A 288358-nucleotide genomic window follows, 5' to 3' on the forward strand; every position below is an offset into this window, starting at 1 on the left:
TCACTTCCTTTTCAGGTTGAGGTTGATGCTTCCGAGATTGGAGCGGGGGCGGTTTTGTCACAGAGAAGTTCCAATGGCTCGGTGATGAAGCCATGTGCGTTCTTTTCTAGAAAATTCTCGCCCGCCGAGCGCAATTATGATGTGGGTAATTGGGAGCTTTTGGCCATGAAGTGGGCATTTGAGGAGTGGCATCATTGGCTTGAGGGTGCTAGACATCGTGTGGTGGTCTTGACTGATCACAAAAATCTGATTTACCTTGAGTCTGCCAGGCGTCTGAATCCTAGACAGGCTCGTTGGTCGTTGTTTTTTTCTCGTTTCGATTTTGTGGTTTCATACCTGCCAGGTTCAAAGAATGTGAAGGCAGATGCTCTTTCCAGGAGTTTTGTGCCTGACTCTCCTGGAGACTCTGGGCCTACTGGTATCCTTAGGGATGGGGTAATATTGTCCGCCGTCTCCTCAGACTTGCGACGTGCATTGCAGGAGTTTCAGGCGGATAAACCTGATCGTTGTCCACCAGAAAGACTGTTTGTTCCGGATGATTGGACCAGTAGAGTCATCTCCGAGGTCCATTCTTCTGTGTTGGCTGGTCATCCTGGAATATTTGGTACTAGAGACTTGGTGGCCAGGTCTTTTTGGTGGCCTTCCTTGTCAAGGGATGTGCGCACCTTTGTGCAGTCTTGTGAAGTGTGTGCTCGGGCTAAGCCTTGCTGTTCTCGGGCCAGTGGGTTGTTGTTATCCTTGCCTATCCCGAAGAGGCCTTGGACGCACATTTCCATGGATTTTATTTCAGATCTCCCTGTCTCACAGAAAATGTCCGTTATCTGGGTTGTGTGTGACCGCTTTTCTAAGATGGTTCATTTGGTACCCTTGCCTAAGTTGCCTTCCTCTTCTGAGTTGGTCCCTTTATTTTTTCAGAACGTGGTTCGTTTGCATGGGATTCCGGAGAATATCGTTTCTGACAGGGGATCCCAGTTTGTGTCTAGATTTTGGCGGACGTTTTGTGCTAAGATGGGCATTGATTTGTCTTTCTCGTCTGCATTCCATCCTCAGACGAATGGCCAGACGGAGCGAACTAATCAGACCTTGGAAACTTATTTAAGGTGTTTTGTTTCTGCTGATCAAGATGACTGGGTTGCCTTTTTGCCACTGGCCGAATTTGCCCTTAATAATCGGGCTAGTTCTGCTACTTTGGTCTCCCCTTTCTTTTGTAATTCAGGGTTTCATCCTCGTTTTTCCTCTGGTCAGGTGGAGCCTTCGGATTGTCCTGGAGTGGACGTGGTGGTGGACAGGCTACATCAGATTTGGAATCAGGTGGTGGACAATTTGAAGTTGTCTCAGGAGAAGACTCAGCAGTTTGCTAATCGCCGTCGCCGCGTGGGTCCCCGACTTCTTGTTGGGGACTTGGTGTGGTTGTCTTCTCGTTTTGTCCCTATGAAGGTCTCTTCTCCTAAGTTCAAGCCTCGGTTCATCGGTCCTTATAAGATCTTGGAGATTCTTAACCCTGTATCTTTTCGTTTGGATCTCCCAGCATCGTTTGCTATTCATAATGTGTTCCATCGGTCGTTATTGCGGAGGTATGAGGTGCCCGTTGTTCCTTCGGTTGAGCCTCCTGCTCCGGTGCTGGTGGAGGGAGAATTGGAGTATGTTGTTGAGAAGATCTTGGATTCTCATGTTTCCAGACGTAAACTCCAGTATTTGGTTAAGTGGAAGGGTTATGGTCAGGAGGATAATTCCTGGGTGGTCGCCTCTGATGTTCATGCGACTGATTTGGTCCGCGCCTTCCATAGAGCTCATCCTGATCGCCCTGGGGGTTCTCGTGAGGGTTCGGTGACCCCTCCTCAAGGGGGGGGTACTGTTGTGGATTCTGTTTTTGGGCTCCCTCTGGTGGTTACGGCTGGTACTGGGTGACTTTGGTGGGTTGCGGTCTCTGCTTTCCACCTGTCCATCAGAGGCTGGGTGTTTCCTATTTAACCTGGCTTTTCTGTCATTCCCTTGCCGGCTATCAATGTACTCAGATGTGCTCAGTTTGGTTCCTGACTACCTGCTCCCAGATCTCTCAGGATAAGCTAAGTTCTGTTTTTTAGTTGTTTGGTTTTTTGTCCAGCTTGCTAATTATGACTCTATGCTAGCTGGTAGCTCTAGTGGGCTGAGGTTCTCCCCATGTGCCATGAGTTGGCACATGGGTTCTTGTAATCTCAGGATGGTTTTTGATTAGGGTTTTTTGCTGACCGCTCAGACCCCTTTTGTATCATTCTGCTTTCTAGTTATAGCGGGCCTCATTTTGCTAAATCTATTTTCATCTCTATGTGCGTGCCTTCCTCTCATTTCACCGTCAATACATGTGGGGGGCAACTATACCTTTTGGGGTTCATTCCTCTGGAGGCAAGCTAGGTCTTTATTTCCTCTGCAGTGCTAGTTAGCTCTTAGGCTGGCGCGTGGCGTCTAGAATCAACGTAGGCACGCTCCCTGGCTATTTCTAGTTGTGTTTGTCAGGAGTAGGGCAGCGGTCAGCCCAGGTTCCATCACCCTAGAGCTCGTCCGTTATTTATGTTATTTTGCTTGTCCAGTGCGATCCCCAGCCATTGGGATCCATGACACTTCTCGTTATGTTCCTATGAAGGTTTCTTCTCCTAAGTTTAAGCCTCGTTTCATTGGTCCTTATAAGATTTCTGAAATTCTCAACCCTGTGTCATTTCGTTTGGTCCTTCCAGCTTCTTTTGCCATCCATAATGTGTTCCATAGGTCGTTGTTGCGGAGGTACGTGGCGCCTATGGTTCCCTCCGTTGATCCTCCTGCTCCGGTGTTGGTTGAGGGGGAGTTGGAGTATGTGGTGGAAAAAATTTTGGATTCTCGTATTTCGAGACGGAAGCTTCAGTACCTGGTTAAGTGGAAGGGCTATGGTAAGGAGGATAATTCCTGGGTTGTTGCCTCCGATGTCCACGCTGCCGATTTAGTTCGTGCCTTTCATTTGGCTCATCCTGATCGGCCTGGGGGCCCTGGTGAGGGTTCGGTGACCCCTCCTCAAGGGGGGGTACTGTTGTGAATTCCGTTCTCGGACTCCCTCCTGTGGTCATGAATGGTACTTTGGTTAGTTCTGCTCTTGGACTCCCTCTGGTGGCTTTGAGCGGAACTGCTGGTCACTGAGGTTGGCTTTGTCAGCTGCTCTCGTTTATTGCATGCTGGCTTCCCTATTTAACTCCACTCAGATCGTTACTTCATGCCAGCTGTCAATGTTTCAGTATTGGTTCAGATCTCTCTTGGACTTCTCTGAGGACCTGTCTACTCCAGCAGAAGCTAAGTCTTTGCTAGTGCATTTGTTGTTACTGCTTCCTGAATATAGTTCTTAGTACTGCTAATTTCTTGTCCAGCTTGCTATCATGATATTCCCTTGCTAGCTGGAAGCTCTGGGGGTGCAGAGTGGCACCTCCACACCGTGAGTCGGTGTGGGGAGTCTTTTTGCTTACTCTGCGTGATTTTTTGTAGTCTTTTGTGCTGACCGCATAGTTCCCTTTTCTATCCTCTGACTATTTAGTGAAGTCTAGGCCTCCTTTGCTAAAACCTGTTTCATTCCTGTGTTTGTGACTTTCCTCTTAACTCACAGTCAATATATGTGGGGGGCTGCCTTTACCTTTGGGGAATTTCTCTGAGGCAAGGTTAGGCTTCTATTTCTATCTTTAGGGGTAGTTAGCTCTTAGGCTGTGAAGAGGCGTCTAGGGAGAGTTAGGTATGCTCCACGGCTATTTCTAGTGTGTGTTATAGGAGTAGGGTTTGCGGTCAGCAGAGTTCCCACTTCCAAGAGCTTGTTCCGATTTTGAGTTTACCCATCAGGTCATTCCGGGTGCTCCTAACCACCAGGTCCATAACAGGAGTCCGAGAAATGGAATTCACAACAGGGTAGACCTCATATACTAGGGTTGATGGTATATTGTTGGATCATCATATCGTTGGGTGGATGTCATATTGTTAGGTAGTCATCATCTTGTTGGGTGGACCTCATGTAGTTGGGTTGATGGTATATTGTTAGGTAGTCATCCTATATTGTTGTCATCATGTAATTGAGTAAATGTTGTGTTGTTCATATTGTTAGGTTTGTCTGGTTGATTTTATTATTATTAGTTAGTCAACATCTTGTTAGGTAGACCTCATATTGTTTGGTGCATGACAACTTTTTGAGTGGATGACTTACTGTTTTGTGGTGATCTTGTGGTTGGGTGAATGATATATTTTAAAGGGAACATAATAACATCAGGTGACCGATGTTATTGAATGAATGTTGTATTTTTGTGTATACTTCATAAAATGGTAACTGGCATATTGTTATTGGCATAAGGCCCTCATATAATAGGGTTCATATCATATTGTTTCGTCATCATTGTATTGTTGGGTGGCCATCACATTGTTAGGTAGTCATCATCTTGTTGGGTGGCCCTCATGAAGTTGGGTTGATGGCATATTGTTAAGTAATTATCATATTATTATGTGGACCTCAGATAGCTTAGAGGATGATATATTGTTGGGATGGCATATTGTTGGGTGGTCATCATATAATTGAGTGAATGGCATGTTGTTCATGTGGTTAGGTTTGTGTGGTGGATGCCATATTGTTAGGTAGTCATCATCTTGTTGGGTGGACCTCATATACTGTAGTTGGCAGGATGACATATTGTTGGGTGGAGGACATATTGTTGTGTAACCATCATGTAGTTGAGTGAATGGCAGGTTTTTAGGTGAACATCATATTCTTAGGTAGGCAGTCATAATATTGGTTAAATCATATAGCATTGTGTCTACTTCATATAGTTGGATAAACAGTACACTGATTGGCATCCATGCGATGAACCTTACTCTTAAGCAGTCGTAATATTATTGGGTGGATGTCATATAGTCAGTGAATGGCATTTTATTAGGTAGACATCATATTGTGGGATGTTGTATAGTTGGGTTATTGAAATATTGTTGGATATTCATCACATTGTTGGGTGGATGCTATATAGATCGGTAGATGACACATTGTTAGGTTAGGTAGGCATTACATGTTTTGATGGACAGAATATAGTTGGTGGGTGGTATATTACTAAGTGAACATCAAATGTTAAAGTGGTCATCATATTGTGGGGCCATCATCTTGTTGGGTAAAAATTGTGTGCAGGCCATATAGGCAAGTAAATGGTACGTAGTTAGGTTCACCAAATGGACAGCATACTGTTAGGTAGTCATCACATTGTTGGATGGGTGTCATATAGTTAAGGGCAACTTGTAAAATAGACGTATTGTAGGCTGGAAGTCATATAATTAGGTAAATTGTATCATTGTGAGGACCTCATATAGTTGAATTATTTATTAATAGGTTCATCAGATGGATGGCCTAGATTACCATCATACTTTTAGGTGACTGGTATATTGCTAAGTGTACTTGGAGCAAATTAATATCTTGGGTGGAAACCATTTTGTTGTTTGGATGGCATATTGGTAGATATTGGTATGTATTGTTTAGAGAATGTACTAGTATACAGTGGACATCACATATTTGGGAGCATGATTAGATTGTTAGATGCAAATATCATAGAATTTAGTGCATGTTGGCTGGATGGCATATTCTTTGATTTATCAAGTCGGTGGCATATTGCTTGGTAAATGTCATATTGTTAGACGGCATCATATAGTTGACTGCACGGTCTATTGTTATGTTGATACAACCCCTGGCAAAAATTATGGAATCTCCGGCCTTGGAGGATGTTCATGCAGTTGTTTAATTTTGTAGAAAAAAGCAGATCACAGACCTGGCACATAGCTAAAGTCATTTCAAATGGCAACTTTCTGGCTTTATGAAACACTAAAAGAAAACTAAATAGCAAAGCCACTAGAGACTCAAGGTCTACAAAAATTCAATTTTCAACAGCAGAAAAAAAGGCAGCAACACTTACCTGCCCAGATCTTGCAACAAATGCACTGCAGTGCATTTGTTCCAAGATCTGGGCAGGTAAGTGTTGCTGCCTTTTTTTTCTGCTGTTGAAAATTGAATTTTTGCAGACCTTGAGTCTCTAGAGGCTTTGCTATTTAGTTTAGTGTAGGACTTGTAAGCGTGGGGACCCTTGGCGTGGGTTACGAGCTTGCGTATTTTGGCCAAAATATCAACCAATACCTCACTATTTTTGTATATTTTTTGCACTATATTTTTCGGGGTGCAGCCAAGCCCAAACACATTTGGTCTCGCATGAGGGGTGTTCACACTGGGATGCATTGAGAGTGTGCTGGCCAGCCCGCCTAATCAAAAAGTAGAGGCGTGACTAATAGGCTGTGAACCAGACACTATGCAGTACTATTGTGTGAACAACACCCTATGTGGGCCTTTATTGTGCAATTGTATACTGGGCAGTCACCCCTCCAGGAGTGGGTATGTGGTGAGTGGCTGTTGATCTGGTATTTTGCTCCTGTGTTGCTAACATCTTGCTTTATGGGCTGGCTGCACCCTGCAGTGCATTTGTTCCAAGATCTGGGCAGGTAAGTGTTGCTGCCTTTTTTTTCTGCTGTTGAAAACACTAAAAGAAATCAAGAACAAAAAATGTGGTAGTTAGTAATGGTTACTTTTTTTTAACCAAGCATAGGGGAAGAATTATGGAATCACTCAATTCTGAGGAAAAAATTATGGAATCACCCTGTAAATTTTTATACCCAAAAATAACACCTGCATCAAATTAGATCTGCTCGTTAGTCTGCATCTAAATAGGAGTAATCACACCTTGGAGAGCTGTTGCACCAAGTGGACTGACATGAATCATGGCTCCAACACGAGAGATGTCAATTGAAACAAAGGAGAGGATTATCAAACTCTTAAAAGAGGGTAAATCATCATGCATTGTTACAAAAGATGTTGGTGGTTCACAGTCAGCGGTGTCTAAAATCTGAACCAAATACAAATAACATGGGAAGGTTGTTAAAGGCAAACATACTGGTAGACCAAGGAAGACATCAAAGCATCAAGACCGGAAACTTAAAGCAACATGTCTCCAAAACAGGAAATGCACAACAAAGCAAATGAGGAACGAATGGGTGGAAACTGGAGTCAATGTCTGTGACCGAACTGTAAGAAACCGCCTAAAGGAAAGGGGATTTACATACAGAAAAGCTAAATGAAAGCCATCATTAACACCTAAACAGAAAAAAACAAGGTTACAATAGGCTTAGGAAAAGCAATCGTGGACTGTGGATGACTGGATGAAAGTCATATTCAGTGAATCGCGAATCTGCATTGGGCAAGGTGATGATGCTGGAACTTTTGTTTGGTGCCGTTCCAATGAGATTTATAAAGATGACTTCCTGAAGAGAACATGCAGATTTCCACAGTCATTGATGATATGGGGCCGTATGTCAGGTAAAGGCACTGGGGAGATGGCTGTCATTACATCTTCAATAAATGCACAAGTTTATGTTGATATTTTGGACACTTTTCTTATCCCATCAATAGAAAGGATGTTTGGGGATGATGAAATCATTTTTAAAGATGATAATGCATCCTGCCATAGAGCAAAAACTGTGCAAACATTCCTTGAAAAAAGACACAAAAGGTCAATGTCATGGCCTGCAAATAGTCCGGATCTCAATCCAATTGAAAATCTTTGGTGGAAGTTGAAGAAAATGGTCCATGACAAGGCTCCAACCGGCAAAGCTGATCTGGCAACAGCAATCAGAGAAAGTTGGCGCCAGATTGATGAAGAGTCCTGTGTGACCCTCATTAAGTCCAGGCCTCAGAGACTGCAAGCTGCTATAACAGCCAGAGGTGGTGCAACAAAATACTAGTGATGTGTTGGGAGTGTTTTTTGTTTGTTTGTTTTTCATGATTCCATAATTATTTCTTCAGAATTCAGTGATTCCATAATTTTTCCCCTCTGCTTGGTTAAATAAATAACCATTACTGACTACAACATTTTTTGTTCTTGATTTCTTTTACAGTAGTGCTGTTTAAAGCCAGAAAGTTGCCATTTGAAATGACTTTAGTTTTGTGCCATGTCTGTGATCAGCTTTTTTTCTCCAAAATTAAAAAACTGCATGAACATCCTCCAAGGCCGGTGATTCCATAATTTTTGCCAGGGGTTGTATATCTGTGTAAATGTTGTATTATTGAGAGAAAGTCATAAAGTTGGGTGGATGGCATATTATTGGATGCAGTTAGGTAGATGTAATAGTTTTGCATGGAAGCTATGTAGTTGAATCGAATATCATAAGGTGCCGTTTGGTGAATGTCATTAAGTTGGGTGTTAGGCGTCATTGCGTAGGCGTCATAGATTTGTCTTGTATATCATTAGGTGAACATCATATTGTTAGGTAGAGGTCAGATCGCTGGTTGTGAGGATGTCATATAGTTGAGCAAAAGTTATATTGATGCTACCATCAGGTAGATGCAATATTGGTAGGTAGACTCCATATCCTTGGGAGGACATACTATACTTTGGTGAATATAGACTAGAAGACTCAAAGACGAGTTGTTTCTTCAACATGAAAATTCTCCTTCTCTCTTGTCAACGTTAACTATTCATGGAATATCAGCATGTCCCATGTGATGCCATTAAGGGCTCATAGACTGTGCCAATGACCGTGAATGGTGGACATCATCCAAGATTTATGTCCATCATACGTAGATTACCTGCATCTGTATTTCAGATTTGTGGATCTGCTGTTTCCAACCGTATGGCTGTTTCTTGCATAATTTCCCGCATTTGCCCACCATAATCTGACCATGCCTAAGGGTTAACGTGAAGCAGAGATGACACATGGATGCAGAGTGTGAAACGAGTTGTAGGGAATGGATAAGACAAAACTAAAGTTGCCTTATGCTTATTGTTCATCTTCTTTCCCCGCCACCCTCCCTCCAGCGGCCGCTGATTTTGACGCTTCTGATGAAGTGACTTCTCAGTTTGCAAAGCTGTGAAAGGTAATCATGACTTGAGGATGTCACAGTAGAAACGACTGCAGCCTTTCACCCTAACAAGCCAAAAGCTCCATCGTCCCTTGACAAATACCCATATGAGCGCAATGACAACCACGCAACTATGAGACTGAAAATCAAAATCTACTTAGAGGGAAATCGTTAAATAGATAACATAAAAATAGATATCTAGATAATAATATAAAATTTATAAAGAAGATACAAAATCTATACTGTATAGGTAGATAAAAACTCTTAAAAATGGAGACAAAACTCCATAGGCAGATGCTGAAAAATCAGATTTTAATGGAATTGTTATATGCAGAAGGTTTTGGCGATAATCTTGGGGTCTTGGCACTTACTTACAGAGATAGATAGATGTCTTGGCACTTGCTTACATAGTTGGATAGATTGGTTAATGGAATTTTGTACATTAGACATAGAAATAGACAGATACTACAAAGGCAGATGTTAGGTTCACCTAGTGAGGTTGATTCTCTAATCTTCAGGTGTGGGTGGGCACACGGACCTTGGGCATTTGTGTAGCAGGCAGGAAGACAACTTGGAATACTAGAGACCACAGAAGGATAAGTGCAGGAGGATGCAGGAAAGTTAGAAGCAACAAAGGCAAAGGTAGGGTCACAAGGCAGATGTAGACCAGGAGCTGATGGAGGAGCACAGCCATAAAACAGATGCAGGACTACGAGTTTTAATACCAAGACAAGGCCTAGGCAGATGATGTCATGGAGGCACACCGGGCTACTTATAAAACCTGATGAGGAGCACAACCAAGGGCAGTGATCACAGGGGAAGGTGTTAGGTGGTGAAGCCCTGCTGAGCTGAGGCAGGTGCGTAACAATAATAATAGATATGAGATAGCTAAGTTAGATAAAAGATAGATTAATTGGTTGGACATGGAACATTAAATAAGACATAGACAGTCTTCTAGATAGATAAATAGATGACGGACAATGTTGGGTACAGAGAACATGAGCCATCGTGTCGTTCCACATTCCTCTGCACCGCCTCTTCTGAACATCTTGCCAGAAAGCTGTAATTCCCCTTTACTTAATCTATTTATGTTCTTTTTTTCCCTATTATTGAGAAACAACATGTTTCCTTTGTCACCAGGCACCGGCAGCATATCTATCAGGAAGCCTGAAGGAATCTTCGTAGCGCTCATTAGATCCACTGCTTTATTGTTGCCGTCGACTCGTAAAGTATTACATCAATAAATCATACAGAAGTTATCCTGCAACCAGAAGGAGGAAAGAAGAAAAAAGCCGGAACGTGTGCAAAATGGGGTCGAATTCTGACCTGTGATTAAACAGATACAACCTTAAACAATACTTCGCCATGGGGAATAATAGTTTGGAAAATATTTTTCCTAAATTCCAAAAATGATTTTTTTTTCGTTTTGTAATTTGTTTTTTTAATTCGATTCACACATTTCTTAGTTATGATAAAAAGCTACGAACGCCTCCGGATATTTTTTTTTCTCAAATTATTCTAATTTATCTGTATTGAAAAATAAAGCAAATTTGCAAATAGGTTGAATTACAAAAGTTGTTGCAGTTTTGATTTTACAAACACTTCGAAATTTTTCAGTACAGATTTATGAATCCATAACGGACTACTAGGACCCCAGTGGCTGTAGACAAAAAACAGTAGAAAAATGTTTATTGGTGTTACTAATGTCAACTATTACAGGTATTGTGAAACTTGAGATGAGGAAATCACTTTGAGGCCAGAAACTGCCAACTACAGCACTGGATGCAAAATTTGAATAGATCATGGGTATGTATGTGACCCTTTCGGACTGGACATTTTACAGCCCCGTTCTTAGGTTGGTGAGGGTCCTAGAAGTCACAACTTTTCCCCCATGTGGCAGATAAGGGTTCACTTTTATTGCTTGAGATAGCCATTTAATTCAACACAAGACACAAGAAGAAAACTGACATTTGAAAACCAAAAAGTCCATTTTTAGAAATTGAAATTTTTTTTTTAACGGAAATGATATAACATTCATCTTGTTTCTCCATGTCACATTTTTGTCTTATCTCTCATATGTAGAAAACAACATATTTAAATATAGAAATGATTGGATTGTTAGAATGTAAAAAAAAACATGAAAACAAAAACTAATTCAATTAAAAAATTGTTCATGAAAAAAATTCAAAACAAGGGGGCAAATGGCAAAAAATCCAAGAAAAAAATAAATAATTTTGAATCGTTAGTCTGCCGTCCCCTGCAGTAGTTCTCCATATAGATAGTCAACGTTCCCTTAAGGATTTTAACAATTAGTGTCATCCTCCAGTGAGCACACTTCTTGAAGAAGTCTATTTCGTGATGTGTCCTGATGAGTTATGACCCATTCTCTCGAATTCTTTAGCTCCAGGGTAGAAGATCCTAACGGCAGGTCATCTCATTTGTTGACCATATGTGATGGCAGGTGAAAAAAAATAGTTAAGAAACTTCCATCTTCAAAAATTGCAAACTGGGACAAACAATTTGAGGTTAGGTTAACACCCGAGGCCATGTTACTCTTCAGCTGTGCTCCAAAAAAACCCAAAGATAATTCTCTTTATTGCACGGAAATTACATCTATTTTCTCATTGGATGTGGAGATAATATAATTACATTAATTTTTTCAGTACTTCAATGAGCATAGTAGATTTAAAATGGTCAGTTTGACTAAAGCTGGCCATACACAGGAGAATACCATTGCAAAAAAATGTGGCCGATCTGACCATTAACATGGCCAAATAAAGTAAGTGGAGACCACTGTGATCAAAAATTGGCCGATTGAGCCTGTCATTTTCTGCTGTTGACTTTACCATTAATTTACAAACAATGGTAAATCAAAATAGTTCAAATCGGCCATTTTGGGGTAGACTTTTGCATTATGTGTGTGGGCGGTTTTAGTTCTCTTCCTATCCTAAAAGTGTTTGTTTGCCTACTCAACTTTGCCTTTCCTGTGCGCCACATTCCTGCAACAAGATGCCTACTCAACTCTGTTTTTCTTCTATGCTGCCTGCACAACTATCTCTGCTGCACTTAGTGCTTCCAGCTCTGCTGATCCAACTGGTAGATTACTTATCCAGCCATACTGGTCCTCACGGCCATTTTGGGGTAGACTTTTGCACTGTGTGTATTGGTGATTTTAGTGCCGTGACTTTTTATTTTTTTAACACATCAGTTGAGTCTTGTTTTCTGATCAGCCTGTAGGGCTTATCGATGTATTAGGCACTGTAGTTTTGTAGTTTCCTTTAGTTTTTGTAGTAGTGCTTTTTAAGGGACATTGATTGGGTTTAGTTGCAAATTGAGAAATGAATCTTGAAAGCTGCAATTGGTTTACTGCTAGGGGCAGAGCCTAATGAATCTCTCCGTGTTTCATCCTTCTTCCTCAAAAAAAGATATGGACTATACTTAGATTGCAGCCTCTAGACTTAGTACTAAGTGGAAGCGAGTGTGCAGAAGGAACTGTACAGTAGGTGTTAATCAGCTTTCTAATCATCCGAGGCTGGCTCAGGTGACTGTTTACTGCCTGAGTATTCAGGTAGTAGTGCACACTACTACCTCATGTTTTCCACGAGTCAAGTCACACTTTCCACTTAAATCCTCTACAGCCAGGTGCCTGTTTATCTATTCAGGAATACTATCCAGCATCCAGCTGCTATTTTCAACTCAGCTGTGCTGTTCCTAGTTCTATCCACACCCTAAACTCTGATGCATTAGGTACCCTGGCAGCCTACTCAGCTCTGCTATTTAAAGATGCTGTCTGAATCCTGAGCTCAGCTGCATTAACATACCAGCTAGACTACTCATCTCTGCTACTCCAAAGCATTGCTAGCACCCTCTACTCTTTTGTACATGGCAACCTACTCACCTCTGCTATTCTAAGGTGTTGTGTGACTTATTGCCTGCTCAATTCTGCTCTTTTTAAATGCTCATACAAAGTGTCTGATTACCTACTCATCTCTGCTGTTCCTGTGTGCTACCTTTATTCCAGTATATCTACTCAACTCTATTTTTTTGTAAATGATACCTACACATTTGTCTATGTTGCATCTAGTACTTACAGTTTATGTATTGTGGTGTATTCCATATCTAGCTACAGTGGTCTTCACTGAGGCAAGTGCTGTCTTGTTACCCTTGCTTGCTGCATCAATGCCTCCTGTCCGTGCTGCTCTCTCATCGTATGCTTAGAGAATTCATAATAGTAGGCAGGAACAGATGGAAAGTCAATGGAAGTCCAAGTGAAGTCAACAGGAGAGAAATCAGAGGAGCATAGTCAGAAACAGAAATGAGGAATGGTCAGAGTCATTACCAGACCATCAGGCACCAGAAAAGAATCTAAATCTTTTTATCGATAACTCAGTGGATGATCTGCTTGGGTAATTATCAGCTCCCCATGATATGATCACAGTATGCTCACGGTCCCTATCACTGCCATCTTGGCACTCCAGCGAAGCTCAGATGCCAGTTGAGCTTCAATGAAGATTTTCATCATATGCCGCAATAAACTAAAATTAAAAAAGTTACCGGTCTCAAAAATTCGAGGCACCAAACAAACTTTTTCTTTTATTAAAAGTTTAGATTTTTTTTTACCCTTAAATAAAAAAAATACAAAAACACAAGTTTGGTATCGCCATAATTGAACTGACCTGGAAAATCATGATGCAGGGTCATTTTTCTTGCACATTGAATGTGTAAAAACTGAACCAAAAAAACAGTGTCGGAATTGTGATTTTTTACCATGTTTCAGAAAGTGAGGAATAACAATTGGAGAGATCACACAGAACCCACTGCTGCCACCAGTTTGTCATAGATAACACGGGGAGATCACACAGATCTCACCGCTAGCACCAGTTTGTCAGGAAACGCAACTCTGCTGCCTCTAATCGTCAGGAGTGGACAATTATATAATTGACTGGAAAGTGATGAACGAGGCTGCCGTTGCTTCCGCTTATAGGGCTGGTTACTGGGGAAATCACAGTTAGCATTTGGTATATACATCTCCGATTCCAACGCATGGAATATATACAGTATATACCCGATACGATCACTGCCGACTTTAAAATAACAAAAGTAACTACTAGCTGCTACCACCAATGGTTTATACAGGCCGATTGGAAGCCCATTACAGGTATTGTATGGTTTCAGGGGTGCGGTTTACAGAACAAGAAGAACACAGCTATTAAATGTTAGATATTTAATTCGGAAAGGTAGGCAGTGTTTCTAAAAGATATAAAAAGACAAACAAAAGGGAATAAGACAAAACAGTATATTCAATTACATGGAATAAAAATGAAATGAAATGAAATGAAAAATGAAATGAATGAAAAAGAAAATGATGAAACCTTATGTCACGGAAATGGCTCAGAGCTTAATATAGGGAGGTACTCCTTAGGAAAAATGGACAGAACGCACAGCAAGCTGCTACTTCCAGGACTGACAAAACACAAAAATATCAATTCTGCTTTTTATTAGATCAAGGTTGCTCCCACATATCTCCCCTTGATGAGCTCATGTGGGGAATGATTGTGGGATGTGCTAGGTGATTTTGAATTTTATAAGAACCATAACTTTCAGGATATCTTCACCTCTGGAGGTCCAATGTGGTAGATATTGTCATGTTTCCTATCACGATTTTACCTTTCTATAGAGATGAGACATGGCATGGATAGCATCACCCATCGGACCAATATTAAGTTGGAGGGGTTCAAATGGCCTTATGGCGATGTGACTGAATGCATTATGTTCGTACATTCGCTACGATGCTGAAAACATATCTCTCACAAATATCAAATTGATGCAAACCTCAATATTCATCACTGACCACTGGTCTGCGATCAGTGCTTTGAACAGAGGAAGCTCTTGCCTTGGAAATGTACTTCTCCACCTCTGAATATAAGTATCCCTGACTTAGTGTCTGGCTCTCAGAGTACATCTCCTGTTGTAATTACCTGGTCACTGCAGAAGGTCCCTACTTCAATGGAAGTTGAAGTGTCAGCTCTTTCTCACTTCCCCAGTCATAATAAAACTCAAATCTTCAACGTGAGGGTGATATGTTCCATCTCCAGATACGTCTGTATGTCTGTATAATTATTCCCCTTTGACACAGAACATTATGGTGCCATTCAAAAATAAAACACAAGTCAGACAAAAACAAAAAAAATGGCAGCAGTGGGAAGGAGTTAAAAAAGGCCGTCAGGGCATTCAACCCTACTGCCTAATTTTCCAGCAAAACTAATTATGCTAATGTACTAAGCAAGAGTAGTGATCGTGCCCTTTAAGAGTCAATGGCAGACGCCCCATGGGTTCTCGCCTCAGACAATACGAGCTCACATCACGTGAACCTTTACGTCTATTAATTATTTCCTGCTCTTTTCTAGTTTTAATTCTCTTCATCTCGGTAGGAAATTCTTCAAACAATTCTTCATTAACTTTCCTCCCACCCGAGAGATTAAGTATAGAAATAATTTTTTTTTTTTCTTAAATATGTATATTTTTGGCCCGCGATTATAGCGCTGCCATGAAAGGGTCAAAACGATGTATTTTTGACATTTTTTTTCCATCTTAATATACTCTTTGAAATAGTAGCTCACCTGCGGCTCTCCGGTAAGGTGAGTCATTGACTTCTGGCGCGCGGCCTTTTTGTGCGCAGGATGCAGAGGTGTGCGCCCGCGGGGGCTAATGTTCCCATGAATCACAAAATAAACATTTATTAGAAATTGCCACCTCCACAACATATTAATTACACAGAAATACAATTTCTCTTTGGAATTGTGCTCGTACCAATGTGTCTATACCCCAGGTCCAGGATTTACAGAGGAACAAAAGGAAGTCCTCTACTAATTTTTTTTATTTTTTTCAACGTAGCGGAAGATGAAGCTTTTTAATCAATTCCTTGATTTTTTTCCCAATTAAAATGTATCCATTATTAATGCCGGATGTGATTTACTGCCGGTGGATAAGGAATATGGAGGGCTTCTATTTTTATTTTTCTATGTCTTAATATTTTGAAAATTTCAATTTTTATTGCAAAAATTTAGATTCGAAAAAATCTACAAAATTTGTGTTGTCTTCTTTTATTAAAAATTATTGACCAGAAGTAATTGAAGTATTTGCTTGGCAAACAGTAGAGATGGAATTTTGGGAATTTTGAGAATTTTGACTAGTTTCAAGAAGGTTTAACCCCTTCACATATGGCTTTTTTTGTTGTTTTTGTGCTCTCTTTTAAAAAAATGTTTTTTGTTTTTATTACTGCTGGATGAAAGTTTTGAACTACACCATTAATTGTACTATATAATGCAGTGAAAATTGTAGGTAAAATGGTGAAGAAGAAAAAAAACAGCAATTTTGCAATTTTTTTTTTAATTTTATGTAATTTTATATTATATGTTTATATAATATATATATATATAATATAGATGTATATTTTATTTTAGATTTATTTTTAGCGCTTGAGAGCCATGCAAACGATTTGTGTCTCCTTTACATATTTTAATTTGTATTTTCTTAATTTATTTTTATTTTTCCATCTATTAACCTCTGTGAGGATCTGTTCATTTTTTTCTCAGGCTGAGCTGACTTTTTGTATTGGTACAATTTTGGAGTTTATATGATGTTTTAATGGATTTTTATTGCATTATTTGCAGGAGGTGCAGCAACGAAAAAAATAGCAATTCTGTAATTTTTATTTTTGGGGGGGCTTTTTTATGGCAGCCCCAGGATGTGGGGCTATGGAGACAGTCAAAGACTAAGGGCTTATGCAGATGTCTCAGCATGGACCTCAATGTACGAACTGTCCGCGGGTTTTCCAACTCGAGCTCAACTGCTTATAGGGCCAAGTTTCACAGATGTCTGCCTGAGCCCTAAAGGGAAGGAGATGTGGAGACAATTTTATGATGACTTTAAATGGAGTAATACGGGGGTGTAACCATAGGGCGTAGAGGAAGAAATTGAGCCAATTGGTCCCAGTAGACTGCTCCATATGGAGTTCCAAGTATTATCAATGGCACATTCTTACAGATTCGCATTGCGGTAACTGGGCTTTAAGCAAAACCTCTAGAGTAGTTGATTATTTCTTTTGAAGATTGGTGGAAAAGTTTAGACACCAGGTTAAAAATGTCTGGCCAATCAATTTTTTTTAAAGGCTCAGAAAGAAATAAGAAAAATGTCCTCTGATCCATTGGCGCATCCATTTCAATGTTCTCTAGATCTTCTTTGTGCTATGATTCATGGTCTTTCTCGACAAGCAGGATCAGTCAATCACCGGATTAGGCAGGTAAACAGCGTAGAAGGTGGCTGAGAGTGGAAAGTTCCTAGTAACATAGTAATATTGTTAGCAAGGCTGAAAAAAGACATTTGTCCATCCAGTTCAGCCTATATTCCATCAGAATAAATCCCCAGATCTACGTCCTTCTAAAGAACCTAATAACTGTAAGATACAATATTGTTACGTAAGCTCCAGGAAGACATCCAGGCATCTCTTGAACCCCTCGACTGAGTTCGCCATCACCACCTCCTCAGGCAAGCAATTCCAGATTCTCACTGCCCTAACAGTAAAGAATCCTCTTCTATGTTGGTGGAAAAACCTTCTCTCCTCCAGACGCAGAGAATGCCCCCTTGTGCCTGTCACCTTCCTTATTATAAACAGATCCTCGGAGAGATATTTGTATTGTCCCCTTATATACTTATACATGGTTATTAGATCGCCCCTCAGTCATTTTTTTTCTAGACTAAATAATCCTAATTTTGCTAATCTCTCTGGGTATTGTAGTTCCCCATCACCTTTATTAATTTTGTTGCCCTGTGTGCCTAACCTAAGGAAGTACAGACCAGAGGTGAAGAGGAGCAGAAGTAGTGGGAGGTGAGTATTGCTGATCATTTTTTATCCATTTGATCCATTGGCATGCCCATTTCAATGTTCCCTAGATCTTCTCTGGTCTCTGATTCATGGTCCTTCTCGACAAGCAGGATCAGTCAATCACTGGATTAGGCGGGTCATCAGTGTAGACGGTGGCTGATAGTGGTCAGTTCCTGTCCTGTGTACCTAAGGAAGTAGAGACCAGAGGTGAAGAGGAGCAGAAGCGGTGGGAGGTAAATATTGCTTCTTCTGATCATTTTTTATTTCCCTTAGAACCTTGAAAAAATGTTTGACCAGCCAGAGCACTCTTTTAACATAGTTGTGAAGAGCAGGATAGGCTACGAGATGAGTCCGAAGGGGAAAGTGGAGAGCATTTAAGCAGATGAAAGCAGACTTGAAGGTGTATTCTAGATTATCAATTTTCTACTTCATAGGCAACCCCACCAGTCCAAGACTGGTCTCATTTTGGCTCTTACCCGCTTCCTACTGTTCTTCCTGCTCATGTCCTTGATAAAATGCAAATGGCTAATAACTGGCTACTGCGGTTTCTTGTCCCAAGCAATAAGAAGAAAGTCAGAAAATCTGGCCCACAAAAATATGGTTGAAATTGTGATCAAGACTAGCAAAGGACCTGGCGTGACAAGAGGGAACCCAACACATAGAAATCTTACAGCTAGAAAAACTCCCTTTGAAGACCTTGAAGGTCTGGGGCCTGTAGGGATTTATCAAACCAGGAACTATGAGACTTCCATGCTTCCATCATATAAGTGTAAATTCCATGCTTGGTCACGTGTCCAATTGTTGGATTCACCCTTTAAGAAAAGTCATGCATGTATACATTAGATATAAATAGGGTCTGACAGTAGAGTATATGATACCGTCCTGGTAATCATCTCTTGTAATGTACTCTGGAAATTAAGATGATGGTTTTGACATTTCTTTCTTGAAATAGAGAAGTTGTCCTCTATATTCCGGGAAATCAGCCCTTCAGACCTCGTGTGTTGGGTCTGTAGGACACCACTGTAGATATTTCATCTTGGATTTCATGACTCCATCTGTCACATGTTTGACATTTTGTTTTATTTTCACATCCTGATTTACATGTTTATTATGTAAGGAATTTACACAATGTATTATTACTGATGATGACTTTGCAGCACCACAGTCTTGTATATAATGTATACTGAACATGGTGATGCTCCTTCAACTGTCTCACTGTGCAGGTGACGTGCCAGCCGCATCTCAGCATGCAACCTGGACCTTTCTCTTTTATCAGAACTCCAGCACTTGCCTCTTAACTCATTTATCCTTGGTCCTCCAAATGGCTATCTGTTGCTACCTGACATCTCTTTTTGCAGAGCTGCTATTAGTTTCTCCGGTTGGAGCTCATTATTTCTGTAACTTTTTGATCCTCCCTTGCTGGTCATCGTCAGAAGGTATTGATACAGTTGTGCCTAGCAGCCAAGGCAAGAGTGCATTTCACCACTCTTAAATAGTTTATTACACATATTGTGGTAACAAGGGACAACATTGGAATGGTGGGGTCACTCAATTTAGCACATGGCCTCTTAGGATTACGGTTAGCACATTGCCCCTGTAGACCAAAGAGTGTATGAGGGGCTGCATAGACAGCCTTTTCTGCAAGTACAATGTATACTCACATACATATGCCCCCAGCAGTATAATAATAATCAGTCATTAAATCCCTTGCTCTCTGTCATCTCTGTCAGAGTCTACACAGCAAAGCTGACAAATGAAAGGCAGAAAGCAGGAAGTGTCAAACTACTGTGCTTGAACAAGTAACCCACAAGAAAAAGTCAGGCCCCCAGCTGTATAATAAAGTAATAATCTGTTATTTAATCCCTCATCCTTTGCTGATTCCATCCCGGTCTACATAGCAGACAAATGAAAGGCAGAAATCAGCAACTGTCAACTTAGTGTCAGCTTTAGTGGTCAATGTGAGAAATCCAGAGCTCTAGTAGTATAATAAAGTTGTAATCTGATATTCAGTCCCTCGTGCTCTGCTAATTCTGTCCCAGTCCACACAGCAAAGCTAACAAATGAAAGGCAGAAAGCAGCAACTGTCAACCTACTGTCTGATTTTATAGTAAAAGTGAAAAATCCAGGTCTCCAATAGTATAATAGAGCTGTATTCTGTCAATATTTCCCTCGTCTTCTGTTGACTCTGTCCCAGACTACACAGCAAAGCTGGCAGGAAGCAAAGAACAGGAACTTTCAGCTGCATATTGTGTCTGTAATGGTACCTGTGCAGACAACTGAAACCTGTCAAAATGTATTTAAGAGATTCGTGACATAAAAAATCACCAAAAAAGTTAAAGATACATAGTATTTTTATTAGGAAATAAATTGTTGAAATTAGATTTTCCAAATTTGCTCGAATTTGGACTTGAATTTCGATTCACAACAAATTGACTAAACTCGAATTGAATTGCTGGTAAAAGACATATATTATGTTCTGAGGACTCTCCGGATATCAGAACATGAAAAACCCATGGGTTAAAAAATATACACCTCTCAACCCTCACCTGTCTGGTTGCTGTAGCTCCTGCCTGTTCCTCTACTGGCTCGCTTCTTCCCTCCGGCTCCAGGTTTCTCTTCCATCTTTAGTCTACTCCAGTCTTCGACACCTATGTTGCTCACTAGATCTCATGTAACCAGATGTCATCAAAGCTTAAAAAGCATGGCAGATGAAGATGAAGGAGAAGACTAAGTTGTAGGCAAGGAGCGAGCCAGTAGGAGACCGGGCGGGAGCTGTGCACCATCACAGGTGAAGGGTGATTTGAGTATAATGTTTTTATTATTTAACCTCATCCATGCCCTAAATATAAAAAAGCAAAATAGCGAACAGCAAATTCCTATTTTACATCAGAGCAAAGTAAATTGCAAAATATTTGGTTTCTGGTGCCTGGAATCGACTCACTCATCTCTATTGAAAACCCAATTTATGCAATTTTCTTTTGACACGTTCCCTTTAATGTGGACTCCCGGCAATGATTGAACATGAGTAACAGAGGCGAAGAGTTTCTGTAATTACAAGATCTGAACTGAGAAGCACAAAGCCCCAGATATATGTCCTGATTACATAAAGAGATTATGGGGATCAAGGAGAAGCAGCCACCAGGACAGGGCTGAGCTCATCCGGACGCTCAAGGATCCCAAGGCGCTCTCATCACTTTATTGCTTCCCACAAATTTATATCTGCGGTCGGATTTGGAGGGAGAACATTTCTTACATTGCCTGAGCCCCGATGACATTGATAAATCTTTATGGCATCTGATATTGTACTGAACATCTTGTTAGGGGAAGCAGAACGTTATCTCTGGCTTCAGATTTGCGTATGGCAAGTCCCTAAAAAAGAACTCAGGTTTCCAAGACAAAATGACCAGCTTAAGTGACACCGGGCAGACTTGTCGGAGAAGCTTGGTGGCAGGTTAGTACAATTGATGACAGGGATAGGCAAAGCTAAGGTTCAGTCTTACCAATTCTTTTTTCTCTACTCTTGTCTAACCAAGAAGGTATGGACTTTGCCGGTAGGACTTCCAGTTTGCAGGCCACCCGGGTAATGACTAACAGACAGTCAGACAGCAAATGACTGGTCTGTGAAAATCGGACAGTCAGGACTAGAAATCAGTTTCTGGAGACTTTAGTTGGGTTCATGTCAGAGGTTGGTAAGTAGAGGAACTGGATGAAGAAGAGTTAAGACAATGTTGGGTCAATCGTAGGAAATGACAAGAACAAATGCCAGTAAACTCACCACCAAGACTGATCACTAAAAGTGAAAATCCCACCAGTGCTCGCTCTACGTTGGTCACTAACCACAGAGTAGCCACAACAGTTGACCATTAGCAGATCCGTTGCCATGACAATGTGCTACTTTTAAGGCCGGAGTAGGAGATATGTTTATCACAGGGCAGATAAGGAGTTACTAGAGTGGCCATCCACTGGAGAGGACATCACATCTAAACACATCACAGAAAGGAATCAGCCATAATTACCAATACACTAGCAAGATAATGAGGACCTGTGATGCCGGTTGCAAGCTTGTGTATTTTGGAAAAAATATTAATTAATTTTTCATCTCTGTAGGATACAGCCATACTCTGTAGAATTGGTGTAAAAAAATTTGTCTGCCCAGCAGCCCAATACATAATACTATGGACGTTAGCAATAGCGAACTTCTCAACTGTGAAAGTTTGTAAAAAGAAACATGTACTTTTATACTGTATGCACCCACACAGAAACATTGCTCCAAGTAAGGCTAATTGTGTTCCCACACAATACAATACCCTTTTATGGCCCCACAGTGGCCTTCATATAAAATATAATGCCCATACAGTGCCTCTTACACTGTACGATGCCTTCACAGTGCCCCCATACATAATGATGCCCCCAGGAGAGACACTCTTAAAGTATGATTCCCTCACAGTTCATTCCTCCCACACAGTATTTTTCCACCGTACAATCTTCCTCACACAATATGGCTCTCACCCCCAGTAAATTCCCTACACACACAGTATGATATCACCACATTACTTTCCATCCCGACAAAGTATGGTGCCTCACGAGACATTCCTCACACACAGTCTGCATGGTATGTTTCTGTCGGGGTCGTAATGACAATAAATCCTCATTCACCAGTCATTCCAAATTAAACTATAAGCATGTAGTACCGGGTAAGAATGAGTCAGACAGGTAGCTGGTTCAATCTCAGTGCATGCTCGTGCATCCACACACATGTGTGTAACGGTCACAGCAACTGAACTTTATTTTCCAAATACACGGTACTAAAAAGGAATGCAATAGGCGGGGTTTAAGCAGTATACGTCTAGTGCTCAGTCCTTCTGATTCGTCGGACGTCTCCTGGTGGATTCCTCCTCTTCTTTCTATTTCCAAGTTTCGATTTCAGAAGAAATGAAACTTTAACCTTTCAGATTCTAAACTGAAGTGAAGAATGAACACTGGCAGCCATCTTTAATACAGTTACATTTGCATTAGCAAGTGAAAACTTATTGTTTCACAGAATAAAATATATAAAAGTACAAAAGGTATATAAGAAAATATATTTTCACCTTGACAATCCCCCCTAAACACTAAGTTTTTCCCTTACAGAAAGATCCTTTGAGACTGTCCATGTGATGGGAAAAGGGGAGGTGGATTTCTTCATCCAGACGCCTCAGAAACTCTCCCCTAGCGAGAGGCCTCCAGGCAGCTGAACCCTTCACTAACCTCACATGGAGTTCTCCCACTGTCCCTAAACTAAATCTCTTAGCATCATCTGAGAATGGGAGGTTTTGTCTACTCTCTTGAGGGGGAATATACTTAGGGATCTCCCCTGGATCAGTACCATTGTACTCTGGTGGATCTATTTCTTGATTGAGGAAGGCGCCAGTCGGAGTTGCTTTGGCAATAACCTTTTTATACAAGGGAATAACACAACAGAGAATTATCGATCCAACTATAAGGAGGGCAATTAGTACCAAACAAACTTATTGAAGGAATCCCTTGATCCCACCTAACCAACTGGAGAAGAAAGATGTGTCTGCTCCAGCATACATGACACGTCGTCTTATTGTCCTAATTTGTTCAACTTCTTTAGAAACCTTCAGGTCTTTCAGATCTACATTTCGCCATTCAGGTCTGGCTGTCTATATTTCATCTCGTAAGTCTTTGGTCATACCGTCAATGAATGTATTTACCAATACTCTAACATCAAGTGGGTTTATGGGACTGTACTCCATGTCTTCCCATTTCAGCTGTAACCGTCCAAAGTATAGCTCTACACTCTCTCCTTTGTCACATCTGTAGAAAATCTTAATTTGCGTCCTAGCACGTCACCTGTTTTTGTGCTCACTAACTACCTCGGCCTGCCTAGGTGCACTTATACGTCCATCATATGATCATTATTTGTCTGTAGAATGAGAAAGGTTGGTTCTCAGGGTCAGCCAATTGTTTTGCGTAGCTAGCTAGTCAGAGGGCCTCCAGGGATAATACTCCTGTATCTGTCTTACCCTACCTGATGTGGTTGGTTCTCTGGTGGTGGGGAGTGACATGACATGCTGATCTACAGCTCTTTCCCAAAAGGATTACTGTCAGCCTACTCCTAAAAGTTAATGTCCCCACTATCCGCCAACCACAATCCTGTGTCAGCTTCTTATGTCACTACATGTGATCTTGTCTGGACAGGATTCAGTGTAATTCTCTTAGGTCGGGTTGCAGCACTGGTCATACAAGTGTTAGGGCCCAAGTCCTCAACTATATCCTGAAAGGCATCACAGCTATAATTAACAAATCTTTGTTCTCTGCAATATATATATTATTGATCCATTCAACATTTTTATTAATCTGCACCTATGGGATTATAGAAACAATGCCGGCATAAATCTGGTTCTGGGCTTTAAACTGGTCAGGCACCCCCTTGGCACTCCAATGGCATCAATATATACCAGTGGATCTTCTTCATAACTCATGTGGAGCTGATCGAGACTTCTCCTCTTTCTGGTAGGTTCATCAGGTATCTTTGGATCCCAAGGTAAAATCTTGAACTGCATAGCTAGTTTAACAAGGGTGCATTGACCTGTCCAGGCATTAGGCAACCTAGGACGGAGCTTACCATTTCCACATAACCAATAAATGTCATACATACATTGTGTATCTTTGATTAGCAAATCAGTATCTAGAGGACTGTTCTCCTTGCAGAAACCTGTCTCGAAGATCCCTACTGGTGCAATTGTCAGCTAATACTGTTACTTCTCCTGGGACCTTTAGTTTAGGTTTCTCATGAATTAGTGGGACGTAGTCTGGGCAATCAGTGGGCTTCAAACCTTTCAACAGATTCATGACACAGGCAGTGGTGTTGTCATCAGGAAAAAGCAATGCATGTGCGTATAGGTGTGTATTCACAGCAGCACAAGCAATACATCCTACAGAGATATTCTGGACTCTTACATTGTATCTCACTCATTCTAACCATAGGTTTTTCCTTGGAGCTGTTTGTGTTTCTATGGAGAAAACTTCTTGCCAACTGAGACCTGGAATGGGTATCACTTCATTAACTACATTTTGCAAACCCTCACCTGGGCTTGTTTTAGGTGTACTGGTAACAGGGGCCTTGGTTGGTCTGAAACTAATATCCTGGAGCTGTATATGGCCTAAATTCCCATAGGGTCCAGCACTAAATACATAATTATAATGCCTTCCCAATACGAACGTCTGCAGATCAGCAGATTGGGGGTTTTCAAGATTCAGGAGGAGGGGGTGACAGTTTCTTCCCCATTTACAGCCTCTAGGTGGTTGCGGAAGGGCTGTTAGATGCCTTCTCCCACGAAGACTCCTACCCGTCCCATCCTTAGGGAACATGGCTTCGCTAGGTTTATATCCCCAATGATCTCCCGTATTCCAGGCAGCATCTGACCAATAATAACGGTTATCGTTGTCATTTCTGGTAACACACATATAAAACTGGATGATTCCCTCTACCACCCATTCAGTCTCGAGGCACTTGACTACATCACAGAAATCAAATCGCCAGATATTCACCAGGGCTGTCAGGTTTACCCAGAGTATAGTGGGACCTTAGTATTTTCATTTACATTAGGGGCCGAAGAGGTAGGGGCGAGGATGGCCCCCAGTCCCAAGGTCAAAAACAACAGCAACATTTCCCTTCAGTCACTACTGTGACTAAACACTGGTTCGGTCTCTTTTACAATATGAGGCGTGGATCCAAGTGCTCTTTCCTTCAAGTTTTACTGCAGTGGGGGTGACCAGAATCACCGTGTGAAGTCCTTCAAATCTCGGCTGGAGACAATCTCTGCGCACAAACTTTTTCACATACACCAGGTCTCCTGGCACAAAGGGATGGTGTCCAGGAACCTTGTCTGGGTCTGGAAGAGAACTGAAGACAGTTAAATGCACTTTGGCAAGGTGTCCATGTAAGGCCTGCATATAGCTAGTCAAATCCTGGTACTTGGGTTGCAACTGTTGTGGAAAGAAACATTCAAGATTGGGGCCCCTGCCAAACAGAATCTCATACGGTGACAGTCCTGTCTTCCTGTTTGGGGTATATCTTACTGAAAACAAAACTAGAGGAAGGCATTCTGTCCATGGTTTACCAGTCTCTGCCATTGCCTTCTGGATTTTAAACTTAAGAGTTCCATTTAGTCTCTCCACTCTTCCACTACTCTGTGGATGGAGTATGCAATGCTTGACTTACCCCCAGTGCTGCCATTACCTCTGACATGATCTCTCCAGTAAAATGGGAACTCCGATCGCTTTCAATGACTTCAGGAACTCCATACCTGCATATGATCTCAGCCATCAGTTTCTTCGCCGTTGTCTTAGCCATAGCTTTGGCAACTGGGTAGGCTTCTGGCCAACCTGAAAATAAATCAATGCAGACCAACACATACTCATACGTCCCTACCCTGGGTAACTGAATATAATCATTCTGCAGTCTCTGGAATTGGTTAAAGGGGCCGGGGAGTGTGCTTGGATGGGGTTTTCACTGTCCTACCCTGATTATGTGTGGCACATATCATGCAGCTCTGCACCTGCCTTTCTGCGCAGGTGGAAAACCCCGGGGGCAATCCATTGTTTCTGTAGGGTGTCACACATGGCCATCTTCGAGTGGTGCACATTCCCGTGCAGAACCTGTGCCATCATTGGGTACAGTACCTGTGGTAGGCAGACCTTTTCACCCCTCCCCCATAGTCCAGTGACGGTATCAGAGCAAGCCCCTATCTTTTACCACCTATTTTTCTCCTCCTTACTTGCCTGTTCTTGTAACCGGGCTAAGATGTCTTTCAACACAAGTGGAGATGGTGGGGTGTCTAGGTGATGTACTTGAGAGGCTACAGGAGTGCTTGCTGCTTTCTTGGCAGCCTGGTCTGCCAATGCGTTACCCTTTGTCCATCCATCAGTGCCTTTGGTATGTGCCTTTACCTTTATGATGCCTGCTTGGGTGGGAAACTGTAGTGCATTCATAAGTTGCTGGACTGCCTCAGCATGTTTAAAGGGGTGGCCATTTGCTGTCAGGAAAGCCCTGGCTCTCCAGATAGGCCCATAACCGTGTGCAATGCCAAAAGCATACCTAGAATCAGTGTAGATATTTACAGTCTTACCTTCTGCTAGTTTGCACGCTTCTGTAAGCGCCTTGAGCTCTGCTTCTTGTGCAGACATATGAGCTGGCATTGACTCTGCCTTGATTACCTCATGTTCTGAGACCACAGCATATCTGGTACAGAAGCGTCCTTGGTCATCTTGGTGACGGGATCCATCTACAAAAAGCTCAAAATCAGCATTAGAATAGGCACACTAGAGACCAGCTGTTTCCTGAGACATCAATTCTAGACAATCATGTGGTTTGGAAACCTAATCTTGTTCCTCTGGATCCATTCTAGAAAGAAAAAGAGTGTCCTTGCTCATGTCACCTACTCCTCCCCCCTTTGGATCCATAGGAACTAGGAGAAGAGTAGCGGGGTTCAGGACAGTGCACCTTTTCAAAATCACATTAGTAGGCATGAGAATAGCACACTGAAGTCGCAGCTGTCCAGCCATGGACATGTGGCTAGATTGTACCTGGTTAAATATACTATATATATCGTGTGGGGTATGGACCATCAGTGGGTAATTCAAAACAATCTCTGAAGATTTGTGTAGCAACAGCTGGACAGACAACACAGCCCAAACACATAAGGGACTTCCTCTTGCCACCGTATCCAGGCGGCCACTGTAATAAGCAACAGGTCTCTGTTTGTCTCCATAAAACTGAATCAGCACACCCGTAGCATGTCCTGCATAGGTGAGCTCTGTCTGCAAGGCAGTCTGCAATACTGTACAGCAGTGCTCGGGTGTCTTGTAATCATATACGGGGCCTGCAGTGTGTAACACTATATCACAGGGCAAATTCCCTCTTTGGGTGGACATAGCGTCTCCTGGATACAAGGGGCCATAAGCGGCAAGGTAGGCCTGACACTCTTGGGCTATGGCTGGGCTTCCCTTTTCTAGCTATCTGTTGAGCCAAACAACCTCTATGTGACAGGGTAGAGTTAGCTGGGTTCACTATGGCTCCTATCTGGTGGGTAATTATGTCCCCATACCCTACTGAGAAAAGAACCTGGGATTCCTGAGGTGTGATGTAGTAGCGTGAATGACAGGGGAACCAAACTTCAGATTCCTGGAAAGTCTGGCCTTGTAAGTGTGAAGGTTTCACGGGAAGAGGAGATGTAGGAGCCTTTCCGGGCTGGGGGGTCTGCCATTTACACCGATTAAAACAAACTCTTAATCTGAAAATTGACATAACGAAGCTAGGGAGGGACCATATTATCCAACAGGGAGCCCCCCTGTTGATCTTCAATTTGCTATATATATATGCAGGTAAATCTTTTACCAATCTTTCAATTACTTACAAGTTTTTCCTCTAAGACTAAGCACAGGTCTATTTCACTTCCAATTTCATACAGTACTTATTGCTTTAAACATAAATCTCTCAGCGTGTACTAAACCAAGGACAGAGAAAACTTAGAATGCAATACATGGCCCCCCTTCCCTCTAGCCCACAGCACCGAGGGGAGAAATTTCAAGCAGGTCGCGCAGGGATTCACTCACCCCCTCCCATCTAGTAACACGGAGATAAGAAAAATCACTGCATTCCACAGCGCACAAGGGAGAATACAAAAGCCCAGCTCTTTGCCCCCCTTTCTCTAAGTTCGTAGCACAGATGAGGAAAGAGGAGAAATCTCACAGTGGTCCGCTCCCTCCTCCCCTACACTACACAACACTGATACAAGGCTCCGTATCTTCTACACAGTCACAAATTGCAGCAGTTTTCAGACTTAATTTCTACAAAACTTTCCTATGATCCTCCGTGGTCTGGGCGGAGCCCCAAGGATGGCCCGTACACGCACACGCGGCAGGTCTCCACCCAGGTTGGATTCTGCACAACACAAACAGGACACACCTACGCTTCTGGAAAGCTCGTCCCGCCACCATTACAGGGCGGTGGCTGGGACTGCATTTTCATCATCAGTGGCACGGCGGCCATTTTACAATCTGTAAAATCACAGTTCAAAGGCATTTTATAACCAAACACGGGTTCTACATTGTCTGATCCTCCCTCTCCATCAACCTATTTTCATCCTTCATTCTTCAAGCTTTGCGCAACTCGCAGATGAGCTTGCGCTTGTTCTAACAATCCTTTATCTTTCAACATGCCCCTTTTATTTCCTATGAGATTGGGCCACATAGCCGGCTGCAATCTCCCTGACGAGGGCAATCCTACATACTTATACAATCTCTCAACATTCTTGACTACCTTCTTTCCCTCCCGTGACTCTACTATTGCCTTGACTTCCACAGCATCCTCATCTAACTTGTGGGGCACGGACTTCTTTTGCTTTAAGAGACGCAACATGACTCACAGAATACTATGTCCTCCTGCAGTAGGCCACTGGCAGCGATCTTCAACACTGGTGTTCTAAAAACAAGGAGCCTCTCGCTCAACGTATAAGAAAAAGAGCCTCGCGCTCAATATTTCCTGTCCCCTAACCTGAACAACAGTGATTAACAGACTATCCTGCCACGATATTCCAAACCGTTGGGAGGCGGTCTCCTAGTGAGAGCCCTCCACAGAAATACAGGTGGTCCCCCTCCGGGACGTCTTAAATTACCTAGTTGGTACAATATCACAGAGGCTGCGTCTCCTATCCCTTCCTCTAAGCCGCCCCACAATCTACAACTAGCTCAATCTTTCACTCCACTTCACTACTAGACAATAGTCACGGGTAGGGTGGTTAAACGGAGTACAATGACCGGTGGAGGAGGTGTGGTGTACATGAGGATGTGCAGGATGCGACGTCTCCCAGTTGCTGGTTCAGAGCATGGCACAGGATCGCGCTCGGTCTCACCACTCGACCGGTCAGCTCTCGGACCCAAGGAGACCACAGACAAACCAATAACGGCTGAGACACTAGCAAGTGTGACATATACAGTGTACATGATCGCCACTTACCGTGTGCGGAGGGTGATCAGTCCTCGAGGTCAGCCACTACGGGTGTCATCCACGAACATCCAGGCATGGGTCCAGAGGGTCTCGGATCACTGTCCACGCCCCCCGTTGGGCTCCAAATTGTCGGGGTCGTAACGACAATATACCCTCATTCACCAGTCATTCCAAATTAAACTATAAGCATGTGGTACCGGGTAAGAATGAGTCAGACAGGTAGCTGGTTCAATCTCAGTGCATGCTCGTGCATCCACACACGTGTGTGTAACGGTCACAGCAACTGAACTTTATTTTCCAAATACACGGTACTAAAAAGGAATGCAATAGGCGGGGTTTAAGCAGTATACGTCTAGTGCTCAGTCCTTCTGATTCGTCGGACGTCTCCTGGTGGATTCCTCCTCTTCTTTCTATTTCCAAGTTTCGATTTCAGAAGAAATGAAACTTTAACCTTTCAGATTCTAAACTGAAGTGAAGAATGAACACTGGCAGCCATCTTTAATACAGTTACATTTGCATTAGCAAGGGAAAACTTATTGTTTCACAGAATAAAATATATAAAAGTACAAAAGGTATATAAGAAAATATATTTTCACCTTGACAATCCCCCCTAAACACTAAGTTTTTCCCTTACAGAAAGATCCTTTGAGACTGTCCATGTGATGGGAAAAGGGGAGGTGGATTTCTTCATCCAGACGCCTCAGAAACTCTCCCCTAGCGAGAGGCCTCCAGGCAGCTGAACCCTTCACTAACCTCACATGGAGTTCTCCCACTGTCCCTAAACTAAATCTCTTAGCATCATCTGAGAATGGGAGGTTTTGTCTACTCTCTTGAGGGGGAATATACTTAGGGATCTCCCCTGGATCAGTACCATTGTACTCTGGTGGATCTATTTCTTGATTGAGGAAGGCGCCAGTCGGAGTTGCTTTGGCAATAACCTTTTTATACAAGGGAATAACACAACAGAGAATTATCGATCCAACTATAAGGAGGGCAATTAGTACCAAACAAACTTATTGAAGGAATCCCTTGATCCCACCTAACCAACTGGAGAAGAAAGATGTGTCTGCTCCAGCATACATGACATGTCGTCTTATTGTCCTAATTTGTTCAACTTCTTTAGAAACCTTCAGGTCTTTCAGATCTACATTTCGCCATTCAGGTCTGGCTGTCTATATTTCATCTCGTAAGTCTTTGGTCATACCGTCAATGAATGTATTTACCAATACTCTAACATCAAGTGGGTTTATGGGACTGTACTCCATGTCTTCCCATTTCAGCTGTAACCGTCCAAAGTATAGCTCTACACTCTCTCCTTTGTCACATCTGTAGAAAATCTTAATTTGCGTCCTAGCACGTCACCTGTTTTTGTGCTCACTAACTACCTCGGCCTGCCTAGGTGCACTTATACGTCCATCATATGATCATTATTTGTCTGTAGAATGAGAAAGGTTGGTTCTCAGGGTCAGCCAATTGTTTTGCATAGCTAGCTAGTCAGTGGGCCTCCAGGGATAATACTCCTTTATCTGTCTTACCCTACCTGATGTGGTTGGTTCTCTGGTGGTGGGGAGTGACATGACATGCTGATCTACAGCTCTTTCCCAAAAGGATTACTGTCAGCCTACTCCTAAAAGTTAATGTCCCCACTATCCGCCAACCACAATCCTGTGTCAGCTTCTTATGTCACTACATGTGATCTTGTCTGGACAGGATTCAGTGTAATTCTCTTAGGTCGGGTTGCAGCACTGGTCATACAAGTGTTAGGGCCCAAGTCCTCAACTATATCCTGAAAGGCATCACAGCTATAATTAACAAATCTTTGTTCTCTGTAATATATATATTATTGATCCATTCAAAATTTTTATTAATCTGCACCTATGGGATTATAGAAACAATGCCGGCATAAATCTGGTTCTGGGCTTTAAACTGGTCAGGCACCCCCTTGGCACTCCAATGGCATCAATATATACCAGTGGATCTTCTTCATAACTCATGTGGAGCTGATCGAGACTTCTCCTCTTTCTGGTAGGTTCATCAGGTATCTTTGGATCCCAAGGTAAAATCTTGAACTGCATAGCTAGTTTAACAAGGGTGCATTGACCTGTCCAGGCATTAGGCAACCTAGGACGGAGCTTACCATTTCCACATAACCAATAAATGTCATACATACATTGTGTATGTTTGATTAGCAAATCAGTATCTAGAGGACTGTTCTCCTTGCAGAAACCTGTCTCGAAGATCCCTACTGGTGCAATTGTCAGCTAATACTGTTACTTCTCCTGGGACCTTTAGTTTAGGTTTCTCATGAATTAGTGGGACGTAGTCTGGGCAATCAGTGGGCTTCAAACCTTTCAACAGATTCATGACACAGGCAGTGGTGTTGTCATCAGGAAAAAGCAATGCATGTGCGTATAGGTGTGTATTCACAGCAGCACAAGCAATACATCCTACAGAGATATTCTGGACTCTTACATTGTATCTCACTCATTCTAACCATAGGTTTTTCCTTGGAGCTGTTTGTGTTTCTATGGAGAAAACTTCTTGCCAACTGAGACCTGGAATGGGTATCACTTCATTAACTACATTTTGCAAACCCTCACCTGGGCTTGTTTTAGGTGTACTGGTAACAGGGGCCTTGGTTGGTCTGAAACTAATATCCTGGAGCTGTATATGGCCTAAATTCCCATAGGGTCCAGCACTAAATACATAATTATAATGCCTTCCCAATACGAACGTCTGCAGATCAGCAGATTGGGGGTTTTCAAGATTCAGGAGGAGGGGGTGACAGTTTCTTCCCCATTTACAGCCTCTAGGTGGTTGCGGAAGGGCTGTTAGATGCCTTCTCCCACGAAGACTCCTACCCGTCCCATCCTTAGGGAACATGGCTTCGCTAGGTTTATATCCCCAATGATCTCCCGTATTCCAGGCAGCATCTGACCAATAATAACGGTTATCGTTGTCATTTCTGGTAACACACATATAAAACTGGATGATTCCCTCTACCACCCATTCAGTCTCGAGGCACTTGACTACATCACAGAAATCAAATCGCCAGATATTCACCAGGGCTGTCAGGTTTACCCAGAGTATAGTGGGACCTTAGTATTTTCATTTACATTAGGGGCCGAAGAGGTAGGGGCGAGGATGGCCCCCAGTCCCAAGGTCAAAAACAACAGCAACATTTCCCTTCAGTCACTACTGTGACTAAACACTGGTTCGGTCTCTTTTACAATATGAGGCGTGGATCCAAGTGCTCTTTCCTTCAAGTTTTACTGCAGTGGGGGTGACCAGAATCACCGTGTGAAGTCCTTCAAATCTCGGCTGGAGACAATCTCTGCACACAAACTTTTTCACATACACCAGGTCTCCTGGCACAAAGGGATGGTGTCCAGGAACCTTGTCTGGGTCTGGAAGAGAACTGAAGACAGTTAAATGCACTTTGGCAAGGTGTCCATGTAAGGCCTGCATATAGCTAGTCAAATCCTGGTACTTGGGTTGCAACTGTTGTGGAAAGAAACATTCAAGATTGGGGCCCCTGCCAAACAGAATCTCATACGGTGACAGTCCTGTCTTCCTGTTTGGGGTATATCTTACTGAAAACAAAACTAGAGGAAGGCATTCTGTCCATGGTTTACCAGTCTCTGCCATTGCCTTCTGGATTTTAAGCTTAAGAATTCCATTTAGTCTCTCCACTTTTCCACTACTCTGTGGATGGAGTATGCAATGCTTGACTTACCCCCAGTGCTGCCATTACCTCTGACATGATCTCTCCAGTAAAATGGGAACTCCGATCGCTTTCAATGACTTCAGGAACTCCATACCTGCATATGATCTCAGCCATCAGTTTCTTCGCCGTTGTCTTAGCCATAGCTTTGGCAACTGGGTAGGCTTCTGGCCAACCTGAAAATAAATCAATGCAGACCAACACATACTCATACGTCCCTACCCTGGGTAACTGAATATAATCATTCTGCAGTCTCTGGAATTGGTTAAAGGGGCCGGGGAGTGTGCTTGGATGGGGTTTTCACTGTCCTACCCTGATTATGTGTGGCACATATCATGCAGCTCTGTACCTGCCTTTCTGCGCAGGTGGAAAACCCCGGGGGCAATCCATTGTTTCTGTAGGGTGTCACACATGGCCATCTTCGAGTGGTGCACATTCCCGTGCAGAACCTGTGCCATCATTGGGTACAGTACCTGTGGTAGGCAGACCTTTTCACCCCTCCCCCATAGTCCAGTGACGGTATCAGAGCAAGCCCCTATCTTTTACCACCTATCTTTCTCCTCCTTACTTGCCTGTTCTTGTAACCGGGCTAAGATGTCTTTCAACACAAGTGGAGATGGTGGGGTGTCTAGGTGATGTACTTGAGAGGCTACAGGAGTGCTTGCTGCTTTCTTGGCAGCCTGGTCTGCCAATGCGTTACCCTTTGTCCATCCATCAGTGCCTTTGGTATGTGCCTTTACCTTTATGATGCCTGCTTGGGTGGGAAACTGTAGTGCATTCATAAGTTGCTGGACTGCCTCAGCATGTTTAAAGGGGTGGCCATTTGCTGTCAGGAAAGCCCTGGCTCTCCAGATAGGCCCATAACCGTGTGCAATGCCAAAAGCATACCTAGAATCAGTGTAGATATTTACAGTCTTACCTTCTGCTAGTTTGCACGCTTCTGTAAGCACCTTGAGCTCTGCTTCTTGTGCAGACATATGAGCTGGCATTGACTCTGCCTTGATTACCTCATGTTCTGAGACCACAGCATATCTAGTACAGAAGCGTCCTTGGTCATCTTGGTGATGGGATCCATCTACAAAAAGCTCAAAATCAGCATTAGAATAGGCACACTAGAGACCAGCCGTTTCCTGAGACATCAATTCTAGACAATCATGTGGTTTGGAAACCTAATCTTGTTCCTCTGGATCCATTCTAGAAAGAAAAAGAGTGTCCTTGCTCATGTCACCTACTCCTCCCCCCTTTGGATCCATAGGAACTAGGAGAAGAGTAGCGGGGTTCAGGACAGTGCACCTTTTCAAAATCACATTAGTAGGCATGAGAATAGCACACTGAAGTCGCAGCTGTCCAGCCATGGACATGTGGCTAGATTGTACCTGGTTAAATATACTATATACATCGTGTGGGGTATGGACCATCAGTGGGTAATTCAAAACAATCTCTGAAGATTTGTGTAGCAACAGCTGGACAGACAACACAGCCCAAACACATAAGGGACTTCCTCTTGCCACCGTATCCAGGCGGCCACTGTAATAAGCAACAGGTCTCTGTTTGTCTCCATAAAACTGAATCAGCACACCCGTAGCATGTCCTGCATAGGTGAGCTCTGTCTGCAAGGCAGTCTGCAATACTGTACAGCAGTGCTCGGGTGTCTTGTAATCATATACGGGGCCTGCAGTGTGTAACACTATATCACAGGGCAAATTCCCTCTTTGGGTGGACATAGCGTCTCCTGGATACAAGGGGCCATAAGCGGCAAGGTAGGCCTGACACTCTTGGGCTATGGCTGGGCTTCCCTTTTCTAGCTATCTGTTGAGCCAAACAACCTCTATGTGACAGGGTAGAGTTAGCTGGGTTCACTATGGCTCCTATCTGGTGGGTAATTATGTCCCCATACCCTACTGAGAAAAGAACCTGGGATTCCTGAGGTGTGATGTAGTAGCGTGAATGACAGGGGAACCAAACTTCAGATTCCTGGAAAGTCTGGCCTTGTAAGTGTGAAGGTTTCACGGGAAGAGGAGATGTAGGAGCCTTTCCGGGCTGGGGGGTCTGCCATTTACACCGATTAAAACAAACTCTTAATCTGAAAATTGACATAACGAAGCTAGGGAGGGACCATATTATCCAACAGGAAGCCCCCCTGTTGATCTTCAATTTGCTATATATATATGCAGGTAAATCTTTTACCAATCTTTCAATTACTTACAAGTTTTTCCTCTAAGACTAAGCACAGGTCTATTTCACTTCCAATTTCATACAGTACTTATTGCTTTAAACATAAATCTCTCAGCGTGTACTAAACCAAGGACAGAGAAAACTTAGAATGCAATACATGGCCCCCCTTCCCTCTAGCCCACAGCACCGAGGGGAGAAATTTCAAGCAGGTCGCGCAGGGATTCACTCACCCCCTCCCATCTAGTAACACGGAGATAAGAAAAATCACTGCATTCCACAGCGCACAAGGGAGAATACAAAAGCCCAGCTCTTTGCCCCCCTTTCTCTAAGTTCGTAGCACAGATGAGGAAAGAGGAGAAATCTCACAGTGGTCCGCTCCCTCCTCCCCTACACTACACAACACTGATACAAGGCTCCGTATCTTCTACACAGTCACAAATTGCAGCAGTTTTCAGACTTAATTTCTACAAAACTTTCCTATGATCCTCCGTGGTCTGGGCGGAGCCCCAAGGATGGCCCGTACACGCACACGCGGCAGGTCTCCACCCAGGTTGGATTCTGCACAACACAAACAGGACACACCTACGCTTCTGGAAAGCTCGTCCCGCCACCATTACAGGGCGGTGGCTGGGACTGCATTTTCATCATCAGTGGCACGGCGGCCATTTTACAATCTGTAAAATCACAGTTCAAAGGCATTTTATAACCAAACATGGGTTCTACATTGTCTGATCCTCCCTCTCCATCAACCTATTTTCATCCTTCATTCTTCAAGCTTTGCGCAACTCGCAGATGAGCTTGCGCTTGTTCTAACAATCCTTTATCTTTCAACATGCCCCTTTTATTTCCTATGAGATTGGGCCACATAGCCGGCTGCAATCTCCCTGACGAGGGCAATCCTACATACTTATACAATCTCTCAACATTCTTGACTACCTTCTTTCCCTCCCGTGACTCTACTATTGCCTTGACTTCCACAGCATCCTCATCTAACTTGTGGGGCACGGACTTCTTTTGCTTTAAGAGACGCAACATGACTCACAGAATACTATGTCCTCCTGCAGTAGGCCACTGGCAGCGATCTTCAACACTGGTGTTCTAAAAACACGGAGCCTCTCGCTCAACGTATAAGAAAAAGAGCCTCGCGCTCAATATTTCCTGTCCCCTAACCTGAACAACAGTGATTAACAGACTATCCTGCCACGATATTCCAAACCGTTGGGAGGCGGTCTCCTAGTGAGAGCCCTCCACAGAAATACAGGTGGTCCCCCTCCGGGACGTCTTAAATTACCTAGTTGGTACAATATCACAGAGGCTGCGTCTCCTATCCCTTCCTCTAAGCCGCCCCACAATCTACAACTAGCTCAATCTTTCACTCCACTTCACTACTAGACAATAGTCATGGGTAGGGTGGTTAAACGGAGTACAATGACCGGTGGAGGAGGTGTGGTGTACATGAGGATGTGCAGGATGCGACGTCTCCCAGTTGCTGGTTCAGAGCATGGCACAGGATCGCACTCGGTCTCACCACTCGACCGGTCACCTCTCGGACCCAAGGAGACCACAGACAAACCAATAACGGGTGAGACACTAGCAAGTGTGACATATACAGTGTACATGATCGCCACTTACCGTGTGCGGAGGGTGATCAGTCCTCGAGGTCAGCCACTACGGGTGTCATCCACGGACATCCAGGCATGGGTCCAGAGGGTCTCGGATCGCTGTCCACGCCCCCCGTTGGGCTCCAAATTGTCAGGGTCGTAACGACAATATACCCTCATTCACCAGTCATTCCAAATTAAACTATAAGCATGTGGTACCGGGTAAGAATGAGTCAGACAGGTAGCTGGTTCAATCTCAGTGCATGCTCGTGCATCCACACACGTGTGTGTAACGGTCACAGCAACTGAACTTTATTTTCCAAATACACGGTACTAAAAAGGAATGCAATAGGCGGGGTTTAAGCAGTATACGTCTAGTGCTCAGTCCTTCTGATTCGTCGGACGTCTCCTGGTGGATTCCTCCTCTTCTTTCTATTTCCAAGTTTCGATTTCAGAAGAAATGAAACTTTAACCTTTCAGATTCTAAACTGAAGTGAAGAATGAACACTGGCAGCCATCTTTAATACAGTTACATTTGCATTAGCAAGGGAAAACTTATTGTTTCACAGACAGTATAAAATATATAAAAGTACAAAAGGTATATAAGAAAATATATTTTCACCTTGACATTTCCACCATACAATCTTCCTCGCACAGTACTATCTTCCTCACACAGTATGGTTCCCACTCTTCAGTAAATTCCCTACACACAGTATGATATCACCACATTCCCTCACACACAGTATGATATCCCCACAGTACATTCCTCACATACACAGTATGATGCCCCCTCAGTACAATCCCCCTCACACACAGTATTATGTCCCCACAGTACAATCCCCCTCACACACAGTATGATATCACCACATTCCCTCACACACAGTATGATATCCCCACAGTACAATCCTCACATACACAGTATGATGCCCCCTCAGTACAATCCCCCTCACACACAGTATGATGTTCCCTCAGTACAATCCTCCTCACATGATATGATGTCCCCACAGTACAATCCCCCTCACACACAGTATGATGTCCCCACAGTACAATCCGCCTCACACACAGTATGATATCCCCACAGTACATTCCTCACACAGTATGATGTCCCCTCAGGACGTTCCTCACACACACAGTATGATGTCTTCACAGTACATTCCTCACACACACAGTACGCTGTTCTCACAGGACATTCCTCACATACACAGTATGATGTCCACTCAGTACAATCCCCCTCACACACAGAATGATGCCACCACAGTACATTCCTCCACACAAAGTATGGTTTCAATGACCAGTACATTCCCCCACAAACAGTATGATTTCCTCACAGTACATTCTCTCTAAACAGTTTCATGACCCCACTTCACATTCTTCCACACACACCCCTTTAAAGAGTATAATGTCCACACATCATTCCCCCAGACATAATATGATGTCCCCACAGTACATTCTCCCACACAGTATGATATCCCCACAGTACAATCCTCACACACAGTATGTTAGGGGCTGAGTAAGATCCAAAACTTCGTGGCCCATAAGAACAGGTACAGTCATATCTGGTTGCCCAATCTGAAGTCAGTATGGATTGTGTGGACTGATGGTGGGAATGGTTGACGTAGTGGGTACCCTTGAGAGTCAGGACCAAAGAGGAAAGTGGTGTCGGTGGAAAGCATGATAGAACAGTCCTGTCGAGAGACACTGCTAGGTAGTAAATCTAGAGAGAGAACTCAACGATCAGCTGTGATTTGTAGAGAATAGGGTTGAGCGAAACGGATTGGACAAATTCAAAAATCGCCAACTTTTGGCAAAGTCGGGTCTCATGAAACCCGACCCGATCCTAGTGTGGGATCGGCCATGCGGTCGGCGATCTTCGCGCCAAAGTCGCGTTTCGTATGAGGCATTCAGCACCATTTCTTAGCCAATGAAGGAGGACGCAGAGTGTGGGCAGCTTGATGACATAGGTCTCGGTCCCCACCATCTTAGAGAAGGGCATGACAGTGATTGGCTTGCTTTCTGCGGCGTCACAGGGGCTATAAAGGGGCGTGCACGCCGACCGCCATCTTACTTCTGCCGATCTCAGCATAGGGAGAGGTTGCTGCAGCTTCGTCAGAAGAAGGGATATAGTTAGGGAGAGAAGATTAACCCCCAAACCGCTTGTGCTGTAGCGATTTCCACTGTCCAACACCACCTTTTTTAGCAGGGACAGTGGAGGCTATTTGTGCTTCAGCTCTGTAGCTTATTAGGCTGCCTTATAAGGCTCCCTGATAGCTGCATTGCTGTTTGCCCGCTGCTGTGCAAACCAACTGCTTTTTTAAAAGCAAAAATCCTGTTGCTCCATTCTGCACAGTTATCTTGTTTATTTGTCCACACTTTTGTGTGCAGCAGTCCTTTTTGTTCCTGCCATACTTATCCTGAGATCATTGTAGGGAGATTGAAATTGTACTACAGTCCTTGGATTTTTTCAGATATCTTCCAGCCACTTTCTGCCACTTACATTGTGTTGTGTTACACACTGGGCCTGAGTTGTGGTGCTGTCTCCCCCCCAAAAAAGTGAGATTCAAATTGTCACAAAGTGGATATACGTCAGTTCTGTTAGTTTGTCGTATATCAGCCAGCCACGTTCTGCCACTTACATAGTGTTGTAAAATACACTGGGCCTGAGTTTGGGTTCAGTCTCCCCCTCAAAAAAGTGAGATTCAAATTCTCACAAAGTGGATATACCTCAGTCCTCTTAGTTTGTCGTGTATCAGCCATCCACTTGCTGCCACTCACATTGCGTTGTAAAATACACTAGGCCTGAGTTTGGGTTCAGTCTCCCCCCAAAAAAAGTGAGATTCAAATTCTCACAAAGTGGATATACTAGAGTCCTGTTAGTTTGTGGTATATCAGCCAGCCACTTTCTGCCACATACATTGTGTAGTGTAATACACTGGGCCTGAGTTTTGGTGCAGTCTTCCCCCCAAAAAAGGGAGATTTAAATTGCCACTAAGTGGATCTACGTCAGTTCTGTTAGTTTGTCGTATATCTTCCAGCCATGTTCTGCCACTTACATTGTGTAGTGTAATACACTGGGCCTGAGTTTTGGTGCAGTCTCCCCCCAAAAAAAGGGAGATTTAAATTGCCACTAAGTGGATCTACGTCAGTTCTGTTAGTTTGTCGTATATCTTCCAGCCATGTTCTGCCACTTACATTGTGTAGTGTAATACACTGGGCCTGAGTTTTGGTGCAGTCTCCCCCCCAAAAAAGGGAGATTTAAATTGCCACTAAGTGGATCTACGTCAGTTCTGTTAGTTTGTCGTATATCTTCCAGCCATGTTCTGCCACTTACATTGTGTAGTGTAATACACTGGGCCTGAGTTTTGGTGCAGTCTCCCCCCAAAAAAAGGGAGATTTAAATTGCCACTAAGTGGATCTACGTCAGTTCTGTTAGTTTGTCGTATATCTTCCAGCCACGTTCTGTCACTTACATTGTGTTGTGTTATACACTGGGCCTGAGTTTTGGTGCAGTCTTCCCCCCCAAAAAAGGGAGATTTAAATTCTCAACAAGTTTATATACACCTTCTACCTTGTTTACAGTACCATATAACGGTTGTTATTTTGGTTACATTTTCCCAAAAATGAGGAAGTCTGGTGGAAGAGGCCGTGGGCGATCGTTGCCAGCTGGTAATGATGGTGATGGTGGTGATGGTGGTGGAGCATCTGGTGGTAGTGGGAAAAGCAAAATAGCACCTAAGTCTCGAGATGTTGAGCCAGCATCATCGTCTGGCTACACAAGGCCTCGAAGGCTCCCTTATCTGGGAGTAGGTAAACCGCTTTTAAAGCCGGAGCAGCAGGAAAAAGTTTTGTCTTTCCTTGCTGACTCAGCCTCTAGCTCTTTCGCCTCCTCTTCCGAAAGTTCGACACATAAAAGCAGCGAGTCGTCAGTGGATGCTCCCGGTCAGGAACAAGTCGCTTCCTTGTGTCCTTCACCCAAACCAAAAGTGAAGGAAGCGGCAGGCGACACTACAGTTTACTCCATGGAGCTCTTTACACATACCGTGCCTGGGTTAGAAAGGGAAATTGTTAACAGCCCATTACAAGATGAATCGGACATGGAGTGCACAGATGCACAGCCACAGCTAGATTATTATGCTGTTCCATTGACTCAGATCACTACATTGCCCTTCCAGTGTACTTAGCCAGAATCTGACCCTGATTAGACTATGGTGCCCCGTCCCGAACGCTATAGCACCTTACACGGTGACACAGAGGAAGGTGCACATGACATTGAAGAGGAGGTGATAGATGACCCAGTTGTTGACCCAGATTGGCAGCCATTGGGGGAAGAGGGTGCCGCTGCCAGTAGCTCAGAAGCGGAGGAGGATGATCCGCAGCAGCCATCTACATCGCAACAGCTGTCATCTGGCAGGCCCATATCAGGCCAAACACGTTCGTCAAAAACAAAAACAGTTTTAGGACAGCGTGGCCATCCGGTGAAAGTAGCACAGCGTGCAATGCCTGAAAATGTTATCCATAGTAGGAAGAGTGCAGTGTGGCAATTTTTTAACCAAGATCCGAATGATCAGTCAAAAGTTATCTGTGAGAAATGCTCAAAAACCTTTAGCAGAGGGAAGAATCTCCATAATTTAAATACAACGTGCATGCATAGACATTTAACCAGCATGCACTTGCAAGCCTGGACTAACTACCAAACGTCCCATACCGTTGGTGCACCCGCTCAGAATGAAGGTAGTCAGCAACGCTATATTGCTTCCCTCACTGTAAGCCCACCGGCTAGGACACCACCAGCAGCAAATGCGGAGGTATCGTCGCAAGGCCAAAGCAGTCAGGGAATCACAAGGTTCTTGCTAGGAAACACTGTATGTAGGCCAACATCAAGAATACCATCACCAACCCTTTCTCAATCTGCCATGTCCACCAACACCCCCGCTAGTTCCACCATATGCAGCTCTCCAGTCCAGCTCACCCTACAAGAGACTCTCGTTAGGAAAAGGAAGTACTCATCCTCTCATCCGCGTACACAGGGTTTGAACGCCCACATTGCTAGACTAATCTCGTTAGAGATGATGCCCTATCGGTTGGTTGAAAGCGAAGCTTTCAAAGCCCTGATGGCCTACGCAGTACCACGCTATGACCTACCCAGTTGACACTTCTTTGCGAGAAAAGCCATCCCAGCCCTCCACCAGCATGTCAAAGACCGCATTGTCCATGCACTGAGGCAATCAGTCAGTAGAAAGGTGCACCTCACAACAGATGCATGGACCAGTAGGCATGGCCAGGGACGTTACGTGTCCATCATGGTGCACTGGGTTAATGTGGTGGATGCAGGGTCCACAGGGGACAGCCATAGTGGGACAGTTCTGCCTAGCCCATGGTCTAGGAAACAGTTGGCTGTAGGCATTCGCCACCCCTCCTCCTCCTCCTCCTCCTCCAGAAGCGAAAGCTCATCCACAGAGCGCAGTCACACGACCATTCCATCCACAGCTGCCAGTGTTGCACATGAGGTGTCCCATTATGGAACAGCTAGTGGTATGTGTCAGCAGGCTGTGTTGGAAATGAAGTGTTTGGGGTACAACAGACACACCGCGGAAGTACTGGCCGAGTACTTGCAGCAAGAAACTCAGTCATGGCTGGGCAGTGTACATCTTGAGGCAGGCAAGGTAGTCAGTGATAACGGAAGGAATTTTATAGCTGCCATAGCCCTTTCAGAACTGAAACACATACCTTGCCTGGCTCACACCTTGAACCTGGTGGTGCAGTGCTTCCTGAAAAATTATTCGGGGTTACCAGCCTTGCTCCTGAAGGTGCGAAGACTTTGCTCGCACATCCGCCGGTCGCCCATACACTCCAGCCATATGCTGAACCATCAGCGATCACTGAATCTTCCCCAGCACCGCCTAATAATCGACGTTGCAACAAGGTGGAACTCCACACTGCACATGCTTCAGAGGCCGTGCGAACAGAGGCGTGCTGTAATTTATTTGTGGGAGGATACACATACACGGGCAGGCAGTTGGATGGCAGACATGGAGTTGTCTGGTGTGCAGTGGTCGAAGCTACAAGGCCTCTGTCAAGTCCTTCAGTGTTTTGAGGAATGCACACGGCTGGTAAGTGCAGACGGCGCCATCATAAGCATGAGCATCCCACTAATGTGTCTGCTGATGCAAAGTTTGACGCACATTAAGGAGCAGGTGTCTGCAATCGAGGAGGAGGGAAGCCTTGATGACAGTCAGCCATTGTCTGCTCAGGGAACTCTCCTGGACGAGGTGGCGGATGAAGAGGAGGAGGAGGAGGATGATGGGGATGAATATTTATGGGAGGTGGATGATTCTCAGGGGGCAATAGAAACTGGTGGCGTTGCAAGGTCAGGTACAGGGTTTTTGAGGGACACAAGTGATGTTGATTTGAAAGAAAATGCTCCTCAACCCAGCACAAGCAGTGAATTGACACCTGGAACATTGGCCCACATGGCTGAGTATGCCTTGCGTATCCTAAAAAGGGACCCCCGCATTATCAAAATGATGACCGATGACGATTACTGGTTGGCCTACCTCCTGGATCCACGATATAAAGGAAAATTACAAAATATCATGCCACATGAGAACCTTGAGCAAATATTGGCTACCAAACAAGCAACTCTTGTAAACCGTTTGGTTCAGGCATTCCCAGCACACAGCGGCGGTGATGGTTCTCACACGCGCTGTAGGGGGCAACATGGCAGAGGTGTTAGAGGTGCACAAATCCGAAGTGGCGTTGGACAGAGGGGTTTTATGACCAGGTTGTGGAGTGATTTCGCAATGACCGCTGACACGACAGGTACTGCTGCATCGATTCAAAGTGACAGGAGACAGCATTTGTCCAGTATGGTTACGAACTATTTTTCCTCCCTTATCGATGTTCTCCCTCACAGGTCATTCCCTTTTGATTATTGGGCATCTAAAATAGACACCTGGCCTGAATTGACAGAATATGCATTACAGGAGCTCGCTTGCCCAGCTGCTAGTGTGCAGAAAGAGTCTTCAGTGCTGCTGGTTCAATACTGACCGAAAAAAGGACACGTCTGGCTACCCGAAATGTTGATGATCTAACCTTCATTAAAATGAACCAATCATGGATTTCAAATTATTTGGCCCCACCTTCCCCTGCTGACACGTAGCTTGCCTGAAAAATGTCTTGCTTTTGGCCTCCTCTTACTGACTGCTCCAATTCCTCCATTTGCAGCTGCTGAATGTCCACCATAGGCCATTTTTATACCTCCCTAAATGGGCTGACTCCCCCCACAGGGCCGTGGTCACCACCTGGCGCAAGCACCCGTGCGAGTGCCGTTTGCCTGGACAGGTGGGTGTGCACACTCTTGGGCGACGGCACTGGGCGACAATGAAGTGTCTCTGACGGTGGTGGTGCACAACCAACGTCAGACACACCGTCGTAATATGAGGGGCCCTGTGCCAGTACCGCCGCCCACGAGAGAGTGTTCCCCCCCAGCTCGAACAGTGCTCTACCACTTGCAAAACTTACCTCTCCCGGCCCCACCACTGTGTAGTCTGTGCTGTTAAATCCTTCAATGGCACTGCCAATACAAATTTGTTGAAATGATAGATGATAGTAAAAATATACAGGGGCCCTGGCCTCAATTTAGACCAGTTAATACTTTGCGCCAACTACCACTGTCTGCTACTCAGCAGAGGAGCCCACCCCTGTACCTAGCTTTGCCACCTGTTTATTTATGAACATTTTTTTGGCAGACATATAGTCTACTTACTTATTTGGGCCTAGTAACTGTGTCAGCCAGTCCTTACAGTTGTCCTCCACTGAACAAAGTTATGCCACCTGTGTACTCCTGTTACAAATTTTGAACTGCATTTTGCCTACTTTTTTATTTTAGGCCTACTACATGTGTCTGTCTGTGCCACTCCTTACAGTTGTCCTCCACTGAACAAAGCAATGCCACCTGTGTACTCCTGTTATCAATTTTGAACTGCATTTAGCCTACTTTTTTATTTTAGGCCTACTACTTGTGTCTGTCTGCCCCAGTCCTTACAGTTGTCCTCCACTGAACAAAGCAATGCCACCTGTGTACTCCTGTTACCAATTTTGAACTGCATTTAGCCTACTTTTTTATTTTAGGCCTACTACATGTGTCTGTCTGCGCCACTCCTTACAGTTGTCCTCCACTGAACAAAGCTATGCCGCCTGTGTACTCCTGTTACCAATTTTGAACTGCATTTTGCCTACTTACTTATTTGGGCCTAGTAACTGTGTCAGCCAGTCCTTACAGTTGTCCTTCACTGAACAAAGCTATGCCGCCTGTGTACTTCTGTTACCAATTTTGAACTGCATTTAGCCTACTTACTTATTTGGGCCTAGTAACTGTGTCAGCCAGTCCTTACAGTTGTCCTCCACTGAACAAAGCTATGCCACCTGTGTACTCCTGTTACCAATTTTGAACTGCATTTAGCCTACTTACTTATTTGGGCCTAGTAACTGTGTCAGCCAGTCCTTACAGTTGTCCTCCACTGAACAAAGCTATGCCACCTGTGTACTCCTGTTACCAATTTTGAACTGCATTTAGCCTACTTACTTATTTGGGCCTAGTAACTGTGTCAGCCAGTCCTTACAGTTGTCCTCCACTGAACAAAGCAATGCCGCCTGTGTACTCCTGTTACCAATTTTGAACTGCATTTAGCCTACTTACTTATTTGGGCCTAGTAACTGTGTCAGCCAGTCCTTACAGTTGTCCTCCACTGAACAAAGCTATGCCACCTGTGTACTCCTGTTACCAATTTTGAACTGCATTTAGCCTACTTACTTATTTGGGCCTAGTAACTGTGTCAGCTGTCATGATCTCTGCAGGCAGAGATCATAGCAAGCCTATAGAGGGACAAGCTCTCGGAAGATGGAACTATACTGACCATGAACTAAGCCTGCCGCGCAACTAGAAATAGCCAGGTAGCATTTCCTATTTATCGCTAGATGCCCAGCTCTGGCCTAAGACCTAAATAGCTAGCAGAGGGAAATATAAGACCTGGCTCACCTCTAGAGAAATATTCCAAAGAAGACAGTAGCCCCCCACATATAATGACGGTGAGTTCAGATGAAACAACAAACGCAGCAGGAAAATAGTCTTAGCAAATTTGAGGTCCGCTTACTAGATAGCAGAAGACAGATAGTATACTTTCATGGTCAGCAGAAAAACACTAACAAAACACCATCCAGAGATTACCTTAAACTCTGGCATTAACTCATAACGCCAGAGTAGCAATCCCTGATCAACGAGAGCTTTCCAGACACAGTAACAAAACTTCAGCTGTGAACTGGAACAAATAGGCAAAACAAAACATGGACAAAAGTCCAACTTATCTAGTAGTTGTCTAGAAGCAGGAACAAGCACTGAGAGGCATCAGATAACATTGTTGACCGGCAAGAAACCACCAGAGAAATGAGCTTAAATAGCGACACCCACTACTGATGGAACCAGGTGAAACAGGAAAGAGGATGACAAGTCCAATTCCACAAGCGGCCACCGGGGGAGCCCAGAATCCAAATTCACAACAGTACCCCCCCCTCAAGGAGGGGGCACCGAACCCTCACCAGATCCACCAGGGCGACCAGGATGAGCCCTATGGAAGGCACGAACAAGATCAGAAGCATGAACATCAGATGCATTGACCCAAGAATTATCCTCCTGGCCGTAACCCTTCCAGTTGACCAGATACTGGAGTTTCCGTCTGGAAACACGAGAGTCCAAAATTTTCTCCACAACGTACTCCAACTCACCCTCAACCAACACCGGAGCAGGAGGCTCAACTGAAGGTACAACAGGTACCTCATACCTGCGCAATAACGACCGATGAAAAACGTTATGAATGGAAAAGGACGCAGGGAGGTCCAAACGGAAAGAAACAGGATTAAGAATCTCCAATATTCTATAAGGGCCGATGAACCGAGGTTTAAACTTAGGAGAAGAGACCCTCATAGGGACAAAACGAGAAGACAACCACACTAAATCTCCAACACAAAGCCGAGAACCAACACGACGATGACGGTTGGCAAAACGCTGAGTCTTCTCCTGGGACAACTTCAAATTGTCCATAACCTGCCCCCAGATGTGATGCAATCTCTCCACCACCGCATCCACTCCAGGACAATCCGAGGATTCCACCTGACCGGAGGAAAATCGAGGGTGAAACCCCGAATTACAGAAAAACGGGGACACCAAGGTGGAAGAACTGGCCCGATTATTGAGGGCGAACTCTGCCAATGGCAAAAAAGCAACCCAATCATCCTGGTCAGCAGAGACAAAACACCTCAGATATGTCTCAAGGGTCTGATTAGTCCGCTCGGTCTGGCCATTAGTCTGAGGGTGAAAAGCAGATGAAAAAGACAAATCTATGCCCATCCTAGCACAGAATGCCCGCCAAAATCTAGACACAAATTGGGTACCTCTGTCAGAAACAATATTCTCAGGAATACCGTGCAATCGGACAACATTCTGAAAAAACAGAGGAACCAACTCAGAAGAAGAAGGCAACTTGGGCAGAGGAACCAAATGGACCATTTTAGAGAAACGGTCACAGACCACCCAGATGACAGACATCTTCTGGGAAACAGGCAGATCTGAAATAAAATCCATCGAGATGTGTGTCCAAGGCCTCTTAGGAATAGGCAAGGGCAACAGCAGTCCGCTAGCCCGAGAACTACAAGACTTGGCCCGAGCACAAACGTCACATGACTGCACAAAGACTCGCACATCTCGTGACAGGGAAGGCCACCAGAAGGATCTTGCCACCAAATCCCTGGTACCAAAAATTCCGGGATGACCTGCCAATGCAGAAGAATGTACCTCAGAGATGACTCTGCTGGTCCAATCATCCGGAACAAACAGTCTATCAGGCGGACAACGATCCGGTCTATCCGCCTGAAACTCTTGCAAGGACCGCCGCAGATCAGGAGAAACGGCCGACAAAATTACTCCCTCCCTAAGGATACCTGTGGGTTCAGAATTACCAGGAGAGTCCGGGTCAAAACTCCTAGAAAGGGCATCTGCCTTAACATTCTTAGAACCCGGTAGGTATGACACCACAAAATTAAAGCGAGAAAAAAAATAAAGACCAGCGCGCCTGTCTAGGATTCAGGCGTCTGGCAGTCTCAAGATAAATCAAATTTTTGTGGTCAGTCAATACCACCACCTGATGCCTAGCCCCCTCGAGCCAATGGCGCCACTCCTCAAACGCCCACTTCATGGCCAAAAGCTCCCGATTCCCAACATCATAATTCCGCTCTGCGGGCGAAAATTTGCGAGAAAAGAAGGCACAAGGCCTAATGACGGAGCAGTCGGAACCTTTCTGCGACAACACTGCCCCAGCTCCGATCTCCGAAGCGTCAACCTCAACCTGAAAAGGCAGATTCACATCAGGCTGACGCAACACAGGGGCAGAGGCAAAACGGCGCTTAAGCTCCTGAAAGGCCTCTACAGCATGAGGGGACCAATTAGCAACATCAGCGCCTTGTCTGGTCAAATCAGTCAGTGGTTTAACGACATCCGAAAAACCAGCAATAAATCGGCGGTAAAAGTTGGCAAAGCCCAAAAATCTCTGAAGACCCTTAAGAGAGGAGGGCTGAGTCCAGTCACAAATAGCTTGCACCTTGACGGGATCCATCTCAATGGAAGAGGGAGAAAAAATATACCCCAAAAAGGAAATTTTCTGGACCCCAAAAACGCACTTAGACCCCTTCACACATAAAGAATTAGACCGCAGAACCTGAAAAACTCTCCTGACCTGCTGGACATGAGAGTCCCAGTCATCAGAAAAAATCAGAATATCATCCAGATATATTATCATAAATTTATCCAGAAAATCGCGGAAAATATCATGCATAAAAGACTGGAAAACTGAAGGGGCATTAGAAAGACCAAAAGGCATGACCAAATACTCAAAGTGGCCCTCGGGCGTATTAAATGCGGTCTTCCACTCATCCCCCTGCCTGATCCGCACCAAATTATACGCCCCACGAAGATCAATTTTAGAGAACCACTTAGCACCCTCTATACGAGCAAACAAATCAGTAAGCAATGGCAATGGGTATTGATACTTAACAGTGATCTTATTCAGAAGCCGATAATCAATACATGGTCTCAAAGAGCCGTCTTTTTTTGAGACAAAGAAAAACCCAGCTCCCAAGGGAGAAGAAGATGGACGAATATGTCCCTTTTCCAAAGACTCCTTTATATATTCCCGCATAGCAGCATGTTCCGGCACAGACAAATTAAACAAACGACCCTTTGGATATTTACAACCCGGTATCAAATCTATGGCACAATCGCACTCACGGTGCGGAGGTAACGACCCAAGCTTGGGTTCGTCAAAGACGTCTTGATAATCAGAGAGGAACTCAGGGACTTCAGAGGGAATGGACGACGAAATAGAAACCAAAGGTACGTCCCCATGAATACCCTTACATCCCCAGCTCAACACAGACATTGCTCTCCAGTCCAAGACTGGGTTGTGAGACTGCAACCATGGCAATCCCAGTACCAAATCGTCATGTAAATTATACAGCACCAGGAAACGAATAATCTCCTGGTGATCCGGATTGATACACATGGTTACTTGTGTCCAGTATTGTGGTTTATTATTAGCCAATGGGGTGGAGTCAATCCCCTTCAGAGGAATAAGAGTCTCCAAAGGCTCTAAATCAAAACCACAACGATTGGCAAAGGACCAATCCATAAGACTCAGAGCGGCGCCAGAGTCAACATAGGCGTCCGTGGCAATGGATGACAAAGAACAAATCAGGGTTACAGACAAAATAAACTTAGACTGAATGGTGCCAATGGAAACAGACTTATCAAGCTTCTTTGTACGCCTAGAGCATGCTGATATAACATGAGTAGAATCCCCACAATAGAAACACAATCCATTCTTCCGTCTAAAATTCTGTCGCTCGCTCCTGGACAGAATTCTATCACACTGCATACTTTCTGGCGTCTTTTCCATAGACACCGCCAGATGGTGCACCGGTTTGCGCTCCCGCAGACGCCTATCAATCTGAATAGCCATTGTCATGGACTCATTCAGACCTGCAGGCAAAGGGAACCCCACCATAACATCCTTAACGGCATCAGAGAGACCTTCTCTGAAAGTTGCCGCCAAGGCGCACTCATTCCACTGAGTAAGCACAGACCATTTACGGAATTTTTGGCAGAAAACTTCAGCTTCGTCTTGCCCCTGAGATAGTGCCATCAAAGTTTTTTCTGCCTGAAGTTCCAAATGAGGTTCCTCATAAAGCAAGCCCAAGGCCAGAAAAAACGCATCCACATCGCGTAACGCAGGATCCCCTGCTGGCAATGAGAAGGCCCAATCTTGAGGGTCACCCCTGAGCAAGGAAATCACAATCCTAACCTGCTGAGCAGGGTCTCCAGCTGAACGAGACTTCAGGGACAAATAAAGCTTACAATTATTTCGGAAATTCTGGAAGCTAGCTCTATTCCCTGTGAAGAACTCCGGCAAAGGAATTCTCGGCTCAGATACCGGAGCATGTACCACAAAATCTTGTAAATTTTGTACTTTCGTGATGAGATTATTCAAACCCGCAGTTACACTCTGGAGATCCATTATTGTCAGGTGCACACAGAGCATACAGAGATTAGGAGGAGAGAGAGAAAAAAGACTGCAGCAAGGCAGACTGGAGGAAAAAAAAAAAAAAAAAATTCCAGCAGACTTCTTATAACTCTCCTTTCTCAACCTGGGTCTTTAACACTTTAATGGCCGGTCAAACTGTCATGATCTCTGCAGGCAGAGATCATAGCAAGCCTATAGAGGGACAAGCTCTCGGAAGATGGAACTATACTGACCATGAACTAAGCCTGCCGCGCAACTAGAAATAGCCAGGTAGCATTTCCTATTTATCGCTAGATGCCCAGCTCTGGCCTAAGACCTAAATAGCTAGCAGAGGGAAATATAAGACCTGGCTCACCTCTAGAGAAATATTCCAAAGAAGACAGTAGCCCCCCACATATAATGACGGTGAGTTCAGATGAAACAACAAACGCAGCAGGAAAATAGTCTTAGCAAATTTGAGGTCCGCTTACTAGATAGCAGAAGACAGATAGTATACTTTCATGGTCAGCAGAAAAACACTAACAAAACACCATCCAGAGATTACCTTAAACTCTGGCATTAACTCATAACGCCAGAGTAGCAATCCCTGATCAACGAGAGCTTTCCAGACACAGTAACAAAACTTCAGCTGTGAACTGGAACAAATAGGCAAAACAAAACATGGACAAAAGTCCAACTTATCTAGTAGTTGTCTAGAAGCAGGAACAAGCACTGAGAGGCATCAGATAACATTGTTGACCGGCAAGAAACCACCAGAGAAATGAGCTTAAATAGCGACACCCACTACTGATGGAACCAGGTGAAACAGGAAAGAGGATGACAAGTCCAATTCCACAAGCGGCCACCGGGGGAGCCCAGAATCCAAATTCACAACAGTCAGCCAGTCCTTACAGTTGTCCTCCACTGAACAAAGCAATGCCGCCTGTGTACTCCTGTTACCAATTTTGAACTGCATTTAGCCTACTTTTTTATTTTAGGCCTACTACCTGTGTCTGTTTGTCCCAGTCCTTACAGTTGTCCTCCACTGAACAAAGCAATGCCACCTGTGTACTCCTGTTACCAATTTTGAACTGCATTTAGCCTACTTTTTTATTTTAGGCCTACTACATGTGTCTGTCTGCACCACTCCTTACAGTTGTCCTCCACTGAACAAAGCAATGCCGCCTGTGTACTCCTGTTACCAATTTTGAACTGCATTTAGCCTACTTACTTATTTGGGCCTAGTAACTGTGTCAGCCAGTCCTTACAGTTGTCCTTCACTGAACAAAGCTATGCCGCCTCTGTACTCCTGTTACCAATTTTGTACTGCATTTAGCCTACTCACTTATTTGAGCCTAGTAACTGTGTCAGCCAGTCCTTACAGTTGTCCTCCACTGAACAAAGCTATGCCGCCTGTGTACTCCTGTTACACATTTTGAACTGCATTTAGCCTACTTTTTTATTTTAGGCCTACTACCTGTGTCTGTCTGCGCCACTCCTTACAGTTGTCCTCCACTGAACAAAGCTATGCCGCCTGTGTACTCCTGTTACAAATTTTGAACTGCATTTAGCCTACTTACTTATTTGGGCCTAGTAACTGTGTCAGCCAGTCATTACAGTTGTTCTCCACTGAACAAAGCTATGCCACCTGTGTACTCCTGTTACCAATTTTTAACTGCTTTTAGCCTACTTTTTTATTTTGGGCTTATATCTGTGTTTCCTCCTCATCCTGCCCATTGCCCAGTCACTGCTAGATGAGTCTGCTGGTACATTAACCCAGACCACTACATTCCCCTTGCACTCTACACAGCCAGAATCTGACCCTGCTGAAAGTCAGGTTCCCCTTCCCTCATACTATACCACCTTACACGGGGACAAAGAGGAAGGTGCAGATAAAAGTGCAGGTTCCTTCATCAGGTGGGGGGGGCATACTCATTGGCACTGGCACAGGGCCCCTCATAGTACGCAAAATTGTCTCTGGCAGTGGGAGGCGCCGCCCGCCGTCAAACACACCGCCGTACTATGAGGGGCCCTGTGCCAGTGCCAACTAGTGGGCCCCCCTCCTTGCTCAGGATCACAGCACTTGCAAAGTTGAAATACTTACCTCTCCCTGTTCCACCGCCATGACGTATTCCGCGTTTCCTGAGCCCAAGAAAATCTTGAGCCAGCCCTACCCCCCCACAACTTTAGCCAAATGACCCCCTGTTTTCAATGCGTAACTATTATTAAAAAGTAAATTAAGATTGACAAGCTTAAGTAATAAGAATTGATGTTTTTGGCATTAAGATGGGCACTGTTGGTGTTTTCCTGTCCTCCACTCACTGCCAACTTTGATTCCCCATTGACTTGCATTGGGTTTCGTGTTTCAGTCGGCCCCCGACTTTTCGCAATAATCGGCCGATTTCACCCGACCCGACTTTTGAGAAAGTCGGGTTTCGCGAAACCCGACTCGATCCTAAAAAAATAAAAGTCGCTCAACTCTAGTAGAGAAGCCTAGCTGTAAGTGTTCAGTTTTTCTGTAGTGCCACCTCAAGATAAAATAAGTATTACACAGTGTTCAGTCAAATCGGGCGTTGTTTGTAACCACATTTCTTTTTGACCAAGAGACCCAAACAGAGGACCTTCTCTATTACCTCCATAAGAGGGTCTATGGAAATGGGCATCAGAAACATTAAGCTATGACTACAGTATGCCCCGGAAAGCACAGAAAGATTCACGACTGTAACTTATGGCCATATCCTAGATCTGATGTGGCCCCGGCATCACAGATGGCACAAAAGGAACCGGGAAAACATCATGACGAAGCTTTTCTTTCCCCTTAAAACGTGACCAATTATCAGACAATCATGAAGTTCTTGCAGAATTCTCCTCTGCAGCCGACAAGCTGTGCTGCTAAGAAACTCTCCGTCTATTCCACAATCCCCCTCCTGTCATATCTCCGGCTCTGGTGCCTTTCCGATGAGTGGGCTCTCGGTTTATTACTTTTATATCACAATGCGACTCTTTAATACAGCTTGTCATAATTACCCATGTCAAGCCTCTTACCTGTGGTGATCACAACACACTGACGCTATACTATGCAGAACGAGACAAAAGGAGCAACAAAAAGAACGGTCTTTGTATCGTTTAGATGACAAGTCGGTGACGAGGGGGTTTATATTACAGCAATTTTCTAGAATTTCCATTAAGCATAATATAAGGGAAGTTTAACCTGCCATAGGAACTGCATGAATATCCTTTAACTAGGTTTTTAAAATTTGGACTTTTCCCAAAAAATAAATTGTACGAGAGGTAGAAACTGGAAGAAATTATCTGATTTCTTGCTATGACAGTCAGGGGTTCTGTGATGACGCCATGTAAGCCAATCCAATATTTGTGAGGACTTGACTTCTCAGCTTTTAGTTTTCGACATCAATTATAGTGAGAAATTAAGTATTTGACACACTGTCGATTTTGCAAGTTTTCTCTCCTACAAAGAATGAAGAGGTCTGTAATTTTTATCGTAGGTACACATCACCTGTGAGAGACAGAATCTAAAAATAAAAAAACAGAAAATCACATTGTAGGATTTTTACATAATTAATTTGCATTTTATTGCATAAAATAAGTATTTAGTACAATAGAAAAACAGGACTTAATATTTGGTCCAGAAACCTTTGTTTGCAATTACAGAGGTCAGACGGTTCCTGTAGTTCTTGACCAAGTTTGCACACACTGCAGCAGGGATTTTGGCCCCCTCCTCTGTACAAATCTTTTCCAGATCTTTCAGGTTTCGGGGCTGTAGCTGGGCAACATTGAGTTTAGCTCCCTCCAAAAATTTTCTATTGGGTTCAGGTCTAGAGACTGGCTAGGCCACTCCAGGACCTTGAAATACTTATTACGGAGCAAATCCTTAGTTGCCCCGGCTGTGTGTTTTGGGTCATGCTGGAAAACCTAGCCATGATCCATCTTCAATGCTCTTACTGAGGAAAGAAGGAGGTTGTTGGCCTAAATCTCGCGATTAGGGTTGAGCGACCTTTGCTTTTTTAGGATCGAGTTGGGTTTTGTGAAACCCGACCTTCTCGAAAGTCGGATCGCGTGAAATCGGCCGATTCTACTGTAAAGTCGGGTTCCGGACCGGAACACGAAACCCAATGCAAGTCAATGTGGATTTTTTTTTTTTTCTCTCTCTCTCTCCCCTCCGTGCAAAGCATATGTTGTGTTTGACTGCGGAAATCACTGCAGCCCAAACGGTAATATGGCTCTATGACGCCGCAGAAACCAGGCCGGAACCTATGTCATCACGCTGCCCACACTCCATAATTGGCTGAAAAAATGGTGGGGAAGGCGTCATACAAAACGCGACTTTGGCACCAAGATCGCCGACCACGTGGCCGATCCCACGCTGGAGTCGGGTCGGGTTTCACGAAACCCGACTTTGCCAAAAGTCGGCGACTTTTGAAAATGAACGATCCGTTTCGCTCAACCCTACTCACGATACATGACTCCATCCATCCTCCCTTCAATATGTTGCATCATCCTGTCCCCTTTGTATAAAAGCACCCTCAAAGTATAATGTTTCCCCCACCATGCTTCATGGTTGGGACTGTGTTCTTGGGGTTGTACTAATCCTTCTTCTTCCTCTAAACATGGCGAGTTGAGTTGATACCAAAAAGTTCTATTTTGGTCTTATCTGACCACATGACTTTCTACTCTGGATCATCTAGATAGTCATTGGAGAACTTCAAATGGGTCTGGATGAACATGTGCTGGCCTGAGTAAGGGGACCTTGTGTGCCCTGCAGGATTTTAATCCATGACGGCGCAGAGTGTTACTAACAGGAATATTTGAGATAATGGTTCCAGATCTCTTCAGGTCATCCTCCCGTGTAGTTCTGGGATGATTCCTGACCTTTCTCAGAATCATCCTTATGCCACGAGATGAGATCTTGCATGGAACTTCAGACCGAGAAAGATAGACAGTCATCTTGTGTTTCTTCCATTTTCTAATAATTGTGCCAACCATTGTTGCCTTCTCACCAAGCTGCTTTCCTATTGTCCTGTAGCCCATCCCAGCCTTGTGCAGATCCACAATTTTGTCCCTTGTGTCCTTAGACAGCTCTTTGGTCTTGGCCATGGTCCAATTTTGGAGTGGGATTTATTGAGTGTGTGGACAGAATTGGCAGTTTCCCCACTGTATGTGAACAGAAAAGAAGGGTCCTCAAAGCAAAGAACAAAGTAGGGCCCCCTAAAAGTTCTAGATGATCTCATCCAAGACTGAAGTTCTCGTGTTTAAATCCCCCTCCTTTGAATAAGACTTGGTGTGATCTAATTGTTTACTGAGAATGGAGTTTTTCTAAACAAGCCAGTTCTGTATGGGTGCGTAATGTTAAAACGAATGAGACCAATTATGGCTCAGCCTCATAGTAGCCACAAGGGCAGCCTCAGCCTACTGAAAAGAATAATAAAGCTAAGTACTAAAATTGTCCAGTTGTCTTTTCTTGAATGTTGGTTGAGCCCACAAGGATTTCTAAATCAAAAAAGTTTTGATTACAAACCATAAGATGAACCCAGAAGATAAAAGGCTGAGATATGGGAAGAACAAATGGCCAATATTGAGAGTGGCATCTTCTCACAATTATTTGATTGATGAAGACAGTGGTATTTCGAAGGTCATCAGTTGACTTCAGCAGGACAATTAGTGAGCTGTGTCAAGAATAAATGGTCATCCATGTCATCATGCAGTTTGAGAAAAAAAATTAAAGATTTAGGAAACCTTTTTATCTGAACTTACATTCAAGGAAAGGAAAATTTTGAGATTTAATAACATTACTTATGCAAGAAGACAACCATAGAGGCTACAACATTTTGTACTTGACACATCTCACTATTTGATCTTCTGGGTTGAACTGATGACCTGACAATGAATTAAGGCTTGCAAGAGACGTCAAAAGCAATAAAAAAGGATTTGGGGGATATGTCAAAAGTAAAAGAAAAGTCAAAGATGCTATAGGATTTTTACAGGACGAAAATGATGAAATGGTAAGAAAGGATGTTGAGAAGGCCGAACTTTTAAATTCCTATTTTGCATCTGTTTTCTATCAGAAAGAAAATGTAACATCAACTGTTCTTCACTGTCCTATCAAAGGAATAGAAGAATCCAGGATATCTATAACATAAAGATAGTGAGGAAACACTTAGGTCCAGATGAATTACACCCCAGAGTACTGAAAGAGATAACAGAAGAAATTTTTGAACCACTCTCCATAATCTTTGAAAATTCTTGGAGAACAGGAGAAGTCCTAGAAGACTGAGAAGAGCAAATGCTGTTCCTATCTTCAAAAAGGGGAAGAAGGTGGACCCAGGGAACTATAGGCCGGTGAGTCTGACTTCCATACCAGGAAAGATCTTTGAACAAATTATTAAACAACATGTATGTAAGTACCTGGATAAGAATGAAGTGATTAACCAGAGTCAGCATGGGTTTGCAACTAATAAGTCATGTCAGACTAGCTTAATTTCCTTCTATGACTGATACTGATAATATCTCTGATTGATAATATCTCAAGGGCTGTCACATTGTAGAAGGATCATCTTTATTCTCATTTGCACAAGGAAAGACTAGAAGCAATGGGATGAAACTGAATGGGAGGAGAGACAGATTAGATATTAGAAAAAACTTTTTGACAGTTAGGGTGATCAGTGAGTGAAACAGGCTGCCATGAGAGGTGGTGAGTTCTCCTTCCATGGAAGTTTTCAAACAGAGGCTGGACAGACATCTGTCTGGGATGATTTAGTAAATCCTGCTTTGAGCAGGGGGTTGGACCAGATGACCCTGGAAGTCCCTTCCAACTCTACCATTCTATGATTCTATCATTCTACCTCAAGACACCAAGTGATCATAACTCATTGACCTCAAAATAGCAACTTGAGGTGTCTTCTAGTTTGTATGATACTACTAAATCCAAAAATAATAGTTCAGTTGCTAGGCATTGAATGCTTATTGAGCCTAATAGGATGCCTAAATCGTAAAATTGTCTTTGAACAACATCACGACGATGACCATATGTTCTTGACCCAGTTCAGCCAATGACTTTCAGAAACAACTAAAGACTTTCCAGACATCATTTGTTGTGAACTGTGTTTCTGGGCTCCCTCTGGTGGTCACTAACGGTATTGTGTTAGGTATGTCTTGTTGCAGGCCTGAGCTCCAGCTGTGTCGTTAAGCAGCGGGTGTTTCCTATTTGAGTCTCCTCTGGACTCAGTCTCTTGCCTGGCATCGTTGTATCCAGACCTATTTGGTCTCCTCCGGATTCCTTTCAGTCTGCCTCATGCAAGAAAAGCTAAGTCTGTTTTGTACAATTTGTATCGTTTGCATTATTCAGTGTTTTTGTCCAGCTTGCTTTACATTTGATTTTTGACTCGCTGGAAGCTCTAGGGGGCTGATATTCTCCCTCCACACCGTCAGTCGATGTGGGGGTTCTTGAATGTTCAGCGTGGATGTTTTGTAGGGTTTTCTGCTAACTGCATAGTCCACTATCTATTTTCTGCTATCTAGACTATTGGGCCTCACTTTGCTGAATCTAGTTCATCTCTACGTTTGTGTTTTCCTCTTGCCTCACCGTTATTATTTGTTGGGGGCTTTCTATATCTTTGGGGTTCAATTTCTCTGGAGGCAAGCGAGGTCTTATTTTTTCCCTTTAGGGGTAGTCAGTTCTCTGGCTGGCTCGAGACGTCTAGAACCAACGTAGGCACGTTCACCGGCTACTTTTAGTTGTTTGTGTCAGGATCAGGTATGCGGTTAGCCCAGTTTCCACCTCCCTAGAGCAGTATTTATATTTTTGCTATCTTGCCGGAATATCAGAGATCCTCTGCCATTGGGATCATAACAGAATGCCAGGCCCAAAAGAAAATGTTTAATGCATCGCAGAAGCGGGATTAAAAAGAAGTTCTGAGGTTTTTTTTTGTTGTTGTTGTTTTTTTTTTTTGCTGCAGTTTGCCTAGCTTCTTCCATTCCCTTTTTCTCTGAGTGGCTGAAACTCTGCTGCAGATATGAATGTCCAGACTTTAACTTCTAGTGTGGATCAGCTTGCTGCTAGGGTGCAAAGCATTCAGGATTTTGTTATCCATAGCCCTATGTCTGAACCAAAAATACCTATTCCTGAGACGTTTTTTGGAGATAGATCTAAATTCCTGAATTTTAGGAATAATTGTAAATTGTTTCTGTCTCTGAAACCTCGTTCCTCTGGTGATTCCGCTCAGCAAGTTAAGATTGTTATTTCCTTCTTGCGCGGCGACCCTCAGGATTGGGCCTTCTCTCTGGCGCCAGGAGATCCTGCATTGGTGAATGTTGATGTGTTTTTTCTGGCACTTGGTTTGCTTTATGAGGAGCCTAATCTTGAAAATCAGGCTGAAAAAATGTTGCTGGTTATCTCTCAGAGTCAGGACGAAGCTGAGGTATATTGCCAAAAATTTCAGAAATGGTCCGTGCTTACTCAATGGAATGAGTGTGCACTGGCCGCAAATTTCAGAAATGGTCTTTCTGAAGCCATTAAAGATGTGATGGTGGGGTTTCCTATCCCTACAGGCCTAAATGATTCAATGGCTCTAGCCATTCAAATTGATCGACGTTTGCGGGAGCGCAAATCTGATAATCCTTTGGCGGTGTTGTCTGAACGGTCACCTGATTCTATGCAATGTGACAGAATTCTGACCAGAGCCGAGCGACAAAATCATAGACGTCAAAATGGGTTGTGTTTCTACTGTGGTGATTCAACACATGTTATCTCAGCATGCTCTAAACGTTTAAAGAAAAAAGTTAATCCTGTCGCCATTGGTACTCTTCAGCCTAAGTTTATTTTGTCTGTGACTTTAATTTGTTCATTATCTTCTTACTCAGTTATGGCTTTTGTGGATTCTGGTGCTGCTTTAAGTCTGATGGATTTGTCGTTTGCCAAGCGCTGCGGTTTTGTCCTGGAGCCTTTGGAAAATCCTATTCCTCTTAGAGGAATTGATTCTACGCCATTGGCAGAGAATAAACCTCAGTATTGGACGCAGGTGACCATGTGCATGACTCCTGTACATCAGGAGGTGATTCGTTTTTTGGTACTGCATAAAATGCATGATGTTGTCGTTTTGGGTCTGCCATGGTTACAGGCCCATAATCCAGTTTTAGATTGGAAAGCTATGACTGTGTCTAGTTGGGGGTGTCAGGGGATTCATGGCGATTCTCCATTGGTGTCTATTGCTTCTTCTACTCCTTCTGAGATCCCTGAGTTTTTGTTAGACTTTCAGGATGTATTTAATGAGGCCAGGTCCAGTGTCCTTCCTCCTCATAGGGACTGTGATTGTGCTATAGATTTGATTCCTGGTAGTAAGTTTCCTAAGGGACGACTCTTTAATTTATCTGTGCCAGAGCATGCCGCGATGCAGAGTTATATAAAGGAGTCTTTGGAGAAGGGACATATTCGCCCATCCTCGTCCCCTCTTGGTGCAGGATTCTTTTTTGTGGGCAAGAAAGACAGGTCTCTGAGACCTTGTATTGATTATCGTCTTCTGAATAAGATCACTGTTAAATTTCAGTATCCTTTGCCATTGTTGTCTGATTTGTTTGCTCGGATTAAGGGATCCAGTTGGTTCACCAAGATAGATCTTCGTGGTGCGTATAACATTGTGCGCATAAAGCAGGGAGATGAATGGAAAACGGCATTTAATACGCCTGAGGGTCATTTTGAGTACCTGGTGATGCCTTTCGGATTATCTAATGCTCCTTCTGTGTTTCAGTCCTTCATGCATGACATCTTCCGGAAATATCTGGATAAATTTATGATTATTTATCTGGATGATATTTTGTTTTTTTCTGATGATTGGGAGTCCCATGTGAACCAGGTCAGGATGGTGTTTCAGGTTTTGCGGGAGAATGCTCTATTTGTGAAGGGCACAAAATGTATCTTTGGGGTACAGAAGGTTTCTTTTTTGGGTTTTGTTTTTTCCCCTTCTACTGTGGAGATGGACCCAGTTAAGGTCCGTGCCATTCATGACTGGACTCAGCCCACGTCTGTTAAGAGCCTGCAGAAGTTCTTGGGCTTTGCTAATTTTTACCGTCGTTTTATCGCTAATTTCTCCAGCGTGGTTAAACCTTTGACGGATATGACCAAGAAGGGTTCTGATGTTGCGAATTGGTCTCCTGCGGCCGTGGAGGCCTTTCAGGAGCTGAAGCGTCGGTTTACTTCAGCGCCAGTCTTGTGCCAGCCGGATGTCTCTCTTCCCTTCCAGGTTGAAGTTGATGCTTCTGAAATTGGTGCAGGGGCTGTTTTGTCGCAAAAAAGTTCTGATGGCTCCGTGATGAAGCCATGCGCCTTCTTTTCAAGGAAATTTTCGCCTGCTGAGCGGAACTACGATGTTGGTAATCGGGAGTTGTTGGCCATGAAGTGGGCATTTGAGGAGTGGCGACATTGGCTCGAGGGAGCTAGACATCGTGTGGTGGTCTTGACTGATCATAAAAATCTGATTTACCTCGAGTCTGCCAAGTGCCTGAATCCTAGACAGGCCCGTTGGTCGTTGTTTTACTCCCGTTTTAACTTTGTGGTCTCGTACCTGCCTGGTTCGAAGAACGTGAAGGCTGATGCACTTTCTAGGAGTTTTGTGCCTGATTCTCCGGGAGTCTCTGAGCCGGCTGGTATTCTCAGAGAGGGAGTAATTTTGTCTGCCATTTCCCCAGATTTGCGACGAGGGCTGCAAAAATTTCAGGCTGATAGGCCTGATCGTTGTCCACCGGAGAGATTGTTTGTCCCTGATGGATGGACCAACAGAGTTATTTCTGAGGTTCATTCTTCGGTGTTGGCGGGACATCCTGGGATTTTCGGTACCAGAGATTTGGTGGCCAGGTCCTTTTGGTGGCCTTCCTTGTCGCGGGATGTGCGTTCTTTTGTGCAGTCCTGTGGGATTTGTGCTCGGGCTAAGCCTTGCTGTTCTCGTGCCAGCGGGTTGCTTTTGCCCTTGCCTATCCCGAAGAGGCCTTGGACGCACATTTCCATGGATTTCATTTCGGATCTTCCGGTGTCTCGGAACATGTCTGTCATCTGGGTGGTGTGCGATCGTTTTTCTAAAATGGTCCATTTGGTGCCCTTGCCTAAGTTGCCTTCCTCCTCTGATTTGATTCCTTTGTTCTTTCAGAATGTGGTTCGTTTGCATGGCATCCCTGAGAATATTGTATCTGACAGAGGATCCCAGTTTGTGTCCAGATTCTGGCGATCCTTTTGTGCTAAGTTGGGTATTGATTTGTCTTTTTCGTCGGCTTTTCATCCTCAGACTAATGGCCAGACCGAGCGAACTAATCAGACGTTAGAGACTTATTTGAGATGTTTTGTTTCTGCTGATCAGGACGACTGGGTTACCTTTTTGCCACTGGCCGAGTTTGCCCTTAATAATCGGGCTAGTTCTGCCACTTTGGTTTCACCCTTTTTCTGCAACTCTGGTTTTCATCCTCGTTTCTCCTCGGGTCAGGTTGAACCTTCTGACTGTCCTGGGGTTGATTCTGTGGTGGATAGGTTGCAGCGGATTTGGAACCATGTGGTGGACAATTTGAAATTGTCACAAGACAAGGCCCAGCGGTTTGCCAACCGCCGCCGCGGTGTGGGTCCCCGACTTCGTGTTGGGGATTTGGTTTGGTTGTCTTCTCGGCATGTTCCTTTGAAAGTCTCCTCTCCTAAGCTCAAGCCTCGCTTTATCGGTCCTTATAAGATTTTGGAAATCCTTAACCCGGTGTCTTTTTGCTTGGACCTTCCAGCGTCTTTTGCTATTCATAATGTGTTCCATAGGTCCTTGATGCGGCGGTACGTGGTGCCTATGGTTCCTGCTGTTGAGCCTCCTGCCCCGGTTTTGGTTGAGGGCGAGTTGGAGTACGTGGTGGAGAAGATTCTGGATTCTCGTATCTCTAGACGGAAACTCCAGTATTTAGTTAAGTGGAAAGGCTATGGTCAGGAGGATAATTCCTGGGTTGTCGCCTCTGATGTTCATGCGGCTGATTTGGTTCATGCCTTTCACGCTGCTCATCCTGATCGCCCTGGGGGTCTTGGTGAGGGTTCGGTGACCCCTCCTCAAGGGGGGGGGGTACTGTTGTGAACTGTGTTTCTGGGCTCCCTCTGGTGGTCACTAACGGTATTGTGTTAGGTATGTCTTGTTGAAGGCCTGAGCTCCAGCTGTGTCGTTAAGCAGCGGGTGTTTCCTATTTGAGTCTCCTCTGGACTCAGTCTCTTGCCTGGCATCGTTGTATCCAGACCTATTTGGTCTCCTCCGGATTCCTTTCAGTCTGCCTCATGCAAGAAAAGCGAAGTCTGTTTTGTACAATTTGTATCGTTTGCATTATTCAGTGTTTTTGTTCAGCTTGCTTTACATTTGATTTTTGACTCGCTGGAAGCTCTAGGGGGCTGATATTCTCCCTCCACACCGTCAGTCGATGTGGGGGTTCTTGAATGTTCAGCGTGGATGTTTTGTAGGGTTTTCTGCTAACCGCATAGTCCACTATCTATTTTCTGCTATCTAGACTATTGGGCCTCACTTTGCTGAATCTAGTTCATCTCTACGTTTGTGTTTTCCTCTTGCCTCACCGTTATTATTTGTTGGGGGCTTTATATATCTTTGGGGTTCAATTTCTCTGGAGGCAAGCGAGGTCTTATTTTTTCCCTTTAGGGGTAGTCAGTTCTCCGGCTGGCTCGAGACGTCTAGAACCAACGTAGGCACGTTCACCGGCTACTTTTAGTTGTTTGTGTCAGGATCAGGTATGCGGTTAGCCCAGTTTCCACCTCCCTAGAGCAGTATTTATATTTTTGCTATCTTTCCGGAATATCAGAGATCCTCTGCCATTGGGATCATAACAATCATTGTCTTTAACAAATTGTCACTTGTGGGCCTTGTAATAGCGACTTTGGGTTCTCTCCTCAAATTAATGATATCGTGATGTCCTCAAATTTTCCTTTCCTTGAATGTAAATTCAGCCTAAATGGATTCCTAAATCATAAAAGTTGTCTCCGAACCACATGACTACAGTGATGACCATTTTTTCTCGACACAGCTATGTTCAAGATGAACAGAAGACTTTCGAGACATGACTGGTGATCATCATTTGTAATTGCCACTTGGGTTGCCTCCCCATATGAATGATGTAGTCCTTTCTTTGAATGTCAATTAAGCCAAAAAAGCTTCCTATATCTTGAAGGTTGTTCATGAACAGTGATGACCATTTATTTTTGACATAGTTCATCAACTGACCTTCTAGGGTCAACTGATGTCCTGCAAGACTCCACTGTCTTCAAAAATCAAATGATTGTCCTTTAAAATGGCAGTAGTTAGTGAAGTGGGACCCAACACAATGTAAGAGAGAAGATGCCATGGCCATTACTGGCTCTCAACCTGATGGACGTCTCCTATGAGGTTTTTTTTTGCCTTATTCATTTTGGGTTCTTACTGGTGTTGAACAAATTTGTGAAATTCGATGTAAGTAGAATGTTCCTTCTTAAGATCAGCTGTCTTTAGGGAGAAAAATATTTATCTGTTCACTTGTTGCAGCACTACAGTCCCCAATCCAGACCTTCACACTGTTTCATCTGACACTGTACATATGACGTCATGTTTGGCTCTTCCGACGCCAAGTAGACCCCCCTTTATCATGATGATGAATGTTGTCACATCATGATGTGACTCACCCGATACCTATCCAGTCTATCAGGGAACTCAAACCATGACCCTGTGGCATCGTACAGTGACTACTTAGTGCCTGAGGCACCAGAACATTGTGTAAGGTGCTGGACAAGTAAGTAGGATCTGCACCATCAAGGTGAGAATTTTACTCATCCTTTTATCCTGCCCTTTAGAAATTAGAAAAATGGTGGCCACTAATGAAAATAAAAAAATTTGTTTAAGAAAAAAATTTGGGGTAAATTCTTTTTACTCCAAACCAATTCACTCATCTCTAGTTTCTTCAAAAAGAAATTCGAGCTATAAAATTACCAGAGGAAAAGGCTGATATGATCTTGAAAGGTCAGGTCTACCGAGAGGCAAGAACGTTTGGTTCTAGGCATCATTTTAAGATCCACCTCCGGAGAATATAAATTTGGAGAATTGCTAGAAATTACTTTTACTCTTCACAGAAGTCATGAAAAAAAAAATATTCTGGTACTGAAAGGTGAGAAACATCTTCTTTGTATCTTAACGAACACATCAAAAAGATGAATTTTCCCAAGACGACTATAAAAATTGCTTACACCTTCTTCACGAGTTTCAAAGGGCCGGTACCTGGGTGCAAATGAAATTTTAATCACCTTGCTTCGGGAAGGTAACAGACGCAACTTTATTTTCTCTGAAAAAAATAACAGACAAGTGAGAGGAGTTTTTCTGTATTGTCACCTCGGAAGAAGAATAGATCTGGGGACATCAAAGGCTGCAGCTGTCATGAGTTTGATGGATACTTGGAGATGGCTTGAGAACAGCGACTGAGTCCTCTGGACCACATCCTTTGAATGTACACCGCGGTACATCCTCTTAGTGGGTCATGGGGAGGTTTCTGACACATCAGCTGTTATGCCATCTTCTCATCTGAAATAATGATGTGAGTTACAGTACAGATGTTTCAGGATTGTGATGGGGAAGGGAAATGTCCGTATATTTCACAATAAAACGGAAAATATGTAATTTATTCAGTTCATGGAATCCACTTAAAGTGTCTTCTCTAAAAGAGGCAGTATTATAGTAGTTATGGCAATGCATCCACTCCTTTTAAAATATCGGCAGAATTGGATGGTGCAGAGACACGTGGTCAGTGGGTGCTTTAGTCCACTAATCTGAAACCGTATTGACCAGGGCTCATCACACTGAACACCCACTCTCCTTTTTTCCGTAGACATAATACTGCTCAGACAACACAGGGGGAGGGTAAAACAGTGTGGCAATACTTTATTGAACCACAAAACAGGCAGATAACACATAGATCAGTCCCATCAAAAACCCAAGATGGTGTACATTATAGAGTCTCACCCTTCCACTGATTCACCCAGATAAGAGCAGCTGTGACTTTAGAGCTTCCAGGGCCGACTACCCCATCCTGTGCCACACACAGAGAGGAGGTAATGATAAGTTTAGGAAGATGGCAGAATGCTATGGTACGTGATCAATTGACCGGTGGGTCACAACTTGGCTTTTTCAAACATCTCCATGGAACCAGGTGACAGGTTGGTCCCAATCCTGGCTTTGCCAAACGTATCCACAGGGCTCAAGTGAACAGTGGGTCCAAATCGTGACCTTCTCAAACATATCCATGGTTTAAGCACTGGTAAATGGAGCAGATCTGTATACTTCCGGCTGGGGCCATGGTCCCCTAAGCTGGCATCCTGTAGAATGTCAAATCTGTGTCCCTTGTGGTAGAGACATGATGTTATGGCTGCTGTCCTGTAGAGTGTTCCTGACTGTGGTTTTGTAAAGAATCTTTAGATCTCTTGGATAACCTGTTACTGAGGCTTATCACACTTCTGTAGTTCACAACTGTTGTCCTTCAAGCAGTAATCCAGAATTCAAGAGGAACGTGTGATGAAATGAACTCGCATTGTTTGAGTATTTAATCAATTTCCATAGTTTGTCCTTCTGTATTTTGCAGGTCAACAAACTGGCTGGCCTGGACAATGTGTTATCAACATATTAACAAACATATATTGTTCAAATACCCTGTGTCTCTGTCATCCAGGAAAACAGCACAGTAAGGTTTCAACAAACATCCTCTTAAAAGTCAAAATCACAGGCTTATACAAGCTGTAGTCTGTGTTTTCTTGACCAACCCTCCAAAAAAAATACGAATTCAAAAGTCAACATATTGACAATAGTCTATGGCTCCTGGATTACTAAATGTACTTCTGGATAATAAAGATTAAATGCTGTGGATGGATTTTGGAGTCCTTGAATCTTTCATTCAGACTCAATTTTGTTTATGCATTTTCCTTGAGATATTATTGTGCGGACCACCTGTCGAACTATAATACTATGTATGAGAATTTGGATCTTTTCTGTTCCTACTATTTGTGAACTGTATGGAAAGTCCTAGGGTATTGGGTTTCTTTGTGGGATAATTTTTTTTGCAGTAATCATGTGTCTTCTATCCCTTTATTCTCTACTTGAATTGTCGAGCATACAATACATCCTTCATGCCCCTGCTACGATTTTGCTATAAGGATTTTAGCCAAATACTCAGAACCTTAACTACAGGGAAGAAGTCATGTCTCAGACCTCAGATTTGTTCTGTAGATGTTCAGAGAAAGATCGAAAGCCTTTTGATATAAAAGCCTTTGAATGTAACAGTATAGGGCTATCCAGAGACGGGGCTTTCATCTTGTTTTAGAACGTTCTTTTCTCTAGAGAGTGGAAAGTCTACGACTATGCAGCCGTTCTCACCAGCAAATCACAACAGACCTCCGAGCATCAGCCTCTATTAGCAGTGGAGTAAGAATTATGGTATATATAGTGCGTCTGCACCTCCTTCAAGGTAAAACTAGAGATAAAGAGAGGAAAGGATGTGTTCGATGATTCATACCACGGGCCGCCTAAATCAGAGACACAACTCCATCATTATAAATATCTATATTTTACACGGAAAGCAGAGAAAGCACAATAGGAGCCGGGAATGGGGTGACCAGTGAAGTGGGAGGGTCTCTGCTAGCTTCTCTGAGCCCTCCTCTGCTTAATTAACAGAGCTGTCAGACCCCAGAGCATAGTAAATGTAGTGTGAAGAAAGTAAAAAATATATATGCTTGTAAAGAGTATTGGAGATATAATTTCATATCAATCATTTGTATCCTATTTGGCATAGGATTATAAAACCCCCTTCATTGTTCAGCCGTAACTGGACACCAGGTGGTCAAGCCTCAAAAGGCTGTGAGTGACTGATCTCACACCTTGAGCAGGCTAAGCTCAGAACAAAAGGCTTGCTTGAAGTATGAAGACCAGGCGGTCTAACTGCTTTGTTGCGTCAGCTATGATTTCATAAGGAGAATATGGACTTATCGTACGTCCTGGTCACACACCAGTTAAATTTATGACATCTCTGGAATGGGCCGAATGCCTTCTAGGGTCTTGATCTATTCAAACAACACAGGATGAGGAGATATGTAGAATGGCAAGTAGGAACCAGGTAGCAAAGGTGTATTTGGTCCAAACGTGTAGCAGGGGCCCTGCCGAATCCGATGGCACCAAAATCATCGGATGGCACTTCCCTCAGACCGTCCATTGAGGAGTTGTGACCCATGTTAGGTTTTGGAGATTTTAGCTGCTAGAGGCAAGGGGAGGTGATTTAGGTTCAGCCCAGAAGGTAGGAAGGGAGTGACCCAAAGGGGATAAAGGCTAGGGTAAGGTCATGTGGCCTCTCTCTCTCTGTTTTGCTTGCGGTTCACTTTGAAAGTGGGGGCCAATTGGACTGATGTGTGGTGAAGGAACTAGGAACCAGTTGGTGCCACATGCCCACTGCGGTCCAGCACACACATGGTCTAACATCAAACCGGTAATGGACATAATGCATCTGCTTATATCTATTCTACTTCACTTGTGTTTGCATGTTTGTCCATTGTATATGTGTAACCACTGTGTATATAGTGAATTGTCTAATGTGCCCTTAAGGAGAGTAAATATATAATTTAACCTTGGGCTGCTCTTTTATCTCGATCCATGAATCCAAAAGTCAATGTTCTCGGCTTAACTTTTCCAACCTACCAGGGCTGGTTTCTGGCCCGATATAATCCCGTTAATGGACTGGGCTTATATCTAATGAGGAACTGATGGCAGTCTTAGACATTTCCAGGCTGGTAGTCTTTTTCTTTCCATAGGTTCCGTTGGTTTTGTGCACTAGGGCTCTCGATTTCATGACTGTTCACTAGATCTTATGTATTACCACAACTTCATTCTAAGAGTGCTTTCCTCAATATCTACCGTCTGTTTCCTCTGCCCTCCTTGAGAATGTAGGTGCTTTCCTCTTCTCCACAGTGATGTTTATTATCCACTCTCTGCTGTTACCTCTAACACTGAGAGAAGACAGCCGTCAGTGCCAGGAGCAGAGGTTTTGGGTGAGATATTTCAGAACAGCAAGCACACTCCTTCTATATCAGCAAGATGGTAGGATAAACTGATATGCAGTCTACAACTTGCTCAAAGTTTCAGACTTCTCTGTTGAGGGAATGTTCCTTCCAATCATTCATGCTGGATTGAAGTCCATGTGTCCATGATAGTGCTGTCTTCACCAGCTTTCATGACTCAGCACAGTCTTATTCTTGGAATGATTTCCTCATTCATGCACTTTCCTCCCTATCTATAGTATGCTTTCTCTGCCCTCCTTCACACTGTAGGTGCTTTCCCCCTCTCCAGACTCTGATTTAATGTTTTTAACCTGCTCCTTGCTGTTACCTCTAACACTGAGAAAAGGGAAGGGATAGAAAGAGCTGAAAGAGACATGTTTGTGTTTGATTTTTGCAAACTTCCACATGTAAAACTTCTGTAGCAGCAAAATAGCAGAACTCTTGCATTTCTAAAAATCATAATACTCGGGTTTTTTTTAGCGTAAAAAGCTTAACATCCTGCAATGGCGATTTTGTATGTATGGTTGGATTATTATATGTATGGTACTATTTCTTGGGCACTATATGGCGGTTTATTTAGACACTGTTCTGAGAGTGAATGTGGTGCTACCATGAGCATTTTCTCACTCTGCTGCTCATCCTCCAGTGCCAAGTAATGCCGTAATACACAGCAGGGGACCCATAATACCGTATACAACTGTACTGTTATGACATGACACCATCGCTCACCGCACGACCTCCATTGTCTCCAGTGACCCCAAATGATCTGTAAATGGATTTGTATCTATTTTTTTTACATTTTTTTTTTATCTATCGCACCATATAACGTTTATTGTGGACAGAGGTAGCAGTGCGGAAGCTGCCATTGATCTTCATTAAAGGGACATTGTCGGAGACGAATGATGGATTAATGTGTTCCGAATCGTGGCCATTCCCAGGATTGAGGACTGAGGCGCGGAGGGAGATTTTTATTTTTTTCGGAACAATGTGCGACGTCTTCACAATAGCAATGGATACAATGTGCAAATTTCATGCTGTTTATGACACGACGCTGCTTCCTTGGTGCCTCAGTGTGTCACATCTTCATCTCCTCATCTCATCCTCATCTCATCCTCATCTCATCCTCATCTCATCCTCATCTCATCCTCATCTCCTCCTCATCATCTCATCTTCATCTCCTCCTCATCTCCTCCTCATCTCCTCCTCATCTCCTCCTCATCTCATCCTCATCTCATCCTCATCTCCTCCTCATCATCTCATCTTCATCTCCTCCTCATCTCCTCCTCATCTCCTCCTCATCTCCTCCTCATCTCCTCCTCATCTCATCCTCATTTCCTCCTCATCTCATCCTCATCTCCTCCTCATCTCCTCCTCATCTCATCCTCATCTCATCCTCATTTCCTCCTCATCTCATCCTCATCTCATCCTCATCTCTTCCTCATCTCCTCCTCATCTACTCCTCATCTCCTCCTCATCTCATCCTCATCTCCTCCTCATCTCATCCTCATCTCATCCTCATCTCATCCTCATCTCCTCTCGCTCCTCATCTCCTCTTGCTCCTCATCTCCTCCTCATCTCATCCTCATCTCCTCCTCATCATCTCATCTTCATCTCATCCTCATCTCCTCCTCATCTCCTCCTCATCTCATCTTCATCTCATCCTCATTTCCTCCTCATCTCATCCTCATCTCCTCCTCATCTCATCCTCATCTCATTCTCATCTCATCCTCATTTCCTCCTCATCTCATCCTCATCTCCTCCTCATCTCCTCCTCATCTCCTCCTCATCTCATCCTCATCTCCTCATCTCCTCTTGCTCCTCATCTCCTCCTCATCTCATCCTCATCTCCTCTCGCTCCTCATCTCCTCTAATGACACTGACACTCGGGGTACAGGATAATGACACTGACACTGGGGGTACAGGATAATGACACTGACACTCGGGGTACAGGATAATGACACTGACACTGGGGGTACAGGATTATGACACTGACACTCGGGGTACAGGATAGTGACACTGACACTGGGGGTACAGGATAATGACACTGGCACTCGGGGTACAGGATAATGACACTGACACTGGGGGTACAGGATAATGACACTCGGGGTACAGGATAATGACACTGACACTGGGGTACAGGATAATGATACTGACACTGGGGGTACAGGATAATGACTCTGACACTCGGGGTACAGGATAATGACACTGACACTGGGGTACAGGATAATGATACTGACACTGGGGGTACAGGATAATGACTCTGACACTGGGGGTACAGGATAATGACACTGACACTGGGGGTACAGGATAATGACACTGACACTCGGGGTACAGGATAATGACACTGACACTCGGGGTACAGGATAATGACGCTGACACTGGGGGTACAGGATAATGACACTGACACTGGGGGTACAGGATAATGACACTGACACTGGGGGTACAGGATAATGACACTGACACTCGGGGTACAGGATAATGACACTGACACTGGGGGTACAGGATAATGACACTGACATTCGGGGTACAGGATAATGACACTGACACTCGGGGTACAGGATAATGACACTGACACTCGGGGTACAGGATAATGACACTGACACTCGGGGTACAGGATAATGACACTGACACTGGGGGTACAGGATAATGATACTGACACTCGGGGTACAGGATAATGACACTGACACTCGGGGTACAGGATAATGACACTGACACTGGGGGTACAGGATAATGACACTGACACTCGGGGTACAGGATAATGACACTGACACTGGGGGTACAGGATAATGACACTGACACTGGGGGTGCAGGATAATGACACTGACACTCGGGGTACAGGATAATGACACTGACACTGGGGGTACAGGATAATGACACTGACACTGGGGGTACAGGATAATGATACTGACACTCGGGGTACAGGATAATGACACTGACACTCGGGGTACAGGATAATGACACTGACACTGGGGGTACAGGATAATGACACTGACACTCGGGGTACAGGATAATGACACTGACACTGGGGGTACAGGATAATGACACTGACACTGGGGTACAGGATAATGACACTGACACTGGGGGTACAGGATAATGACTCTGACACTGGGGTACAGGATAATGACACTGACACTCGGGGTACAGGATAATGACACTGACACTGGGGGTACAGGATAATGACACTGACACTGGGGGTACAGGATAATGACTCTGACACTGGGGTACAGGATAATGACACTGACACTCGGGGTACAGGATAATGACACTGACACTGGGGGTACAGGATAATGACTCTGACACTGGGGTACAGGATAATGACGCTGACACTGGGGGTACAGGATAATGACACTGACACTCGGGGTACAGGATAATGACACTGACACTGGGGGTACAGGATAATGACACTGACACTGGGGGTACAGGATAATGACTCTGACACTGGGGTACAGGATAATGACACTGACACTCGGGGTACAGGATAATGACACTGACACTGGGGTACAGGATAATGACGCTGACACTGGGGGTACAGGATAATGACACTGACACTGAGGTACAGGATAATGACACTGACACTGGGGGTACAGGATAATGACACTGACACTGGGGGTACAGGATAATGACTCTGACACTGGGGTACAGGATAATGACACTGACACTCGGGGTACAGGATAATGACACTGACACTGGGGGTACAGGATAATGACGCTGACACTCGGGGTACAGGATAATGACACTGACACTCGGGGTACAGGATAATGACACTGACACTGGGGGTACAGGATAATGACACTGACACTCGGGGTACAGGATAGTGACACTGACACTGGGGGTACAGGATAATGACTCTGACACTGGGGTACAGGATAATGACGCTGACACTGGGGGTACAGGATAATGACACTGACACTCGGGGTACAGGATAATGACACTGACACTGGGGGTACAGGATAATGACGCTGACACTCGGGGTACAGGATAATGACACTGACACTGGGGGTACAGGATAATGACACTGACACTCGGGGTACAGGATAATGACACTGACACTCGGGGTACAGGATAATGACACTGACACTGGTGGTACAGGATAATGGCACTGACACTCGGGGTACAGGATAATGGCACTGACACTGGGGGTACAGGATAATGACGCTGACACTCGGGGTACAGGATAATGACACTGACACTCGGGGTACAGGATAATGACACTGACACTGGGGTACAGGATAATGACACTGACACTGGGGGTACAGGATAATGACACTGACACTGGGGGTACAGGATAATGACGCTGACACTGGGGGTACAGGATAATGACACTGACACTGGGGGTACAGGATAATGACACTGGGGGTACAGGATAATGACACTGACACTCGGGGTACAGGATAATGACACTGACACTCGGGGTACAGGATAATGGCACTGACACTAGGGGTACAGGATAATGACACTGACACTGGGGTACAGGATAATGGCACTGACATTGGGGGTACAGGATAATGACGCTGACACTCGGGGTACAGGATAATGACACTGACACTGGGGGTACAGGATAATGACGCTGACACTCGGGGTACAGGATAATGACACTGACACTGGGGGTACAGGATAATGACACTGACACTGGGGGTACAGGATAATGACACTGACACTGGGGGTACAGGATAATGACGCTGACACTGGGGGTACAGGATAATGACACTGACACTGGGGGTACAGGATAATGACGCTGACACTGGGGGTACAGGATAATGACACTGACACTCGGGGTACAGGATAATGACGCTGACACTGGGGGTACAGGATAATGACACTGACACTCGGGGTACAGGATAATGGCACTGACACTGGGGGTACAGGATAATGACGCTGACACTCGGGGTACAGGATAATGACACTGACACTCGGGGTACAGGATAATGACACTGACACTGGGGGTACAGGATAATGACGCTGACACTGGGGGTACAGGATAATGACACTGACACTGGGGGTACAGGATAATGACACTGACACTGGGGGTACAGGATAATGACACTGACACTCGGGGTACAGGATAATGACACTGACACTCGGGGTACAGGATAATGACACTGACACTCGGGGTACAGGATAATGACACTGACACTCGGGGTACAGGATAATGACACTGACACTCGGGGTACAGGATAATGACACTGACACTCGGGGTACAGGATAATGACACTGACACTGGGGGTACAGGATAATGACACTGACACTGGGGGTACAGGATAATGACACTGACACTGGGGGTACAGGATAATGACACTGACACTCGGGGTACAGGATAATGACACTGACACTGGGGGTACAGGATAATGACACTGACACTGGGGGTACAGGATAATGACACTGACACTCGGGGTACAGGATAATGACACTGACACTGGGGTACAGGATAATGACACTGACACTCGGGGTACAGGATAATGACACTGACACTCGGGGTACAGGATAATGACGCTGACACTGGGGGTACAGGATAATGACACTGACACTGGGGGTACAGGATAATGACACTGACACTGGGGGTACAGGATAATGACACTGACACTGGGGGTACAGGATAATGACACTGACACTCGGGGTACAGGATAATGACACTGACACTGGGGGTACAGGATAATGACACTGACACTGGGGGTACAGGATAATGACACTGACACTCGGGGTACAGGATAATGACACTGACACTCGGGGTACAGGATAATGACACTGACACTGGGGGTACAGGATAATGACACTGACACTGGGAGTACAGGGTGATGACACTGACACTCGGGGTACAGGATAATGACACTGACTCTCGGGGTACAGGATAATGACACTGACACTCGGGGTACAGGATAATGACACTGACACTGGGGGTACAGGATAATGACACTGACACTGGGGGTACAGGATAATGACACTGACACTGGGGGTACAGGATAATGACACTGACACTGGGGGTACAGGATAATGACACTGACACTGGGGGTACAGGATAATGACACTGACACTCGGGGTACAGGATAATGACGCTGACACTCGGGGTACAGGATAATGACACTGACACTCGGGGTACAGGATAATGACACTGACACTGGGGGTACAGGATAATGACACTGACACTGGGGGTACAGGATAATGACACTCGGGGTACAGGATAATGACACTGACACTGGGGGTACAGGATAATGACACTGACACTGGGGGTACAGGATATTGACACTGACACTGGGGGTACAGGATAATGACACTCGGGGTACAGGATAATGACACTGACACTCGGGGTACAGGATAATGACACTGACACTGGGGGTACAGGATAATGACACTGACACTGGGGGTACAGGATAATGACACTGACACTCGGGGTACAGGATAATGACACTGACACTCGGGGTACAGGATAATGACGCTGACACTGGGGGTACAGGATAATGACGCTGACACTGGGGTACAGGATAATGACACTGACACTGGGGGTACAGGATAATGACACTGACACTGGGGGTACAGGATAATGACGCTGACACTCGGGGTACAGGATAATGACACTGACACTGGGGGTACAGGATAATGACACTGACACTGGGGGTACAGGATAATGACACTGACACTCGGGGTACAGGATAATGACGCTGACACTGGGGGTACAGGATAATGACACTGACACTCGGGGTACAGGATAATGACACTGACACTGGGGGTACAGGATAATGACACTGACACTGGGGGTACAGGATAATGACACTCGGGGTACAGGATAATGACACTGACACTCGGGGTACAGGATAATGACACTGACACTGGGGGTACAGGATAATGACACTGACACTGGGGGTACAGGATAATGACACTGACACTGGGGGTACAGGATAATGACACTGACACTGGGGGTACAGGATAATGACACTGACACTCGGGGTACAGGATAATGACGCTGACACTGGGGGTACAGGATAATGACACTGACACTGGGGGTACAGGATAATGACACTGACACTGGGGGTACAGGATAATGACGCTGACACTGGGGATACAGGATAATGACACTGACACTGGGGGTACAGGATAATGACACTGACACTGGGGGTACAGGATAATGACGCTGACACTGGGGGTACAGGATAATGACGCTGACACTGGGGATACAGGATAATGACACTGACACTGGGGGTACAGGATAATGACACTCGGGGTACAGGATAATGACACTGACACTCGGGGTACAGGATAATGACGCTGACACTGGGGGTACAGGATAATGACGCTGACACTGGGGTACAGGATAATGACACTGACACTGGGGGTACAGGATAATGACACTGACACTGGGGGTACAGGATAATGACGCTGACACTCGGGGTACAGGATAATGACACTGACACTGGGGGTACAGGATAATGACACTGACACTGGGGGTACAGGATAATGACACTGACACTCGGGGTACAGGATAATGACGCTGACACTGGGGGTACAGGATAATGACACTGACACTGGGGGTACAGGATAATGACACTGACACTGGGGGTACAGGATAATGACGCTGACACTGGGGATACAGGATAATGACACTGACACTGGGGGTACAGGATAATGACACTGACACTGGGGGTACAGGATAATGACGCTGACACTGGGGGTACAGGATAATGACGCTGACACTGGGGATACAGGATAATGACACTGACACTGGGGGTACAGGATAATGACACTGACACTGGGGGTACAGGATAATGACGCTGACACTGGGGGTACAGGATAATGACGCTGACACTGGGGATACAGGATAATGACACTGACACTGGGGGTACAGGATAATGACACTGACACTGGGGTACAGGATAATGACACTGACACTGGGGGTACAGGATAATGACACTGACACTGGGGGTACAGGATAATGACACTGGGGGTACAGGATAATGACACTGACACTCGGGGTACAGGATAATGACGCTGACACTTGGGGTACAGGATAATGACACTGGGGGTACAGGATAATGACACTGGGGGTACAGGATAATGACGCTGACACTGGGGGTACAGGATAATGACGCTGACACTGGGGATACAGGATAATGACACTGACACTGGGGGTACAGGATAATGACACTGACACTGGGGGTACAGGATAATGACACTGACACTGGGGGTACAGGATAATGACACTGACACTCGGGGTACAGGATAATGACACTGACACTCGGGGTACAGGATAATGACACTGACACTGGGGGTACAGGATAATGACACTGGGGGTACAGGATAATGACACTGACACTGGGGGTACAGGATAATGACACTGACACTGGGGGTACAGGATAATGACGCTGACACTGGGGGTACAGGATAATGACACTGACACTGGGGGTACGGGATAATGACACTGACACTCGGGGTACAGGATAATGACACTGACACTGGGGGTACAGGATAATGACACTGACACTGGGGGTACAGGATAATGACGCTGACACTGGGGGTACAGGATAATGATACTGACACTGGGGGTACAGGATAATGACACTGACACTGGGGGTACAGGATAATGACGCTGACACTGGGGGTACAGGATAATGACACTGACACTGGGAGTACAGGGTGATGACACTGACACTCGGGGTACAGGATAATGACACTGACACTGGGGGTACAGGATAATGACACTGACACTCGGGGTACAGGATAATGACACTGACACTGGGGGTACAGGATAATGACACTGACACTGGGGGTACAGGATAATGACACTGACACTGGGGGTACAGGATAATGACACTGACACTGGGGGTACAGGATAATGACACTGACACTGGGGGTACAGGATAATGACACTGACACTGGGGGTACAGGATAATGACACTGACACTGGGGGTACAGGATAATGACACTGACACTCGGGGTACAGGATAATGACACTGACACTCGGGGTACAGGATAATGACACTGACACTGGGGGTACAGGATAATGACACTGACACTCGGGGTACAGGATAATGACACTGACACTGGGGGTACAGGATAATGACACTCGGGGTACAGGATAATGACACTGACACTGGGGGTACAGGATAATGACACTGACACTCGGGGTACAGGATAATGACGCTGACACTGGGGGTACAGGATAATGACACTGACACTCGGGGTACAGGATAATGACACTCGGGGTACAGGATAATGACACTGACACTGGGGGTACAGGATAATGACACTGACACTCGGGGTACAGGATAATGACACTGACACTGGGGGTACAGGATAATGACACTGACACTCGGGGTACAGGATAATGACGCTGACACTGGGGGTACAGGATAATGACACTGACACTCGGGGTACAGGATAATGACACTCGGGGTACAGGATAATGACACTGACACTGGGGGTACAGGATAATGACACTGACACTCGGGGTACAGGATAATGACACTGACACTGGGGGTACAGGATAATGACACTGACACTGGGGGTACAGGATAATGACGCTGACACTGGGGGTACAGGATAATGACACTGACACTGGGGGTACAGGATAATGACACTGACACTGGGGGTACAGGATAATGACACTGACACTCGGGGTACAGGATAATGACACTGACACTGGGGGTACAGGATAATGACAATGACACTCGGGGTACAGGATAATGACACTGACACTGGGGTACAGGATAATGACACTGACACTGGGGGTACAGGATAATGACACTGGGGGTACAGGATAATGACACTGACACTGGGGGTACAGGATAATGACACTGACACTGGGGGTACAGGATAATGACACTGACACTCGGGGTACAGGATAATGACACTGACACTGGGGGTACAGGATAATGACACTGACACTGGGGGTACAGGATAATGACACTGACACTGGGGGTACAGGATAATGACACTGACACTGGGGGTACAGGATAATGACACTGACACTGGGGGTACAGGATAATGACACTGACACTCGGGGTACAGGATAATGACACTGACACTCGGGGTACAGGATAATGACACTCGGGGTACAGGATAATGACACTGACACTCGGGGTACAGGATAATGACACTGACACTCGGGGTACAGGATAATGACGCTGACACTGGGGGTACAGGATAATGACGCTGACACTGGGGGTACAGGATAATGACACTGACACTCGGGGTACAGGATAATGACACTGACACTGGGGGTACAGGATAATGACACTCGGGGTACAGGATAATGACACTGACACTGGGGGTACAGGATAATGACACTGACACTGGGGGTACAGGATAATGACACTGACACTCGGGGTACAGGATAATGACACTGACACAGGGGGTACAGGATAATGACACTGACACTGGGGGTACAGGATAATGACACTGACACTGGGGGTACAGGATAATGACACTGACACTGGGGGTACAGGATAATGACACTGACACTCGGGGTACAGGATAATGACACTGACACTCGGGGTACAGGATAATGACACTGACACTGGGGGTACAGGATAATGACACTGACACTGGGGGTACAGGATAATGACACTGACACTGGGGGTACAGGATAATGACACTGACACTCGGGGTACAGGATAATGACACTGACACTGGGGGTACAGGATAATGACACTGACACTGGGGTACAGGATAATGACACTGACACTGGGGTACAGGATAATGACACTGACACTGGGGGTACAGGATAATGACACTGACACTGGGGTACAGGATAATGACACTGACACTGGGGGTACAGGATAATGACACTGACACTGGGGTACAGGATAATGACACTGACACTCGGGGTACAGGATAATGACACTGACACTCGGGGTACAGGATAATGACACTGACACTGGGGTACAGGATAATGACACTGACACTGGGGGTACAGGATAATGACACTGACACTGGGGGTACAGGATAATGACACTGACACCAGGGGTACAGGATAATGACACTGACACTGGGGGTACAGGATAATGACACTGACACTGGGGTACAGGATAATGACACTGACACTGGGGGTACAGGATAATGACACTGACACCAGGGGTACAGGATAATGACACTGACACTGGGGGTACAGGATAATGACACTGACACTGGGGTACAGGATAATGACACTGACACTCGGGGTACAGGATAATGACACTGACACTGGGGGTACAGGATAATGACACTGACACTGGGCGTACAGGATAATGACACTGACACTCGGGGTACAGGATAATGACACTGACACTGGGGGTACAGGATAATGACACTGACACTTGGGGTACAGGATAATGACACTGATACTCGGGGTACAGGATAATGACACTGACACTCGGGGTACAGGATAATGACACTGACACTGGGGTACAGGATAATGACACTGACACTGGGGGTACAGGATAATGACGCTGACACTGGGGGTACAGGATAATGACACTGACACTGGGGGTACAGGATAATGACACTGACACTGGGGTACAGGATAATGACACTGACACTGGGGATACAGGATAATGACACTGACACTGGGGGTACAGGATAATGACACTGACACTGGGGGTACAGGATAATGACACTGACACTGGGGGTACAGGATAATGACACTCGGGGTACAGGATAATGACACTGACACTGGGGGTACAGGATAATGACACTGACACTGGGGGTACAGGATAATGACACTGACACTGGGGGTACAGGATAATGACACTGACACTGGGGGTACAGGATAATGACACTCGGGGTACAGGATAATGACACTGACACTGGGGGTACAGGATAATGACACTGACACTGGGGGTACAGGATAATGACACTGACACTGGGGTACAGGATAATGACACTGACACTCGGGGTACAGGATAATGACACTCGGGGTACAGGATAATGACACTGACACTGGGGGTACAGGATAATGACACTGACACTGGGGGTACAGGATAATGACGCTGACACTCGGGGTACAGGATAATGACACTGACACTCGGGGTACAGGATAATGACACTGACACTGGGGGTACAGGATAATGACACTGACACTGGGGGTACAGGATAATGACACTGACACTGGGGGTACAGGATAATGACACTGACACTGGGGTACAGGATAATGACACTGACACTCGGGGTACAGGATAATGACACTGACACTGGGGGTACAGGATAATGACACTGACACTCGGGGTACAGGATAATGACGCTGACACTGGGGGTACAGGATAATGACACTGACACTGGGGGTACAGGATAATGACACTGACACTGGGGGTACAGGATAATGACGCTGACACTCGGGGTACAGGATAATGACACTGACACTCGGGGTACAGGATAATGACACTGAAACTGGGGGTACGGGATAATGACACTGACACTGGGGGTACAGGATAATGACACTGATACTGGGGGTACAGGATAGTGACACTGACACTGGGGGTACAGGATAATGACACTGACACCCGGGGTACAGGATAATGACACTGACACTGGGGGTACAGGATAATGACACTGACACTGGGGGTACAGGATAATGACACTGACACTGGGGGTACAGGATAATGACACTGACACTGGGGGTACAAGATAATGACACTCGGGGTACAGGATAATGACACTGACACTGGGGGTACAGGATAATGACACTGACACTGGGGGTACAGGATAATGACACTCGGGGTACAGGATAATGACACTGACACTGGGGGTACAGGATAATGACACTGACACTCGGGGTACAGGATAATGACACTGACACTGGGGTACAGGATAATGACACTGACACTGGGGGTACAGGATAATGACACTGACACTGGGGGTACAGGATAATGACGCTGACACTGGGGTACAGGATAATGACACTGACACTCGGGGTACAGGATAATGACACTGACACTGGGGTACAGGATAATGACGCTGACACTCGGGGTACAGGATAATGACACTGACACTGGGGGTACAGGATATTGACACTGACACTCGGGGTACAGGATAATGACACTGACACTGGGGGTACAGGATAATGACATTGACACTGGGGGTACAGGATAATGACACTGACACTGGGGGTACAGGATAATGACACTGACACTCGGGGTACAGGATAATGACACTGACACTGGGGGTACAGGATAATGACATTGACACACGGGGTACAGGATAATGACACTGACACTGGGGGTACAGGATAATGACACTGGGGGTACAGGATAATGACACTGACACTGGGGGTACAGGATAATGACACTGACACTGGGGGTACAGGATAATGACACTGACACTGGGGGTACAGGATACTGACACTGACACTGGGGTACAGGATAATGACACTGACACTGGGGGTACAGGATAATGACGCTGACACTTGGGGTACAGTATAATGACACTGACACTCGGGGTACAGGATAATGACACTGACACTTGGGGTACAGGATAATGACACTGACACTGGGGGTACAGGATAATGACACTGACACTGGGGGTACAGGATAATGACACTGACACTGGGGGTACAGGATAATGACGCTGACACTCGGGGTACAGGATAATGACGCTGACACTCGGGGTACAGGATAATGACACTGACACTGGGGGTACAGGATAATGACACTGACACTCGGGGTACAGGATAATGACACTGACACTGGGGGTACAGGATAATGACACTGACACTGGGGGTACAGGATAATGACACTGACACTGGGGGTACAGGATACTGACACTGACACTGGGGTACAGGATAATGACGCTGACACTTGGGGTACAGTATAATGACACTGACACTCGGGGTACAGGATAATGACACTGACACTTGGGGTACAGGATAATGACACTGACACTGGGGGTACAGGATAATGACACTGACACTGGGGGTACAGGATAATGACACTGACACTGGGGGTACAGGATAATGACGCTGACACTCGGGGTACAGGATAATGACGCTGACACTCGGGGTACAGGATAATGACACTGACACTGGGGGTACAGGATAATGACACTGACACTCGGGGTACAGGATAATGACACTGACACTGGGGGTACAGGATAATGACGCTGACACTCGGGGTACAGGATAATGACGCTGACACTCGGGGTACAGGATAATGACACTGACACTGGGGGTACAGGATAATGACACTGACACTGGGGGTACAGGATAATGACACTGACACTGGGGGTACAGGATAATGACACTGACACTGGGGGTACAGGATAATGACACTGACACTGGGGGTACAGGATAATGACACTGACACTTGGGGTACAGGATAATGACACTGACACTGGGGGTACAGGATAATGACACTGACACTGGGGGTACAGGATAATGACACTGACACTCGGGGTACAGGATAATGACACTGACACTGGGGGTACAGGATAATGACACTGACACTGGGGGTACAGGATAATGACACTGGGGGTACAGGATAATGACACTGACACTGGGGGTACAGGATAATGACACTGACACTGGGGGTACAGGATAATGACACTGACACTCGGGGTACAGGATAATGACACTGACACTGGGGGTACAGGATAATGACACTGACACTGGGGGTACAGGATAATGACACTGGGGGTACAGGATAATGACGCTGACACTGGGGGTACAGGATAATGACACTGACACTGGGGGTACAGGATAATGACACTGACACTGGGGGTACAGGATAATGACACTGACACTCTGGGTACAGGATAATGACACTCGGGGTACAGGATAATGACACTGACACTGGGGTTACAGGATAATGACACTGACACTCGGGGTACAGGATAATGACACTGACACTGGGGGTACAGGATAATGACACTGACACTCGGGGTACAGGATAATGACACTGACACTGGGGGTACAGGATAATGACACTGACACTGGGGGTACAGGATAATGACGCTGACACTCGGGGTACAGGATAATGACGCTGACACTCGGGGTACAGGATAATGACACTGACACTGGGGTACAGGATAATGACACTGACACTGGGGTACAGGATAATGACACTGACACTGGGGGTACAGGATAATGACACTGACACTGGGGGTACAGGATAATGACACTGACACTCTGGGTACAGGATAATGACACTGACACTGGGGGTACAGGATAATGACACTGACACTGGGGGTACAGGATAATGACACTGACACTCGGGGTACAGGATAATGACACTGACACTCGGGGTACAGGATAATGACACTGACACTGGGGGTACAGGATAATGACACTGACACTCGGGGTACAGGATAATGACATTGACACTGGGGGTACAGGATAATGACACTGACACTGGGGGTACAGGATAATGACACTGACACTGGGGGTACAGGATAATGACGCTGACACTGGGGGTACAGGATAATGACACTGACACTGGGGTACAGGATAATGACACTGACACTGGGGGTACAGGATAATGACACTGACACTCGGGGTACAGGATAATGACACTGACACTGGGGGTACAGGATAATGACACTGACACTTGGGGTACAGGATAATGACACTGACACTGGGGGTACAGGATAATGACACTGACACTGGGGGTACAGGATAATGACACTGACACTCGGGGTACGGGATAATGACACTGACACTGGGGGTACAGGATAATGACGCTGACACTCGGGGTACAGGATAATGACGCTGACACTCGGGGTACAGGATAATGACACTGACACTGGGGTACAGGATAATGACACTGACACTGGGGGTACAGGATAATGACACTGACACTGGGGGTACAGGATAATGACACTGACACTGGGGGTGCAGGGTAATGACAATGACACTCGGGGTACAGGATAATGACACTGACACTGGGGGTACAGGATAATGACACTGACACTCTGGGTACAGGATAATGACACTGACACTCGGGGTACAGGATAATGACACTGACACTCGGGGTACAGGATAATGACACTGACACTGGGGGTACAGGATAATGACACTGACACTGGGGTACAGGATAATGACACTGACACTCGGGGTACAGGATAATGACACTGACACTCGGGGTACAGGATAATGACACTGACACTCGGGGTACAGGATAATGACACTGACACTCGGGGTACAGGATAATGACGCTGACACTGGGGTACAGGATAATGACACTGACACTGGGGGTACAGGATAATGACACTGACACTGGGGGTACAGGATAATGACACTGACACTCGGGGTACAGGATAATGACACTGACACTCGGGGTACAGGATAATGACACTGACACTCGGGGTACAGGATAATGACACTGGGGGTACAGGATAATGACACTGACACTGGGGGTACAGGATAATGACACTGACACTCGGGGTACAGGATAATGACACTGACACTGGGGGTACAGGATAATGACACTGACACTGGGGGTACAGGATAATGACACTGACACTGCGGTACAGGATAATGACACTGACACTCGGGGTACAGGATAATGACACTGACACTGGGGGTACAGGATAATGACGCTGACACTCGGGGTACAGGATAATGACACTGACACTGGGGGTACAGGATAATGACACTGACACTGGGGATACAGGATAATGACACTGACACTCGGGGTACAGGATAATGACGCTGACACTCGGGGTACAGGATAATGACACTGACACTCGGGGTACAGGATAATGACACTGACACTGCGGTACAGGATAATGACACTGACACTCGGGGTACAGGATAATGACGCTGACACTCTGGGTACAGGATAATGATGCTGACACTCGGGGTACAGGATAATGACGCTGACACTGGGGGTACAGGATAATGACACTGACACTGGGGGTACAGGATAATGACACTGACACTGGGGTACAGGATAATGACACTGACACTGGGGGTACAGGATAATGACACTGACACTCGGGGTACAGGATAATGACACTGACACTCGGGGTACAGGATAATGACACTGACACTCGGGGTACAGGATAATGACACTGACACTGGGGGTACAGGATAATGACACTGACACTGGGGTACAGGATAATGACACTGACACTGGGGGTACAGGATAATGACACTGACACTCGGGGTACAGGATAATGACGCTGACACTCGGGGTACAGGATAATGACACTGACACTGGGGGTACAGGATAATGACACTGACACTGGGGGTACAGGATAATGACACTGACACTGGGGGTACAGGATAATGACACTGACACTGGGGGTACAGGATAATGACACTGACACTGGGGTACAGGATAATGACACTGACACTGGGGGTACAGGATAATGACACTGACACTGGGGGTACAGGATAATGACACTGACACTGGGGGTACAGGATAATGACGCTGACACTGGGGGTACAGGATAATGACACTGACACTGGGGTACAGGATAATGACACTGACACTGGGGTACAGGATAATGACACTGACACTGGGGGTACAGGATAATGACACTGACACTGGGGGTACAGGATAATGACACTGACACTGGGGTACAGGATAATGACACTGACAATGGGGGTACAGGATAATGACACTGACACTGGGGGTACAGGATAATGACACTGACACTGGGGGTACAGGATAATGACGCTGACACTGGGGGTACAGGATAATGACACTGACACTGGGGTACAGGATAATGACACTGACACTGGGGGTACAGGATAATGACACTGACACTGGGGGTACAGGATAATGACACTGACACTGGGGTACAGGATAATGACACTGACACTGGGGGTACAGGATAATGACACTGACACTGGGGGTACAGGATAATGACGCTGACACTGGGGGTACAGGATAATGACACTGACACTGGGGGTACAGGATAATGACACTGACACTGCGGTACAGGATAATGACACTGACACTCGGGGTACAGGATAATGACGCTGACACTCGGGGTACAGGATAATGATGCTGACACTCGGGGTACAGGATAATGACGCTGACACTGGGGGTACAGGATAATGACACTGACACTGGGGGTACAGGATAATGACACTGACACTGGGGGTACAGGATAATGACGCTGACACTGGGGGTACAGGATAATGACACTGACACTGGGGGTACAGGATAATGACACTGACACTGGGGGTACAGGATAATGACACTGACACTGGGGGTACAGGATAATGACACTGACACTCGGGGTACAGGATAATGACACTGACACTGGGGGTACAGGATAATGACACTGACACTGGGGGTACAGGATAATGACACTGGGGGTACAGGATAATGACACTGGGGGTACAGGATAATGACACTGACACTGGGGGTACAGGATAATGACACTGACACTGGGGTACAGGATAATGACAGTGACACTCGGGGTACAGGATAATGACACTGACACTCGGGGTACAGGATAATGACACTGACACTGGGGGTACAGGATAATGACACTGACACTGGGGGTACAGGATAATGACACTGACACTAGGGGTACAGGATAATGACACTGACACTGGGGGTACAGGATAATGACACTGACACTCGGGGTACAGGATAATGACACTGACACTGGGGGTACAGGATAATGACGCTGACACTGGGGTACAGGATAATGACGCTGACACTCGGGGTACAGGATAGTGACACTGACACTGGGGTACAGGATAATGACACTGACACTCGGGGTACAGGATAATGACACTGACACTGGGGGTACAGGATAATGACACTGACACTGGGGTACAGGATAATGACACTGACACTCGGGGTACAGGATAATGACACTGACACTGGGGGTACGGGATAATGACACTGACACTGGGGGTACAGGATAATGACACTGGGGGTACAGGATAATGACACTGACACTGGGGGTACAGGATAATGACACTGACACTGGGGGTACAGGATAATGACACTGACACTCAGGGTACAGGATAATGACACTGACACTGGGGGTACAGGATAATGACACTGACACTCGGGGTACAGGATAATGACACTGACACTGGGGGTACAGGATAATGACGCTGACACTGGGGTACAGGATAATGACACTGACACTGGGGGTACAGGATAATGACACTGACACTCGGGGTACAGGATAATGACACTGACACTGGGGGTACAGGATAATGACGCTGACACTGGGGTACAGGATAATGACACTGACACTGGGGGTACAGGATAATGACACTGACACTCGGGGTACAGGATAATGACACTGACACTGGGGGTACAGGATAATGACGCTGACACTGGGGTACAGGATAATGACACTGACACTGGGGGTACAGGATAATGACACTGACACTCGGGGTACAGGATAATGACACTGACACTGGGGGTACAGGATAATGACACTGACACTGGGGGTACAGGATAATGACACTGACACTGGGGTACAGGATAATGACACTGACACTGGGGTACAGGATAGTGACACTGACACTCGGGGTACAGGATAATGACACTGACACTGGGGGTACAGGATAATGACACTGACACTGGGGGTACAGGATAATGACACTGACACTGGGGGTACAGGATAATGACACTGACACTGGGGGTACAGGATAATGACACTGACACTGGGGTACAGGATAATGACACTGACACTGGGGGTACAGGATAATGACACTGACACTCGGGGTACAGGATAATGACACTGACACTGGGGGTACAGGATAATGACACTGACACTGGGGGTACAGGATAATGACACTGACACTGGGGTACAGGATAATTACACTGACACTGGGGTACAGGATAATGACACTCGGGGTACAGGATAATGACACTGACACTCGGGGTACAGGATAATGACACTGACACTGGGGGTACAGGATAATGACACTGACACTGGGGGTACAGGATAATGACACTGACACTGGGGGTACAGGATAATGACACTGACACTGGGGGTACAGTATAATGACACTGACACTGGGGGTACAGGATAATGACACTGGGGGTACAGGATAATGGCAATGACACTGGGGGTACAGGATAATGACACTGACACTGGGGGTACAGGATAATGACACTGACACTGGGGGTACAGGATAATGACACTGACACTCGGGGTACAGGATAATGACACTGACACTGGGGGTACAGGATAATGACACTGACACTGGGGGTACAGGATAATGACACTGGGGGTACAGGATAATGACACTGACACTCGGGGTACAGGATAATGACACTGACACTGGGGGTACAGGATAATGACACTGGGGGTACAGGATAATGACACTGACACTGGGGGTACAGGATAATGACACTGACACTCGGGGTACAGGATAATGACACTGACACTGGGGGTACAGGATAATGACACTGACACTGGGGGTACGGGATAATGACACTGACACTGGGGGTACAGGATAATGACACTGACACTGGGGGTACAGGATAATGACACTGGGGGTACAGGATAATGGCACTGACACTGGGGGTACAGGATAATGACACTGACACTGGGGGTACAGGATAATGACACTGACACTGGGGGTACAGGATAATGACACTGACACTCGGGGTATAGGATAATGACACTGACACTCGGGGTACAGGATAATGACACTGACACTGGGGGTACAGGATAATGACACTGGGGGTACAGGATAATGACACTGACACTCGGGGTACAGGATAATGACACTGACACTGGGGGTACAGGATAATGACACTGACACTCGGGGTATAGGATAATGACACTGACACTGGGGGTACAGGATAATGACACTGACACTGGGGGTACAGGATACTGACACTGACACTCGGGGTACAGGATAATGACACTGACACTCGGGGTACAGGATAATGACACTGACACTTGGGGTACAGAATATTGACACTGACACTGGGGGTACAGGATAATGACACTGACTCTCGGGGTACAGGATAATGACACTGACACTGGGGGTACAGGATAATGACACTGACACTGGGGGTACAGGATAATGACACTGACACTGGGGGTACAGGATAATGACACTGACACTCGGGGTACAGGATAATGACACTGACACTCGGGGTACAGGATAATGACACTGACACTGGGGTACAGGATAATGACACTGACACTTGGGGTACAGAATATTGACACTGACACTGGGGGTACAGGATAATGACACTGACTCTCGGGGTACAGGATAATGACACTGACACTCGGGGTACAGGATAATGACACTGACACTCGGGGTACAGGATAATGACACTGACACTGGGGGTACAGGATAATGACACTGACACTCGGGGTACAGGATAATGACACTGACACTGGGGGTACAGGATAATGACACTGACACTCGGGGTACAGGATAATGACACTGACACTCGGGGTACAGGATAATGACACTGACACTCGGGGTACAGGATAATGACACTGACACTGGGGGTACAGGATAATGACACTGACACTGGGGGTACAGGATAATGACATTGACACTGGGGGTACAGGATAATGACACTGACACTGGGGGTACAGGATAATGACACTGACACTCGGGGTACAGGATAATGACACTGACACTGGGGGTACAGGATAATGACACTGACACTGGGGGTACAGGATAATGACACTGACACTGGGGGTACAGGATAATGACACTGACACTGGGGGTACAGGATAATGACACTGACACTCGGGGTACAGGATAATGACACTGACACTGGGGGTACAGGATAATGACGCTGACACTGGGGGTACGGGATAATGACAGTGACACTGGGGGTACAGGATAATGACACTGACACTGGGTGTACAGGATAATGACACTGACACTGGGGGTACAGGATAATGACACTGACACTGGGGGTACAGGATAATGACACTGACACTGGGGGTACAGGATAATGACACTGACACTGGGGGTACAGGATAATGACACTGACACTCGGGGTACAGGATAATGACACTGACACTGGGGGTACAGGATAATGACACTGACACTGGGGGTACAGGATAATGACACTGACACTGGGGGTACAGGATAATGACACTGACACTGGGGGTACAGGATAATGACGCTGACACTGGGGTACAGGATAATGATACTGACACTGGGGGTACAGGATAATGACACTGATACTGGGGGTACAGGATAATGACGCTGACACTCGGGGTACAGGATAATGACGCTGACACTGGGGTACAGGATAATGATACTGACACTGGGGGTACAGGATAATGACACTGACACTGGGGGTACAGGATAATGACACTGACACTGGGGTACAGGATAATGACACCGACACTGGGGGTGCAGGATAATGACACTGACACTCGGGGTACAGGATAATGACACTGACACTGGGGGTACAGGATAATGACACTGACACTCGGGGTACAGGATAATGACACTGACACTGGGGGTACAGGATAATGACACTGACACTCGGGGTACAGGATAATGACACTGACACTGGGGGTACAGGATAATGACACCGACACTGGGGGTACAGGATAATGACACTGACACTCGGGGTACAGGATAATGACACTGACACTGGGGGTACAGGATAATGACACTGACACTCGGGGTACAGGATAATGACACTGACACTGGGGGTACAGGATAATGACACTGACACTGGGGGTACAGGATAATGACACTGACACTGGGGGTACAGGATAATGATGCTGACACTCGGGGTACAGGATAATGACACCGACACTGGGGGTACAGGATAATGACACTGACACTGGGGGTACAGGATAATGACACTGACACTCGGGGTACAGGATAATGACGCTGACACTGGGGTACAGGATAATGACACTGACACTGGGGTACAGGATAATGACACTGACACTCGGGGTACAGGATAATGACACTGACACTCGGGGTACAGGATAATGACACTGACACTCGGGGTACAGGATAATGACACTGACACTCGGGGTACAGGATAATGACACTGACACTCGGGGTACAGGATAATGACACTGACACTCGGGGTACAGGATAATGACACTGACACTCGGGGTACAGGATAATGACACTGACACTCGGGGTACAGGATAATGACACTGACACTGGGGTACAGGATAATGACACTGACACTGGGGTACAGGATAATGACACTGACACTCGGGGTACAGGATAATGACACTGACACTCGGGGTACAGGATAATGACACTGACACTGGGGGTACAGGATAATGACACTGACACTGGGGGTACAGGATAATGACACTGACACTCGGGGTACAGGATAATGACACTGACACTGGGGTACAGGATAATGACACTGACACTGGGGTACAGGATAATGACGCTGACACTGGGGGTACAGGATAATGACACTGACACTGGGGTACAGGATAATGACACTGACACTCGGGGTACAGGATAATGACACTGACACTGGGGTACAGGATAATGACACTGACACTGGGGTACAGGATAATGACACTGACACTCGGGGTACAGGATAATGACACTGACACTGGGGGTACAGGATAATGACACTGACACAGGGGTACAGGATAATGACGCTGACACTGGGGTACAGGATAATGACACTGACACTGGGGGTACAGGATAATGACACTGACACTCGGGGTACAGGATAATGACACTGACACTGGGGTACAGGATAATGACACTGACACTGGGGGTACAGGATAATGACACTGACCCTCGGGGTACAGGATAATGACACTGACACTGGGGTACAGGATAATGACACTGACACTGGGGGTACAGGATAATGACACTGACACTCGGGGTACAGGATAATGACACTGACACTGGGGGTACAGGATAATGACACTGACACTGGGGGTACAGGATAATGACACTGACACTCGGGGTACAGGATAATGACACTGACACTGGGGGTACAGGATAATGACACTGACACTGGGGGTACAGGATAATGACACTGACACTGGGGGTACAGGATAATGACACTGACACTCGGGGTACAGGATAATGACACTGACACTGGGGGTACAGGATAGTGACACTGACACTCGGGGTACAGGATAATGACACTGACACTGGGGGTACAGGATAATGACACTGACACTGGGGGTACGGGATAATGACACTGACACTGGGGGTACAGGATAATGACACTGACACTGGGGTACAGGATAATGACACTGACACTGGGAGTACAGGATAATGACACTGACACTGGGGGTACAGGATAATGACACTGACACTGGGGGTACAGGATAATGACACTGGGGGTACAGGATAATGGCACTGACACTGGGGGTACGGGATAATGACACTGACACTGGGGGTACAGGATAATGACACTGACACTGGGGGTACAGGATAATGACACTGGGGGTACAGGATAATGGCACTGACACTGGGGGTACAGGATAATGACACTGACACTGGGAGTACAGGATAATGACACTGACACTGGGGGTACAGGATAATGACACTGACACTGGGGTACAGGATAATGACACTGACACTGGGGGTACAGGATAATGACACTGACACTGGGGTACAGGATAATGACACTGACACTCGGGGTACAGGATAATGACGCTGACACTGGGGGTACAGGATAATGACACTGACACTGGGGGTACGGGATAATGACACTGACACTGGGGGTACAGGATAATGACACTGACACTGGGGGTACAGGATAATGACACTGATACTGGGGGTACAGGATAATGGCACTGACACTGGGGGTACAGGATAATGACACTGACACTCGGGGTACAGGATAATGACACTGACACTGGGGGTACAGGATACTGACACTGACACTGGGGGTACAGGATACTGACACTGGGGTACAGGATAATGACACTGACACTGGGGTACAGGATAATGACACTGACACTGGGGTACAGGATAATGACACTGGGGGTACAGGATAATGGCACTGACACTGGGGGTACAGGATAATGACACTGACACTGGGGGTACAGGATAATGACACTGGGGGTACAGGATAATGGCACTGACACTGGGGGTACAGGATAATGACACTGACACTGGGGGTACAGGATAATGACACTGACACTGGGGGTACAGGATAATGACACTGACACTGGGGGTACAGGATAATGACACTGGGGGTACAGGATAATGGCACTGACACTGGGGGTACAGGATAATGACACTGACACTGGGGTACAGGATAATGACACTGACACTGGGGTACAGGATAATGACACTGACACTGGGGTACAGGATAATGACACTGACACTGGGGGTACAGGATAATGACACTGACACTCGGGGTACAGGATAATGACACTGACACTGGGGGTACAGGATAATGACACTGACACTGGGGGTACAGGATAATGACACTGACACTGGGGTACAGGATAATGACACTGACACTGGGGTACAGGATAATGACACTGACACTGGGGTACAGGATAATGACACTGACACTGGGGGTACAGGATAATGACACTGACACTGGGGGTACAGGATAATGACACTGACACTCGGGGTACAGGATAATGACACTGACACTGGGGGTACAGGATAATGACACTGACACTCGGGGTACAGGATAATGACACTGACACTGGGGGTACAGGATAATGACACTGACACTGGGGGTACAGGATAATGACACTGACACTGGGGTACAGGATAATGACACTGACACTGGGGTACAGGATAATGACACTGACACTGGGGTACAGGATAATGACACTGACACTGGGGGTACAGGATACTGACACTGACACTGGGGGTACAGGATAATGACACTGACACTCGGGGTACAGGATAATGACACTGACACTGGGGGTACAGGATAATGACGCTGACACTCGGGGTACAGGATAATGACGCTGACACTCGGGGTACAGGATAATGACTCTGACACTCGGGGTACAGGATAATGGCACTGACAGTGGGGGTACAGGATAATGACACTGACACTCGGGGTACAGGATAATGACACTGACACTCGGGGTACAGGATAATGACACTGACACTGGGGGTACAGGATAATGACACTGACACTGGGGGTACAGGATAATGACACTGACACTGGGGGTACAGGATAATGACACTGACACTGGGGGTACAGGATAATGACACTGACACTGGGGGTACAGGATAAAGACACTGACACTCGGGGTACAGGATAATGACGCTGACACTCGGGGTACAGGATAATGACACTGACACTGGGGGTACAGGATAATGACACTGGCACTGGGGGTACAGGATAATGACATTGACACTGGGGGTACAGGATAATGACACTGACACTGGGGGTACAGGATAGTGACACTGACACTGGGGGTACAGGATAATGACACTGACACTGGGGGTACAGGATAATGACACTGACACTCGGGGTACAGGATAATGACACTGACACTGGGGGTACAGGATAATGACACTGACACTGGGGGTACAGGATAATGACACTGACACTGGGGTACAGGATAATGACACTGACACTGGGGGTACAGGATAATGACACTGACACTCGGGGTACAGGATAATGACACTGACACTGGGGGTACAGGATAATGACACTGACACTCGGGGTACAGGATAATGACACTGACACTGGGGGTACAGGATAATGACACTGACACTCGGGGTACAGGATAATGACACTGACACTCGGGGTACAGGATAATGACACTGACACTGGGGGTACAGGATAATGACACTGACACTGGGGGTACAGGATAATGACACTGACACTCGGGGTACAGGATAATGACACTGACACTGGGGGTACAGGATAATGACACTGACACTGGGGGTACAGGATAATGACGCTGACACTGGGGGTACAGGATAATGACGCTGACACTGGGGGTACAGGATAATGACACTGACACTGGGGGTACAGGATAATGACGCTGACACTGGGGGTACAGGATAATGACACTGACACTGGGGGTACAGGATAATGACACTGACACTCGGGGTACAGGATAATGACACTGACACTGGGGGTACAGGATAATGACACTGACACTGGGGGTACAGGATAATGACACTGACACTCGGGGTACAGGATAATGACATTGACACTCGGGGTACAGGATAATGACACTGACACTGGGGGTACAGGATAATGACACTGACACTCGGGGTACAGGATAATGACACTGACACTCGGGGTACAGGATAATGACACTGACACTGGGGGTACAGGATAATGACACTGACACTCGGGGTACAGGATAATGACACTGACACTCGGGGTACAGGATAATGACACTGACACTGGGGGTACAGGATAATGACACTGACACTGGGGGTACAGGATAATGACACTGACACTGGGGGTACAGGATAATGACACTGGGGGTACAGGATAATGGCACTGACACTGGGGGTACAGGATAATGACACTGACACTGGGGTACAGGATAATGACACTGACACTGGGGTACAGGATAATGACACTGACACTGGGGTACAGGATAATGACACTGACACTGGGGGTACAGGATAATGACACTGACACTCGGGGTACAGGATAATGACACTGACACTGGGGGTACAGGATAATGACACTGACACTGGGGGTACAGGATAATGACACTGACACTGGGGTACAGGATAATGACACTGACACTGGGGTACAGGATAATGACACTGACACTGGGGTACAGGATAATGACACTGACACTGGGGGTACAGGATAATGACACTGACACTGGGGGTACAGGATAATGACACTGACACTCGGGGTACAGGATAATGACACTGACACTGGGGGTACAGGATAATGACACTGACACTCGGGGTACAGGATAATGACACTGACACTGGGGGTACAGGATAATGACACTGACACTGGGGGTACAGGATAATGACACTGACACTGGGGTACAGGATAATGACACTGACACTGGGGTACAGGATAATGACACTGACACTGGGGGTACAGGATAATGACACTGACACTGGGGGTACAGGATAATGACACTGACACTGGGGGTACAGGATAATGACACTGACACTCGGGGTACAGGATAATGACATTGACACTCGGGGTACAGGATAATGACACTGACACTCGGGGTACAGGATAATGACACTGACACTCGGGGTACAGGATAATGACGCTGACACTCGGGGTACAGGATAATGACTCTGACACTCGGGGTACAGGATAATGGCACTGACAGTGGGGGTACAGGATAATGACACTGACACTCGGGGTACAGGATAATGACACTGACACTCGGGGTACAGGATAATGACACTGACACTGGGGGTACAGGATAATGACACTGACACTGGGGGTACAGGATAATGACACTGACACTGGGGGTACAGGATAATGACACTGACACTCGGGGTACAGGATAATGACATTGACACTCGGGGTACAGGATAATGACACTGACACTGGGGGTACAGGATAATGACACTGACACTCGGGGTACAGGATAATGACACTGACACTCGGGGTACAGGATAATGACACTGACACTGGGGGTACAGGATAATGACACTGACACTCGGGGTACAGGATAATGACACTGACACTCGGGGTACAGGATAATGACACTGACACTGGGGGTACAGGATAATGACACTGACACTGGGGGTACAGGATAATGACACTGACACTCGGGGTACAGGATAATGACACTGACACTGGGGTACAGGATAATGACACTGACACTGGGGGTACAGGATAATGACACTGACACTGGGGGTACAGGATAATGACGCTGACACTGGGGGTACAGGATAATGACACTGACACTGGGGGTACAGGATAATGACACTGACACTCGGGGTACAGGATAATGACACTGACACTGGGGGTACAGGATAATGACACTGACACTGGGGGTACAGGATAATGACACTGACACTCGGGGTACAGGATACTGACACTGACACTGGGGGTACAGGATAATGACACTGACACTCGGGGTACAGGATAATGACACTGACACTGGGGGTACAGGATAATGACACTGACACTCGGGGTACAGGATAATGACACTGACACTCGGGGTACAGGATAATGACACTGACACTCGGGGTACAGGATAATGACACTGACACTCGGGGTACAGGATAATGATACTGACACTGGGGGTACAGGATAATGACACTGACACTGGGGGTACAGGATAATGACACTGACACTCGGGGTACAGGATAATGACACTGACACTGGGGGTACAGGATAATGACACTGACACTCGGGGTACAGGATAATGACACTGACACTCGGGGTACAGGATAATGACACTGACACTCGGGGTACAGGATAATGACACTGACACTGGGGGTACAGGATAATGACACTGACACTGGGGGTACAGGATAATGACACTGACACTCGGGGTACAGGATAATGACACTGACACTCGGGGTACAGGATAATGACACTGACACTGGGGGTACAGGATAATGACACTGACACTCGGGGTACAGGATAATGACACTGACACTGGTGGTACAGGATAATGACACTGACATTCAGGGTACAGGATAATGACACTGACACTGGGGGTACAGGATAATGACACTGACACTGGGGGTACAGGATAATGACACTGACACTCGGGGTACAGGATAATGACACTGACACTGGGGGTACAGGATAATGACACTGACACTCGGGGTACAGGATAATGACACTCGGGGTACAGGATAATGACACTGACACTCGGGGTACAGGATAATGACACTGACACTGGGGTACAGGATAATGACACTGACACTCGGGGTACAGGATAATGACACTGACACTGGGGGTACGGGATAATGACACTGACACTGGGGGTACAGGATAATGACACTGACACTGGGGGTACAGGATAATGACACTGGGGGTACAGGATAATGGCACTGACACTGGGGGTACAGGATAATGACACTGACACTGGGGGTACAGGATAATGACACTGACACTGGGGTACAGGATAATGACACTGACACTGGGGGTACAGGATAATGACGCTGACACTGGGGGTACAGGATAATGACACTGACACTCGGGGTACAGGATAATGACGCTGACACTGGGGGTACAGGATAATGACACTGACACTGGGGTACAGGATAATGACACTGACACTGGGGGTACAGGATAATGACACTGGGGGTACAGGATAATGACGCTGACACTGGGGGTACGGGATAATGACACTGACACTGGGGGTACAGGATAATGACGCTGACACTGGGGGTACAGGATAATGACACTGACACTGGGGGTACGGGATAATGACACTGACACTGGGGGTACAGGATAATGACGCTGACACTGGGGGTACAGGATAATGACACTGACACTGGGGTACAGGATAATGACACTGACACTGGGGGTACAGGATTATGACACTGACACTGGGGGTACGGGATAATGACACTGACACTGGGGGTACAGGATAATGACACTGGGGGTACAGGATAATGGCACTGACACTGGGGGTACAGGATAATGACACTGACACTGGGGGTACAGGATAATGACACTGACACTGGGGGTACAGGATAATGACACTGACACTGGGGGTACAGGATAATGACACTGGGGGTACAGGATAATGGCACTGACACTGGGGGTACAGGATAATGACACTGACACTGGGGTACAGGATAATGACACTGACACTGGGGTACAGGATAATGACACTGACACTGGGGTACAGGATAATGACACTGACACTCGGGGTACAGGATAATGACACTGACACTGGGGGTACAGGATAATGACACTGACACTGGGGGTACAGGATAATGACACTGACACTGGGGGTACAGGATAATGACACTGACACTGGGGGTACAGGATAATGACACTGACACTGGGGTACAGGATAATGACACTGACACTGGGGGTACAGGATAATGACACTGACACTGGGGGTACAGGATAATGACACTGACACTGGGGTACAGGATAATGACACTGACACTGGGGGTACAGGATACTGACACTGACACTCGGGGTACAGGATAATGACACTGACACTCGGGGTACAGGATAATGACACTGACACTGGGGGTACAGGATAATGACACTGACACTCGGGGTACAGGATAATGACACTGACACTGGGGGTACAGGATAATGACACTGACTCTCGGGGTACAGGATAATGACACTGACACTGGGGGTACAGGATAATGACACTGACACTGGGGGTACAGGATAATGACACTGACACTCGGGGTACAGGATAATGACACTGACACTCGGGGTACAGGATAATGACACTGACACTGGGGGTACAGGATAATGACACTGACTCTCGGGGTACAGGATAATGACACTGACACTCGGGGTACAGGATATTGACACTGACACTCGGGGTACAGGATAATGACACTGACACTGGGGGTACAGGATAATGACACTGACACTGGGGGTACAGGATAATGACACTGACACTCGGGGTACAGGATAATGACACTGACACTCGGGGTACAGGATAATGACACTGACACTGGGGGTACAGGATAATGACACTGACTCTCGGGGTACAGGATAATGACACTGACACTCGGGGTACAGGATATTGACACTGACACTCGGGGTACAGGATAATGACACTGACACTGGGGGTACAGGATAATGACACTGACACTGGGGGTACAGGATAATGACACTGACACTCGGGGTACAGGATAATGACACTGACACTCGGGGTACAGGATAATGACACTGACACTGGGGGTACAGGATAATGACACTGACTCTCGGGGTACAGGATAATGACACTGACACTCGGGGTACAGGATATTGACACTGACACTCGGGGTACAGGATAATGACACTGACACTGGGGGTACAGGATAAAGACACTGACACTCGGGGTACAGGATAATGACGCTGACACTCGGGGTACAGGATAATGACACTGGCACTGGGGTACAGGATAATGACACTGACACTGGGGGTACAGGATAATGACACTGACACTGGGGGTACAGGATAATGACACTGACACTGGGGGTACAGGATAATGACACTGACACTCGGGGTACAGGATAATGACACTGACACTGGGGGTACAGGATAATGACACTGACACTGGGGTACAGGATAATGACACTGACACTGGGGGTACAGGATAATGACACTGACACTGGGGTACAGGATAATGACACTGACACTCGGGGTACAGGATAATGACACTGACACTGGGGGTACAGGATAATGACGCTGACACTGGGGGTACAGGATAATGACACTGACACTCGGGGTACAGGATATTGACACTGACACTCGGGGTACAGGATAATGACACTGACACTGGGGGTACAGGATAATGACACTGACACTGGGGGTACAGGATAATGACACTGACACTGGGGGTACAGGATAAAGACACTGACACTCGGGGTACAGGATAATGACGCTGACACTCGGGGTACAGGATATTGACACTGGCACTGGGGTACAGGATAATGACACTGACACTGGGGGTACAGGATAATGACACTGACACTGGGGGTACAGGATAATGACACTGACACTGGGGGTACAGGATAATGACACTGACACTCGGGGTACAGGATAATGACACTGACACTGGGGGTACAGGATAATGACACTGACACTGGGGTACAGGATAATGACACTGACACTGGGGGTACAGGATAATGACAGTGACACTCGGGGTACAGGATAATGACGCTGACACTGGGGGTACAGGATAATGACACTGACACTGGGGGTACAGGATAATGACACTGACACTCGGGGTACAAGATAATGACACTGACACTGGGGTACAGGATAATGACGCTGACACTGGGGGTACAGGATAATGACACTGACACTCGGGGTACAGGATAATGACACTGACACTGGGGGTACAGGATAATGACGCTGACACTGGGGGTACAGGATAATGACACTGACACTGGGGTACAGGATAATGACGCTGACACTCGGGGTACAGGATAATGACACTGACACTGGGGGTACAGGATAGTGACACTGACACTGGGGGTACAGGATAATGACACTGACACTGGGGTACAGGATAATGACGCTGACACTGGGGGTACAGGATAATGACACTGACACTGGGGGTACAGGATAATGACACTGACACTGGGGTACAGGATAATGACGCTGACACTCGGGGTACAGGATAATGACACTGACACTGGGGGTACAGGATAGTGACACGGACACTCGGGGTACAGGATAATGACACTGACACTCGGGGTACAGGATAATGACACTGACACTGGGGGTACAGGATAATGACACTGACACTCGGGGTACAGGATAATGACACTGACACTCGGGGTACAGGATAATGACACTGACACTGGGGTACAGGATAATGACACTGACACTGGGGTACAGGATAATGACACTGACACTGGGGGTACAGGATAATGACACTGACACTCGGGGTACAGGATAATGACATTGACACCCGGGGTACAGGATAATGACACTGACACTGGGGGTACAGGATAATGACGCTGACACTGGGGGTACAGGATAATGACACTGACACTCGGGGTACAGGATAATGACACTGACACTCGGGGTACAGGATAATGACACTGACACTGGGGGTACAGGATAATGACACTGACACTGGGGGTACAGGATAATGACACTGACACTCGGGGTACAGGATAATGACATTGACACCCGGGGTACAGGATAATGACACTGACACTGGGGGTGCAGGATAATGACACTGACACTGGGGGTACAGGATAATGACACTGACACTCGGGGTACAGGATAATGACACTGACACTGGGGGTACAGGATAATGACACTGGGGGTACAGGATAATGACACTGACACTGGGGGTACAGGATAATGACACTGACACTGGGGGTACAGGATAATGACGCTGACACTGGGGGTACAGGATAATGACGCTGACACTGGGGGTACGGGATAATGACACTGACACTGGGGGTACAGGATAATGACACTGACACTGGGGGTACAGGATAATGACGCTGACACTCGGGGTACAGGATAATGACACTGACACTGGGGGTACAGGATAATGACACTGACACTGGGGGTACAGGATAATGACACTGACACTGGGGGTACAGGATAATGACACTGGGGGTACAGGATAATGACACTGACACTGGGGGTACAGGATAATGACACTGACACTGGGGGTACAGGATAATGACGCTGACACTGGGGGTACGGGATAATGACACTGACACTGGGGGTACAGGATAATGACACTGACACTGGGGGTACAGGATAATGACGCTGACACTCGGGGTACAGGATAATGACACTGACACTGGGGTACAGGATAATGACACTGACACTCGGGGTACAGGATAATGACACTGACACTCGGGGTACAGGATAATGACACTGACACTGGGGTACAGGATAATGACACTGACACTGGGGGTACAGGATAATGACACTGACACTGGGAGTACAGGATAATGACACTGACACTCGGGGTACAGGATAATGACACTGACACTCGGGGTACAGGATAATGACACTGACACTCGGGGTACAGGATAATGACACTGACACTCGGGGTACAGGATAATGACACTGACACTCGGGGTACAGGATAATGACATTGACACTCGGGGTACAGGATAATGACACTGACACTGGGGGTGCAGGATAATGACACTGACACTGGGGGTACAGGATAATGACACTGACACTCGGGGTACAGGATAATGACACTGACACTGGGGGTACAGGATAATGACACTGGGGGTACAGGATAATGACGCTGACACTGGGGGTACGGGATAATGACACTGACACTGGGGGTACAGGATAATGACACTGACACTCGGGGTACAGGATAATGACACTGACACTGGGGGTACAGGATAATGACACTGACACTCGGGGTACAGGATAATGACACTGACACTCGGGGTACAGGATAATGACACTGACACTCGGGGTACAGGATAATGACACTGACACTGGGGGTACAGGATAATGACACTGACACTGGGGGTACAGGATAATGACACTGACACTGGGGTACAGGATAATGGCACTGACACTGGGGGTACAGGATAATGACACTGACACTGGGGGTACAGGATAATGACACTGACACTGGGGGTACAGGATAATGACACTGACACTGGGGGTACAGGATAATGACACTGACACTGGGGTACAGGATAATGACACTGACACTGGGGGTACAGGATAATGACACTGACACTGGGGGTACAGGATAATGATACTGACACTGGGGTACAGGATAATGACACTGACACTGGGGGTACAGGATAATGACACTGACACTGGGGGTACAGGATAATGACACTGACACTGGGGGTACAGGATAATGACACTGACACTGGGGGTACAGGATAATGACACTGACACTCGGGGTACAGGATAATGACACTGACACTGGGGGTACAGGATAATGACACTGACACTCGGGGTACAGGATAATGACACTGACACTGGGGGTACAGGATACTGACACTGACACTGGGGGTACAGGATAATGACGCTGACACTGGGGGTACAGGATAATGACACTGACACTCGGGGTACAGGATAATGACACTGACACTCGGGGTACAGGATAATGACACTGACACTGGGGGTACAGGATAATGACACTGACACTGGGGGTACAGGATAATGACACTGACACTGGGGTACAGGATAATGGCACTGACACTGGGGGTACAGGATAATGACACTGACACTGGGGGTACAGGATAATGACACTGACACTGGGGGTACAGGATAATGACACTGACACTGGGGGTACAGGATAATGACACTGACACTGGGGTACAGGATAATGACACTGACACTGGGGGTACAGGATACTGACACTGACACTGGGGGTACAGGATAATGACACTGACACTGGGGTACAGGATAATGACACTGACACTGGGGGTACAGGATAATGACACTGACACTGGGGGTACAGGATAATGACGCTGACACTGGGGGTACAGGATAATGACACTGACACTCGGGGTACAGGATAATGACACTGACACTGGGGTACAGGATAATGACACTGACACTGGGGGTACAGGATAATGACACTGACACTGGGGTACAGGATAATGACACTGACACTGGGGTACAGGATAATGACACTGACACTCGGGGTACAGGATACTGACACTGACACTGGGGGTACAGGATACTGACACTGACACTGGGGTACAGGATAATGACACTGACACTGGGGGTACAGGATAATGACACTGACACTCGGGGTACAGGATAATGACGCTGACACTGGGGGTACAGGATAATGACACTGACACTGGGGTACAGGGTTATGACACTGACACTGGGGGTACAGGATAATGACACTGACACTGGGGTACAGGATAATGACACTGATACTGGGGTACAGGATAATGACACTGACACTCGGGGTACAGGATAATGACGCTGACACTGGGGGTACAGGATAATGACACTGACACTCGGGGTACAAGATAATGACACTGACACTGGGGTACAGGATAATGACGCTGACACTGGGGGTACAGGATAATGACACTGACACTGGGGGTACAGGATAATGACACTGACACTGGGGGTACAGGATAATGACACTGACACTGGGGGTACAGGATAATGACACTGACACTGGGGTACAGGATAATGACACTGACACTGGGGGTACAGGATAATGACACTGACACTGGGGTACAGGATAATGACACTGACACTGGGGTACAGGATAATGACACTGACACTGGGGGTACAGGATAATGACACTGACACTGGGGTACAGGATAATGACACTGACACTGGGGTACAGGATAATGACACTGACACTGGGGTACAGGATAATGACACTGACACTGGGGTACAGGATAATGACACTGACACTCGGGGTACAGGATAATGACACTGACACTGGGGGTACAGGATAATGACACTGACACTGGGGGTACAGGATAATGACGCTGACACTGGGGGTACAGGATAATGACACTGACACTCGGGGTACAGGATAATGACACTGACACTCGGGGTACAGGATAATGACACTGACACTGGGGGTACAGGATAATAACACTGACACTGGGGGTACAGGATAATAACACTGACACTGGGGGTACAGGATAATGACTCTGACACTGGCGGTACAGGATAATGACACTGACACTGGGGGTACAGGATAATGACACTGACACTGGGGTACAGGATAATGACACTGACACTGGGGTACAGGATAATGACACTGACACTCGGGGTACAGGATAATGACACTGACACTGGGGGTACAGGATAATGACACTGACACTGGGGGTACAGGATAATGACGCTGACACTGGGGGTACAGGATAATGACACTGACACTCGGGGTACAGGATAATGACACTGACACTCGGGGTACAGGATAATGACATTGACACCCGGGGTACAGGATAATGACACTGACACTGGGGGTACAGGATAATGACGCTGACACTGGGGGTACAGGATAATGACACTGACACTCGGGGTACAGGATAATGACACTGACACTCGGGGTACAGGATAATGACACTGACACTGGGGGTGCAGGATAATGACACTGACACTCGGGGTACAGGATAATGACACTGACACTCGGGGTACAGGATAATGACATTGACACTCGGGGTACAGGATAATGACATTGACACCCGGGGTACAGGATAATGACACTGACACTCGGGGTACAGGATAATGACACTGACACTCGGGGTACAGGATAATGACACTGACACTCGGGGTACAGGATAATGACACTGACACTCGGGGTACAGGATAATGACATTGACACTCGGGGTACAGGATAATGACACTGACACTCGGGGTACAGGATAATGACACTGACACTGGGGGTACAGGATAATGACACTGACACTGGGGGTACAGGATAATGACACTGACACTGGGGGTACAGGATAATGACACTGACACTGGGGGTACAGGATAATGACACTGACACTGGGGGTACAGGATAATGACACTGACACTGGGGGTACAGGATAGTGACACTGACACTCGGGGTACAGGATAATGACACTGACACTGGGGGTACAGGATAATGACACTGACACTGGGGGTACAGGATAATGACACTGACACTGGGGTACAGGATAATGACACTGACACTGGGGGTACAGGATAATGACGCTGACACTGGGGGTACAGGATAATGACACTGACACTCGGGGTACAGGATAATGACGCTGACAATGGGGGTACAGGATAATGACACTGACACTGGGGGTACAGGATAATGACACTGACACTGGGGTACAGGATAATGACGCTGACACTGGGGGTACAGGATAATGACACTGACACTGGGGTACAGGATAATGACACTGACACTCGGGGTACAGGATAATGACGCTGACACTGGGGGTACAGGATAATGACACTGACACTGGGGGTACAGGATAATGACGCTGACACTGGGGGTACAGGATAATGACACTGACACTGGGGGTACAGGATAATGACACTGACACTGGGGGTACAGGATAATGACGCTGACACTGGGGGTACAGGATAATGACACTGACACTGGGGTACAGGATAATGACACTGACACTGGGGGTACAGGATTATGACACTGACACTGGGGGTACGGGATAATGACACTGACACTGGGGGTACAGGATAATGACACTGGGGGTACAGGATAATGGCACTGACACTGGGGGTACAGGATAATGACACTGACACTGGGGGTACAGGATAATGACACTGACACTGGGGGTACAGGATAATGACACTGACACTGGGGGTACAGGATAATGACACTGGGGGTACAGGATAATGACACTGACACTGGGGGTACAGGATAATGACACTGACACTGGGGGTACAGGATAATGACAGTGACACTGGGGGTACAGGATAATGACACTGACACTGGGGGTACAGGATAATGACACTGACACTGGGGGTACAGGATAATGACACTGACACTCGGGGTACAGGATAATGACACTGACACTGGGGTACAGGATAATGACACTGACACTGGGGGTACAGGATAATGGCACTGACACTGGGGGTACAGGATAATGACACTGACACTGGGGGTACAGGATAATGACACTGACACTCGGGGTACAGGATAATGACACTGACACTCGGGGTACAGGATAATGACACTGACACTGGGGTACAGGATAATGACACTGACACTGGGGTACAGGATAATGACACTGACACTGGGGTACAGGATACTGACACTGACACTCGGGGTACAGGATAATGACACTGACACTGGGGGTACAGGATAATGACACTGACACTGGGGGTACAGGATAATGACACTGACACTCGGGGTACAGGATAATGACACTGACACTGGGGGTACAGGATAATGACACTGACACTGGGGGTACAGGATAATGACACTGACACTGGGGGTACAGGATAATGACACTGACACTGGGGGTACAGGATAATGACACTGACTCTCGGGGTACAGGATAATGACACTGACACTGGGGGTACAGGATAATGACACTGACACTGGGGGTACAGGATAATGACACTGACACTCGGGGTACAGGATAATGACACTGACACTGGGGGTACAGGATAATGACACTGACACTTGGGGTACAGGATAATGACACTGACTCTCGGGGTACAGGATAATGACACTGACACTCGGGGTACAGGATATTGACACTGACACTCGGGGTACAGGATAATGACACTGACACTGGGGGTACAGGATAATGACGCTGACACTCGGGGTACAGGATGATGACACTGACACTCGGGGTACAGGATAATGACACTGACACTGGGGGTACAGGATAATGACACTGACACTGGGGTACAGGATAATGACACTGACACTGGGGGTACAGGATAATGACACTGACACTGGGGGTACAGGATAATGACACTGACACTCGGGGTACAGGATAATGACACTGACACTCGGGGTACAGGATAATGACACTGACACTGGGGGTACAGGATAATGACACTGACACTCGGGGTACAGGATATTGACACTGACACTCGGGGTACAGGATAATGACACTGACACTGGGGGTACAGGATAATGACACTGACACTGGGGGTACAGGATAATGACACTGGCACTGGGGGTACAGGATAATGACATTGACACTGGGGGTACAGGATAATGACACTGACACTGGGGGTACAGGATAATGACACTGACACTGGGGGTACAGGATAATGACACTGACACTGGGGGTACAGGATAATGACACTGACACTCGGGGTACAGGATAATGACATTGACACCCGGGGTACAGGATAATGACACTGACACTCGGGGTACAGGATATTGACACTGACACTCGGGGTACAGGATAATGACACTGACACTCGGGGTACAGGATAATGACACTGACACTGGGGGTACAGGATAATGACACTGACACTGGGGTACAGGATAATGACACTGACACTGGGGGTACAGGATAATGACACTGACACTCGGGGTACAGGATAATGACACTGACACTGGGGGTACAGGATAATGACACTGACACTCGGGGTACAGGATAATGACACTGACACTGGGGGTACAGGATAATGACACTGACACTGGGGGTACAGGATAATGACGCTGACACTGGGGGTACAGGATACTGACACTGACACTGGGGGTACAGGATAATGACACTGACACTCAGGGTACAGGATAATGACACTGACACTCGGGGTACAGGATAATGACACTGACACTGGGGGTACAGGATAATGACACTGACACTCGGGGTACAGGATAATGACACTGACACTGGGGGTACAGGATAATGACACTGACACTGGGGGTACAGGATAATGACACTGACATTCAGGGTACAGGATAATGACACTGACACTCGGGGTACAGGATAATGACACTGACACTGGGGGTACAGGATAATGACACTGACACTGGGGTACAGGATAATGACACTGACACTGGGGGTACAGGATAATGACACTGACACTGGGGGTACAGGATAATGACACTGACACTCGGGGTACAGGATAATGACACTGACACTGGGGGTACAGGATAATGACACTGACATTCAGGGTACAGGATAATGACACTGACACTCGGGGTACAGGATAATGACACTGACACTGGGGGTACAGGATAATGACACTGACACTGGGGGTACAGGATAATGACACTGACACTGGGGGTACAGGATAATGACACTGACACTGGGGGTACAGGATAATGACACTGACACTGGGGGTACAGGATAATGACACTGACACTCGGGGTACAGGATAATGACACTCGGGGTACAGGATAATGACACTGACACTCGGGGTACAGGATAATGACACTGACACTGGGGTACAGGATAATGACACTGACACTCGGGGTACAGGATAATGACACTGACACTCGGGGTACAGGATAATGACACTAACACTGGGGGTACAGGATAATGACACTGACACTCGGGGTACAGGATAATGACACTGACACTGGGGGTACGGGATAATGACACTGACACTGGGGTACAGGATAATGGCACTCGGGGTACAGGATAATGACACTGACACTCGGGGTACAGGATAATGACACTGACACTGGGGTACAGGATAATGACACTGACACTCGGGGTACAGGATAATGACACTGACACTCGGGGTACAGGATAATGACACTAACACTGGGGGTACAGGATAATGACACTGACACTCGGGGTACAGGATAATGACACTGACACTGGGGGTACGGGATAATGACACTGACACTGGGGGTACAGGATAATGACACTGACACTGGGGGTACAGGATAATGACACTGACACTGGGGGTACAGGATAATGACACTGACACTGGGGGTACAGGATAATGACACTGACACTGGGGGTACAGGATAATGACACTGACACTGGGGTACAGGATAATGGCACTGACACTGGGGGTACAGGATAATGACACTGACACTGGGGGTACAGGATAATGACACTGACACTGGGGTACAGGATAATGACACTGACACTGGGGGTACAGGATACTGACACTGACACTGGGGGTACAGGATAATGACACTGACACTGGCGGTACAGGATAATGACACTGACACTCGGGGTACAGGATAATGACGCTGACACTGGGGGTACAGGATAATGACACTGACACTGGGGTACAGGGTAATGACACTGACACTGGGGGTACAGGATAATGACACTGACACTGGGGTACAGGATAATGACACTGATACTGGGGTACAGGATAATGACACTGACACTCGGGGTACAGGATAATGACGCTGACACTGGGGGTACAGGATAATGACACTGACACTGGGGTACAGGATAATGACGCTGACACTCGGGGTACAGGATAATGACACTGACACTCGGGGTACAGGATAATGACACTGACACTCGGGGTACAGGATAATGACACTGATACTGGGGTACAGGATAATGACACTGACACTCGGGGTACAGGATAATGACGCTGACACTGGGGGTACAGGATAATGACACTGACACTGGGGGTACGGGATAATGACGCTGACACTGGGGGTACAGGATAATGACACTGACACTCGGGGTACAGGATAATGACGCTGACACTGGGGGTACAGGATAATGACACTGACACTGGGGTACAGGATAATGACACTGATACTGGGGTACAGGATAATGACACTGACACTCGGGGTACAGGATAATGACGCTGACACTGGGGGTACAGGATAATGACACTGACACTGGGGGTACAGGATAATGACACTGGGGGTACAGGATAATGGCACTGACACTGGGGGTACAGGATAATGACACTGACACTGGGGGTACAGGATAATGACACTGACACTGGGGGTACAGGATAATGACACTGGGGGTACAGGATAATGGCACTGACACTGGGGGTACAGGATAATGACACTGACACTGGGGTACAGGATAATGACACTGACACTGGGGTACAGGATAATGACACTGACACTGGGGGTACAGGATAATGACACTGACTCTCGGGGTACAGGATAATGACACTGACACTGGGGGTACAGGATAATGACACTCCGGGTACAGGATAATGACACTGACACTCGGGGTACAGGATAATGACACTGACACTGGGGGTACAGGATAATGACACTGACACTGGGGGTACAGGATAATGACACTGACTCTCGGGGTACAGGATAATGACACTGACACTCGGGGTACAGGATAATGACACTGACACTCGGGGTACAGGATAATGACACTGACACTCGGGGTACAGGATAATGACACTGACACTGGGGGTACAGGATAATGACACTGACACTTGGGGTACAGGATAATGACACTGACACTCGGGGTACAGGATAATGACACTGACACTGGGGGTACAGGATAATGACACTGACTCTCGGGGTACAGGATAATGACACTGACACTGGGGGTACAGGATAATGACGCTGACACTGGGGGTACAGGATAATGACACTGACACTGGGGGTACAGGATAATGACACTGACACTCGGGGTACAAGATAATGACACTGACACTGGGGTACAGGATAATGACGCTGACACTGGGGGTGCAGGGTAATGACAATGACACTGGGGGTACAGGATAATGACACTGACACTCGGGGTACAGGATAATGACACTGACACTGGGGGTACAGGATAATGACACTGACACTGGGGGTACAGGATAATGACACTGACACTGGGGTACAGGATAATGACATTGACACTGGGGGTACAGGATAATGACGCTGACACTCGGGGTACAGGATAATGGCACTGACACTCGGGGTACAGGATAATGACACTGACACTGGGGGTACAGGATAATGACACTGACACTGGGGTACAGGATAATGACACTGACACTGGGGGTACAGGATAATGACACTGACACTGGGGTACAGGATAATGACACTGACACTGGGGGTACAGGATAATGACACTGACACTGGGGGTACAGGATAATGACGCTGACACTGGGGGTACAGGATAATGACACTGACACTCGGGGTACAGGATAATGACACTGACACTCGGGGTACAGGATAATGACATTGACACCCGGGGTACAGGATAATGACACTGACACTGGGGGTACAGGATAATGACGCTGACACTGGGGGTACAGGATAATGACACTGACACTCGGGGTACAGGATAATGACACTGACACTCGGGGTACAGGATAATGACACTGACACTGGGGGTACAGGATAATGACACTGACACTGGGGTACAGGATAATGACACTGACACTGGGGGTACAGGATAATGACACTGACACTGGGGGTACAGGATAATGACACTGACACTCGGGGTACAGGATAATGACACTGACACTCGGGGTACAGGATAATGACACTGACACTCGGGGTACAGGATAATGACACTGACACTCGGGGTACAGGATAATGACACTGACACTGGGGGTACAGGATAATGACACTGACACTTGGGGTACAGGATAATGACACTGACACTCGGGGTACAGGATAATGACACTGACACTGGGGGTACAGGATAATGACACTGACTCTCGGGGTACAGGATAATGACACTGACACTGGGGGTACAGGATAATGACGCTGACACTGGGGGTACAGGATAATGACACTGACACTCGGGGTACAGGATAATGACACTGACTCTCGGGGTACAGGATAATGACACTGACACTGGGGGTACAGGATAATGACAGTGACACTGGGGGTACAGGATAATGACACTGACACTCGGGGTACAGGATAATGACGCTGACACTGGGGGTACAGGATAATGACACTGACACTGGGGGTACAGGATAATGACACTGACACTCGGGGTACAAGATAATGACACTGACACTGGGGTACAGGATAATGACGCTGACACTGGGGGTACAGGATAATGACACTGACACTGGGGGTACAGGATAATGACACTGACACTCGGGGTACAGGATAATGACACTGACACTGGGGGTACAGGATAATGACACTGACACTGGGGGTACAGGATAATGACACTGACACTGGGGTACAGGATAATGACACTGACACTGGGGTACAGGATAATGACACTGACACTGGGGGTACAGGATAATGACACTGACACTGGTGGTACAGGATAATGACACTGACACTCGGGGTACAGGATAATGACACTGACACTCGGGGTACAGGATAATGACACTGACACTCGGGGTACAGGATAATGACATTGACACCCGGGGTACAGGATAATGACACTGACACTGGGGGTACAGGATAATGACGCTGACACTGGGGGTACAGGATAATGACACTGACACTCGGGGTACAGGATAATGACACTGGGGGTACAGGATAATGACACTGACACTGGGGGTACAGGATAATGACACTGACACTCGGGGTACAGGATAATGACACTGGGGGTACAGGATAATGACACTGACACTGGGGGTACAGGATAATGACACTGACACTCGGGGTACAGGATAATGACACTGACACTGGGGTACAGGATAATGACACTGACACTGGGGGTACAGGATAATGACACTGACACTGGGGTACAGGATAATGACACTGACACTGGGGTACAGGATAATGACACTGACACTGGGGGTACAGGATAATGACACTGACACTGGTGGTACAGGATAATGACACTGACACTCGGGGTACAGGATAATGACACTGACACTCGGGGTACAGGATAATGACACTGACACTCGGGGTACAGGATAATGACATTGACACCCGGGGTACAGGATAATGACACTGACACTGGGGGTACAGGATAATGACGCTGACACTGGGGGTACAGGATAATGACACTGACACTCGGGGTACAGGATAATGACACTGACACTCGGGGTACAGGATAATGACACTGACACTGGGGTACAGGATAATGACACTGACACTGGGGGTACAGGATAATGACACTGACACTGGGGGTACAGGATAATGACACTGACACTCGGGGTACAGGATAATGACGCTGACACTGGGGGTACAGGATAATGACACTGACACTCGGGGTACAGGATAATGACACTGACACTGGGGGTACAGGATAATGACGCTGACACTGGGGGTACAGGATAATGACGCTGACACTGGGGGTACAGGATAATGACACTGACACTGGGGGTACGGGATAATGACACTGACACTGGGGGTACAGGATAATGACGCTGACACTGGGGGTACAGGATAATGACACTGACACTGGGGTACAGGATAATGACACTGACACTGGGGTACAGGATAATGACACTGACACTGGGGTACAGGATAATGACGCTGACACTGGGGGTACGGGATAATGACACTGACACTGGGGGTACAGGATAATGACGCTGACACTGGGGGTACAGGATAATGACACTGACACTGGGGGTACGGGATAATGACACTGACACTGGGGGTACAGGATAATGACACTGACACTGGGGTACAGGATAATGACACTGACACTGGGGGTACAGGATTATGACACTGACACTGGGGGTACGGGATAATGACACTGACACTGGGGGTACAGGATAATGACACTGGGGGTACAGGATAATGGCACTGACACTGGGGGTACAGGATAATGACACTGACACTGGGGGTACAGGATAATGACACTGGGGGTACAGGATAATGACACTGACACTGGGGGTACAGGATAATGACACTGGGGGTACAGGATAATGACACTGACACTGGGGGTACAGGATAATGACACTGACACTGGGGGTACAGGATAATGACACTGGGGGTACAGGATAATGACACTGACACTGGGGGTACAGGATAATGACACTGGGGGTACAGGATAATGACACTGACACTGGGGGTACAGGATAATGACACTGACACTGGGGTACAGGATAATGACACTGACACTGGGGTACAGGATAATGACACTGACACTGGGGTACAGGATAATGACGCTGACACTGGGGGTACAGGATAATGACACTGACACTGGGGGTACAGGATAATGACACTGACACTCGGGGTACAGGATAATGATACTGACACTCGGGGTACAGGATAATGACACTGACACTGGGGGTACAGGATAATGACGCTGACACTGGGGGTACAGGATAATGACACTGACACTGGGGTACAGGATAATGACACTGACACTGGGGGTACAGGATAATGACACTGACACTGGGGTACAGGATTATGACACTGACACTGGGGGTACGGGATAATGACACTGACACTGGGGGTACAGGATAATGACACTGGGGGTACAGGATAATGGCACTGACACTGGGGGTACAGGATAATGACACTGACACTGGGGGTACAGGATAATGACACTGGGGGTACAGGATAATGACACTGACACTGGGGGTACAGGATAATGACACTGACACTGGGGGTACAGGATAATGACACTGACACTGGGGGTACAGGATAATGACACTGACACTGGGGGTACAGGATAATGACACTGACACTGGGGGTACAGGATAATGACACTGGGGGTACAGGATAATGACACTGACACTGGGGGTACAGGATAATGACACTGGGGGTACAGGATAATGACACTGACACTGGGGGTACAGGATAATGACACTGGGGGTACAGGATAATGGCACTGACACTGGGGGTACAGGATAATGACACTAACACTGGGGTACAGGATAATGACACTGACACTGGGGTACAGGATAATGACACTGACACTGGGGTACAGGATAATGACACTGACACTCGGGGTACAGGATAATGACACTGACACTGGGGGTACAGGATAATGACACTGACACTGGGGGTACAGGATAATGACACTGACACTGGGGGTACAGGATAATGACACTGACACTGGGGGTACAGGATAATGACACTGACACTGGGGGTACAGGATACTGACACTGACACTCGGGGTACAGGATAATGACACTGACACTCGGGGTACAGGATAGTGACACTGACACTGGGGGTACAGGATAATGACACTGACACTGGGGGTACAGGATAATGACACTGACACTGGGGGTACAGGATACTGACACTGACACTCGGGGTACAGGATAATGACACTGACACTGGGGTACAGGATAATGACACTGACACTGGGGGTACAGGATAATGACACTGACACTCGGGGTACAGGATAATGACACTGACACTGGGGGTACAGGATAATGACACTGACACTCGGGGTACAGGATAATGACACTGACACTCGGGGTACAGGATAATGACACTGACACTCGGGGTACAGGATAGTGACACTGACACTGGGGGTACAGGATAATGACACTGACACTGGGGGTACAGGATAATGACACTGACACTGGGGGTACAGGATACTGACACTGACACTCGGGGTACAGGATAATGACACTGACACTGGGGTACAGGATAATGACACTGACACTGGGGGTACAGGATAATGACACTGACACTCGGGGTACAGGATAATGACACTGACACTGGGGGTACAGGATAATGACACTGACACTCGGGGTACAGGATAATGACACTGACACTCGGGGTACAGGATAATGACACTGACACTCGGGGTACAGGATAATGACACTGACACTTGGGGTACAGGATAATGACACTGACACTCGGGGTACAGGATAATGACACTGACACTGGGGGTACAGGATAATGACACTGACTCTCGGGGTACAGGATAATGACACTGACACTCGGGGTACAGGATATTGACACTGACACTCGGGGTACAGGATAATGACACTGACACTGGGGGTACAGGATAATGACACTGACACTTGGGGTACAGGATAATGACACTGACACTCGGGGTACAGGATAATGACACTGACACTTGGGGTACAGGATAATGACACTGACACTCGGGGTACAGGATAATGACACTGACACTGGGGGTACAGGATAATGACACTGACTCTCGGGGTACAGGATAATGACACTGACACTCGGGGTACAGGATATTGACACTGACACTCGGGGTACAGGATAATGACACTGACACTGGGGGTACAGGATAATGACACTGACACTGGGGGTACAGGATAATGACACTGGCACTGGGGGTACAGGATAATGACATTGACACTGGGGGTACAGGATAATGACACTGACACTGGGGGTACAGGATAATGACACTGACACTGGGGGTACAGGATAATGACACTGACACTGGGGTACAGGATAATGACACTGACACTGGGGGTACAGGATAATGACACTGGGGGTACAGGATAATGATGCTGACACTGGGGGTACGGGATAATGACAGTGACACTCGGGGTACAGGATAATGACGCTGACACTGGGGGTACAGGATAATGACACTGACACTGGGGGTACAGGATACTGACACTGACACTGGGGGTACAGGATAATGACACTGACACTGGGGGTACAGGATAATGACACTGACACTCGGGGTACAAGATAATGACACTGACACTGGGGTACAGGATAATGACGCTGACACTGGGGGTACAGGATAATGACGCTGACACTGGGGGTACAGGATAATGACACTGACACTGGGGGTACAGGATAATGACGCTGACACTGGGGGTACAGGATAATGACACTGACACTGGGGGTACAGGATAATGACACTGACACTCGGGGTACAGGATAATGACACTGACACTCGGGGTACAGGATAATGACACTGACACTGGGGTACAGGATAATGACACTGACACTGGGGTACAGGATAATGACACTGACACTGGGGGTACAGGATAATGACACTGACACTCGGGGTACAGGATAATTACATTGACACCCGGGGTACAGGATAATGACACTGACACTGGGGGTACAGGATAATGACGCTGACACTGGGGGTACAGGATAATGACACTGACACTCGGGGTACAGGATAATGACACTGACACTCGGGGTACAGGATAATGACACTGACACTGGGGGTACAGGATAATGACACTGACACTGGGGTACAGGATAATGACACTGACACTCGGGGTACAGGATAATGACACTGACACTCGGGGTACAGGATAATGTCACTGACACTCGGGGTACAGGATAATGATACTGACACTGGGGGTACAGGATAATGACACTGACACTGGGGGTACAGGATAATGACACTGACACTCGGGGTACAGGATAATGACACTGACACTCGGGGTACAGGATATTGACACTGACACTCGGGGTACAGGATAATGACACTGACACTCGGGGTACAGGATAATGACACTGACACTGGGGGTACAGGATAATGACATTGACACCCGGGGTACAGGATAATGACACTGACACTCGGGGTACAGGATATTGACACTGACACTGGGGGTACAGGATAATGACACTGACACTCGGGGTACAGGATAATGACACTGACACTCGGGGTACAGGATAATGACGCTGACACTCGGGGTACAGGATAATGACACTGACACTGGGGGTACAGGATAATGACATTGACACCCGGGGTACAGGATAATGACACTGACACTCGGGGTACAGGATATTGACACTGACACTCGGGGTACAGGATAATGACACTGACACTCGGGGTACAGGATAATGACACTGACACTGGGGGTACAGGATAATGACACTGACACTGGGGTACAGGATAATGACACTGACACTGGGGGTACAGGATAATGACACTGACACTCGGGGTACAGGATAATGACATTGACACTCGGGGTACAGGATAATGACACTGACACTGGGGGTGCAGGATAATGACACTGACACTGGGGGTACAGGATAATGGCACTGACACTCGGGGTACAGGATAATGACATTGACACCCGGGGTACAGGATAATGACACTGACACTCGGGGTACAGGATATTGACACTGACACTCGGGGTACAGGATATTGACACTGACACTCGGGGTACAGGATAATGACACTGACACTGGGGGTACAGGATAATGACACTGACACTGGGGGTACAGGATAATGACACTGACACTGGGGTACAGGATAATGACACTGACACTGGGGGTACAGGATAATGACACTGACACTGGGGTACAGGATAATGACACTGACACTCGGGGTACAGGATAGTGACACTGGGGGTACAGGATAATGACACTGACACTCGGGGTACAGGATAATGACACTGACACTCGGGGTACAGGATAATGACACTGACACTGGGGGTACAGGATAATGACACTGACACTGGGGTACAGGATAATGACACTGACACTGGGGGTACAGGATAATGACACTGACACTCGGGGTACAGGATAATGACATTGACACTCGGGGTACAGGATAATGACACTGACACTGGGGGTGCAGGATAATGACACTGACACTGGGGGTACAGGATAATGACACTGACACTCGGGGTACAGGATAATGACACTGACACTGGGGGTACAGGATAATGACACTGGGGGTACAGGATAATGACACTGACACTGGGGGTACAGGATAATGACGCTGACACTGGGGGTACAGGATAATGACGCTGACACTGGGGGTACGGGATAATGACACTGACACTGGGGGTACAGGATAATGACACTGACACTGGGGGTACAGGATAATGACGCTGACACTCGGGGTACAGGATAATGACACTGACACTGGGGTACAGGATAATGACACTGACACTCGGGGTACAGGATAATGACGCTGACACTGGGGGTACAGGATAATGACACTGACACTGGGGGTACAGGATAATGACACTGACACTGGGAGTACAGGATAATGACACTGACACTGGGGGTACAGGATAATGACACTGACACTCGGGGTACAGGATAATGACACTGACACTCGGGGTACAGGATAATGACACTGACACTCGGGGTACAGGATAATGACATTGACACTCGGGGTACAGGATAATGACACTGACACTGGGGGTGCAGGATAATGACACTGACACTGGGGGTACAGGATAATGACACTGACACTCGGGGTACAGGATAATGACACTGACACTGGGGGTACAGGATAATGACACTGGGGGTACAGGATAATGACGCTGACACTGGGGGTACGGGATAATGACACTGACACTGGGGGTACAGGATAATGACACTGACACTCGGGGTACAGGATAATGACACTGACACTGGGGGTACAGGATAATGACACTGACACTCGGGGTACAGGATAATGACACTGACACTCAGGGTACAGGATAATGACACTGACACTCGGGGTACAGGATAATGACACTGACACTGGGGGTACAGGATAATGACACTGACACTGGGGGTACAGGATAATGACGCTGACACTGGGGGTACAGGATAATGACACTGACACTGGGGTACAGGATAATGACACTGACACTGGGGGTACAGGATTATGACACTGACACTGGGGGTACGGGATAATGACACTGACACTGGGGGTACAGGATAATGACACTGGGGGTACAGGATAATGGCACTGACACTGGGGGTACAGGATAATGACACTGACACTGGGGGTACAGGATAATGACACTGACACTGGGGGTACAGGATAATGGCACTGACACTGGGGGTACAGGATAATGACACTGACACTGGGGTACAGGATAATGACACTGACACTGGGGTACAGGATAATGACACTGACACTGGGGGTACAGGATAATGACACTGACACTGGGGGTACAGGATAATGACACTGACACTGGGGGTACAGGATAATGACACTGACACTGGGGGTACAGGATAATGACACTGACTCTCGGGGTACAGGATAATGACACTGACACTGGGGGTACAGGATAATGACACTGACACTGGGGGTACAGGATAATGACACTGACACTCGGGGTACAGGATAATGACACTGACACTCGGGGTACAGGATAATGACACTGACACTCGGGGTACAGGATAATGACACTGACACTCGGGGTACAGGATAATGACACTGACACTGGGGGTACAGGATAATGACACTGACACTTGGGGTACAGGATAATGACACTGACACTCGGGGTACAGGATAATGACGCTGACACTGGGGGTACAGGATAATGACACTGACTCTCGGGGTACAGGATAATGACACTGACACTGGGGGTACAGGATAATGACGCTGACACTGGGGGTACGGGATAATGACAGTGACACTGGGGGTACAGGATAATGACACTGACACTCGGGGTACAGGATAATGACGCTGACACTGGGGGTACAGGATAATGACGCTGACACTGGGGGTACAGGATAATGACACTGACACTGGGGTACAGGATAATGACACTGACACTGGGGGTACAGGATAATGACACTGACACTGGGGGTACAGGATAATGACACTGACACTCGGGGTACAAGATAATGACACTGACACTGGGGTACAGGATAATGACACTGACACTGGGGGTACAGGATAATGACACTGACACTGGGGGTACAGGATAATGACGCTGACACTGAGGGTACAGGATAATGACACTGACACTCGGGGTACAGGATAATGACACTGACACTGGGGTACAGGATAATGACACTGACACTGGGGGTACAGGATAATGACACTGACACTGGGGGTACAGGATAATGACACTGACACTGGGGGTACAGGATAATGACACTGACACTCGGGGTACAGGATAATGACACTGACACTGGGGGTACAGGATAATGACACTGACACTGGGGGTACAGGATAATGACACTGACACTGGGGGTACAGGATAATGACGCTGACACTCGGGGTACAGGATAATGACACTGACACTGGGGGTACAGGATAATGACACTGACACTGGGGGTACAGGATAATGACACTGACACTGGGGGTACAGGATAATGACGCTGACACTCGGGGTACAGGATAATGACACTGACACTGGGGGTACAGGATAATGACACTGACACTGGGGGTACAGGATAATGACACTGACACTGGGGGTACAGGATAATGACGCTGACACTGGGGGTACAGGATAATGACGCTGACACTCGGGGTACAGGATAATGACACTGACACTGGGGGTACAGGATAATGACACTGACACTGGGGGTACAGGATAATGACACTGACACTCGGGGTACAGGATAATGACATTGACACCCGGGGTACAGGATAATGACACTGACACTGGGGTACAGGATAATGACACTGACACTCGGGGTACAGGATAATGACACTGACACTCGGGGTACAGGATAATGACGCTGACACTGGGGGTACAGGATAATGACACTGACACTCGGGGTACAGGATAATGACACTGACACTCGGGGTACAGGATAATGACACTGACACTGGGGGTACAGGATAATGACACTGACACTGGGGTACAGGATAATGACACTGACACTGGGGGTACAGGATAATGACACTGACACTCGGGGTACAGGATAATGACATTGACACCCGGGGTACAGGATAATGACACTGACACTGGGGGTACAGGATATTGACACTGACACTCGGGGTACAGGATAATGACACTGACACTCGGGGTACAGGATAATGACACTGACACTCGGGGTACAGGATAATGACACTGACACTCGGGGTACAGGATAATGACATTGACACTCGGGGTACAGGATAATGACACTGACACTCGGGGTACAGGATAATGACACTGACACTCGGGGTACAGGATAATGACACTGACACTCGGGGTACAGGATAATGACACTGACACTCGGGGTACAGGATAATGACACTGACACTGGGGGTACAGGATAATGACACTGACACTGGGGTACAGGATAATGACACTGACACTGGGGGTACAGGATAATGACACTGACACTGGGGTACAGGATAATGACACTGACACTGGGGTACAGGATAATGACACTGACACTCGGGGTACAGGATAATGACACTGACACTGGGGGTACAGGATAATGACACTGACACTGGGGTACAGGATAATGACACTGACACTGGGGTACAGGATAATGACACTGACACTGGGGTACAGGATAATGACACTGACACTCGGGGTACAGGATAATGACACTGACACTCGGGGTACAGGATAATGACACTGACACTGGGGGTACAGGATAATGACACTGACACTCGGGGTACAGGATAATGACACTGACACTCGGGGTACAGGATAATGACGCTGACACTGGGGGTACAGGATAATGACACTGACTCTCGGGGTACAGGATAATGACACTGACACTGGGGTACAGGATAATGACGCTGACACTGGGGGTGCAGGATAATGACACTGACACTGGGGGTACAGGATAATGACACTGGGGGTACAGGATAATGACACTGACACTGGGGGTACAGGATAATGACACTGACTCTCGGGGTACAGGATAATGACACTGACACTGGGGGTACAGGATAATGACACTGACACTCGGGGTACAAGATAATGACACTGACACTGGGGTACAGGATAATTACACTGACACTGGGGGTACAGGATAATGACACTGACACTGGGGGTACAGGATAATGACACTGACACTGGGGTACAGGATAATTACACTGACACTGGGGGTACAGGATAATGACACTGACACTGGGGGTACAGGATAATGTCACTGACACTCGGGGTACAGGATAATGACACTGACACTCGGGGTACAGGATAATGACACTGACACTCGGGGTACAGGATAATGACACTGACACTGGGGGTACAGGATAATGACACTGACACTGGGGGTACAGGATAATGACACTGACACTCGGGGTACAGGATAATGACACTGACACTCGGGGTACAGGATAATGACACAGACACTCGGGGTACAGGATAATGACACTGACACTCGGGGTACAGGATAATGACACTGACACTGGGGGTACAGGATAATGACACTGACTCTCGGGGTACAGGATAATGACACTGACACTGGGGGTACAGGATAATGACACTGACACTCGGGGTACAGGATAATGACACTGACACTGGGGGTACAGGATAATGACACTGACACTGGGGGTACAGGATAATGACACTGACACTCGGGGTACAGGATAATGACACTGACACTGGGGGTACAGGATAATGACACTGACACTGGGGGTACGGGATAATGACAGTGACACTGGGGGTACAGGATAATGACACTGACACTCGGGGTACAGGATAATGATGCTGACACTGGGGGTACAGGATAATGACACTGACACTCGGGGTACAAGATAATGACACTGACACTGGGGTACAGGATAATGACACTGACACTCGGGGTACAAGATAATGACACTGACACTGGGGGTACAGGATAATGACACTGACACTGGGGGTACAGGATAATGACACTGACACTCGGGGTACAAGATAATGACACTGACACTGGGGTACAGGATAATGACGCTGACACTGGGGGTACAGGATAATGACACTGACACTGGGGGTACAGGATAATGACACTGACACTGGGGTACAGGATAATGACGCTGACACTGAGGGTACAGGATAATGACACTGACACTCGGGGTACAGGATAATGACACTGACACTGGGGGTGCAGGGTAATGACAATGACACTGGGGGTACAGGATAATGACACTGACACTCGGGGTACAGGATAATGACACTGACACTGGGGGTACGGGATAATGACACTGACACTTGGGGTACAGGATAATGACACTGACACTGGGGGTACAGGATAATGACACTGACACTGGGGGTACAGGATAATGACACTGACACTGGGGTACAGGATAATGACACTGACACTGGGGTACAGGATAATGACACTGACACTGGGGTACAGGATAATGACACTGACACTGGGGGTACAGGATAATGACACTGACACTCGGGGTACAGGATAATGACACTGACACTGGGGGTACAGGATAATGACACTGACACTGGGGGTACAGGATAATGACACTGACACTGGGGGTACAGGATAATGACGCTGACACTGAGGGTACAGGATAATGACACTGACACTCGGGGTACAGGATAATGACACTGACACTCTGGGTACAGGATAATGACACTGACACTCGGGGTACAGGATAATGACACTGACACTGGGGGTACAGGATAATGACACTGACACTGGGGGTACAGGATAATGACACTGACACTGGGGGTACAGGATAATGACACTGACACTCGGGGTACAGGATAATGACATTGACACCCGGGGTACAGGATAATGACACTGACACTCGGGGTACAGGATATTGACACTGACACTCGGGGTACAGGATGATGACACTGACACTGGGGGTACAGGATAATGACACTGACACTGGGGGTACAGGATAATGACACTGACACTCGGGGTACAGGATAATGACACTGACACTGGGGGTACAGGATGACACTGACACTGGGGGTACAGGATAATGGCACTGACACTGGGGGTACAGGATAATGACAGTGACACTGGGGGTACAGGATGACACTGACACTGGGGGTACAGGATAATGGCACTGACACTGGGGGTGCAGGATAATGACACTGACACTGGGGGTACAGGATAATGACACTGACACTGGGGGTACAGGATAATGACACTGACACTGGGGGTACAGGATAATGACACTGACACTCGGGGTACAGGATAATGACACTGACACTGGGGGTACAGGATAATGACACTGGGGGTACAGGATAATGACACTGACACTGGGGGTACAGGATAATGACACTGACACTGGGGGTACAGGATAATGACGCTGACACTGGGGGTACAGGATAATGACGCTGACACTGGGGGTACAGGATAATGACACTGACACTCGGGGTACAGGATAATGACACTGACACTGGGGGTACAGGATAATGACACTGACACTGGGGGTACAGGATAATGACGCTGACACTCGGGGTACAGGATAATGACACTGACACTGGGGGTACAGGATAATGACACTGACACTGGGGGTACAGGATAATGACACTGACACTCGGGGTACAGGATAATGACACTGACACTCGGGGTACAGGATAATGACACTGACACTGGGGGTACAGGATAATGACACTGACACTGGGGGTACAGGATAATGACGCTGACACTGGGGGTACAGGATAATGACGCTGACACTCGGGGTACAGGATAATGACACTGACACTGGGGGTACAGGATAATGACGCTGACACTGGGGGTACAGGATAATGACACTGACACTGGGGGTACAGGATAATGACACTGACACTCGGGGTACAGGATAATGACACTGACACTGGGGGTACAGGATAATGACACTGACACTGGGGGTACAGGATAATGACACTGACACTGGGGGTACAGGATAATGACACTGACACTGGGGGTACAGGATAATGACACTGACACTCGGGGTACAGGATAATGACATTGACACTCGGGTTACAGGATAATGACACTGACACTGGGGGTACAGGATAATGACACTGACACTCGGGGTACAGGATAATGACACTGACACTGGGGGTACAGGATAATGACACTGACACTGGGGGTACAGGATAATGACACTGACACTGGGGGTACAGGATAATGACACTGACACTCGGGGTACAGGATAATGACACTGACACTCGGGGTACAGGATAATGACATTGACACTCGGGGTACAGGATAATGACACTGACACTGGGGGTGCAGGATAATGACACTGACACTGGGGGTACAGGATAATGACACTGACACTCGGGGTACAGGATAATGACACTGACACTGGGGGTACAGGATAATGACACTGACACTGGGGGTACAGGATAATGACACTGACACTCGGGGTACAGGATAATGACACTGACACTCGGGGTACAGGATAATGACACTGACACTCGGGGTACAGGATAATGACACTGACACTCGGGGTACAGGATAATGACACTGACACTGGGGGTACAGGATAATGACACTGACACTCGGGGTACAGGATAATGACACTGACACTCGGGGTACAGGATAATGACACTGACACTGGGGGTACAGGATAATGACACTGACACTGGGGGTACAGGATAATGACACTGACACTCGGGGTACAGGATAATGACACTGACACTGGGGGTACAGGATAATGACACTGACACTCGGGGTACAGGATAATGACACTGACACTGGGGGTACAGGATAATGACACTGACACTGGGGGTACAGGATAATGACACTGACACTCGGGGTACAGGATATTGACACTGACACTCGGGGTACAGGATAATGACACTGACACTCGGGGTACAGGATAATGACACTGACACTCGGGGTAAAGGATAATGACACTGACACTGGGGGTACAGGATAATGACACTGACACTGGGGGTACAGGATAATGACACTGACACTCGGGGTACAGGATAATGACACTGACACTCGGGGTACAGGATAATGACATTGACACTCGGGGTACAGGATAATGACACTGACACTGGGGGTACAGGATAATGACACTGACACTCGGGGTACAGGATAATGACACTGACACTGGGGGTACAGGATAATGACACTGGGGGTACAGGATAATGACACTGACACTGGGGGTACAGGATAATGACACTGACACTGGGGGTACAGGATAATGACATTGACACCCGGGGTACAGGATAATGACGCTGACACTGGGGGTACAGGATAATGACACTGACACTCGGGGTACAGGATATTGACACTGACACTCGGGGTACAGGATAATGACACTGACACTGGGGGTACAGGATAATGACATTGACACTCGGGGTACAGGATAATGACACTGACACTGGGGGTACAGGATAATGACACTGACACTCGGGGTACAGGATAATGATACTGACACTGGGGGTACAGGATAATGACACTGACACTGGGGGTACAGGATAATGACACTGGGGGTACAGGATAATGACACTGACACTGGGGGTACAGGATAATGACACTGACACTGGGGGTACAGGATAATGACACTGACACTCGGGGTACAGGATAATGACACTGACACTCGGGGTACAGGATAATGACACTGACACTGGGGGTACAGGATAATGACACTGACACTCGGGGTACAGGATAATGACATTGACACTCGGGGTACAGGATAATGACACTGACACTGGGGGTACAGGATAATGACGCTGACACTGGGGGTACAGGATAATGACACTGACACTCGGGGTACAGGATAATGACACTGACACTCGGGGTACAGGATAATGACACTGACACTCGGGGTACAGGATAATGACACTGACACTCGGGGTACAGGATAATGACACTGACACTGGGGGTACAGGATAATGACACTGACACTGGGGGTACAGGATAATGACATTGACACTCGGGGTACAGGATAATGACACTGACACTGGGGGTGCAGGATAATGACACTGACACTGGGGGTACAGGATAATGACACTGACACTGGGGGTACAGGATAATGACACTGACACTGGGGGTACAGGATAATGACACTGACACTCGGGGTACAGGATAATGACACTGACACTCGGGGTACAGGATAATGACACTGACACTCGGGGTACAGGATAATGACACTGACACTCGGGGTACAGGATAATGACACTGACACTCGGGGTACAGGATAATGACACTGACACTGGGGGTACAGGATAATGACACTGACACTGGGGGTACAGGATAATGACACTGACACTGGGGGTACAGGATAATGACACTGACACTCGGGGTACAGGATAATGACACTGACACTGGGGGTACAGGATAATGACACTGACACTGGGGGTACAGGATAATGACACTGACACTGGGGGTACAGGATAATGACACTGACACTCGGGGTACAGGATAATGACACTGACACTCGGGGTACAGGATAATGACACTGACACTCGGGGTACAGGATAATGACACTGACACTCGGGGTACAGGATAATGACACTGACACTGGGGGTACAGGATAATGACACTGACACTCGGGGTACAGGATAATGACACTGACACTCGGGGTACAGGATAATGACACTGACACTCGGGGTACAGGATAATGACACTGACACTGGGGGTACAGGATATTGACACTGACACTGGGGGTACAGGATAATGACACTGACACTGGGGGTACAGGATAATGACACTGACACTCGGGGTACAGGATAATGACACTGACATTCAGGGTACAGGATAATGACACTGACACTCGGGGTACAGGATAATGACACTGACACTGGGGGTACAGGATAATGACACTGACACTGGGGGTACAGGATAATGACACTGACACTGGGGGTACAGGATAATGACACTGACACTCGGGGTACAGGATAATGACACTGACACTGGGGGTACAGGATAATGACACTGACACTCGGGGTACAGGATAATGACACTCGGGGTACAGGATAATGACACTGACACTCGGGGTACAGGATAATGACACTGACACTGGGGTACAGGATAATGACACTGACACTCGGGGTACAGGATAATGACACTCGGGGTACAGGATAATGACACTGACACTCGGGGTACAGGATAATGACACTGACACTGGGGGTACAGGATAATGACACTGACACTCGGGGTACAGGATAATGACACTCGGGGTACAGGATAATGACACTGACACTCGGGGTACAGGATAATGACACTGACACTGGGGGTACAGGATAATGACACTGACACTGGGGGTACAGGATAATGACACTGACACTCGGGGTACAGGATAATGACACTGACACTGGGGGTACAGGATAATGACACTGACACTGGGGGTACAGGATAATGACACTGACACTCGGGGTACAGGATAATGACACTGACACTGGGGGTACAGGATAATGACACTGACACTCGGGGTACAGGATAATGACACTCGGGGTACAGGATAATGACACTGACACTCGGGGTACAGGATAATGACACTGACACTGGGGGTACAGGATAATGACACTGACACTAGGGGTACAGGATAATGACACTGACACTCGGGGTACAGGATAATGACACTGACACTCGGGGTACAGGATAATGACACTGACACTAGGGGTACAGGATAATGACACTGACACTCGGGGTACAGGATAATGACACTGACACTCGGGGTACAGGATAATGACACTGACACTCGGGGTACAGGATAATGACACTGACACTGGGGGTACAGGATAATGACACTGACACTGGGGGTACAGGATAATGACACTGACACTGGGGGTACAGGATAATGACACTGACACTCGGGGTACAGGATAATGACACTGACACTGGGGGTACAGGATAATGACACTGACACTGGGGGTACAGGATAATGACGCTGACACTCGGGGTACAGGATAATGACACTGACACTCGGGGTACAGGATAATGACACTGACACTGGGGGTACAGGATAATGACACTGACACTGGGGGTACAGGATAATGACACTGACACTCGGGGTACAGGATAATGACACTGACACTCGGGGTACAGGATAATGACACTGACACTGGGGGTACAGGATAATGACACTGACACTGGGGGTACAGGATAATGACGCTGACACTGGGGGTACAGGATAATGACGCTGACACTCGGGGTACAGGATAATGACACTGACACTGGGGGTACAGGATAATGACGCTGACACTGGGGGTACAGGATAATGACACTGACACTGGGGGTACAGGATAATGACACTGACACTCGGGGTACAGGATAATGACACTGACACTGGGGGTACAGGATAATGACACTGACACTCGGGGTACAGGATAATGACATTGACACTCGGGTTACAGGATAATGACACTGACACTGGGGGTACAGGATAATGACACTGACACTCGGGGTACAGGATAATGACACTGACACTCGGGGTACAGGATAATGACATTGACACTCGGGGTACAGGATAATGACACTGACACTGGGGGTGCAGGATAATGACACTGACACTGGGGGTACAGGATAATGACACTGACACTCGGGGTACAGGATAATGACACTGACACTGGGGGTACAGGATAATGACACTGACACTGGGGGTACAGGATAATGACACTGACACTCGGGGTACAGGATAATGACACTGACACTCGGGGTACAGGATAATGACACTGACACTCGGGGTACAGGATAATGACACTGACACTCGGGGTACAGGATAATGACACTGACACTGGGGGTACAGGATAATGACACTGACACTGGGGTACAGGATAATGGCACTGACACTGGGGGTACAGGATAATGACACTGACACTGGGGGTACAGGATAATGACACTGACACTCGGGGTACAGGATAATGACACTGACACTGGGGGTACAGGATAATGACACTGACACTGGGGGTACAGGATAATGACACTGACACTCGGGGTACAGGATAATGACACTGACACTGGGGGTACAGGATAATGACACTGACACTCGGGGTACAGGATAATGACACTGACACTGGGGGTACAGGATAATGACACTGACACTGGGGGTACAGGATAATGACACTGACACTCGGGGTACAGGATATTGACACTGACACTCGGGGTACAGGATAATGACACTGACACTCGGGGTACAGGATAATGACACTGACACTCGGGGTAAAGGATAATGACACTGACACTGGGGGTACAGGATAATGACACTGACACTGGGGTACAGGATAATGACACTGACACTCGGGGTACAGGATAATGACATTGACACTCGGGGTACAGGATAATGACACTGACACTGGGGGTACAGGATAATGACACTGACACTCGGGGTACAGGATAATGACACTGACACTGGGGGTACAGGATAATGACACTGGGGGTACAGGATAATGACACTGACACTGGGGGTACAGGATAATGACACTGACACTGGGGGTACAGGATAATGACATTGACACCCGGGGTACAGGATAATGACGCTGACACTGGGGGTACAGGATAATGACACTGACACTCGGGGTACAGGATATTGACACTGACACTCGGGGTACAGGATAATGACACTGACACTGGGGGTACAGGATAATGACATTGACACTCGGGGTACAGGATAATGACACTGACACTGGGGGTACAGGATAATGACACTGACACTCGGGGTACAGGATAATGATACTGACACTGGGGGTACAGGATAATGACACTGACACTGGGGGTACAGGATAATGACACTGGGGGTACAGGATAATGACACTGACACTGGGGGTACAGGATAATGACACTGACACTGGGGGTACAGGATAATGACACTGACACTCGGGGTACAGGATAATGACACTGACACTCGGGGTACAGGATAATGACACTGACACTGGGGGTACAGGATAATGACACTGACACTCGGGGTACAGGATAATGACATTGACACTCGGGGTACAGGATAATGACACTGACACTGGGGGTACAGGATAATGACGCTGACACTGGGGGTACAGGATAATGACACTGACACTCGGGGTACAGGATAATGACACTGACACTCGGGGTACAGGATAATGACACTGACACTCGGGGTACAGGATAATGACACTGACACTCGGGGTACAGGATAATGACACTGACACTGGGGGTACAGGATAATGACACTGACACTGGGGGTACAGGATAATGACATTGACACTCGGGGTACAGGATAATGACACTGACACTGGGGGTACAGGATAATGACACTGACAGTGGGGGTGCAGGATAATGACACTGACACTGGGGGTACAGGATAATGACACTGACACTGGGGGTACAGGATAATGACACTGACACTGGGGGTACAGGATAATGACACTGACACTGGGGGTACAGGATAATGACACTGACACTCGGGGTACAGGATAATGACACTGACACTCGGGGTACAGGATAATGACACTGACACTCGGGGTACAGGATAATGACACTGACACTCGGGGTACAGGATAATGACACTGACACTCGGGGTACAGGATAATGACACTGACACTGGGGGTACAGGATAATGACACTGACACTGGGGGTACAGGATAATGACACTGACACTGGGGGTACAGGATAATGACACTGACACTCGGGGTACAGGATAATGACACTGACACTGGGGGTACAGGATAATGACACTGACACTGGGGGTACAGGATAATGACACTGACACTGGGGGTACAGGATAATGACACTGACACTCGGGGTACAGGATAATGACACTGACACTCGGGGTACAGGATAATGACACTGACACTCGGGGTACAGGATAATGACACTGACACTCGGGGTACAGGATAATGACACTGACACTGGGGGTACAGGATAATGACACTGACACTCGGGGTACAGGATAATGACACTGACACTCGGGGTACAGGATAATGACACTGACACTCGGGGTACAGGATAATGACACTGACACTGGGGGTACAGGATATTGACACTGACACTGGGGGTACAGGATAATGACACTGACACTGGGGGTACAGGATAATGACACTGACACTCGGGGTACAGGATAATGACACTGACACTGGGGGTACAGGATAATGACACTGACACTCGGGGTACAGGATAATGACACTGACACTGGGGGTACAGGATAATGACACTGACATTCAGGGTACAGGATAATGACACTGACACTCGGGGTACAGGATAATGACACTGACACTGGGGGTACAGGATAATGACACTGACACTGGGGGTACAGGATAATGACACTGACACTGGGGGTACAGGATAATGACACTGACACTCGGGGTACAGGATAATGACACTGACACTGGGGGTACAGGATAATGACACTGACACTCGGGGTACAGGATAATGACACTCGGGGTACAGGATAATGACACTGACACTCGGGGTACAGGATAATGACACTGACACTGGGGTACAGGATAATGACACTGACACTCGGGGTACAGGATAATGACACTCGGGGTACAGGATAATGACACTGACACTCGGGGTACAGGATAATGACACTGACACTGGGGGTACAGGATAATGACACTGACACTCGGGGTACAGGATAATGACACTCGGGGTACAGGATAATGACACTGACACTCGGGGTACAGGATAATGACACTGACACTGGGGGTACAGGATAATGACACTGACACTGGGGGTACAGGATAATGACACTGACACTCGGGGTACAGGATAATGACACTGACACTGGGGGTACAGGATAATGACACTGACACTGGGGGTACAGGATAATGACACTGACACTCGGGGTACAGGATAATGACACTGACACTGGGGGTACAGGATAATGACACTGACACTCGGGGTACAGGATAATGACACTCGGGGTACAGGATAATGACACTGACACTCGGGGTACAGGATAATGACACTGACACTGGGGGTACAGGATAATGACACTGACACTAGGGGTACAGGATAATGACACTGACACTCGGGGTACAGGATAATGACACTGACACTCGGGGTACAGGATAATGACACTGACACTAGGGGTACAGGATAATGACACTGACACTCGGGGTACAGGATAATGACACTGACACTCGGGGTACAGGATAATGACACTGACACTCGGGGTACAGGATAATGACACTGACACTCGGGGTACAGGATAATGACACTGACACTGGGGGTACAGGATAATGACACTGACACTCGGGGTACAGGATAATGACACTCGGGGTACAGGATAATGACACTGACACTCGGGGTACAGGATAATGACACTGACACTGGGGGTACAGGATAATGACACTGACACTGGGGGTACAGGATAATGACACTCGGGGTACAGGATAATGACACTGACACTCGGGGTACAGGATAATTACACTGACACTGGGGGTACAGGATAATGACACTGACACTGGGGGTACAGGATAATGACACTGACACTGGGGTACAGGATAATGACACTGACACTCGGGGTACAGGATAATTACACTGACACTGGGGGTACAGGATAATGACACTGACACTGGGGGTACAGGATAATGACACTGACACTGGGGGTACAGGATAATGACACTGACACTCGGGGTACAGGATAATGACACTGACACTCGGGGTACAGGATAATGATGAGATGCAATCTGTAGATAATCCCACCAGTATGAGTGTAATTTCCCTGCAGCGCTGCCACAGGAGAAATGAAGCTTTAGGCTGGGGTCACACTGGCGAGTTTTACGGACGTAAGAGCGCAGAAACTACGTCCGTAAAACTCGCATTACATGCGGCACAATTATTCTCAATGGGGCTGCTCCTATTAGCCGTATATTACGGTTCAGTATTATACGGCTTTCTACGGCCGTACAAAATCGCAGCATGCTGCGTTTGTCAGCGTATTGCGCAAATAATACGCCAATGAAAGTCTATGGGGGCGAGAAAAATACGGATTCCACACGGACCAGCAGTGTGACCTGCAAGAAATACGCAGCGCTGTTAGTGAAAAGTCGGTAATTCAATTGCCGGCTTCTCATTTCTCCTGCACAAACCCTACAGGATATGAGACATGGTTTACATACAGTAAACCATCTCATATCCCCATTTTTTTTGCATATTCCACACTACTGTTAGTAGTGTGTATGTGCAAAATTTGTGCGCTGTAGCTGCTAAAATAAAGGGTTAAATGGCGGAAAAAATTGGCAATTTTCTCCGCCAGAGTGGTAAAGCCAGTGACTGAGGGCAGATATTAATAGTCAGGAGAGGGTCCATGGTTATTGGCCCCCCCTGGCTACAAACATCTGCCCCCAGCCACCCCAGAAAAGGCACATCTGGAAGATGCGCCTATTCTGGCACTTGGCCACTCTCTTCCCACTCCCTGTAGCGGTGGAATATGGGGTAATGAAGGGTTAATGCCACCTTGCTATTGTAAGGTGACATTAAGCCAGATTAATAATGGAGAGGCGTCAATTATGACACCTATCCATTATTAATCCAATTGTTGGAAAGGGTTAAAAAACACACACACACATGATTTAAAAGTAGTTTAATGAAATAAACACAGCGGTTGTTGTAATAATTTATTGCTCTCTCAATCCATTTCCAGGCCCTCGCTTGGCAAAATAATAAACGCACAAGATACATACCTTCTGATGTCCTATCACGTCCAACGAGGTAATCCATCTGAAGGGGTTAACTAATATTACAGGCAGGAGCCCTGCTAATGCAGCTGTGCTCCGTGCCTGTAATCCCCGGGTGCTGAAAGGAAAGCAGTGATCTGTACTTACATTGAGTCGCGGTGAGGCGCCCTCTGGTGGATGTTCTCATGAACTGCAGCCTGGGAACTTTTTCCCACGCTCCAGGTCATATGAGGACATCCACCAGGGGGCGCATCACCGCGACTGAAGGAAATGTAGGTCAATGACCTACATTTCATTCATTCGCCGGGGATTACAGGCACGGAGCACAGCTGCATTTAGCAGGGCTCCTGCCTGTAATATTAGTTAACCCCTTCAGATGGATTACCTCGTGGGACGAGACGGTTCACCAGAAGGTATGTATCTTGTGCGTTTATTATTTTTCCAAGCGAGGGTGTTCCTGATGGATTGAGAGAACAATAAATTATTACAACAACCGCTGTGTTTATTTCATTAAACTACTTTTAAATCATGTGTGTGTGTGTTTTTTAACCCTTTCCAACAATTGGATTAATAATGGATAGGTGACATAATTGACGCCTCTCCATTATTAATCTGGCTTAATGTCACCTTACAATAGCAAGGTGACATTAACCCTTCATTACGCCATATCCCACCGCTACAGGGAGTGGGAAGAGAGTGGCCAAGTGCCAGAATAGGCGCATCTTCCAGATGTGCCTTTTCTGGGGTGGCTGGGGGCAGATGTTTGTAGCCAGGGGGGGGCCAATAACCATGGACCCTCTCCAGGCTATTAATATCTGCCCTCAGTCACTGGCTTTACCACTCTGGCGGAGAAAATTGCGCGGGAGCCCACGCCAATTTTTTCCGCAATTTAACCCTTTATTTCAGCAGCTACAGCGCTGAAATTTTGCACATACACACTACTAACATTAGTATTGTGGAATATGCAAAAAAAAAGGGGATATGAGATGGTTTACTGTATGTAACCATGTCTCATATCCTGTCGGGTTTGTGCAGGAGAAATGAGAAGCCGGCAATTGAATTACCGGCTGTTCACAGATATCGCGCTGAATGAAATCTAAATACAGAATATATATATATGTGTCTCAATGACATATATATATATATATATATATATATACTGTATATATGTTTTCCCGAACATTTGAGCACATAAATCCATTAGATGTCGGTTTTGCAAGCCTGCGCGAAAATCTCGCAGTACGGATGCCATACGGATTACATACGGAGGATGCCATGCGCAAAATACGCTGACACACCCTGACTACGGATCAATATTTTGGGAACATTTCTCCGTATTACGGCCGTAGTACGGACGTATAATACGTGGCGTATTGTCTTACGCCCAGTGTGAGGCCGGCCTTACACTGAGTCCATTCACATCAGGGGGTCATGTTGTGTAACTCAGGGCAGAACGGGTCATCCGTAGCGAGTGACGCCCCTAGTAACCTCGCTTCACTTTGGCCAGTAGTTAAGGATCCGGAACAAAGGACGATCCATCATTACCTTAGACTTTCCTAACACGGAGCTGGGTTTCTTTCCTTGTATCTGGCCGCAGATCATCACCGGAACTACAATATTTTTGTTCTTTTTTATTTTACATTTTTCTATTCTTTTTTTTCCTAATCGCTGCCCCTATGAATCTCACTCATTTCTGTTTCCTATATTTTTTCGAACATCCAGAGTCCCCCAAAATGATTATTTTTTATTTTTCTTTTTCTTTACAGAAGGACAAGAAATAACGTTGCGAAAAAGAACCATTATATTAAATTGTACACTTCCTCGTCTCTTTGGGAGATTTGACCTTTTTGTTCCCGAGCTTGAAAAGTATCTACATTTAAACATCCGCCCACTCACTCACTTTGCGCGGCGCCCGCTGACAATGTGTAGAGGGATAAAATCGTGTGCTTAATACCTTCTTCATTGATTGACAGAGGTAACATTTAAGTCACCGCTGCCCAATCCTTGACGGAATAAATTAAACTGTTCTGGGGCAACCGTTAATTAATGCAAAAGCTTTACCTAGAGCAAAACAACTCTTATGGACATTTTATTTATTAGCAATTTGTTTTTGGAACCTTTTTTCAAGGTCAATGTAAAAAAAAAAAATTGGGGACGATGGGGACCCCTGTCGGCACCTTCACGGGCAACTCAAGTTTATTAAAAATGATGTTACCTCTTGACAGGAAGTGGAGGTGAGCATTTGTCCCTCCACAGGAAATAGGGTGGTCTTTGTCTACAGGACGTGGAGGCGGGTCTTTGTTTCTCTACAGGAAATAGGGGCGGGTCTGTGTCTCTACAGGAAGTTGACATTGGTCTATGTCTCTATACAGAAATTGGGTGTAGCTACAGGAATTGCAGGCAGGCCCTTATCTCTGAGGAACATGAGACAAGTCATTGTCTACAAAAAGTTAAGGAGGGTGGTTGTATTTCTACAGGAAGTAAGGGTAGGCCTTTGTCTCTACAGAAAGTGGAGGGGTCTTTGTCTATACAATAAGTGGAGGAGGGTATTTTTTTCTTCAGGAAATAGGGCAGGTCTTTGTCTCTACAAGAAGTAAAGAACGATCTTTGTCTGTGTCGAAGGTGAGACAGGTCTTTGTCTCTACAGGAAGTGGAGGAGGGTCTTTGTCTCTACAGGAAGTGGAGGAGGGTCTATGTCTACAAAAAGTATTGGCAGGTCTTTGTCTCTACAGGAAGTGGAGGAGGGTCTATGTCTCTACAGAAAGTATTGGCAGGTCTTTGTCTCTATGGGAAGTGGAGCATGGTCTATGTCTCTACAGGAAGTATTGGCAGGTCTTTGTCTCTACAGGAAGTGGAGGAGGGTCTATGTCTCTACAGGAAGTAGGAGCAGGCCTTTGTCTCTACAGGAAGTGGAGGAGGGTCTATGTCTCTACAGGAAGTATTGGCAGGTCTTTGTGTCTACAGGAAGTGGAGGAGGGTCTATGTCTCTACAGGAAGTATTGGCAGGTCTTTGTCTCTACAGGAAGTGGAGGAGGGTCTATGTCTCTACAGGTAGTAGGAGCAGGCCTTTGTCTCTACAGGAAGTGGAGGAGGGTCTTTGTCTCTACAGGAAGTAGGGGCAGGTCTTAGTCTCTACAGAAAGAGGAGGAGGTCTTTGTCTCTACAATAAGTGGAGGAGGATCTTTTTCTCTACAGGAAATAGGGCAGGTCTTTGTCTCTACAAGAAGTAGAGAAGGATCTTTGTCTGTGTCAAAGGTGAGACAGGTCTTTGTCTCTACAGGAAGTGGAGGAGGGTCTTTGTCTCTACAGGAAGTGGAGGAAAGTCTTGTCTCTACAGGAAGTAGAGGAAGGTCTTTATATCTAAAAAAAAGTGGAGGAGGGTCTTTGTCTCTAGGGGAAGTAGGGCAGTTGTTTGTCTCTACAAGTAGTGGTGAAGGGTCTTTGTGTCAACAGAAGGTGGGACAGGTCTTTGTTGCTACAGGAAGTGGAGGAAGGTCTTAGCTTCCAGAGGAGGTTGGACAGGTCTTTGACTCGACAGGAAGTGGAGGAGGGCCTTTTTGTCTACAAAAGGTAAAATAGGTCTTTATCTCTACAGGAAGTGGAGGAGAGTTTTTGTCTCTACAGGAAGTAAAAGAGGGTCTTCGTCTCTACAGAATCTTGGGCAGGTTTTTGTCTCTATGGGAAGTGGGGGCATGTCTTTATCTATACAGAAAGGTGGGATAGGTCTATGTCTCTCTACAAAAAGATAAGGTGATTTTTTGTATCTCTATAGAAAGTATGGTCGGGTATTTTAAGGGCTGCTATTTGTCTCTACAGGAAGTGAAGGAGGGTCTTTGTCTCTACAGGAAGTATGGGCAGGTTTTTGTATCTTTACAAAATTTGTGGATGGGTTTTCTCTCTACAGGAATTGGGGGCAGGTTTTCTTATCTTTACACAAGCTCCTGTACATAGAGATAAAGCAAATAGGCATCTTTAAATTGGGGTCCAACAAGCTGTTAAACAATTGCAGGTACAATGCATGCTGGGAAGTAAGGAAAAATAACTTTCATCTTCTACAGTGGCATGTAAAAGTTTAGGCACCCCTGGTCAAAATTACTGACATTATAAACAGTTAAGCAAGTTGAAGATGAAATGATCTCTAAAAAGCCTAAAGTTAAAGATGACAAATTTACTTTGTATTTTAGGGGAAAAATATATATATATATGTAATTCTTTTACATTTTAAAAATTACAAGAAGGAATATGGGACAATGCAAAAGTTTGGGCACCCTTGGAAAGTTGAGTGGTCAGATAACTTTGACCAAGGTTTCAGACCTTAATTAGCCAGCCTGTAAGATTTATGTTTGTTCACTATCATCGTTATGAAAGACCAGGTGATGCAAATCTCCCAGCTTTATAAAAACTCAGACTGATCTGACCTTGTGCAAAAAACAGCAGCCATGGGTTCTTCTAGGCAGCTGTTTAACACTCTGAAAATTGTGGAGGTCCACAAAGCAAGAGAAAGCTATAAGAGGATAGCACAGTTACCCTTCCCCCAGCTCAAAATGTAATTAAGAAATTACTGTTAACAGGAACAGTGGAGATCAAGATAAGGTCTGGAAGGCCAATCAAAGTTTCAGTGAGAGCTGCTCCTAGGATTGCTAGAGAGGCAAATCAGAGCTTCAGCTTGACTACAAAAGACCTTCAGAAAGATTTAGCAGACTGTGGAGTTGTGGTTAGAGTTGAGCGACTTTCATTTTTTTAAGATCGAGTCGGGTTTTGTGAAACCCGACTTTGTCCAGAGTCGAGTCGAGTGCAGTCGGCCGATTATCACTAAAAGTCGGGGATCGACCGAAACACGAAACCCAATGCAAGTCAATGGGGAAGCATAGTCGGCAGTGAGTGGAGGCCAGGAAAACACCTACAGTGCCCATTTTAATGCCAAAAACATCCATTCTTGTTTCTGAAGCTTGTCAATCTTAATTAACTTTATAATAATAGTTGGGCATAGGGAATTGGGGGTCATTTGGCAAAAGTTGTGGGGGGAGTAGGGCCGGCTCAAGTTTTTCGTGGGCCCAGGAAATGCGGACTACGTCACGGCGGTGTTGCAGGGAAAGGTAAGTATTTCAACGTTGCAAGTGCTGTGATCCTGAGCAAGCAGGGGGGGCCCACTCGTTCGCATTGGCACTGGCACAGGGCCCCTCAAAGTACAGCGATGTGTGTTTGCATGGCGGGGGCGCCTCCCACCAGCAGCGACACTTTTGCGTACTCTGAGGGGCCCTGTGCCAGTGACGTCGCCAACGAGTATGCCCCCCCACCTGATGAAGGAACCTGCACTTTCATCTGCACCTTCCTCTCTGTCCCTGTGTAAGGTGGTATAACATGCGGGAAGGGGAACCTTACTTTCAGCAGGGTCAGATTCTGGCTGTGTAGAGTATAAGGGGAATGTAGTGGTCTAGGTCAATGTACCAGCAGACTCATCTAGCAGTGGCTGGGCAATGGGCAGGATGAGGAGGAAACAGATATAGGGCCAAAGAATAAAGTAGGCTAAATGCAGTTCAAAATTGGTAACAGGACTAAACAGGCGGCATTGCTTTGTTCAGTGGAGTAGCAAACCCAAGAGCAGCAGACACTGTTTCAAGGGCATAACCACACTAGTAGGCCAAATGCAGTTTAATATCTGATAGTATAGGGCGAAAGCCAGAATGTGGAAGCTCAGCTTTGTTCAGTTGAGGACAACACCAGGCAGGGGCAGACAGACACCTTTAGTAGGCCGGAACAGCCAATTTTTTAAAAAAACAGCAGTTAGTAAGAGGCAGAAGGTAGAAGCTCAGCTTTATTCAGTTGAGGACAACACCAGGCAGGGGCAGACAGACACCTTTAGTAGGCCGGAACAGCCAATTGCATTTTTAAAAATGGTAATTTGGAACAGAAGGTTGAAGCTCAGCTTTATTCAGTTGAGGACAACACCAGGCAGGGGCAGACAGACACCTTTAGTAGGCCGGAACAGCCAATTGCATTTTTAAAAATGGTAATTTGGAACTGAAGGTTGAAGCTCAGCTTTATTCAGTTGAGGACAACACCAGGCAGGGGCAGACATTCACCTTTAGTAGGCCGGAACAGCCAATTGCATTTTTAAAAATGGTAATTTGGAACAGAAGGTAGAAGCTCAGCTTTATTCAGTTGAGGACAACACCAGGCAGGGGCAGACATTCACCTTTAGTAGGCCGGAACAGCCAATTGCATTTTTAAAAATGGTAATTTGGAACTGAAGGTTGAAGCTCAGCTTTATTCAGTTGAGGACAACACCAGGCAGGGGCAGACATTCACCTTTAGTAGGCCGGAACAGCCAATTGCATTTTTAAAAATGGTAATTTGGAACAGAAGGTTGAAGCTCAGCTTTATTCAGTTGAGGACAACACCAGGCAGGGGCAGTCAGACACCTTTAGTAGGCCGGAACAGCCAATTTTTTAAAAAAACAGCAGTTAGTAAGAGGCAGAAGGTAGAAGCTCAGCTTTATTCAGTTGAGGACAACACCAGGCAGGGGCAGACAGACACCTTTAGTAGGCCGGAACAGCCAATTGCATTTTTAAAAATGGTAATTTGGAACTGAAGGTTGAAGCTCAGCTTTATTCAGTTGAGGACAACACCAGGCAGGGGCAGACATTCACCTTTAGTAGGCCGGAACAGCCAATTGCATTTTTAAAAATGGTAATTTGGAACAGAAGGTAGAAGCTCAGCTTTATTCAGTTGAGGACAACACCAGGCAGGGGCAGACATTCACCTTTAGTAGGCCGGAACAGCCAATTGCATTTTTAAAAATGGTAATTTGGAACTGAAGGTTGAAGCTCAGCTTTATTCAGTTGAGGACAACACCAGGCAGGGGCAGACATTCACCTTTAGTAGGCCGGAACAGCCAATTGCATTTTTAAAAATGGTAATTTGGAACAGAAGGTTGAAGCTCAGCTTTATTCAGTTGAGGACAACACCAGGCAGGGGCAGACAGACACCTTTAGTAGGCCGGAACAGCCAATTTTTTAAAAAAACAGCAGTTAGTAAGAGGCAGAAGGTAGAAGCTCAGCTTTATTCAGTTGAGGACAACACCAGGCAGGGGCAGACAGACACCTTTAGTAGGCCGGAACAGCCAATTGCATTTTTAAAAATGGTAATTTGGAACAGAAGGTTGAAGCTCAGCTTTATTCAGTTGAGGACAACACCAGGCAGGGGCAGACAGACACCTTTAGTAGGCCGGAACAGCCAATTTTTTAAAAAAACAGCAGTTAGTAAGAGGCAGAAGGTAGAAGCTCAGCTTTATTCAGTTGAGGACAACACCAGGCAGGGGCAGACAGACACCTTTAGTAGGCCGGAACAGCCAATTGCATTTTTAAAAATGGTAATTTGGAACTGAAGGTTGAAGCTCAGCTTTATTCAGTTGAGGACAACACCAGGCAGGGGCAGACAGACACCTTTAGTAGGCCGGAACAGCCAATGGCATTTTTAAAAATGGTAATTTGGAACAGAAGGTAGAAGCTCAGCTTTATTCAGTTGAGGACAACACCAGGCAGGGGCAGACATTCACCTTTAGTAGGCCGGAACAGCCAATTGCATTTTTAAAAATGGTAATTTGGAACTGAAGGTTGAAGCTCAGCTTTATTCAGTTGAGGACAACACCAGGCAGGGGCAGACAGACACCTTTAGTAGGCCGGAACAGCCAATGGCATTTTTAGAAATGGTAATTTGGAACAGAAGGTAGAAGCTCAGCTTTATTCAGTTGAGGACAACACCAGGCAGGGGCAGACATTCACCTTTAGTAGGCCGGAACAGCCAATGGCATTTTTAGAAATGGTAATTTGGAACAGAAGGTAGAAGCTCAGCTTTATTCAGTTGAGGACAACACCAGGCAGGGGCAGACATTCACCTTTAGTAGGCCGGAACAGCCAATGGCATTTTTAGAAATGGTAATTTGGAACAGAAGGTAGAAGCTCAGCTTTATTCAGTTGAGGACAACACCAGGCAGGGGCAGACATTCACCTTTAGTAGGCCGGAACAGCCAATTGCATTTTTAAAAATGGTAATTTGGAACAGAAGGTTGAAGCTCAGCTTTATTCAGTTGAGGACAACACCAGGCAGGGGCAGACAGACACCTTTAGTAGGCCGGAACAGCCAATTTTATAAAAAAAAAGCAGTTAATAAGAGGCAGAAGGTAGAAGCTCAGCTTTATTCAGTTGCAGCTTCTTGGCAATAATATAAAGAAGACGCGACAGGACAACACTCGGTGGATGCCATATCTGTGTTTTCAATGGAAAAAAACCTTTCAGTTAACTACTTGCAGGAGAAAGTTTTTGTAGCTGGTGGCCAATTTTTGTACTGTACCAGTTTTTTGTTGTATGTGTTTTTGTTTTTAATGTTAAAATGTCTGCATTTGATATCTCTCCAGTATTTTCTTTTTTATAAGCAAAATACTGCAGTTTTACATCGGTTACATGGATACACAGGCAGCTTGGTGGTGAGTGGAGGAGTATTTAAAGTAGGGACCGCAGACAGGCTATCAAAGGCCTAAAATAACAAACAATAGGCTCATGGCAGTTTTACAGCGGTTACATGGATACACGGGCAGGCAGCTGGTGATGAGTGGAGGAGTATTTAAAGTAGGGACCGCAGACAGGCTATCAAAGGCCTAAAATAACAAACAATAGGCTTATGGCAGTTTTACAGCGGTTACATGGATACACGGGCAGGCAGCTTGGTGGTCAGTGGAGGAGTATTTAAAGTAGGGACCGCAGACAGGCTATCAAAGGCCTAAAATAACAAACAATAGGCTCATGGCAGTTTTACAGCGGTTACATGGATACACGGGCAGGCAGCTTGGTGGTGGTGAGTGGAGGAGTATTTAAAGTAGGGACCGCAGACAGGCTATCAAAGGCCTAAAATAACAAACAATAGGCTCATGGCAGCTTTACAGCGGTTACATGGATACACAGGCAGCTTGGTGGTGAGTGGAGGAGTATTTAAAGTAGGGACCGCAGACAGGCTATCAAAGGCCTAAAATAACAAACAATAGGCTCATGGCAGTTTTACAGCGGTTACATGGATACACAGGCAGCTTGGTGGTGAGTGGAGGAGTATTTAAAGTAGGGACCGCAGACAGGCTATCAAAGGCCTAAAATAACAAACAATAGGCTTATGGCAGTTTTACAGCGGTTACATGGATACACAGGCAGCTTGGTGGTGAGTGGAGGAGTATTTAAAGTAGGGACCGCAGACAGGCTATCAAAGGCCTAAAATAACAAACAATAGGCTCATGGCAGCTTTACAGCGGTTACATGGATACACAGGCAGCTTGGTGGTGAGTGGAGGAGTATTTAAAGTAGGGACCGCAGACAGGCTATCAAAGGCCTAAAATAACAAACAATAGGCTCATGGCAGCTTTACAGCGGTTACATGGATACACGGGCAGGCAGCTTGGTGGTGGTGAGTGGAGGAGTATTTAAAGTAGGGACCGCAGACAGGCTACCAAAGGCCTAACATAACAAACAATAGGCTCATGGCAGCTTTACAGCGGTTACATGGATACACAGGCAGCTTGGTGGTGAGTGGAGGAGTATTTAAAGTAGGGACCGCAGACAGGCTATCAAAGGCCTAAAATAACAAACAATAGGCTTATGGCAGTTTTACAGCGGTTACATGGATACACGGGCAGGCAGCTTGGTGGTCAGTGGAGGAGTATTTAAAGTAGGGACCGCAGACAGGCTATCAAAGGCCTAAAATAACAAACAATAGGCTCATGGCAGCTTTACAGCGGTTACATGGATACACAGGCAGCTTGGTGGTGAGTGGAGGAGTATTTAAAGTAGGGACCGCAGACAGGCTATCAAAGGCCTAAAATAACAAACAATAGGCTCATGGCAGTTTTACAGCGGTTACATGGATACACGGGCAGGCAGCTGGTGATGAGTGGAGGAGTATTTAAAGTAGGGACCGCAGACAGGCTATCAAAGGCCTAAAATAACAAACAATAGGCTCATGGCAGTTTTACAGCGGTTACATGGATACACAGGCAGCTTGGTGGTGAGTGGAGGAGTAGTGCAAGGAGTGTCTGTCCCAGTACTCCCAAAATATAAATAGATGTTAATGTCTCGCAAAACAACCAAAACAAAAAAAAAGGTGGCATACTTAGGTACAGGGGTGGGCTCATCTACTGAGTTTCTGACATAGTAATTTGGCAGTAACTATTTAATGGTGCCAATATAGGACACAGACACAGACTACTTTAAGTTGCATCATAGATGTCTACAAATGTGTATTGTCAGTGCCAGACATTGAATGATGTCAGCGAATAGACTAAAGATTGGTGGAGCTGTGCGACATAATTTTGCACGTGGTAGAGCACATTTTGAGCTGGGGTAGGGGGGAACTCTCTTGAGGCCGGCGGGACCGCCCCAGGGCCCCTCATGTTACAACGGTGTGTCTGACGTTGGGTGCGCACCACCACCGCCAGAGACACTACATTGTACTATGAGGGACCCAGTAGCAATGCCGTCAACCAAAAGCGAGCACACCCACCTCTTCAGACAAACAGCAGTCTCACGGGTGCTTGCGCCAAGTCGCGATACCACGGCCCCGTGTGGGGAGTTTGGCCATTTAGGGAGGTGTAAACATGTCGTATGCTGTACAATCAGCTGCAGCAAATTAGACATTAGAAAAGTAATTCACAGGCAAGAGCTTTTCATAGGAAAGCTAGGTGTCGGCCGGGCAAGGTGGGGCAAAAGATTTCGAAATCCAGTTGTGGTTCATTTTAATGAATGTTAGATCGTCAACATTTTGGGTAGCCAGACGAGTCCTGTTTTCGGTTAATATTGAACCTGCAGCACTGAATACTCTTTCTGATAGGACACTTGCTGCCGGGCAAGCAAGCTCCTGCAATGCATATTCTGCCAATTCTGGCCAGGTGTCTAATTTGGAGGCCCAGTAATCAAATGGGAATGACGGTTGAGGGAGAACATCGATAAGGGATGAAAAATAGTTAGTAACCATACTGGCCAAATGTTGTCTCCTGTCACTTTCAATTGATGCAGCAGTACCTGTCCTGTCTGCGGTCATAGCAAAATCACTCCACAACCTGGTCAGAAAACCCCTCTGTCCAATGCCACTTCTGATGTGTGCACCCCTAACACTCCTAGTCTGCTGCCCCCTGGAGCTCGTGTGAGAACGATCACGTGCGCTGTGTGCTGGGAATGCCTGAAGCAAACGGTCAACAAGAGTTGATTGTTTGGTTGCTAATATTAGTTCCAAGTTCTCATGTGGCATAATATTTTGCAATTTGCCTTTATAGCGTGGATCAAGGAGGCAGGCCAACCAGTAATCGTCATCGTTCATCATTTTCGTAATGCGTGTGTCCCTTTTTAGGATACGTAAGGCATAATCCGCCATGTGGGCCAAAGTTCCAGTTGTCAAATCTCCGGTTGTGATTGGTTGAGGGGCAGTTGCAGGCAAATCTACGTCACTTGTGTCCCTCAAAAAAACAGAACCCGGCCGTGACACGCAACCAATTTCCTGTGCCCCCGGGAAAGGTTCGGCATTAAAAATATACTCATCCCCATCATCCTCCTCGTCCTCCACCTCCTCTTCGCCCGCTACCTCGTCCTGTACACTGCCCTGACCAGACAATGGCTGACTGTCATCAAGGCTTTCCTCTTCCTCTGGTGCAGACGCCTGCTCCTTTATGTGCGTCAAACTTTGCATCAGCAGACGCATTAGGGGGATGCTCATGCTTATTACGGCGTTGTCTGCACTAACCAGCCGTGTGCATTCCTCAAAACACTGAAGGACTTGACACATGTCTTGTATCTTAGACCACTGCACACCTGACAACTCCATGTCTGCCATCCTACTGCCTGCCCGTGTATCCTCCCACAAATAAATAACAGCACGCCTCTGTTCGCACAGTCTCTGAAGCATGTGCAGTGTTGAGTTCCACCTTGTTGCAACGTCTATGATTAGGCGATGCTGGGGAAGGTTCAAAGACCGCTGATAGGTCTGCATACGGCTGGCGTGTACAGGCGAACGTCGGATATGTGAGCAAAGTGCACGCACTTTGAGGAGCAGGTCGGAGAACCCAGGATAAGTTTTCAATAAGCACTGCACCACCAGGTTTAAGGTGTGAGCCAGGCAAGGAATGTGTTTCAGTTGGGAAAGGGAGATGGCAGCCATGAAATTCCTTCCGTTATCACTCACTACCTTGCCTGCCTCAAGATCTACTGTGCCCAGCCACGACTGCGTTTCTTGTTGCAAGAACTCGGATAGAACTTCCGCGGTGTGTCTGTTGTCGCCCAAACACTTCATAGCCAATACAGCCTGCTGACGCTTGGCAGTAGCTGGCCCATAATGGGACAACTGGTGTGCAACAGTGTCATCTGCCGATGGAGTGGTTGGCAGACTGCGTTCTGTGGAAGAGCTGTAGCTTCTGCAGGAGGACGAGGAGGAGGGGGTGCGAACGCCTACAGCCAACTGTTTCCTAGACCGTGGGCTAGGCACAACTGTCCCTAAATTGATGTCGCCTGTGGACCCTGCATCCACCACATTCACCCAGTGTGCCTTGATGGACACATAACGTCCCTGGCCATGCCTACTGGTCCATGCATCTGTAGTCAGGTGCACCTTTGTACTCACAGATTGCCTGAGTGCATGGACGATGCGCTGTTTAACATGCTGGTGCAGGGCTGGGATGGCTTTTCTGGAAAAAAAGTGTCGACTGGGTAGCTCGTATCGTGGTTCAGCGTACTCCATCAGGGCTTTGAAAGCTTCGCTTTCAACTAACCGGTAGGGCATCATCTCTAACGAGATTAGTCTAGCTATGTGGGCGTTAAAACCCTGTGTACGCGGATGCGAGGATAAGTACTTCCTTTTTCTAACCAGAGTCTCATGTAGGGTGAGCTGGACTGGAGAGCTGGAGATCGTGGAACTTTCGGGTGTGCCGGTGTACATGGCAGACTGAGAGACGGTTGGAGACGGTATTGTTTCCGCCGGTGCCCTAGATGCAATATTTCCTCCTACAAAACTGGTAGTTCCCTGACCCTGACTGCTTTTGGCTGGCAAAGAAACCTGCACAGATACTGCCGGTGGTGCGGAAAATGGTGGCCTTACAGTGACGGAAGGGATGTTGCGTTGCTGACTAGCTTCATTGGCCGAGGGTGCTACAACCTTAAGGGACGTTTGGTAGTTAGTCCAGGCTTGAAAATGCATGGTGGTTAAGTGTCTATGCATGCAACTAGTATTTAGACTTTTCAGATTCTGACCTCTGCTTAAGCTAGTTGAACATTTTTGACAGATGACTTTGCGCTGATCAGTTGGATGTTGTTTAAAAAAATGCCAGACTGCACTCTTCCTAGACTCGGATCCCTTTTCAGTAATTGCAGACTGAGCTTTAACCGGATGGCCACGCTGTCCTCCAACAGGTTTTGGCTTTGACACGCGTTTTGGGCCAGATACGGGCCCGGCAGATGGAACCTGTTGCGATGTTGATGCCTGCTGCGGCCCCTCCTCCACCTCCGCTTCTGAACTACTGCCGCCTGCACCCTGTTCCCCCAATGGCTGCCAATCGGGGTCAATAACTGGGTCATCTATTACCTCCTCTTCGAGCTCGTGTGCAACTTCGTCTGTGTCACTGTGTCGGTCGGTGGTATAGCGTTCGTGGCGGGGCAACATAGTCTCATCAGGGTCTGATTGTGGATCTGTACCCTGAGAGGGCAATGTGGTGGTCTGAGTCAAAGGAGCAGCATAGTACTCTGGCTGTGGCTGTGCATCAGTGCACTCCATGTCAGAATATACTTGTAATGGGCATGGCCTGTTAAATGTTTCACTTTCTAAGCCAGGGACGGTATGTGTAAAGAGCTCCATGGAGTGACCCGTTGTGTCGCCTGCTGCATCCTTCTCTCTTGTTGTAGTTTTTGCTGAGGAGGACAAGGAAGCGACTTGTCCCTGACCGTGAACATCCACAAGCGACGCGCTGCTTTTACATTTACCAGTTTCGGAAGAGGAGGCAAAAGAGCTAGAGGCTGAGTCTGCAATGTAAGCCAAAACTTGCTGTTGCTGCTCCGCCTTTAAAAGCGGTTTTCCTACTCCCAGAAAAGAGAGCGTTCGAGGCCTTGTGTAGCCTGACGACGAAACTGGCTCCACAGCTCCAGACTTAGGTGGAATATTTTTATCCCCACGACCACCTGATGCTCCACTACCACTACCATCATTACCAGCTGACAATGAACGCCCACGACGACCTCTTGCACCAGACTTCCTCATTGTTTTAAAATCTTAACCAAAGTAACTTTATTTGTTGCTGTCAAACAACTTACACGGTGAGCTATAACTTCAGTATGATTTCAATATCCCTTAACAGGTTGGTGAGACCACAAGGAAAATCAGGCACAATGTTACACACTCTGTTTTCTGTGGCACAAAATCACAGAGATGACACACACGCAGGACTGTCACTCAAGCACTAATGTCAATATTAATCTCCCACCTAATTTATTTATTTATTTTTTTTCAGGGAGACTTTAGAAACCAAATAATATTAAAAAAACCAAAAAAATAAATAGCCTTTCTATGGCCCACTGAATGAGAGAGAGAGGTGGCACACCCAGGAGTCAAGACTGGCGCACAAGCTGAAAGGGCAATATTACTCTCCCACTGTTTTTTTAAGTTTTTTTTTTTTTATTTTCAGGGAGACTTTAGAAACCAAATAATATTAAAAAAACCAAAAAAATAAATAGCCTTTCTATGGCCCACTGAATGAGAGAGAGAGGTGGCACACCCAGGAGTCAAGACTGGCACACAAGCTGAAAGGGCAATATTACTCTCCCACTGTTTTTTTAAGTTTTTTTTTTTTTATTTTCAGGGAGACTTTAGAAACCAAATAATATTAAAAAAACCAAAAAAATAAATAGCCTTTCTATGGCCCACTGAATGAGAGAGAGAGGTGGCACACCCAGGAGTCAAGACTGGCACACAAGCTGAAAGGGCAATATTACTCTCCCACTGTTTTTTTATGTATTTTTTGTTTTTTAAGGGAGACTTTAGAAACCCAATAATATTTAAAAAAATAAATAAATAGGCTTTCTATGGCCCACTGAATGAGAGAGGTGGCACACCCAGGAGTCAAGACTGGCACACAAGCTGAAAGGGCAATATTACTCTCCCACTGTTTTTTTATGTTTTTTTTTTTTTCAGGGAGACTTTAGAAACCAAATAATATTAAAAAAACCAAAAAAATAAATAGGCTTTCTATGGCCCACTGAATGAGAGAGAGGTGGCACACCCAGGAGTCAAGACTGGCACACAAGCTGAAAGGGCAATATTACTCTCCCACTGTTTTTTTTTTTTTTTTTTTTTCAGGGAGACTTTAGAAACCAAATAATAAGAAAAAAAATAAATAAATAAATAGGCTTTCTATAGCCCACTGAATAAGAGATAGCACACAGCAGTGGCACACAAGCCCTGACTGAGGCCAATATTTTTCTACCACTGATTGATGTAGTGTTTTTGTGTTGAGGTAGAATTTAGAACACAAATCACGGAAAAAATAAATAGGCTTTCTATGGCCCACTCAGTGAGAGATGGCACACACAGGGATGGCACTGTAGCAGAAATGCCAATCTTAATCTCCCACAAAAAAAAACAAAAAAAAAAAAACAGGGACTGTCCTACAATTACTATCTCCCTGCAGTAATGTAAGCCAGGTATGGCAGGCAGCAATAGGAGTGGACTGATGCACAAATTAAATAAAAAGTGTGGACAAACAAAAAAGATAGCTGTGCAGAAAGGAACAAGAGGATATGTGCTTTGAAAAAAGCAGTTGGTTTCCACAGTGGCGTACACACAGCAATACAGCTATCACGGAGCCTTCTAGGGCAGCCCAATGAGCTACAACGCTGAGGAAAAAAAAAAAAAAAAATAGCTTCCACTGTTCCTGCACACCGAAGGTGGTGTTGGACAGTGGAAATCGCTACAGCACAAGCGGTTTGGTGGTTAGTGGACCCTGCCTAACGCTATCCCTGCTTCTGACGAAGCGGCAGCATCCTCTCCCTAAGCTCAGATCAGCAGCAGTAAGATGGCGGTCGGCGGGAACGCCCCTTTATAGCCCCTGTGACGCCGCAGACAGCAAGCCAATCACTGCAATGCCCTTCTCTAAGATGGTGGGGACCAGGATCTATGTCATCACGCTGCCCACACTCTGCGTTCACCTTCATTGGCTGAGAAATGTCGCTTTTCGCGTCATTGAAACGCGACTTTGGCGCGAAAGTCGCGTACCGCATGGCCGACAAGCACAGGGGTCGGATCGGGTTTCATGAGACGCCGACTTAGCCAAAAGTCGGCGACTTTTGAAAATGATCGACCCGTTTCGCTCAACCCTAGTTGTGGTACATTGTTCTACTGTTCAGAAACACCTGCACAAATATGACCTTCATGGAAGAGTCATCAGAAGAAAACCGCTCCCGGCTCCTCACATTAAAATTCAGCATCAGAAGTATGCAAAAGAACATCTAAACAATCCTGATGCATTTTGGAAACAAATCCTCTGGGCCGATGAGGTTAAAATAGAACTCTGTGGCCACAATGATAAAAGGTATGTGTGGAGAAAAAAAGGCACAGAATTTCAGGAAAAGAACATCTTGCCAACAACCATTAAGTATGGGGGTGTATCAATCATGCTTCGGGGTTGTGTTGCAGCCAATGGCACGGGGAACATTTCACGGGTAGAGGGAAGAATAGATTAAATTACATTTCAACAAATTCTTGATGCAAACATAGCGTCAGCTGTAAAAAAGCTGAAGGTGAACAGAGGATGGCTTCTACAAATGGATAATGTTCCTAAACACATCAAAATCCACAATAGATGACCTCAAAAGGCACAAGCTGAAGGTTTTACAATGGCCCTCACAGTCCGCTCATCTGAACATCGCTGAAAATCTGTGACTAGACCTCAAAATACCAACGGATGCAAGACGATCCAGGAATCTCATAGAACCGGAGTAATTGCCAAAGAAGAATGGATGACAATCCCTCAAACAAGAATTGAAAGACTTGTCTGGCTGCAAAAAGCATTTACAAGCTGAGATACTTGCAAAAGTGCTACTAGGTACTAACCATGCAGGGTGCATAAACTTTTACAGTCCGCTGTACAGTACTGTCAGAAAGCTGATAAAAGGGTTGAAGGCAAGTTCCACAGCCAGATAATTGCGGCAGTTCCAGGACATTGTAGACCGGTACGTGCTCTAAAAACAGTGAAAACCACATTGAAATCTTCTTCTTTCATGTTGGAGAGGCACAGCCATGCCTTCAGGTGTTGTGATATTGGTATGTGTGAGTGGGGTAGAAGTGTTGGCAGTCTATATGATTTCTATATTTGTGGGGCTGGCAGGAGAGACAGTAGTTGTCACCGCCGCCTGGAGCTGCTTGTACACACCACTGTACTGCCAAATGAAGTGATAGCTGGGAAGGAGAGGCATGGAGGCGTTCACGTTGCATTTAACCTTGGGCCCAAATTGTCCTAATTCCACATCTGTCGAATTTTAATGGAAATTTGAGATTTGAGCACCCCTCCAGAACATGTCATCCACCACTTCTAACGAGTGGTCTTTTCGCAGTCACATCAGCTCATCTGCATTTATGGAGCAGCATTATGCTCCGCTTCTGTAACTAAACGCCACACAACCCTATCAGTATCTGAGCTCGGAGGAAACGAAGGTCGTTGAAAATGCCCAAAGCTAAAGACTATTTAAAAGCCGAACAGCAGGCAGGCGGAAAACTGTGCAAAATTCACCGAAAGAATCAAACACTGGAACGGGAAGGACAAAATGTCATTAAATGTAACAACGTAGAACAGACGCCTGCTGTCACTCGCACAGATGCAATGCCTGGCGGTAACGTGATAACGAGAATGAGGACTCAAAATATTTTAGGTTGTGGAGCTTTACAATTGAACTATGGTCATCTTCATGGTGGCCGGTTAGTCGTTCAACCCTTTTTTTTAAAGTTCGTCGAAAATCGAAAAAGATTTTGTGACTTACTAGAGGTAGAGACGAACTATTATTTTGAATTTCAATTTCGGCAGATTTGCTAAACGTTTCTCAAAAATTCAATTAGCAGCACAGCAAATCAAAAGTATGGCAAAGCCTCAAATTGCTCTCAAGTACAAGTAGGACACTACTCACTTTTCTTCACTCCTTAATCTTTACTTTTCTACAGTCACACACTATCTGTACAGTTTATTCAGTGTTTTATGGCTTTCTCTCCCTATCTTTATTGCTAAAATGTGAGCTGTGACGTCCTCTCACTGTCCAAATTCATCAGAAAGTAGCCACTGCATTCCCTTTCTCTGCTTTCATACAGACAAGGGTCACTAAAGGTACAATGAGTGTATGAGAAAACTAACATAAGTGAGTGGAGACACGCGGGGGTCGGTGGGTGCTCTTGTCCGCTGGCCCGAGATGGTATGGACCAGGGCTCGTCCCACTGAACTCCTTTTTCCGTGGGCATAAAACTACTGAGACAACACAGGGTGAGTCTAAAACAGTGTTGCAATACTTTATTGAACCACCAACTGTCGATAACATATATTGTAAAATTACAGATTCTCACGTTTCCGCTGACTCGCCAGGATTAGAGCAGCTGCGATGCTGGAACTTCCAGGGCTGACTACCCCCATCTGTGGCATACACACAGAGAGGAGGTAACAACAAGCTTAGGAAGCTGACAGTCCATTGAGGTACAAGGCCAGGTGACCGGAGGGTCACAACCTGGCTTCTCTGAATGTCTCCATGGAGCTGGGTGATCGGTGGGTGCCAATCCTGGCTTCCCCAAACATATCCTTGGGGCTCAGGTGACCGGTGGGTCCAAATCCTCGTGATGGAGCCATGATGTCCTAGCTGCTGTCCTGTAGAGTGTTCCTGGCTGTGGTTTTGTAAAGAGTCTCAGATTCTTTCAAAAGAATGGAAAATCCCTTTTTATACTCGCTTCTGTGGCTCAGGTCATCACCCACAGGTCAGGGGAGAGGTGGGATGAGTTTGACTCTCATTAAGTATTTAATCAATTTGCATAGTTTTTCCTTCTCTGTTTTGCAAGTCAACAAGCCACAGGATTCCACATAATGGTCAATCAGCATATTATCAAAAAACGATCGTTCAATGACCATATGTCCCTATCATGCAGACAATATGCTCTAGGAGCTGATATAAGAGGCAAACAGCAGCCAGTAAAAAATATCAAGAATCAACTTTTAAGACTCAAATGACAATTGTCTATGGTTTTTGACCAACTGAAAATAAACGTCTGGATTAAGATTAACTGCTGTGTCATCACAAAGTCCTTACCCCAGCACACCACCCAGATGGGAACCTACAGGATATAACACAGTAAGAAGCGAAGGTTTCATTTAACATATATCCAATACAATCAGCATATAGACAGATAAAGTGGTGGGGTAGGCTTAACCTATGCGTTTTTAACCTTAACAGTTCTTAATCATGATATGGTATGGAGGGACCTCTCATTATCCAGATTCACTATATAATGGCTGCTGCATTTCCTCCTTCTGATTTTATACAGGCTATCATAACCCCGCCTGATTGGCTGTGTTATACTGTTTGATTGCAAAGCTACAATACATTATGGAGAAGTCTCACCCAGCTGCACTCAAGGTCAGGTGAGCCTTCTGTGGTTGATGCAATCTTCAGCAAAATTTCGACATGAATTTGATTCACATCAAAGCAATTTGTGCATCTCTATTTAGAGGTAATTCACAAACAAATGGTGTACTTGTGTGAAGTTGGACCTTCTTCAGATAATCAGATAGCAAGAGAATCAGCATGATACAGTGCTATCTGCTTTGTGTTGTGATCACTGACTGTGACATCTCCGTGTATTATTGGTGGATCATCCTTCTCTGTAAGTGAATGAAATTCGATTTTCTGAAGAAGATCCAACTAGGGTTCGAAACGTTGCTATTTCTGTGTATTGCCTTTAAAGGGAACTTGTCAGAATCTTGCATTGTGGGGAAGTTTAGTAAAAGACAAGATGAAATATAAATTCATGGCTGCAAATTTCATTATTGAAAGTAATAATCTTGAATATTTCAGCAAATGAGGCTGCAAGTGCCCTAAGGGCAGGGCGATTCCCAGCAACAATCCTTTCCATTAGTTTCTCCATGGACCTGATTGGTGTAGCAGTGCTGAATAGTCATCAATCAAGCCCAAAGGTGTAATGCTAGGTGAAGAACAATACCGCGTGTAACAGAAGTGGTCACGGATATGGAGCCTTGGTGGAGCAAGGCCCAGTGGTGCCAATAATAATTGCAACCGCACCTGCATCCTTTGATCGCAGATCCAGTTGAAGACTTTGGCAGCCTACATACTCTGCCACAAAGGCCTGCAGCATAGGACGTCAGTGTCCCATGTGAGGCAGCACAATGATGTCATTCCATTGCCCTGTCTGTACCAGAAAACAGGAAGATCCTCTGGCTTGTCGTAGTAGCAGGGACAGGGTAGAGTTATTATCTTTTATTAGCACTTGTGTAGAGCCAATCTCTCTCTCTATACAGTTACTGGTAAAGATCAGCAAATAAATTCAAGAAGAATTGAATTCTACTAAAATTTTACAAAAATCTACGTTTGCCAAAATGCAGATTTTTTTGGTGTGGATTCAGGAAGCTATTTTTCTGAACCATAATGGGCCATAAAAAAGTTAAAATATCTTCATACCTACCACTCACTTTTCCTGAACGCTTGTTGCGCAACACCACCCATCTAATCCGCGCTATATCTTCTGATTCCCCTCTGCTCAGGCTGGAATCTTCTGGCATCTCAAGCTGTGTTGGATATTCCAGCTTTCATGAATGGTCACGGTGGACTTCTTGAGTTTACGACGCCTTGAGCTGCTGTGCACTTGCGCACAACCATCCCGCCCTCATGAAAGGCCGGGTAAAATGTGAGCAACCAGGGGAATTCAGTGCAAGTGGTGGGGCATCAAATTTTGCATCGAGGACCAGGCACAGGTGGCAGTGAGTAGTGGAGAGGCCAGAGAGGTGAGCGTTGAGGTGAGTATTCGTGAACAGGTGAATTTGAATTTTTTCCTGATCTGCTTATCTCCAGTTACTGGTTGTAATATTAGTCTTTGTATGGTAACATTTTCCTAAATTTGCCCTGGTGCCTGTTAGACTCTAGTTATGCTTGTGAGAAAAATCAAAAGCTAATGATTGGCTAATGGTTGACCAACTAGTTGACAAAGTTACCCAAGGAACTCACCATCATCAAAGATACTTTGACAGTTTGGTCTCAATATGTATTCCATCGTTAATGGTTGACCATTGTTTTTTTTTTTGCCTGAGCAGTTAGCAACCATGCTTCCATCACTCAGTTCTGTATAATACATGGCGAGCTTCCTAATTATCTTGATATCTTCTCATTGTTACCTCATCCGGTCCTTGTCATGGTCTTGTGTTTCAATGAGATTGATTTAAGATCTCTTTAACTCTATTTCCTCTAGATCTGTTTTGCTCTTGATATTTCAGTTGCCCATGGTCATCCACTTCTTATCCTTTGGGATGTTCCCTAAGTCGTCTGCTGAGAGAAGTGTACCAACCTAATGGCTCTGACTAAATGTTTGATCTTCTGGACTTGGATCTTTCGGTCTCCAGTTTGTTCCATCTCTTGAACATTATATTTTCTTGGATATTTCAGTCTCCAGTTTGATCCATCTCTTAATCATAATATTTTCTTGGATCTTTCGGTATCCAGTTCGTTCCATCTCTTGATCATGACATTTTCTTGGATCTTTTGGTCTCCAGTTTGTTCCATCTCCTGATCATGAAATATTATTGGATTTTTCGTTCTCCAGTTTGTTCCATCTCTTGATCATGACAGTTTTTTGGATCTTTGTGTCTCCAATTTGCTCCATCTCTTGATCATGACATTTTCTTGGATATTTCGGTCTCCAGTTTGTTCCTTCTCCTGATCAGGATATTTTCTTACAAATTTTGAACTCCAGTTTGTTCCTTCTCTTGATCATGACATTTTCTTGGAACTTTCGGTCTCCAGTTTGTTCCATCTCTCGATCATGACATTTTCTTGGATCTTTTGGACTCCAGTTTGTTCTATCACCTGATTCTAACATTTTTTAGACTGGTTTGACTTCTTCAATGCCTGTGTTTATTAGTGCCACTAAACTTTTCTTTATCACCCAGCGTGGCCCCAGTCCAAGCTCAGCACTCTATTCAAAAGAAGGTCAATTGAGGTCACATTCCTTCCTGTTACATCATCCAAAATGTAATCTATTCAATTAAATTTCAGAACAAATGAGAGAATATTTTTGGAACTTTTCCTATTAAGAAGTTTTGCCAATTGCCACACGCACAGGTAAAATATCAATTAGACAGAATGAAATTGCTTTCGAAATCTGTTGGTGTTTTGCGAGTTGCTAAGAAGCAGCACAGAAGCCAATTACCAAAAACGGAACTTGCGAAAATGATAGTAAAATCAGACCTTAATTTTATGCTTGAAGAAGCCTAGGAGAGATATTAATTATGCAATTCCTCATTTTTACAGCCAACCAGGAGTTACAAGCGACAGATGTCTTCTAGCAAACTGATGGGAAAGTTAAAAGTCAAACGACGATGTTTTCCATCTCCGGTGACTAATATAGGTCAGGGACGATTCTTCCATTGAGAAAAAGATGTCAAATTAACTCAATGGAATGCTAAAGAGGAAGATTTATAAATTCCCATTCATGAATACTGGAAGACAAAATGGTTTTATTCAAAGGAAATATTTAGAAGTGTTAACCAGTCCGAGACGGAAGGGAAGATTTTGGAAAAAATGTGCCGAAAGGTGGAAACTCTTAGGAGCAAAGTCAGACTGGCTAAGCAGTTATCCTGACCTATCTGGATTAAAAAACATCCCTGAGGGTGTTGTTTTCCAGATCTGCTCCTATTTGGATCTCCTTTACGCTTCTGGAACAAACGCACAAAAATTGTGGTTACTTTGGCTAAGCTTCATCGTTCCACTGCGCATGCGCCAAAGAGCCACCTGTGTGAAGAGAAACAAAACTAAGAAGACAAATGAGCGTTACGTGAATTTTGAATGACTAGTTATTTCACAATCTGGCTTCAAGGACATTAGTCATGATGGATTGCGCATGGCCAGCTTTATTTTGGTCAAGCAGCCAGTCCACCTCCAGAAAGATAATTTGCATTTTGTGCATGCAGGCATTAGAGCAAATTTTTTTTTTACCAAATCTGCTTATGATCTAATCCAGCTCTAAATGGTCATGGTCAAACTGGATAAATCTACCAGCAGGTTCCAGATCTATACCTATTTTAATTAGACGGTGGTTTATGGCACATGCTCAGTGATATTTGGTCTTCTTCACTTCACCGATATATTGCCCATGTGCCAAGAGTCACTTGTGTGAAAATAAACCCCACTAAGGAGACAACTGAGCGTAGCAGTAACTCATAATGGTAAGATCAGTCTTCAGGACATCAGTCATGATGGATTGGGCATGGCCAGGTTCAGTCTGCCCGAGGTAGTTCAACTCTAGAACTCCAGAAAGATAATTCGCCTTTGATGCATGCGGGAATTAGAGCACTTTTTCTTTTACCAAATCCATTTTGGCAAATAAGGGCACCATTGGAACACTTATGATCTAATCCAATGTCAAATGGTGAATTTTCTACAAATGGTTCCAGATCTATACCTTTCTTAGTTGGATGGTGTCTTATGGCGCATTCGCAGTGAGATTTGCGCTTTTTCAGATCATCAATGCATACTGCATGCACCAGGAGCCACCAGCCCGAAGAGAAGGAAAGCTAGAATACACCTGGGCAGCACGTGGAATCAGGACAACCCATGATAGCATACTCGGTCATCGGATGCCATCAAGCCAGATTGGACCATTTTAGAGGATGTCTCACTTGATTCTCCTCCACTTCTGTGACTCCCACAAGAAGTTGAAATGCACCAATTTTCACAAAATCCTTTTTCCACTTTGGCAAACAAGATAGAAAGCCTATGAGTGAACCCAACAGAAAATTATAGTGGTCTGGAGTGAAATTTTTTTTTTTAAGGGCCTACCGTATAGGAAAGGTTGGACTGGGAGAGTTTTGGGCTCAAGGTGAACACAGGGCAAGGAACCTTTACCCCTCATTTTTATAATGAAGATCCAACACTGATACCATGGGCAATGCCGATTCCAGGGACGGCATGGGTTGAGCAAAAAAAAAGGATTAAGTAGATAAAGGAGATGTCCATTATTTGGACAACCCCTTCTTATCTGTTGTAATAAATGCTTCTTAAATAACTTTTACTCACTTCCCATACTGGTGCCATTCCAGAAGCATTGGCGCGAAGTCTTCCTACACTTGTGTGAAACATAGTATCACGTGAACACAAAGCCAATCAATTGGCTGCTTCACTCATACTTCTCTAAGATGGACTAAAACTAGCATTCAGTGATTGGCTTGATATATAAATGTTAACTAAGTGTAAGGAGACTCGGTGCTTACCGCCTACGGAATAGGATGGTGAGTGTTAGGTTTTTGGTATTTTACTAGTTGGGCTAAAGCATTTAGGAAGATATTGTCCAAGTGAGAGGAAGATTTTATTGGGACCCTCACCAGCTCTTTATCACTCACAATTTTAATTATGGCTAACAGTCTCAAGTGGCTTTGGGCTGGAGAATCCTCTTTCTCGTCACACGAGTGCATTTTACTTCCATGTTCGCGGTTCCAGATGCATTTTGCCTGTCGTAAATTCTTTGTGTTTCTTGAATGTTGTCATGAATTGTTGTAAAAAAAAACATTGAAATCAGACAAAACCCAGAAATAAAAGCGACTACGGTAATTTATGGGACTGGAAACAGTAACGTTCGGGAGGGGCAGAGTTTATCGGAGGCTTCGTGTTATGTATTCCATTAATTCACTTGTTCGGTTATCAATAACTCAGTATGGGGTTTTCTGTCTGAAATGTGTTTCTGGCCGCAACATAAAGGAGCCGAGCCTGGAAAATGCTATTGTCCTCTAATAAAAGCCTTGTGCAAAGCAAATGACGGATTCCAACCATCCATTTGTTTTAAGGTTTGTCATAGAACGGCTGCAAAATAGGAGATGGACTGACACCTCTAAAGTGTGATGACTCTCTAGTATTGAAAAATTAACTAGAGGTTGTCAAAGCTCCATCCCTGTAACTAACATTATAGGGAGAGTATACTACCGACAACTGGATTGAAAATATACAAGAAGTTGTCATAATCCCACCCCACCTTTTTCATTTTTTTGTTTTTGTTTTTCGCTCCCCTCCTTCCCAGAGCCATAACTTTTTTACTTTTCCGTCAATATGGCCATATGAGGGCTTATTTTTTGCGGGACGAGCTGTACTTTTGAACGACACCACTGGTTTTACCATGTTGTGTACTAGAAAACGGGAAAAAAATTCCAAGTGCGGTGAAATTGCAAAAAAAAGTGTAATCTCACACTTGTTTTTTGGCTTTTTTGCTAGGTTCACTAAATGCTAAAACTGACCTGCCATTATGATTTTCCAGGTCAGTACGAGTTCATAGACACCAAACATGCCTAGGTTATTTTTTATCTAAGTGGTGAAAAAAAATTCCAAATTTTGCCAATTTTCCGATACCGGTAGCATCTCCATTTTTTGTGATTTGGGGTTGATTGAGTGCTTATTTTTTTGAATGGCGAGCTGACATTTTTAGTGATACCATTTTTGTGCAGATACGATTTTTTGATCCCCCTTTATTGCGTTTTAATGCAATGTCGTGGCGACCAAAAAAACATAATTCTGGCGTTTCTAATTTTTTTACTTTTACTGTATTACTCCACTAGACAACTCTGATATCAACCACTCAGGCCTTAAAAGGCCACATCAGGCAGCTCTGGTCCGCATGAGTATTCAGGTAGTAAGCTCATGCTATTACCACATGCAGAAACCTCATTGAGCCAACCAAAAACATCTATTCTGCTATTACTGGGTTCTGCTACAGTCTTCATCAAGTGTGTCTCCTGAAAAAAACACCTCTGCTAAGTTGCACACTCGATTCTGCTGTACCAAGGTTCCTATGCGTAGGCTAAATTGGCTTGCTGTTCTCAGTTCTGCTGTACGTAAGTGCTATGTGTAGGCCAACTTCCTATTCTGCGGTGTTGTCCACACTTGACTCTTCCTGTCCACCCCTCTTGTTTTGCTGTTCCAAGGTGCGGTCTGCACACTTGGCTTTGCAATGCAAAGGTGCGTGTCTGTCAAATCTGCTTTGCTGTTCCAAGGTGCTTTCGGCATTGCATGTCTTTCTGCCTACAAAGTTTCACTTCTCCAACATCCTGTCTGCATGCTCAGCCTTGCTATACCAAGGTGCAGGTCCGTCAGCCCACCTGTGCTGTTCCAAGGTGATGTCCGCATATTTGGTCATATGCCAAAGTGCCTGTCCACCAACTTTACTCCACGGTTTTGCTATATAAAGGCACCTATCTGCCTAGACTATTCAACTGCTTCAAGATGCTGTCTGCACGTTCGGTTCTGCTGTATCTATGTACCTGCTTACACATCCAGTTTCACTCTTCCTCACTGATCCATGTGCTCTTAGCCTATCCAACGCCTCCGGTCTGTGTTGCCCCCGCCTCCCGCTAATGTGCATCTTAGGGAATCCACCTCACTCGATGAGCCCATAACCCTCTTCTTTCCTCAGGGTCCGACTGATGGATATTATATTTATCAGTTTATTTTATAGTTTTGGGTGAAATTATATCTAAACTCTTGAAGTTTTCTGCCCAGTTGCCTCCAGCTCTTTGTCTTATAAAACATTTAGGAAGTTCGGTTAGATAATTTAAAAGCTCAGGTGAAGACATGAAAATTCGACAAGCTCACGCTACAATATTAACAAGATATACACGACACATTACATCCGAGATGTCGAGAGACTATCAAACATTAAGGAGGTAATTTGTGCCATAAAGCCGAGCGCCGTCCCTCACCAGTCTATTTATGTAACTGCGGAGTATGAGCTTCATTGCCGCACATATTTGTAATTTTCTGACGGGGCTCAGAAGATGCAGATCTTATGTGAAACTAATTAGATCAGGAGAGGATGTAATACTCAAGGAGATTATTACATTTCCAGGAGTGTTAATGACGAAAGGTTTTCTTTTATACTTATTTTTCAGAAAATATTTACTACGCACGTGACTAAGCCATATATAGATGAGGGTGGCCATAAATGTCCACCAAAACCCACCGAAGTTCCTCATCGAGATTCCGGTGACTCGATGTTCCGTACTATAACTTTGCCATTAACGAGAAGGGACTACCCTTTCGATAAAATGCCCCATAACAAAGTCTATAGGATCGCCAAACTAATTTACACAACAGATAGAAGTTTAGGTCACCAAAGTTTGGGTGTCCGGTTGTCAAATCTTCAACAGAAGACCTTGATTCTTACCTGTTCTTCACCATCTTCACTGACAATGATATTCGGGTCGTTTCTGATTTTGTTAGTTCTACTGGAAAAAAATGAGTGATGGATGAGGCAGTGGCTGCTTTCACTACTAGGATGATAATTGGGGAAATCCCAGTGAGCGTATGGTACATAGATCTGATTCCAACACATGGAATATGTATATACCTTCAGTATGGTCACTGCCAGCTCCATAATATCTAAAAAAAAATACTAGCTGCCCCACCAAACATTTATACAGGCTGATTGGACATTCGTTACCAGTAGCATATCACTACAGGGGTGCGGTTCACAGAACAAGAGGAACAGAGCTATTGAATTGTATATTTTTTCAGAAAGATGGGCATTGTACATAAAAATATACAAGATGATACGGGTACCAAACAATACGATATATACAATTACATAAAAGAAAAGAGAAACGTATTAAATCTGGTCACAGAAATGGCTCAGAGCTTAGAGAAGGGAATTATTTATATTTGACACATGGACGTTACTCACAGCGAAATGTGACTTCCATGGAGTGACAATTGATCCATACCCAGTTTCTGCTTTTTTTCTACCTCCTACATTACACCAACACACCTCTTCTTGATGACCACATGTTGGGCGGATTGTGGGATGTCCTAGGTCTGTTAGAGTTTTATGAGATCACCAACTTACAAATATCTTCACCTCTGAAGGTTCCAGGCATTAGATATTGACATAATATTTTTTATCATGATTTTACAATTACATAAAGACCAAATATGACAGGTGCAGCATCATCTATTAGGTCATTATTTAATTGAAGGGATTCTAGTAGCCCTATAGTGATTTGAGTGAATGCATCACGTCCATCCCTTCCGTACGATGCCGAAAATATACACTGCTCAAAAAAATAAAAGGAACACTTAAACAACAGAATATAGCTCCAAGTAAATCAAACTAATGATGCGCACACCCCGACGCGCGTTTCGGAATTGAATTCCTTCATTAGGACCAGGTGGCACTTCAAGGTACGGATCTCCATTTTTTGCACATTGAACCATGCACTTTGATTCCTGCATGGAGGTTTTTTGTTATTTGATTAATTTATGTTACTCCAGCACTTTATTTCCACTGATATATATATATTTTTTTTCTAACTTTGCTGTGTTGATTTTTATGGTACAATTTTTTTTCACTCTATTTATGGAGATCCCCAATATCCCTACTAGGAGCCTACTTTTATGGTCTAATACACTGTAAGTTTATATTTATTATATTTTGGTCCACCATCTATAATATTGACCATATTTATATTTCAATATTTTTTATATATTAACCCCTTAATCCCATCTGACGTACTATACCGTCGAGGTGGGGTGGGCCTTAATTCCCACCGACGGTATAGTACGTCATACTGTTTAATGCGACATCGCGACTTAAGTCGCGGTGATCGCATTAAATTGCCGGTGCCATCTTACCTGGATGAAGATGGCGCCGACATCCCCGGGCCTGGCTCCGCCCCCCAGGCCTCTGGATCGCTGTGATTGGCTATTCAATTCTGAACAGCCAATCACAGCGTTCCTCATTGTTTCAGCCAATCGGAGCGGCTGAAACAATGAGGTCGCAGGCTAGGATCGAGTACCGATGTACTCGATCCTAGGGCCAGTGCCTGGCAACGCCAGGCACCGGCACAACCCCCCCGGATTGGCGCGATCGCCGATCGTATCGATCGCGCCAATCGCAAGGCACAGCGGCGGTATTACCGCCGCTGTGCCCTGCTGTACTGGCCTGGATCGGTGCTGCAATAGCACCGATCGTAGGCCAGAGCCTAGTGCAGGCCCAGCAGGGCCTGCAGGAGCTGATTGGCGCGATCAATGCGATAGACGATCGCGCCAATCACAGGGCACAGCGGCGGTAATACCGCCGCTGTGCCCTTCTGTACCGTACGCCCTGCTCCCTGCTGTCCCCCGGTGTAGCGGCCTGGATCGGTGCTGCAATGGCACCGATCACAGGCCAGTGATTAGTGCAGGCCCAGCAGGGCCTGCAGGTGCTGATTGGCGCGATCGATGCGATCGACGATCGCGCCAATCACAGGGCACAGCGGCGGTCACGTTGTGACCGCTGTGTGTGCCCTGCTGGTGACCTGGCAGTGACCTGCCTAGGATAGGAGAGATCCAAGGCAGTTGCCATGGTCACCAAGCCCTGCAGGGATTGGTGGGATCGATGTTATCATTCGATCCCACCAATGACAGCTCACAGCAGCGGTGTGACCGCTCTGTGACCTGTCTGTCACCTGCAGGTGACCTGTGTGACCGCTCTGCAGGGGTCCTCACTCTAGCTGAGGGACTCCTGCTGAGCGGTCACACAGCCAGATCCTGTCTTGCTGGGCCTTGTGGTGCTACAGAAGCCTGTAACACCACAATCCCCTGCGATACAAAAAAAGCGAAAGAAAGAAGAAAGAAAACCAAAGAAAGAAGAGAGACTACAAAAGGTAAGTGCTAACAGCCCCTACCCGGTCTCACTTCACCCCCCCATCCCCCCCTCCATCCATCCCCCCCTCCATCCACCCCCCCATCCCCCCCTCCATCCACCCATCCCCCCCTCCCCCCTTCCCCCCCTTCCCCCCTCTTTTTTACCCCCTCCGTCCCTCTTTGCGTCGCCGCCGTGCGCACTTTTAGCAGTCGCCGAGCGTTGATTGGTGACGCAGTTCACTGATCAACACTCGTGCTCGCTTTTTTTTCAGCAGCCCCCTTTGCCCAGTTCCGTACACCCATCCCGCAGCCGCCAAACTTTGATAAGTGACGCAGTTCACTTATCAGAGCTTGTGCCTGCCGTTTTCCTTTTTTTTTTTCACCACACCTGTGCGCACACCCAGCAGCCGCCGAACTTTGATAAGTGACGCGGTTCACTTATCAAAGCTCTCGTGCCTGCCGTTTTCTTTTTTTTTTTTTTTACACATCCCCGTGCGCTCACCCAGCCTCCGCATCTGACCCTTGCCTTCCTTTTCTTTTTTTTTCATCACATCTCCGGGCGCTCACCCCGCCGCATCTAACCCGTGCTTTCCTTTTTTTTTTCCCCCACATCTCCGTGCGCTCACCCCGCCGCGTCTAACCCGTGCTTTCCTTTTTCTTTTTTTTTTTTTTCCCCACATCTCCGTGCGCTCACCCCGCCGCGTCTAACCCGTGCTTTTTTTTCTTTTTTCTCACATCCCTGTGCATGCACCCAGCAACCGCTGAACTTTGATAAGTGACGTGGTTCATTTATCAGAGCTCTCGTGCCTGCGTTTTTTTTTTTCACATCCCCGTTCACACACCCAGCAGCCACTGAACTTTGATAAGTGACGCGGTTCATTTATCAGAGCTCTTGTGCCTGCGTTTTTTTTTTTCACATCCCCGTTCACACACCCAGCAGCCGCCAAACTTTGATAAGTGACGCGGTTCACTTATCAGAGCTAGGGCCTGCTGTTTTATACTTTTCTTTCACAGGTATTTTTTTTTTCCTTTAGCTTTTTCTTTTCAGAGTAGTTTGCACCAAACACTATCCCCCCACACTTACACAGTTACCAATAAAGTGCACCCAAGCACCACACTTACAAAAAAAATGTCCCGCTCATCTCGTTCGTCCCAACAGCGCTATTCAGCGGAGGAGGCATATTCTTTCCTTGCCTCCGACACTGATAGCGAGGGAGAGGATCCCACTTTTCTTTATTTTTCTGATTCTTCCTCATCCTCTTCCCACTCCTCATCTTCCTCCTCCGGCCCTGCGGAACCGCCACGCAGACGCCGCAGGACAGAAGATGAGGCTAGGCCCATCGTTGATGAAGATGAAGATGAAGCGCCCACCATTGCTGAAGACGAACCAGCGCACCCCACTGCGGACCCCATATGGACCTCGCCACCTGAAAATTACGAGCCACTGATTCCTGATTTTGTGGCAGAATCAGGAATCAAGTTTGACACCACCGGCCTCACAGAACTAGACTTTTTCAAAGTCTTTTTCTCTGAGGCTTTCGTCAACCTCATGGTGGAGCAAACTAATCTGTATGCTCGGCAATTTTTGGACCAAAACTCGGGTTCATCATATTCTAACTGGCCTCCTGTAGACGCAGTTGAAATGATGCAGTTTTGGGGCCTGGTCCTCCACATGGGGATCCTGAAGAAGCCTGAACTTCGGCAATATTGGAGTGTGGATATTTTATATAACACTCCAGTATTCCGAATGGTCATGACCCGGACGCGCTTTGAGGCCATCCATAAGTTCCTGCATTACAACGATAATGCACGGTGTCCCGCACGTGATGACCCCAACTTTGACCGTCTGTTCAAAGTTCGGCCGGTCATCGAACACTTCAACAAAAAGTTTGCAGAAGTGTACGTGCCTCAAAGGGACATCTGCGTGGATGAGTCCTTAATTCATTTTAAGGGGCGGCTTAGATTCCGTCAATACCTGCCCAGCAAGAGGGCCAGGTACGGAATCAAACTCTACAAGCTGTGTGAGAGTACCTCAGGGTACACCCACAGCTTTAGAGTCTACGAAGGGAAGGACAGCAGGATTGAACCGCCTGAGTGTCCTTCTATCCTGGGAGTGAGTGGGAAAATTGTGTGGGATTTGGTGCACCCACTGCTGGATAAAGGTTATCACCTCTATACCGATAACTTTTATTCCAGCATCCCACTCTACAAATCTCTCTTTGCGCGAGGTACCGCAGCTTGCGGTACTGTCCGCAAAAATCAGAGAGGCCTCCCGAAGACGCTACTTGGGCAGATTCTCAGAAAAGGCGAGAGCAAAGCCCAATGTAGCGACCACCTGCTGGTTGTCAAGTACAAGGACAAAAGGGATGTCCTTCTGTTGACCACCATACACGGTGATGGCAGCGCCCTCAGCACTGTACGGGGTACCTCTGCACAGGTCTGCAAACCGGACTGTGTACTGGGGTACAACAAAAACATGGGGGGCGTTGATCTCTCCGATCAACTCCTCCAACCATACAGTGCTTTGAGAAAAGCCAGGGTGTGGTACAAAAAGCTGTCCGTGCACATCGTACAAATGGCAATGCTCAACGCTTTCCTGCTGTCACGATGTGCACGCAACACCGATACGTCGTACCTTCATTTCCAGGAGGTAGTGGTTAAGGCCCTGATGTTTGGCACGAGGGAAGGAGCGGGCTCCAGTACTTCTGGAACTGAAGGTGCACGTGTCGTACCAGGCCAGCATTTTCCTGGGGTGGTCCCGCCAACTGAAAAAAAAGGTAAGCCGCAAAAAAGGTGCCGAGTGTGCTACAAAAGAGGAATTCGAAGTGACACCATCTATCAATGTGACACCTGCCCCGACAAACCTGGCCTGTGTATGAAGGATTGCTTTAAATTGTACCACACCTCCATGCACTACTAATTTACTTTACAGGAAATAGAATAATTCCAAAGTTGGCACATCTAGGTAAGTTCTCTGGGGGTCTACTTTCCAAAATGTTGTCACTTGTGGGTTTTTTTTCCTGTTTAGGCACATCAGGGGCTCTGCAAACGGAACATGACGCCCGCAGACGATTCCATCAAAGTCTGCATTCAAAAACGTCAGTACTTCCCTTTCGAGCCCCAACGTGTGCCCAAACAGTTTTTTCCCACATGTGGCGTACCAGCGTACTCAGGGCAAATTGGACAACAACTTTTGTGGTCCAATTTCTCCTGTTACCCTTGGGAAATTAAAAAATTGAGGACTAAAAGATCATTTTTGTGGGCAAAAAATAGGATTTTTTATTTTCCTGCACGGGCGGTATAAACTTTAGTGAAACACTTGGGGGTTCAAAGTTCTCACCACACATCTAGACAAGTTCCTTAGGAGGTCTAGTTTCCAAATTGGGGTCACTTGTGGGGGATTTCCACTTTTTAGGCACATCAGGGGCTCGTCAAATGGAACGTGACGGCTGCAGAAGATTCCATCAAAGCCTGCGTTCCAAAACGTCACTACTTCCCTTCCGAGCCCTGACGTGTGCCCAAACAGTAGTTTTCTCCCACATGTGGGGTACCAGCGTACTCAGGGCAAATTGGACAACAACTTTTGTGGTCCAATTTCTCCTGTTACCCTTGGGAAATTAAAAAATTGGGGACTAAAAGATCATTTTTGTGGGCAAAAAATAGGATTTTTTATTTTCCCGCACGGGCGGTATAAACTTCTGTGAAGCACTTGGGGGATAAAAGTGCTCACCACACATCTAGATAAGTTCCTTAGGGGATCTAGTTTCCAAAATGGGGTCACTAGTGGGGGGTTTCCACTGTTTAGGCACATCAGGGGCTCACCAAACGCGACATGGCGTCCAATCTCAATTCCAGCTAATTTTAGCTTGAGAAAGTCTTATGGCGCTCCTTCCCTTCTGAGCCCTGCCATGCGCCTAAACAGTGGTTCCCCCCCACATATGGGGTATTGGCGTACTCAGGACAAATTGGACTACAACTTTTGTCATCCAATTTCTTCAGTTACCCTTGTGAAAATAAAAAATTGGGGACTAAACCATCATGTTTGTGGAAAAAATAGGATTTTTTATTTTCACGCACGGGCGGTATAAACTTTGGTGAAGCACTTGGGGGATAAAAGTGCTCACCACACATCTAGATAAGTTCCTTAGGGGGTCTAGTTTCCAAAATGGGGTCACTTGTGGGGGGTTTCCACTGTTTAGGCACATCAGGGGCTCACCAAACGCGACATGGCGTCCAATCTCAATTCCAGCTAATTTTAGCTTGAAAAAGTCTTATGGCGCTCCTTCCTTTCTGAGCCCTGCCATGCGCCCAAACAGTGCTTCCGCCCCACATATGGGGTATTGGCGTACTCAGGACAAATTGGACTACAACTTTTGTGGTCCAATTTCTTCAGTTACCCTTGTGAAAATTAAAAATTGGGGACTAAACCATCATGTTTGTGGAAAAAATACGTTTTTTTATTTTCACGTACGGGCGGTATAAACTTCTGTGAAGCACTTGGGGGATAAAAGTGCTCACCACACATCTAGATAAGTTCCTTAGGGGGTCTAGTTTCCAAAATGGGGTCACTTGTGGGGGGTTTCCACTGTTTAGGCACATCAGGGGCTCACCAAACGCGACATGGCGTCCAATCTCAATTCCAGCTAATTTTAGCTTGAGAAAGTCTTATGGCGCTCCTTCCCTTCTGAGCCCTGCCATGCGCCCGAACAGTGGTTCCGCCCCACATATGGGGTATTGGCGTACTCAAGACAAATTGGACTACAACTTTTGTGGTCCAATTTCTTCAGTTACCCTTGTGAAAATTAAAAATTGGGGACTAAACCATCATGTTTGTGGAAAAAATACGTTTTTTTATTTTCACGTACGGGCGGTATAAACTGCTGTGAAGCACTTGGGGGATAAAAGTGCTCACCACACATCTAGATAAGTTCCTTAGGGGGTCTAGTTTCCAAAATGGGGTCACTTGTGGGGGGTTTCCACTGTTTAGGCACATCAGGGGCTCACCAAACGCGACATGGCGTCCAATCTCAATTCCAGCTAATTTTAGCTTGAAAAAGTCTTATGGCGCTCCTTCCCTTCTGAGCCCTGCCATGCGCCCAAACAGTGGTTCCGCCCCACATATGGGGTATTGGCGTACTCAGGACAAATTGGACTACAACTTTTGTGGTCCAATTTCTTCAGTTACCCTTGTGAAAATAAAAAATTGGGGACTAAACCATCATGTTTGTGGAAAAAATCGTTTTTTTTATTTTCACGTACGGGCGGTATAAACTTCTGTGAAGCACTTGGGGGATAAAAGTGCTCACCACACATCTAGATAAGTTCCTTAGGGGGTCTAGTTTCCAAAATGGGGTCACTTGTGGGGGGTTTCCACTGTTTAGGCACATCAGGGGCTCACCAAACGCGACATGGCGTCCAATCTCAATTCCAGCTAATTTTAGCTTGAAAAAGTCTTATGGCGCTCCTTCCCTTCTGAGCCCTGCCATGCGCCTAAACAGTGGTTCCGCCCCACATATGGGGTATTGGCGTACTCAGGACAAATTGGACTACAACTTTTGTGGTCCAATTTCTTCAGTTACCCTTGTGAAAATAAAAAATTGGGGACTAAACCATCATGTTTGTGGAAAAAATACGTTTTTTTATTTTCACGTACGGGCAGTATAAACTTCTGTGAAGCACTTGGGGGATAAAAGTGCTCACCACACATCTAGATAAGTTCCTTAGGGGGTCTAGTTTCCAAAATGGGGTCACTTGTGGGGGGTTTCCACTGTTTAGGCACATCAGGGGCTCACCAAACGCGACATGGCGTCCAATCTCAATTCCAGCTAATTTTAGCTTGAAAAAGTCTTATGGCGCTCCTTCCCTTCTGAGCCCTGCCATGCGCCCAAACAGTGGTTCCGCCCCACATATGGGGTATTGGCGTACTCAGGACAAATTGGACAACAACTTTTGCAGTCCAATTTCTCCTGTTACCTTTGGGAAAATAAAAAAAATGTTGCTAAAAGATCGTTTTCATGACTAAAAAGTTAAATTTTCATTTTTTCCTTCAACATTGCTTTAGCTCTCATGAAGCACCAGAAGGGTTAATAAACTTCTTGGATGTGGTTTTGATCAGCTTGAGGGGTGCAGTTTTTAGAATGGTGTTACTTTTGGGTATTTTTTGCTATATAGACCCATAAATGTGACTTCAAATGTGAGGTGGTCCCTAAAAAAAATGGTTTTGTAAATTTTGTTGTAAAAATGAGAAATTGCTGGTCAACTTTTAACCCTTATAACTCCCTAACAAAAAAAAAATTTGTTTCCAAAATTGTGCTGATGTAAAGTAGACATGTGGGAAATGTTACTTATTAAGTATTTTGTGTGACATATCTCTGTGATTTAAGGGCATAAAAATTCAAAGTTGGAAAATTGCAAAATTTTCAAAATTTTCGCCAAATTTCCATTTTTTTTGCAAATAAACGCAGGTAATATCAAAGAAATTTTACCACTATCATGAAGTACAATATGTCACGAGAAAACAATGTCAGAATCGCCAAGATCCGTTGAAGCGTTCCAGAGTTATTACCTCATAAAGGGACAGTGGTCAGAATTGTAAAAATTGGCCCGGTCATTAACGTGCAAACCACCCTCGGGGCTTAAGGGGTTAATTGTCCTGATATGTGCACACAATTTATTTTAATTTATTCTATTCTGGTATAACTGTTGCTAATATTAAATAAAGACTCATATTTATCTATAGAATTTTGTCTGGACTTTCATGGTTTATTCCATAGTTTTGGTGGTTGGTGTTTGTCTCCCTAACTAAGGGGTCACCACTTTTTCGTTGGTAACACCGGGGACAGTCTATTATATCGCCTAATGTATAGTTAATACTCTGTAGTCATTGTTACACGTATATTGATTCCTGAGGTGTTACTATACTTTATAACAGAGTCAGAAGAGTGTATGGGCACCTCTAGAGAAGATTACGACCTATCATCACACCACTTCTGCCTCCTATCAGTGCAGGGATATTGTACACTATGCAAGGATAGCCGCCCAACGGAGTGATAGAAACTGCTTCTATGATGATGTCATTCAAGAAGAAGGTCCTGGCAGGACAGTACATAGAGATTTCCTAGAGCAATTCCTTCAAAAATCAATAACGTGCGCTGCCGAAAGCTAAAAGTTCCCCAGACATGGGTCGTAAAGTAAGAGAATTACAACTGGATCCTAGATGATTCGGCTGGTGCTACCAGTTCACACCGTACCATGGGTCATTGGATCACCTCCAACTACAACTGATGTCAAGTGACCCTTTAAGGATGAGATAAAATCCCCATGGACATCTCGTCTTCATTTTGTGTATTTCATCACTAACGATGGTAAATTGTCGATAATGATCATGTAAGGAAATCCATCTGTTTCCACTCGACGGTAATTAACTCTGAGAAGATCAGCTGGCCTCGACCCCGGTGCAGGAGGCACCGGCAGATTGGATGTATACATTCACATTAGTATTTCCAATTAATCCTTATTTCAATCTTTTCCAATTTTTTAAACCATAAAATTGCTTTTTGGCTGGTTGAGATTGAGAACCTGTAGTCAGGCTGGAATGTAAGCTTTATGGAAAAGTTAGAGTAGTTAAAGGAGAAATACGCATATTTCTAGGTAGACCGGTGGGAGTCTGACCACACGGACCCCCACTGATTGCGAGAACGTTTGGTCTTGTGTCCCCTTTTTGAATATAACGGTGATTGGTCATACACCCTACTGCTCCATTCTCTGTCCATGAGAGAGACAAGGATCATTGAGCACAGCACCCCCAATGGTGGGACCTCCACCAAGCACGCAAGCTTCAGTGTACAGAGTGCAGTAACCAGTGATAAAGTCACCTCTTCAGCAGAGCTTTACAGTCCCTGTATCATGTACATCTTGTTGTCTGCATATTGGGCTCTGCGTCTTTAAAGTGCCTGTCTGCTGACTCCTGGGTGCTGTTTGCACACTCGGCTCCACTACTTCAAGGTGCTGTCTATACCCTGAGCTCTGCATGAAGGTGCCTGTGTATACCTCGCTCTAATGATCCTCGCTGTCTGACGTGCCGCCAGCAAATTCAGCTCCACTTTCCAATCCTGAATATGACTGACTGTCCCAGCTCTGCCATTCCGTCTGTTGTCCAGCCTATCCAACTCTGCTGCATCAGCCTCACTGTTCCGTGCTGCTCCACATATAAAGTGTGTTGTCTAAGTTGGAGCAGAACTTTAAATGCCACCAATGGGACTAGTTCAGATGAGGAATTATTTGTAGAGCTCCCCTTTAAAGACCACGATTGGTCAAAATATCCATTTTTTTAGATGTTGTCCAAACTAGACAGCTCTGACATATCCCGCTGGTGACCTCCATGGGGGAAACAATGATTTTGCAGATTCCAGAATCCCGTAAATGCTCCAGACAACACATTTTACATTTATCCGGCAGATAAAAGTGGATGAAAAGCGTCGGCCGCGCGGAGCGGGGGAGGGGACGCTCGTCAGCAGATATTTATTTAGTTACAGCTGAAAGTATCACAACAAATCCCGGAACGTCCTGAACAAATCAGTCACTCACCATATGGCACGAACACCTATTGAAGTGATGAAATAATTAGCGGGAAGTAAAATCTGCGGTTTTCTACATCTTTTCATTTTAATTCTATTCCTTCCCGTCACTCTTGGGTGACGGCCATAAAGGAAAAGAAAAAGAAAAGATGAAACAAAGTGGCTGCAGCCCTATTATTCTTATCAGGTATATTCAGGCCACGAAATACCGCCACATAGTGCCAAGATAATATTACCACATAGAGCCCTGATATTACAGCTATATAGAGCCTAAAAAATAGGAACTGTACCCAAAACATTCCTATGTAGAGCCCACATAATACCGCCACATAGTGCCAAGATAATATTACCACATAGAGCCCTGATATTACAGCTATATAGAGCCTAAATAATAGGAACTGTACCCAAAATATTCCTATGCAGAGCCCACATAATACCGCCACATAGAGCCAAGATAATATTACCACATAGAACCCTGATATTACAGCTATATAGAGCCTAAATAATAGGAACTGTACCCAAAATATTCCTACGTAGAGCCCACATAATACCGCCACATAGAGCCAAGATAATATTACCACATAGAGCCCTGATATTACAGCTATATAGAGCCTAAATAATAGGAACTGTACCCAAAATATTCCTACGTAGAGCCCACATAATACCGCCACATAGTGCCAAGATAATATTACCACATAGAGCCCTGATATTACAGCTATAGAGAGCCTAAATAATAGTAACTGTACCTAAAATACTCCTATATACAGCACACATAATACCGCCACATAGTGCCAAGATTATATTACCATATATATCCCTCATATTACCATTATAGAGAGCCTAAATAATAGGATCTGTACCCAAAATACTCCTTTATAGAGTGCACATAATGCCGCCACATAGTACCAAGATAATATTACTATATAGAGCCCTGATGTTACCTCTATATAGAGCCTAAATAATAGAAACTAACAAAAATACCAATATATAACGCACACATAATACTGCCACATAGTGCCAAGATAATATTACCATATATATCCCTTATATTAGCGCTATATAGTACCTCAATAATAGGAACTGTGCCAAAAATACTTCTATATAGAGTACACATAATGCCGCCACATAATACCAAGATAATATTACCATATATATCACTGATATTACTTCTACATAGAGCCTAAATAATATGAACTGTCCAAAATACCCCTATATAGAGCCCACATAATACCGCCACATAGTGCTAAGATGATATTACTATAAAGAGCCTAAATAATAGGAACTGTGCCAAAAATACTCCTATATAGCGCACACATAATACCGCCACATAGTGGCAAGATCATGTTTCTATATATATATATATATATATTCCTGATATTACTTCTACATAGAGCCAAGATAATAGAAACTGTACCAAAAATACCCCTATATAGAGCCCACATAATACCGCCACATAGTGCCAAGATAATATTACTATAAAGAGCCTAAATAGGAACTGTGCCAAACATATTCCTATATAGAGCACACACAGTACCACCACATAGTGCCAAGTTAATATTACCATATAAAGCCCTGATATTACCGCTATATAAAGCCTAAATAATAGGAACTGTACCAAAAATACTCCTATATAGAGCACACATAGTAGCACCACATAGTGCCAAGATAATATTATCATATATATCCCTCATTTTACCACTATATAGAGCCTAAATAATATGAACTGTGCTAAAAATACTCCTATATAGAGGCTTTATAATTCCTTCAAACATTGCTAAGATAATACTGACATATACAGCCTTCATAATATCACTATATTGCGTCTAAATGATGTGAAATATGCAAAAAATATCTACCGTATTTTATGGAGCACAAATAATACCGCCATACAACGCCAAGAAAATATTGATGTATACAGCTATCATGATATCACTGTATTGTGCCTAAATGATGTGAAATATGCACATATAGAGCACATATAATACCGCCATACAACACCAAGAAAATATTGACATATACAGCTATCATGAGTCTGCAGTGTGATTCCTAGAAGTGTGTCCTAGAAGTGTGCAGATTAATTCAGAATTAAAACCAGAAGGATGTATACAGACTGTGCCCTGCTATCTGCCGCCATCGCACTCTAACCAGCATGTCTATTCTTCCTACAGGTATGTTCATGCACCCAGCTCTCCTGCCTTGTCTGTCTATGAAGTGCACATAGTACATCACCCAACTTTCCACACAGACTTTCCTCTGCTCCTAGCATTCACATGGCATGCCTTTCAGCTAACCCCAGCCTACCCCTGTGTTATTTATGACCTTGTTTACTCTGGCTTGATTATATGCATCTGGTCCACCCTTAATTCTCTGACCAAGATGAGCAGAGACCACTCCTCTCTGCTTCACACCTGGATGCACTTAGTTGTACAGCTGAAGTCTGCATTGACTTTAGTCTGCAGTGTGATCCCTATAAGTGTGTCCTAGAAGTGTGAAGATTAATTTAGAATTAAAACCAGAATTGGAACTGAAGGACACACTAACTGGACACAGTCACTGTAAACAATGTTTCTGTTTATTTTCACTCTCACCCCTATAATCCTTCACTTTCTACTAACTCCCCTAATCCCCACACCTAGTAAGGAACTGTTCATCTCTTCCTCCATCCTCCCCATCCACCTCACCTCCTCCTCAGAGCTGTTCCTCAACATACAATCCTCTGTCGCAAAGCACAGACAGCCACCTCATGCCCTCTCCTGCTCCCACCTGCCAACACTTTCTCTGCTCCTTCTCACTGCTGGTGATATCTCTCCAAATCCTGGTCCTCCTCACCACATCCCCACAGTCAGTTGTACCTCCCATCCACGCTCCATCACAAATTTCTGTAAACTCTCTAACCTTATACCCATTCGCCCAGCCCCCGCTTCCCCAGTCCCACTAACAGGAGCTCTGTGGAACACTCACTCTGTCTGTAACAAGCTTTCCTACATCCACGATCTTTTTGTTACTACCAAACTTTCCTTCCTCGCCATCACAGAAACCTGGCTCACCCCTTCTGACACAGCCTCTCCTGCTGCACTCTCGTATGGTGGCTTCCACCTTTCTCACACACCCCGCCCCAGCAGCAAGCATGGCGGAGGAGTTGGTTTTCTCGTGTCAAATAACTGCTCCTTCACACCAATCCCACTGCCACCCTCTGCTACCCTCCCTTCCTTTGAGGTGCACACTGTGCGCATCTATGCCCCCACCAACCTCCAACTGGCTGTCATTTACTGCCCCCCAGGGCCAGCCACCACCTTCTTTGACCACTTCACCACCTGGTTACTTCATTTCCTTTCTGCGGACATCCCCACTATCATCATGGGCGACTTCAACATCCCCATTGACACGTCCCTCTCAGTTGCCACTAAACTTCTATCTCTCACTTCCTCCTTCGGCCTCACTCAATGGTTTTCTGCAGCCACTCACAAAGATGGTCACACATTGGACCTAATCTTCACCCGCCTCTGCTCCCTGTCTAACCTCCCTAACTCACCTCTTCCTCTTTCTGACCACAATCTACTCACATTCTCTTCCCTGTCCACTCCATATCTACAATCCCCACCCCACAAACTTTCACACCCTCACATAAATCTTAAACATCTTGACCTACATTCATTCTCTGAATCCCTCCTCCCTCTCACAGACATAAGTTCCCTTACACAATGCGGATGACGCTGCCACTCTATATAACACCACAATAGCTGTAGCTTTGGAATCTGCTGCCCCACTTACACATACCAAAGCTCGCAAAATCAACAGACAGCCCTGGCAAACCAGCCTGACCAAAGAACTGAGGCGAGCTTCCAGAGCTGCAGAGCGGAGATGGAAAAGAATCCACTCCAACAAGCACTTCATCGCATTCAAACAGTCCCTCACTACTTTCAAGACCACACTCGCCACAGCAAAACAAACCTACTTCTCATCTCTCATATCATCCCTGTATCACAACCCTAAACAGTTATTCAACACCTTCAACTCTCTCCTCCATCCCCCAGCACCTCCTCCCTCCCCACTCATCTCAGCTGAAGACTTTGCCTCATTTTTCAAGCAGAAGATGGAGAACATCAGAGACAGTTTTAGTCGACAACCCCCAGAGCCCTTCCTCCCAACTACCCAGCCCTCCACCTCCAAAACCAACTTCTCCACCATTACAAAAGATCGACTCTCCACTCTACTCTCAAGATCGCATCTCACCACCTGTGCACTTGACCCGATCCCTTCTCACTTCATCCCAAACCTCGCCACAGTCTTCATCCCAACTCTAACCCATCTCTTCAACCTATCACTAACAACTGGTGTTTTCCGTTATGACCTGGTGGTTAAGAGGCCACACTGATATGACCTGGTGGCTAAAACGCAACATGGGACGAGCTCTGAGAAGGTGGTATCTCTACTGACCGCAGTCCCTAATCCTAACAACAACACTAGTAATAGCCGTGGGATGTTCCTGACTCTCCCTAGACACCTCTTCACAGCCTAAGAACTAACTACCCCTAAAGAAGGAAATAGAAAGCTATCTTGCCTCAGAGAAAACCCCAAAAGGAAAGACAGCCCCCCACAAATATTGACTGTGAATGGAGAGGGAAATGACGTACACAGAAATGAAATCAGATTTCAGCAAAGGAGGCCAATACTAACTTGATAGACAGAGAGAAAAGGATACTGTGCGGTCAGTATTAAAAACTACAAAATCCACGCAGAGTTAACAAAAATGAACTCCACACCGACTCACGGTGTGGAGGGGCAAATCTGCTTTCCCAGAGCTTCCAGCTAGCCTGAATATGACATAGTGACAAGCTGGACAAAAAGAGACATATTTGCAAAGCAATAGAGTCCAAGAAAATGGAAAAACAAAAACTAGCAAAAACTTATCTTTTGCTGACAAGGATAGGCCATATGAGAAATCCAAGGAGAGAACCAAATCCAACCAAGAACATTGACAGCTGGCATGAACTAAAGCCCAGAGCAGGTTTAAATAACAAACCCAGGCAAGGCGATTAGTGAAGGCAGCTGCCACAGCTACCTAAAGGAGCAGCAGTTCCACTCAAAACCACCAGAGGGAGCCCAAGGGCAGAACTCACAAAAATACCATTAGCAACCACAGGAGGGAGCTCCAGAACGGAATTCACAACAGTTTTCCCCTCAAGCTTTAAACATGCCTCAATCATATCCAGCCTCAAAAAGCCCTCTCTTGACCCATCCTCTGTATCTAGCTATCGCCCTATATCACTTCTCCCCTATGCCTCAAAACTACTGGAACAACACGTCCATCTTTAACTGTCCTCCCATCTCTCTTCCTGCTCCCTCTTTGACCGCTTACAATCAGGCTTCCGGCCACACCACTCCACTGAAACTGCCCTAACTAAGGTCACCAATGACCTATTAACCGCCAAGAGCAAGCGACACTACTCTATCCTCCTCCTCCTGGACCTGTCCTCTGCCTTTGACACAGTGGACCATTCCCTGTTGCTGCGGACCCTCTCATCCCTTGGCATCACAGACTTGGCCCTATCCTGGATCTCGTCATACCTAACTGACCGAACATTCAGCATCTCCCACTCACACACCACCTCCTCACATTGCCTCCTATCTGTCGGAGTCCCGCAAGGTTCAGTTCTAGGGCCCCTGCTCTTCTCCATTTACACTTTTGGCCTGGGACAGCTCATAGAATCTCATGGTTTTCAGTATCATCTCTATGCTGATGACACACAGATCTACATCTCTGGACCAGATATCCCTACTAACCAGAATCCCTCAATGTCTGTCCGCTATTTCATCCTTCTTCTCCACTAGATTTCTAAAACTTAACATGGACAAAACAGAATTCATTGTCTTTCCCCCATCTCACGCAACCCCCCCAACGAACCTATCCATTACAGTAAACGGCTGCCCACTCTCCCCAGTCCCACAAGCTCACTGCCTCGGGGCAATCCTTGACACTGATCTCTCCTTCAAACCGCATATCCAAGCCCTTTCCACTTCCTGCCGCCTTCAACTCAAAAATATTTCATGGATCCGTACATTCCTAAACCAAGAATCTGCAAAAACCCTAGTCCATGCCCTCATCATCTCCCGCCTCAACTACTGTAACCTCCTGCTCTGTGGCCTCCCCTCTAACACTCTCACACCCCTCCAATCTATTCTAAACTCTGCTGCCCGACTAATCCACCTGTCCCCCCGCTATTCCCCGGCCTCTTCCCTCTGTCAATTCCTTCACTGACTCCCCATTACCCAGAGACTCCAGTACAAAAGCCTAACCATGACATACAAAGCCATCCACAACCTGTCTCCTCCATACATCTGTGACCTCGTCTCCCGGTACTTTCCTGCACGCAACCTCCGATCCTCACAAGATCTCCTTCTCTACTCCCCTCTCATCTCCTCTTCCCACAATCACATACAAGATTTCTCTCGCATATCACCCCTACTCTGGAACCCTCTACCACAACACATCAGACTCTCACCTACCATCGAAACCTTCAAAAAGAACCTGAAGACCTACCTCTTCCGGCAAGCCTACAACCTGCAGTAACCACCGATCCACCAAACCACTGCACGACCAGCTCTATCCTCACCTACTGTATCCTCACCCATCCCTTGTAGATTGTGAGCCCTCGCGGGCAGGGTCCTATCTCCTCCTGTACCAGCTGTGACTTGTATTGTCCTCACATGTAAAGCGCCATGGAATAAATGGCGCTATAATAATAAATAATAATAATAATAATAATAATCATGCTATCACAATATAGTGCCTGAATGATATTATGCAAATAAAAGCCAACATATTACTGCCATATAGGGCCTAAAAATAGTGCCGCATGCAGCCATCATATTCACCAAATTGTACCCAAATTATTTAAAGTATATAAAATACTTTTCTACAAAACCCCTAAAATACTGCCATATAGTGCCAAGATAATATAGATAATATTAGCATATGCATCCATCATATTACCACTATACAGTGCCTAAATGATATGAAATATATAAAAATATATCAATATGCTCTTTTACGTACAGCCTACATAGTACCGCCATGTAGTGCCAAGATTATATTTCCATACACAGCTAACGTAATCTCACAATATAGTGCCTAAATAATGGGAAGTATTTTGAATGCTGCTCTATGGAGCATACAAAATCCTGCCATATGCAAAATAAATGTATACCGCCACACGCTGCTATATAATATTGGGTACTTTTACATTGCCCCTGAAGTTCCTGATTTTGAGGCCATCATTTCACAGGTTGAAACCCCTCATTCCAGATCTGGTTATTACTCCACTCTCTTGGGCTCCTGAATGGGGAGTGACTGTATTGCGGCACTATTTCACATTTTTGGCTTTCGAGTCTCTGACGACGGTTATGAGCCAGTGAAGTGGATCTGATTCGTCACTCAAGTGCTAATGAGCTGTCAGAGTGTCGATAACTCAAGGAGCTTGGATCCGGGCTACGTGTGTACCGCACACACTCCACCGTTGCTCATAATCACTTTTTTCCACCCAAAAGAGCCCTTGAAGCAGAAAACGATGGCGACAATCTTATCCGATCGAGACTCAGCCACTTACTGCTCCAGAGCCCAAACTCCCAGCGCTATTATTGTGCCTTTCAGCGACGCCTCTGGGGGTTGTGGGTAATGATATGCAAATGAGCAAAGCAAAAGCCTATCATTTCACTCAGATTACTGTCATGTGGGAAAATGCCAAAATATAGTGGTGCTATTCTGATGGCAGGATGGGCGGAAGATATGCAGGGGTCAAGATGTGCCACCATTGCCTTCAGGACCGTACATATTTTATAGCCTGGTCTCTTAATATTAATTGTATGGCGGTATTATTTGGACACTTGATATCTTGCATTATGTATATAGCATTTTTTAGGTAACTGTCGGTATTATTGAGAAATGTGATGGTAATTACATTGTATAGCACTCTGTGTTGGTATTATTTCAGCACTGTTTTGCGGTATTTATATTGTCTGGCACTATATGTTGATATTTATTTGTAATCTGTATGGTGGCACTTACTAAGGCATTATGTGCGACAGTATGTTGCTATTACTTGGTATGTATAACACGGTATGTGGGTATAATTTGAGCACTGTTTGGTAGCATATACTTTTATATGACACAGTATGGTGGTGATTATATTGTGTGGCACTGTATATTGGTATTATTTGAGCTCTGATTGGTAGTATATGCTTTATATGACAGTATGGTGGTATATACATTGTGTGGCACTGTATGTTGGTACTATTTGAGCTCTGCTTGGTAGTATATACTTTGTGACACAGTATGTTGGCATTTACATTGTGTGACACTGTATGTTGGTATTATTTGAGCTTTCTTTGGTGGTATATACTTTATTTGACACAGTATGGCAGTATATACATTGTATGGCACTTTATGTTGGTACTATTTGAGCTCTGTTTGGTAGTATATAGTTTGTGACACAGTATGTTGGTATATACATTGTGTGGCACTGTATGTTGGTATTATTTGAGCACTGTTTGGTGGTACATACTTTATCTGACACAGTATGGCAGTATATACATTGTATGGCACTGTATGTTGGTACTATTTGAGCTCTGTTTGGTAGTATATAGTTTGTGACACAGTATGTTGGTATATACATTGTGTGGCACTGTATGTTGGTATTATTTGAGCACTGTTAGGTAGTATATACTTCATGTGACTCAGTTTGGTGGTATATATTGTGTGGCACTGTATGTTGGTATTTTTTGAGCTCTGTGTGGTAGTATATACTTTATGTGACACACTATGGCGATATATACAATGTATTGCACTGTATGTTGGTATTATTTGAGCTTTCTTTGGTGGTATATACTTTATCTGACACAGTATGGCGGTATATACATTGTGTGGCACTGTATGTTGGTACTATTTGAGCTCTGTTTGGTAGTATATACTTTAATGTGACACGGTATAGTGGTATATACAGTACATTGTGTGGCACTGTATTTTGGTATTATTTCAGCTCTGTGTGGTAGTATATACTTTTAGGTGACACATTTTGGCGGTATATACAATGTGTGGCACTGTGTGTTGGTATTATTTGAGCACTGTTTGGCGGTATTTAGTTAGACTCGGTATCTGGTAATCATTTTCCAGTGTATGATGGCGGCAGCTCTGTGTGTGTCATTACTATGGTGGCATATCTTTATATGACTGATATCTAGGCACCATCAGATATGACGCCTATAATTCAGCGTTGTATGGCAGCACTATTTATGCAGGGACATAAGCAGAAATACTACACAGGCCATTATTGCACTACTTTCTGCCGAGAGCCAGACTATTCCCGTCTATAGACCATTAGAGACACAAGGACGGAATACTCTGTCCCTTTAAGAGCTGATAAAGTTACTTTTCTGCCTCCAAGGTCTTTTGTGAAGTCTTTGTGGCTTTAACCGCTGTCGTTCTTCTCGTCTTTGACAAAGGATTACAGGTGGGGTGCCTCCTGCGAGCCGGCGTCCGGATGGGAATTAAACTCTGTTATTACCACAGAAATCGGAGCGGCGTAATAGCTGCTATTTGCTGTGCCACTTACGGAACTGTTCATTCCATCGGGTCAGGACAGGGGGTGGTGATGACGACGTTGTGTTTTTGGATCTAATTTGGCCTGGGGGTCTCACACGCTGGGAGGTGTCCGGGGTTGGAAGAGATGGAATTGCACTATCTGGTTTACTGTCACATCGGCAAAGACGGGTATTAAAAGTGAAGCCATGGACACGGCGTTCATATGTTTCAGTACGGGGCAGGCACGCGGTGGGCATGGAGATATAAGTGTCAGTTGTCACATTGTGAAATCTTATAATTTGGGGGCTACAGAGAATACGGCACTGGGGGATTTATGCCATGTTTTGTCTGTGACTTGGGGGGCCTACCTGAGGGTTCTCCTTTCCTGCTCTGGGTCAGTCCGAGTCTGCCAGTAGCCATGAGGATGATCCATTGCCGTAAGGAACAATTCCAGCAATTGGAAAGAATAAACCTCTCAGACTAACTGGTTTCATGGAGATTCGAGGTTGGTCCATCATTAGAAATATTCTAACTTTTCTGGGAGCTTGGGAGGTCTCCAATTTTGACGGAAACCCTCTTTACGTTCTCAGGAAGCTCAAGACGAATTTCAGTTGGATAAAGTGACGACCTTCCAGGACCCCAAAATAGATCCTGAGAATGAAGCGGGGAGAGCTCTGGTTTAGTCCTGCTTGCCAATATTTACTACTGGAATATTCTTGCATGAGCCTCCAAATATATTATTTTTTTACAGACCACCTCCCGTCCACACTCTTCCATTCCCGTTTCTTGACCACCACTGGGATCATTATCAAGAAGCCTTCCGAGATTGGGAGCTTCAGAAGGTTTGCCTAATTTTCTGGGAGCTTTGGAGGTCTCTGATTTTTACGAGAACCCTCTGGACGTTCTCAAGAAACTCAAGAAGAATTTCCCTTATTTAAAGTGATGACCTTCCAAGACCCAACACCGATCCTGGGAATGAAACTGAAACATCACTTGTTTAGTCCTGCTTGCCAATACTTCCTACTGGAATCTTATTCCACGATCCTCCAAATATATTATTAATTATAGACCACCTCCCATCTGCACCATTCCACGCAAGTTTCCTGCCCACCCCTGTGTTGGCGCGAGGTCTTTGTCTGATGACGGAGCATCCCATCATTATCAAGAAGCCTTCTGAGATTGGGAGCTTCAGAAGGTTTGCCTAATTTTCAGGGAGCTTGGGAGGTCTCTGATTTCTACAGGAACCCTCTGGACGTTCTCAAGAAGCTCAAGAAGAATTTCCCTTATATAAAGTGATGACCTTCCGGGACCACCAATCCTGAGAATGAAGCTGGGACAGCACTGGTTTAGTCATGCTTGCCAAACCAGTGCTGTCCCAGCTTCCTACTGGAATTCACTCTACCACATAAAGCCTTGTGTACAAATGAGTGGCACCAACAAGTGCTGCTTCTCCTAAGAGCAGAGCAATGAGTGCACATGATTCACTACTGTCTTCAGTTATTACTTTTTCTAATCCTGACTAGGGTTAAGGAAAGAGCTAGGTTTAGGCTCAAATATAGAGATAGAGCTGGGTAATGGCTCTGGTTAGGGCTAGGGTTAGGCAAAGGGTAAAGGTACCTTCACACGAAGCGACGCTGCAGCGATAGCGACAACGATGCCGATCGCTGCAGCGTCGCTGTTTGATCGCTGGGGAACTGTCACACAGACCGCTCTCCAGCGACCAACGATGCCGAGGTCCCCGGGTAACCAGGGTAAACATCGGGTTACTAAGTGCAGGGCCGCGCTTAGTAACCCGATGTTTACCCTGGTTACCAGCGTAAAAGTAAAAAAAACAAACACTACATACTCACCTGCGCGTCCCCCGGCGTCCGCTTCCTGACACTGACTGAGCTCCGCCCCTAACAGCAGAGCGGTGACGTCACCGCTGTGCTTTCACTTTCACTTTAGGGCCGGCGCTCAGTAAGTGTCAGGAAGCAGACGCCGGGGGAGTTTTTTTACTTTTACGCTGGTAACCAGGGTAAACATCGGGTTACTAAGCGCGGCCCTGCGCTTGGTAACCCGATGTTTACCCTGGTTACCAGTGTAAAACATCGCTGGTATCGTTGCTTTTGCTTTCAAACACAACGATACACGACGATCGGACGACCAAATAAAGTTCTGGACTTTATTCAGCGACCAGCGACATCACAGCAGGATCCAGATCGCTGCTGCGTGTCAAACTAAACGATATCGCTAGCGAGGACGCTGCAACGTCACGGATCGCTAGCGATATCGTTACAAAGTCGTTTCGTGTGAAGGTACCTTTAGAGTTAGACTTAAAGTTAGGGCTATGGCTAGGGCTAGGTTCATGGATAAGATTAGGGCTAGAAATATGATTAGTGCTCAGGTTAAGGAGAGGGCTAGGTTAGGATCAATGATATGATTAGGACTAGAGATAGGATTAGGGCTCAGGTTCAGGATAGGGCTTGGTTAGGATCAATGATACGATTAAGGCTAGAGATAGGATTAGGGCTCAGGTTAGTGATATGGCTAGGTTAGGATCAGGGACACGATTAGGGCTAGAGATAGGATTAGGGCTCAGGTTAGGGATAGGGCTAGGTTAGGATCAGGGATATGATTAGGGCTAGAGATAGGATTAGGGCTCAGGTTAGGGATAGGGATAGGTTAGGATTAGGGATAGGAATAGTGCTAGAGGTAGGATTAGACATTGCACATAATAATGCCACCACTGCACCCCTTACGCATAATAATGTCTCCATTGCGCCCTTACGCATAAAAATGTCTCCACTGCGCCCATTACACATAATAATGTCACCACTGCCCCGTTACACATAACAATGCCACCACTGCGCCCCTTACACATAATCATGCTACCACAGAGCCCATTACACATAACAATGCCACCACTAAACCCTTTACACATTATAATACCGCCACAGAATCCATTACATATAATAATGCCACCACTGAGCCCCTTACACATAATAATGCCACCACTGCGCAGTTTCCACAAAATAATGCCGCCACTGCACACCTTCCACATAATAGTGCCACCACTGCACCCCTTCCACATAATAATTAAACCACTGCGCCCCTTACACATAATAATGCCACTACTGCCCCCTTACACATAATAATGCCACCACTGCGCTGCTTACACATAATGCCATCACTGCACTCCTTCCACAAAATAATGCCACCACTGCGCCCATTACACATAGTAATGCCACCACTGCACTCCTACGACAAAATAATGCCACCACTGTGCCCATTACACATAATAATGCCACCACTGCCCCCTTTCACATAATAATGCCACCACTGTGCCCCTTACATATAATAATGCCACCACTGCATCCCTTACACATAATAATGCCACCACTGCACCCTTTGCACAAAGTATTGCCACCACTGCGCCCGTTACACATAATAATGTCACCACTGTGCCCCTTACACATAATAATGCCGCCACTGTGCCCCTTACACATAATAATGCCACCACTGTACCCCTTACACATAATGCCACCACTGCCTCATTACACATAATAATGCCACCACTGTGTCCCTTACACATAACAATGCCACCACTGTGCTCCTTACACATAGTAATGCCTCCACTGCGCCCTTTTCGTGGTAATACTGTCCAATGTGTCCAACCTAAACAATCACAATAGCCTGAGTGCCCGTATAATCATAATGCTTCTTAAGTGCTCAGCTAACATTTAATAATGGCCCCTGAGTCCCCCCTGTACAATATACTTATACACAGTATGATGCCCCCACATCTCCCCTATATACAGTAGGATGCTCCGACAGCTCCCCTATACACAGAACCTCAGCTCCCCAATATGCAGTATAATGAGCTCACAGCTCCCTTAAATACCATATGATGGGCCCACAGCTCCCCTCAATATGGTATGATGCACCCACCGCTCCTTTATATACAGAATGAAGGGCCCACAGTTCTGCTATGCATAGTATGATGTGCCTCTATGATGGGCCTCTGATCTCTAAAACACAGCTGTATAATGACCCCTACAATAAACTCTGCACTATATAATAGGCTCCACTTAGTATAATGTTCCCCACAGTAGCCCCCACTCAGTATAATATTCTACACAATAGTCCCCACAAAGTATAATATGCCCCACAGTAGCTCCCACACAGTATAATGTCCCCCACAGTAGCCTTCACAAAGTATAATGTCCCCCACAGTAGTCTCCACTCAGAATAATGTCCCTGACAGTAGTCCCCACACGGAATAATGTCACCCACAGTAGTCCCACACACAGTTTAATGCCCCTCACAGTAGCCCCACACCATATAATGTCCCCCACAGTAGCCCCCACATAGTATAATATCCCCTACAGTAGCCATACACCGTATAATGTTCCCCACAGTAGTCTCCATATGGTATGTCACCCACAGTAGTCCCCACACAGCATAATATCCCCCACAGTAGCCCCACACCGTATAATGTCCCCCAGAGTAGCCCCCACATAGTATAATATCCCCTACAGTAGCCCCACACCGTATAATGTCCCCCACAGTAGTCTCCACATGGTATGTCACCCACAGTAGTCCCCACACAGCATAATGTCCCCCCACAGTAGTCCCCACATGATATAATATCCCCCACAGTAGCCCCCACACAGCATAATGTCCCCCACAGTAGTCCCCACATGGTATAATGTCCCCCACAGTGGCCCCCACACAGTATAATGTCCCTCACAGTAGCCCCCACATAGTATAATATCCCCCACAGTAGCCCCCACACAGTATAATGTCCCCCACAGTAGTGCCCACACAGTATAATGTCACCCACAGTAGTCCCCACATGGTATAATGCCCCCCACCGTAGCTCGCATACAGTATAATGTCCCCCCTGTAGTTCCCACATGGTATAATGTCTCCCACAGTAGCCCCTATACAGCACAATGTCCTCCACAGTAGTCCCCACGCAGTTTAATGTCCCCCACAGTAGCCCCCACACAGTATAATGTCCCCCATAGTATCCCCCACATGGTATAAATTCCCCCAGAGTATCCCACACATTGTATAATGTCCCCCACAGTAGTTCCCACACAGTATAATGTCCCCCACAGTAGTCCTCACACGGTATGATGACCCTCACAGTAGTCCCTGCATGGTATAATGCCTCCCACAGTAGCCCGCACACAGTATAATGTCCCCCACAGTAGTCCCCACACAGTATAATGTCCCCCACAGTAGTCCCCACACAGCATAATGTCCTCCATAGTAACCCTCACACGGTATCATGTCCCCAACAGTAGCCCCCACACAGTATAATGTCCTCCATAGTAGCCCTCACATGGTATAATGTCCCTCACAGTATTCCCCACACAGTATAATGTCCTCCATAGTAGCCCCCATATGGTATAATGTTACCCACATTAGTCCTCGCATGGTATAATGCCTTCCACAGTAGCTCGCACACAGTATAATGTCCCCCCACAGTAGTCCCCACAGTATAATGTCCCCCACTGTAGTCCCCACACAGTATAATGTCCTCCATAGTAGCCCTCACATGGTATAATGTCCACCACAGTAGCCCCCACACAGTATAATGATCTCCATAGTAACCCTCACACGGTATAATGTCCCCCACAGTAGCCCCACACAGTATAATATCCTCCATAGTAGCCCCCACACGGTATAATATCCCCCACAGTAGCCCCCACACAGTATAACGTCCCCCACAGTAGTCCCCACATGGTATAATGTCCCCCACAGTAGCCCCCACACAGTATAATATCCCCCACGGTAGACCCCACACAGTATAATATCCTCCATAGTAGCCCCCACACAGTATAATGTCCTCCATAGTAGCCCCTACATGGTATAATGTCCCCCACAGTAGCTCCCACAGTATAATTTCCCCCACAGTAGTCCCCACACGGTATATAGGGGCCTTGCACAGTAGCTCCTACATTTAATGATGTCCCACAGTCACACCACAAGTACTAAGGCATGGCAAGGCACGGGCAAAATAAAGAGCTAATTATATGATGCCGACACATGCACAGGACATTATCGCACTGCATCACTTCCTCCAGATTTGGCGCAGCACCTGCAATTCTGTAGGCCACAGGCTTACAGCAACGTGCGGGCTACAGAAAGGAGAGCAGAAGTGGAGGGAGTCCACTGGATCCCAGCAATATGTCACCCTATATAAGGTAGGTATGCTCCTTTAAGGAGTGTGTGTACAGCACAGAGCTTACAGTTATACCTTAGACTAGTCACATCTAAAGATGCATGTCACAGTTAAAGCAGCTTTGGCTGTGAATGGAGTTCCACAATTTCATGAAGGATTATGTTTGCACAGGATCTGCTGCATTAATAATTGATCTGTGACTAAGGGGAGCGGCCAGAATCGGCAAACACACCATTATACGGGAAATGGGTCACAGCCGCCCCTTAATTAGCGCTGAGTCCCTGATACAGACAGAAGGCTCCCGGTGCCGGAGGCGGCAGCTTCTCCACCTGCTCTGTCCGTCCCCGGTCGGCCATTAGCTCCTTAGGAGATAAATACATGTCTATGAGACCCGCAGCAAAAGCCATAACATATGGACGGACCACAGATACCAGAAGCCCCGGGAACAGGAGCCGCTGCCAAGACATGGCTCATCCCCATCACTGCGCTGCAGCAATGGCCAACTGCAACTAATGAGACAGAAGGGGATGATATGTGTGCACAGGAACAGAGGAGACCGCCAATGTGGGAGAGCCCCCCGCAGAGAGGGAGCAGATATCAGCAGCAGAGTGTGGACCTCCACATTAACACTATCTGAGCTAATCCATGATCAGTGCAGGACGAGTAATGTATGTACACAGTGACTGCACCAGCAGAATAGTGAGTGCAGCTCTGGGGTATAATACAGGATGTAACTCAGGATCAGTAATGTAATGTATGTACACAGCGACTGCACCAGCAGAATAGTGAGTGCAGCTGTGGAATATAATCCAGGATGTAACTCAGGATCAGCAATGTAATGCATGTACACAGTGACTGCACCAGCAGAATAGTGAGTGCAGCTCTGGGGTATAATACAGGATGTAACTCACGATCAGTAATGTATGTACACAGTGACTGCACCAGCGGAATAGAGAGTGCAGCTCTGGCGTATAATACAGGATGTAACTCAGGATCAGTAATGTATGTACACAGTGACTGCACCTGCAGAATAGTGAGTGCAGCTCTGGGGTATAATACAGGATGTAACTCACGATCAGTAATGTATGTACACAGTGACTGCACCAGCGGAATAGAGAGTGCAGCTCTGGCGTATAATACAGGATGTAACTCAGGATCAGTAATGTATGTACACAGTGACTGCACCTGCAGAATAGTGAGTGCAGCTCTGGAGTATAATACAGGATGTAACTCAGGATCAGTAATGTAATGTATGTACACAGTGACTGCACCAGCAGAATAGTGAGTGCAGCTCTGGGGTATAATACAGGATGTAACACAGGATCAGTAATGTAATGTATGTACACAGTGACTGCACCAGCAGAATAGTGAGTGCAGCTCTGGGGTATAATACAGGATGTAACTCAGGATCAGTAATGTAATAATAATAATAATAATAATTTTATTTATATAGCGCCAACATATTCCGCAGCGCTTTACAACTTATAGAGGGGACTTATACAGACAACAGACATTACAGCATAACAGAAATCACAGTTCAAAACAGATACCAGGAGGAATGAGGGCCCTGCTGCTCGCAAGCTTACAATCTATGAGGAAAAGGGGAGACACGAGAGGTGGATGGTAACAATTGCTTTAGTTATTTGGACCAGCCATAGTGTAAGGCTCGGGTGTTCATGTAAAGCTGCATGAACCAGTTAACTACCTAAGTATGTAACAGTACAGACACAGAGGCTATTAACTGCATAAAGTGTATGAGAACACGATGGAGGAACGTGATTATGTTGTTGTTTTTTATTAATAGGCCACACAGGGATAATTAGGTTAATGCGTTGAGGCGGTAGGCCAATCTGAACAAATGAGTTTTTAGTGCACGCTTAAAACTGTGGGGATTGGGGATTAATTGTATTAACCTAGGTAGTGCATTCCAAAGAATCGGCGCAGCACGTGTAAAGTCTTGGAGACGGGAGTGGGAGGTTCTGATTATTGAGGATGCTAACCTGAGGTCATTAGCAGAGCGGAGGGCACGGGTAGGTTGGTAGACTGAGACCAGAGAGGAGATGTAGGGTGGTGGTATAATACAGGAGGTAACTCAGGATCAGTAATGTAATGTATGAGTGCAGCGCCCCAGAGTCCTGGTCATTGCAGTACTGACGCTCCACCACTAAGGGGAGTGATGGTACGTCTAATGGCACTTAAGGAGTTCACCTGACCAGGTATCAGTCACACACTACATTTCACACTCCGGCCACCAGGGGGAGCAAAGGGTACTATGTATTAGGCCACTCCTCACAATCTGGTAAAACTGGGGGCTGGATAGGAAGTTAGTCAGAAGCTGACTGGGTTGGATCCAGGCAACATCCTGTGGCAGAGGTTGTTGCGGGAGAAGACTCAGGGGGGTCTCTGTCAGGTGTGGGATCCTGACAGTGGCCTAGCGAACAGAACAGAACGTTACGGAGCCGCGCCTGCACCCGTTGCGGTGGCATCCTAAGAAAGGAAACGAAGAGAAGTTTATTGTGGAGAAGTGAGAAACGAGATCGCAGCAAAAAGGAGATAAAGCCAGTAGGAGTCGTGCCGTAAGATCGAGGCAACATCCTACTGAGGCGCGTAGCCAGTGGCCGGAATGCCGAGGAAGTATTAGGCTCCAAGCATTACTTCAAACAGCGGCAGGACAGTTAATTTTAGGTTGGCTGTCTCACCTAAATCACCTAAGCAGACATAGGGGGCAATTGTGGGAGAGGGGCGACACTAGGGTCCCGGAAGAACTCCAGGCCTACCCGTCATACGGTGCGTCCTATCCATATCATATGGGGGACGGAGAAAGAACATCAGAATAGATACGAGTTGTGAGAGAAGAACATCAGAAACTGACACAACAGTTGTGAGGACTATCCCGTGGTGCTCAGCAGGGAGGTACTACAACACACAGGCGCTAGAAGGTAGGCACTGATTTCCACCTGCAAAGGAAACTCTGGATGTGCCCTCGGACCGGCCGGTCTCAGCCAGCCCTGTTAGCAGTACTCTGGATTGAGGATCCTGAAGCCTTCAGTAAAGAGGTAAAGAGACTGCAACCCTGTGTCCTCGTTATTCATCGCGACCTGCACCACGCACCACCATCACATCTTTCATTGGACGCCCATTAGCAGGGTCACGGACCGGGTCTAGCCACCGTGACAACCCCAGGACCGAGTACCCCACGGCCCTGCATCTGGGGGCGCTCCAACTTGGCATCACGAACAGGATCTACTTAAGCCTGAAGAATCAGGTCATGTGTGCCTTGGAAGCGTGTCTGAATTGTGCTTGAACTGTGACTTATTGCAAAGACTGTGTGTTGCTATTTGCTGCCAAAAATGCCCGCCAAAACCGCCGCCATTACAGCGCTACGAGGAGCGCAGGAGAACAAGAGGGGCGTGAAGTGGGCGTACACAAGCTGGAGAGCGTGAAAGACAATGGCCGCCCAGTCTGAATATTTCTGTATCCTGAGGACGTGTCCGTCAGCAGCTGAGACCCGCCTCCTGATCTTCTATGGCGGGCGGAGACCGAAGAAACGAAACTATGACTCAGATGAGGTGGGACTGGAGACCCGAGAAGGCCTGTGGAAAAGAATGGCCCCGCACCGACCCCCATCACCGGAGGACTACTCCGACATGCCCTCGTTGGAGGATTTTGACCTGCGGGAGCTGTCGATGGGGCATCCCATGCCTGAACGGTCCCCAGCCCGTACGCCTCCCTCCAGAGAGTGGAGTGGCGCCGAAGGAGTTACCTCAAGTGAGGGTACACAGTACCGCGACTCCAGGGGGGGGGCGCCTCACCTCCGCACCTGACCTGGTCACAACCGCGACCGCTGGCACCCCGGCGTCCCCGCCGCCTGACCCCAAATTACCGGGGGGGGCATGACCTCGGGCCCTTCCCTTGGGGAGAATATCGGAACCACCTCATCGCGGAGTTCCAGCGAGAAGTGGAGCGGGAAGCGCGAGGTAAGCTGCTGGATGGCTCCTTGCAGAAATGGGGCGTTGTGATTGTTTACCAGCCTCAGGAGGGGAAAGGCTTCGTCCAGGAAATTGGAGCGGCCCTGAGAGTTCGCATCACCCGGGACGAGGTGGAGCCCTGCCTGTGTGGAGACGGCGCCAAGTCCCTCCTGAAGCCGGGAGATGTGGTGACGTATCGCCGGCATCTCAAGGGCAGAAGTTGGTGGGCCTGGGACATGCAGCGCTGTACAGCCGTCCTGGTGGTATCCAGAACCGAGGGGGAGGAGCTTGCCGCCGAGGCGGCTGCAGCAGCCTCTGCCGCCGCCAGCATCATCCACCTGCCCACGCAGACACTCATCGCGGCGCACGAACTGGTCGTGCAGAAGACCCAAACCCATGAAGTGTACCTGGCACCGGGAGTAGACTTGAAGTCAAGCCTGCCTGGGCCACAGAGGGCCACCTGTCAGGTAAAGCCTCAGTGGAGGCCGCCAGAACCAGAGTAAGCTCCGATGCTCTGCAACTGTAAATAGTTACTTGTTTGTCTTCCTGATGTTTTGCTGCTTTAAACCCGTCCAGGGTTATTCTTAAAGGGGTTAGTTAGTGAGTCCTCCTGGGAGCCATAGTGAGATGGCTCAATGATCCTGTACTAAGAAAAGAGGTAGTAGGCCTGGGCAGATAGACAGGCGGTCCTGCATACGAAAAATCAGAGAGTGAAAAGAAAAATGTTGCACGTAGAAAAGGGAGAAATAAATAAAAAGTTAATTTATATTTTAGAGTTTTATAGTTAGCCTTTAGTGGATTCAGCTTATACGCCCTTAAAGGAAAAGTTTAATTATTGTTCAGAATTTGCACCTAGTAGAATATCCGGCTGGGTAATAGAAGTTATTTATAGTGTGTTATTTAAAATATTTAACCATGTTTTGTTTGTAACGTTCAAGAGTCCTCACCTCCCATAAAGGGAAGCACTGTTATTATTACTTGTTCATGCATTTCAAAATTTGTATGTCTTTTGCTGACATGTATTGTTGTTTTCTTCCCAGTCCGGGAGTACTGGATTTAACCGGGGGGAGTGCAGCGCCCCAGAGTCCTGGTCATTGCAGTACTGACGCTCCGCCACTAAGGGGAGTGATGGTACGTCTGATGGCACTTAAGGAGTTCACCTGACCAGGTATCACAGTCACACACTACATTTCACACTCTGGCCACCAGGGGGAGCAAAGGGTTCTATGTATTAGGCCACTCCTCACAATCTGGTAAAACTGGGGGATGGATAGGAAGTTAGTCAGAAGCTGACTGGGTTGGATCCAGGCAACATCCTGTGGCAGAGGGTGTTGCGGGGGAAGACTCAGGGGGTCTCTGTCAGGGGTGGGATCCTGACAGTGGCCTAGCGAACAGAACAGAACGTTACGGAGCCGCACCTGCACCCGTTGCGGTGGCATCCTAAGAAAGGAAACGAAGAGAAGTTTATTGTGGAGAAGTGAGAAACGAGATCGCAGCAAAAAGGAGATAAAGCCAGTAGGAGTCGTGCCGTAAGATCGAGGCAACATCCTACTGAGGGGCGTAGCCGGTGGCCGGAATGCCGAGGAAGTATTAGGCTCCAAGCATTACTTCAAACAGCGGCAGGACAGTTAATTTTAGGTTGGCTGTCTCACCTAAATCACCTAAGCAGACATAGGGGGCAATTGTGGGAGAGGAGCGACGCTAGGGTCCCAGAAGAACTCCAGGCCTACCCGTCATACGGGTGCATCCTATCCATATCATCTGGGGGACGGAGAAAGAACATCAGAATAGATACGAGTTGTGAGAGAAGAACATCAGAAACAGACACAACAGTTGTGAGGACTATCCCGTGGTGCTCAGCAGGGAGGTACTACAACATCCAGGCGCTAGAAGGTAGACACTGATTTCCACCTGCAAAGGGAACTCTGGATGTGCCTTCGGAAAGGCCGGTCTCAGCCAGCCCTGTTAGCAGTACTCTGGATTGAAGATCCTGAAGCCTTCAGTAAAGAGGTAAAGAGACTGCAACCCTGTGTCCTCATTATTCATCGCGACCTGCACCACGCACCATCATCACATCTGTCATTGGACGCCCCTTAGCAGGGTCACGGACCGGGTCTAGCCACCGTGACAACCCCAGAACTGAGAGAGAGAGAGAGGCCCGGTACCGAGTACCCCCCGGCCCTGCGTCTGGGGGCGCTCCAACTACACAGTGACTGCACCAGCAGAATAGTGAGTGCAGCTCTGGAGTATAATACAGGATGTAACTCATGGTCAGTAATGTATGTACACAGTGACTGCACCAGCAGAATAGTGATTGCAGCTCTGGAGTATAAGGCTGTGTGCACACTTTGCGGGGTCCTCTGCGGGTTCTCCCGCAGCGGAATTGATAAATCTGCAGGGCAAAACCGCTGCGGTTATGCCTGCAGATTTATCGCGGTTTGTTTTGCGATTTCCGCTGCGGGATTACTCCTATACTATTGATGCTGCATATGCAGCATCAATAGTAATGTTAAAAATAATAAAAATTGGTCATACTCACCCTCTGATGTCCGGATCTCCTCGGCGCTGCACGCGGCGCTCCGGTTCCAAAGATGCTGTGCCGAGAAGGACCTTCGTGACGTCACGGTCATGTGACCGCGACGTCACCGCAGGTCCTGCTCGCACAGCAACTGAGACCGGACGGCCGCGTGTAGCGCTGAGAGGTGAGTATAGCATAATTTTTTATTTTAATTCTTTTTTTTACACTATTTATGCTTCCCAGGGCCTGGAGGAGAGTCTCCTCTCCTCCACCCCGGGTAGCAACCGCACATTATCCGCTTACTTCCCGCATCGTGGGCACAGCCCCATGCGGGAAGTTAGCGGTTCAATGCATTCCTATGGGTGCAGAATCGCTGCGATTCTGCACAAAGAAGTGACATGCTGCGGGTTGTAAACTGCTGCGTTTCTGCGCGTTTTTTTCCCGCAGCATGTGCACTGCGGTTTGCGGTTTCCATAGGGTTTACATGTTAATGTAAACGCTATGGAAACTGCTGCGGATCCGCAGCATCAAAATCGCCACGGATCCGCGGCAAAACCCGCAAAGTGTGAACATGGCCTAATACAGGACGTAACTCAGGATCAGTAATGTAATGTATGTACACAGTGACTGCACCAGCAGAATAGTGAGTGCAGCTCTGGGGTATAATACAGGACGTAACTCAGGGTCAGTAATGTAATGTATGTACATAGTGACTGCACCAGCAGAATAGTGAGTGCAGCTCTGGAGTATAATACAGGAGGTAACTCAGGATCAGTAATGTAATGTATGAACACAGTGACTGCACCAGCAAAATAGCGAGTGCAGCTCTGTGGTATAATACAGGATGTAACTCAGGATCAGTAATGTAATGTATGTACACAGTGACTGCACCAGCAGAATAGTGAGTGCAGCTCTGGGGTATAATACAGGATGTAACTCAGGATCAGTAATGTATGTACAGAGTGACTGCACCAGCAGAATAATGAGTGCAGCTCTGGAGTATAATACAGTATGTAACTCAGGCTCAGTAATGTAATGTATATACACTGACTGCACCAGCAGAATAGTGAGTGCAGCTCTGGAGTATAATACAGGAGGTAACTCAGGATCAGTAATGTAATGTATGTACACAGTGACTGCACCAGCAGAATAGTGAGTGCAGCTCTGGAGTATAATACAGGAGGTAACTCAGGATCAGTAATGTAATGTATGTACACAGTGACTGCACCAGCAGAATAGTGAGTACAACTCTGGGGTATAATACAGGATGTAACTCAGGATCAGTAATGTATGTACAGAGTGACTGCACCAGCAGAATAGTGAGTGCAGCTCTGGAGTATAATACAGTATGTAACTCAGTCTCAGTAATGTAATGTATGTACACAGTGACTGCACCAGCAGAATAGTGAGTGTGGAGCGCCCCCATAGGGCAATGGGTTACTCGGTACCGGGTCCTTCGGTTTGCAGGGGGATGTCACGGTGGCTGACCCGGTCTGTGGCCCTAGGGACGTCCGTTGTAAATGGGGGAAAGGTCTTTAAAGGGATAATGTTCGTGACACCACCTGTGGTATTCGGTCAGGGTGACCGACGCTGGTGTGAGGGGTCCGCTGGGGTGATGTTATGGCAGCTAGATGGTATACCTTCCCACAGGTGAAGTGTATTCCCAGGGCTTCCCAGAGTGTAGATGGTGGTTGATGTAAGGCACAGTAAAGAACGAGGACACAAGGTTGCAGTCTCTTTACCTTTTACTGAAGGCTTCAGCGTCCACAGTTCAGAGCACCAGATCACAGGGCAGGCAGAGTCCAGCCAGTCCGAAGGCAAATCCAGAGTCCCCTTATCCAGGTGGAATTCAGTAGCCTTCCTCTAGTGCCTGGGTGTTGTAGTACCTCCCTGCTGAGAGTCTCGGTAAGGTCCTCACAACTGATGTTGGTGTTCTAGATGTTATGTCTCTCTCTCTGTCCCTCAGATGGATAGGAACAACCCGTATGACTGATGGCCTGAGGCTTTTTTACAGGGACTCTAGCACGCCCCAGCCGCCACAAGTTGCCACCATGCCTCCTGGGTATAGGTCGGGCAGGTAACGTGGAATTATCTGTCCTGCCAGTCTCTGAAGTAAAGCGTACAGATCCTTACTCCCTCAGTATTCTGGGTACCGGATTCCTGCGCCTCAGAAGGAAGCAGCTTACTCCTGGCTGATGTCCCTCTGATATTCCTCTCCTGTGCTCTGCTTTCCTGCACACTCTCTGCAATATGTTCGCTTTGAGTGTCTTTTCCCAGGAGCTGCAGCACTTCAGGCTCCAGGACTCCACTCCTTCCTCTGTCTTCCTGACAGGAACTGAACTCTGAACCCCTTTTCCCTCCAGATCAGGATGTTTTATAAGGGAGTTCACCTTAAACAGGCTTAGAGCTCCCTTCTGGTCTGGAGTGTGAACATGTTGCATGCATTGTGTTACCTGATAAAGAGATCTCCTTTGTTGCCTTCAGATGTAACATCACTCCTCCTGGTGGAAGAATGACATTACTGCAATGACCAGGACTCTGGGGTGCTGCAAGTGCAGCTCTGGGGTATAATACATGATGTAACTCAGGATCAGTAATGTATGTACACAGTGATTGCACCAGCAGAATAGTGAGTGCAGCTCTGGGGTATAATACAGGATGTAACTCAGGATCTGTAATGTAATGTATATACACAGTGACTGCACCAGCAGAATAGTGAGTGCAGCTCTGAAATATAATACAGGATGTAACTCAGGATCTGTAATGTAATGTATATACACAGTGACTGCACCAGCAGAATAGTGAGTGCAGCTCTGGGGTATAATACAGGAGGTAACTCAGGATCAGTAATGTAATGTATGTACACAGTGACTGCACCAGCAGAATAGTGAGTGCAGCTCTGCTCAGCTGCTGCTCATTGTGCTAATTGTGGGTGTGTTCATTTCTGATCCTGCAGTGTGCTCCTGAATTCTGAGAAGCACCACCTCTGCACCCAGGGACCTGCTCTCTCTCTTACCCAGGGAGGGAGTGGGTTTCCTGTGATGAGTGAAGGAGCCAAGTCCCAGGCTTCTGGTTCCCAGACCAGGTCGGCGGGGGGCATCAGAAACCAGCAACAGGCCTGCACATGAGAGGACTCAGGGGTGAGACACTCCACCAGGAGTCGCAGCAATGTGGCTCCTACCCCCCCCCCCAGGTCTGCAGAGACCCAGAGAAGCCGCAAGGCTTCCATGGAGGAGAAGCCTGCTAGTGTGCAAGATGGTGGTCCTTCCAGAGGAAAGCTGAGTGCTTACGGAGGTGGGGCAGACGCCACCGAGACTCCAGGAATCTGTGTCCATCTATGGCTCCCGGGTCGTGAGCCACCTCCATGAGTTTGAAGATGCGAGTAATACCCTCAGGAGGCTCTGGGAGGAGATGCGCTGCACAAACTCCAAAGCTGCAGGTGCCTCCAAACCGAGGAAGAATCAGCTCCAGGAGGAGGTATGGAGACTGAAACATGAAATAAATGAGCTGGAAGTCAGAAAAGCTTTCATCAGAGAGAAAAGTAGTCCATTCAACCACTAATGGGGACCACTAATGAATGAGGACAGATTCAGATTCAGAGAAATGGCTGATAACAGAGAGCAAAAGCAAATGGGGCTGCAGCCTGAGAGCCAGGTGAATAATCATGAGGAGGAGGATGATGACCAGCAGAAAGCCCCTCCTGGCAGCCTGCAAAGTCACCCACAGGCCACGTGAAGCGAGCTCCCTGCAGGACAGGCAACATTAACATCTGGGCACAATCCTGCCGGCTCTGGGGATGACAGTGATAACAGCGGCCAGGGAGGGGCGCTAATGGCAGAAATATAGCTCCTGTAGTCCTCAGTGTGCCTTCAAAACTTCCATCTTAGTGATGATTTACCAGAGGAGGCACTTGGGGGTCATACCAAAAAGGCAAAGACGACCAAGCCAAAGCTGCAGGAAGCGGTAATCTACATGTATGCCCCCTTCTCTGTACCCCCTGAGTCGGCTGCAGCGTCAGCTCGCTGTATAAGCCCCATTCCCCATCCCAGTCTAGGTTCTGCTGTGGATCCGGTGCAAAGGCACAGTGAGATTACAAAGCAACGTAGTGAGGCACAGAGCTCTGTCTCTGCTTGTAGTAGTGGGGATGTAGCAGCAGGTGCATCAGCTGAGAGGCTGGACAGTGAGGGCAGCCCAGCGGCAGGCGTATGGTCAGCCCATGATACTGTTGTCCGCTCCTCAGTGGGAGGGGGGATTGGCCCAATGTCGGGGCAGCTCCGGTAGCCTCGGTGTCCCTGAATGCTGTTGACGCTGATCACTTAGTTGAGAAGTGACGGCAGTGTGAGGGGGTTACCGGGGCTGGGAGTTTAGTTTCGGTCCTCCCACCAAAGTCCTGTTCTGTGTTGGCGCCACTGGTCAACAAGATGATGATATAAGGATAAGTGGCACCTCACAGTGGTGAAAGATCAGCGGCACCTGGTATCAACAGTAAAGCAGTGGAAAATATCAACTGATGATGCGGAGGGCACACGTAAGACCAGGGGCGAGGTCACCTCCAGTTCTGGGGAGGAGACTCAGCCCCTTGTGCCTGATGATGCGGAGGTCAAAATGTCACCCCCTGTTGTCACTGATCCACCAGGAGTGAATGTGGTGGTGGCTTTGGATGAGGAAAATTCTTTGTCTATTGGTGTGGTTACTGGTTTGGTAGAGGGTGAGAGGGTTATGGAGGTGAGTAATAGTGATGCTGTTGGTGTGGATGTGGTCACTGGTCCAGCTGCCCCTCCCCCCCTGGTGGTGGCAGCACCCGTCAGGAGTTATGCCGCTGTCACCTCCTGGGGAAATAGGGCATCCTCCTCGTGTCCGGGCTCTTGGGACCGCATGTTGCAGCGGCGTCTCCTGGAGGCTCTAAAGAAGGGGGAGAGTTCACTAATGGTAGAGGGTCGAGAGGTTGATCTATCCTTCTGGATAGAGAGGCATGGCCTCGGGGCCTTCTGAGAGCAAATAGGGGAGGATACAGTGTGGTCTCTCCCAACAGCCAGCCAGGTAGTGTGCGTAGGAATGGAGTCTGACTTCGATGGAGGGGCAGTGATGCGTGTCCTCCAAGGTCTAAAGTTGCGGAGCTCCTGCTGAGGATGGGCTTCAAGGCGATTGACATCTATGCCTTGATACATTCCCTATTCCACACCTGAGTTTGATGTCAGCTTTATTCGGCCAGAGGGGCTTGAGCTGTTCTGGTCGAACTATGAGTTTGCAAAAACTGAGCCTGGCTGGCAAGACTTTGCTGTTCAGGTGGTGTCTTGCCAAAACCAAGTCAAGAAAGTGACCGTGATAACTTGTAACGAGTCGCTTTCTTGTTATGTCATCATGATGTGGCTTGGCCGGTATGGAGAGATGACATGTGATGAGTTTGGTATCTGGTCAAGGGCCTGGACGTTTATGGTAAAACATAGGCGTTCAGGTGGTACGGTTGCCCGCATACCATCATCTGCCTTCCTGGGTAGGGATCATATCCTTGTCTTCTACTAGGGGCAACCAAAGCTCTGTCATAAGTGCGACGACCCCACACACTTCAGCACAAACTGCACTGTGCAGAAATGTGCATTTTATGGCCAACTTGCTGCATCTTGTGTGGAGATTAGGTGCCATCTGTGTGGTGACTTAGGTCACCCATTCAGCCGTTGTCCTCGCTCCTTTGCTAATGCAGTCGTGACCCCAGTGGGAGAAAGCCCTCTGGTTGATCTTTCTAACCGGATCCAAGCCCTTGAGAACATCTCTTCCTCTGAGGAGGAAGCTGAGGGTGAGGTTACGGCTTCAGCGGGGCTGACAGGGGGCACCGAGTCTCCTTCATTTGGGAATGTAAGGTCCTTGGAGGGAGGGAGTGGCCCAGAGTCCGGAGACAAGGACGATAAAAAGAAAAAGCACATGGAAATGGATACCTTTATGTCCTTAAAGAGGGGGAAGGATTCCTCCTCTGAGGCAAAGGATAAGGGGAGTGGGAAGAAGAAAGCCATCTAAGGCTAGTTTCACACTAGCGTTTTGAGGAGGTGCGGAGGGGCGGCGGACATCCTCTGTGAAGCCCCGCCCTCGGCCGCACCTCCACCGCTAGCTCCGCCTACTTCTGCATGCGGCCTGCATGTGGCCTGTGTACCTATCTTTAACATTAGGTACGCAGGTCATGCGGCTGTATGCGGATGCTTCCTCATGTGTCGTTTTGACAATATGGAGAAAAAAGAAATTGCAACCAACTGCGTCCTACTCTGGTCACCGCATCATCAAAACGACGCATGCAGAAGCATCCGCATACAGCCGCACGACCTGCGTACCTAATGTTAAAGATAGGTATGCAGGCCGTATGCAGGCCACATGCAGAATTGGGCGGAGGTGTAGCCGAGGGCAGGGCTTCACAGAGGAAGTCTGCAGCCCTCCGCAGCTCCTCAAAATGCTAATGTGAAACCAGCCTAATTCAATCACCAATGATGGCGGTACCCACTCTGTTGACGCTTGTGTCCATTAATGTCGCCAGCATAAAGTCAAATACAGCTAGATTTGCATCCTTTGATTTTCTCAGCCGGGTTGAAGCTGACATTTTCTTTTTGCAAGAGACCCGGCTACCAAACATGGCAGACGTGTTTATAGCTAAGAGGGAGTGGAGACTCTGGCCCTCCTATTGGTCTCTCGCGGCCGAGCCGTATAGCAGAGTGGCGGTCCTTTTTACCGCAGCGGTGGAATGCCGACGGGTTATTGAGTTAGAAATGGTGAGGTGCCTGATCTTAGATGTCCTCATGAAGGGACGAGAGCACGGCTCATTAACATCTATGGTCCCCAATCTAAGTGGGACGGGAAGTGTCTCTTTATGAGGATCAAGCCCTACCTTTTTACAAGTCGGCAGGATGTCTTTGGAGGGGACTTCAATGCTGTGACGAGGCCCCGAGATAGGGGAGGTTCCAGAGACAAGCTGACTTATGATAGCGTTTCCCTTAATAGTATAGCTAGTGAGGCTCACCTGGTGGATGTCCACATTCGACACACCCCAGGCCACGAGGGGTTCACCTATCATAGAGGTAATTGTGGGATGGGAAGAGGCTTTTGGAGGCTCAATTTGTCTCTCTTGGAAGAAGCAAAGATAAGAGGAAGAGGAATAACCTCATGACCCAGTATCAGCACGGGTTTACTAGGGACCGTTCATGTCAGACTAATTTGATCAGCTTCTATGAAGAGGTAAGTTCCGGACTGGACCAAGGGAACCCAGTGGACATAGTATATATGGACTTTTCCAAAGCTTTTGATACGGTGCCACACAAAAGGTTGTTACATAAAATGAGAGTAATGGGGATAGGGGAAAATATGTGTAAGTGGGTTGAGAGCTGGCTCAGGGATAGGAAACAAAGGGTGGTTATTAATGGAGCACACTCGGACTGGGTCACGGTTAGCAGTGGGGTACCACAGGGGTCAGTATTGGGCCCTCTTCTTTTTAACATATTTATTAATGACCTTGTAGGGGGCATTCAGAGTAGAATTTCAATATTTGCAGATGACACTAAACTCTGCAGGGTAATCAATACAGGGGAGGACAATTTTATATTACAGGATGATTTATGTAAACTAGAAGCTTGGGCTGATAAATGGCAAATGAGCTTTAATGGGGATAAATGTAAGGTCATGCACTTGGGTAGAAGTAATAAGATGTATAACTATGTGCTTAATTCTAAAACTCTGGGCAAAACCGTCAATGAAAAAGACCTGGGTGTATGGGTGGATGACAAACTCATATTCAGTGGCCAGTGTCAGGCAGCTGCTACAAAGGCAAATAAAATAATGGGATGTATTAAAAGAGGCATAGATGCTCATGAGGAGAACATAATTTTACCTCTATACAAGTCACTAGTTCGACCACACTTAGAATACTGTGCACAGTTCTGGTCTCCGGTGTATAAGAAAGACATAGCTGAACTGGAGCGGGTGCAGAGAAGAGCGACCAAGGTTATTAGAGGACTGGGGGGTCTGCCATACCAAGATAGGTTATTACACTTGGGGCTATTTAGTTTGGAAAAACGAAGACTAAGGGGTGATCTTATTTTAATGTATAAATATATGAGGGGACAGTACAAAGACCTTTCTGATGATCTTTTTAATCATAGACCTGAGACAGGGACAAGGGGGCATCCTCTACGTCTGGAGGAAAGAAGGTTTAAGCATAATAACAGACGCGGATTCTTTACTGTAAGAGCAGTGAGACTATGGAACTCTCTGCCGTATGATGTTGTAATGAGTGACTCATTGCTTCAATTTAAGAGGGGACTGGATGCCTTTCTGGAAAAGTATAATGTTACAGGGTATACATACTAGATTCCTTGATAAGGCGTTGATCCAGGGAACTAGTCTGATTGCCGTATGTGGAGTCGGGAAGGAATTTTTTTCCCCATGGTGGAGTTACTCTTTGCCACATGGGGTTTTTTTGCCTTCCCCTGGATCAACATGTTAGGGCATGTTAGGTTAGGCTATGGGTTGAACTAGATGGACTTACAGTCTTCCTTCAACCTTAATAACTATGTAACTAAAAAAAAGATAAGACAGTCCTTTGAGGATTTTCTTCAGAGCCTGGTACCCTTACTGGATCATTGTAGTAGTGGGTCAGAGTGGTGGGAAATGTTCAAGGAAAGGGTGGCGAGATTCTTCTGCCAGCTCTCGAGCCTCAGGAGTCTGAGCAGGTGCTGCCTGTATCAGGGTCTGAGGAGGAAACTCGAGCATCTTGTCTCAACTGGAGGTAGCTGGGAAGAGATCTCCAGAGTGAAATCTTTGCTTATGAGATGTCAGTACGATAGACACGCATCTTTGGTTTTTGAGAGGGATTATGGGAAGTACTGCTCACCCGACCCTTACAGAAACTGCAAGATGCCAGTGAATAGTAAAGTGGTTACAGGACCGGTCGAAACTACGAGGTCCCTGAGGCGATCCAGATCTGGGATCCTGGAGGTTGTCAGATCCTTCTACTCGCACCTCTTGGGGAAGAGGGATCTTGATTGGGATGAGATGTCAGCTTTCCTGGCTGAAGCCATCCCCGAACCAGGGGTATGATCAGGGAAGAGGAAGCTAGGTTGGGGATTGAAGGGCTTGCCCAAAAAAATCACCTAGTCCAGATGGCTTAACATCTGAATTCTATAAGACCTTTAAAGACAAAACGTCTTTAACGTGTCAAAGGGTAAGGACCCATCTTGCATTGTGAATTGGTGTCCCATAGCGCTTCTCAATGCAGATAGGAAGGTTCTGGCAAAGGTGCTGTTTAATCGGCTGGTGAAATTTGCACCCCGACTCCTTTTGGAGGCCCAGCATTGCTCTGTTCCAGGCCGCACCACATTTAGTGCTGTGGTCTGTGTCCGAGAGGCAGTAGAGCAGGTTAGGACTGGTCATTGGAAGGGGTACATGCTGTCACTGGACCAGGCAAAAGCGTTTGATCGGGTTAATCACGAGTACCTCTGGTCCGTCCTTCTGAGATATGGCCTGCCGGGGGGATTTGTTGATTGGCTTAAGACCTTGTACAGTGGGGCAGAGAGTTTCCCGCTTGTGAACGGTTGGATTGGCAGCTCTTTTGAGATTGGGTCTGGTGTTCGCCAGGGTTGACCCTTGAGCCTGCTGCTGTACATGCTTGCGATTGACTAACTTCTTTGGAGGGCGGAGCAAGGACTGTTGGCCGGGATCGAGATGGACCGGGCAGCACAGAAGTCACTCTGAGGGTGGGGTCGTAAGCTGATGATGTCACTGTTTTTGTTTCCTCTCACGAGGAGGCATGGTGACTGATGTCAGAGGTAGATCGCTACTCGGAGGCATACGGGTCCAAGATCAACCGGGAAAAGTGTGAGAGTCTCTGGCTGGGAGGAGGAGATCCTGGTTTTGATCTCCCGGACACCCTTCCAGGACCCAAAGTCTCTGCAAAAGTCCTTGTCATCCAATTTGGCCAGGGGGATTACCCCAAACAAAATTGTGACAGCAGGCTAGAGATCGCCACTCAGAAGGCGAACCAATGGAAGGGTTGGTCTTTGACCGTAAGGAAAAGGGTAAACCTGATCAAAACTTACCTGCTCCCTTTACTGATTTATCTGGGCAGTGTGTGTGCAGCGCCACAGAGTCCTGGCCGTTGCAGTGATGTCATTCTTCCACCAAGGGGAGTGATATTACGTCTGATGGCAATAAAGGAGATCTTCCTACCAGGTATCACAAACCATACACCACACTTCACACCAGACCACCAGGGGGAGCCTTGCTCCTATCTACTAGGGCACTCCTCACAGAAGGGTAAAACTGGTGGGCTGGATAGAAAGTTAGAGAGAAGCTGACTGGGCTTTGCCTAGGCAACACCTGTCAGGCAGACAGGGCGAAAGGAGGAACATCGGAGCTGCAGACAGAGGGTCCCTGTCAGGGGTGGGATCCTGGCAGAGGCCTAGCAAGACAGAAAGACACGGAGCTGCACCTGCCCCACGTGCGGCAGCATCCTAAGAAAGGACACAAAGAGAATTGTGTTGTAGAGGGTGAGACACGAAGTCATAGCACAAGGAGCTAACACCAGAAGGAGTTCTGCCCTGCAATAGGCTGCCTCCTTCTCAGGCGCGTAGCCGGTGGCCGGAACACCGAAGGAGTAATAGTCTCTACGCTTTACTTCAGAGACTGGCAGGACAGTCAATTCCAAGTTGGCTGCCCGACCTTAATACCTAAGAAGACACGGTGGCAACTTGTGGGGGTCAGGGCGTCTCTAGGGTCCCTATAAACAAGACTCAGGCCATCAGTCATACAGGTTTGTCTTATTCACACCATCTGGGGGACAGAGAGGAAGAAATAACATCTAGAACATCTACAAGAGTTGTGAGGACCTTACCGAGAAGCTCAGCTGGGAGGTACTACAATGCACAGGCGCTAGTAGGAAGGGTACTGATTTCCACCTGGATAAGGGGACTCTGGATTTGCCTTCAGACCGGCCGGACTCTGCCTACCCTGTGGTCTGTACCCTGGACTGTGGATGCTGAAGCCTCCAGTAAACGAAAAGAGACTGCAACCTTGTGTCCTCATTATTCTCTGCACCTTACATCGTCCACCATCACCACCTACACTTCTGGGAAGCCCTGGGGACACACTTCACCTGTGGGAAGGTATACCATCTAGCTGCCATAACATCACCCCAGCAGACCCCTCACCGCAGCGTCGGTCACCCTGACCGAATACCACAGGTGGCGTCACGAACATTATCCCATACAAACTTTCCCTTTTATTGGACGTCCCTCAACAGGCCACGGACCAGGTTGGGCCACCGTGACATCCCTACCGAACCAAAGGACCCGGTGCCGAGTACCCCATTGCCCTTGCGTGGGGGCGATCCAACTTGGCATCACGAACAGGATCTACTTAAGCCTGAAAATCCGGTCATGTGTGCCTAAGAACTGTGCCCGAACTGTATTTCAACTGTGATTTGCTTAAAGGGACACTGTCACCCCCTCCAGCCGTTATAAACTAAAAGAGCCACTTGTGCAGCAGTAATGCTGCAGTCTAACAAGGTGACTCTTTTAGTTTTTGTTGCTGATATTCCCACAATAAAGGTATTTATAATTTTGCTCAAATACCTATTATTTGTACCTGGAGGCAGGTCTGAAGCCTCCTCTTTGAAGTGCCCAGCTGCCGTCAGTCATTTCTTCTGGGGCGATTGTCGCCGCCCCCTCAGCGCTGTTTTTGTCCGAAATCCGGCGCCTGCGCTCTGCTCTTCTGCCTGGAGCAGGCGCATAGAGCATTGGCCGTCCTAGCTCTGATGCCGGGTTCCGGTCTGCGCCTGTGTGGGCAGTGCGACCACCCTGTTACTGAATCCCCGCCCCGCACTGTGCATAATGCATAACAGTGCGGGGTGGGGATTCAGTAAGAGGGTGGTCGCACTGCCCGCACAGGCGCAGACCGGAACCCGGCATCAGAGCTAGGATGGCCAATGCTCTATGCGCCTGCTCCAGGCAGAAGAGCAGAGCGCAGGCGCCGGATTTCGGACGAAAACAGCGCTGAGGGGGCGGCGACAATCGCCCCAGAAGAGATGACTGACGGCAGTTGGGCGCTTCAAAGAAGAAGAAATGGAGTTGGTGATCGGTGGGGACCCCCGAAAGAGAATGGCCCCGCACCGACCCACGTCACCGGAGGATTATACCGGCATGCCACCGCTGGAGAGTGTGGATCCCTGGGAGCTGTCCGCGGGAGCTCTGTTGTCTGCACCATCGCTGGTCCTGGCACCTTCCCCGGAGGAATGGAGTGGCGCCGGAAGAGCCACCTCATGTGCAGGTACTCTGTGCCCTGACCTTCTGGGAGTCTGCCTTCCCCCGCATTTGCTCCATTCACCACCGTGACTGCTGGAGCCCCGGTGGCTCCGTCACCAGGCCCCGGACCACGAGGGCATGACCTTGGGCCCTTTCCCTGGGGGGAGTACCGGCGGCATCTGATCGCGGAGTATAAGCGGGAAGTCGAGCGGGAGGCCCGAGGTGACTCGCTGGACGATCTCCCACCGAAGTGGGGTGTTGTTGTGGTATTCCAACCCCAAAAGGAAAAAGGCTTCATCCAGGAGATCGAGTTACCGGTGAGGGTCCATATCGCCAGGGATGAGATGGAGTCCTGCCTCCGTGGAGACAATGCGGATCCAGCCTTAAACCCTGGGGATGTTGTGACTTACGTTCAGTACCGGAAAGGAAACAGCTGGTGGGTCTGGGATGTGCAGAGATGCACAGCCCTCTTAGCGGTATCCAGAACCCTGGAGGAAGAACTCACCGCTGAAGCAACTGCGGCGGCCCCCCGCTGTAACCGACATTCACCACCAAGCCACACAGACTTTTATTGCTGCGCACGACCTGACCGTGCATGGAAGACGGACTAACGGTGTACACCCGGCACCGGGAGTGATCTTGGACTCGACCTATCCTAAAAGAGGGCTACATGTCAGGTAAAGCCCTGGTGGAAACCGCCAAAATAAACCTCGAAAAACCGAAAATGTAAAAAGTTAACTGTTCTTCTTTGCTGCTTGAACCCGTCCAGGGTTAACTTTTAAAGGGATCCCCTGTTTAAAGGGATCCTATGTTTTTTCACAAGTTTATCATTGTTTTTAAAGAACATTTGGATCATGGACGGTGAATGGTTCACAAACTGTTTGCAAATAGTTTGCACTTTCTTAAAGGTGCTCTCTACTGGTTTTACATAGGAGGCTTTTACAGAGACTGCCTCTTAACATAAACTGCTGTTAATTATGCTGTAAAAATAACTGCTTTGCCTTACAGACCTGAAGAAAAACCCGTTGGTGCGGCAGAATTCCGGGTCAGGATTACATGTCTTGTAGCTCACCCAAGACCAACGTTCGGGGGTTCGTAATGGGTCCCTTAGATCCTATCACGTCATGTTGCCTTTAAGTAAACTTGGATACGAATGATGTGATTACTTTGCACTACCTCTGAAAAGACTTGGATTTCCTCTTAAAGGGGATGTTTATTTGTTGCACTTTGCCTAAGCAAAATAATGTTGTCTTAGACAGTTAGATAGTAATAATGTTTATACATAGCTGATAGTATGTAGTTAAGAATAGGAAATGTTAGATGATATACTCTAAATAAAAATTGAAAGAAAGATACAGTGAACCTGTAGGGGGGGGTGATACCTGTTCTGCATTTCAATAAAGTGAACCCATAGGGGTTAGTGAGTTGTTTAGTGAAACAAGTAGTGACTTTAGGTAGTCAGTTAAAGTACTTTGCACTTAGAGAAGAATAACGGTTTTATGCGTTAATAAAGAAAATGTTAATTTTTTGTCTTATAGTTGCACTTAGTAGTTAATAGATAGTATACCTGTATGGGTAATAGAATTTCATAGTTAGTTAGTTAGCGCATCCGTAATTGGTCAATCTACAGAAGTAAGCTGACAATGTAAATATGTTATTGTTTTGCAACGTTCAAGTGTTCTCACCTCCCATAAAGGGAAGCATTGTTATATTAATTTGTTTTATAGCATTTAAAAAAAATAAAAAATTTGCATGTCTTTTGTTAACCCCTTCCCGACCTATGACGCATACGCTGCATCATGAAAGTCGGTGCCAATCCGACCTGTGACGCAGCATATGCGTCATGGAGGGATCGCGTCCCTGCAGATCGGGTGAAAGGGTTAACTCCAATTTCACCCGATCTGCAGGGACAGGGGGAGTGGTGCTTCAGCCCAGGGAGGGTGGCTTCACCCCCTCGTGGCTACGATCGCTCTGATTGGCTGTTGAAAGTGCAACAGCCAATCAGAGCAATTCGTAATATTTCACCGATGAAAAGTGGTGAAATATTACAATCCAGCCATGGCCGATGCTGCAATAGCATCTGCAATGGCTGGAGACCCCGATCTGCCCCCCCCCCACCGCCACCGATCTCCTCCTCTCCGTCCTGTCATGTCCCCTGCTCCACTCTGCCCTCCTGTCCGCTCCCCCGGTCCTCCTGTCCGCTCCCCCCGTGCTCTGATCCCCCCCCGTGTTCCAATCCCACCCCCCCATACTTACCGAGCTCCGGTGTGCCTCCCGGTCTTCTCCATGGGCGTCGCCATCTTGGAAAATGGCGGGCGCATGCGCAGTATGCCTGCCGAATCTGCCGGCCGGCAGATTCGTTACCTGTACATTTTGGTCGCTGTGATAGGTTCTATCACAGCGATCAAAATAAAAAAATACTAAATAACCCCCCCCTTTATCACCCCCATAGGTAGGGACAATAATACAATACAGAAAATATAATTATTTTTGTTTTTCCATTAGGGTTAGGGGTAGGGTTAGGGTTAGGGGTAGGGTTAGGGTTGCACTTAGGGTTAGGCTTGCACTTAGGGTACCTTCACACTAAGCGACTTTACAACGATAACGATAGCGATCCGTGACGTTGCAGCATCCTGGATAGCGATATCGTTGTGTTTGACACGCAGCAGCGATCACGATCCCGCTGTGAGATCGCTGGTCGTTGCTGAAAGTCCAGAACTTTATTTCGTCGCTGGATCTCCCGCTGACATCGCTGGATCGGTGTGTGTGACACCGATCCAGCGATGTCTTCACTGGTAACCAGGGTAAACATCGGGTTACTAAGCGCAGGGCCGCGCTTAGTAACCCGATGTTTACCCTGGTTACCATTGTAAAAGTAAAAAAAAAAAACACATACTCACATTCCGGTGCCCGGCGTCCACTTCCCTGCACTCCTCCTGCATCCTGTGTAAGTGCCGGCCGTAAAGCAGAGCGGTGAAGTCACCGCTCTGCTCTGTGGGAGATGCCGGAGATGTTCGGCGCTGACACAGGATGCAGGAGGAGTGCAGGGAAGCGGACAACGAGCACCGGAATATGAGTATGTTTGGGTTTTTTTACATCGTTGGTCGCTGGACAGCCGTCTGTGTGACAGCTCTCCAGCGACCACACAACTAAACAGCGACGCTGCAGCGATCAGCATCGTTGTCTGTATCGCTGCAGCATCGCTTAGTGTGAAGGTACCTTTAGGGTTAGGCTTGCACTTAGGGTTAGGGTTGCACTTAGGGTTAGGGTTGCACTTAGGGTTAGGGTTGCACTTAGGGATAGGGTTGCACTTAGGGATAGGGTTGCACTTAGGGATAGGGTTGCACTTAGGGTTGCACTTAGGGTTAGGGTTGCACTTAGGGCTAGGGTTGCACTTAGGGCTAGGGTTTTACTTAGGGTTGTACTTAGGGTTAGGGTTGCACTTAGGGTTAGGGTTGCACTTAGGGTTAGGGTTGCACTTAGGGTTGCACTTAGGGTTAGGGTTGCACTTAGGGATAGGGTTGCACTTAGGGATAGGGTTGCACTTAGGGTTAGGGTTGCACTTAGGGTTGCACTTAGGGTTAGGGTTGCACTTAGGGTTAGGGTTCCACTTAGGACTAGGGTTAGAAATAGGGTTAGAATTAGGGTTAGGGTTAGAATTAGGGTTAGAATTAGGGTTAGGGTTGCAATTAGGGTTAGGGTTAGAATTAGGGCTAGGGTTGGAATCAGGGTTAGAATTAGGCTATGTGCACACGGTGCGGATTTGGCTGCGGATCCGCAGCGGATTGGTCGCTGCGGATTCGTAGCAGTTTTCCATCACGTTTACAGTACCACGTAAACCTATGGAAAACCAAATCCGTTGTGCCCATGGTACGGAAAATACAGCGCGGAAACGCTGTATTGTATTTTCCGCAGCATGTCAATTCTTTGTGCGGATTCCGCAGCGTTTTACACCTGCTCCATAATAGGAATCCGCAGGTGAAATCCACACAAAAAACACTGTAAATCCGCTGTAAATCCGCAGGTAAAGCGTAGTGCGTTTTACCTGAAGATTTTTCAAAAACGGTGAGGAAAAATCCACACACAAATCCGCAACGTGAGCACATAGCCTTAGGGTTAGGGTTGGAATTAGAGTTAGGGTTGGAATTAGGGTTAAGACTAGGGTTAGGGGTGTGTTGGGGTTAGGGTTGTGGTTAGGGTTGGGATTAGGGTTAGGGGTCTGTTGGGGTTAGTGTTGGAGTTAGAATTGAGGGGTTTCCACTGTTTAGGCACATCAGGGGGTCTCCAAACGCAACATGGCGCCACCATTGATTCCAGCCAATCTTGCGTTGAAAAAGTCAAATGGTGCTCTCTCCCTTCCGAGCCCTGACGTGTACCCAAACAGTGGTTTACCCCCACATATGGGGTACCAGCATACTCAGGAGAAACTGGACAACAACTTTTGGGGTCCTATTTCTCCTGTAACCCTTGGGAAAAGGGGGGAGGTGGGTTTATCTTGTGGGACTATGGGACACTGGGGTGTTTGGGGGAAAAACTGGCACTGCCTGATCTGGCCTATGGATGTTGGACATGGACTGAGGCATGAGACGCAGGACCAGCTCTCAGGTCAGTGCGGAGGTTGGGAATGGTGCGCTTGAGTGTGGTGTGGTGGTTAGCTTAGTATTGTATATATTTTAGTTTGTGGTAATTTTATTTAAAATAATTTAAAAAAATTACAAATTAAAAAAAGGGAAAAAAATTAAACAAACAAAAAAAAAGTTTATGTTTATAGTTTTGTTTGCTATTGTTTATTTTATTTGTTTGTTATTATTTTGTTTGGTGGCCAGACCAGAAGGTGAAAGTAGTTATTATTAGTTATTATTCTGTATATACTGTATAATATGTGTGAGTGGAGAGGATGAGCGGCTGGACCAGTGTTCATTATACTGATTATTTTCTGGCTGATATTTCTGTTTTGTTTCTGTTACTATTATTGTTATGTTTTTCATTTTTATAATAAAAGATCTAAAGGATGTAACTCAGGGTCAGTAATGTAATGTATGTACATAGTTATATGCTTATGTAGAGTAGCATGTGATGCTTCCGTGTATGTCTGACTATGGACGATGCTGAGTATTTGTGCCCCGGTGATTACTCGTGGATAGTCGCACAGATCAGACGTGACACCAGTTCTCCCGCACAGGACAGATGAGTTACGTACTTGCATCTGGCGTTCTCTCTGATGTCGGTGCTGGCAGGGTTTTGTGTGAGATGGTAAATAATAAAGGACAGAGAATAAAAGCAGAATTATCTTTTCTTTTTTTGGGAAACGGAATATACTTTGCATGGAAACCTCATGTCCAAGTTTCTTAAAGTGACAGCTCCTTAAATACTTTGTGCTGCTAGGAGATCTGCCCTATATGTATCATTAATTCTGTTTTCTTTCACTTCTCCATCTCATGATACTGTTCTTTCCCTCCCTGAACTCATCATTGGTCCTCAGGTCACTGCTCCCACAACATCCACTTACTCCTGAAATCCTCTGTGCTGCTGTGGGCTCCCCACCCACCTTCCACAGCCTTTATGTACATCTCTTCGCTTCTCCATATTTTTTAGCAAGACAAAGGATATTGAACATCCAGCAATCTAGGAAGAAACCCTCGCGGCTTTAATTAAAGCCAGACATCAGCGATGATGAAGGGAAATCCACCGACTGTTTTCAAAAGTTTCCATCTTATTACAAACTTCCAGAAAGTTTTTTTTATTATTTATGACTTAAAAGATCTCCTATTAATAAGCAGAAGCAGCGAGGGCTCGAGATTCACCCTTTAGCTGCATAGATGGGATCCCCGGGGGCCCAAAAAAAAGCAGCACTGGGTGCTAGGAATGACAGCATGTGGAATAGTCTAGACTTCTCTTGGTCTTTTCTTAAAGTGGAACACACCCATTTCTAATATCTCCAACCCCTACCCCTCTATTGGGCTTCTCCCTCCGCAGACTCCATGCTGTAGTTACCTGAAAATCCCCCCATTAACTAACGGTTTAGTTATTGGTAACTTATACTAAATATTTCCTTTAAGATCAGTTGGAGTCACTCTCAAGTTCCTGTAGCCTCGAGTAGACATTGTAGATAAGTTGGGGTCACTCTCTGGTCCCATAGTCCCCAGTAGACATTGTAGATAGGTTGGAATCACTCTCTGGTCCTGTAGTCCCCAGTAGACATTGCAGATAAGTTGGGGTCACTCTCTGGTCCCTGTAGTCCCCAGTAGACATTGTAGATAAGTTGGAGTCACTCTCTGGTCCTGTAGTCCCCAGTAGAGATTGCAGATAAGTTGGGGTCACTCTCTGGTCCCTGTAGTCCCCAGTAGACATTGTAGATAGGTTAGAGTCACTCTCTGGTCCTGTAGTCTCCGGAAGACATTGCAGATAAGTTGTAGTCACTCTCTGGTCCCATAGTCCCCAGTAGACATTGTAGATAGGTTGGAATCACTCTCTGGTCCTGTAGTCCCCAGAAGACATTGCAGATAAGTTGGAGCCACTCTCTGGTCCCTGTAGTCCCCAGTAGACATTGTAGATAGGTTAGAGTCACTCTCTGGTCCTGTAGTCTCCGGTAGACATTGCAGATAAGTTGTAGTCACTCTCTGGTCCTGTAGTCCCCAGTAGACATTGCAGATAAGTTGGAGTCACTCTCTGGTCCCTGTAGTCCCCAGTAGACATTGTAGATAGGTTGGAGTCACTCTCTGGTCCCATAGTGCCCAGTAGACATTGTAGATAGGTTAGAGTCACTCTCTGGTCCTGTAGTCTCCGGTAGACATTGCAGATAAGTTGGGGTCACTCTCTTGTTCTGTAGTCTCCAGTACACATTGCAGATAAGATGGAGTCACTCTCTGGTTCCTGCAGTCTCCAGTAGACATTTTAGATAGGTTGGAGTCACTCTCTTGTTCTGTAGCCTCCAGTACACATTGCAGATAATATGGAGTCACTCTCTAGTCCTGTTGTCCCCAGTAGACATTGAACATAAGTTGGCGTCACTCTCTGGTCCCATAGTCCCCAGTAGACATTGTAGATAGGTTGGAATCACTCTCTGGTCCTGTAGTCCCCAGTATACATTGTAGATAGGTTGGAGTCACTCTCTGGTCCTGTAGTCTCCAGTAGACATTGTAGATAAGTTGGGGTCACTCTCTGGTTCCTGCAGTCTCCAGTAGACATTGTAGATAGGTTGGAATCACTCTCTTGTTCTGTAGTCTCCAGTAGACATTGTAGATAAGTTGGAGTCACTCTCTGGTCCAATAGTCCCCAGTAGACACTGCAGATAGGTTGGAATCACTCTCTGGTTCCTGCAGTCTCCAGTAGACATTGCAGATAAGTTGGAGTCACTCTCTTGTTCTGTAGTCTCCACTACACATTGCAGATAAGATGGAGTCACTCTCTGGTCCTGTTGTCCCCAGTAGACATTGTAGATAGGTTGGTGTCCCTCTGTCGTTCTGTAGTCTCCAGTAGACATTGTAGATAAGTTGGAGTCACTCTTTGGTCCTGTTATCTCCAGTAGATATTGTGGAACACCCGCCAGGGCCATGGGATACTCGGTACCAGGTCCGGTCCTTTAAAGGGATGTGTCACAGTGGCGACCCGGTCCATGGCCCTGGGCGTCCAAGTAAAAGGGATGGTCTTTAAAGGGGTTTGAATAAAGTTTGTAAAATAGGAAATGTAACGGTGACCACTCTCTGCTCATTCTCCTCGACCTCTCTGCAGCTTTCGACACTGTTGACCACCCTCTCCTACTCTCTGGGCTCCAGTCACTAGGCATTAAGGACACTGCTCTCTCCTAGGTCTCTTCCAATCTTTCTGACCGCTCGTTCAGTGTTCTGTTTGCTGGCTCCACTTCATCTCCTCTTCCTCTCACTGTTGGGGTACCTCAGGGCTCAGTCCTTGGCCCCCCTCTCTTCTCCCTCTATACAGCCCCAATTGGACAGACCATCAGCAGATTTGGCTTTCAGTACCACCTTTATGCTGATGACACACAACTATACACGTCATCCCCTGACCTTACTCCCACTGTACTACAGAACGCCACTGACTGTCTGTCCGCAGTCTCCAACATCATGTCTGCTCTCTATCTGAAACTCAACCTCTCCAAAACTGAACTTCTTCTGCTCCCGCCATTTACTAACCTCTCTAAATCTGACATTTCCCTCTCCGTGGGTGGCACCATAATAACACCCCGGCAGCAGGCACGCTGTCTGGGTGTTATGTTTGACTCCGATCTCTCCTTCACATCCCATATACAATCTCTTGCCCGCTCGTGCCGCTTACACCTAAAGAACATCTCTAGAATCCGCCCTTTTCTCACCATGGAGACAACAAAAACCCTCACTGTCGCCCTCATCCACTCCCGCCTGGACTACTGTAACGCTCTATTAATTGGCCTGCCCCTCACTCGACTTTCCCCTCTCTAGTCTATCCTTAATGCAGCAGCCAGGGTCATCCATCTAGCTAATTGTTACTCGGACGCGTCCGCTCTTCGCCAGTCGTTACACTGGATGCCCATTCAGTACAGGATACAATTCAAAGTACTTGTTCTCACCCACAAAGCTCTCCACAGTGCGGCACCCCCTTACATCTCCTCCCTCATTTCTGTCTATCGGCCTAACCGACCGCTGCGCTCTGCAAACGACTTTCAACTAACCTCTGCACTAATCCGTACCTCCCACTCCCGACTCTAAGACTTCTCCCGTGCTGCACCAATCCTCTGGAATTCTCTACCCCAAGACATTAGGACCATCCACAACTTGCATAGTTTTAGGCGCTCCCTCAAAACACATTTGTTCAGAGCAGCCTACCACGTTCACTAATCAAAGTCATTTTATGTTTGTGTGTGTAGCCCTTTCACTATCCCCATCTACCCCCCACCCCCTGAAGATGGCTGGACCATCACTGCAAATACATCATTGTAAATACACACCTGTACTTTGTATCTCCCCACCTCATTGTAGATTGTAAGCTCTCACGAGCAGGGGCGGCTTATTTTGCTTTAATTATTGTATTGCAAACGTTGTTACTTATGACTAATAATAATAATAATAATTTTTATTTATATAGCGCCAACATATTCCGCAGCACTTTACAAATTATAGAGGGGACTTGTACAGACAATAGACATTACAGCATAACAGAAATCACAGTTCAAAACAGATACCAGGAGGAATGAGGGCCCTGCTGCTCGCAAGCTTACAAACTATGAGGAAAAGGGGAGACACGAGAGGTGGATGGTAACAATTGCTTTAGTTATTTGGACCAGCCATAGTGTAAGGCTCGGGTGTTCATGTAAAGCTGCATGAACCAGTTAACAGCCCAAGTATGTAGCTGTACAGACACAGAGGCTATTGACTGCATAAAGTGTATGAGAACATGATGCGAGGAACCTGATTATGTTTTTTTTTTATTTTTTATTTTTGTTTTTTTTAATAGGCCACACAGGAATAGTTAGGTTAATGCGTTGAGGCTGTAGGCCAGTCTGAACAAGGACACGCTTAAAACTGTGGGGATTGGGGATTAATCGTATTAACCTGGGTAGTGCATTCCAAAGAATCGGCGCAGCACGTGTAAAGTCTTGGAGACGGGAATGGGAGGTTCTGATTATTGAGGATGCTAACCTGAGGTCATTAGCGGAGCGGAGGGCACGGGTAGGGTGGTAGACTGAGACCAGAGAGGAGATGTAGGGTGGTGCTGAGCCATGGAGTGCTTTGTGGATGAGGGTAGTAGTTTTGTACTGGATTCTGGAGTGGATGGGTAGCCAGTATAATGACTGGAACAAAGTTGAGGCATCGGTGTAACGGTTGGTGAGGAATATGATCCTGGCAGCAGCATTCAGGACAGATTGGAGCGGGGAGAGTTTGGTAAGAGGGAGGCCGATTAGTAGAGAGTTACAATAGTCCAGACGAGAATGAATAAGTGAGACAGTAAGAGTTTTTGCAGAGTCGAAAGTAAGAAAAGGGCGAATTCTAGAAATGTTTTTGAGATGCAGATAAGAAGAGCGAGCCAGTGATAGGATGTGGGGGGTGAATGAAAGCTCGGAGTCAAGGATGACCCCAAGGCAGCGGGCATGTTGCTTTGGAGTAATGATGGAACCGCACACGGAGATGGCAATGTCAGGCAAAGGTAGGTTAGTAGAGGGAGAGAACACGAGGAGTTCAGTTTTTGACAGGTTCAGTTTCAGATAGAGGGAGGACATGATGTTAGAGACAGCGGTAAGACAATCACTGGTGTTTTCTAAGAAGGTCGGCGTGAAAGCAGGAGAAGAGGTGTATAATTGGGTGTCGTCAGCATAAAGATGGTACTGGAAACCAAATCTACTGATTGTTTGTCCAATAGGGGCAGTATACAAAGAGAAGAGGAGGGGGCCTAGGACTGATCCTTGAGGAACCCCAACAGTAAGGGGAAGGTGAGAGGAGGAGGAACCAGCAAAACATACAGTGAAGGATCGGTCAGAGAGATAGGAGGAGAACCAAGAGAGAACGGTGTCCATGAGGCCGATGGAGTGTAGCATAGTGAGGAGGAGCTGATGATCCACAGTGTCGAATGCTGCGGAGACATCCAAGAGAATTAGCATGGAGTAGTGACCATTAGATTTAGCTGTTAGTAGGTCATTAGAGACTTTAGTGAGGGCAGTTTCAGTAGAGTGTAAAGAGCGGAAGCCAGATTGAAGAGGGTCGAGAAGAGAGTTATCTGAGAGATAGCGGGTAAGATGGGAGTGGAGCAGGCGTTCGAGGAGTTTAGAGATGAAGGGAAGATTAGAGACAGGTCTATAATTAGCGGCACAATTTTGGTCGAGGGAGGGTTTTTTAGGTAATGGATGTATGATGGCATGCTTAAATGAGGAGGGAAAAATACCGGAAGTGAGGGAAAGGTTGAATATTTTTGTTAGGTGAGAGGTGACAGCCAGGGAAAGGGACTGGAGGAGATGTGACGGAATGGGGTCACTGGTGCAAGTGGTCGGGTGAGAAGATGCAAGGAGCCTGCTTACTTCTTCTTCTGTAACTGGTTCAAAGTCAGAGAGTGAACTAGATGCAGTGGGGGAGGGAGGACAGTGCAGATGCAGAGATTGGGAGATGATTTCCTGTCGAATGTGGTCAATTTTTTCTTTGAAGTAATTGGCCAGATCGTCAGCGCGGAGATCTGTGGTTGGGGCCTGCTCTCTTGGGTTGATTAGGGACTGGAAAGTGTCAAAGAGACGTTTAGGGTTATTGGACAGCGAGGTGATGAGGGTGTTGAAATAGGCTTGTTTGGAGAGGTGAAGGGCAGAGTTGTATGTTTTTAGCATGAACTTATAATGGATGAAATCTTCGGGTAGATTAGATTTTCTCCACAGACGTTCGGCGCACCTGGAACACCGCTGCAGGAAACGTGTTTGCAGCGTGTGCCACGGCTGTCGCCGTCTGTGTCGAGTTGTTCTATGTATAGGAGGTGCAGCTTCATCCAGGGCACTTTGCAGGGTTTCTTTGTAATGCTTCAGAGCAGAATCAGGACATGAGATGGAGAAGATTGGGGCCAATGAGGACTGCAAGTTCTTCATAAGTTTCTGGGTGTTAATGGCCTGTATGTTTCTATAAGTGTGGAAAGTGGGGGTGACCTGAGCGGGATGGCAGTTCTTGATAGAGAATGAAAGAAGGTTGTGGTCAGAGAGCGGGAGAGGGGAGTTTATGAAATCATCCACTGAGCAAAGTCGGGAGAAGACCAAGTCAAGGGAGTTTCCATCTTCATGCGTTGGAGAGTTAGTATGCTGCGAGAGGCCGAAAGAGGAGGTTAGAGATAAAAGGTGAGAAGCAGATGGGGAGAGGGGAGAAGTAATGGGGATGTTGAAATCACCCATGATGAGGGTGGGGGTGTCACAGGAGAGAAAGTGTGGAAGCCAGGTGGCAAAATGATCCAGGAACTGATGAGAGGGGCCAGGAGGACGATACACCACCACCACTCGCATGGAGAAGGGGACGTAGAGTCTGACAGCATGGACCTCAAAGGAAGGGAATACAAGTGAGGGTACTTGGGGGATAACTTGGAAGGTACATTTGGGTGAAAGGAGCAGACCAACGCCTCCACCTGCTCTGTTGTCTGATCTTGGGGTATGAGAAAAATGTAGTCCACCATATGAGAGAGCAGCAGCAGTGGTGGTGTCTGACTGCTGGATCCAGGTTTCAGTAAGAGCCAGGAGATTAAGAGAGTTAGAAAGGAAAAAGTCATGAATGAAGGAGAGTTTATTACACACAGAGTGAGAATTCCAAAGGGCACAATTGAAAGAGACAGAAGGCATGCATGGAATATTAATAAGGTTAGAGGGGTTTCTGGGTGTAGCAATTGGGAGGTTTGACTGGCTATAACATGGGGGGGCCGGGGTTTGGAGAGATGTCTCCAGCGACTAGGAGAAGGAGGATAGAAAGAGTGAGCAGATGGTTAAGTGATTTGTGAGAGCGTCTCTTGTGTTGGATGGTGGGACTGGATGGATCTGCGCTGTTAAGCAATGTGAACAGAGCATGAGTGCTATACATAGGAGAGGCAAGGACAGAGGGGCCGATATGGATGGAGTGTAAAGAGTTTATGCAAGGGCGGTGACTATGAGTGAGTGCAGCAGCCAGGATATAGATTATACAAATACATATGGTGAGTTTTTGTTCTGTTCCAAATGAATAGGGAATAGATTTAGTTTTTCTTACCTGTCTCCTGCCCTGTCTAACTGCCATGTTATAACTGCCGAATACTTAGAAAAAATACTTTGAATAAAAGTACACGAATAATAGTGCACGAATGCACCCCTGCACGAATGCTTCCCATTTTCTACATTTATAGAAGGCTAGCTCTTAGATCTCACTTTTTTTTTTTTAGGGTGTTTCTCCCCCTCTAGTTACAATTCAATCTAACTCAGTTGAGACAGCAGGACACAATAAATGTAGTGATCAGATAAACAAATATCCAGGTCTACACGGATCATAAACCCCTTTGAAACAGTTATGTGATCTCTCTACATAGGGACAAGCAGAAGTGAGTTAAATATCTATAAACACAAACAAATGCATAATAAGATGACTAACATATATAGATATATGCAGGATTCAATGCCGAAGATAGAATGACTCAGATACCATCCAAGCTGCTTGCTGTCAGGGAATGGAGCAATAGACATGCAGGATATTTCAGTTCAGAGAATGAATGATATGTTTACCATTCAAGCCGCTTGCTGTCAAGGAATGGAGCAATAGACATGCAGGATATTTCAGTTCGGAGAATGAATGATATGTTTACCATTCAAGCCGCTTGCTGTCAAGGAATGGAGCAATAGACATGCAGGATATTTCAGTTCAGAGAATGAATGATATGTTTACCTGTATGAAGAGAAGAGAGATGCTTGTTATATTCTGCCATGTTATAACTGCCGAATACTTAGAAAATAATACTTTTAATAAAAGTACACCAATAATAGTGCACGAATGCACCCCTGCATGACTGTTGTGTTTGAAACTGTTAAGCTGTAAATCGCTGCGGAATATGTTGGCGCTATATAAATAAAGATTATTATTATTATTATTATTCCTGACGCCACCTGTGGTACTCGGTCAGTGGTGGCTGACCCTGCTTAAAGGGGTCCTCTGGGGGTGATGGTACTGCAGCAAAGATGGTATTGCTTCCCACAGGTGAAGCTGGGTCCCCAGGGCTTCCGGTGTGTTTGGCCAGGATGGTGTGGTGCCAGAAATAAATGGAGGACACAGAGTTGCAGTCTCTTTACCTGGTTTCCTGATGGTAGACAGCCACAGTCCAGGGTACCAGCAACAGGTGTTGATGTGGTCCGGTCGGTCTGGAGGCAATGATGGATCCCTCTCCCAGGTGAGGTTCATAAGCCTTCCTTGTCGCGTTTTTAAGCGAGTTCCTTTCTGCTTGTGGTTCCTAACAAGGTCCTCTCTCTCCTGTTCTGGGACAGTACTCGCATGGTGGGCAATGCAAGCCTTTTTACAGAGTCTCCATCACGACTCGGGCGTTTTGTATTGCTGCACCTTTGGGTGTGGGTGCGGACAGACCACTTAAAGTCTTCTGCCCTCCGGTTCTGCTGTGGGACGTGAAGTATTACACAGCCTCTGGCTCCCGGTGCCTGGTTCCTGTGCGTCTGCTTGGAGGGTGCCCAATCACAGTTCCCCTCCAGCTCCTTTGTTCTCCTGTGCTTCTCCCCTCTGGCACTTGCTATCAATGCAACCCGTCTTGTTCTCCTCTATTCTGGAGCTGCAGCACCACAAGTGGCTGCACGGCCCCACTTTCTGCTCTTCTTCTCACTCCTTCAACTCTTCTCTAGGAATGATATCCTCAAACTAAACTAACTCCTCCTCCAGACCAGTATATTTATATCTGGGGAAGCGCCCCTGAAACCAGGTTCAGAGCTCCCCCTTCTGGTCTGGAATCAGAATGTGTTGCATGTAGGTGTACTACCTGTTAAAGGGAATCCTGCTTGCCTCCAGGCATGACAATACTCTCCCCAAAAGGATGGCAACATCACTGTAACAACCGGTTACCTGGGGTGTTGCAATTGTACATAAGTTGGATTAACTCTCTGGTCCTGTAGTCTCCAGTAGACATTGAACATAAGTTGGAGTCACTCTCTGGTCCCTGTAGTCCCCAGTATGCATTGTACATAGGTTGGAGTCACTCTCTGGTCCTGTAGATTCCTGTATACATTGTAGATCATTTGAAGTCACTCTCTGGTCCTGTAGTCTCCAGTAGACATTGTAGATAGGTTGGAGTAACTCTCTGGTTCCTGTAGTCTCCAGTAGACATTGTACATAAGTTGGAGTAACTCTCTCGTTCCTGTAGTCTCCAGTAGACATTGTAGATAAGTTGGAGTAACTTGTTGTGAACTCTGTTCTCGAGCTCCCTCCTGTGGTCAGGGGTGGTGTTTCTGTGGGTTCTGTCCGTGGGTTCCCTCTGGTGGCTGAAAGTGGAGCTGCTGGTCTGGAGGTGGCTTCCTCAGCTGCATCGTTTAAGACTGGGCTGGTTCCTCTATTTAACTCTGCTCAGATCGTTACCTGATGCCAGTTGTCAGTGTATCTGTACTGGTTCAGATCTCACTTGGATCTCCTGATGACCTGTCTACTTCAGCAGAAGCTAAGTCCCTGTTAAGCTCATTTGTTGTTCATTTGTGTGCTGAATATATTTCTGAGTACCTGCTAAGTTTTGTCCAGCTGGCTATCATGATATTGTCTCGCTAGCTGGAAGCTCTGGGTTGCAGAGTGGCACCTACCGCGCCGTGAGTCGGCGCGGGGGGTTTCTTGCTCACTCTGCGTGGCTTTTTGTAGTTTTTTGTGCTGACCGCAAAAATCCCTTTATCTATCTTCTGTCTATTTAGTAAGTCGGGCCTCCTTTGCTGAAACCTGTCTCATTCCTGTGTTTGTGCCTTCCTCTTAACTCACAGTCAATATATGTGGGGGGCTGCTCTTTTCCTTTGGGGAATTTCTCTGAGGCAAGGTGAGGCTATATTTCTCTTTAGGGATAGTTACCTCTCAAGCTGTGGAGAGTCGTCTAGGCAGAGTCAGGTACGATCAACGGCTAATTCTAGTGTGTGTGATAATAGATTAGGGCTGCGGTCAGCAGAGCTCCCACTTCCCAGAGCTCGCTCTATTTTGCAGTTTTGACTATCAGGTCATTCCCGGTGCTCCTAACCACCAGGTCCAGCCATAACAGTACAACTGGCCCAAAAGTGTTAATGCATCTCAATAGAGGGATAAGAGAAGTTCTGAGACCATTTTTTTTTGTCTGCAGTGTGTTTAGTCTTTTTTTTCCCCCTAAACCTCTGGGTGGTTCAGGACTCAGATGTAGATATGGACATTCAAGGTCTGTCCTCTTGTGTGGATAATCTCACTGCAAGGGTACAAGGCATTCAGGATTATATAGTTCAGAATCCTATGTTAGAGCCTAGAATCCCAATTCCTGATTTGTTTTCTGGGGATAGATCAAAGTTTCTGAATTTCAAGAATAATTGTAAACTGTTTCTTGCCCTGAAACCTCGCTCCTCTGGTGACCCTAGTCAGCAAGTAAAAATCATTATTTCCTTGTTGCGTGGTGACCCTCAAGACTGGGCATTCTCCCTTGCGCCAGGAGATCCTGCATTGCTTAACGTAGATGCGTTTTTTCTGGCGCTTGGATTGCTCTATGACGAACCAAATTCTGTGGATCAGGCAGAGAAAATCTTGCTGGCTCTATGTCAGGGTCAGGATGATGCTGAAATGTATTGTCAGAAGTTTAGAAAGTGGTCTGTGCTTACTCAATGGAATGAGTGTGCTCTGGCAGCGATTTTCAGGAAGGGTCTTTCTGAGGGCCTTAAGGATGTTATGGTGGGGTTCCCCACGCCTGCTGGTCTGAATGAATCAATGTCCTTGGCTATTCAGATCGATCGGCGTTTGCGGGAGCGGAAAGTTGTGCACCATATGGCGGTGTTCCCTGAGCAGAGGCCTGAGCCTATGCAATGTGATAGGACTTTGACCAGAACTGAACGGCAAGAGCACAGACGTCAGAATGGGCTGTGTTTTTACTGTGGTGACTCCACTCATGCTATCTCTGATTGTCCTAAGCGCACTAAGCGGTCCGCTAGGTCTGTCACCATTGGTACTATACAGCCTAAATTTCTTTTGTCCGTTACTTTGATTTGCTCTTTGTCATCCTACTCTGTTATGGCGTTTGTGGATTCAGGCACAGCCCTGAATTTGATGGACTTAGAGTATGCCAGGCGCTGTGGTTTTTTCTTGGAGCCCTTGCAGCATCCTATTCCATTAAGGGGAATTGATGCTACGCCTTTGGCCAAGAATAAGCCTCAGTACTGGACCCAGTTGACCATGTGCATGGCTCCTGCACATCGGGAAGATATTCGCTTTTTGGTGTTGCATAATTTGCATGATGTGGTCATGTTGGGTTTGCCATGGCTACAGGTCCATAATCCAGTATTGGACTGGAAATCTATGTCTGTGTCCAGTTGGGGTTGTCAAGGGGCCCATGGTGATGTTCCAGCGTTGTCAATTTCTTCTTCCATTCCTTCTGAAGTACCTGAGTTTTTGTCGGATTACCAGGATGTATTTGATGAGCCCAAGCCCAGTGCCCTGCCTCCTCATAGGGATTGTGATTGTGCTATTAATTTGATTCCTGGTAGTAAGTTTCCTAAAGGCCGACTTTTCAATTTATCTGTGCCAGAACACGCCGCTATGCGGAGCTACATAAAGGAGTCCTTGGAGAAAGGGCATATTCGCCCGTCGTCGTCACCGTTGGGAGCAGGGTTCTTTTTTGTGGCCAAGAAGGATGGTTCTCTGAGACCTTCTATAGATTACCGCCTTCTTAATAAAATCACGGTCAAATTTCAGTACCCTTTGCCTCTATTGTCTGATTTGTTTGCTCGGATTAAGGGGGCTAGTTGGTTTACCAAGATAGATCTTCGAGGAGCGTATAATCTTGTGCGTATTAAGCGGGGCGATGAATGGAAAACCGCATTTAATACTCCCGAGGGCCATTTTGAGTATCTGGTGATGCCATTCGGGCTTTCTAATGCGCCATCTGTATTCCAGTCTTTTATGCATGACATCTTCCGAAAGTATCTGGATAGATTCATGATAGTATATTTGGATGATATTTTGGTCTTTTCGGATGATTGGGAGTCTCATGTGAAGCAGGTCAGAATGGTGTTCCAAGTCCTTCGTGCTAATTCCTTGTTTGTGAAGGGGTCTAAGTGTCTCTTCGGAGTTCAGAAGGTTTCCTTTTTGGGCTTCATTTTTTCCCCTTCTACTATCGAGATGGATCCAGTTAAAGTCCAGGCCATTTATGATTGGACTCAGCCTACATCTGTAAAGAGCCTTCAGAAATTCCTGGGCTTTGCAAATTTTTACCGTCGCTTTATCGCTAATTTTTCTAGTGTTGTCAAACCACTGACTGATTTGACAAAGAAAGGTGCGGATGTGGTGAATTGGTCCTCTGCGGCAGTTGAGGCGTTTCAGGAGCTGAAACGTCGTTTTTCTTCGGCTCCTGTGTTGTGTCAGCCAGATGTTTTGCTCCCTTTTCAGGTCGAGGTTGATGCTTCTGAGATTGGAGCAGGGGCTGTTTTGTCTCAGAGAAGTTCTGATGGCTCTGTGATGAAGCCATGTGCTTTCTTTTCTAGAAAGTTTTCGCCTGCTGAGCGTAATTCTGATGTTGGCAATTGGGAGTTGTTGGCCATGAAGTGGGCATTCGAGGAGTGGCGACATTGGCTTGAGGGCGCCAAGCATCGCGTGGTGGTCTTGACGGATCACAAGAATTTGACTTATCTCGAGTCTGCCAAGCGGTTGAACCCTAGACAGGCTCGATGGTCACTGTTTTTCTCCCGTTTCGATTTTGTGGTTTCATACCTTCCGGGTTCTAAGAATGTGAAGGCTGATGCCCTTTCAAGGAGTTTTGTGCCTGATTCTCTGGGAGTTTCTGAGCCGGCTGGTATTCTCAAAGAGGGGGTGATTTTGTCTGCCATCTCCCCTGATTTGCGGCGGGTTCTGCAGGAGTTTCAGGCGGATAGACCTGACCGCTGTCCTGCAGAGAGACTGTTTGTCCCTGATAGATGGATAGATAGACTAGATGGACTAGTAGGGTTATCTCGGAGGTTCATTGTTCGGTGTTGGCTGGTCATCCTGGAATTTTTGGTACCAGAGATTTGGTGGCTAGGTCCTTTTGGTGGCCTTCCTTGTCCCGGGATGTGCATGCTTTTGTGCAGTCCTGTGGGACTTGTGCTCGGGCGAAGCCCTGCTGTTCTCGTGCCAGTGGGTTAATTTTGCCCTTGCCGGTCCCGAAGAGGCCCTGGACGCATGTTTCCATGGATTTTATTTCAGATCTCCCTGTCTCTCAAAGGATGTCGGTCATCTGGGTGGTTTGTGATCGCTTCTCTAAGATGGTCCATTTGGTACCCTTGCCTAAGTTGCCTTCATCCTCTGATTTGGTTCCGTTGTTTTTCCAGCATGTGGTTCGTTTGCATGGCATTCCGGAGAACATTGTGTCGGACAGAGGTTCCCAGTTTGTTTCGAGGTTTTGGCGGTCCTTTTGTGCTAAGATGGGCATTGATTTGTCTTTTTCTTCTGCTTTCCATCTTCAGACAAATGGCCAAACTGAGCGAACCAATCAGACTTTGGAGACCTATCTGAGATGCTTTGTTTCTGCTGATCAGGATGATTGGGTGACCTTCTTGCCATTGGCTGAGTTCGCCCTTAATAATCGGGCCAGTTCGGCTACTTTGGTTTCACCTTTTTATTGTAATTCTGGTTTCCATCCTCGTTTCTCTTCAGGGCAGGTTGAGCCTTCGGACTGTCCTGGTGTAGATTCTGTGGTGGACAGGTTGCAGCAAATTTGGACTCATGTAGTGGACAATTTGACATTGTCACAGGAGAAGGCTCAACGTTTCGCTAACCGCCGTCGCCGTGTTGGTCCTCAACTTCGTGTTGGCGATCTGGTTTGGCTGTCATCTCATTATGTTCCTATGAAGGTTTCTTCTCCTAAGTTTAGGCCTCGTGTTATTGGGCCTTATAAGATTTCTGAAATCCTCAATCCTGTGTCATTTCGTTTGGACCTTCCAGCTTCTTTTGCCATCCATAATGTGTTCCAGAGGTCGTGGTTGCAGAGATATGTGGCGCCTATGGTTCCTTCCGTTGACCCTCCTGCTCCGGTGTTGGTCGAGGGAGAATTGGAGTTTGTGGTGGAGAAGATTTTAGATTCTCGTATCTCGAGACGGAAACTTCAGTATCTGGTCAAATGGAAGGGCTATGGTCAGGAAGATAATTCCTGGGTTCTTGCCTCCGATGTCCATGCTGCCGATTTGGTTCGTGCCTTTCATTTGGCTCGTCCTAATCGGCCGGGGGGTTCTGGTGAGGGTTCGGTGACCCCTCCTCAAGGGGGCGGTACTGTTGTGAACTCTGTTCTCGAGCTCCCTCCTGTGGTCAGGGGTGGTGTTTCTGTGGGTTCTGTCCGTGGGTTCCCTCTGGTGGCTGAAAGTGGAGCTGCTGGTCTGGAGGTGGCTTCCTCAGCTGCATCGTTTAAGACTGGGCTGGTTCCTCTATTTAACTCTGCTCAGATCGTTACCTGATGCCAGTTGTCAATGTATCTGTACTGGTTCAGATCTCACTTGGATCTCCTGATGACCTGCCTACTTCAGCAGAGGCTAAGTCCCTGTTAAGCTCATTTATTGTTCATTTGTGTGCTGAATATATTTCTGAGTACCTGCTAAGTTTTGTCCAGCTGGCTATCATGATATTGTCTCATTAGCTGGAAGCTCTGGGTTGCAGAGTGGCACCTACCGCGCCGTGAGTCGGCGCGGGGGGTTTCTTGCTCACTCTGCGTGGCTTTTTGTAGTTTTTTGTGCTGACCGCAAAGATCCCTTTATCTATCTTCTGTCTATTTAGTAAGTCGGGCCTCCTTTGCTGAAACCTGTCTCGTTCCTGTGTTTGTGCCTTCCTCTTAACTCACAGTCAATATATGTGGGGGGCTGCTCTTTTCCTTTGGGGAATTTCTCTGAGGCAAGGTGAGGCTATATTTCTCTTTAGGGATAGTTACCTCTCAAGCTGTGGAGAGTCGTCTAGGCAGAGTCAGGTACGATCCACGGCTAATTCTAGTGTGTGTGATAATAGATTAGGGCTGCGGTCAGCAGAGCTCCCACTTCCCAGAGCTCGCTCTATTTTGCAGTTTTGACTATCAGGTCATTCCCGGTGCTCCTAACCACCAGGTCCAGCCATAACAGTAACTCTCTGGTTCCTGTAGTCCCCAGTAGACATTGTAGATAAGTTGGAGTCACTCTCTGGTCCCGTAGTCCCCATTAGACATTGTAGGTAGGTTGGAGTCACTCTCTGGTCCTGTAGTCCCCAGCAGACATTGCACATAAGTTGGAGTAACTCACCGGTTCCTGTAGTCTCCAGTAGACATTGTAGGTAGGTCAGAGCCATTGTCAATCTTTTATAGCGACCCACACAGCTTTCTTTAACCCCCGATGCTTTTGTTAATGTTGCCTATAAATAGACATGGCATGATTCATGAATAAGATCTACTGAAGTCCCAAGCAACTCACAGATGCAAGGCATTCTGGGTCGTGGCATGCAAATGTTTTCCGATATCACTTTTGGGGTTATTTAATTTGCAAACAAAACTTCAGATTTCGGTCGGCGCGTCTCCTTGTGATGGATGATTTATGATATATGAAATAAAGTAAGAAGAAAATCGTGACGTGTCGGCACTTTAAAATAACGTTAAGGATTAAAGTGGAACATCTGAGATTGCAAATTTATGGAGAGGCCTCTCCCTTGGTAATAGCCACTGATGAATCACCGTGCCTCATGCAAGTTTTATACCTCCGGAGCGTGTAACATGGAGAAACACGGCCATAATAAATATTCCAATAAGCTGCATAACACAATGTGCCGATAAATAAAACACCACACTGGTGTCATGCCAGCGCCGGTCCGGATCACGAGGAGGGTGACTTCCTGACGTGACCTCCACTCAACCTCTTCCCGGATCAGGATTAATTTTCTTAGTTTGGAAGATTTTAATTTGATTCTGTCTCTATTAATACAATGTCTGGAGTGTGGAACATTAATCACTTCTCAGACCCACGGAGCCATTCAATAAAGACGTCAACTCACTAAAAGGGATTGTCCACCCTGCAGCACCGCGCGGCAGTTTTTAACCAGATAGAGACACAGCTATTTTCATGACATGGCTTTTTAATTTTTTCTCATCAGGTTATTGAAATAATTTTCACCTCATCACCACCTGTTGCCTCCATCAATATTTGGTGACTTCCCGTTGCCATCATCAGTATCTGGTGACCGCCCACCTCCTCCATCATCAGTATCTGGTGACTTCCTGTTCTCTCCATCATTAGTATCTGGTGACCGCCCGCCGTCTCTATCAGTATCTAGTGAACACCTGTCACCTCCATCATCAGTATCTGGTGACTGCCCATCACCTCCATTATTAGTATCTGATGACCACCCGTCACCTCAATCATTAGTATCTGGTGACCACCCGTCACCTCCATCATTAGTATCTGGTGACCACTCGTCACCTCCATCATTAGCATCTGGTGACCACCCGTCACCTCCATCATCATGAGTATCTGGTGACCACTCGTCACTTCCATCATTAGTATCTGGTGGCCACCTGTCACCTTCATCATTAATATCTGGTGACCACCCGTCACCTCCATCATCAGTATCTGGTGACCACCCATCACCACCATCATCAGTATCTAGGGAATGCCCGTCATCTCTATTATCAGTATCCGAGGACGTACTTCCAGTTGACAATAGAGCTGTCTCCGATGAGTCCTTCCTCACAGGCTCAGTCGTGATTGCACTGTCATAGAATCATAGAATGGTAGAGTTGGAAAGGACCTCCTTGGTCTTCTGGCCCAACCCACTGCTCAAAGCAGGATTCACTAAATCATCCCAGACAGATGTCTGTCCAGCCTCTGAAGACTTCCATGGAAGGAGAACTCACCACCTCTCGTGGCAGCCTGTTCCACTCATTGATCACCCTGTCAAAAAGTTTTTTCTAATATCTAATCTATGTCTCCTCCCATTCAGTTTCATCCCATTGCTTCTAGTCTTTCCTTGTGCAAATGAGAATAAAGATGATCCTTCTACAATGTGACAGCCTTTGAGATATTTGTAGACAGCTATTGACAGCTATTCTTTTTTGCAAGCTAAACATTCCCAAATCCTGTAACCGTTCCTCATAGGACATGGTTTGCAGACTGGTCACCATTCTGGCCGCTCTTCTCTGAACTTGCTCCAGTTTGTTGATGTCTTTTTTAAAATGTGGTGCCCAAAACTGGACACAGTATTCCAGGTGAGGTCTGACCAAAGAGGAGTAGAGGGCAATGATGACTTCACGTAATCTAGACTGTATGCTTCTGTTAATACATCCCAGAATTGCATTTGCCTCTTCTGCTGCTGCATCACACTGTTGACTCATGTCCAGTTTATGATCTATTAGTATGCCCAAGTCTTTTCACATGTGCTGTTGCTTAGCCCTATTCCTCATATTCTGTATATGCTTTTTTTCATTTTTATTGCCCAGATGTAGTACTTTACATTTTTCCTTATTAAAGACCATTCTGTTGGTTGCTGCCCACTGCTCCAGTTTATTTATATCTTTTTGAATTCTCTGTCTCTTCTCTAGTATTAGCTATCCCTCCTAGCTTTGTGTCATCAGCAAATTGAATCAGTTTACTCTCAATTGCTGCATCTAAATAATTGATAAAGATTTTGAATAATACAGGGCCCAGGACAGAACCCTGTGGTACCCCACTTGAGACATTCTTCCAACTGTATGTGCAGCCATTTACGACCACTCTTTGAGTCCGATCACTAAGCCAGTTATGAATCCACCTAACAGTTGCCTTGTCCATTCCATACTTCATTTTTTCAATAAGGATGGTGTGAGATACTTTGTCAAATGCTTTGCTGAATTCAAAATATACTATATATATACGGCATTTCCCTGATCCACCCAGTCAGTGATTCTGTCATAGAAGGAAATTAAGTTAGTCTGACATGACTTATTAGTTTCAAACCCATGCTAACTCTGGTTAATTACATCATTCTTATCCAGGTACCTACATACATGTTCTTTAATAATTTGTTCAAAGATCTTTCCTGGTAGAGAAGTCAGACTCACCGGCCTATAGTTCCAAGGGTCCACCTTCTTCCCCTTTTTGAAAATAGGAACAACGTTTGCTTTTCTCCAGTCTTCTGGGACTTCTGTTCTCCAAGAATTTTCAAAGATTATGGATAGTGGTTAAAAAATTTCTTCTGCTATCTCCTTCAGTACTCTGGGATGTAAGTCATCTGGACCTGGAGACTTGAATTCATTTATGTTAGCTAAGCGTTTCCTCTGCGTGTCTGTCAATACACCTCTGTTTGGATGTAGCACTAGGTAGTTTGATCTCCAAAGTGTTGGAATTTGAAAAATAACTAATTGGTTTGACAGTTTTCCCTTTTCCTCACACAATAATTTTCTTCACTTCAGTGCTGTCATACACTGTCCGTAATGTTTATTCAGTTCTTATGGCTTTCTCTCCCTATCTCAGTTGCAGAGTTGTGACATGCTCTCACAACTCAGATTCATTATTACACGGCTGTTGTCTTCCTTGTCTTGACTTTTATACAGTCTCTGTTAGTCCCTCCTGGCTGGTTGTGCTGTATCATAAGATGTGAGTGGCACAGCTCCAACAGTCTTGGCTTACCTGGCATCAGTCATGTTATCTCGTTCACCCATGTGACCTCTGCAGCCAATCACTGGCATTTGCAGAGTTTGGTTCCATTTTTTTAAAGAGTCTTCTTATTTCAGAAAGACATAAAATCCCTTTTTATACCCACTTCTGTGGTTCAGGCCATCATCCACAGGTCAGGGGGAAGGTCAGATGAGTTTATCTCTTATTTTTTGGGTATGTAATCAATCTGCATAGTTCGTTCTTCTCTGTTTTGCATGGCTATGGAAAGTGAACAGTAACTATCAGGTACCACTAAAGCAGTGCCACAGGAGCTACGGACAATTTATTAGTTAACTATACACTTTTTTTTTCTAATTTATACCATTCCCCCTTACTGGCCAATCTTGAAAAACCCCTTAAACTGAGTCTATGCTAGGAATTTGGAGCTGTTTATCAGAAGAACTGAACTTCAATGAGCTTACAGCCGCCACTAGGGGGTTGCACCTGGGATCGTATCTATGACACTACATTGTATGGACACTATATGGTAGTATCATTTTGGTACTGTACGGTAATATTTTTTCAACTAAAACAGCAAATTTCCATCTACAGGTAAAACCCACAGATAATAATATCAATCTGTGTAACTATCGTCATCTGCCGAGCTCTTCCTGTCTTTTATTCCCACGTGTAAAGAAATTGGGATCCCCTTGTTCCCCTCATCACGGCTCTATTTGTACATCTGTCTTGGGAAAATTGCACTTAATCTTCACTATATTACACAACGTCCATGTTAAAGAAATGGAAATGACGCTTCCAGGAAGCTTGTTTAATTGCGCTGGTGAAGGCCCGCCTGAAGCCCCCGCTCCCCTCGTGAGTCACCCTCCTGGAATACATTAGTCAATGAGCTCTTGTCTCTAATGACTAACGCGTCCAGGTTACTGAGCGCAAATCATCCGATTGTTTGAACCTGATGAGAATTCTTTATGCGGGAAGACGTCTTTAAAATGGAGAAGATCCATTCATAAAAGAAGAAGAAACATCACGCGGATTACGGCCAAATATGGCCCATAAGTTATTCTAAAAGGATCAGACAGGATTAACCTGTTATGGGCTAACTTCTGGCTGGTATCCTTCACTTGTTTATCTTTGCTATTGTATATGTGTTATTATATTCACGCCCTATACTTCTGGGTTTATATTTATTTACAACAAGCTGTACTACTCGGCTTCGCCCGAGTTAATAACTGCTGTTAGCAAAATAAAATGTGTTAACAAAAATTTATTCTGCACACAAAAACCTCAAAACAAATAGATAGAAGTGTAATGGTCTCTTGTCTGCAAGTCTCGCTACCCTCTCCTCAGAAAGTTCATTGGCTCTTGAGGAAGCAGCTCTTGTTTTCATATCTGCAAGCCTCGCTTCCCTCTCCTCAGAAAGTTCATTGGCCCTTGAGGAAGCAGCTCTTGTTCTCTTGTCTTCAAGCCTCGCTTCCCTCTCCTCAGAAAGTTCATTGGCTCTTGTGGAAGCAGCTCTCGTTTTCATGTCTGCAAGCCTCGCTTCCCTCTCCTCAGAAAGTTCATTGGCTCTTGAGGAAGCAGCTCTTGTTTTCATGTCTGAAAGCCTCGCTTTTCTTTCCTCAGAAAGTTCATTGGCCCTTGAGGAAGCAGCTCTTGTTCTCTTGTCAGCAAGCCTCACTTCCCTCTGCTCAGAAAGTTCATTGGCTCTTGAGGAAGCAGCAGCTGTTCTCATGTGTGTCAGCCTTGTTTCTCAGTCTTCACATTTTTCATTGGCCCGTAATGCAGCTTTTCTTTTCGCATCAGCTGACATTTGTGCCATGGAATTCCTTTTCTTACGAGGCATTATTGTGGTAAAAATAGTCTGTAACTGGCAGTTTCTATATCCTCTCACATAGAGGTAATGTGACTGACATCAGCCTTTCCCCCAACACACCCTAACTGACATGCTATTACCTCACACAAGCTTTGTTATACTGAGAATGTCCTTTGTTGCCTATATTAACCAATCAGAGCTTAGATTAATTAACTGTAGCAAAATAGAAGCTGAGCTGTGATTGGTTGTTATTGGCAGCCTGATAAATCCCCAGCCAACAGGAAGCCCTCCCCCCTGGCAGTATATATTAGCTCACACATACACATAATAGACAGGTCATGTGACTGACAGCTGCCATATTTCCTATATGGTACATTTGTTGTTCTTGTAGTTTGTCTGCTTATTAATCAGATTTTTATTTTTGAATGATAATACCAGACTTGTGTGTGTTTTAGGGCGAGTTTCATGTGTCATGTTGTGTGTGTTGAGTTGCGTGTGGCGACATGCATGTAGCGACTATTGTGAGATGAGTTTTGTGTGGCGACATGCGCGTAGCAACTTTTTGTGTGTCGAGTTGCATGTGACAGGTTAGTGTAGCAAGTTGTGTGCAGCAAGTTTTGCGCATGGCGAGTTTTGCGCGTGGCGAGTTTTATGTGTGGTGCGTTTTGAGTATGTGCAAGTTTTGTGTGAGGCAACGTTTGCATGTGTTGCAACTTTTGTGCATGTGGAAATTTTTCTGCATGTGCAAGTTTTGCATGTGGCGAGTTTTCCATGAGGTGAGATTTGCACATGTGGCGAGTTTTGTGTGAGCCTAGTTTTGCATGTGGCGAAATTTGCGCGTGGCGAGTTTTGAGTGGCGACTTTTGTGTTTTGACTCTTATGTGGCGAGGTTGGTGTATGTGTGGTGAAATGTGTGCTGAAAGTGATATGTGTTCAAGCACGTGGTAGTGTGTAGCGCATTTGTGTGTGTGTTCATATCCCTGTGTGTGGTGAGTATACCATGTCGGGGCCCCACCTTAGCAACTGCACGGTATATACTCTTTGGCATCATCGCTCTCGTTCTTTAAGTCCCCCTTGTTCACATCTGGCAGCTGTCAATTTGCCTCCAACACTTTTCCTTTCACTTATTTCCCATTATGTAGATAGGGGCAAAATTATTTGGTGAATTGGAACGCGCAGGGTTAAAATTTCGCCTCACAACATAGCCTATGACGCTCTCGGGGTCCAGACGTATGACTGTGGAAAATTTAGTGGCTGTAGCTGCGACGGTGCAGATGCCAATCCCGGACATACACACATAAATACATACACACGCACACACACTCAGCTTTATATATTAGATGACAAGATAGTCTGCATCACTGGACACTAGGATTTAAGCCCAATCAATAGTCTTCAGGAAAGATGGATTGGGCTCTTAACCACTGGACACAAGGAATAGAAAGTCTACATCACTAGACAACAGGGATAAAAGCTCTAAACCACAAGACACCAGGAACAGAGGCTTGGACTCTTAAACACTGGACACAATGACAAGATTGTCTGCATCACTGGACACTAGGAATAAAAGCTCTAAATCAATAGTATTCAGGAATGATGGCTTGGGCTCTTAACCACTGGACACAAGGACTAGATAGTCTACATCACTAGACAACAGGGATAAAAGCGCCAAACTACAATACACCAGGACAAAAGGCTAGGGCTCTTAACCACTGGACACAAGTATTAGATAGTCTGCATCACTAGACAACAGGGATAAAAGCTATAAACTACAATAAACCAGGAACAATGGCTTGGACTCTTAACCACTGGACACAAGACTACATAGTCTACATCACTAGAAAACAGGGAGAAAAGCTCTAAATCACAAGACACCAGGAATGGAAGCTTGGACTCTTAAACACTGGACACAATGACAAGATAGTCTGCATCACTGGACACTAGGATTAAAGGCTCTAAATCAATAGTCTTCAGGGAAGATGGCTTGGGCTCTTAACCACTGGACACAAGGACTAGACAGTCTACATCACTAGACCGCAGGGATAAAAGCGCCAAACTACAATACACCAGGAACAAAGGCTAGGGCTCTTAACCACTGGACACAAGGACTAGACAGTCTACATCACTAGACCGCAGGGATAAAAGCGCCAAACTACAATACACCAGGAACAAAGGCTAGGGCTCTTAACTACTGGACACAAGGACTAGACAGTCTAGATCACTAGATCGCAGGGATAAAAGCGCCAAACTACAATACACCAGGAACAAAGGCTAGGGCTCTTAACTACTGGACACAAGGACTAGACAGTCTACATCACTAGACAACAGGGATAAAAGCATCAAACTACAATACACCAGGAACAAAGGCTAGGGCTCTTAACCACTGGACACAAGGACTAGACAGTCTACATCACTAGACCGCAGGGATAAAAGCGCCAAACTACAATACACCAGGAACAAAGGCTAGGGCTCTTAACTACTGGACACAAGGACTAGACAGTCTACATCACTAGACAACAGGGATAAAAGCATCAAACTACAATACAGCAGAAACAAAGGCTAGGGCTCTTAACTACTGGACACAAGGACTAGACAGGCTACATCACTAGACAACAGGGATAAAAGCATCAAACTACAATACAGCAGAAACAAAGGCTAAGGCTCTTAACTACTGGACACAAGGACTAGATAGTCTACATCACTAGACCGCAGGGATAAAAGCGCCAAACTACAATACACCAGGAACAAAGGCTAGGGCTCTTAACTACTGGACACAAGGACTAGACAGTCTACATCACTAGACCGCAGGGATAAAAGCGCCAAACTACAATACACCAGGAACAAAGGCTAGGGCTCTTAACTACTGGACACAAGGACTAGACAGTCTACATCACTAGACCGCAGGGATAAAAGTGTCAAACTACAATACACCAGGAACAAAGGCTTGGGCTCTTAACCACTGGACACAAGGACTAGATAGTCTACATCACTAGACACTAGGATAAAAGGTTCTAATTCACTAGACACCTGGAATGAAGGCTTGGACTCTTAACCACTGAATACAAGGACTAGATAATCTACATTGCAAGATGACAATAAGAAAGTCTCTAAATCACTAGGCACCAGGATCAAAGTATTTGACTCATAACCACTGGACCCAAGGACTATCTCCATCACTAGACAACAGGGAGAAAGGCTCCAAATCACTGAAAAAACAAATATTGGCTACAAAGTAATATACACCAGTATCTGTGGCCTAAATCTCTGGGGAATTAATCACTGGACTCCTGGTGTAGATGTAGGGGTACTAGCACGGTAAAGTCAGGGGGCAGAGTTCTGTTCCCGTCGTTAGCACCTGCTTTCCTCAGCTCCGGCACAGGTCCAATATAACTAAATGTAAGGTCAGAGCCTCAATAATCTCTGCAAATGTCTTTTGGCAGAGTCGTGAGAGGAGAAGAACATTTTTATATCTTTCTAGAACTGAACGTATCATCAGTTAGTCCTTGAACGAGGCATTGAGGAACCTTGCAAATTCTGCACACTCCACAAATCCTGCCTGTCCATTGATGTGCCAATTGTCTTCAAGAGCGTTCCATCTTGCCCGTCCTGTCTGAGCCGAGAGAGAGACATTACATTAGTCTTGGAGCCTACGTGCAAGATTAACCAAGACGGGTAATTGAGTGTGACTTTGATATTTGGCCGGTGCTGACGCCTCTCCGCGTGATAAGGGATAAACGCTTGTTCTACGCGCATAATTGTATTTGAAAGTTGAATTTGTGTCACTTTACAGATGTTCTCCAAGGTAAGATCCCATTACCCTTGTCATCAAATCTCTTCTTTTTTTTTTTTTCCCCTCGCCGAATCTAGGTCTGGCACTGATGAAACTGGAAGATTTCTGTGCAGGGATTAAAAAAAAATGAAATAAAAAGTATTGAAATATGTTCTAAGAGCGCGAGGCCACAAAGGAATCACTACAAGGATAAAAGAATAATTAGCGAAGCAGGTCTGCCGCGTCAGCCCAAATCTCCTCCTGGTAACTTCACGCTGAAAATTGTATTTACTTTATTTTTTTTATATATGAATTTATTGCTTAAAATAAAAAAAATAGGAAATAAAAATATTTAATTAGTGATTTTTCTCAGGAATTTAAAATTTGAAAAATGTAAACATTTTCAAAATTCATCGTTCAAATTCAAAAACAAATTCTAACTGCCATTCCCCGTAAAATGACGAGGACCTCGGCAGATATTGGCCGTACTTGAATAATCCAATATGATTGGACAATTTAGACTCAAAAATGGTTAATTTTTAAAATGTTCAAAATGTAAAAAATTATAGTTTAAAGGGAATCTGTCACCCCAGAAACTAAACTGCATAAACAATTATACTCACATAATCATATATTCATACCTGTATTGTACATTTCAAGAAAACATTTTTTTTATCATATGCAAATGAACGCGCGTCGGGGGACTTTTGGCTCAGTGCACTGTTAAGCCTCTAATTTGCATATGGTCTTGATTGGCAGCGCTTGCCGAACTCTAATATTACTGTGTGTGTGTACTGACACTGACAGAGGAGTCCAGTGGTGCAGACGCACTCAGATCCCTGGCTCCTGTCTGAGCTCAGGATCATAGAACGTCTGCACCGCCACTGTATGCATGTGCTCCTAGGCTCCTTCAGTGTCAGTGCGCACACTCAGGAATGTGGATTGAGTTCACACAGCCCTGACTCTGGGCAAGAATGCATTGTCAATCAAAGGCTTGATATACAAATTGGACTCCTTACTGGTGCACTGAGCCCTTGGCTGTGACAAAGGTCCGCCATAGTGATTTAATTGCATATGAAATAAAACTTGATTTTCCTGGGACTAAATCACTAAAATGTACAATTCTGGTATGATTTTTTTTTATAGAGGCTAAAATCCCTTATATAGAAGATTAAGCAGTTTAATTTTTAATTTTGGGGGTGACAGTTTGTCTACACTGACAAAGCCATGGTCAGGTGTCACAGACTGCAGAAGGTTAGAAAGCTGCTAGAAATTCACCATGCTTGAAAAAGTCAATCCAGCAAGCACATTTTTACTAAAACATGATCATTTTTCATTTTTTAACATTTTATTTGTTTTATAAATAAGGCATATGGATTTCTTTTATAGTGTGTGTATATATATATATATATATATATATATATATATATATATATATATATATATATATATAATTATTAATAATTATTATTAGTGTATTTATTATTATATTATTTATTATTTCTACATTTTTTATATTTAATTATTTTATTAATGTATTTTATTTATTATAAATAGTTATCATTTATTATTAATATAAATACTATTATTGTTGTTATTATTATAATTTCATTATTTATTATTTTTTCATATATCATTTTTTATGTAATATATTTAGTTGTTTCATTAGTTTAATACTAATTTATTTTATTTATTATCATCATTTTTATTATATATATATATGTTTTTGTATGTATATATATATATATACAATTTTAAAATGTGTATCAATTTATTTTATTTATTAATAAAAGCAAATGTAATATATTATTTTATTTATTTCATTATTTATTATTTTATTCATTATAATGTATCATTTTAATATATATACAATATGTCAGGGATCCCGGGGAGGATACCTTTATCGTCCCCACTACTCACACCACTTTGCCATGAACTGGGGTTGTTTGGTTACCCCTGGTTCCATCTGAAGGGGATTTATCTATATCACACCTCCCAGTTCCGCTTCGGAACTTGCAGCTCTCTGGCGCCCCCCTTACCCTCAGGTCAGAGTAGGTACTGCACCTAGGGTAATTAGTCGCCAGAAAGGCTACCTGCTATGTACTGGCTACAGTGAGGGCAATATAACTACTCCCACACAGGCGGGAACAATAATTATCAACACCGTCGGACGCTGCAAAGACGCCCGATTGCACAAGACAATCTATGCTGCCACCAGCTCCGAATAATGGGTGCGGAACCAACCCAAATCAGTAGCGTAATTCACCTCAGAGGACGCACAGTTCGTTTATAGAGAAGGGAGAGACAAGCTAGCAAATTATATATTTTACTCCAAAAAAAGGTAGGCAGTGTTTACAAAGTATTAAAAAAAATTATAAGGAAGACAAAATCCTGTGTACATTACAGATTACAAATAAAAAAAGGATTCAAATTGAAAAACACGTAGCGTTCAGATGGTTTCAGCTTGTCACTGGCCTTGTGCTATGGAGAAGGACTTCCATATATCCAGATGCATCATACATCTACACAACAGCAAGGACCTGGACAAAAGACACTCTCAGAATGCTGGTCTCGCTAAGTTATTCCAGCCCCAAACCCCGGCAGGCCACACGTGGGGACATCATTTAGAAGCTGAAACTCCCTTTTTACTTACAGCCATGGTTACTATTTTTATGCATAACTTGCTGTGTGAACCTTGTCTAAGTATGACACCATGCTCATGATGTTCCCAACGTCAGGGGCGTTCTTTTAAGTGTAAATACGGAGCAATTAAGCGAAGTGTATACTGAGAAAACTGCACTTTGCACTCATGGCGTTTAGCTGCTAGCGCTTTCAGTGGGTGGTAGATCTACTGATGGACATACGGAATATATAATTGTTATCTGTCTAGCCCAAATCTGTGCCGCTATATATAACTTTAATCGAACAAAGAAACTCAGGGCTTTACACAAGTTCCAACTAGTATTAGAGGGAGGGGGAGTGAGTAGTTTTCACAGGGACTGGTATCTGCAGCTACAGCCATAAGCTCTAGTGAGGGTTTTGAATTACACACATACAATCAGCAGTCAGAGAAAGAGAAGAGGGGGGTCGGAATGGTCCACAGTGTGTGCCTTGTAAAGTTAGGTATTGTGATACAGTGACCTCTGTTACAGGTAGGGGGCGCTGCATGGTCATCGCATGGAGGCATATTGAGGCCATAGGAACGCATGGCAATCGCAGGCATAACTGTAGTGATGAGTCAAAGTCCGGCATTATTGTGAATGGCCGGTATCTGTGTCGCATAGGAAGATACTCTGCACTGTCAGCCTGAGGTAAGGATGTTCTGGGACCTGTAGTCCCACAAGTAACAGTGTAGTGTTTGTATAATTATGAAGGGAGGCTGGCAGGGCTAGTTATGAGATGGGCGGGTCGAACTAGCCACACACACACACTCCCAACTGGGGGAGTGGCTACAGCTTGATAATGTGACCAGGGTGTGGGTCACATGTTTCTGTATGGTCTCTCAGTAAGGTCCTGGAAGCTATGTGTTGGTAGTGCCATCTCCCTGAAGAGCACGTAGTGGTGCTTTGGACCTGGTAGCCTGGGGTGTTGGACTAATGTCCTGAATAGCACCTGGACGGTCTGTTTTGGGGAAGCTATTGTCCTTCAGCGGGTTTGGACTGACTGAGGTATGCCTGCCAGGCAAGTTGGTGATTCCCGTGAGGCAGCTTTCCCAGAAGACAGGACTGACAAGGAGTCAGCGTGAGGAGCAGAGCTCCTGGAAGGTAGCCCCGGACAAGGGGATTGTCATAAACTGTATATACGGCATAGAATGTATTTGCCATATGAACTGTGCGGTCACACACGGCAACTGGTCAGATAAGGATCAGCGTGTTTAGTGACACAAGCTAGTGATGTAAAACCATACGTGATGAAGTAATGGACTATGATGTGTAACCTGGTTTACGGTGCGGTTTATAACGCTTAAATAAACCATATGGACTGTGTTGTGTTTAAAAATTGTGCCCGTTTGCTTGAATCCCGTGCCAAGCAAGTATTCCCCAACGCGTTATTGAGTGCTATCTCACAGTAGATACTCAAACATGGCATATTCACATTATCATGACAGTAACTATGAAGGTCTATAATATTAAGGGGTGATTTCAGTATTCCTGGTGGCCTAGGGTAGTGAATTAGCTAATAATGACATCCCTATTAGTCTATAGTAGTTAATTATCAGCATTCTTGGTGGTCTGATTTGCGAATGCTTGCATTCTTGCTGACCTATGATAGTTAATGCGTGAATTTCAGTATTCCTGGTGGTCTAGAGTTGTGAAACACCCATTTCTCCCTTCATTAGGAGTCTATGGAAGTTAAAAAACAAATATGGTGGTCTATGGTAGTTAATATAAGTCCCCTTGGTGGTCTAGAAAGGTGCATGAACTAATGGACCCCTCGTGATCTATGGTAAATAATGAAATGACACGAGCATTCCTGGTGGTGTAGAGTAGTAGATTGGCCAATACTTGCATCCTTAGTGATGTATGGTAGTTAATAAGCAAATATCAGCCTTCCTGTTGGTCTATGGAAATTAATTAGTTAATCTTGGCATTCCTGGTGGTCTAGAGTAGTGAATTGGCCAGTTTCTGGTAACCTATGACAGTTAATGATATTTGCTTACACATAAGTTGGACTTTTAAAGTCCACAGAGTTAATTAGAGTTAAAGAGTTAAACAAGAAGAGTTGAAACAGAAGAGTTTGCCTGGTTCAGCTTGACAACGACATAAAACAAAGCCACGACATCACAGACCTATAAGGCGCAAGTGACCCCGATCATTTCCACCATTCCGCTCTATGGTAAGATTTCGGTGTGCTTTTTATGTTTTATATAGATTTGTTGTCTGGGTCCTCGTTTTTCGAGGTTTTTTCGAGCTTGCTTATAAATTCATCGATCCAAACACAAGGACGAGTTATTAATGAAACAATGTTTGTATAAACTCAAGGGCTTAAAGGTAATAAAAGAGTCTAAGGTTCGACGAGAGCAAAAAGCTGAAAAGACGTGAGTGGAATAATATATACGCAGTGCTTACAACTCTATTCCCTGAGTGGAAGAGGAAAACCAGTGAGACTATGTAGGTAGACAACTGGAAGTGCGGAATGACTCTTATGGAGCTCAATTGTGGACACCCCCCCCCCACCGAACTGTTGACTATTTTACTTTATACCCCACCGACAGCCAGTGATGGTCAGTAGATTGATCAAAAATAGTTTAGCACATGGAAAGTTCCAAGTTGTCCCCATACTAAACCAAGAACCTCTCCTAATGACACCATCAAAACCATTTTGGTGGTTCACAAAAGTCTCATGATGCCCCACTGATTGGTGGCTGGTTCATCATTTATGGTAGGCCATGTATGGCTGACAATCGTAAGGTATATCATATGTGGGAATCAGAATGGTGGACACCTGCCCTTCTCTGGTGTACTTGTGGCATTTAGAGGTCAGAAATCCTGGGAGTATCTCCAGTTGGCATTCGTGGTGGCATTGGGGCAAGGCATACTGAGTTAGCTAAACTCCCAAAATAATGGACCTTTCCTTATCTCCAGAGATGTTCCCAGTTCTATGTTCCTATCAAAAACTAAACAATGGGGAGAGATGAGCCTCAATATTTCACAAATTGTAGATCTGATGATCGATTATTGAAGTTCGGTTGTAGTGCGAGATCCCTCCGAGATAACACATCTGAAGAGCAGGAGCTAGGTCAGAAATCTTGGGAGTATCTCCAGTTGGCATTCGTGGTGGCATTGGGGCAAGGAACCTTAGTAACTCAACTCCCAAAATGATGGACCTTTCCTTATCTCCAGAAATGTTACCAGTTCTGTGTTCCTTTCAAAAGCTAAACAATGGGGAGAGATGAGCCTCAATCCGATGATCGATTATTGAAGCACGGTTGTAGAGCGAGATACCTCTGAGATAACACATCTGAAGAGCAGGAGCTAGGTCAGAAATCTTGGGAGTATCTCCAGATGGCATTCGTGGTGGCAATGGGGCAAGGAAGTTCAGTAGTTAGTAGTTCAACTCTCACAATAAGGGACCTTACCTTATCTCCAGAGATGTTCCCAGTTCCATGTTCCTATCAAAAACTAAACAATGGGGAGAGATGAGCCTCAATATTTCAGAAATTCGAGATCTGATGATCGATTATTGAAGCACGGATGTAGAGCGAGATACCTCTGAGATAACACATCTGAAGAGCAGGAGCTAGAGCTGTAATCAGGCTTTAGGTGATTGATGAACGGATTCAGAAACCGGTTCAGTTGAGCTGACAGCATGCGGCAAGACAAGACGGATATTCTTTAAAGGGCAGTAAGTAAAATTCATAAAATTACAAGATTCATATCTACACCGGCTGCCGTCTTAGCAGAAACAATGCTGGAAATGATGGATGGACACGAAAGCTGCTCACAAAACTCAGACTGAAATCCTTAAAAAAAAAAATCTTAGCTGATGTCAAATTTCTACAGTTAATGACCCCTCCCGGAAAATGTACGGAAGCTTTCTAATTCTACCTGAGAGGGGACACTAGGAAAATAATTCTGAAACCTACAAAATCTTTCATAGTGTCAGAAAAAAAATTCTGCAGCTAGAAATGGGATAACGGTAATAAAAATTATTACTGTTACTACCATAATATTGTTGTCACGACTATGTCATGCCTACCTGGGTGATCTGGGGGTAGAAGACCACTGCATATTGTGAATCGCAGATCTTCCATGTATTTGCATCCCATATTAAAGCAATTTGGTCTCAGTTGGTGCTGATGTAGTGAATTACCCTTTCTATGCTGGTCAGAAGCATGCAGGTCCAATTCAGCTGCTTCTGATCTGGTCATTACCTCTTCCTATAAAACTTGGCTGGACCCTCTCTGTCTTGCCGGTGAAAACTCTGCTTCCTTGCTCTTAAGAGACGCTGTGCTGAATAGGAGTTCGTTGTTGCTATTGGAGATTCGTCTTTCTGTGCTGTGTGCTAAAACTAAGTAGTTGAAGTATGGGGTTATGGCGTTCTGTGGTTTGCTGTTGTATGTGTGTGTTTATCTCCTGGTCCCTTTGCCCATTTAGTTTATTCCTCCTAGTGCCTATCCTCTCTCCTGTTGTTGGTTAGTGCTTTTATGTGATACAAGTTTTCTTTTACCCATATTTTTTTCTTTGTTTCTGTTTTATCTTTCATTTCTGTCCCATGCCTGATGGGATGGGGGAGATGATAGATTAAGGTTTTTGCAGGAGCATAGTAAGATCAGAGACCCAGGCATATCGACCTTTAAGAGTACCCCCAGGACAAGGATAGTAGGGTCCAAGCTCCATGGACAGTTTGAGGCCCTTCTTCCCTACTGAAAATCATCACGGCGCGACAATTGACACTACAAAGAGGTAGTATAATAATACCCCTATGTATAAGAATATAACTTCTATAATATTGCTCCTATGTACAAGAATAACTACTATAATACTGCTCCCTATGTACAAGAATATAACTACTATAATACTGCCCCTATGTCCAAGAATATAACTACTATAATACTGCTCCTATGTACAAGAATATAACTACTATAATACTGCTCCTATGTACAAGAATATAACTACTATAATACTGCCCCTATGTACAAGAATATAACTACTATAATACTGCTCCTATATATAAGATTATAACTACTATAATACTGCCCCTATATACAAGAATATAACTACTATAATACTGCTCCTATGTACAAGAATATATCCACTATAATACTGCCCCCTATGTACAAGAATATAACTACTATAATACTGCCCCCTATGTACAGGAATATAACTACTATAATACTGCCTCTATGTACAAGAATATATATCTAATATAATACTGCCCCTATGTACAGGAATATAACTACTATAATACTGCCCCTATGTACAAGAATATAACTACTGTAATACTGCCCTCTATGTACAGGAATATAACTGCTATAATACTGCTCCTATGTACAAGAATATAACTACTATAATACTGCTCCTATGTACAAGACCATAACCACTATAATACTGCTCCTATGTACAGGAATATAACTACTATCATACTGCTCCTATGTACAAGAATATAACTACTATAATACTGCTCCTATGTACAAGACCATAACCACTATAATACTGCTCCTATGTACAGGAATATAACTACTATCATACTGCTCCTATGTACAAGAATATAACTACTATAATACTGCTCCTATGTACAAGAATATAACTACTATAATACTGATCCTATGTACAAGAATATAACTACTATAATACTGATCCTATGTACAAGAAAATAACTACTATAATACTGCTCCTATGTACAAGAATATATCTACTATAATACTGCCCCTATGTACAAGAATATAACTACTATAATACTGCTCCTATGTACAAGAATATAACTACTATAATACTGCCCCTATGTACAAGAATATATCTACTATAATACTGCCACCTATGAACAGGAATATAACTATTATAATGCTGCTCCAATATGTAACTTGCTATTTCATGTAAAATAAGAGCAGAACATAAATAGGCATTGCCGTGAATGTATTCCCTTGTCTTCTATGCACGCGGAGACTTTTATGCTGTAAATAACAATCCTTTCCAGGATTGATCCCGTCAGGCTGTAGGGGGTGTGTAGGTTGCGAGGAGCCCCGGGCAGTATCGTCCAGGCTGCAGCTGTGATTCCCGCTATGAAGCCACAGATTGCAGTTATTTGCATATTTATTCCGTAGCCTGGTAAGTGTTATGTATTATCGAGGACAAACCAATTTTTTTTTATTTCATGTTCTGATAAGACACACAGAGAGACACAGAAATTGTGACTTCATTTTGTTTCTACATTTAGAATTCATCTGTTACTTTTCTCTATGAAAGGTCGTAGAGGTAGAAGCTTTAGATCTGCAGAATAAAGTGAAAATTAAACCTCAACATTCAAAAAGTTTACCTTAATGTTCTGCAGCATCTTTATGTAAAATATCTGCTTCTATTTTGAAAAATTAAACTAAAAAGTTTGTCCACATTTGGAGGACAAGGTTCCCGTTACGTGGATACTGACAGTATGGCTGGTTCATACAATACTTCAAGGTCAATTTTTTTTTTTTTGTTCTTCAAGTTGTTCAGACCCTCATAGACGTTTATGACACAGGCCATAGAAGTCATTTGTTGGGGTAGCCCATTAGTTGGACTTAATAAAACCAGAAAGTGAAGAAGACCTTCAGTGTTACCCAATGTGTCATGTTCTTTCTCCATCTGGATGGCACGCTGTGACGGTTTTCTGTAAGGGTTGGGGACCTCAAACTGTCCCTGAAACTGGGACCCCCATCTATCCCTGTCCCGGGGGGTTCTCTTAAAGGTTGAGAGACCTGAGTCTCCGACCTTACCATGGTCCTGTTAAACCCTGATCTGTTCCCCTTGAGGTATGAGACATAATTGTAAGGTAAACAAGACACAAAGATAAAACAGTGATAAAAGAAAGCAACAAACATACACGAACACTCACCAAAGATAAAGAGGTATATAGGGAAGGATATAAATGTAACAACTAAATGGGAATAGAACAATGAGGAAAGCATACACACAAAAACAACACGCAACAATCTCCAGTAGCAACAATGGTCTCCTATTCAGCACAGTGTCTCCAAGGAGCTAGGAAGCCAAGTTTTCACTAGCAAGGCAAAGAGGCTCAGGCCAGCTTTTATAGGGAGAGGTAATGACCAGATCAGAAGCAGCTGAAAATGGAGCTGAAAGTTTCTGACCAGCACAGAAAGGATCAATAACCTCGTCAGCACCAAAGGAAACCAAATCCATTTAAAATGGGACACAAACACACAGGCTAAATGGAAGATCTGCGATTCACAATATGTAGTGATCTTCTAACCCCAGATCTCCCAGGAGGACGAGACACACTTGTGACACTGGATGGATAGATCTTAAGACATTGGCTTTTGCAGTTAATATGAGACCTCTACAAGAGTTATTGAACTTTGACCAACTTTATGGCACATCTATCTAACAGGTCATATTAGTTTTTTGTGGGTCCAGCCCATTAGTTGGACCTAATGAAATCTGAAGTTGAAGAAGACCTTCTTTGTCACCTAGTTTGTCCATGTTTTATCTCGGATCTCTGGATATTAGCTGTTCGTATTAATACAAGACCCGTACAAGAGACGCAAAACATCATAACATTTTATGCCACATCTAATTGAGAGGTCATGTGGGTCATTTGTAGTTCAAGCCCAGTAGATGGATTTGATGAACCAAATGAAATGTTAAGGTGGAGAAGACCATCTATGTGGCCTGATGTGTCCATGTTGTCTCCATCTAGAATATTAGCTAAGAACCCTGTACAAGAGCCATAGTACATCGTAGACTTTGATGACATCTAATTGACAAGATGTAGATGAGATTTGTAGGTCAAGCCCAATAGTTGGATGTGATGTACCTAGTGAAACATGCAGATGTAGAAGATCTTCTGCGTCACCCTATGTGTCCATGTTCTCTCCATTCGGATGGATCTTGGAATATTAACTGTAGCTACTAATGTGAACACCATACAAGAACCATAGTACATCATATGACACCTCTATTTGACAGATCATAAAAGTCTTTTGTGGGTCCCTCTTATTAGTTGGGCATAATGGATCTAATGATGTCTGAAGATGAAGAAGATGTTTCGGTCATCCAATGTGTTCATGTTGTATCGCCATCTGGATAGATGAATCTGTGGAATGGGTATTGTCTGTTCCTACTAATACGAGACCTTTACAGAACATCAGTGACGACCATGTAATGCAATCATCTACCGCTGCGTTCTCTAACTTCCACCTCTGCCGCCAGCCGAGAGCAGGCATTGTCCAGATGAGATGTCATTTGCTGATATTTACTGTACAATGTGTGGTATTAGCCCCGGACACCCTGTTATTTCACAGACCGTGTTATCTGGATGATTCAGAACACAAGATGCTGATTAAGTCCTGAGCTTGCTATTGTATAAACGGGAATATAATGGGACGTGACATCACCGCTATATAAGATCAATCTCTGCTGTGCGGAGCCAGAACATAATCCCGAAGAAAAAATATATCATGACGGAAAGTTCAGAAGGTTCCTGTTACAAAGGATTTCAGTTATATATACACCCTCTCGAATTTGCTGCTTGACTACAGAGTTATTTCCATTAGTAGGGTAGTCCATCACGATCAGTCAGAGGATGACTTTTGGAACCTCTTGTGATCCTGATGACAAGGGGTCTGTAAAGAGGTGGGATCTCCACCCATCATATGTCCATAGTAATGCAATATATCCACTCCAGAGTGAAGGGCCCACAGCGATTTAGCCCCTCCATGGTTGCAGTAAATATACTGTGCCCTTTACGGCTTATTTAATACTGATGGAAGACCCTTGGAAAAATGTTGAGCGAGGGGCTCTCTCCATTGAAGTCTGTGGAAGTCATTGTAATGGACTGTGCTCGGCATCGAGAGCTTGTGTCCTGGATATTAGACCCAGTGTCATGGATAACAGAACATATGCCACCATCAACTGTATCCGGATTCTCTGGTTGTGGATACATTTCAGATCTATAGAGGAGCAGAGAGCCATTGGATCAGAGCCCCGTCATTTACTCTTATAAGACACAGTTTGGACTGAAAGTATACTATGTAGGGGGAGGGGCATACAAATGGGGCAATATTACTGAATGAAGGCACAAAAAGGGCCATTATTACTGAGCGTGGATACAAAGGGAACATTACTATTAAGCAGAGATACAAAAGGGGCATTATTATTGAGTGGAGGCACAAAAAGGCCATTATTACTGAGCAGAGATGCAAAGGGACACTATTACAGAGTTGGGACATAAAGGGGCACTGTTACTGAGTGAGGACACAAAGGGTGCATTATTACTGGCTAGAAACACAAAGTGGACATTACTGTTTTGTGAGGACACAAAGAGGATATTATTACTGAGTAGAAACCCAAAGGGGGCACTATGAGTGAGTGGAGACACAAAGGGGGCACTATTACTGAGTGGAAACGCAAAGGCGCACTATTACTGAGTGGAAACTCAAAGGGGCACTATTACTGAGTTGGGACACAAATGTGGCATTATTTCTTAGTTTGGACATAAAGGAGGTAATACTAAGTGTAGGCAATAAAAAGGCATTATTACTGAGTGGAGACACAAAGGGGGCACTATTACTGAGTGGAAACTCAAAGGGGCACTATTACTGAGTGGAAACTCAAAGGGGCACTATTATTGAGTTGGGACACAAATGGGGCATTATTACTTAGTTTGGACATAAAGGAGGTAATACTGAGTGTAGGCAATAAAAGGGCATGATTACTGAGTGGAGACACAAAGGGGGCACTATTACTAAGTGGAGATACAAAAAAGGCATTACTACTAAGTTGGGAAACATAGGGGACATAACTATTGAGTAGTAATACAAAGGGGGCACTATTTTTGAGTGGAGGCTATTAATATGTGTAGATACAAAGGGAACACTATTATTGAATAAGGTCACAAAAGGGACATTACAGAGGGGGGAACAACAGAGAGCTATATTACTGAGTGAGGACACAGAGAGCGCTACTAGTTAGTTACTTGGGGAGGAATAAAGAGCTCACTATAATTGTGTGGGAGTAGCAGTATGGTGGTATTATTCAGACATTATGCTGTGGTAATATGTGGATATGGTCTGACGGTATTATTTTGGCCTCATGTAAGGATACAATTTATATTACTGGATTTTGTGTGCTTTTTTAGTCACAGTATGGCAGTTTTTAGTTACTACTGTATTCAGTCGTAATATATGGTCATGGTTTGGCGGTAATTGGGTATTGCCGCTTTTCGTACTCTTAATTTAATTTCGTAGCAGAATGATAATAATTGTACGGTGATGATATCTGCGCCTAGTGGAGCAATTTTCCAGAATTGACAAGTAGTATTCATCGGCCTTCTGTTGTCCATCATGGTTGCGCACACTCTCAACTCTCAACAGTTCTTCGCTCCAGGGGTTGACCTCTTGGACAAATTATAGCAGTAATATTAAAAAACAGCATAGACTGATGAAAAATAGAGGGAGCTGCCTAATTATAGCAATAAAATAGAAGAGCAAGCTTCTGCAGATACCGACATGGTGGATGAAGTCCTCCTCCCGGTATCTTCATACTTTTGTTACCAGATATGGATAGGTAACGATGAAAATCTGCTGCTTTTTACAGTCTCGGCAAAGTGGATGAAACATTACCAAAATTTTAGGTCCTCTCTACTCTTTGCCAACTCCAGCACACGTCATGTTACTTGAGGCTCCGTCTGGACCAGGGGCGCCGAAGAGTGAAGAGGACTAAAAACAGAAGAGAAGATTGGCCCAAGAGAGAACGCGAGTCAGCCAAGGACTAGCCAAGGAACGACGGCACTAGGAAATGTTAGGAGCGAAGAATTTCTTTCCCAAGAATGATGGCCAGTAGGAAGCCAGCTTGATCAAGGACTGTAGAATAAAAACAAAAATTGTGGTTCTGATTTTTTAAATAAGATTTTTCAGCAAAATTCGATTTGCCTCAAAACGGTTCGTTCACCCTTAGTGGAGAACCACGGTCAACTGGATATGCCGACAATCCGATGGCAGCTCTTCCATCTCTGTAAGTTTGTGATAAATACTAGACCACTGGGTTACGTCCACTTTGTATTGTCGGCAGATGGTTATTTGATGGTTTGGAATTAAGTGAAGCTGCTACTAAGCCTTATTGATGGAAATTATTGGAAAGTGCTTGAGGAAATTGGGAGATGAAGACCCCAAAAATGGTCCAGGTCTTTAGGAAATTGCTCCATTAACGCATCCAATTTAATGGCTTTGTGCAGGCATTGCTGGAAAATGCAATCTTCCACAACTATTCAAAAGGGACTACTGAATGAAATAAAGCAAAAAAAAAACTCCATACAGAAAAAGTAAAGACTGTGTTTTTTGGAAAGTATTTTTTTTGGAGCAGAAGCTGAGCAGAAACTCAAACATTTTCAGGAGTTTTGAGGTATGAAGGAGGATTTAGAAAGTTTCAGCTCAGTTTTGGCGAAAAAAAAAGACTCAAAGAACTATGCATGCACACAGCATTATTGAAAAAAAAACCTTAAAAAAAAGAAATTTATTGAAAATAGTTTTTTTTTCATCCATGAAAATCCAAGTCTAAAACCTCTGTGGGATCAAATCTCAAGATTTTATCTCCTTCCCTTAGATACAATATAAAGAGCTCTGCTGAAATCATTCCTCTTTATTCGTCTTTATCTCTCAGAAGATCTCAATTTGTTTGGTTCCTCGGAGGAAGAAAAGAATGATGTGAACAATTTATTTGATTCATCGTTCAATGCAATCACAATCTTCACAAATGACTTTACTGTACAAGGGGAAATATTTACAAGAGAATGGAGAGAAATAGAAAAAATGCCGAAGTCGTAACCAGTTCCTAAAATTCTAAAAGATAGAGGGCAGTAGAACAGCACAGATATTCTTCTAGATAGTGGCAGTATTATAGTACTTAAATTCTTTATGGTAGTTCAACTCACTTGGCGGTACATGGAGGTACAATACAGGAACACTGTCTCTTTAAGTTTTCAGTTGACTTATATGGCAGCATAAACCAACAAGAAGGGGAAGGTGAACACAGCCCTTCGGGGGGGGGGGGGGGGGGGCGGGTTACCTGCCAGGTCCTGTCAGCACACGGTGGTGTCGGCTCTGCAGGTGGAGGTAAGGTGGACATCCTCCCACCCACACTACAAAAGCAGCCCATTAAGAAACTTAGTTTAAACCACACAGCACGTAGTTTGCTGGAGGAAAATACTCTGGGTTTTACATCACTGATGCCATTAAGCGTAGTGACACATATCTCCTCTCCAGTACTTTATCAGTGACTTTGGGCAGTATTATAGTGATTATTTCTTGTATATAGGGGCAGCACTATAGTAGTTATATTCTTGCACATAGGAGCAGTATTCAAAATCATGTAGCAAAACCTATAAATTGAAGCTTTAAATTGCCTAAACATTCTGCTCTTCTCATATTATACAATCATCATCCCTGGTTGTCATAGAAAACATTAAAATCCATAACATCTCCGGGGAGGGGGCATTCACCCCCCTCCTCTCTCATACAGAATCTCTCAAGGAGAAAAGAGCTGGCAATCTATTTGAAGTAGAATTGCACAGTTAACATACAAGAAGTGAGGAAATTAAGTATAGCTGACTAGTGACAAAACTAAGTAAGACTCCTTACAGAGTACAGTTAATTAAACAGGAAATATCTTTTCTGAGGCCCAGATAACAAAGGGACATGTGTTTATGCATAGATTGGTAAGTGGAGAAGTCTCTTTTGAAACCAGGAAGCACATCTTGAGTTGAAAGGAATCGTTACATCTGCAGCTAGCCAGTTTGGCGCCAATGGGAAGTTATGAATATTGGGATTTGTATAGATCCAATATTGCTAAGACATACATTTTCAACTTTGGGACTGTGAAGGATGGCACCACAGAGATCACACAAAATCCCATTGCTGCCACCACAAGTGAAGAACCTGCACCTCGCCACTCCACCTGACAACCCAATTACATGCAAGGGATCACATGGTATGCTCTCCTCACTTGCACCAATGTGAAGTTTTGCACCCCCTTGGAAAATGTAAGGTCAGGTTGGCACAGTTTTAAACAGACACTTCCTATCCACATAAGCCCATGGAAGCATGGGGTGTGAGAGGATGAGGCCCACACAGTCTCTGATGTTGCAACACAATCGCTCACAACCCTGACAGGCTGAGAGACCCCTTTTACTAGCACTAGTGCAACAGTGCCTGGTCAGCCCAGTGGGACTGCCAACAGTTACTCATTAAATATAAGAATGGTCCAATAAAGTTATTTTATTGGACTAGAAACCAGCCCTGGTAGCATTGAAATTTACGACAAAAATACGGACGTATCAATTCGTGGATCAAGATAAAAGAGCAGCTCAATGTGAAATTATACATTTAAATGTGTTAAAGGCACACTAGACAAAACAATACGTACACAATGGTTATACATATACAATGGTCAGATATGCAAATTCAATAGTGGTAAGAAAAAGTATGCAGAATTTCTGAATCAATTACCAGTGAGATAAAAGGCCTGGCTTTTGGGGAGGGGCTGCCACATGGGAGGCTGGTGGTCTCCCGTGTTCCTTGGCCTTCTCCCCACATGATATGTAATCATGACCTGCCCAGAAAAAGCAATCGGTCATGCTTTACATGAACATTTAACCCCTTTGAGCCACTCCCCTCTTGTTCCCTGGGCTTGACCTAAATCCCCTCCGCTTGCATTTAGCAGGTAAAATCTCCAAAAATTAAGACGGATCATAAATGCTTAATGGACGGTCCTATGGATGTCATTTTGGTACCTTGGGATCCGCCTGGGCCCCTGCTGCACATTAAGACCAAACACAGCTTTGCTACCTGGCTCCTACTAGCGATTCTACGTATTGCCCCACCCTGGGGTGCTAGAATGGATCAAGACCCTGGACGGCATTCAGCCCATTCCAGAGATCTTGAAAATGTAATCGGTGTGTGACTAGGACATACTATAAGTCAGTATTTTCCTTATGAAATCCTAGCAGGCTGAACAAAGCAGTTAAACCACATGGACTCTGCAGGAGGTCTTCCTGTAGGAATTTGGACAATAGCTAAGCTGGTAACATAGTTAGTAAGGCCGAAAAAAGACATTTGTCCATCCAGTTCAGCCTATATTCCTATATTCCATCATAATAAATCCCCAGATCTACATCCTTCTACAGAACCTAATAATTGTATGATACAATATTGTTCTGCTCCAGGAAGACATCCAGGCCTCTCTTGAACCCCTCGACTGAGTTCGCCATCACCACCTCCTCAGGCAAGCAATTCCAGATTCTCACTGCCCTAACAGTAAAGAATCCTCTTCTATGTTGGTGGAAAAACCTTCTCTCCTCCAGACGCAAAGAATGCCCCCTTGTGCCCGTCACCTTCCTTGGTATAAACAGATCCTCAGCGAGATATTTGTATTGTCCCCTTATATACTTATACATGGTTATTAGATCGCCCCTCAGTCGTCTTTTTTCTAGACTAAATAATCCTAATTTCGCTAATCTATCTGGGTATTGTAGTTCTCCCATCCCCTTTATTAACTTTGTTGCCCTCCTTTGTACCCTCTCTAGTTCCATTATATCCTTCCTGAGCACCGGTGCCCAAAACTGGACACAGTACTCCATGTGCGGTCTAACTAGGGATTTGTACAGAGGCAGTATAATGCTCTCATCATGTGTATCCAGACCTCTTTTAATGCACCCCATGATCCTGTTTGCCTTGGCAGCTGCTGCCTGGCACTGGCTGCTCCAAGTAAGTTTATCATTAACTAGGATCCCCAAGTCCTTCTCCCTGTCAGATTTACCCAGTGGTTTCCCGTTCAGTGTGTAATGGTGATATTGATTCCTTCTTCCCATGTGTATAACCTTACATTTATCATTGTTAAACCTCATCTGCCACCTTTTGGCCCAAGTTTCCAACTTATCCAAATCCATCTGTAGCAGAATACTATCTTCTCTTGTATTAACTGCTTTACATAGTTTTGTATCATCTGCAAATATCAATATTTTACTGTGTAAACCTTCTACCAGATCATTAATGAATATGTTGAAGAGAACAGGTCCCAATACCGACCCCTGCGGTACCCCACTGGTCACAGTGACACAGTTAGAGACTATACCATTTATAACCACCCTCTGCTTTCTATCACTAAGCCAGTTACTAACCCATTTACAAGCTGGTAGGAGTATTAATTTCTTCTTTGAACTTAAAAAGGCAGGGCCACCTTCTGAGCCAAGTTTCCTGTTACAGCTACACATGTTGAAGGAGGACTGTAGTATGATATGGTACAGTTGATGGGCATGACTTAAATTCCACCATGTTATTTACAGGGACTAATAGGGGAAGAATGTGCATTTTTTTCCTTAACTGTGACACATGCCTATCTGCTACAATTCAATAGCGGCCAGATCGCTGACAACAGCCATATCATGTGTCCTATCTCTGCAAAGGTAAAATCCTGATAAAAATAATATGACTGCGATATAGAACCCCTGTGACTGTCAGGATTGGAGATATTGTGAATGTTGGGAATATCATAATGTAATGTATAATAATAATAGTAATCTTATGAAAATTAAGCCACATCCCATGCTCAGATCTGTTATGAGTAATCAAGGGAAGGTGTGTGTGTAACTTAGGTTCCGATAAAAGGTCAAGGCGAGTTATGATCTGTGTTCCATGCAGAGAGATACACATCCGTGTATGCATGATTCAAATTCACTGGATGTTTCCAATCGAAGTGCTCTTCTTCGCTAAGCTGAGCCATCTTTGTGAACAGCATAGTAAGTTTCCTTTATTAATCCATTGTATTTTATGTAATTGTTTATGCTGTACTATGTTATCCCCTTTGTAAAATATTTTGTATACATTTTATAAACACTGCCTATCATTCTGGATTAAATACAAAATTTAACAATTCTGTTCCTTTTGTTCTGTAAACCGCACCCCGAAGCCATACGATATGAGAAATCAGACGACCAGTCGGCCTGCATGAACAACTGGTGGTGGCAGCGAATAATTTTTCGGTTATTGTAGAGTTAGAACTGACTGTTTCGGGGTATGTTTATATTCTATGCTTTGGAATCAGAGGTGTATATACCATACGCTCATTGTTAGTTCTCCAAACACTGGCCTATTATTTGCAACAGCCGCAGCCTTATTCCAGCCAGTCGTATAATTGTCCTTACAATAAGGGGCAGCAAAGGGCTGTTTGTGACAAACAGGTAACAGTGGGGTGGTTCAGCGTGACCCCCCTAGCTGTCATCTTTGACAATTGGTAGCAGCGGTGGAATCTGTGCGGTTTCTCCAGTTTCGTCCTTGACACTAATCATAATTAGATTTCTGATTTCTTCCTTCCTCTAGGATATATAACTTGTGTCACTGCTTCTTCAGTTTCTTTACCGTGCTTAGTATAATAGTGTGTTAAAGTTGAGAACATCAAATTAAGCTAAGATTCCTTGTATGTCGTCATGTCTTCTCTATGAACCCACCAGTGAAGAGCGCAAACTAGAAGCCAGTGTCCTTAAAGCGAAAGACAGAGGTTAAGTCTGCCTAAAGGGTGATCAGTCCGAGCGTTGAACCTGAGAAACGATTGTCTTTGACTTTGAATGACAGCTTGTATTTCATAGCCCTTTGGAGACAAGAGGGTCTCAGGCTGAAAGAACACCTGCAATAAAGACTACATCAATCTTTATAAAACACGTTCGCTGGCGTTCTCCTCGCTAAAGCTCCATCTCTCTAAACTGATTTGTGAGAATCCTCCGCAATGGCCCAAATTCATGAGAAACCTGAAGTAACGAAGGTCAAGGACAAAAAACAGCAGGAAAACACAGAAGAGAAACCTGAAATGCAAACTACTGCCAAACTACAATCGCAGAATAGTTTACAGAGAAAAGTTAAAGAGCAAATATTTACAAATTAGATTCTACCAAACATAGGGGCAGTATTATAGTAGTTATATTCTTGTACATAGGGCAGTATTATAGTAGTTATATTCTTGTACATAGGGGCAATATTATAGTAGTTATATTCCTGTATATAGGGGCAGTATTATAGTAGTTATATTCCTGTATATAGGGGCAGTATTATAGTAGTTATATTCTTATACATAGGAGCAGTATTATAGTAGTTATATTCTTGTACATAGGAGCAGTATTATAGTAGTTATATTCTTGTACATAGGAGCAGTATTACAGTAGTTATATTCTTGTACATAGGGGCAGTATTACAGTAGTTATATTCTTGTACATAGGAGCAGTATTATAGTAGTTATATTCTTGTACATGGGGCAGTATTATACTAGTTATATTCTTGTACATAGAGGCAGTATTATAGTAGTTATATTCTTGTACATAGGAGCAGTATTATAGTAGTTATATTCTTGTACATAGGAGCAGTATTATAGTAGTTATATTCTTGTACATAGGGGCAGTATTACAGTAGTTATATTCTTGTACATAGGAGCAGTATTATAGTAGATATATTCTTGTACATAGGGGTAGTATTATAGTAGTTATATTCTTGTACATAGGAGCAGTATTATAGTAGTTATATTCTTGTACATAGGAGCAGTATTATAGTAGTTATATTCTTGTACATAGGGGCAGTATTACAGTAGTTAAATTCTTGTACATAGGAGCAGTATTACAGTAGTTATATTCTTGTACATAGGGGCAGTATTATAGTAGTTATATTCTTGTACATAGGAGCAGTATTATAGTAGTTATATTCTTGTACATAGGGGCAGTATTATGGTAGTTATATTCTTGTACATAGAGGCAGTATTATAGTAGTTATATTCTAGTACATAGGAAGCACTATTATAGTAGTTATATTCTTGTACATAGGAGCAGTATTACAATAGTTATATTCTTGTACACAGGAAGCAGTATTATAGTAGTTATATTCTTGTACATAGGAGCATTATTATAGTATTTATATACTTGTACATAGGGAGCAGTATTATAGTAGTTATATTCTTGTACATAGGGGCAGTATTATAGTAGTTATATTCTTGTACATAGGGGCAGTATTATAGTAGTTATATTCCTGTATATAGGGGCAGTATTATAGTAGTTATATTCCTGTATATAGGGGCAGTATTATAGTAGTTATATTCTTATACATAGGGGCAGTATTATAGTAGTTATATTCTTGTACATAGGAGCAGTATTATAGTAGTTATATTCTTGTACATAGGAGCAGTATTACAGTAGTTATATTCTTGTACATAGGGGCAGTATTACAGTAGTTATATTCTTGTACATAGGAGCAGTATTATAGTAGTTATATTCTTGTACATGGGGCAGTATTATACTAGTTATATTCTTGTACATAGAGGCAGTATTATAGTAGTTATATTCTTCTACATAGGAGCAGTATTATAGTAGTTATATTCTTGTACATAGGAGCAGTATTATAGTAGTTATATTCTTGTACATAGGGGCAGTATTACAGTAGTTATATTCTTGTACATAGGAGCAGTATTATAGTAGATATATTCTTGTACATAGGGGTAGTATTATAGTAGTTATATTCTTGTACATAGGAGCAGTATTATAGTAGTTATATTCTTGTACATAGGAGCAGTATTATAGTAGTTATATTCTTGTACATAGGGGCAGTATTACAGTAGTTAAATTCTTGTACATAGGAGCAGTATTACAGTAGTTATATTCTTGTACATAGGGGCAGTATTACAGTAGTTATATTCTTGTACATAGGAGCAGTATTATAGTAGTTATATTCTTGTACATAGGGGCAGTATTATGGTAGTTATATTCTTGTACATAGAGGCAGTATTATAGTAGTTATATTCTAGTACATAGGAAGCAGTATTATAGTAGTTATATTCTTGTACATAGGAGCAGTATTACAGTAGTTATATTCTTGTACACAGGAAGCAGTATTATAGTAGTTATATTCTTGTACATAGGAGCATTATTATAGTATTTATATACTTGTACATAGGGAGCAGTATTATAGTAGTTATATTCTTGTACATAGGGGCAGTATTATAGTAGTTATATTCTTGCACATAGGGGCAGTATTATAGTAGTTATATACTTGTACATAGGGAGCAGTATTATAGTAGTTATATACTTGTACATAAGAGCAGTATTATAGTAGTTATATTCTTGTACATAGGGAGCAGTATTATAGTAGTTATATTCTTGTACATAGGGGCAGTATTATAGTAGTTATATTCTTGTACATAGGGGCAGTATTATAGTAGTTATATTCTTGCACATAGGGGCAGTATTATAGTAGTTATATACTTGTACATAGGGAGCAGTATTATAGTAGTTATATACTTGTACATAAGAGCAGTATTATAGTAGTTATATTCTTGTACATAGAGGTAGTATTATAGTAGTTATATTCTTGTACATAGGGGCAGTATTATAGTAGTTATATTCTTGTACATAGGGGCAGAATTATAGTAGTTATATTCTTATACATAGGGGCAGTATTATAGTAGCTATATTCTTGTACATAGGTGCAGTATTATAGTAGTTATATTCTTGTACATAGGAGCAGGGTTATAGTAGTAATATACTTGTACATAGGAGCAGTATTATAATAGTTCTATTCTTGTACATAGGAGCAGTATTATGGTAGTAATATACTTGGACATAGGAGCAGTATTATAATAGTTCTATTCTTGTACATAGGAGCAGTATTATAGTAGTAATATACTTGTACATAGGAGCAGTATTATAATAGTTCTATTCTTGTACATAGGAGCAGTATTACAGTAGTTATATTCTTGTACATAGGAGCATTATTATAGTATTTATATACTTGTACATAGGGAGCAGTATTATAGTAGTTATATACTTGTACATAGGGAGCAGTATTATAGTAGTTATATACTTGTACATAGGAGCAGTATTATAGTAGTTATATTCTTGTACATAGAGGGCAGTATTATAGTAGTTATATTCTTGTGCATAGGAGCAGGGTTATAGTAGTTATATTCTTGTACATAGGGAGCAGTATTATAGTAGTTATATTCTTGTACATAGGGACAGTATTATAGTAGTTATATTCCTGTAAATAGGAGCAGTATTATAGTAGTTATATTCTTGTACATAGGGAGCAGTATTATAGTAGTTATATTCTTGTACATAGGGAGCAGTATTATAGTAGTTATATTCTTGTACATAGGGGCAGTATTATAGTAGTTATATTCTTGTACATAGGGGCAGTATTATAGTAGTTATATTCTTGTACAGAGGGGACAGTATTATAGTAGTTATAGTCTTGTACATAGGGGCAGTATTATAGTAGCTATATTCTTGTACATAGGGGCAGTATTATAGTATTTATACTCTTGTACAAAGGGGCAGTATTATAGTAGTTATATTCTTGTACATAGGGAGCAGTATTATAGTAGTTATATTCTTGTACATAGGGACAGTATTATAATAGTTATATTCTTGTAAATAGGAGCAGTATTATAGTAGTTATATACTTGCACATAAGAGCAGTATTATAGTAGTTATATTCTTGTACATAGAGGTAGTATTATAGTAGTTATATTCTTGTACATAGGGGCAGTATTATAGTAGTTATATTCTTGTACATAGGGGCAGTATTATAGTAGTTATATTCTTATACATAGGGGCAGTATTATAGTAGTTATATTCTTGTACATAGGAGCAGGGTTATAGTAGTAATATACTTGTACATAGGAGCAGTATTATAATAGTTCTATTCTTGTACATAGGAGCAGTATTATGGTAGTAATATACTTGGACATAGGAGCAGTATTATAATAGTTCTATTCTTGTACATAGGAGCAGTATTATAGTAGTAATATACTTGTACATAGGAGCAGTATTATAATAGTTCTATTCTTGTACATAGGAGCAGTATTACAGTAGTTATATTCTTGTACATAGGAGCATTATTATAGTATTTATATACTTGTACATAGGGAGCAGTATTATAGTAGTTATATACTTGTACATAGGGAGCAGTATTATAGTAGTTATATACTTGTACATAGGAGCAGTATTATAGTAGTTATATTCTTGTACATAGAGGGCAGTATTATAGTAGTTATATTCTTGTGCATAGGAGCAGGGTTATAGTAGTTATATTCTTGTACATAGGGAGCAGTATTATAGTAGTTATATTCTTGTACATAGGGACAGTATTATAGTAGTTATATTCCTGTAAATAGGAGCAGTATTATAGTAGTTATATTCTTGTACATAGGGAGCAGTATTATAGTAGTTATATTCTTGTACATAGGGAGCAGTATTATAGTAGTTATATTCTTGTACATAGGGGCAGTATTATAGTAGTTATATTCTTGTACATAGGGGCAGTATTATAGTAGTTATATTCTTGTACAGAGGGGACAGTATTATAGTAGTTATAGTCTTGTACATAGGGGCAGTATTATAGTAGCTATATTCTTGTACATAGGGGCAGTATTATAGTATTTATACTCTTGTACAAAGGGGCAGTATTATAGTAGTTATATTCTTGTACATAGGGAGCAGTATTATAGTAGTTATATTCTTGTACATAGGGACAGTATTATAATAGTTATATTCTTGTAAATAGGAGCAGTATTATAGTAGTTATATACTTGCACATAAGAGCAGTATTATAGTAGTTATATTCTTGTACATAGAGGTAGTATTATAGTAGTTATATTCTTGTACATAGGGAGCAGTATTATAGTAGTTATATTCTTGTACATAGGGACAGTATTATAATAGTTATATTCTTGTAAATAGGAGCAGTATTATAGTAGTTATATACTTGCACATAAGAGCAGTATTATAGTAGTTATATTCTTGTACATAGAGGTAGTATTATAGTAGTTATATTCTTGTACATAGGGGCAGTATTATAGTAGTTATATTCTTGTACATAGGGGCAGTATTATAGTAGTTATATTCTTATACATAGGGGCAGTATTATAGTAGTTATATTCTTGTACATAGGAGCAGGGTTATAGTAGTAATATACTTGTACATAGGAGCAGTATTATAATAGTTCTATTCTTGTACATAGGAGCAGTATTATAGTAGTAATATACTTGGACATAGGAGCAGTATTATAATAGTTCTATTCTTGTACATAGGAGCAGTATTATAGTAGTAATATACTTGTACATAGGAGCAGTATTATAATAGTTCTATTCTTGTACATAGGAGCAGTATTACAGTAGCTATATTCTTGTACATAGGAGCATTATTATAGTATTTATATACTTGTACATAGGGAGCAGTATTATAGTAGTTATATACTTGTACATAGGGAGCAGTATTATAGTAGTTATATACTTGTACATAGGAGCAGTATTATAGTAGTTATATTCTTGTACATAGAGGGCAGTATTATAGTAGTTATATTCTTGTGCATAGGAGCAGGGTTATAGTAGTTATATTCTTGTACATAGGGAGCAGTATTATAGTAGTTATATTCTTGTACATAGGGACAGTATTATAGTAGTTATATTCCTGTAAATAGGAGCAGTATTATAGTAGTTATATTCTTGTACATAGGGAGCAGTATTATAGTAGTTATATTCTTGTACATAGGGGCAGTATTATAGTAGTTATATTCTTGTACATAGGGGCAGTATTATAGTAGTTATATTCTTGTACATAGGGGCAGTATTATAGTAGTCATATTCTTGTACATAGGGGCAGTATTATAGTAGTTATGTTCTTGTACATAGGGGCAGTTGTCATGGTTCCCAATGGCAAGGGAACGTAAGAAACATATAAGTAACGAACGAGCTCTCGGGTGATGGAAACTCGAGTTGACCGTGAGCTAAATCTACCACACAACTAACAGTAGCCAGGGAGCATACCTACGGCTTCCTATATGCCACGCGCCAGCCGGAGGACTAACTACGCCTGGTAGAGGAAGAAACAGACCTGGCTTACCTCTAGGGAAATACCCCAAAAGATGATAGCAGCCCCCCACATGTAATAACGGTGAATTAAGAGGAAAAGACATACACAGTATGAAAGTAGATTTAGCAAAGAGAGGTCCACTTACTAGATAGCAGAAGGATACAAAAGAGGACTTCACGGTCAACTGAAAACCCTTTCAAAAACCATCCTGAAATTACTTTAAGACTCCTGTGTCAACTCATGACACAGGAGTGGCAATTTCAGCCCGCAAGAGCTTCCAGCTACAGAGAATTACAAAAACTGCAAACTGGACAAAAGGTACAAAACAAAAGGACAAAGTCCACTTAGCTGATCAGCAGACTAGTAGCAGGAACATGCAACCGAAGGCTCTGGTTACAATGATGACCGGCAAGGAAATGACTGGAGAGCAAGGCTAAATAGGAAACTCCCAAACACTGATGGAAGCAGGTGAACAGAAGAAGCAAAGTGCAAACAAGTCACCAGTACCACCAGCAACCAGCAGGGGAGCCCAAAAAGCGGATACACAACAGTACCCTCCCCTTAAGGAGGGGGCACCGAACCCTCACAAGAACCGCCAGGGCGATCTGGATGAGCCCTATGAAAGGCACGAACCAAATCCGAGGCATGAACATCAGAGGCAGTTACCCAAGAATTATTTTCCTGACCATAGCCTTTCCATTTAACCAGATATTGAAGTCTCCGTCTGGAAATACGGGAGTCCAAGATCTTCTCTACGACGTACTCCCATTCACCCTCCACCAGCACAGGAGCAGGAGGTTCAGTAGAAGGAACCACCGGTACCTCATATCTCCGCAACAACGACCGATGGAACACATTATGGATAGCGAAAGATGCCGGGAGGTCCAAACGAAAGGAAACAGGGTTAAGAATCTCCAAAATCCTATAAGGACCGATGAACCGAGGCTTAAATTTGGGAGAAGAAACCCTCATAGGGACAAAATGGGAAGACAACCACACCAAGTCCCCAACGCGAAGGTGGGGACCAACACGACGACGACGGTTAGCAAACTGCTGAGTCCTCTCCTGGGACAATTCCAAATTATCCACCACTTGTCCCCAAATCCGATGCAACCGATCTACCACCGCATCCACTCCAGGACAATCCGAAGATTCAACCTGACCAGATGAAAAACGCGGATGAAACCCTGAATTGCAAAAGAAAGGAGAAACCAAAGTGGCAGAACTAGCCCGATTATTAAGAGCAAACTCCGCCATCGGCAGAAAGGCAACCCAATCATCCTGATCCGCAGACACAAAACACCTCAAATAAGTCTCCAAAGTTTGATTAGTTCGCTCCGTCTGGCCATTGGTCTGAGGATGGCATGCAGACGAAAAGGACAAATCAATGCCCAACCTGGCACAGACTGCCCGCCAAAATCTAGACACGAACTGGGTACCCCTGTCAGAAACGATGTTTTCCGGAATACCATGCAAGCGAACCACATTTTGAAAAAACAGAGGGACCAACTCAGATGAGGAAGGCAACTTAGGCAATGGCACCAAATGAACCATTTTAGAAAAACGGTCACACACCACCCAGATGACAGACATCTTCTGAGAAACAGGGAGATCCGAGATAAAGTCCATAGAGATGTGCGTCCAAGGCCTCTTCGGAATAGGCAAGGGCAACAACAACCCACTAGCCCTAGAACAACAAGGCTTGGCCCGAGCACACACATCGCAAGACTGCACAAAAACACGCACATCTCGAGACAGGGAAGGCCACCAGAAGGATCTAGCCACCAAATCTCTGGTGCCAAAAATTCCCGGATGACCTGCCAGAGTAGAAGAATGAACTTCCGAGATGACTCTAGTGGTCCACTCGTCAGGAACAAACAGTCTACCAGACGGACAACGATCAGGTCTATCCGCCTGAAATTCTTGCAAAGCACGTCGCAAATCTGGAGAGACAGCAGACAAAACCACTCCATCCTTAAGGACACCAGCAGGTTCAGAATTCCCAGGAGAGTCAGGCTCAAAACTCCTAGAAAGAGCATCTGCTTTCACATTCCTAGAACCCGGTAAGTACGAGACCACAAAATTAAACCGGGAAAAGAACAACGACCAACGTGCCTGTCTAGGATTCAGGCGCCTGGCAGACTCCAAATAAATTGTGATCAGTCAAAACTACCACCTGATGTCTGGCACCCTCAAGCCAATGACGCCACTCCTCAAATGCCCACTTCATGGCCAAAAGCTCCCGATTACCAACATCATAGTTTCGCTCGGCGGCCAAAAATTTTCGCGAAAAGAACGCACAAGGTCTCATCACTGAGCAGTCGGAACTTTTCTGCGACAAAACCGCCCCTGCTCCGATCTCGGAAGCATCGACCTCAACCTGAAAGGGAAGAGAAACATCAGGCTGGCGCAACACAGGGGCAGACAAAAAGCGGCGCTTAAGCTCCCGAAAGGCCTCCACGGCAGCAGGGGACCAATTGGCAACATCAGCACCCTTTTTAGTCAAATCCGTCAGAGGTTTAGCAACGCCAGAAAAACCAGCTATAAATCAACGATAAAAATTAGCAAAGCCCAAGAATTTCTGGAGACTCTTCAGAGAAGTAGGCTGCGTCCAGTCGTAAATAGCCCGAACCTTGACAGGGTCCATCTCAATAGAAGAAGGGGAAAAAATATACCCCAAAAATGAAATTTTTTGAACCCCAAAAACACACTTTGAACCCTTTACACACAAAGAATTCTCCCGCAAAACCTGAAAAACCCTCCTGACCTGCTGAACATGAGACTCCCAGTCATCAGAAAAAATCAAAATATCATCCAAGTACACAATCATAAATTTATCCAAATATTCACGGAAAATATCATGCATTAAGGACTGAAAGACAGAAGGTGCATTAGAAAGGCCGAAAGGCATTACCAAATACTCAAAATGGCCCTCAGGCATATTAAATGCGGTCTTCCACTCATCCCCCTGCTTAATTCGCACCAAATTATACGCCCCACGAATATCAATCTTAGAGAACCACTTAGCCCCCCTTATGCGAGCAAACAAATCAGTCAGCAAAGGCAACGGATACTGATATTTGACTGTAATTTTATTCAGGAGACGATAATCAATACAAGGCCTCAGAGAGCCATCCTTTTTAGAGACAAAGAAAAAACCGGCTCCTAAAGGTGATGAAGAAGGACGAATATGTCCCTTTTCCAGGGACTCCTTAATATACTCGCGCATAGCAGCATGTTCAGGTACAGATAGGTTAAACAAACGACCCTTTGGAAATTTACTGCCAGGAAACAGATCTATGGCGCAATCACAATCCCTGTGAGGAGGGAGTGAACCAATCTTAGGCTCTTCAAAAATATCACGATAATCAGACAAAAATGCCGGAATCTCAGATGGAATAGATGACGAAATGGACACCATAGGAGTGTCCCCATGAGCCCCCCGACATCCCCAGCTTAACACAGACATAGCCTTCCAGTCAAGGACTGGGTTATGAGACTGTAACCATGGTAATCCAAGCACCAAAACATCATGTAAATTGTACAACACAAGGAAGCGAATCACCTCCTGATGGTCTGGAGTCATACGCATAGTCACTTGCGTCCAGAACTGTGGTTTATTACAAGCCAAAGGTGTAGAATCAATACCCTTCAGAGGTATAGGGACTTCCAGAGGCTCTAAATCAAACCCACAGCGCCTGGCAAACGACCAGTCCATAAGACTCAGAGCGGCGCCAGAGTCCACATAGGCATCCACGGTAATAACTGATAATGAACAAATCAAGGTTACAGACAAAATAAATTTGGACTGTAAAGTGCCAATTGAAATGGACTTGTCAACCTTCCTAGTACGCTTAGAGCATGTCGATATAACATGAACAGAATCACCACAATAGAAGCATAACCCATTTTTACGCCTATAATTCTGCCGCTCGCTTCTGGACATAACTCTGTCACATTGCATTTTCTCTGGCGTCTCTTCAGAAGATACCGCCAAATGGTGCACGGGTTTGCGCTCCCGCAAACGCCGATCAATCTGAATTGCCATTGTCATGGACTCATTCAGACCTGTAGGCGCAGGGAACCCGACCATAACATCTTTAACGGCATCAGAAAGGCCCTCTCTGAAATTTGCCGCTAAGGCGCACTCATTCCACTGAGTAAGCACAGACCACCTACGAAATTTTTGGCAGTATATCTCCGCTTCATCTTGCCCTTGAGATAGGGCTATCAAAGCTTTTTCAGCTTGAATCTCCAAATTAGGTTCCTCATAAAGCAACCCTAAAGCCAGGAAAAACGCATCCACATTGAGCAACGCAGGATCCCCTGGTGCCAATGAAAATGCCCAATTTTGAGGGTCACCTCGCAGCAAAGAGATTACAATCTTAACCTGCTGGACAGGATGTCCTGAGGAGTGAGGTCTGAGAGAAAGGAATAATTTACAATTATATTTGAAATTCAAAAACCGAGATCTATCTCCGGAAAACACCTCTGGTGTAGGGATTTTAGGTTCAGAAATAGGAGCATGTATAACAAAATCTTGTAAATTTTGAACCTTCGTAGCAAGATTATTTAAACCTGCAGCCAAACTCTGAGGATCCATCTTTAAACAGGTGAGCTCAGAGCCATTCAAGGATTATAAGGAGAGAAAGGCAAAGGCTGTAATTAAAGCTGAAATACAACAGATCCAACTATGGAGCAAGCATAGAGGAAAAAGGGAAAAAAAAAAAAAATTTACAGACTTCTTTTTTCTCTCCTTTCTTCTGCCAATAAGTTTAACACAGGCCGGTCATACTGTCATGGTTCTCAATGGCAAGGGAACGTAAGAAACATATAAGTAACGAACGAGCTCTCGGGTGATGGAAACTCGAGTTGACCGTGAGCTAAATCTACCACACAACTAACAGTAGCCAGGGAGCATACCTACGGCTTCCTATATGCCACGCGCCAGCCGGAGGACTAACTACGCCTGGTAGAGGAAGAAACAGACCTGGCTTACCTCTAGGGAAATACCCCAAAAGATGATAGCAGCCCCCCACATGTAATAACGGTGAATTAAGAGGAAAAGACATACACAGTATGAAAGTAGATTTAGCAAAGAGAGGTCCACTTACTAGATAGCAGAAGGATACAAAAGAGGACTTCACGGTCAACTGAAAACCCTTTCAAAAACCATCCTGAAGTTACTTTAAGACTCCTGTGTCAACTCATGACTCAGGAGTGGCAATTTCAGCCCGCAAGAGCTTCCAGCTACAGAGAATTACAAAAACTGCAAACTGGACAAAAGGTACAAAACAAAAGGACAAAGTCCACTTAGCTGATCAGCAGACTAGTAGCAGGAACATGCAACCGAAGGCTCTGGTTACAATGATGACCGGCAAGGAAATGACTGGAGAGCAAGGCTAAATAGGAAACTCCCAAACACTGATGGAAGCAGGTGAACAGAAGAAGCAAAGTGCAAACAAGTCACCAGTACCACCAGCAACCACCAGGGGAGCCCAAAAAGCGGATACACAACAGGCAGTATTACAGTAGTTATATTCTTGTACACAGGAGCAGTATTATAGTAGTTATATTCTTGTACATAGGAGCAGTATTATAGTAGTTATATTATAGTACATAGGAAGCAGTATTATAGTAGTAATATACTTGTACATAGGAGCAGTATTATAATAGTTCTATTCTTGTACATAGGAGCAGTATTATAGTAGTAATATACTTGGACATAGGAGCAGTATTATAATAGTTCTATTCTTGTACATAGGAGCAGTATTATAGTAGTAATATACTTGTACATAGGAGCAGTATTATAATAGCTCTATTCTTGTACATAGGAGCAGTATTACAGTAGATATATTCTTGTACATAGGAGCATTATTATAGTATTTATATACTTGTACATAGGGAGCAGTATTATAGTAGTTATATACTTGTACATAGGGAGCAGTATTATAGTAGTTATATACTTGTACATAGGAGCAGTATTATAGTAGTTATATTCTTGTACATAGAGGGCAGTATTATAGTAGTTATATTCTTGTGCATAGGAGCAGGGTTATAGTAGTTATATTCTTGTACATAGGGAGCAGTATTATAGTAGTTATATTCTTGTACATAGGGACAGTATTATAGTAGTTATATTCTTGTACATAGGAGCAGTATTACAGTAGTTATATTCTTGTACACAGGAAGCAGTATTATAGTAGTTATATTCTTGTACATAGGAGCAGTATTATAGTAGTTATATTCATGTACATAGGAGCAGTATTATAGTAGTTATATTCTTGTACATAGGAGCAGTATTATAGTAGTTATATTCTTGTACATAGGAGCAGTATTATAGTAGTTATATTCTTGTACATAGGGGCAGTATTATAGTAGTTATATTCTTGTACATAGAGGCAGTATTATAGTAGTTATATTCTAGTACATAGGAAGCAGTATTATAGTAGTTATATTCTTGTACATAGGAGCAGTATTACAGTAGTTATATTCTTGTACACAGGAAGCAGTATTATAGTAGTTATATTCTTGTACATAGGAGCATTATTATAGTATTTATATACTTGTACATAGGGAGCAGTATTATAGTAGTTATATTCTTGTACATAGGGGCAGTATTATAGTAGTTATATTCTTGCACATAGGGGCAGTATTATAGTAATATACTTGTACATAGGGAGCAGTATTATAGTAGTTATATACTTGTACATAAGAGCAGTATTATAGTAGTTATATTCTTGTACATAGGGAGCAGTATTATAGTAGTTATATTCTTGTACATAGGGGCAGTATTATAGTAGTTATATTCTTGTACATAGGGGCAGTATTATAGTAGTTATATTCTTGCACATAGGGGCAGTATTATAGTAGTTATATACTTGTACATAGGGAGCAGTATTATAGTAGTTATATACTTGTACATAAGAGCAGTATTATAGTAGTTATATTCTTGTACATAGAGGTAGTATTATAGTAGTTATATTCTTGTACATAGGGGCAGTATTATAGTAGTTATATTCTTGTACATAGGGGCAGTATTATAGTAGTTATATTCTTATACATAGGGGCAGTATTATAGTAGTTATATTCTTGTACATAGGAGCAGGGTAATAATAGTAATATACTTGTACATAGGAGCAGTATTATAATAGTTCTATTCTTGTACATAGGAGCAGTATTATAGTAGTAATATACTTGGACATAGGAGCAGTATTATAATAGTTCTATTCTTGTACATAGGAGCAGTATTATAGTAGTAATATACTTGTACATAGGAGCAATATTATAATAGTTCTATTCTTGTACATAGGAGCAGTATTACAGTAGTTATATTCTTGTACATAGGAGCATTATTATAGTATTTATATACTTGTACATAGGGAGCAGTATTATAGTAGTTATATACTTGTACATAGGAGCAGTATTATAGTAGTTATATTCTTGTACATAGAGGGCAGTATTATAGTAGTTATATTCTTGTGTATAGGAGCAGGGTTATAGTAGTTATATTCTTGTACATAGGGAGCAGTATTATAGTAGTTATATTCTTGTACATAGGGACAGTATTATAGTAGATATATTCTTGTAAATAGGAGCAGTATTGTAGTAGTTATATTCTTGTACATAGGGAGCAGTATTATAGTAGTTATATTCTTGTACATAGGGGCAGTATTATAGTAGTTATATTCTTGTACATAGGGGCAGTATTATAGTAGTTATATTCTTGTACATAGGGGCAGTATTATAGTAGTTATATTCTTGTGTATAGGAGCAGGGTTATAGTAGTTATATTCTTGTACATAGGGAGCAGTATTATAGTAGTTATATACTTGTACATAGGAGCAGTATTATAGTAGTAATATACTTGTACATAGGAGCAGTATTATAATAGTTCTATTCTTGTACATAGGAGCAGTATTATAGTAGTAATATACTTGGACATAGGAGCAGTATTATAATAGTTCTATTCTTGTACATAGGAGCAGTATTATAGTAGTAATATACTTGTACATAGGAGCAGTATTATAATAGTTCTATTCTTGTACATAGGAGCAGTATTACAGTAGTTATATTCTTGTACATAGGGGCAGTATTACAGTAGTTATATTCTTGTACATAGGGGCAGTATTACAGTAGTTATATTCTTCTACACAGGAGCAGTATTATAGTAGTTATATTCTTGTACATAGGAGCAGTATTATAGTAGTTATATTCTAGTACATAGGAAGCAGTATTATAGTAGTTATATTCTTGTACATAGGAGCAGTATTACAGTAGTTATATTCTTGTACACAGGAAGCAGTATTATAGTAGTTATATTCTTGTACATAGGAGCAGTATTATAGTAGTTATATTCATGTACATAGGAGCAGTATTATAGTAGTTATATTCTTGTACATAGGAGCAGTATTATAGTAGTTATATACTTGTAAATAGGAGCAGTATTACAGTAGTTATATTCTTTTACATAGGGGCAGTTTTACAGTAGTTATATTCTTGTACATAGGGGCAGTATTATAGTAGTTATATTCTTGTACATAGGGGCAGTATTATAGTAGTTATATTCCTGTATATAGGTGCACTATTATAGTAGTTATATTCTTGTACATAGGGGCAGTATTATAGTAGTTATGTTCTTGTACATAGGGGCAGTATTATAGTAGTTATGTTCTTGTACATAGGGGCAGTATTATAGTAGTTATGTTCTTGTACATAGAGGGCAGTATTATAGTAGTTATATTCTTGTGTAAAGGAGCAGGGTTATAGTAGTTATATTCTTGTACATAGGGAGCAGTATTATAGTAGTTATATACTTGTACATATGAGCAGTATTATAGTAGTAATATACTTGTACATAGGAGCAGTATTATAATAGTTCTATTCTTGTACATAGGAGCAGTATTATAGTAGTAATATACTTGGACATAGGAGCAGTATTATAATAGTTCTATTCTTGTACATAGGAGCAGTATTATAGTAGTAATATACTTGTACATAGGAGCAGTATTATAATAGTTCTATTCTTGTACATAGGAGCAGTATTACAGTAGTTATATTCTTGTACACAGGAGCAGTATTATAGTAGATATATTCTTGTACATAGGAGCAGTATTATAGTAGTTATATTCTTGTACATAGGAGCAGTATTATAGTAGTTATATTCTTGTACATAGGAGCAGTATTATAGTAGTTATATTCTTGTACATAGTGGCAGTATTATAGTAGTTATATTCTTGTACATAGGAGCAGTATTATAGTAGTTATATTCTAGTACATAGGAAGCAGTATTATAGTAGTTATATTCTTGTACATAGGAGCAGTATTACAGTAGTTATATTCTTGTACACAGGAAGCAGTATTATAGTAGTTATATTCTTGTACATAGGAGCATTATTATAGTATTTATATACTTGTACATAGGGAGCAGTATTATAGTAGTTTTATACTTGTACATAGGGAGCAGTATTATAGTAGTTATATACTTGTACATAGGAGCAGTATTATAGTAGTTATATTCTTGTACATAGGGGCAGTATTATAGTAGTTATATTCTTGTGCATAGGAGCAGGGTTATAGTAGTTATATTCTTGTACATAGGGAGCAGTATTATAGTAGTTATATTCTTGTACATAGGGGCAGTATTATAGTAGTTATATTCTTGAACATAGGGGCAGTATTATAGTAGTTATATTCTTGTACACAGGAAGCAGTATTATAGTAGTTATATTCTTGTACATAGGAGCATTATTATAGTATTTATATACTTGTACATAGGGAGCAGTATTATAGTAGTTATATACTTGTACATAGGGAGCAGTATTATAGTAGTTATATACTTGTACATAGGAGCAGTATTATAGTAGTTATATTCTTGTACATAGAGGGCAGTATTATAGTAGTTATATTCTTGTGCATAGGAGCAGGGTTATAGTAGTTATATTCTTGTACATAGGGAGCAGTATTATAGTAGTTATATTCTTGTACATAGGGGCAGTATTATAGTAGTTATATTCTTGTACATAGGGGCAGTATTATAGTAGTTATATTCTTGATCATAAGAGCAGTTGTCATGGCCCATTTTGTAGTTGTTTGGTCAGCACTCCAGGGCTTAAGTCTGGTAGCCTCTCTCTGGCTTGGGGAGGGCCTTTTATAGCCTCTGTGGGGCCTTGCTCCTTGTCAGTTATACTTTCGCCCTTGGCTGACTTAGTTGACCCCCTGTGTGCCTGTGCCTTGTGCCTGTGTTCTTGTATGATCTTTTGATTTTGACCCGGTCCATTTCTCTGTTGTGGTTTTGTCTGCTGATTTGGTACTGTCTACTGAATTGTCTGGTTCCTGACTCCTGCTTGATTTGAGACTACGATTTCTGCCTGTCTCTTCCGTATTGTTATTTGCGTTTTTAACTTACTTAGTCTCTCTGTGGTCCTTTCGGTCTCCGTCGTGTCCCGCTATCATCTCCAGGTACCTGGTGTTTGGCTCCGCCCCGGTCCCTCACCCTGTGATCACGTGCTGCAGGTCCTGTACATTAGCAGTTGCATGCCGCGGCGGGCGCTGTGAACCCCGCTTGCCTGTACTCCACATGGGGTATCAGGTACGCGGCTGCTGACAGCAGTATTATAGTTACGTTCTTGTGTTTTGCATATATTGCACATGTATTGAATACCGCCCACATCTCTGCTTGCAGTCCCTCTCTCGCTGTAGAGACACCGTGTACACACCACCCTGGTGTTGTGATTTTGCTTTTTGCTCCCTCTAGTGGTCATTAGTAGTGTTGAGCGATACCGTCCGATACTTGAAAGTATCGGTATCGGAAAGTATCGGCCGATACCGGCAAAGTATCGGATCCAATCCGATACCGATACCCGATACCAATACAAGTCAATGGGACTCAAGTATCGGACGGTATTCCTGATGGTTCCCAGGGTCTGAAGGAGAGGAAACTCTCCTTCAGGCCCTGGGAACCATATAAATGTGTAAAAGAAAGAATTAAAATAAAAAATATCGCTATACTCACCTGTCCGACGCAGCCGGGACCTCAGCGAGGGAACCGGCAGCGTTGTTTGTTTAAAATTCGCGCTTTTACTTGGTTACGTGAATTCCCGGCTTGTGATTGGTCAGGGCGGCCATGTTGCCGGGACGCGGACCAATCACAGCAAGCCGTGACGAAATTACGTCACGGCTTGCTGTGATTGGTCCGCGTCCCGGCAACATGGCCGCCATTAACCAATCACAAGCCGGGACGTCACTGGAGGCTGGACACGCGCGTTTTTTAAAAAGTGCGCAAGTCCAGCCTCCCGTGACGTCACGGCTTGTGATTGGTTAATGGCGGCCATGTTGCCGGGACGCGGACCAATCACAGCAAGCCGTGACGTAATTTCGTCACGGCTTGCTGTGATTGGTCCGCGTCCTGGCAACATGGCCGCCCTGACCAATCACAAGCCGGGAATTCACGTAACCAAGTAAAAGCGCGAATTTTAAACAAACAACGCTGCCGGTTCCTTCGCTGAGGTCCAGGCTGCGTCGGACAGGTGAGTATAGCGATATTTTTTATTTTAATTCTTTCTTTTACACATTTTTACATTAATGTTGTTTCGATACCGATACCCGATATCACAAAAATATCGGATCTCGGTATCGGAAATTCCGATACAGCAAGTATCGGCCGATACCCGATACTTGCAGCATCGGAATGCTCAACACTAGTCATTAGTGATTTGACTCTGGAGCGTCTGTCTTTTCCTATATCCTCACCTGGGCCGTTAGTTCAGGGGCGTTGCTATATAAGCTCCCTGGACCTTCAGTTCAATGCCTGGCATCGTTGAAATCAGAGCTAATCTGTTGTGCTCTTGTCCTCTGATCCTGGTTCCTGTTTTTCAAGCTAAGTCTGCTTCTTTGCTTTTTGCTTTTGTTTTGTTTGGTATTTTTGTCCAGCTTGTTCCTATCTGTATCCTGACCTTTGCTGGAAGCTCTAGGGGGCTGGTGTTCTCCCCCCGGACCGTTAGACGGTTCGGGGGTTCTTGAATCTCCAGCGTGGATTTTTATAGGGTTTTTGTTGACCAGATAAGTTATCTTGCTATATTCTGCTATTAGTAAGCTGGCCTCTCTTTGCTGAACCTGGTTCATTTCTGTGTTTGTCATTTCCTCTTACCTCACCGTTATTATTTGTGGGGGGCTTGTATCTTGCTTTGGGGTCCCTTTCTCTGGAGGCAAGAGAGGTCTTTGTTTTCTTCTCCTAGGGGTAGTTAGATTCTCCGGCTGGCGCGAGTCATCTAGCGATCACCGTAGGCATGATCCCCGGCTACTTCTAGTGTTGGCGTTAGGAGTAGCTATTTGGTCAACCCAGTTACCACAGCCCTATAAGCTGGATTTTTGTATCTTGCAGACTTACACGTTCCTCTGAGACCCTGTCCACTGGGGTCATAACAGTATGCCAGGCCAGTATTAAATGTTTAATGCATTGCAGAAGTGGGATTATAAGAAAGAAAATTTTGAGTTTTTTTTTTCCCTCTCTCATTTTTTTTTTCTTTTCCCCTTTACCTCAGAGTGGCTTGTGATTGCTGCAGACATGAATGTCCAGACCTTGATTACAAGTGTGGACCAGCTTGCCGCTCGTGTGCAGGGTATACAAGATTATGTTACCAGAAATCCTAGGTCTGAACCCAAGATTCCGATTCCTGAACTGTTTTCAGGAGACCGATTTAAGTTTAGGAATTTCAGGAATAATTGTAAATTATTTTTGTCCCTGAAACCTTGTTCGTCTGGAGACTCTGCTCAACAAGTAAAAATTGTTATTTCATTCTTACGGAGTGACCCTCAGGATTGGGCTTTTTCGTTGGCTCCAGGAGATCCGGCATTGGCTGATATTGATGCGTTTTTTCTGGCGCTCGGTTTACTTTATGAGGAACCCAATCTTGAGATTCAGGCAGAGAAAGCCTTGCTGGCTATGTCTCAGGGCCAGGACGAGGCTGAGGTGTATTGCCAAAAATTTCGGAAATGGTCCGTGCTGACACATTGGAACGAGTGTGCACTGGCCGCTAATTTTAGAAATGGCCTTTCTGAGGCCATTAAGAATGTTATGGTGGGTTTTCCCATTCCCACAGGTCTGAATGATACCATGTCCCTGGCTATTCAAATTGACCGGCGGTTGCGGGAGCGCAAAACCGCAAATTCCCTCATGGTGTTGTCTGAACAGGCACCTGATTTGATGCAATGTGATAGAATCCTGACTAGAAATGAGAGGAAAATTCATAGACGCCGGAATGGCTTGTGCTACTACTGTGGTGATTCTACACATGTTATCTCAGCATGCTCTAAACGTATATCTAAGGTTGTTAGTCCTGTCACCGTTGGTAATTTGCATCCTAAGTTTATTCTGTCTGTAACTTTGATTTGCTCACTGTCATCTTATCCTGTCATGGCGTTTGTAGATTCAGGTGCTGCCCTGAGTCTTATGGATCTCTCATTTGCTAAGCGCTGTGGTTTTATTCTTGAACCATTAGAAAATCCTATCCCTCTTAGGGGTATTGATGCTACGCCATTGGCAGAAAATAAGCCGCAGTATTGGACACAGGTTACCATGTGCATGACTCCTGAACACCGCGAGGTGATACGTTTTCTCGTTCTACATAAAATGCATGATTTGGTTGTTTTGGGGCTGCCATGGTTACAGACCCATAATCCAGTCCTGGACTGGAAGGCTATGTCAGTGTCTAGTTGGGGCTGTCGTGGTATTCATGAGGATTCCCTGCCTGTGTCTATTGCTTCTTCTACGCCTTCGGAAGTTCCGGAGTACTTGTCTGATTATCAGGATGTCTTTAGCGAGTCCAGGTCCAGTGCATTGCCTCCTCATAGGGAATGTGACTGTGCAATAGATTTGATTCCAGGCAGTAAATTTCCTAAGGGAAGACTGTTTAATCTGTCGATACCTGAACATACCGCTATGCGTTCATATATCAAGGAGTCTCTGGAGAAAGGACACATCCGTCCGTCTTCTTCCCCTCTTGGTGCGGGATTCTTTTTTGTGGCTAAAAAGGACGGATCTTTGAGGCCTTGTATTGACTATCGGCTTTTAAATAAGATCACTGTCAAATTTCAGTATCCTTTGCCGCTGTTGTCTGACTTGTTTGCCCGGATTAAAGGTGCCAAGTGGTTTACCAAGATAGACCTTCGTGGTGCGTACAACCTTGTGCGCATTAAGCAAGGGGATGAATGGAAAACCGCATTCAATACGCCCGAAGGTCATTTTGAGTACTTGGTGATGCCTTTTGGGCTCTCTAATGCCCCTTCAGTTTTTCAGTCCTTTATGCATGACATTTTCCGGAACTATCTGGATAAATTTCTGATCGTTTATCTGGATGATATTCTGGTTTTTTCTGATAATTGGGACTCGCATGTGGAGCAGGTCAGGATGGTCTTTAAAATTTTGCGTGAAAATTCTTTGTTTGTCAAGGGCTCAAAGTGTCTTTTTGGTGTACAGAAGGTTCCCTTTTTGGGGTTCATTTTTTCCCCTTCTGCTGTGGAGATGGACCCAGTCAAGGTCCGAGCTATTCTTGATTGGACTCAGCCCTCGTCAGTTAAGAGTCTTCAGAAGTTCTTGGGTTTCGCTAACTTCTACCGTCGTTTTATCGCTAACTTTTCTAGCATTGTGAAACCTTTGACGGATATGACCAAGAAGGGCTCCGATGTGGTTAATTGGGCTCCTGCTGCCGTGGAGGCTTTCCAGGAGTTGAAACGTCGGTTTACTTCGGCGCCTGTTTTGTGCCAGCCTGATGTCTCGCTTCCCTTTCAAGTTGAGGTGGATGCTTCAGAGATTGGAGCAGGGGCCGTTTTGTCGCAGAGAGGCCCTGGTTGCTCTGTTATGAGACCTTGCGCCTTTTTCTCTAGGAAGTTTTCGCCTGTGGAGCGAAATTATGATGTGGGCAATCGGGAGTTGTTGGCCATGAAATGGGCATTTGAGGAGTGGCGTCATTGGCTCGAGGGTGCTAAGCATCGTGTGGTGGTCTTGACTGATCACAAAAATCTGATGTATCTCGAGTCTGCTAAACGCCTGAATCCTAGACAGGCCCGCTGGTCATTGTTTTTCTCCCGTTTTGACTTTGTTGTCTCGTATTTACCAGGTTCAAAGAATGTGAAGGCCGATGCTCTTTCCAGGAGCTTTGTGCCTGATGCTCCTGGAGTCGCTGAACCTGTTGGTATTCTTAAGGATGGTATTATCTTGTCAGCTATTTCTCCAGATCTGCGACGTGTGTTGCAGAGATTTCAGGCTGATAGGCCTGATTCTTGTCCACCTAACAGACTGTTTGTGCCTGATAAGTGGACCAGCAGAGTCATTTCCGAGGTTCATTCCTCGGTGTTGGCAGGTCACCCAGGAATTTTTGGCACCAGAGATCTGGTGGCCAGATCCTTTTGGTGGCCTTCCTTGTCTAGGGATGTGCGGTCATTTGTACAGTCCTGTGGGACTTGTGCTCGAGCTAAGCCTTGCTGTTCTCGTGCCAGCGGGTTGCTCTTGCCCTTGCCTGTCCCTAAGAGACCTTGGACACATATCTCCATGGATTTCATTTCTGATCTTCCGGTGTCTCAGGGCATGTCTGTTATCTGGGTGATATGTGATCGCTTCTCCAAGATGGTCCATTTGGTTCCTTTGCCTAAACTGCCTTCCTCTTCCGATCTGGTTCCTGTGTTTTTCCAGAACGTGGTTCGTTTGCACGGCATCCCTGAGAATATTGTGTCAGACAGAGGATCCCAGTTCGTTTCCAGATTCTGGCGATCCTTTTGTAGTAGGATGGGCATTGACTTGTCGTTTTCGTCTGCTTTCCATCCTCAGACTAATGGACAGACGGAGCGAACTAATCAGACTTTGGAGGCTTATTTGAGGTGTTTTGTCTCTGCTGATCAGGACGATTGGGTGACCTTCTTGCCGTTAGCTGAGTTTGCCCTTAATAATCGGGCTAGTTCCGCCACCTTGGTTTCGCCGTTTTTCTGCAACTCTGGTTTCCACCCTTGTTTTTCTTCGGGTCATGTGGAACCTTCTGACTGCCCTGGGGTGGATTCTGTGGTGGATAGGTTGCAGCGGATCTGGAATCTTGTGGTGGACAACTTGAAGTTGTCACAGGAGAGGGCTCAGCGCTTTGCCAACCGCCGCCGCGGTGTGGGTCCCCGACTACGTGTTGGGGATTTGGTGTGGCTTTCTTCCCGCTTTGTTCCTATGAAGGTTTCCTCTCCCAAATTTAAACCTCGTTTTATTGGTCCTTACAAGATATTGGAAATTCTTAATCCTGTATCCTTTCGCCTGGATCTTCCTGTGTCGTTTGCTATCCACAACGTGTTTCATAGGTCCTTGTTGCGGCGGTACGTTGTGCCTGTGGTTCCTTCTGCTGAGCCTCCTGCTCCGGTGTTGGTTGAGGGCGAGTTGGAGTACGTGGTGGAGAAGATCTTGGATTCTCGTCTCTCCAGGCGGAGGCTTCAGTACCTGGTCAAGTGGAAGGGCTATGGTCAGGAAGATAATTCCTGGGTGGTCGCCTCTGATGTTCATGCGGCCGATTTAGTTCGTGCCTTTCACGCCGCTCATCCTGATCGCCCTGGTGGTCGTGGTGAGGGTTCGGTGACCCCTCACTAAGGGGGGGGTACTGTTGTGATTTTGCTTTTTGCTCCCTCTAGTGGTCATTAGTGATTTGACTCTGGAGCGTCTGTCTTTTCCTATATCCTCACCTGGGCCGTTAGTTCAGGGGCGTTGCTATATAAGCTCCCTGGACCTTCAGTTCAATGCCTGGCATCGTTGAAATCAGAGCTAATCTGTTGTGCTCTTGTCCTCTGATCCTGGTTCCTGTTTTTCAAGCTAAGTCTGCTTCTTTGCTTTTTGCTTTTGTTTTGTTTGGTATTTTTGTCCAGCTTGTTCCTATCTGTATCCTGACCTTTGCTGGAAGCTCTAGGGGGCTGGTGTTCTCCCCCCGGACCGTTAGACGGTTCGGGGGTTCTTGAATCTCCAGCGTGGATTTTTATAGGGTTTTTGTTGACCAGATAAGTTATCTTGCTATATTCTGCTATTAGTAAGCTGGCCTCTCTTTGCTGAACCTGGTTCATTTCTGTGTTTGTCATTTCCTCTTACCTCACCGTTATTATTTGTGGGGGGCTTGTATCTTGCTTTGGGGTCCCTTTCTCTGGAGGCAAGAGAGGTCTTTGTTTTCTTCTCCTAGGGGTAGTTAGATTCTCCGGCTGGCGCGAGTCATCTAGCGATCACCGTAGGCATGATCCCCGGCTACTTCTAGTGTTGGCGTTAGGAGTAGCTATTTGGTCAACCCAGTTACCACAGCCCTATGAGCTGGATTTTTGTATCTTGCAGACTTACACGTTCCTCTGAGACCCTGTCCACTGGGGTCATAACACCCTGGCCCTCATCCTGCTCCTTCCACTTCTGCTGCTGCCCGAGGTGCGTGCACTGCGTGCACCCCAGGCACTGTTCTTCTGGCCACTCTTCCTCTTTCTTAAAGGGGCCGCGCACGTTCCTTTAAAGTGTCCCCAGTCAATAGCTGTAGGACAGTTACTATTTAAAGCACCTCCTCCAACATGGAGGTGCCTGCGCAATGTTGTGAGTTTGTTTTCCTAACACTCTTTTGAGTTCTCAGGTCGTAGTGCTTGTATCTCAGCCTGCTGCATCCGCCAGTGCTCACCTCAATGGCAGCTGAGCCTGTTGCACCTGCCAGTACTCATCTCAACAGCAGCCAGTCCAGTTGCACCTGCCAGTGTTCATCTCAACAGCAGCCAGTCCAGTTGCACCTGCCAGTGTTCATCTCAACAGCAGCCAGTCCATTTGCACCTGCCAGTGCTCATCTCAACAGCAGCCAGTCCAGTTGCACCAGCCAGTGTTCATCTCAACAGCAGCCAGTCCATTTGCACCCGCCAGTGCTCATCTCAACAGCAGCCAGTCCAGTTGCACCAGCCAGTGTTCATCTCAACAGCAGCCAGTCCAGTTGCACCAGCCAGTGCTCATCTCAACAGCAGCCAGTCCAGTTGCACCCGCTAGAGCTCATCTCAATGGCAGCTGGTCCTGATGCACTCACCAGTGTTCATTTCAATGGCAGCCAGTCGAGTTGCACCCGCCAGTGTTCATCTCAACAGCAGCCAGTCCAGTTGTACCCGCCAGTGCTCATCTCAACAGCAGCCAGTCCAGTTGCACCCGCCAGTGCTCATCTCAACAGCAGCCCGTCCAGTTGCCCCAGCCAGTGTTCATCTCAACAGCAGCCAGTCCAGTTGCACCCGCCAGTAGGGTTGAGCGACTTTTATTTTTATAGGATCGGGTCGGGTTTCACGAAACCCGACTTTCTCAAAAGTCGGGTCGAGTGAAATCGGCCGATCCTATAAAAAAGTCGGGGTCGGGGTCGGCCGAAACACGAAACCCAATGCAGTGCAATGGGATACTATGGTTCCCAGGGTCTGAAGGAGAGGAAACTCTCCTTCAGGCCCTGGGATCCATTTTAATGTGTAAAATAAAGAATCAAAATAAAAAATATTGATATACTCACCCTCGGACGCGCCCTGGTACTAACCGGCAGCCTTCCTTCCTAAGAATGAGCGCGTGAATGACCTGCGGTGACGTCGCGGCTTGTGATTGGTCGCGTGAGCGGTCACATGGGCGGTCACGTGACCAATCACAAGCCGCGATGTCATCTAAGGTCCTTCACGTGCTCATTCTTAGGAAGGAAAGCTGCCGGAAAGAAGCAGGGCGCGTCTGAGGGTGAGTATATTCCTATTAGGTATATACTCACCCTCGGACGCGCCCTGCTTCTTTCCGGCAGCCTTCCTTCCTAAGAATGAGCACGTGAAGGACCTTAGATGATGTCGCGGCTTGTGATTGGTCGCGTGACCGCCCATGTGACCGCTCATGCGACCAATCACAAGCCGCTACGTCACCGCAGGTCATTCACGCGCTCATTCTTAGGAAGAAAGGCTGCCGGTTAGTATCAGGGCGCGTCCGAGGGTGAGTATATCAATATTTTTTATTTTGATTCTTTATTTTACACTTAAATATGGATTGCGATACCGATTCCCGATATCGCAAACATATCGGAACTCGGTATCGGAATTCCGATACCAGATTCAGAAGATCGCCGACCTCATGGCCGACCCCACACAGGGGTCGGGTCGGGTTTCATGAAACCCGACTTTGCCAAAAGTCGGCGACTTCTGAAAATGGCCGACCCGTTTCGCTCAACCCTACCCGCCAGTGCTCATCTCAACAGCAGCCAGTCCAGTTGCACCAGCCAGTGTTCATCTCAACAGCAGCCAGTCAAGTTGCACCCGCCAGTGCTCATCTCAATGGCAGCTGGTCCTGATGCACGCACCAGTGTTCATTTCAATGGCAGCCAGTCCAGTTGCACCCGCCAGTGTTCATCTCAACAGCAGCCAGTCCAGTTGCACCTGCCAGTGCTCATCTCAACAGCAGCCAGTCCTGTTACACCCGCCAGTGTTCATCTCAACAGCAGCCAGTCCAGTTGCACCAGCCAGTGCTCATCTCAACAGCAGCCAGTCCAGTTGCACCAGCCAGTGTTCATCTCAACAGCAGCCAGTCCATTTGCACCCGCCAGAGCTCATCTCAACAGCAGCCAGTCCAGTTGCACCCGCCAGTGTTCATCTCAACAGCAGCCAGTCAAGTTGCACCAGCCAGTGCTCATCTCAATGGCAGCTGGTCCTGATGCACGCACCAGTGTTCATTTCAATGGCAGCCAGTCCAGTTGCACCCGCCAGTGTTCATCTCAACAGCAGCCAGTCCTGTTGCACCCGCCAGTGTTCATCTCAACAGCAGCCAGTCCAGTTGCACCAGCCAGTGCTCATCTCAACAGCAGCCAGTCCAGTTGCACCAGCCAGTGTTCATCTCAACAGCAGCCAGTCCATTTGCACCCGCCAGTGCTCATCTCAACAGCAGCCAGTCCAGTTGCACCCGCCAGAGCTCATCTCAATGGCAGCTGGTCCTGATGCACTCACCAGTGTTCATTTCAATGACAGCCAGTCCAGTTGCACCTGCCAGTGTTCATCTCAATGGCAGCCAGTCCAGTTGCACCCGCCAGTGCTCATCTCAACAGCAGCCAGTCCAGTTGCACCCGCCAGTGCTCATCTCAACAGCAGCCCGTCCAGTTGCACCAGCCAGTGTTCATCTCAACAGCAGCCAGTCAAGTTGCACCCGCCAGTGCTCATCTCAACAGCAGCCAGTCCAGTTGCACCAGCCAGTGCTCATCTCAATGGCAGCTGGTCCTGATGCACGCACCAGTGTTCATTTCAATGGCAGCCAGTCCAGTTGCACCCGCCAGTGTTCATCTCAACAGCAGCCAGTCCAGTTGCACCCGCCAGTGCTCATCTCAACAGCAGCCAGTCCTGTTGCACCCGCCAGTGTTCATCTCAACAGCAGCCAGTCCAGTTGCACCCGCCAGTGTTCATCTCAACAGCAGCCAGTCCAGTTGCACCCGCCAGTGTTCATCTCAACAGCAGCAAGTCCAGTTGCACCCGCCAGTGTTCATCTCAACAGTAGCCAGTCCAGTTGCACCCGCCAGTGCTCATCTCAACAGCAGCCAGTCCAGTTGCCCCCGCCAGTGCTCATCTCAATGGCAGCTGGTCCTGATGCACTCACCAGTGTTCATTTCAATGGCAGCCGATCCAGTTGCACCTGCCAGTGCTCAACTCAACGGCAGCTGATCCAGTTGCTCCCGCCAGTGCCCATCTCAATGGCAGATGGTCCTGATGCACTCACCAGTGTTCATCTCAATGGCAGCCAGTCCAGTTGCACCTGCCAGTTCTCATCTCAATGGAAGCTGGTCCCGTTGCACCTGCCAGTTCTCATCTCAACGGCAGCCAGTCCCGATGCACCCGCCAGTTCTCATCTCAATGGCAGCTGGTCCCGATGCACTTCCAGTGTTCATCTCAATGAAAGCCGGCCCAGTTGCACCTGCCAGTGCTCATCTTAACGGCAGCCGGTCTTGCTGCACCTGCCAGTGCTAATCTCAATGGCAGCTGGTCCAGTTGCACCCACCATTGTGAATCTCAAAGGCAGCTGGTCCCTTCTGCATATGCAGTTCCTGACATCTTACTCTGACTGCCTGCATCTGTTGTACATCCCCTCGGGCCGCCCCAGGTACCCGTTCCTAAGGATCAGCTGCCATCTACCCAAGGTCAGTCTTGAAGTAGCACCTAGACCATCTCCCTTGTCTATCCTGGGATCTCTGTGTTGTTATATGCTGCATATCTGTGGTCAAATTGGGTGAGGCTCCTAGTTTTGCCCCTCCAGGTCTTCCTTGGGCTCCGACACCGTGGTTCCACCACTCTGCCAGTTCCATATTGCTCTGTGTATCTGCTCTATTCTCTGCCTCGCAGGTTTCTCCCGTCGTTCCCTTTCATTGCTGCTGTTACATTACATGTGTGTCAGTAGGAGAATGCTTTTTTTCTGGTTATAGAGAGCTCTAAAGCTTTATTCTCTTAGTAATGTCTGATTTTTCGTTCTCTACATGTAGTCAGAGGCGGTGATGACTCACGCGACAAATGCTGGCAGACGATAAAGGTCGCACCCTTGGGCCATTCTTTACTGCCATCTGCAGGTGTTAAAAAATGGTAACCACTCCTGAACTTTCCTGTGGTTTCGCCAATAACCAGAGGCGACCTCCTGGAAATTCTCACACTGATTGCAAATTGCTGCGGTGACCTACTCCGGTGACCCACTTTACTGACACGGGAGATGTGTAGTAGGATTATTCCCCGAGTGATAAAAATGTTGATTTATTTTAATGAAGCCAGAAAAATATTCAGCAAATTATGGGAATTTTTGTGAAACATAAAAATAATTTACAAAAAAAATGAATAATTTCACAACAAAAAACAAATAATAATTGTCCATATTCTGTCAGCATACAGGAGGTTCGCCCACAGCAGGTGCTGTCCTCAGGGCAGGAACATGGAGGGAGAGCTAGGGACAGGTGGTCTGCATCACCCGAGAGAAAGAAAGAAAGTTTAAAGGTAAAAAAGGAGAATAATTAATAACTCATACAGAAAGAGGAGGAGAGGTAATGTATGTACACAGTGACTGCACCAGCAGAATAGTGAGTGCAGCTCTGGGGTATAATACAGGATGTAACTCAGGATCAGTAATGTAATGTATGTACACAGTGACTGCACCAGCAGAATAGTGAGTGCAGCTCTGGGGTATAATACAGGATGTAACTCAGGATCAGTAATGTAATGTATGTACACAGTGACTGCACCAGCAGAATAGTGAGTGCAGCTCTGGGGTATAATACAGGAGGTAACTCAGGATCAGTAATGTATGCACACAGTGACTGCACCAGCAGAATAGTGAGTGCAGCTCTGGGGCATAATACAGTACGTAACTCAGGATCAGTAATGTAATGTATGTACACAGTGACTGCACCAGCAGAATAGTGAGTGCAGCTCTGGGGTATAATACAGGATGTAACTCAGGATCAGTAATGTAATGTATGTGCACAGTGACTGCACCAGCAGAATAGTGAGTGCAGCTCTGGGGTGTAATACAGGATGTAACTCAGGATCAGTAATGTAATGTATGTACACAGTGAATGCACCAGCAGAATAGTGAGTGCAGCTCTGGAGTATATATGTCAACAGTACCTCACGATCGGGGTGACCTTTGGCCTGCCCACGGCTATCACATGTGCAGGGGGCTTATCCTAGTTTTCCCTCCTCTGCTCCAATGTGATGAAAACACAAACAAGGCTGTTGCCCTCTCAGTTTACTGCACGGGCTTATTTTAGTTATCCCACTGCTCTGCAATATAACACGAACTGCAGGGATTTATGTATATCCCGCTGTACAGTTCCGCTTGAAAACGTGCAGCTCTCTGGCGCCCCATTACCCTCAGGTCAGATTAGGTACTGCACCTAGGGTAATTAGTCGCCAGAAAGGCTGAATGCTCTGTACTGAATATTGGGCATCCTGCAGCGAGGGCGATATAACTACTCCCACTCAGGCAGGAACAACAATTATCAACAACGCCATCGCTACGACTCCCAAAAGCATAGGACAAGGTATGCTGCCACCAGCTTCGATTAACGGGTCCGAAGCTAACACAAAACAGTAGCGTAATTCCCTTCAGAAGGCTTAGGGAACGTTTTAGAGCAAGAGAACGAAGCTAGTATTTTAAATATCTTACTCCATAAAGATCAGACAGTGTTTATAAAAAGGTATATAAAGATATTACACTATGAGACAAAGTATGTATGTACAAAGTAATTATAAAATAACATGGATTAAAGAAGAAAGATAAAACTCACATGTGCTCAAATCATCTCAGGCAAACATGCTGGTAGGCGGAGCCCCAAATATCCCAGTGCATCAGGAGGTCTGGATAGGAATAGCTCCTCA

The 288358-nt window shown here is 45.5% G+C and overlaps 1 long non-coding RNA gene across 1 annotated transcript; it reads right to left on the reverse strand.

Annotated features, from left to right (window-relative positions):
• Nucleotides 1-32638: 32638 nt before the first annotated feature.
• LOC143769357 (uncharacterized) lies at nucleotides 32639-221113 on the reverse strand. The gene is made up of 3 exons (XR_013214369.1): nucleotides 220978-221113; nucleotides 33569-33635; nucleotides 32639-33232 (listed from the first exon to the last, which is right to left on the reverse strand). It is a non-coding gene; the product is annotated as an uncharacterized LOC143769357 (long non-coding RNA).
• Between the last annotated feature and the right edge of the window lie 67245 nt (nucleotides 221114-288358).

Source organism: Ranitomeya variabilis, chromosome 4 (genome assembly GCF_051348905.1).
Source record: "Ranitomeya variabilis isolate aRanVar5 chromosome 4, aRanVar5.hap1, whole genome shotgun sequence".
Classification (NCBI taxonomy): domain Eukaryota; kingdom Metazoa; phylum Chordata; class Amphibia; order Anura; family Dendrobatidae; genus Ranitomeya; species Ranitomeya variabilis.